This window comes from Halichoeres trimaculatus, unplaced genomic scaffold (genome assembly GCF_033239565.1).
Source record: "Halichoeres trimaculatus isolate MK-OKI-2021-1 unplaced genomic scaffold, fHalTri1.1 fHalTri1_scaffold_11, whole genome shotgun sequence".
Taxonomy (NCBI): domain Eukaryota; kingdom Metazoa; phylum Chordata; class Actinopteri; order Labriformes; family Labridae; genus Halichoeres; species Halichoeres trimaculatus.
Genome location: NW_027437189.1, coordinates 4,457,326 through 4,726,013, shown reverse-complemented (window position 1 = coordinate 4,726,013; position 268,688 = coordinate 4,457,326). Strand labels below are relative to the sequence as shown.

Below are 268,688 nucleotides of genomic sequence, written 5' to 3'. Positions count from 1 at the left end.
TAGACCTTACTATTTTAAGAATTTTGTGCACTTTTTTTGTCTTCATTGTGAAGATAAAGTAAATTCTGTGGCTCCTTGATGACTTTAATCAAGGTGAGCTGAGGCAAAAGGGCTCTAATGAAAGTAAAAGTTGCAGACCCCTGGTGTAACCTAACTAAATCTAACCTAACCTTAGCAAAGAACAGACCCACACATGAGCCTTTTTCTGCACATTTACTCATATGTGGGTTAAAAATAAATCATAATTAAAGGATAATTCAAATACAAAACACATCCAACATGTAAACTACATTATCATGAATAGGCTTCCTTTCTGGTGAAGTAATATGGTCAGCAAACCTTGTGATAGTTTTGGCGCTGTGGGCAGGTGTCCTGCTGGAATAACAACACCAGCTTCCCTATAAAGCATGGAGGCAGATGGAAGCATGAGGGTCACTAAAATCTCTTTGTAAACAAATGCATTAGTGCTGTTCACCAAAAACACCTGAGACACCTGAATATTTGGTTTGAATAAGGAACTGCTGTGACTGTGGTGTGGCTGAATATAAAAATCAATCCCTCGTCCTGACAGCTTGCTTACACCAATTTCTCAGACTGAAGGAAAGAATAACTTCAGTAATTAAAAGATCTGTTTTCTAATGAGGCAGTGTTTATAGCACCATTATGTTGTATTGAGTGGTAATAATTCCATCCACCCTGGAGTAAACAAAGAACTTCTGCGAGATTAAAGAGCAAGGAAAGAAAATCAAACTCAATATGAACCAATTAGTGCGTTGGGATTACGACTAAAACTCTATACAAACAGCTCAATGTTGTTCCTGTTGCAATTAAGTGAATCAGAGAGTTTAAAAGGGGTTAATTATTCCTTTAGAGTTGATGTATTTGACCCTCAAGAAGCTATTTAATTTCAATGCTCTTTTTTAGATATCATAGTTTATTTAATACGATTATGTATCTCCTGAGTTTTTACAGCTTACCCATTCAGCTCTGTAGATTCTAAAGACTGATTGATGTAAGTGTGGGTTAACCAGACATCCTTTATCTTGTAAATAGTATCCATGTGAATGGTAATGCTGTGGTGTAAACATCTCACCTCTGTCATTGAACCTCAGAGTGCTCTCATCCTACGGTTCTTAAGGTATTGAAATTCAGGACCTTGGAGAGGGAAATCATAGAGGGAGCGTCTTTGATGGTTCACACACTGTCAGTACAGTGACAGCTCCAGATGATAAAAGTGTTGCAGGATCAGATTGAAGGGTTTTCATGGTGTTGGACCAGAGAAGCTGCTGCTTTTATCACTGTAAGAAAGGGAAATAAGGTTAAGGGGGTTTGTAAAGTCATTACTTTCAGATAAACAAGCTATGAGATACATAAATCCTGATCAGGTGGATACGCACCAGAGAAATTTTAAGAAATATGTGTATTTGAGGAAAACAGTTGTAAATACTTCAGAAATATAGTCATGGTGTTAAAGAATTAAGTCTTAATGTAAAGAAAATGTAGTAGGGCTGAACAATTTTGGAAAATAATCTAACTGCGATTTTTTTGGACCAATATTGCGATTGCGATTTAGCATGCGATTTTTAGGGGGGATGTATGTTTTTTACATTATTCACTTAACACAAGCAATACAACATTCTGTAGTATAACCAACATATATATATAAACAAGTCTTTCCTGTAGGCTAGGCCTACATGTTATGATGAAATGAGATGAATTGATATGAATAATGTATCGTTAACTATCACAAACACAGTAGAATATTGACTGAATGATTTAACTTCAAGCCTTGTAGACATGTAATAAAATTATCATTAATTTCCTTGAATAAAATCAGAGAAAGGAACAAAGTCATGCAGAACAAGAGGCCAGGCATGAACAATAATCTGAAAATCAATAGGAATCTTCTCTCCTATGAATCTCACACTAAATAAAGTGCAGAACTGTAAATAAAAACAAAGTTTTGGATTGTGGATTGCACTCTTTAAATGCACTTTAAAACTTTTCTTTCTTTCTTTTTTTTTAATTGCAGCCTTTGCGATTTGAAAATTGCATTGTATTAAATTGCAATGTCGATTTAAATTCGATTGATTGTTCAGCCCTTAAAATGTAGCCATGATATAAGAATAAAATCCTATTGTTACCGGAAAAAAAAAAAAGCTGTAATGCTTCAAGAGTTTAGTTGAATATTGCAAGAATAGAGTTGTAATGTTATTAAAATGGTTTCAATGAAATAGAATAAGGTTGTACTGTTTCAAGAATAAAACCATAATATTACTAGAATAAAGTTATAACTTTATGTTGTCAAGTTACAAGAATAAAGATATGATGAAATAAGATTATTATTAAATCTGAATCTGAAGGGGACTATTAGTAAGTAAATAAAATATAGGATATATAGTACAGAAGCAAGTGTTAAACTAAATAATACAAAGATGGGATGTAGCTCATATCATGCTATGTTCTCTTAATATGACAAAATAACATACTTTATCCTACATTTAATTTGTTTACACTTAACTGGTTTAGTCAGGAAGGTTTATGTGTTCGTCAAACAACTCAACAACATGTAAAATTACAGCTTTCACAAATATACACAGTTTCTTACGTTATTAAGTTGTAAAATTGTTATTCTCAAGGTCTTCAGGGTGTTGTTGGGACAGCTAAGGCTAAGAATGCTACGTGCTAGAGCCAGTATGCTAACACACTCAAAGGGCTATAGCTGGTTGTCATTTTCGTATATTAGCATGCTATCGTGAGCTTTTCAGCCATAAACGGTAAAATGTCCGAAGGGAATAGTGCTATTTAGAGAAATGTGTAACATATTGTGTGCTAAACGATGAAATAATATCGAATAAAGCCTTTATTCGAGGCCGCAATTAAGCTAATCGCTACCGCTAGCGCGCTAACGTGCTAACATTTAGCAGGTGCGACGTCTCCCCCTAACGACAGCGTCATCAGTTGGAAACAGTGTTCCTCAGTCTCATCGACAGTCTCACAAAGACTATCAGCAGTTAATTGATGAAAAAAGTGTATTAACTCCTAAATAAAGCTAGCTATCAGTAAGCTGCTAAGGCTTAAGCAAATGTCAGATGGGTTTTAAAGCTCTTTGAAGTTTGCTTTTGGGTTAGCCTGAAAAAAAACAAAGGAGGAATTTAAATTAAATTTCAAATTATTTCAGTTAAAATGCATGTTCAAGTGTTTACAAAGTGTTTATCTTGAAAATACACTAAGTTAACCCTGCTACTGTTCTGGCTTTACATAATATTTTTGTCACAGATGTCAAACAGTATTATCATTCCCCTTTGAACACAGAAACTTTGGATTGGTTTATATGACTTCATTGTCAAAAAAGACAGGATTTTGTATTGCATTATAGCAGCATAAAAATTAAAGTACATACATCTGACAATATATTGCAAACATCAAAATGCAGTCAGCTTGTTTTCATCAGGTCTACATCAAAGATGAGCAGGAGTAATGACTTTCTGCTATATTTCAAGTTCCTTCTGAATATCCAGAGGGTGTTTGAGCAATATGACAATGCATTGAAAAGATTACATCCCCATGTACTTGTAATTGGCCAAAGTGTGAGCACAATGAGGCTTTTAATGTCATCAATACAGTTGTTCCAACAGAAAGGAGTGCATAATGCCCTAACCGCCTGATTGCTCTGTACATCTGACATTTAACTCAGGCTCCTTCTGAGACCGACGGGCTGCAGCTCACTCCTGGAAAATAGATATCTGTGGGTTAGCTGCTGAATACTAATGCAATGATAATGCCAAAGTCCTGATGTGATGTTAAATAATACATTTGAGGTTTCTTGGCATAATGTGGGCTGATGGAATTGCAGTGAAAGGAGCACAGAGCATTCTTGTGTTGCCAAAACTACCCGTCGACAATTTCTGGAGACAGATATTCATCCCTGCTGGGCTCAGGTTTATACAAAAGCAGACTCTCTTCACTTTCTGTCTCCACAGTTTGTCTGGAAAAAAACAGAAAGGTGAGAAAAAGGAAAAGAAATGCTTTCATTTCAGACCAAAACACTCCATTTGGATAATTTTATATCACCAAAACAAAGCAATGATTTCACTCTGACATTATCTTTGATGGTAGCTTGTAACAGGTTTCCCTCCAAATGTTACATATTTCTTCTCTTTGGTATGAAGTAAAAATAAAAGAGTGAAACCATGAAACTGTGGCAGACAGATGCTTTTGTTGAAGGAACATGTGGCTTCACATTTCATGCCCTCTTATTCCAAATCCAGATTTTCTGGCTCTTCCACTCAGGCACACATCCCCCCCTCCTGGCAGAAGCCTCCACCCTCTTCACACAGCTTTCTCCCTTTATGTTCAGTTCAAAGAGTATAGCTGTGTTGGAGTGCTTCACCTTCTGCACAGTATTTCTTTTACATTGCGTGTATCCATGGTGAGGTTTCAACAGCAGTTGATTTTTTTTTGTCCTGGAAAAAAAAGTGTAATGTCCAGCAAATTGTAGCTTTTCTCGGGAACAGAATTACTTGACAACCTGTACATGTCTGACCACATGAGTGACTCTATAATTAGGGGCAAATTTCACAGTGGGTCATTTGGGTGATATTTCACTTTTATTTGATACAGAAAGTGAACAGGTTCCATCATTTATTTAGCAAAAAATGTAAATCATGTGTTGAAATTTGCAGTTTTTCTGCTGTCTCATTTCTCAAATTTCAGTTTGCTCTTCAAAATGAACACTAGAATACATGTTTGTGTTTATTAATTTCAGTATTAAAAAAACCCTATACATCAGCAATGGTTTGCTCCAAAGTCACATGACTTAAATCAATTGAGGTCACATCCTTTTTGGTGTGAACCATGAAGAAACTGTAGCGTATTTTAACTCCTCCTCATCAATATTTCATCAGAATGATTGTCTGCACATGGAGCGGTTTAAAGGTCCTATATTATGCAAAAATCACTTTATTAAGTCTTTTAGTGAAATTTGTGGGTCTTTGTCTTTCCTCCCAGCCCACAAAATGTGATATTTATAGACAAAACCTGTACTTAGTCGTGCTTGTGAATGTAAAATCCTGACCTAAAACGAGCTGTTTGGAATTTCTGGGATTTGCCGACGTCAGCGATTCCCTTTTTTGACCAATCAGGAGCAAGTCTGACCTGATTGGGCCACCACTGCTCTTTTTTTGGCTGTAAACAGCCACATAGTTCCATGCACAAGCTTCCCATCTCGGAAGAGGACAGACTAAGTGTCTAGAGTTCATTTATCAGGGAAATTTTCCAGCTACACTCAGTAAAACTGTGCATGTGTGTGCTAGTCACTTCACGGCCGACTGCTTTTCCAACTTTGGACAGTCCAACAGAGGACTAGCCAATAGACTGGTCCTGAATCCAGGCGCATTACCAACCATCCTCCAACAAACCTGGGACCCTGGAAATGTGAGTATTTTAAATGCTGTGTGCTGTGGAGCAGATGTAAGAGCTTTTCCTCATTGTCCCCACCTGACTCTGTGTTAGCCTCAGGATGCTAACTTTAGCTGCAGTTAGCCTGTTGTTTCAGCCTGTAATGTTACGGTAAACGAGCTTGGCTGTTTTCTAAACATTGTGCACTCGGAGCTCGTGGCGCCGCTCTCAGTGACGTGGAAGAGCGGGGCGGTATCAGCCGTGGCTCATTTACATATGAAGGCCACGCCCACCAAAGCATGTTCCTACCATTTCATGAAGACATCAATGATCCATATTAAACTGCAGAAAAGGAGCAGAATATGGGACCTTTAAATATTCGTCAACTGTGTTACCAACATTTTCTGGTTTTCTTACTGTAAATGTGAGAAAAAACAAACTGTGGAGAAAATGAGCTGAAATATGAGGTGATGGAGGTCAGGTGGTGCCATGTTCAAGTTCTGCAGTTTGCACAAGGGCCAAAAATGGAGGTATTATATCAACTGTGTTAATGTGATTTTTGTGCCATAATAATTCTTTTAAATTTTGTCCAAACTGTGAAATAAATGATGAGGAACATTTTTAGGGAGCGCAGTCTGACATAGAAATGTTGAATAACTCTTAATTTGGTTTAATATGGATTTGTATTGAAAAAAATAGTCACAACTTTTGTCCATGTCACAGTTAACAAAATTATGCTATCCAAGAATCCATTAGAGCTTGAGCTCGCCAACTAAAGAATAAAGTACATTTCAGGTGTATCATTTGCAATCAAACAGAATATGAAACAAAAAAAACACAGATTTTTTCACCTTTATGTAAACCTGGAATGTTCCCCTGATTATAGAATCACTCACATGCTGTGTGTACTTCATTTGAATACCTGTGAAGCTGGAGCACCTGTTGAACATTTTTTATAGTAGCAGGAAGCTCAACCAAGAGGAAAAGAACATTCAGTTCACTTCTTTCGTAGAGAAAAACTGAGAAACCCGACTGAAGAGTGCAAACATTCTCCTGACACAACTTGTCCTCTGCCTCTTCACAAAATTTATTACAGATCAGGAAGGTTGAGCTGTTTTTACAGACATTGAATAAAGACTGGACATGAGATACTCTGAAAAACATCTCAATGTGGGTGCAGGCGTTCCTGGAAATGCTCTCGGTTTACTCAGAGTTCCTTTTTATTAAAGATAAGGCTGCGCCTCCCTGACGCTCTGTGAACATTTCGCTGCAGTTTTCAATGTTTGGTACATTCAAAAAATATCTGTACTTTTACCCTGTACGCTCCAAACAAGCAACTACTGAGAGAAATCAGCAGGGTGTGTAAGGATGTGTCATGATTTTGTATCTGCAGCCTTCATGAGTTTTGATACCTTGAAAAAAGGCTGGGATCTGCCCGATACCAATACCTGGTACCAGGTACTCGCCTATTCCTAAATATAAATGTTGAATGTTATTTCTAAATGTTATAAATGAAAGTCCTTACTCTTAATATTCAGCGAAGACTGAGTATTTAACAAAGATTTCTAAATAGTTGCTAGGCACTGCCCTGTTGGCTATGGCTGCCTTTTGCAGCAGTTCTCTCTTTTTTGTCCGTTTCTTGTAATTTTTTCATCTCTTTTTTCGTAATCTTTGTATTTGGAGTGGATCATTTCTTTGTATGGCTCATTGTTGGTCGTGGACACCAAAATGGTTTTGTCTTAAGTGATATTTTTACTACTTTTTCTCCTGTGTTTGTCTGGAGATCCTACATGTAACCATGGATGCATTGTCTACATGTGAAATCAGCTGTTGGCAGCTTGTAGCATGTTAATGCTAACTGGTGCTAGGCCAGATGTTTCCCCACAAGGTGAGGAGAAGGAGGTGAGGACGACGTGCTGGTTCTCAGGTGTGAGCTAAGAAGTGATGACATGGACCTGTCCTTCCATCCATCATTATTGGGAACGTAAGATCTATCTCCAATAAGATGGACGAGCTAGCTGTGCTAACCCAGCAACAGAGAAAATACCAGAAGGTAGAGGAGCATCATGCTATTCACAGACATGGCTAACAGAGCTAACACCAGACACCAACACCACATTGGAAGAGCTTCACCTGCTGTGAGCAGACAGGATCCAGGAGACAGAGACTGAACAGACTGCTGAAGAAGCTCAGTCCTGGACCCTGTGGAGGTGGAGGCTGGCTGACTGGACAATGATGGACAAGCTGTCAGCATCTATTTTCTTTCTCTTACACTTTCCATACACTTTCTTACTTTTGTTTTCATGATTGCTGCTGTGACTTGTTACAATGACAAGTCAAGCTTACAAGATATTGGGCTAATATGTAAATTCACATTTCTGCCTGATGGATGTACCAAAATAAAAGTTGGAGGAAGCGATTTTCAGAAAGTCAAGCTCTACTTCTACAATGTGTGCCACAGGATCTTCAACAGCGCCATCACATCACTTGGTACGTTTATTTTCTAACGGCTGATTTAGCCGACTGAGTTTGACTTTCTCAAAATCCTGCTTGGCTGGATCGCTTCCTCCAACTTTTATTGTGGTACTTGTTCCGGCCATCATTGATTAATATTTAGTCTTAGCTAAATATTTAGAATAAGGACATTCATTAATGACATTCAACATTGAGATATAATATTGACAAATATATTTCAAATTTTTTTCTCTAAATCTGCAGAAAAAGTGATGTTTTAGAGCTAAATGTGGAGAAATGTTATTTGTAGTGTGTGCAGATTAAAAACCCACAAAGAAGAAACTATCTGATCCAGGTATCTGCAAAATAAGACTGATAACTTGGAGCTTGGAAAAAAGCAAAAACTTTGGCAGTCGTTAAAAAAATCTGTGTGAAACTGAGTGTCTGTAATGTAGCACGTGTCTTCTTCTGATGTACGATACTGAAAGATTGTTAAACATGAAGCAGTAAATAAAGATTCGAAGAGGATGAAATGTTTCCGTGGTGTTGTTTACTATGTTTAATAACTGATCTTCATCGTTTGTAACATGACTCACTGCTCACAAACGGCCTCGTTACTCTTCAGAGCATTCAGCAGTTCGAACTGTTGCTGCTTTTTGAAATATCTGTATGATGTAGAAAGTGAGGCTCTGTTTTTATTTGTTCATCAGTAAATTTGTGGGAGTCAAGGTAAGAATAAATTAGATGTTCAGTCTCGCTGTGATGCTTCAGTCTGATGGGATGAGTGAATGTGTGGTTACTCAGCGCAGACTTACTGATCTAATAAACAAACAGAGATTCCTTTTTTCCTCCAGGCACAGAGACGTGTGTGAGTGATGTGTTTCCAGGGCTGAGAAAGTCAGAGTGTCTCAGTGTTTTAGCTGTTGAACAGAGGCACCACCCGCTCTATGGGGGCCCTGCAGATGGGGCACTTCTTTGGCTCAGGCAGCGCGTCGTAGCACCCAGCGCAGGCACACACGTGACCACACTCCAGGAACACGCACGACCTCTCCCTGCTCAGACACACGGTGCAGCTCGTCGGAGACACGTTGCTCTCCTCGATGTTCAGCTCTCGCATTCGCTTCTTCTGCCTCTCCTTGAACTCCTCCATCATGCTCCTCTCCTTCTTAGTCTGCCGGCGGAGGAGGTACCGCTTCCACAGGATGAAGACCAGCATGGAGCAAGCTGCCACGCCAAATAAAACAGTCAGGACCCTCCACAGCCTGACGCTGTTGCCCTGCTTCCTGAGGAGGGCGTCGTAGTCCAGGCGGGTGAGGAAGTACTGGAAGCCCTGTTTGGGGGGCTGGAGTTTGATGAGGTTGTTATCCAGGACCAGCTCGCCCACGCCAGTGACGCTGTCCCCGAGCCGCAGCATCTCCTCGGTCTCGTGGATTCCCTTCGGCCGCTCCCCGCTGATGAAGTGTCCGATGACGTTGGAGAGGGACTGGACTGTGGGGTGGAAGTTCTCGTAGGTGGTTTCCAGGTCGAGCTCGGCAGCGTCCAGTGGACGAATGATGCGGATCGTGGCGGCGATGTCGTCATCGTGAGAGCCGAGGACAAACGGGACGGTGTTGGTGCGCTGGTGGATGACTTTCTCTGTGTTGTTCCTGTTCACAGAGAGATCACAGCGGTTACAAAGACCGGATCATTTCATCAGTGATTATCCTCCTTATTGATCTAAGTTCCTCTGATTCAAAGACACTTTTTTTTTTTCATTCATTGTTTTTAATCATTATCAGCTGAATTTTTCACATTTTTAATCCTTTGCTGCCTGTAGGCTGGTCCTCCAAAAAAACTGCTAGAGAGATGAATGAAGCTGTGTTTTGTTTCACTAACGGCTCAAAATCCAGAGATATTCAGGCTATCACAACATAAAATGAAAAAAAAAATGTAGATCCTCTTATTTTGAAAAGAGGAAATAGTTAGAATAGAATATAATAGACTAAAGTATTATTTTATTGATCCACCATGGGGGATTTTTTTGCTACAGCAGCTCACAGAAAAAGTGCAACAAATGAAATTATAATAAAGAATAGGATAACATTTAGAATGTGAAATTTAAAGAAATATAAAAAATTAGAAAAATATACTTTTTACATATTGACATTAGAATAAAAAGTACTAAAAAATACTTCTTTTCTGAAAACAAAAGAAAACATTAAAACTTTGACTCTAGATTGAGTGGTTCTCATCTGCTTTGGCTCAGTTCCCAAACAGGAAAAACATTTTTCCAATCACTGAGCTTTAATCTCTGAACAATGATCGTTTGAAACAAACTAGAATCACTCATTCAATCGAGCAAATAATAATTTTTTGGTACGTCTAAAAATAGGAGAGCAATTTTCTGCAAAAATCTTGTGAATAATTATCTAAACAAGAAGTTTTTTTTTAATAATAAAATTGTACATGATGTCTTAGTTTTTTTTACTAAATTTAAAAAAATTGCCAAAAAAATAAAAACTGAAAGAAATTTTAATTTCATAAATTTGGAAAATGTATGAAATTTTAATAAGTTGTAAAAAATTGCAAAATTAAAAAAAAAATCAAATTGAAAAAATATGCAAAAATGCGCAAAAAATGGAAATTTCAAAAAATTTGCCAGAATCTCAAAAATTCACAAAAAAAGAGGAATCTTAAAAATGCTACAACTAAAAAAACTGTAAAAATAAAAAAAAAATCCTACATTTTTCAAATTGTAAATACTTCGCAAAATTTAGAAGGAATAAAAAATAAAATAAAATTTGCAAATCTTTAACGGTTTTGGTTTTTCAACTAAATTAAAAAAAAATACTCCAAAATTTTTGAAAGCTTTATTGCAAGATGCTTTGCATACTTAGTTCAACAAAATGTTAAATAATGATTTTATCTAGTGCCAGTGTCTTTAATCAGCAAAACCTCTCAAACCAAACTTCTTCATTTCAGTAATATTTTTCAAGGCAACAAGGAGCCACTCTAAAGAGTCAAAGGGCCGCATGAGGCTCCAGAGCCGCAGGTTGAAGACCCTTGCTCTAGCCTGACCAACATGACCTGCAGGATGTGTATGAAAACAAGAGCTTGTTGTGTCATGTAGCTGACTGTGGAGTGGTTTAAAGGTTATCTCTTCACTCTGAACCGCTGCAGCTTCTTTCATTTCTACAGAGCTGTTATAGAGCTGTAAAATTACTTTTAGGCAATCCTAATCATAATAAAAATGTTCAATAACTAAGAGAAGAAACATGTTTACATTTGGACCAATGAAACCCAAAACAGCTTTTCATTTTACTGACCAGGTTCTGAAAGGCTGACTTTTTATGATTGGATGTATACGCTTCATGAGCCGACACGGCTGAAACGACCTCGTATATTTTGTCAATTTGTTGACACTCCACCTGCTCCACTTATGTGAATTAAATCTATTTATAGTCCAGCTGAAATCAGGTGTTGTCGTTCTGTTCCTGTTCTAAACAGGGACGGTTTTTGCTTTGGGCAATGTGGGCGACCGCTCAGGGCGCAATCTACGTGACATGAGTTTTCTACACTAATACTCATTTCCACGTGGAGTGGGTGCTGTGGCCCCTATATCATCACTTCAACTTGCTGCTGAGCCTGAGAGTCATGCATACAGGTTGAGTGTGACACTGTCAGAGAGAAAAGGCAAGAGGAAGAGGGAGCGGGCTGGTGGGGGATCAGTTTGTGACTGCGGATGTTGTGTGTGAGTGAGTAACCATAGCTGAAGCAGATAAGAGTTTTTCTAAGCTAAAGCTCATCTCTATGGACTAGCCATCATCAGCATTAATCACACAGATACACAACAAACGACGTATGATGATGTAATCAATGATTTTGCATCAAAGAAGGTTAGAAAAGTCAGCTAGCTTCTTCAGCTTCTTCAGAGATTTTTGGAGCATAGTTATGACCCTGGATTTAATAATTCAAATTATCAAAGCTAATCTTTGTGTGAAATAGTGTTTTTTATCTGTTTTATTCATTTGATTTTATTTATTTGGGTTTGTGTGATGATGTTTGTATGGGATGTAATTGTTGCTAGGCATCGCCCTGTTGGTTGTGGTTCTGTCTTCCGTGCCCGTTTCTTGTCATTTTTTTGTCTCTTTTTCGTCATTTTTTTATTTGTTGTGGATCATTACTTAGAATGGTTCATTTTTGCTCCTGTGTTTGTCTGGAGATCCTACATGTAACCACTGCTGCATTGTTTACATGTGAAATCAGCTGTTGGCAGCTTGTAGCATGTCAATGCTAACTGGTGCTAGGCCAGATGTTTCCCCACAAGGTGAGGACGATGTGCTGGTTCTCAGGTGAGGAAATAAGAAGTGACGACATGGACCTGTCCTTCCATCCATCGTTATTGGGAACATAAGATCTATCTCCAATAAGATGGACAAGCTAGCTGTGCTAACCCAGCAACAGAGGGAATACCAGAGGGCAGAGTAGCATCATGCTATTCACAGACATGGCTAACAGAGCTAACATCAGCTTTATGGATTGGTGTTTAGAATATGGGTTCAGGGGAAAGGGTCCAAAAGTAGCCAGGACCACCCCTGATTCTAAACATGATGAGCATCTTGTATTTTTTTCTGTTTATGGGAAGAAAAGATTATAGACTGCAGGGCTAAATACAAAAATGTCCAAAAATACCTCAGGCTCATGTCAGTGTCAGTGTAAAGGGTAAAACCCACTCCAGCATCTCATTAACCACACTGACATTTGCAGGGAATGTTTTTTGTGCTGTTCCACGTCCCGCTGCCAAGAAGAGGCAGGGGAAATTTATATTTCTTTCTCTGGATTTCTGTTTTTTTTTTCCCCAAGAAGAAACACAGAAAATGTGATACAGGATTAAAAGATTAAATTTCAGTTTGACTTTCTGCACAGCTGATCTCTGCCTCATAAGCTTTCTCATCCCCTCTGACTGAAAACACTGACTCACCAGATGTGAGTGGTGCGGTTCCACACCATCTTCTCCTCCTTCAGGGTCAGCCTCTCTATCACTCCTTTGCAGTTATCAACAAACTGGCTGCTCAGAGTTTCCTTCACAGACCGCACCACACCTGCATCGGATAAAAACACATCATGCTGTGTGAGACATTCGTCACCTGCCAAGTCAGCGGCTTTGTGAAAGGCTGTGACACACTCCAACACACCCTCTATGACTGCGTATGGGACGCATCTTCCTGGAGTTTCCGACAGGAGGGTTTTTAAATCCTGGTCAATGGAGACTTTCTTTGCTTCCTGTAGAACAAAAACATCTCAGGTCAACAAATCGAACGCAACAGGTGATAAATCCATCCAGCAAAGACAGAGTGTGATAAGACGTCATACCACAGACCTTTAATCTGGCTACTGTTGTGGCTCTGCTCCTGTAGATAGAGTAGAAGAGGGCAGTCAGGGCTGAGCTGGTGGCTAAAACCACAATCTGTGCAGTGGAGGGTTTCCCGCTGGAGTCCATCCTGTGGTTCGCTGCATTCAGGACTGAAGTGACAGAAATGAAAAGATCATGAAGCTGTCACAAACTGTCCATCACTATGTTTTAGTTTGTAAACTGTGACAAATAAGGGGAAAAAATGTCAGGGGTGACTTTTTCATGAGGCTGTCACTTTTATAATTATGGATAAACATAAAATAGAAGCAAAGCCTGACACTTGAAAAGCCAGAACTGGAAAACAAAGATATCTTTATGACTGTTTTTGACCTGAAGTTTATATTTAATTTGGAAAGATTTAAGATAAGAACTACTCGACTGAATGACAAACTGAGAAGATGTTGGATGAGAAAATATTCCTACAAGCTGAGATGAACCGTCACAAAAAAAATACAATTCAATTCTACAGAAAGGAAAGTACTGCTTTTAATTATGAAATTTAATTTATTTAACCCCCACCTTGCCCCAACGTAATTTTTTTTAACCTGAGTCTTTTTTTAATTAGAAGAATTTCTTTTCTAAAAAAGATTCCTTTCCCCCTTAGTTTATTATTATTATTATAATTATCATCACTATTATTATCATTATTATTATTATTATTATTATTATTAATACTATGACAACTATTTGTATCAGTTAATTCATTTTAATTTTATTGTTTTTTAAAATTAATATATTTTGTGGTTTTCTCAAATATTTATCTAATTTAGTCCTTTATTTTATTTTTTATTTTCATCATGCCAGCGCTTCTGATCCCCCCCACATGTATTAGTAATGCATTTTTTAAATTAAATGTAAAAAAAAAAAAATCCCTCTTAGTTTTATATTATTATAATTGTTATTATTATTATTATTATTATTATTATTATTATTATTATTATTATTATAATTATCATTGTTTCACTAATTAATTTTTATATTATTATTTTAAAATTTAGATATTTGGTAATTTTCTCAAGTATTTATCTAATTGAGTCCTTTATTTTATTTTGTTTTCATCATGCCAGAGCTCCCCCAAGTATTTTTTTGTTTTAACCTGAGCCTTTTTTTTATTAAATGTAATTAAAAAAAGACTTCTTTCCCCTTTAGTTTTATATTATCATTGTTGTTTTTGTTATTACTATTATTGTTGTTGTTGTTAATAATAATAATAATAGTGTAATCATTATTTTTTTTATCATATATATGTTGTGGTTTTCTCAAGTATTTATCTCATTTAGTCCTTTATTTTATTTCCATCATGCCACAGCTTCTGATGCATTTTGGGATGCACTGAGTGTTTATAAGCACCTGTGTTCCCACCTTTAATAATGTCCTTTGGAAATGTAGGTTCAAATTCAGTTATATCAAAATAAACCCACAGAGAGAGCCCCAATGTGGCAACCACACTGAGATCATTAACTCCCGTGAAAATATCTGTCGTCGTTTCTTTAAACTGAAATGACAGATAGTGTTATCATTCCTCAAAAAGAAAAATGAAAAAGTCTGATTGTTTTCTTCCACCTGAGAAGGTTTAGACAGTTAAAACAAACTGTAGACCCACCAAAGCTAAGGATTCAGAGACTGTATGACCTTTAATATCTTTAGAAGTCTAAAACTACCACAGGTTAATGAAACATGCAACATTATTCAGGATAAAACAATGGCAAAAGCCAATCATTTCATCCTAAACACAGAGCCCTCCTGTAAACACTGAAGCCCAAACACTTCCTTTGCTCGAACTAGCGTTGCTAATCAAAGCTAGCTGATTAGCAACCTAAGTCTTACGTCCACTAAAGCCGTTTTAATTAGCTTTATTTAACAAAAAATTAAACATAAAAGATACGTATCATAACCTTCATGTTACACTGTTGTAAAATCTGTTATATCGTATACTGACCGCAGTCCAAAGTTGTGTTTTCATCCCAATGTTGACACTCGTCCTGCTGTCAACACAGCTAACACCACTTCCGGGTTGAAAGTTAAACTAGCTGCAGTACCACTCCCTGCCGCCAGATGTCAGAGTGGAATAATATAAGACAGGGGGACGCTTTGAGGTGCTGAATGTAGAGATGTTAACGATGAAACGTAGAGACTACTAAATAAACGAATAGAAAAAAATACACCTTAAAAATACGCATAGAGCAGAAACGTGTAATATAGACAATTTATACATTCTTTTAGGTGTGTAGCTGTTGGTCGTTGTTAAATGTATTTTTAATTTTTTTTTTTTTTTTTTTTTTTTTGCAAAATATCAATATAAATAAAAAAACAAACATTATAAAGTTTTTCCTCTGTAAAAAATAAAAGTACAGAGAAAAATAAACATACATGGGAGAATAGAGTCTTTTTCTCTGGTCCATCTTCTAGAATCAGACATCAACAGTTTATGTTCTGTTCCTCTGTTGTAACTAAAAAACTACACATGTATTGATAAGAATTATAGAAGTAAACATGCATAGGAGTGTTTAACAAGGTGTAACCAGCGATTTAAGATACAATGAGGTGCAAACATTTACAGAATTTTATTAATTTAATTTAATTTAATTTAATTTAATTTAATTTAATTTAATTTAATTTAATTTAATTTAATTTAAATTAATTTAATTCAATTTACTTTTAACTGTTTATTTTAAACTCTATTTTATCATATTTTATTTTATTTATTTCTAACTCTTTACTTTATTTAATTTTAATTATTTATTTATTTATTTATTTATTTATTTATCCCCAAAGGTGGGCCTACCTGGGTTTTTTTCTTCTCCTGGTTATAAATGTCCAAATGTATGCTGTAAAGTTTAGTTTATGGCAAAGTTATATTACAAGATGGTGGTAGTAAGAAAAAAATGAATGAATGTGCCCAATAACGGATAAGTCAGGGAACATGGAGCATAGATCAGCATAAACATATGCGTTAGAGTACAGAAAAAACAAAGGATATCATATTACTACTGTTTAACATACTGGGATAAATATTTTGATACTTAAAAAACATATACAAGAGTAGAAGGTAAGTTAGCTGATTTTTATTGTGTCATTTCCACTGTCTCTTGTAACTTCCTGTTTTCGCAAAGCGCTTAAAGATGTATGTACACCAACTGCAAAGCTTGCACAGCTTGTGATGAAATGCTGCTGAGTTCAAGACCCTTGTCGTACCTTGAGTAAGACCATTTAGCCATGCATTTCAAAACTAATGTTTTAAGTTAGCTTGAATATTTATTTCAAAAAAAATTGTGTAAAAACTGAAACTTCAACTGGAGGAAACATTATTTTTGAGTCACTGCAGAGGAAGTAAAGTCAGCCCCAAATACAGAAATTAATACAGATTCTCACCTGTAAAATATGTCAGGGCACCCTCAGGCAACCTGGATTTCAAAAATTCACTTTTGCCCTCAGCTCACCCCTGAGCTATTGCTTCGCCTCACGCTGAGTTCAAATAACACTTTCTTCTCCAGCACAAACAGAAAACACAGATATATTCTAATTTTAAAACGTCTGCGTGATAAATTGGATGCTGTCAGACAACATAAGGCCAGAGTGAGTCAGTAGATTTATAACACTGAGTCTGGTGGAAATGGGAGAGCCTTTACTTTTGATTGATGGCCCTTCAACCTCGACAAGCACCATATTTCAACAGAGTAACTGAATTTGCTTTTTATACATTGCTTCTTGCACATTCCCATTGCATCAGTGTATTTCAGCAGAGTTCTCCACAGGCAAAACAGTGATCTGATGAAGATGTAGCTGAAAATTCAGACCAAAGGTGTCTGTGGGGGCAGGGAAACAAAACTTTTTATCGTCATTTATTTTTTATTTTGTCTGAGTAATAGAAGAAATCTTGCAACCAGTTGATGGATTGTAAAGCTGATGTCTGAAAGCATTTCTTATTGTTGACTTCAGGTTTCTCGTCTGTCACAAACACTCCTCTGCAGTCCATTTAAACTCTGTTCCAGTGTTCAGAGCAAATAACCTGACGGTGAACTGTGGAGAAAACAACCCAGCAGCCACTTTCAGTCAGCGCTGTGATGATTGTGTCAGAGCAGAGATGGTTCAGGTTAAAAGAAAACAGAGTCTGAACAGAAGATCGTAAAATCCAAGCAGCAAAGCTTCAGATACTAAACACAACCAGATGCTGCTGAAGATTTGAATGTTAGTATTTTCAAACCTTTAATCCAATCAGAAACCTCTGGTGATGAAATCTGAATGAAAGGTGGAAATGCAAAAAAAAATTTAAGAATAAAAATAAAAAAAAGCTGCAGTTCATTGAGTGTCCACTTGAGGCCTCATAAGCCAATAACGACAATAAGCCCATAGGAGCCAAGATCAAAAAGCCAATTTTACCAGCGGACTTAAACATGATAACAACCTGGAATAAACACATTTTTCAGTCTTCATGAATTACTTCTTTAACAGATAAGCTATGACATGCTAACGCGTTAGCTTATCTGTTTTGGTATTTTTTGGTCAAGTGTAGTTGTAGTTAATCTGTTGCCTTCAGGCAAAGCAACACACAAGTCAACACACACACACAACAACACACAGGTGACACTTTATTACAACAGGAGCTTTTCTAGTAGGTGGTCATGGTCCTCTTAAAATTTTGATCAGCCTCTCTAGGAAAGTGGTTCTCAACTGGTCTGACTCTAGTCAGAGTACAACTGTTAGCAGATAACGGTTAGCCAAAAGGTCGCCAGTTTGAATCCCCGTGTTGAACCTCCCTGTGCATGCTAGGGTTTTCTCCAGATACTTCAGCTTCAGCCCAAACAAGATAATTATGATATATAATGTCTAAATACAAGTAACTTTTCTCTTGACCCATTCTCATATTTTTTAACTTGTTCCAAGCAATTCAGACCTCATTTTTTGTTTTTAAATAACTTGAAATAAGACATTTTTTTCTGGTCTGGTCAGGTGATTGTGGCTCATGTTAAGTCTAAAAAGACATTTTCTGAAAATAAGACAAAAACACTTTATAAGATTTCAGTTTTTTTGCAGTGTACTTAAACTCACAGAAGCTGAATTTTTAAAAGTGATAAATGCTAATCATAAATGTGATTAATATTCCCTGTTTTGGAAAAATGTCCCACTGTTTACCCCTTAAACTGTGTCTTGTTTGTTTCCTGTGTGTGTCCGGCGTTCATTTCCCTCCTGCCATGTGTTAATCAAGCTCCGATCAGTTCATCAGACAAACTGCTTCATTTCCCCAGAGGGCAAATTAAAAGCAGCTCATTCAGACTCATATTAAGACACAGCAACATTAAAACAACTGATAGTTTTCATAATGAGACAAAATAATGAATGAGGAATGAAATCGTACTAATAAATAATTAAAGCTGCAAGCTGCGTTAGACAGTTCTTCAAGCTCCTGCCGGTCTCTTCTGCCGGTCTGTCATACCTATTCCCCGTCCATGGTCAGGGTTTCATCCCTTTCTGGCCCTCTTAGTGCTCTAACAGTTGATACCTTGTATAATTTCCTCTGCTGAGTCACATGACCAGCTGCACGGAACTCCTATTCAGTGTGTGACATCATCACGGAACTGCTGCAGCAGAGGGAGGATACAAATTCACAAATGTTTACAAACAACTCATCATAAAGGCCAGAATGTTGACCTAATCTGTGTAAAAAATATGATATTTTTGTAGGAAATTTTGTCAGGAATCCATTTATGTCACTCTTAAAGCTGTACAAGTCTTACCTTTTTGTCTAGAGGCCCAAATGCTGCAGCCCTACGCAGAGCTGAAAATGGTTTTCCCATGTATTTACATGGAGGAAGCTGGGAGGGCCTGTGTGGGGTTTGGGGACTTGACGGCTCGCCATTTGAAAACTGGGTCTGATGTAACAACTTCCATAAGAAATTTTATAGAGCAGGATCTAGTCTGTCGTTGCAGCGATTTTGAAGCCGATACCACTTATGGTTTTGGAGGAGATAATTTTTGCAGAAAGGGTAAAAATGCAGCAAAAACTTGTTTTTTGTGTGTGTCTTAATGAGATGAACATTTTGACGTTGGTTTCATCTCTCTCCAATATTCCTACCGACCGTTCGAGCCATTTTAGTGTGTTTTCTAGTACCTAGGTGGCGCTAGACAGCATATCATGGGATGCTGGGGGTCAAGTTTGGTATGTTATCGAATTTTTCCCCGATTTTAGTGAGTTTTTGAGCATGTTTAATGGGTCTAATAAGTGTCATTGACGGTGTGGAATGATAAGCAAGAAACGGACGAAAAATAATAGTGCCCTCTTCCTGCAGCCGAGGACCCTAATGATAAATATCGATGTCAGGGTGTTTGTGTAACCCAAAGGCTTTTTTGAAGTCCACCTGAAAGTCAAAACCTGAATGTTTTTGTAATCTCTGGTCTTCGCTTTGATCTGCTCGCTGTATTTTCCAACCACCTGCCTCGTTCAGAGTTAACCGATCTGCCTCTCCGTTCAGCACTCAGCCCTCTCTGCCTGCCAGGATCAGCTCTTCAAACCTCAACCTCCACATTTTGGAATAAATCTCCCTTTCAGCCACTCTCAGTCCAGATTGTGGGTCCGGTTTTTGCACATCCTGACAGAATGAAGCTTGATTGCATCCACTTGAGCGGCTCTCTTTTTAATTCTTATGTAAAAAACGCTGCACAGGCCTCAGCAGAAGTCATTCAAACAGCATCCTATGTTAGTCATTTTAATTCCCCTGAAACTCTCTCGGGTTAAAGTCTGGAGATTTAATAACTAACAGGAATCACCGGCCTTGAAAAAAGCTCCTGCGGCTGCATCAGCCTGACGTGATCATCCTGACAACTGAATGATTAGTGGACGAGGATTCGTGGCGCTCTTCTGACGGGGAAAAAGGTGCAACCTTGTTTTCAACCCTGGTAAAAGGACACAAACATCCTCAGGGCGTCTATTCAACATTAGTCACCTTGTTTCGTGAACAGAGTCTACCTTACAGTTCCCGTGTCCCTGTCTGCTCTGCAAACCTCCCACTTTGTCCTTTACTCGTGTCGGTCGCGCTATGACATCCGATCAAACGCTGCTCTGACACACGAGGATGTGACAGCAGATTTTAAAGGAGCACAAAAGGTGAGAGGAACATCTTATGAGCCGTGTGCAACCTCCTTCTCCGCAAAGTCCATCCAATTTCTCACTAACAAGCAAGATCCTTCTTTAAATGCCAAAGTGATTACGTGTAAAAAAACAAAATTACACAGAAAATTTGTTACTAGGAGCCAAACCCTGACTTCTGAACTTTTAAAATGTCAGCTTTTAATCGGCGCAAAGTGAATATAAGTTTCCTCACTCTTAACTTTAAGTCATCCTGACTGTTGGGCACAGAAACAGCATCATCTTTAGTCACACTCGGCTGAACGGATGAAAGATTTGACCCCAAAGATGTGATCAAAAGTCTCAGTATCTGGGACAAAAACTTCAAAAGGAAAACTGAAACCCATTCTTAATAATTGGAGGATTTTTTTTATTTCCCACACAGTCTGTGTTTTCTCTAACAGGAGAAAGAAATTATAATATCTGGGAAAGTCTGGGTTCCTCAAGCTTTTTAAATCAGCGCCTGGAGGAGAGCCTCGGAGGATAATTCACAGAGAGCTTTGGATGTCTCGTAAAGCTCTTTATTGTTCCTTCTCCTCACTCTGTTTTTGCAACTTCAGAGCTGCGACGTTCACCTGCATCATTAGATAAAACACTGATGATGCCACAGACAGAGGAGAAGGAGACAACGGTGACGCTAAATTATCACAGTATGAATAAAAGATGACAGAAAGGCTTTACTTCGAGGAACCAGAGGATGCAGGATGTTTTTTTAAACAGCCGACTGTGGAAGTGGAACATTTTGGAAAATAAGCTTCTTTGCTCTCCTGCCAAGAGTTACCAGACAGACGAGCTGTTTCCTCTCTGTTTTGAGTTTTTTATGCTAAGCTAGTAAAGCTGTTTGCTTCATAGACTCGTTTCAGCACATTTCACAAAGTGACTGAGTGACGACCAACTCTGAGCCACAAAATGACCCCAAAAAATACACAAGAAACACCTAAAAACACCTAACCAAGGGATTTAAGACCTTAAAGCTCCTGATTAATCTGGAAATACACTCACTTTTATAAACCTGATATCAATAAGGTGTTAACATCATGATCCTTGTTACAGGAACAACAAAACCTCCCACCCTTGTTCCTGCTAACTCCTCTCTTCACACGTGTCAGCTTGGATCAGATACCAACACTGCTGCTGGGTTAAAGGTGAAACAACACTGTTGACTCATTCTGTGTTTGTACTTTTCACAAACTAACGAGGCAGATCTACAGTGCAACATTAAAGACACACAAGGTGCTTTTTAACCAAAATTAAATTTAGTTCAGGGGTAGTAAATGTATCCTTGAAAGCAGCGCTGCCTGAGTGGGGTAGTACTTTTGGGGGGCGGGGCCTGCAAGCTCAACATCTCTGATTGGCGGAGCAGCCACAGTGTTTTTATCCCCCTCCATCCACAAAAAGATGACCCCCAGCTGTGATGGTCTTGGTTTAGGGGCTGTTAACATGACAACGATTTTGGGGTGAAACGCAAGAGTTTGGTTGTGTTTCTTGTTACGATCGTCAAGGCTACCATGCTGTGCTTGTGCTGCTCAATCTGCTGAATCTGCTGACTGTCTTTATACAAAATATGCATCTGTTGCTCCACTACTGCTCTTAGTAGGGCTGGGGGTAAACGATTATTTTTAAAACGATTAATCAGGTGATTATTTTATCGATTAGTCGACTCATCTAACGATTAATTGGATGATTAATCTAACGATTAATTGGACGATTAATCTAACAATTATTTTTCTGTTGTTCAATTATTTCAAAACCATAATGTATCCCAAATAAATGCCAAAACGATCTCTCTCATAACAGAGTTTATTAAAAAGCACTGTTTTGCACAGCAAAATGCAAAATCAAGAATAGAATTATAAAAAATAAAAAAGCCAGTCTGTTTACTCTTTGTATTCACGAATACACCAGATGATTGGCCTAACTCTACTTTAGTGAAGATCCACCAAAAGCTGCTTCTGGACAAGATAGTTATAGCTCCACCTACAGGCCTGGCATGCTTACAGCAGCATTTTCAGTCCCTCAGCGTTTCCGTATAAACGCAGATTTTTTTCACTGCATTTTTAGCATTTTCAGATGAAACGTTAGCCTGATTGTGTCGAATTGTCTCTGTCAGCTCCCAGTAGGAGTGGGCGTATCGATCTAAATGTTGATAGTATTGATACCAAAATGAGTATTGGTATCGGGTCGATACTAGCGTGATGAGATCGATACTGCAGTTTCTCTTATGTCGTCCAGCAATTTACTTCACTTTCCTCCGTCTGTCGCTTCTCTGTGAAAATGGGAGGGAACTTTTTGTTATTTTGCACTTGTGATTTTTTTCCCTAAACAATTGTGGTGGTAGAATGATTATTTTAGTACTTTTATACAGTTAAAATACTGTTCTATTGTTGTGGTTAGTTAAAAAAAAAAAAAAAAACAAAAAAAAAAAACATTTTTATTGCCTAAAATCTTTGTGCTTTGTTTTACCATAATCATAATCGTAATCAAACAACTTAAGGCAAAATCACAAAATCATTCACTGATCATTACATTTCATGTAAAAAGTATCAGTATCTGTATTGGTGATACTTGCCCTGTATTTACTTGGTATCAGATTGAAACCAAAATTCCTGGTATCGCCCACCCCTGGCTCCCAGAGTTCCTGTTCAAAGAGTGACTTTGTAAACTGGAGACCTCTAGTGGGTATCCAGGTTACTACAGCTGTTTGAACAGAAGAAATCCTTAGGACTGCATCTTAGTTTAGTTTTATATATAAGTTATAATCCCCTCATCAGATAAGTCTTTAATGATGACTGAACAACAGTCGTAGTGCTTTAGATGGCAGAGTTTTTTCCTCTTTTTTTTTTTCTTTTCAGAAAAACTTCTTCGAGCAGTTGCCGCCTTTAAATTAAATCTGGCTTGAATAACTAATGAATATTGTTTTATAAATATTTGTATCAGCTTTAAAATCGCTAAATCTTAAAAATGCTACAAACACAGCTTAGATTTTGTAAATTTAAATCAATTTAATTTTATTAATGTTGCTCAAAGGCCACCGTTGTTGTTTGGTTGCAATGCATCCTGGGTAATGATGTCAATTGCATTTGGCTCTCTGCGTTGCCGCTCATGGTAGACTGTTGCTGCTGGTCGTATCGACATACAGTGGGTCTTTTCCACTTTGTCTTCCGTTTAGTCTTTCCAGGTTGGACCTAAGCGCGAGGACCGAGCGGGAAAAACAAGCTACGGACGAACACGACGAGCCGCCATTACTGTGGTAGAAAAAGCCTCATAAGCATACGTTCAAATAACAGTGGTCAGAAGAATCAACAGAAACTGAATTATTTTGTTTTGTCACTGTAAAAAACTTTGCCAGGGTGATCTGAGAGGACATAGCTCTACTACACCACAGCACTACTTTACTTTACCGTAATTTCCGTCGAAGTTATCGAGCTACGTGAGCAGCACATGGCTAATTGAATATTCATGAAGTAGGCCGAAAGTAAGAACTGAGCATGCTCCAAGCAGTAAAGACGTTACTTCAACTGATGGAGGAATAAACAACAGAAGGACTACTTCGAACAAACGAAGGACTATTCTTCACTTTTCCTGAATCAGAGGACCAGGAGGATTTTTCTTTCGGCGGTGAGGCTAAAGCATGATGGCTGGATGTTACAGTTGGAGGTGAACGGAGGTTGCAGCTGGATTCAACAGCTCATGAGGACCAAAACCGTCAATGGGTGAGTAACACAGTTAATTTAAATGCAGTGTTTGTTGGCCTTTTGCGTGGGGGACTGTATTGCTGTGAGCTGCTAATGACAGCTCATAAGTTATGGGCTAACAGGGAGTTTACTGAAGATACTGGTTGTTTGATGTGTGAAATGCAAGAAAAAGTAAACAAGAAGCAGCTGGCCATACGTTGTGATCTTTTCGGTTATGAGTTGTGACTTTTTCCAGTCAGTTTTAAGTTCTGGTCATGTGTAATTTGTGTTGAAAGATGGGCTGTGATAAAAGGATCATCAGCTTAGGCTGGTTTGGTTTCATCTTTTTAATAGTCTTGGACTCAGGTGGAGTTTTGTACTGAATTATGTGGCTCCAGCTTTGCTTGTGTGAGACATGATACTACTGTATCATCTGATCCATGGATCAGTTGTGTTTTTGACTGTTTTGTAGTTGTTAACAGTTAGTTGTTTACAGCCCCTACTGGTCTGGCGGTGTTTTGCAACTAGTAATTTACGACCTTTTGCCCGTGAAAGAAACACAGACAACCAATGGGCCAGAGGGACCATTTAGTCCCTGGGAATGTTGAGCCAGAACTGAAAGTTCCTGGACCGTTTGATTGGAAAGCAGCTTATATGATAGAATAGAATACAATAGAATAGAATACAATAGAATAGAATACAATGGAATAGAATAGAACAGAATAGACTATCTGAATTGGTCCCAAACTGGGAAATTGTGGTGTTACAGCAGAAGTTGTTAGTCGTTAAACGCTGGTTATTGCTTTTTTGAAAAAGAAAGAAATTAAAAACACCACAGGGTCTGAATGTCTCTAAATAAAACGATAAAGTTGCTTAAGTTGGCAACACTCACACACCTGTTTACGTCATCATGTCAGAACACACTTTGCTGACAAAAATGACAACCTTTGTATGTTTAAAATGTAGTAAGGTTAATTTTTGTTTTAAATCGGAATCAGAATAAAGTTTTATCGCCAAGTACATTTGCACATTTAAGGAATTAGTATTGGTGTGTTGGTGCTAACTAGGGATGGGTACCGAATTAGATACTTTTATAGATACTGACTGAATTCTGTCAAAAGTACCGGGTATTGATTCATGTCAAACCAAAAGGTACCATGTTTAGGTACCTAAATGCATCCTTGTAACTGTGAGGGAGTGGAAGAGTTGGTGATTTTTTCATGCTGGACATAAAATTTGTTAGATTGAATTTTTTTTAATATTCATTATTAACCAAATTGATATTTTTTACCACATAAACACACAAAAGTACAGAAACTTGGTACCGTTGAGAACCGGTACCGATTGCCAAGCACTAGGGATGGGTACCGTATTGTTTCAAAAGTGAAAGGTACCCATCCCTAGTACTAACACTTAACAAGGAAATAATGACAATCAAGATAGAATATAGAAAAGTAAAGATATAAGACATACAAATGTGCAAAAATGTAAAGAGAAAAATTATGGTAATGATAATAATCTATTTTGAAATAATAGGGAAATTTCACGTCACTACCAGCGAATTTTAGTAGAATAGGTAAAAAGCAACTTATTTAAGCCAACAAGTGCTAACACCAGGGTTCCTTTTAAGTGTCAACAAATCCATCTTTAGTGCAATAAGACACCATTAGAACTGACGCAGTCTGAATATCCTCCATGGTGTTATTTTTGCTGACTGGCTTTCATCGTTGATTTACAGCCCCCTACTGGTCTGGTGGTGTTTTACAACTACTTAATTACGTCCTTTTGCTTGTGATGGAAACGCAGACAACCAATTGGACCATTTAGTTCCTGGTAATGTTGAACCAGAAACTGAAAATTCCTGGACTGTTCGATTGGAATCAAATAGACTTAATTTTTCTGATCTCAAACTGGGAAATTGTGTTACAGCAGAAGTTGCTGGAGCCGGTAAAAAAAAACAAAACAGGATTAGATAAATAAGAAACAAGCACTTGAAACATTTTAGAAAATAAGAATGGGTAAGATATAGCTCTGTGCAGTTGAGACAAACGGACATAATCTAATTCTCGACTGAGAGCAAAGGGCAAAATGCTCCACAAACTATACCATACCGTACCAACTTTATTTACAAAGCACCTTTAAAAACAACCACAGCTGTTAACAAAGTGCTGTACAGGTAGAAAGAAATTAAATGATAAAAACAGATAAGAAAAAAACAGACACATAAAAGAAAGCAAATAAAAGAAAATAACAGAAACAGCGTGGTTTTGAGCTTTAATAACATCGGAGCAGTTTGTGAATCAGACCCTGAGACGGAGCAGATAGCGAGGCAACTCATGCAGGTCTTGGTGATGCTAGCAGCTGTAATCCATTCTTTGTAAATTCCCTCCTCAGTCGCTACTGCTTTCCTGTTGTCCCCCTACCTTAAAGGTTATTAAACTAAAGCCCAGACTCAGATTTAATCCAGATTTCCTCCAGATCTGACTGTTCACATACCCTGTATTATATCAAATTAGAGTAAACTGGCTGCTGCATGAATATTTAATCATTTTTGGCAAGTTAGCAAACACATATTGACAATGCTGAACACTCCCCTTAGGCACTTCAAAACCAGACCCTGATCAAACACTAAAGGGATAAATAATTTAAATTAAGACCCTAATTGGCCTTATTTCCAACTCCTCTTAGCTAATTAGCATTGACCCAACATGTAAACTAATAAATCTGATGCTGTAGTCGTGCAGCGCGCTCACTTTGCTGTGGTACAGCAGTAAATGAGGGCGCGATGACCTGCTGGTCTCCTGTGACTGCATCGTTCTGCTGATTAGAGGAGGGAATGAGTCTCCTGTTTCTAATGTCCTGCACTTTCCCTCTTCATTAAACTATGATTCACTTTGACTGCATTATGTATTCAGCCCAGCTCAGGGAGCCGGGGATCTGGAGCTTACAGAACGAGATGATATTGATTTGCTTCTCTTCAGAGTTTCAGCTTTTTGTAAACAAAGAAGAAAATCCTTCAGCTCAAATGTTTGCCATCATTTTTTTTTTTTTTTAGATGTTTATCCAGATTGTGTAGCCGTGTTATCGCCGTAACTCTCTGATGTATTGAGGAGCACAGTAGCTTCTTCTGTCATCATTCCCTCTTTCTTTACCGTGCACAGGCCCGACTCACTGCCTCCTCCGCGCAGAGCCATAAATCAGCCATCTAAGAGCCGGGACCTTCTCTGCAAGGCCCCTCTCATTGATTACACGGTGCTCAGTAAGTGTAGCATGATGAAGAGAGAGCCCAATTCAATTAGGCTGCCCCGCTAGACAGAAATATGTAGCATACGCTGCCCCGGATGAAAGGATGTCTTCAGGAGCGATGGAGAGAGACTGAAGGGAGAGGAGGAGGATTTGGGGAGGGGTGTCACTCTGCTGGAAGTAATTGGATGGTGGTGATAACATTCAGCAGCCCAGTCTCTATTGAGAGATTTTAATGGATGTGTTCAACAGCAGAGGAACAAAGGAGGAGTTTCAGGTGCTGAGGAGGACTCTGAGGTCGGGAGATCTGAGATGGTTTGAGGGAAGACAGCAGCAAAATGCTGATGTCTGACAGTGACATTTGGTGCAGAAGTTTGTGGTTCTGAAAGGTTCAATGCACACCTAAAACACCTGAAAAGAGACATGAAGGGTGGTTAACAAGAGGCATGGAAGGTGCTAGTCATTTTTTGCCTTAAAGTACATTAAAAAGTCTCAATCAGCCTAAATTCATCCTCACATAGTCTTTTAAAACAATGGTAAAAAAAACTAGAATAGAATAGAAGAGATCAGAAAATACTTTATTTATCCCCGAGGGGAAATTCAGGAGGAGTCACAGCAGCAATCAAGAAAACAAAAGTAAGAAAGTGTATAGAACAGCAGGTGAAGTTCTTCCAATGTTAGCTCTGTTAGCCGTGTCTGTGAATAGCATGATGCTACTCTGCCTTCTGGTATTATCTCTGCTGCTGGGTTAGCACGGCTAGCTCGTCCATCTTATTGGAGATAGATCTTGCGTTCCCAATAACAATGGATGGAAGGACAGGTCCATGTCGTCACTTCTTAGCTCACACCTGAGAACCAGCACGTCGTCCTCACCTCCTTCTCCTCACCTTGTGGAAAACATCAGGCCTTGTACCAGTTAGCATTGACATGCTACAGGCTAGGGGTGGGTTATACTTTTTAGGAAATTTGCGAAAACAATATTTATGATGATATGGGGGAAAAAACGTAGAACTTATTATTAGTAGTTGTTGCTTCTGAATAACAGCATTTTTATTGCACACACAGTATGAAAGACACTTTTCCAATCTTTTACTACGACTACACAAGCTTGAAATGTAAACATTGTAAGTAGGTCAGCTCCAGAGGATATCTGACGTTTTGGAGATGGAAAAGTTAATCTTGCAGGTGAAAAACTTCATAATTCTTTAAGACACAACCATAGACTGTATATATAAAAAACATGGACGTAGTCTCACCGACGTCACCCGTCTGTTTCTAAAACGGAAAATAAAGAGGATCGGCTATAGCGGCCATATTGGTAGTGGCAAGGGCTTAGCATACAGCCATAGGGTGCCATTGGTCACGTGACCCTGAGCTGTGCCTCTCATTGGGGGAGCTCGCGATCTTAATATCCTCTGAATGACCGAGTTAGACAAAATATCAGCCCCTGTACAGTGTGTGCTGATAGTAAAATTAGCGACTCAGACAGGAGACGTTTTTTGAACCAGGCTGTAAATAGGTTAATTTCTGCTTTGAAAATGGCTTTTTTTTGGCTTGGTGTGTATGTGACTTCTGCTACTTTCGGAGACAAGCGAACACTCGAGAAACAGCAGATTTTAGCACTTCAGCATTGTCTCATATTCTTAGACTGGAGGTTGCCGCTTGGACACAACACATTCTGTCTATAAGGACACCAACAGAAAGGAGAAGGCATGGACTGAAGGAGCTGAAGTTTTGGGAGGACCAGATGAGTTTAACGTACTAATTAATCACCATGAAAGTTTGTTGTCATGGTGGATTCCTGCAGGAACATGTGGTTCTCCTGTGATCTTGTGACTTAGGGTATCCAGCTGCTATGAGCGCGGCACTCAACGTGAACGACACTTGACTCGACCACACAGCCGTCGTAGAGGCAAAAAAATTTCACCTATAATAACGTAGCTTTTGCGTCATTCTCACGTGTCTTCATTGCCTGGTTGTATTCGGCCGTGTGTTTCAGCTTTAGGTGGTGGAACATGTTTGTGGTGTTGCCACCCTTCTCGGTCATAGTTCTCCTGCACATTTTGCATTTAATGTGTTTTGCTGCGTGTCTGATCTTTGGTCAGCTAAACCAGCTCCACATCACTGAGGTAGCTCCTTATTTAGGCTCTAAATCCTCATGTGAGAACCAAATTGATGCTGCCGTGCTACTTTCACTCTCGGCTATTGTTGTTTTGTACACAGCAGGGAGAGTCATATGTCATTGCGTCTCTGCACTGTAAATATCGTAATATGACAAATTTATATCATAAAAATTATACCTGAATATCATATCTGCACATGGTGTGATATGGCACATCCCTACTTGGTACAATCAGGAGAAGAGCTAAATGTTTGGCCGTGTTTCAGCTTGTTAAATTCTGATTCACAGGCAGAGTTGCTGAGAGGACTAAACGATTCTGTGAACGAATCTTTCGAACAAATCACTTTACTGAACTTTACTGAACTGCTTTCCCATCACTTTTTCTTCTCACAGCATCGTGATAGAGTTTTAATACATCTGATGAAATGGTTGATATCCCCTGCTTTATTTGTGCTGCATCAAGTCCTCATTATGAGATCCCTGCACGCTATCATACAAGATGAAGAAACTCATCATGTTAGATATTAAACTTCTGAAACAGCATCATGTAAGAAGTCATGAAAAGCACGTCAGCATCAACACGATGCTGCTGGAAGAGCCTCACAGAGACGTTAGTGAGGCTGAGTGTTTTAAATTTACATTAGTTCCAGTGGAAGAGACAAATGAACACATGCCAGATATATTTCACTTTACTGGGCTGTATAATGAGCGCGCTGTAAATATGTATGAGTGTTTTTATCATGCGGAAGAAATCGCCGGCGTTTCGAGGAGATTAAACAAATCTATGTGCTGGAATTTGTTCATGCATCACAAATTGGTTTTTACTTTATGGGTGTTTCGTTTTCACCTTGATGCAACAACCTCCAAACAAACCTGTGACGAGAAAAGGACATGTCTCTGTAAAAAACAGACTTATCAGGAATTTTCTTCTTCTGTAGATGAGTTTGATATGAGCACCATCGTCCCTCAGAGTTGATTTATGAGACCATCTGTAGCAGGCTGTTCAATCTCACCAAAAGATACCAGTTCACCCAGAATCAGCCTCGATTTCAGTTCACCAAACATCCGACCGGCCCCCGAGCAAAAGTCTCTTCATCATCCTAACAGGGAGGAGGAGAAGCTGCAGACTGTTCCCAAAACATGAAGTGTTTTTTTCAGCATCTCCACGCTGATTTAACTTTGGCTGAAGACCCCGAGGTGATGCGTGCAGTTTGCAGAGAAGCTCTTTTCAGTTTTCATCCCGATCCACTGAGAGGAATATTAAAAAGATAAGAGCAAACGGACGAGAAACACTTGCTCTTTAAATCATAAATCACATCTTAGTCATTTTGTGTTTTTTTGACTGCTTCCTCCACGCCTACACGACAGCTCAGTCCAACACATTTCCATTCATGGCTCCAGAATCCTGTACACGCCGCAGCAGCAGCTGCCTCCGTCCCCGAGTTTGTCACACACACTCAGCTGCTCTCACAGATGTTTGGTCTCAATATTTACAGCACAGGTGTTCAAACATGTTCTCTAACCGTTGTGATCCAACTCAATCCTCAGGAAATGAATATTTATTCTGCTAATGTGCAGCTGCCCGTACGTCTTCAGGGGAATGTTTTATGTTTCACTTTCCTGACATGATATCAAAGGTCAAAGGTCAGACGATGGACTGGTTGGAGATGATAGAAAGACAACAGTAACTCAGGTGACCCTCCTGTCAGCTAAGAACAGGAAACTGAGGCTACAATTCACACAGTAACACCAAAACTGGACAATAGAAGATTAGAAAAACGTTGCCTGGTCTGATGAGTCTGGATTTCTGCTCCACATTCAGATGGTAGGGTCAGAATTTGGCGTCAACAACATGAAAGCATGGATCAATCCTGCCTTGTATCAACGGTTCAGGCTGCTGCTGCTGGTGTAATGGTGTAGGGAGCTTTGACAAGAGACACATCTTTGTGACAGTTGGTGACAGTGCTCATGGGAAATGCAGTCCTTGTTTTGTTGTTGTTGCTGTTGTTAGGTGCAGTAGCTCTCTCTTCTCTACTTTTGTTCTTCTCTTTTTAGTTCTAGTTAGTTAAGTGGGTGTTAAAGCAAATTATGTTATTTAAAGATGCTATGAGGAGAATCTGTTTTGATTGCACTCCCTCGCCACCTTGTGGCCTGGAGTCTCCGCACACTGTCGTAAATTACCTTAAGTGAGGCGTGTGTTTGTTTTGGAAATAAATGGAGATCAGATCAAAACAAATTTTCTTCGTTCAAGACAACTTTTTACTGGATACAACGCACCGAGGTAAAGTATTTATCAGTACAGTTACGTAGCTCTACAGTTTGAAAACATGACATCAAGTACCTCGAATCATTCCAGGAATCGTTTCAGCTCTAGTCTATACCTTGTTTTCTTTCATTTAACAGACTAAATAGCCTAATGTTGTTTATCTAACTTATCGATGGGTTTACATTTCTACTCCTGGTCTTTAGTGCATGGCGAAGTTCAGCCCCAGCGCATCCACAGACACATTAACACGTGAGCGCATTTACACACACAGACAAGCACATTCCGTATAGAATATAATAGAAAAAGGTAGAATAAAATAGACAATACTTCAACTATCCATATTCAGGAGGAGTCACGGCAGCAATATAAAAAAACTAAAGTAAGAAAGTGTATAGAAAGTGTAAAAGCTCCATAAGAAAATAGATGATGACAGCTTGTCCATCATTGTCCAGTCAGCCAGCCTCCACCTCCACAGGGTCCAGGACTGAGCTTCTTCAGCAGTCTGTTCAGTCTCTGTCTCCTGGATCCTGTCTGCTCACAGCAGGGGAAGCTCTTCCAATGTGGTGTTGGTGTCTGGTGTTAGCTCCGTTAGCCATGTCTGTGAATAGCATGATGCTACTCTGCCTTCTGGTATTCCCTCTGTTGCTGGGTTAGCACAGCTAGCTCGTCCATCTTATTGGAGATAGATCTTACGTTCCCAATAACGATGGATGGGAAGGACGGGTCCATGTTGACACTTCGTCCTCACCTCCTTCTCCTCACCTTGTGGGGAAACATCCGGCCTAGCACCAGTTAGCATTGACATGCTACAGGCTGCTTACAGCTGATTTCACATGTAAACAATGCAGCCTTGGTTACATGTATGATCTCTAGACAAACACAGGAGAAAAGTAGTAAAAACTCAGATAACAGAGCCACTGCAACAGGGTGGCTCCTAGCAACAAGATATTAGCAAGATATTTCTGCATATTTTTTTCCTAGGTTACACCTATCTTATTTCATTTGATATTATCTTATTGTTATGTCTTGTGTATTCTTGTTTGCTTTCCCTGCTGTGGGATAAACACTTCCCTTTATGTCCAGAGGGGTCGCCAGAATCAACACTGCATGAAAACTCCTTACTGCGCCTTTAATCCAACCAAACAATAAAACCCATTCACACAGCGAGTGTGAGACACAGTTAAGAGTTAAGTGAATGTTATTTATTTAGCGAACACGCCTGAGGTCATGATATGCACCGTGTATAATCTGAATCACAAACACACACTCAGGCTCCTTGTTAGAAATACATTATTTATCAATAAGCCTCTGAACATGTGGATGGAAGTGCTGAGAAACTATTTTTACTTCTAGAAGTTTCCTCTTCCTGTGAGTTTATTGTGAATTATTTATTGATTAGACACTCATAGAAATCCAATCCATAATTAGTTTTCCATATATCACAACAAACGTGTGTGTGTTTTTTTTTTCCTTTTTATGCGATAAGAGCATTAGCTGGTGTTCTCGTTTAGAAATCACACTTAATTACTCTCTGTGACCGACTTGACTGGCTTTTACACAACAATTAGGAAGTTACATAACTCCCCTGAGGACGAGTGGCTGCGCGGTGTACCCTCTTCCTCAGGTTTACGAGCAAACAAAAACACGGTGTTACCTACGAGCAGAGCTGGACGGATAAATAATGCTTTGGTAGCGAGCCATTTGGAAGCAAAACAGCCAAGCAGGGAGGGGGAGAGGCTGCCTGAGCGCTGGGCTCCTGTGCTGATCAGCGCTGCATGATGCAGACAACAGAAGAGGAGGAGGAAGGAGGAGGAGGAGCGAGCGGGGGAACAGACTGGCTGAGGCTCGCAGCTCTCAGTCTGTATCCTGAGCTCAGAGAAGCAGCCTCTCTCTGATCCTCCTCTGTCTCACCAGGTTTTGTACGCTCCCCTTCCTGAGCTGAGAAGAGCAAACGCAGCAGCAGAGGAGCCGAACCGCTCCTACTTTTTTTGACGCCATGCTGCCGTGGAAGAGGAATAAGTTTGTTCTGGTGGAGGATGAGAACAAGAGTAAACCCAAGAGCCTGGGGACGGGGCTGACCTACCAGTCCATCCTGTCCTCGCTGCTGCGCTCCTGTCCTGACCTGCTGCCGGACTGCCCCTTCGACTGGGTCGGCAACATCTTCCACTCCAAACGGCAGAAGGTGGAGCTGAACAAAGAGGAACCTGTTTACAACGTGCGGTACCTGGGGAGCGTGGTCACCATCACGGCGAAGGGAGACGGCTGCACCCAGGAGGCGGTGGCCAAGATCTGGGCGAGGAGCAACTACGGGGAGCAAAGTGTCAAGATGAGGTTAATGGTGGGGCCACAGGGGATCCGCATGAGCACCGACAAATCCGGGAAGAAGAAGCCGGTCCATCTGTACTCCCTGAACAGGATCACGTACTGTGCAGCCGACCCGTGCCGGCCAAAGATCCTGGCGTGGATCTACAGGCACCAGGTCAAGAATATGGCTGTAGTGCTCCGGTGTCACGCCGTCCTGGTCAGCAAGTCAGAGAAGGCCCAGGCCATCGCGCTCAGCCTCTACCAGAACGCCACCTCCGCCTTCAGCGAGTTCAAGCGCCTGAAGCGCCAGAGCGATTTCCGGCACTGCCAGCAGCAGCTGCTGGGCGAGGAGGCGGTGCCCCTCATGCCCCTGAGGAGGCTGCTGAACGGACAGTGTCACTACAGACCGCCTGCGGAGAACCCCGGGACCGCCACCCGCCTCTGCTCCATCACAGAGGAGGAGGAAGAGGAAGAAGAGGAGGATAATAAGGAGGAGAAGCAGGAGGAAGAGGAGGAAGTGAAGCAGAAGGTTTTAACGACAAACACGGATCCCACTCAGTTATTATCGGAGCTGGACATTGGGGATATCGCCCGGCTGGAGCAGTGCCAAATCAACTTTGTCAGCGACAGCAACAACAACACGTTTACATTTATAACCTCTCTGGTGTGAGGAGGAACTGTTTTAAGACGCGATTCTGCAACACATTCCTGTCTCTACCCTTCACCGGTCCCCCTCTCAGGCCCCTCCAACCCCCACACGTCCACGTCAAGTGAAGTGTTTACCAGAAACTCCTGCAGCCACGGCGCGGCACAGCGGCGGCGGAGATGTGGGAGTGATTTTGCATTCTGAGCAGATGGCTCTGTCTCCGGTTTGACTGTAGCAGTTTGTGAAAGAGTGTGTTTACAAAGAGGGCTGATGATGCACAGACCAACATAGCACAATGACGAGCGCTGACGCCGAGATCTCTGACTCCAGGGTCACATTTGGACCACAGCACCACGCAGGATTTCTCTACTCCTCCTCTTTCTCTCGCGCTTATTTTTGTGAGGTTTGCCAGCAGGGACACTTTTTTGGATCGACTTGTTGTATTTTTTCAGGGAGGCTCTTTGTAAATTTGTGTAATTTTTTCTAACACTGAAATCCTTCACTGACTGACCTTTGTGAGTGCGTACAATCGAGAAGTTTATTACGGTTTTACTGATGATCACAGCCAACTAATGAATACGGCGATAAATTAGGAAGCAAGCCATTCAGTCGACATGTTTATTGCCTCCCCTCCGAATCATTTATGCATGACATGTAACCTTTTCATGCTCAGCTTTTGTCTTTCTACACCTGACATCTTTGAACACTGTGATAAATGTGCGACCAAGGATGAAAAACTCAACTCTTCATGCAGAAATGTCTCGTTTATGTCATGCGTTTTATACACGTAGGGCAACAAACCCATCCATCACTCCTCTCCTCGTCTTTTTTTTTTCTTTTTTGAGCAAACTTTTGCAGATTTTCCACATGAGCCCTTGCAAAAATGCAGACGGACCCTTCCGAATCCTCACAAACTGTTTTGGATATGACTCTAGCAGATTTCCTGTGTGCCACTGTCTGAGATGCATTGTGATTCATATGAGATGAAGCTATTTATTTACCAGAAACGATGAATAAAATGTACCCACACTTGGGTTTCCTTGTTTAATCTCAGCGGACGATGTTTTCCAAGATTATTCAAATGAATTCAGCCGCCCTGCGTTCGGTGCATTTGCATGTTTGAGCTGTGAATATGTGCGACGTGCACTTCAAAGAAAGGAAAACACATTTGCACAGCTCAGTGAGATTGGAGTAAAAAAAAAAAGAGGCAAACTGTCAGCTTTTATTCACCGTTCATTCTTTTTACATGTTAATGCAGTTTGATCAGAATTCTGAGGGCCTTTTACTCGCTCCTCAGCCTCCTTTCTCCAAGGAGTGGTAATTAATCAGCCGATTGAATTGTTCGGGAAATGAACATAAAGCACCTGCCTCTGCAGGACGGCTGTCAGGCTCTGACAGGAGCAAGTGATCCAAAACGGGCGACCAGGAAGTGGACGCACTCCACCATCATTTCACTGCAAACTTCTGACGTTTTATTCATGAGAGAGTCTGGTTCATACGAGGATCAGGTTAAACTTAAAGCTCCTGTGGTGACTTTTTTAGCTGGTTATGGAACAGACTGGAAATAACTGCAAATAGAATAGAATCGAATGGACAAAACATTATTTCAGTCACTGCAGCAATCAAGAAAACAAAAGTAAGAAAGTGTAAAGAAATTGCAGCAAGTGAAGCTCTTCCAATGTGGCGTTGGTGTCTGGTGTTAGCTCTGTTAGCCATGTCTGTGAATAGCATGATGCTACTCTGCCTTCTGGTATTCCCTCTGTTGCTGGGTTAGCACAGCTAGCTCGTCCATCTTACTGGAGATGGATCTTACGTTCCCAATAACGATGGATGGAAGGACAGGTCCATGTCGTCACTTCTTAGCTCACACCTGAGAACCAGCACGTCGTCCTCACCTCCTTCTCCTCACCTTGTGGGAAACATCAGGCCTTGTACCAGTTAGCATTGACATGCTACAGGCTACTAACAGCTGATTTTGCATGTAAACAATGCATCCATGGTTACATGTAGGATCTCCAGACAAACACAATGAATGATAAAATAATAACAACAATGACAAAATGGAGCACACTATAAATATTGTGAAATTTAAATCATGACGCTAGAAGTGCACAAAAGTATCTTGCAAGTGCGTCACCACAAAATCTCTAGGAGCTGAGTCTGCTAGCTCGTAACATCCGTTTCGTGGTGTTATCGAGGCAAACAAATCAAGTTCCAGTCGTTCTCTCAAACAAAGTTGGACCAGGGAGACTCTTTGCTGTTCCCGCCATTGGATTCTATTATGCTTTTTTGGGGTGCCATGTGAAAAAGTGAAATGATGATGATAATGTCTATAGACTATATCAGGAGCCATATTTTCTCATAAAATGCGCGTCACAGGAGTCAGAGAGAAACATTTCGCCCTCTGCTGGAGAAAAGTGGGAATTTTCTTCCAATCTGGTTTAAAGTATCCGGTGAAAGTGTGGCATGTTAGGACAAGACGTGTGTTAAGGAAGTATGTGAAATAGAGCAAGACATTCAAAAGTTTTTGCACTGTTAAAAACCAGGCAACGGTAAGAAGTTATACATTTCTCACTCAGCTAAGCAAGCTAGTTACGAGTCCTGGAAAAGGTTGCCTTACCCCTGGTAGTTTTGACTTGGTGTTTTTGTGGTTTCTGGTCTTTCTGCAGCTAGCCTCAAGTGGACACTCGAGGAACTGCAGTTTTCACCACTTCCACATTGTAACCATTTTCGTGAAACATGACAATTTATTTTTCAAACTTTAAAAAGCCATTTGCATGTCTCTTCTTCTTTCTTTCTTTGAACATGAGCAAATATTAAAACAAAATGCATGAACAAAAGTCAACAGCAAAAAAACAACAACCAAGGAGCCAAATAAAACTGTCATTTGCATGTTCAAGATGAGTGAGAGGAAGTTGAAACTTATCTAGTCCCACCCTTTCACCTTACATGAGTAATCAATAAATCAATTCACACACTTCCAAATAACAAAAAGAATCCTAAAAAATAATTACTAAACAAGCAAAATACACCAAATTTGAATAACATAATAGAACAAATGGTAATAAAGAGAAGACTCGATGAATAAGAAAAGAACAAAAGAAAATGTGTCAGTCTTTGGTAACTTTTTTAGTCATATCCTGATATCTTTTTAAAATCATGTTTGTGTATTTTTTCTTGATCTGCTCTATGTTTTGGACATTGCTATATCTTGTCATCCAGAGAAGTCCAAAGTGTTGCTCCATGAACCATTACACACATTTTTACACATTTTTAAAATAAAACAACCCCCTTTAATTGCATCGATTCACAAAACACTGGAGTTGCTGATCTACCGCTGCAAGTTCTTTACCTAAAAGATGATGACCCATTTTTAAACCACAACAGGTGATCCATCACCATCATTTCTCACGGGCATAGGTTGACGCCTTGACACATGGTGAAGATGTTGTGAACCTCCTTGAAAATGTAACCATGGTAAACTGTTGAAACATTAGGGACCATGAGCCCCATGATACGTCAGCCTGGCCATAACACATTTTCTGCTTTTACAACATTTCTCCAATCTGGATACTCCATCTCCTCTGACATACCCTTTCTTTCTTTTTTTGGATAATTCATGCATGATAGACAACAACGTCAGCTTAATATCAGTTTTAGAAATACATTCACAACCCCCATTGCCCTGTGCACAAACATCAGAAACAGAAAGTGAGAAACAGTAGATGTGGCTTGCGAAGAAAACTCACTCCCTCAAAGCATTAAGTGGGGAGTAATTCAAAGCAAACCAAAAGCCCTTCTGCAAAAACTTTAGTGCTTGCATTGTTGTTGGCTACTAAAACACTAAGTCAAAGTACAAACAAAGCTCGAAGGTTATAAAGTCAATACTGGTGAAAATCTTTTTTTTTTTTGTTCTACTACAATAATTTCCCAGGGAATTAAACTTTTTACAGTTAAGGGAGAGCAGGCTTGGGGAACTAATGGTCTTGGTCGCATGTCTCAAGAGGCAAGCCCAAAATCGGACACCTTTCTTATGTCACTCCCCACTCTAACACTGTTTCCTGCTCCATCCGCTGTCCTGTCCTCTCCAAGTTAAGGCAGAAAAAACCCTAAAAATGATTTTTTTATAGAAAAAATTTAGGAAAAAAGGGATGCTTTGATATAGTTTTTTTAACTAGAAAACGGATCCCATTTTTTCACCATATGTTTTGTTGTTCCCAAAACCTTTCTCTGATAAATCCCATTCTCTGTTAGGTGTCTCTGTTGTAAATGACGAATCATATTTGTTGTATTAAAGTGAGCCCTGTTGGTGCCTCCACGAGGAACACTCACTTTACAAATGTTGCAAGATGCTGTTTTACTATCATTGCCCTCCAAAGAGAAGAAGCCCTACACAGCGGACATGTTTGCAACACGGTTTGATTTACAGCAGCCGAGAAGCGTGACGGTCAGGGATGGGTACCTTTCACATTTGAAATGATACGGTACCGATGCCCGGTACCTGGCAATCAGTACCGGTACTCAACGGTACCAAGTTTTGGTACTTTTTTGTGTTTATGCCGTAAAAAATACCAATTTTTTAAATAATGAAATATAAAAAAAATTCAATTTAACAAATTTATTCTTCAACATGTAACCTTGCAATGCTGTGTTCATGTCCAGCATGGAAAATCTCCTACTCTTACACTCTCTCACAGTCACAAGGATGCATTTAGATACCTAAACATGGTACCTTTTGGTTTTACAAGAATCGATACCCTGTACTTTTGACAGAATTTGGTCGGTACCTATAAAAGTACCTAACTCGGTACCCATCCCTAGTGACGGTGCTTAAAACGCGTGAAAACTGGTTGGTCCTGATCATGTAACAAAATCTGTCACTGTTTGATCCACCAAAAATAATCATATCAGGCACCGATACTGATCAGTGTAAAAAAAAAACCTGCATAAAACATTTTGGCCACAGGGGGCGCCAAATCTGACACAACCCAGAACTCCCTCACAGGAGCTTTAAACTTAGACGATACAAGCTGGGATGTTTTCTCCTCAATTATCTACAGTTATCACGTTATTTATGTCCCATATTGTCCTCACAGCTGAACATAACTGAGCAATAAAACACATTAATGCTCAGAGGAATTATTGATGTCACTCTGCTCATAAATTCTGTTTAATTGTCTTTCACAACAACATCAAAACCTAAAGCTGTTTGATGTAAGCCAGGCGTCCTCATTTAGGATTCTGCGTTTGAAGACAGAGAGGTGCGGCTGCTTCTCTGTGAGGATCACTTTATGATGAATAAACCTGATGGATTTCACATCAACAGTTCGCTTTTTTAGCTAATAGCTAAGTTAGATATTAGAGGATTCCTGTGTCCTTGCAGGGATAGCTGCAGAGGAGACAGCATTTGTGTTTTCATAGCTTTATTATATTCCCCCTGCATGTTAATCTGCAGCTCCTGTTCTGCTTTGATAAACCGTCACTGCACAATGTGATAAAGTCCCACTGTTTGCTCGCTGACATTCATGGAGAATTGCATTAGGTCTGAAAGGCTGCCTATGAGGTGTTAACATGAAGTGGTTAGCAGAGGAGCCACGGTGCCTTTATGTAAACATAATTCTTGTCAGGCGAGCAGAAAAGAGGGGGAGCAGATGGCGGCGGAGAGGTGCACGCTGGGCTTTATCGCACTCATCTTCCAGAACAACCAGAGCTCAAGCCAACATCTGAAGCTTGTTGTGTTTTGTCACATCGTGGGCCTCCGGGAAGCTCTTAAAGAAGAAGAAATCTAATCAAACATGGCAGGCTCCGGCCTGTCAAGTATCTCTTATAAAACCATACTGAGCTTTTTTTTTTCTCTCTCTCTGAAGACCCAAAAAGCTGCTTTTATCCGCACACAGCTGTTCAAAGGGTCCCCATGCAGCACACACAGGGAGATGAGTGACAGCTCTGCTCGTCTCCATCACAACGAGGAGGAGCGCTGGAACAAAAACGTGGCGTGCTGAGGTTAGCGGTTTGGTGTGCGCTAGTTCGAGTTGTACAAAATTTAAGACACAGAAGCGACACCAGTGTGAGGAGAGAAGAAGAAGAGGAGAAAGGAGAGGAAGGACGCTGGATCAATGAAGCTCTCTGAGTAGAAGAGATGAACAGTAATGAGACCTTGAGAAAAAGAAGTGTTGGTGTGGGTGAGTGTTCGCAGTGTGAGCTGCTGACTGTACAGAAGAATCATCCCACTGTTTCACAGATCACTCAGAACAAACCGGAGAAGCTCAGATTGAAACACGTTAGGAACACCAGTGTTAATACCACCCATTCATCAACTCTCAGCCCATTTGTCCTGAAGTCTTCATCATTTGCAGAAGGATTACAGTGTATTTAAAGATGAACAGTGGTTATATTTGACCAGAGTATTCCCACAGTGGATATTACCTCTGATATCAGGCTCAGCGTGGGAGGTTTGATCATTTCTTCCTGCTCTGAAAATACTTTCATTTCACCCCCTCACCCATTGATCAGCGGCTGAAACCAGAAGATATGAAAATCCAGAGTGAGATCACATACTCAAAGATTAACCAACTTATTAACCAGCTTTCCAAATGATCTACTGCCTGTGTGAGATGCTTGATTCTGATTGGTTGAAACCCCTTTGATGACGCTTGTTAACTTTCAACGCCAGAGGCAGAGTGATCAAGCCATGTTGGATTAAGGTGAGCTGAACCATTAGTTTCAGTTAGCAAAGTATTAGTAGCAATGTGGCTGTAACATACATTTTGATTAGCATGCTAATTCAGCAAGCTAACAACACCAGCTGCCTAGCGATAGCAATGAAGTAGGTGAGTGAAACTTTAGATTACTGGTCCCTAAAAGAAATTAGAACCATGCGAGAGGTGGTGATAGCAACAAGTTGTGACGTTTTGTTCATTTTTGAAGGTAAAAATGTATTAACAGCCTGGTTTAAAAACTAGCTTAGTCCTGAAACGCCATTTTTTTAATCTGCACACTGTACAGGGTGTGATTTTCTTTTTCTAACTCAGCAGTTTAGAAGACATCAGAATCGTCTGATTGTCCAATCAGAGGCACAGCTCAGCTCACATGACTAACAGGTGTCCTATAGCTGTAAAAAATCATCATATAACTCATTTCTAAACAGTAAAATAAATAATTATATCAATAAACAATCCAATTTTTGCGGTGATTAATCTTAAGCTAGCAGCTGGAAATAAGCATAATAATGTATGGTTAGGAGGTAGTAACAGGAAACACAATGCCAATGTAACAAAACTACAATGTCATGATTATTTGGCTAATGTTAGAGGTGAGGTAATGTTAGCATTGTACCTCTCCGTAGCTAGCTCTAATATCTATTAATCCTGGGGGTCTTTGCTGCTGCTCTCCCTGACTTGGTTTGTCATGTTTGCACCAAGTTAGCAAGGTATTTGCAACAATGTGGCTGTAATGTATGTTTTGATTAGCATGCTAATTTGGCAGGCTAACAACACAAGCAACAGAGCGATGGTATTTGGAGACTATGCCCATATTTTATAGTCTATGGTACGAATCCATCACCGTTGAATCACTGCGACTTTTTTTCAAGAACTGTATTCATGAATAATTATTAATCAGTAAATTAAATAACTATACTGCCAAATTATCCAAATTATTTTTTCTGCAGACCTGTTTTTATCACAAGCTAGCAGCTGTTGGTAAGCAGAACAATGTATGGTTTGCAGGTAGTTACATGAACTAATGTTAGCATAGTCTTGTCAGCTAGCTCTAACATCTATTAATCCTGAGGGTATTTGCTGCTGCTCTCCCTGCCTTGGTTTGGCATGTTTGCAACAAGAAGCAACCCTTGGTCTGAAAATAGGACGCCTATGCAAGTGTTAGAAACTGCAGTTCTTAAACTTTTTTACAGCAAATTAAAAAATAAAAAATAAATAATAATAATAATAATTTTTTAAAAAAAATTCACAGCCTGGTTTAAAAACAGTTTGTGTCAGCTTATATTTATAATTCTATAATTATTTCTTAAATGTACTTTATTTTTCTGCTCGGCTTCTTTTTGTTTATGTTTTATTATGGTGTGTTGTTTGATATGCTGTTTTTATCCATTGTAAAGTGTCTTTGAGTATTCAGAAAAGCGCTTTTATAAATTAAAATTATTATTATTAAATGTATTATAATGGCACAGAGGGGTTGATTTTTTTTTTATTACACATTATTTTTGAAGTTATTAAACTTGCAGTTCTGCCCATATAAGGGCATTTCTGCCTTGGCTGACAGGTGAGCGTCCTTTACCTATCTGCAAAGAGGCTTAACACCTACCGCTTTATCACATCCTGGCTCAAACAAAACAAGGCTGACATAAGGCTTCAAAACTCTGCATAAGAAATAAATGGATGACATCATAGAGACTATGTCCGATTATTATACAGCCTATGGTTTTGTACATGAAAGAAAAAGGTGTGCTCTCCCCACCTCAGGTTTTGAAGCCAAAATTCCCCTGTCACAGGGGCCGCCATTGGCAGCTGTCTGCGCATAATAATAATAATTATTATTATTTTTTCATTGGAGAGTCTTATCACTTCTTGGCTCCCCCTTCTTACATATTTTACAATACCAGAAAAAATACACAAGAACAGCGGCTGTCAAAGATTGTTAAACATGACGTAAAGCCTCGTTTTTAACCTTTTATAACTAATGAAAATGAAACTTTTCAGAAAAAAAGAGGACCTGAATACAAGTTAGCCAAATGATACCTTCAAATCACCACAACAACGAGGTGGGAAACATTTCTACCAGGTGAATTAATTTTTTAAAGTTTGACCACAGCCCATCAGGAATGACTGGGGAGTCTGATTTTTTGACTGATACTGCAGCCAGCCACCAGGGGGAGCAGATTTTGTGGCGACCTCACTTTGAGCCGAGCAAGCGGACGTCCTTTTTTTTTGTCAAATATACTTATTGACATGTAGTCACGTTAATAGCTAAGTTCAACAAAACTCTTCATAGGAGTTTATAATGTGTGATAAACCTGAAAAAACACCTGAATACATTATTTACAGATGTGTCACTGTCCAATCAGATGCTACAACCATCCCTTCAGCATGTGATGCTCCTGTTATTTCACAGCATAGACTTTAAATAACCCGACCATCAAAGCTAACAAGCCTCCTCTTCCATCTCACACACCAAGCATATTCTGAGCGGAGAGCTGCACACCTGGCAGTTTGCAAATGAGACCCGTTCTGTTTCTGCTGCTCTGTCGAACTCACGCCAAGCAGCAAGAAACAACTGCAAAATGCACATTCATGTCATTTTCCTCTTTGTTTGAAATACTCCGACGTGAAATTCTCCCGAAAGTCTAAAAAGTGCGAGAGAATCCTTCAGACGAACTTGTCAAATAACATCCCGAGGCCACATCTGTTCCAGTTTAGAGTAAGCCTTGGACCAGACTCCTCCAAATACTACATAAATAAATAAATAAAAACATCTCCAAGCGCCAGTGAGCATAACTGTACTGCTAAGTAATTCATGAGAATCAGGGATTAGTTACTGCCATGAAACATTAATGATTTTATCCCATAAAAACAGAAGAAGTGATGCCAGAAATGATCAGGCCTGCGGACGTGCATACATGCATTTTGTTAATCACTGTGTCCTGGAAGAGTGCGTGTTATTTTGTGGCAGAAGCAGCAGATGAATTTTTGATGATGAAATAACTGGATCGTTCAGACTTGAATAGTGTTTCTGTCAGCTTCACTGCTCGTCCTCTGCATCCCACTTTACTGAAAATGAACCGCCCTTCTGCTTAAATCACTCCGCAGAATTAGATTCCTCGATAATTTGGGGTTATAATGTTTCACAAATAAGATAAAAGCTGCATGAGGAGATCTAATAACCTCACACACACACACACACACACACAAACACACACCACCTGATGTCTTCTTCCACAGGCTACAGAGTGGGAGGGTTGCAACATGGGGGCACAAATCTGTTGTCCTCCACCGTCACCAGAGAGCCATAACACGGACTAATTATAAAATCAATAACCTCAGAGCAGGTTTGTTCCTTTCAGGCGTCCAATGGGAGACGGAGTTCCTAATGTCCTTGTTGCGTCTGCTTAAATTGTTTTAGGTGTGTCACGATCGTGCGTCATCCGCTCCTCTGATTGTAATTCTGGGATGTAGTTCCTCGCTGAATCACGTCTGACACCTGCGATGTGCGCTGACCGCTCTAATTACACACTGACATCCGCAGTGATTGCAGAAAAACACAGGTTTTGCTCTCAAAGATGGTGATTCTGTCGTGATTACGCTGAGATTCGAGCGGTAAGAGAAGCGAGGGTGGGATATTTTGAGAGATGTGCTAATGTGGTTTCCTGTCGAGAGTTTCATGAGAAGATTAACACCTGTGATGAGCTCAGAAGGTGTGCACCGTGGGAGGAAATTCAGGCTAACAGGATCACAGAGGGGGGTACATGTCAGTCCAAATCAGGTTAACACTGCTAAGACGGTACGGCTGGGTGGGAGGTCCAAAAATGAGTTCAAAGACAAAGTAGAGCAGCGAAGGTTTGCTCGGTAACATCTCAGGAACTTTAAAATCAAGGATATGAGAGATTTAGAGCTGTTTTCAAAGCATCCATAGACTCTAATACTTTCATAACGGCCTGATTCTGTAGTAAAGTTATGGTTCAAATGTGTTTTAGAGCATGTTTTAAACTTCCTCATATTGCCAACATGGATATAAAGTCACAATACTGGATGTTCAGACTAAACATGCAGATTTTCAAACCTCTTCATATTCATATGTTGTAGAAATCACTTTATCTACCCATAGATTTTCCCCAGACTGGCCTCCAGAGGACTGGCCAATCAAACTGAAGGGGGTTTGTGGAGCAGGGAGTCTGAAAGAGACAGCAGCTAAAACAAAGTGTTCCTGACAGAGTTAACACCAGTGTGAGAAAAAAAGGGGAGCTTTCTAAACAGTAAATCATGTTACTACGGGGGCTCCAGAGGGACAGAATAAGTTTTGTGACAACTTTATCAATCAATCAATCAATCAAACTTTATTTGAACACTTTTCATACATGGCTTTGTAACACAAAGTGCTTTACAACAACAACAAAAAAATACTAAAATAAAAAATGAAAATAAAAATAAAATAAAAAAACTAGAACTTGAATAAAAAGCATAAAATTGCATAATTGGAAGCATAAGACCCTGCAATTCCCCCTCCCCAAACCACATTCAATATACACGCAAAAAAAATAAAAATAAAAATAAAAAAAAAAACACAAAAACAGTGTTGGTTAAACTAGAAAAGTACTCAGAGAGCTCTGACCTCCACGAAGCATATTGTGATTGTCACCAACACTTAAGTCCTACTTTAATGTTATACTCCCTTTCAGCAGACTGTCTGCTACAAGTTGGTGTTAGTTGCAGGTTTGTACGATAATTTGTTTCCTGACAGTGTTAAAAATTATGATGACCCAGTACATATTTCATATTCCAGATCTTAGTATCCAGAATATTGCCAGGATCTGGATCGTACTGAACATCTGTCAGAAATTATGGTGACCTTGTCTTGTATTGTTTTGCAAAGCAATCCAACCATTTATGGTGGAGTTATACACAAATATGGTGAAAACAGCTCTATCTCACAAAAGAGTCCTGGATCCAGACGGTGATCCAGATCACCTCCAAAATTTAATCACTTCTTTCTTATCTCATTTTGAACATTTCCTGAACATTTCATCAAGATCCGTCAGTAACTTTTTGAGTTATGTTGTTCGCAGACAAACAAACTCCCCCAAAACATAACCTCCTTGGTGGAGGTGATAGCATAAGAAAGCAATAGTGCCAGATGAAGGTAAAACAGGTGCAGCATTGTGAGATCCAGAACAAGAGACTTCTGTTGCACCAAAAAGTTCAGGGAGGAACTTTTAGGAAAAAAATACAAACAAGGTTATAGGGTTAAGCTTACAGTAACTTTAGACAATAATCAAATGGATCTCTAGCTACTAATTCCTGCAGGAGGCAACAAGGAAGTACAATATTCCAAAAATCAGTGAATAGTTAGCAGTGATTCTCTAAAAGTATTTATTTGCTACAAAAATATAAAGTCCATTTTTCTTGACACCCGATGCTCATGATTTTTATTAAAAATTACTGTAACTCTTCTCAGAAACATCCAGCCTCACAGCTTCGAGTCTAGAAAAGTCTTGGAGGTGTTGTTCTCTTCTTTGTGCCTTTCCTCTCACCTTCTCCTCTTCTTGTAAAACTATCTCTGATTAATAAGCTGCAATAAAGATAATGCACCCTTCAGACGTCCTCTTTATCTTTGATAAAAACCACCTCTGCAGCCAAGGAGCAGAACAATATCACAGCCTTGTTGTTCGCCTGTGTGCTGTAACGGCTCCGTAGCTCGACTTAACACCAGGGGAGCAGCAGGAAATAATTGGCTGCAATTATCATCACATTTGCTGCTATTTGCAGTAAGAGTGGAGGTGTTCTTGTCATTATACCTGTGGGGGCCAGAGTTCAGCCTGATCAAGCATTTTAAGCTCTTAGTAAGAGGTATGACTAACTGTGGGATGAACTGAAGCACTCTGGGTAAAGTTTTGTGAAGTAGATGGAAACAAGGCTCAAGCAGGGAGATTAAAAACACGCCTTTGGAGCCCTGAAGCGTTTTATCGGACAGCAAGGAGACCATCAGTCTAAAGTGTGTGTGTTTCCGAGCTCCGTATTACCTGGGGAGTGGCGAAACAAGGCAGAGCAATCACTTAGGCGCACAAAGCCGTGTCAGAAAGTGGGCCAAGTCGCACACACATGCAGGGCTGGGGGCCTTCGATTCAGACGGACCCTGTTTGAGGATGAGACGGAGCTTTTTTCTGTCTTTGATGAGCTACGCGGAGTGGCAGGTGGATAAAGGGGCAGCAGTGGAGTGGGAGGACTTGGCCGGCATGTGAGTGCTCTGGCACATGCCACAGAGGAGCTCGTGATTGGAGCCGAGCCATGGCCACAGTACCTGAATAAACAAGGGAGCTGGAAAACAAACAAGCCGGACCTCTGCAGCCTATTAGAGGGGACACGCCTGAGTCCATTTCAAGCCAGGACGGCTCTATTTTCAACATCCCTGCATGCTCGAGTGACTATCTGTGTCTGCGTTTCAAGGTTTACTTCAACAAACATCGACTTTTCTTTCCAACAGACTTGATGATGAATGTAATGAGTAGACAATAACATTTTTATGCGTACATTTCAAAGCCATTCACTTTGCAGATACAGGCATTAATCGTTGGCACATGCCTCATAAAGTGTTTAAAACGGCTGTGAACAAACATTTCTGTTTTTCCAACCATCCACTCGACCTTGCTTCACGGTTTTAAGAGTCGTTACGAGCTTTTAATGCATCATATCCAACAGCAACGTCTGACAGCCCTTGCATTAATTCAGGATTAATTGTCGAGCTAACAATGGAGCGAATGCTCAGCGGTGGACTGATACGCTGCTTTAATTGGATTGGGTCTTTGTTTGCAGATTTATGAGACCACTTTAAAAAAAAAGAGGTCAAGTAGTTGTCAAAGAGGAGGAAATGTGTGCTGCTGGCTTCTGGGGACAGCTGCTGTTTGAGTTTTCAATGGGAATAAGACCAAACGAGCAGAGATCAAGCCGCTCATGTGACTGTTTGTTTATAGAGGTATAGATTTCTCTACATCTCCTGCATGAAATCAATGCTCACTGAAATGTAATTGAGGAATATTTACCCCATGAAAAATACAAACCAGAGCTCTTTAAATGCCACAGATTCTCTCTTTTTGACTTCAGATTCTGTTTCTGTTTCCAGAAACTGTTCATAGATACAAAGGAGCAACCAGAGTTATTGGCCAAGCACTTCAGGATGAACTCACAACTAAATCTAGACTCATTTAATTTCGGTTTCATTTCCAAAAAAAGGTTATCAGATGGTTTGGTGAAAGTCCCACCAAAGTTGGTCAACCTGGAATCTGCCAGTATGTTTTAATGCAACACTCTGACAAATAATAACAATAATGATAATAATAATAATTATTAATATTATTAGTATTATTTTCATTTTTATAAGCAGGGTTACAAGACACCATTATTCAGTCGTCAAGTTCAGGGATCATTGTAGACGTTTTCAAAGAAAAAAATGAAAAATTAAAATATATGAATAATAATCTCACAAAAATAAACCATCCTGATGTTTTTCCAGGCTCTGGAAACAAAGGAAGCCAACTTGTAAATATTATAATTCAACAACCATTTCAGTCCGTCATCATCAGTACCTCAAAACATATCAGGACTTTTAACAAATATTTTGTTCATCAGAGGAGCTCTTAACTCATCATATAAGGACAGTGAAAGAAGAAGAAAATGTGCTTTGTTCTCGACTTCACTTAATTCACATAGTTCACAGAGTCTGTGTTCCTCCTGGTTGTTTTTAAATCTGCCAACATCAAGAGCAAGTGGGAGAATTCCTGTTCACAGCTCAGCAACTAAAGATCTTTGACTTCTTGTCAAATGAGCTGTTACGTTACATTCATGGCCGTAATTGTGTTTAATTTTGCCTTTAACAAAATTTCATTTAACCATTTTTGCTCAAACTTGGCAACAAGCTTCTCCCTAATTTTGTTCACACTGCAGACAGGCTTGTTTCGTTAGACATACTGTAAATTTGTTTTCTCAAAAATAGAAAGGAGTTCAGTAGCCCAGGGAGAGTTCTGCGTTTTACTAAAAAATAATATCTTCTTATTAATCCTATTTTCTGTTATTTCAATAAGTAATGGAGAAATGTGAGGAAATAAAAAAAATTATATATATATATATATATATATATATATATATATATATATATATATATATATATATATATATATACGCTAAAAACCACCACCAAATAAAGGAAAGGAAGATATCAGAAAAATGAATTAAAACACTCAAAACATTGATAAAAATAATAATAATAATAATAATAATAATAATAATAATAATAATAATAAGAGTAATAATAGTAATAATAAAATTAATACATTTTATTTGACGGCGCCTTTCATGACACCCAAGGCCACCTTACAACAAAAGATAAAAACAACATTGTAAAACATAATTAAAACAAATCATCAGAATAGAAGCAAGTGAAGTGCACAGTGTTCAATTAAAGCGAGTAGGCCAGTTTAAACAGATGAGTTTTGAGTTGAGATTTAAATAGGTTGATAGAGTCTCACTGTAGTATGTGTGGGGGGAGGGAGTTCCAGAGTCAAACAATGTTTAACAGATTACAAAAAATTAGATTTAAAGATCATGCCTGTGTACTTTGAAAGAAGAAAGTTCAAGGTGAAAAAATAAACTAACGACAACGATGGCCGAGATGGAAGCAGCTGTAGCAACTTAGCTTCGGTCAAAGTGTTGTTAGAAAAAGAGGCGGGCTTTGAGCCTCATCCCTATCAGCTTTCATGTGTCATTTTTGTCCCAGGCATAGACTATAAAAAAAATAGACTCGTCATCTTGCTTGGCTCAAATTGAGGTCACCACAAAAACTGCTCCCCCTGGTGGCTGGCTGCAGTACAGGTCAAAAAAATCCATCTCCCCAGTCATTCCAGATGGGCTGTGGTCAAACTTTAAAAAATTGATACTCCTCATAGAAATATTTCTCACGTCTGATTGTTGTGGTGATTCGAAGATGTAATTTGGCTGTCTAATATTCAAGTCCTTTTTTTTCTGAAGTTTCATTTTCATCAGTTACAAGAGGTTAAAAAGAAGGTTTTACATCGCGTTTAATGATGATTGACAGCTGACGTTCTTCTGTATTTTGTGGGGGATTGTAAAATATATCGGGAGGTAGAGTCAAGAAGTGATTAGACTCTCAAAAGAAAAACTGAATTTTTTTTTTTTTCCACCCGGCTCCACTCAGAGTCTCCCAGAATCCCTCACAGCCTCGGTGGCTGCGCCTGTGATGGGGGAATTTTGGCTTCAAAACTGTGAAATGGTAAATGGCGAAGCCACGCCGTCCACTCTCTATACAGTCTGTGGTTCCAGGCTGTAAACATGTTTATTTCCTCTGTTCAGATTCTGAATGGGTGTGTATGTGGGTCTGGTGCCTCCAGAGACAGACACAAGTGGACAGTTGGGGTATTGCAGTTTGCCTTTCGCCTCATTTATGTTGGTAGTGTTCAGTCATTACTTTCACTTTATTTTGGAGCTATTAAAAGCAACAGAGAGTATTACAGCAGAGTCAGCCTGCTTGAAAAATGTCAGTGATTCAGTCAGATGAGGTGAGTCACCTGGAGGGCGCTTACAAACAGAGGTGTGTAGCGAAACTTGCGAAATCTGGCAGCATCGTTCAGGTGAGGTTAGGTGGATAATGTGACATACAAAAGGTCAAGAGTGAGCCTCTAGGAAGCTCGATTTAGTTTGAGTCAGTCAGATTGAATTAACCCTCTCCCTATTAATCCAGATCTGCGATGAAGTCCTCTGATGAGAGATTTTGCTATTTTTCCGTTTCTCTTCAGCTATTTCATCAGAATAACGAGAGGTATTGCATTCCACTCGGATTACCCCATTCGGCGATTTACATGCTTGACAAATCCCTCCTGTTTGTCAGACGGAGCCCGCCTTCATTAGGGATCAGCATGGAGTCATTATAAACCCTGCCAGTCTCTGCGGGTGAAACCTTGAAGCTGAGGTTAGGACGCCGTCGATGCTTTAAAATATGATAAATTAAAGATGTGAATATTTCATCAGGTGGAAGTTGATTTCAGGTTAAAGGCCGTTTAGGATGCATGACTTCAGCAACATGGCAGCATCTTTAATTCAGAGGCCACGCTCTCACATTCAGGTTTCCTGCTTTGTCTTATTCGAGCTGAATGTCCTTGTATCCGTTTTGTCGGTTATCTCTCCAGCACAGCATGACACGCCAACTTTGAAAATGTTGAGTGGAGCTGGAGGGGAATACTGATGCAGTCCCCGAAAGCACCGGGCACAAACACACACATTGTAATGCTAATTAATTTAAAAACTCATCATCTCCTGCGTCTCAGAGAGGAATACAGACAGACTTCATCACAGATCACTCACTGAGCGTTCCTTCGTATCCGGATGCCGACTGTGCTCGCTGTGCCTCATGTCTTTCATCAAGAGTCTTCATCACTTTTCACAGGTAGAGACCGAATGCACGCCACGAGCTCCAGCTGTTCGCTTGATAAGAATCGAGCTAAAAGTTGACCTCGTTTTTGAGGTCTCGTCATTCTTTGTGAGAAGGAATAAAAACTTTGGATGAAAAAGGATGCTTTTTACAGTTTAATACTTCTATTTTCTAAAAAACAAATTTTTCTGGCATGTGTTCAGTTTCATACAAAGCCTTTGAATTTCTGAGTGGTACATTTCTTTTTATTCTTTTACAAAAACTTGTTCAAATGGGCACATCCTTGGCCTAGTGGTGAAATCCTGTGCTCAAAAAGTGGGCGTCCTTGTTCTTTCTGTCTGACAGTTTCCAGAGGTAAAAGCCCAAAAATAAAATTTAAAAAAAGAAATTTGTGTCTCCAAGGTTTCATCCCTTTTAATCTGTATAGCTAAAACGATTCCCCGAATGATTCGAGGTACTCGATTACAAAAAATACTCGAGTAATTTTCTCCGCCTCGAGGAATCGTTTACTTTTTAAAAAGATCGAAGAGCAGTATTTCAAATAGAGCTGAGGCCATATTAAAAGAGTTTTCAGACCTCTCAAGCTACCTCCTATACAAAACAGCAACTAGCAACAAAGCTAGCTTCTTTTCTGGAGTTTGGAGACTAATGGGTCATTCTTCGGAACAGGTGCCATTTGGGTCAGCAGCATTTGATGTGATGTACAAGGCACAAAAAATGTGTCAAAGTGTGTTTACAAATTTTGGAGCTACCAAAGCAAGTGCTCTTATTGACATGTTGTATCAGAAAATTCTATTTCTTAAAGAGAAAAAATTTCATTTGAAAAATAGCTGCTCTTTAACTTAACAAAAATGTATTTTATCCGATTACTCGATTAGAATACTCGAATACTAAAATATTCGATAGCTGCAGTCCTAATAATCTGTTTGTGAGAAAAAAAGAGTGAGTCACATGACCAGCTGCACTCAGCTCCTAATGAGTGTGTGACATCATCAACCGCTCCAGAGTGAAGAGTGAAATTCACAAAAGTTTTACAAACAACCCCTTGGAGAGGCCACAATTTTGACAAAATCTCTGTAAAAATATGTTTTTGTAGGAAATTTTGTCAGGAATCCATCTATGCCATGTTTTAAGGTGTATTACTTATACTTTTTTGTCTAGAGGCCCAAATGTGGCAGCTTGCGGGGAGCTGGAAGGTCCAGTCCTATTCATTCTAATGGAGGGAGCTGAGAGGGCTTCTGTGGGGTTCACCGAATTTGGGGGCATGTCATTTGAAAACGGAGTCTGGAATAATAAAATCCCGCAGAGCTTTTATAAAGCAGGGTCCAATCTGTCATCTCAGCAATTTTCAAGCTGATACTACTTATGGTTTCAGAAAAGATCATTTTTGTCGAATGGGCAAAAATGTGGCAAAATTTTATTTTGAAAGGCAAATTGCTGGCTTCCTGTTAGAGAGAGGTCAGAGGTGTCAGTGTAGGATTTTTGCGTGTCAATGAGTCAAACAGTTTGACATTGGTTTGATCCTTCCACGACATTCCCAGCGCCTGCTAAAGCCATTTTGGTTTGCCTAGGTGGCACTAGAGGGCATATTATGAGATGTTGGGGGTCATGTTTGGTATCAAATAAAATTTTTGGCTGGTTGCGAGGTGTGTGCCAATTTTGGTGACTTTTTGAGCATGTTTAGGGAAAACGGATGGAATACAATAGCTCTCCTAGTAGAGGGCCCTCTCCTTTTAGACAAGAACCCTAACAAGCCAAAAAGGCATCGTACAACCCAGGGGCCTCAAACTCACAGCATGCTGCCCTACCCTTGATATCCATTTATTTTTATTTTCGAAAGCTGTTGCGCATTTTAAATAGTGTCCGTGCACGACTTCCTGCCCCTCTCCACCTGCTTTTTTTTGTGTGAAATTGACGCGTAACAGCTCTGGCATCCTGCGTTACATTGAGATCCGTCGCAGACAGGACAAAGCGATAATCACATTAACTATTTGATTTTTTTATGTTGATGATTATTCAAATATTCAAAAATCATTGCCCATCCCTAGTTTCTGAGCACGTTGTTGACTCGTCACAGCTACGGCACCCAGAAATTTCAGGAGGCTCGTTTATCTGCTGCAATTTGCTGGAGCAGGGATGCAGCTGGATCGCAACAGAGCAGATCCAGTGTGAGTTGGCACGTTGATTGAACAGAAACCTATCAGGAACTGTGTATTGTGGTTGTCATCAGACTGTTGGTCTAGATCATGCAATTTGTGCATCTCATATGTTTACATCCATCCATCTTCCAACACTTATCCGGGTCACAGGGCAGCAATGTCATCAATTGACCTCTCTGTTCCCTCCCACTTATACCAGCTCCTCTGGGGGGATACCAAGGTGTTCCCAGGTCAGCTGAGGGATATATCTCTCCATCGTGTCCTAGGTCTACCTCAGGGTCTCCTCTTCTGGCTCTTCTCAATGCAAAGGAGCAGCGGCTCTACTCCAAGCCTCTTTTGGATGTCCGAGCTCCAACCCTAACTCTTAAGCCGCGTTTCTACCAAGCATTCCAGTTCGGTTCGTCTTGGTAAGGCTCGCATTTTGTGGTGTTTCCTCTGACTCATACCAGGACAGATCCCCAAATAACTGAGATGAGCCGTCCCACTTTTTGGGACCCTTTCGTATGGGTGCCAGACTGAACCGATCCGCTCTCTGAAGGTGGAGCTACAACACTGCAGACCGTTGATTGGTCAAAAGAATCGTCGCTTACCGTGCTACAGCGTCTACATTTCTCCTGGCGGCACACAGACTTCTCTGAAACAAAGCTTGATTGCACTTTGTATCAAAGAGCTACATGCCAATCACGGAGAGGATGACATGCTGCATGTCTTCCATCTATGCTCTTTGTTTACTGTGTTGGTTTTTCTTCTTCGTTGGATTTATTAGCGGGGTGAACTGTGTCACGTTGCTATTGTTTAACAGCTGCGGTTTTCGGGATCCAGCTTACACGCCACCTACCACAAGAGGGCACAGTATACTGTGGAAACACAAATGGGATCAGGCTTAATTGTACCAAACCGTGCCAAACCGTACTGAACCAAACCAGACTGCTTGGTGGAAACGCGGCTGTAGGCTGAGCCTAGACATCCTGTGGAGAAAGGTAATTTCGGCTTTTATTCGCGATCTTGTTCTTTCGGTCACTACCCACATCTCATGACCAAAGGTGAGGGTTGGAACGTCGATTGACCGATCAGTTGAGAGCATTGCCTTCTGGCTCAGCTCTCTTCACCTATGGCGCTGCCCCAGTCTGTCTGTCAATCTCTTGCTTCAATTTGACCTCACTCTTGAACAAGACCCCTAGGCAAAGACTCTCTTTTGACCCAAAGTGGGCAGTCCACCCTCTTCAGGAACGATGGACTCAGACTTAGAGGTACTAATCTTCATCCAAACTATAAACCTCCCCAGTGCAAGCTGGAGGTCAGTGCTCGATGAGGTCAGTAGGACTACATCATCAGCAAAAAAGCTCAGGTCGGATCGTAAGACCCTTAAACCTGTTGCCGTCTTTCTGGATATAAAGCACCTGGGAACTTAGACCTGGGGAGCTCTTTTGCAAACTGCTTCTCTACCTTGCAAGGTTGATAAACCACTCGAAAAGACAAACTTGATAAATTTTCACAACACTCTGGTTCAGTGAGTACTAACATGAACCCTACAAAGGATGCAGCCGGGACACAGCTTGTGTTCACTAATTGATTTGGATATCTCCGGCGCTTCTTTGGCAGAACATTAACAGCAGACGACAGAGTTTTGACAGGAGCTCCACAGAAACTGAAGGCTCTGTAATCCCCGCTGAAGTTCACTTTCCAGATGTATGGATGTATAAATTGAGCTGCCATGTTGTGAGACGACAGCCTAAGTGGAGCCTCGAAAACCTGAAAATAACCTCTGTGAAGATTTCTCATCATTTTCAGAGGCGAAGTCAGAAGCATCCAAATAAGAACTCGAAAGACTGGGCCCGGGGTCGGCTTTGAAAGATGATGACTGCGGGGAATGAATGTGTCTTCTACAATTCAAAGACGCTTCTCACATTTCCAACACAGCTCAGGGTGAAATTGCTTCCTGGGTGAGAAAGCTGAGCTGGAAAAATGTAGAGTTTAAATTTCAGATGTGTGCTGAGAGACAGAATGAGGGATGTTTTAGTGACAAGTATCACATCAGCTTCAACACCGAGCATGATAGGAATAAAGCCGTGATTAGCCCTGAAGGAAACTTAATGTGTGTGTGTTTTATAGTGCATAAAGAGAATGTTCCTGTGCTGTTATAAGTTTTATATTTTATTTTTAATTGGACTCCAGATTGTTTTATTCTGCCCTTATGATACTTTTGAGTCCTGCTTTACTTCCTCCGGGCTGCGGCTCCTTCACACTGACGACTGGAGAGCAGACTTGTCAGTTTTATCACCTTTGCAGACGAAAGACAAACGACTTGGAAGGGATCCGAGGTGTTCAGCTGCGTACATATTGGATAACTATGAATTTTTAATATTCTGCCTCGCCGAGCGGATAGCGGTCGGTGTAAATTATGTGTAACTGTGAGAGAGAAGGTGAAGGAAGGCCGATTGAGACTCAAATGATAGAATAAAGAAAGAGACAGATGCAGCTGAAACAGTGGAGAAAAAAGACGTTTCCTGTTTGATTTGAGGCTCGGTCTGTTTCATTCGAAGCCCACACGCCTCTCAGACTCTGAGTCTGTCCTCAGGCGAAGCTTTCACTCCTGCAGACCAGCTCTGGCCTTTGATCTACATACGCACGCCGTCATACATCTCTGTCCTGCTGCATCAACCCTCTCCTGCACGCCGGGCGCATGCTAAGCAGACTGATGACGGGGGTTTATGTGTGATTTACCTTTGCTAATCAACACAAGAGAAGTATCTAGGACTGTTACGCAACATTTGTGAGGAGTGAGGTTTTTCTTTGTGCCTATTTGGAGAGCGTCTGGATCACACATAGAAAATACTCCATACAGAAAAAGCAGCTCAGTGAGGATCACTCTGAAGAAAGAGGAAAAAGAGAAGGGATGTGGGGAAGACGTGCAGCAGAGTCGTAGCCAGGAGTCAACTGTTAGTCCAGCGGCGCCACATATTTCAGAGCTTGTTAGCAGTATTGGGCAAATAACTTCAAAAACGTAGCTGTAGTTACTTGTTACTTTCCCCAAAAAGTAACTAAATTAGTAACTGAATTACTCATTCATGGATTTGATTAGTAACCAGGGACAGTATTATTGAAGTAGTGCCTATATGGCGCTGTTGCTAGGCGCCGCTCTGTCTGTTGTGGCTGCCTGTTGTCCGTTCCTTGTAATTTTTCATCTCTTTTTTGTCATCTTTGTATTTGGAGTGGGTCATTACTTTGTATGGCTCATTTTTGCTCCTGTGTTTGTCTGGAGATCCTACATGTAACCATGGCTGCATTGTTTACATGTGAGACCAGCTGTTAACAGCCTGTAGCATGTCAATGCTAACTGGTGCTAGGCCAGATGTTTCCCCACAAGGTGAGGAGAAGGAGGTGAGGACAACGTGCTGGTTCTCAGGTGTGAGCGAAGAAGTGACGACATGGACTTATCCTTCCATCCATCGTTATTGGGAAAGTAAGATCTATCTCCAATAAGATGGACGAGCTAGCTGTGCTAACCCAGCAACAGAGGGAATACCAGAAGGCAGAGTAGCATCATGCTATTCACAGAGATGGCTAACAGAGCTAACACCAGACACCAACGCCACATTGGAAGAGCTTCACCTGCTGTGAGCAGACAGGATCCAGGAGAAAGAGACTGAACAGACTGCTGAAGAAGCTCAGTCCTGGACCCTGTGGAGGTGGAGGCTGGCTGACTGGACAATGATGGACAAGCTGTCAGCATCTATTTTCTTATGGAGCTTTTTGCACTTTCCATACACTTCCTTACTTTTGTTTTCTTGATTGCTGCTGTGACTCCTCCTGAAACTAGGAGGGATTCTCCTGCTTTTAAACCCTGTCTCTCGCTTTTTAACTCTGTCTCTTGCTTCACTCCCAACTTGAAATTTCCCCCAGTCTGGTCCTGTCATCTCTAATATTTTTCAAAGTCAAAACAAGTCGGCTACTTGTGTCTTACATTCAAACCTCAAGAAGCATCCACCCCTCTCCCTGGAGTTGGTTTGATCCAAAGACGCAGCATGAGATCCTCTCTGAGTGAGGTTACACAGACACTCACAGGTAGCTGTGTGATATTTGTTGCTGAAAAGTTGATTTTAGCATCATCTCTTTGTTAAAGACGTGCATCTTTATTTCTGTTAGTTTTGTCAAGAAAATATCAGAACAAAACAAAATGAAAGAGAGCGCAAATAAGCCAATACTGTCATTGAACACCACTTTTCTTCTCTTTCTCTTTTTCTTCATCTAATTTTATGTTTAAGAATGAGACACAATGATTGCTGTGCCCTTTGGCTACTATTGCTAATCAATGTTTTCAATAACAAGTGTTTTACTGAGATCAATAAAGAAAAAATCAATGTAAATTATGTTTTTTTAATTTCCTGTATACCTTCAGGAGCCTAAGCCTCACTCTTGACCCTAATCCCCTAAACATGGCGGTCATTTCCCTTCCCTCCCTTGTATGTACTGGTGAAATATCATCAGTAGAGTGATGCTGAGCAGATCCCCAGTGGGCCGTGGTCTGTGGGGAAGTTCAGCGCAGACAAAGATCGTCTCATTTCACCCTGAACCAGACTTCTCTCAGCAGCGTCCTTTCAGCTCTGCAGGGACTCTTCAGGCGGCTCAGACAGCTGCCACTCAGCGCTCTGCAGACACACGGCCGCGACCTTGAGCTCCGTAACACAGCTGAGTGCCCAACAGCGTATACCAGACAGAAATGTCAGCGTCTAATGACGGCAGAACATTTTGAGAGAGCCATTTAAAGAGCAGTGACAGAATAATGGGAGAAAAAGCTGCAGACACAAGCAGGTGGACTTCAGGCTGATTCACACAATATCTACAGAAACGCCGGCTGGTGAACAGACAAACAGGAATGTTTGAGCTCATCTGACCTGAAGAATATTATACCTGCTGCAAACTACTGCTTGAATATTTTTCATGAAGCAGAAACACACCTTGAAGTCTTTCCTGGAAGAATTTCATTTTGTTACCTTCAGCTTGTTCCAATAAAAAGATTACAGAGTGGGTTGAGCCAAGAGATTCTTGTCCTCGAAGGTTGAAAAAAAAAAAAAATGCTTTTTCACGAGACCAAGGCTGCACATTCATTCTGAGGAAACCAAACTTTAAAAAATACATTTGAAGGACTTTGAAACTTTAATTTCTCTGGCAACTGACCTTTTTCTGCTCCCAGGAAAGTGGGCAGACTTTTGTGACGGGTAGTCCAAACTGAGGCACAAACTTTAAGAGGAGTGGCCACTAGAGCCCATTAGAGGTAACTTATCGTTCACATACAAGCAACATAAGATTGAAGGAAAAAATCTGGCAGCAATATTTAATAAAACACCTGAGAATTCTCAATTAGTTTACTAAAACTCTTTCTATTCAAAATTGGGAACAGCCTCCTTTATGGGACACTGAACCAAGCACTCTGATTGGCTGCCAGAAGCAACAAGACATCTGAGCCCCGTTTCCACCAAGCGGTCCGGTTTGAATCAGTACAGTGTGGTACAGGTTGGATCAGTAAAGATGGACCTGTTTGTGCTTCCACAGCCAACTGTGCCCCCTCTTGGTAGGCAGCGTGTAAGCCGGCATTAGGTTAGCATGACACCATAGCAGCAGGACACAGTTTACCCTGCTAATTAACCCAACAAATAAGAAAAACACAGCACAGGAAACAAAAAGCAACATTGGAAGACATCCAGCAATTTGTCTTCTTTGTCGTTGGCACATAGCTGTTTGTTACAAAGCGTAGTCAAACTTTGCACAATAAGTGACAATTCTTTCGACAAATCAAAGGACTGTAGTGTTGTGGCTCCACTTTCTGGGGTCGGATCAGTATGTCTGGCACCCCGACAGAAGGGTACCAAAAAGTGGGACTGTACTTTGGGGACCTGACCCGAAATTAGTCAACGGCAATGCCACAAAAAGCGTGCCATTCCAAGACAAACTGAACTGAACTGCTTGGTGGTCAAACAGAGCTTTTGTAAAACATGTGAGAATATTTCAACAGCTCCAATCCACATTAAAAATACATTTATCAATTGGAGATGACCTGAAAATTACAGTTATCTTCAAATTAGATCAAATGTCAACAATTGAAGCTTTGTTCAAGTTTTGTGACCTGGGGTACATGTTCCCATGCCCCAACACGCCTACATTTCTAGACCTGTGTCCAGTCCAGTCAGTATCACCGCACTTAAGGTAAAAGGTTTCATTTTAAATCAGTTTTTGAGTACACTGCAAAAAATGAAATCTTATGAGGGGTTTTTGTCTTATTTAAAATAAAATTATCTTATTATATTGGATACGAGCCACACTGAACTTACCAGTTAAGAAAAATGTCTTGTTTCAAGTTATTCAAAGACAAAATAAGGCCTGAATTGCTTGTAACAAGCGTGAAACATCTGCCAATGCACTGCAAAAAACTGAAATCTTATCAAGTGTTTTTTGTCTTTTTTTAAGTAAAAACTGTCTTATTATACTCGATATGAGCCACTTTCAACTTATCAATCCAGAAAAATGTCTTGTTTCAAGTTATCAGAGTACAAAAATGAGGTTTGAATCACTTGAAACCAATAAAAAAAAATCAGCCAATGGAACAAGAAAAATTTGCTTGAAAATTTCCTTGAGACCAGAATAATGTCTTAATACAAGTAACTTGTCTCTTGTTGCATTGGCAGATTTTTTTTTTACTGGTTACGAGCAATTCAGATCTTATTTTTGTCCTTAAATAACTTTAAACAAGACATTTTTCTGGATTGGTCATGTGAATTTGGCTCATATTGAGTCTTTAAAGGAATTTTCTACTGAAAATAAGACAAAAACACTTCATAAGATTTCAGTTTTTGCAGTGATGACCAAGAAAAATTTGCTTAAAAAATTGCTTGAAACTTAAATAATGTCTTTATACAAGTAACTATTTTTCTTGTTCCTTTGACAAATTATTTTAACATGTTACAAGTAATTCAGACCTCATTTTTGTCTTTAAATAACTTGAAACAAGACATTTTTTAGACTTCTCAGGTGAATGTTGGTCACATCAAGTCTAGAAAGACATTTTAGACTAAAAATAGGACAAAAACACTTGATAAGATTTTAGTTTTAGTTCAACTTTCAAGTAGAAAGGGACTCTGTGGATCGCATAGAGTTAGGTAATTCATTCCACCATTTGGGAACAACAGAGGAGAAGGGTCCGGCTAGAGATTTGGAGCCGTGCTGGGCTGGGAGCACCAGGTGTCTTTCACAAGCAGAGCGTAGTTGGCGAGGAGGAGTGTAGACCTGGATGTAGGACCCCAGGTGCTCAGGAGCCATTCTTGTCAATGTTTTAAAAGCCAGAAGAAGATCTTTGAATTTGATTGGAGTGTTTTGTACATATAGTTATTCACAGCTTTCATTGGTTTAAGGTAAATATTCAGAAAATTTCAATTTCCACCTTTCTTTTTTGAATAGTTTCTTACATTCTGGTTCTGTTATACTGCAAGGATATTATTGAGTTACATCTGGCTTTAGCCCTGGTTCTCCTGACCTCAAACAAATGTAGAACTTGATATTGCCGTGAAAACTGAGTCCACAGTGAGTAAAAATATGACAGAAGCAAAAAACGCTCAGAAAGTGCTTGGGATTCTGAGGGTTGCGTTTCCTCTGACGAGCTCTCTTGACATCCATTCTGTTTGGAGGTGAGAGACGAGGAAAACAAACACACATGCACATTGCAAAATATTGAGGCCAGCAAAGTTATCAATTTATTTCATTTATTGTTTGATTAATTGATTTATTTACTATCGTCCCAGTCACAAGAATAGATGAAATACAATCAACTGACAGAGAATGATTTATAGACACTCATACTCTGCATCATCAGCGAGCTGCAGATAAATATACCTCGACTGAATATGAATATGTATTTTGGCTGGAGGAAATGTTGGGTCAGAGAGCTGGCCCGCAGAAAGTTTGGGGAAATGGTTTTGGCAACTTGTAATGGGGCAGAGAAAAAAAAAAACACCCAGAAACCTCAATCTGCTCCTAAAAATGCAGAATTCATATTCACAGTAACATCTGTTCATTCTGTATTCAATAACAACCCGACCCCGACACATACAGAGAGACAAAGACCTGATGCCAAGTCCCACCACAGCCTCAGCACAATGTATGGACTGAGCCAGAACAACACGATGACAACCCGGCTAATTGCTGACAAATCTGACCGAGAGAGATAGACGGAGACTGTGTTGTCCCAGCTGTCGAGCTGCTGTGTTTTTCTGGCTCTTTATTGCTTTCTGGGAGAGTTTCAGTGAAGCGTACCCAAACAATTACCTCCGATCGTGCAGGGGAGGACGAGGGGAGCAGGATGTGCTGCTAACAAGGCGTTTAACGGCGGAGAATGAAGACTGCAGCGCACACTGAGCTACATCAACTCTTCATTACTCATTTATGTTTCCTATCTGCAGAAAAATGGAGGAGTAGGGTTTGGTTCATGGTCGTAAAGATCTGAGAGGAATCAGTCATCTACACCAACGAGAACGAGCGTCGTTAAAGAGGCTGAAAAGCGTGAGCTTGCATTTATACAAAGAGGCTGTGGCCGGAGACGCAGGCTCTGTATTTTCTTAAATCTTATTTGAATTTTAAAGCAGCTGAAGAACCAAAGAACAAGAGAAATCATCAAGAGACTACACTTGGAGCTGCTTCACGAATAATTAATGGAGAGACAGAGTTTTTGGGGACTCTGAGTTTAGCTGAGTCTCTTAAATGCAAATTAGTTTGTGTTTTATTATTTTATTTTCTCCACTGTATCGCCAGAAGCTTTGACTGTAGAAAAACATTCACGTAGCCACCAGATTTCCATTCAGTATCAGAGGAGAAACCGTAGGAGGTAGTGGTTTGGGGATTTTTGGGGTCGCCTGCTAATTAAAAACATCAAATCTAGTCACAAAGTGTAAAAATAATCAGAATATGTCTTGAGAAATAACACAGTTTAGAGAGGTAACACCACACGCTGAGCTCCAGACTGACAGCTTGTGTGATTATTTTTTAATCCATCTTCCGTCGACCCAGACTGTCCTTATTTGAACAGCAGCAGCTGTAAAATATGCAAAATGAAGTCACATCAGGATTTTTCCATTAGTCCCTTCAGTGATGTAGAAACACAAAGGGAGCTGAAGTCCAGTAGATCAATTTAGAAACAGTCTATACAGCGAGGGATTGTTTTGAATTTACGATACAGATCTCATACAAGAGGAAAAAAACATTTTCCTTCCCTGGACTTGCAAACTTTAGTCCAGGAGTTCCCAAACTTCTGAGACCATGATTTCTTGGAAAGTGCTGTCAGGCAATTAAAAAGATTAATCTAATTAATTACAGGATTTGTAATTAATCAAATTAATCGCAAATTTGCATATCTAAATCTGATTTCTAGGACATTACAAAATTGTAGTGCATGATGAATCAAATGGGGTCTGGCAGAGCTCGTCAATCAAAGTCATGATCGTAAACTACTGTGTGTGAGAGCGGTGCGCTCTTTGGATGAGAGCTCAGCATGGATATGAGGAGAAGATGTGAGATGACAGAGACATAGCGAGACATTGCAAGCCAGAAAGGTTCAGGCAGCTCACGCTCCAACTGAGGATGTGTTGCGGTAGTTCAAAGAGACAGAGCGGCTCCATTGTGAGAAAAGACGACAATCACGGATAGGATCATAGGATGGAGCACCAGAGATGAATGCAATCGAAAAAAGTATGTTTTGTCTGTTTTTTGGATCAAAAACAGGAAGAGAGACATAAGAGAGTCCACTCTTCTTTGGTAGTTTTGGTGTTTAAATAGGCAGAGAAAACAAGATTATTTTGATCTTGAAAGATCGTTCAAGATGCTCTGAAAATGTGAGCTCAAATTGGGCCCAATCCAAAAAATGGTTGCACGAGTGGCAAATTGGCTCAAAACGAGCCTACACTCGCAGTGTATGTCCAACTTAACTGACACAGCTATCGGCATCCATCCGGCTTACACGCTGCCTGTTTTAACAAAGGTTTCTTGGTTGGGCCTTGCCCAAGTAAAACAGTAGAGATCTTAAGGTTGGGTCTAGCCCATGTAAAAAAGCAAAACAGAAGCTTCTCAGTTGGGCCAAACCCAAATCATTGATCAAAGGGAGAAAGAAAGGAAACAGCAAACAAGTGCTTGGCTCAGTCCTCAGACTCTCTCAACTGTATCCAGGTTAACAGAGTATATATACAGCGTGATTGCATAATTGTGATCTTTAAGGTAGCCTATGAGACCGTCAGCTGTAAGCAGTGCAGAGTATATGGTGAAGTGAAGTCACACATTAATAAGTCACGTAAAAGATGAATCTGGAGATAAGAGACCCCCTTCTTACATAGTACATGCTGAGGTGGCAGGTGACCCTTAAGACTCCAGATCCCCTCCTCACATTGGGTCCGTTGTAAGCATGAAGCACACTCCAAGGGGAGTGCACACAAAACCTAAAACATCTACATAGTTTCATTATACCACATCCTACCAAGCAGGAGCACGGTTGGCTGTGGAAACACAAACAGGACCAGGGTTTACGGACCCAACCCGTACCAAACTGTACAGATCCAAACGGAGCTTTAAACAGCTAGAAAATACAACCATATGTCACCTTTACTGTAACGGAGTAACTCAAGGAGACGTTGAAGAACAGGGAAATTAATCAGCTGCTCTTATAATGAACATGACACCCAGTGAATGGCTATAATTTGATTATCTGTAACTGTCAGCAGCTGTAATAAGTGTATTAGCGTGTGCCACACTGAGGCTGGGAGTCCCGCAGAGCCATTAGCTGGTATGGAGGCTCCGTCAGCCCACTCCACAATAAATTGGATCCGAAGGATTTACAGCACACCTGATTGCCGTGGCCTGAGGGGTAATGAGAACCTTTTAGAATGAGATTGCCTTTGGGTGAGGGCACCGCTGGAGGGCCCTAACCTCTGCCCCCATCCCCCCACGCAGCTTTAACAACACTGCAGACATTTCCAGCCCAGGCCTCCTACGCCTGCCCATCACAGCCCCCAGAGAGCCAGAACCAGGACCCAGCTCCCCTTCAGCAGGCCGGCCGTAAATTTGGGAAGCAGTCATATCAGTGCCTGGCAGTGGCCGTGGCTCAGCTAATCTCCTGAAGCTTTAAACAATGTGGTTGTCAGAGGAGAGGCCTGCCAAGCCCCTCAGCGCAGCCCAGCCTCAGAGTGGAGAGTGATCTCCAACAACACTCGTCTCTGTGCTGAGCCCGAGCCAGTGGTGGAGAGCAGAAATGTGCTGAAAAGCCTCAGATTGCTCAGAGCGAGCCAGCAACTGGAAACGAATCTCATTCCTCCGTCCATATGAGCTGGGTGGCACGAGAGATAGCAGAGCGTTTCTGGGGGACTGGCCGACTCTTCTGCTCTCACTAAAATATGTAAATATGTGTTTGATGGACCAGGGTTACACTGACAGTCATTGTCCTCAGAGAAATAATCCTCAAGGCTGTCAGAAAGTTTGGAATAAAGAGTTTTAACAACTTTTACAAGCATTCATCACCAGAGGATAAACTTTTGTGGCTCTCTGTTTTCCGCTGTCGTCAATTCTGAGGTCACAGCTTTCTGTAAGATTTAAGGCTGGAACTAACGATTATTTTCAGGAAATACAGGCTGAAATGCTTAATAGTAAAATTCGCAAAACCAAACATAAAGTGTTGTTTTAGCTGATGACTCTAGTTTGCTTAATGATATATACAAAGAAACAACATATTTGACCCTAATCAAACTGACCTGATGCTACATTTATGAAGTATAATGAATGATATGAATGTATTGTCACTTAAAGAATCAACAATTTGGGCAAAATAACAGAAAATATATTGTTATGTCATCAGATTAAGAACTTAGTGGGTCAAAAAGGCAAATAAATAAAAATGTGTCCTCAATCTTTTCACCTGCAGGTCAAACAGTTCACCCCCTCTGCCCTACCACTATCTGTAGCAGCTAACGCTAATGCTAACTTTAGTTTTATGAGCTTCTCGTGGTTTTCAAACGGAGTGATGATTTAATAAAAAGACTAAACAAGTCCTTAAAGACAAATCATGCATTTCAAAACATATAAAGGAGTGTCTGTGCCCAGGTAATCTACACTCCAGTCCATTAGGTGGCGGTAATGCACCTGCAGCTAGTTGCCAACCGCTAAACACTTCAAAAATAAGGAAGAAGACAAACTAATACTGTAATGATGCAGCACAGTGCATTGATTATTGAAAAACGTTGTTGACGCTTTCACTAATCAATTATTGAGTTTTTTCAATTCGTCATAGCCCTAATAATTTTGGACAAACAATAAAAATGGTTCAGCCTGTAACCAAGTTCCACTCGTGGCAGCAGTAACACTCAGCATCCGTGGGCATTGAGTCACAGCTCAGACATTTACACCACTGAGTATGTCCGACTCTATCTTGATGTCCAGTGTCCGTGGATGTTTCCTCTGTATTCCTTTCAGTCGCCATCTGTAGCAGCTCTTCTTCTGTGTGCTCCGGTTCATACAGGTATCCTTTTGGTTCCAAAGTGAATGAAACCTCATCGTCGCTGTCATAGTCACTCATTTTGAATTTCCTACGCTGCCTCACAATCCTTAGAGTACAAACAAAAGAATTATGATACTTGATCAAACTTACACGACGCTACAACCGGCGCCCGAAGCATAGCTTGTTTACATTCCCTACAGCTGAAAGGAGGAGGGGGGACGGAGCGCACTAGCGCTGCGCGGAAGGACACATGACCAGTTAGTTAGGTCCGGATAAATGTTTATATTTCTGAAGACTTAATGCACTTAAAAAATATTTTATGTAGCGTACTCTTAAACTGTGGTATTACTTTTTGAGTTCTTGTAGGCAGAGAAAATAGCCTTTGAATTTGGTACCGTCTGTCCCTGTTAGCGCCTATTTCCTCGTCACCATCGATTACAGTCTGTGTCTTACTGAGGGAGAGGAGACAACTTTCTACTGTATCTAATGTCCTTAGTGGTCACATAGAGCTCATACAACCCCACTTCAAAAAAACTGAACTATCCCTTTAAGATGCTTTGTGAATAACTTTTGATTTTTCTAAGAATGACGTCACAAGGAGCTACCTTTAGCCTCAGGATGCTTTGTGAATACTGGCCCAGGTTGTCCAGTGAAATGTCTCAGCAAATGCAAGAACTTGGTTATTTTCTTGTTTTACAAGAGTTTTCGTTTTGGATTCCCAAATTTTCCATTTGAGTTTGGTTGAAACACTTGTGCATTTTTGGTGTTTTATCACAACTGTTGATTCGTCAAAGATTAATTGGTGCAAACATCTCCTCCAGCTATCCTCCATATAAATTTTGTAAATGAACCAGTGTTTTCGAATAATATTCATTCTGGTGTTTGTGAAGTAGGACGTGCAAGATTCTGCAAATTAATCAGCATCCAATTAGCACATGTTAGCATACCTACAACAAACCCAGATGTTAGAAAATGTAAAAGTGTAACCTACAAAGCACAATCTTTGCCGTCCTGAGCTTGTTAGCATGCTGATGAAGTCTCTGGATCATGTAAAGGAATGTATGCATGATAATCAGGCGGCTTCTGATTCATATTCTGCTGTTTTTCCTCCCTGAATAGGAAGCATATGTTCCCCCTCCCTCCTTCCTCCTTTATATTATAGGAACCCAGTGAAGGGCACCAGGGAGGCAGGCTGCAGATGAGATACCAGAGCCATTAGATAAATCACACGGGCCGGATCAGTGGAGAGGAAGGCTGTGGAGTAAATTTCACAGCGTGTGAAAGCAGAACCTCCCACACTTGACACAGTTAATCATGAGGCTCTCTCTGACGTCCATAAATAGCCGTGCGTTAGTCAGTTAACACCGCCTCAGCGTTCTGCTCGAGACGCGTGGATGACACGACTGTGACTCTTTGGCAGAAAGTGGGAGCTGTTGTGTCCAAACAGCGGCAGAAAATATGAACTCTTCGTGCTTTTTATAAAAGCTCAAGGAGAGGTGCGCTTCACGTCCTGACCCTCGCAGGAGGAAATGAAAACTGGTTAATGGGATGAGAGTTACGCTCTGGCTCCCTTTTCCTCAGGGGGAGTATTTGGAGCTGATTAAGATTATTACATTTCCATTCAACAATGTTTGCAGCAAGATGAAGAGCGGTGCGGGGTTCAGAGGAAGGCAGCTTGAATTAAAATCGCTGCCCGACTCGAGTCAAGTTCAACAGAAGCACAACAGACACATCAAACGTGGACTTTCAGAGGAACCAAGACTCTCTGATCAGATGCCAAAACTCCACCAAAGCAGTCGCTCTGACTCTGAGAATTCAGTCCTTCTTAGAAAATGACAACCAGAAACTGAAAGTCTCTGAATCGGGGGGATACCAGCTCCTGTTTTCCTCTCTGTGTTTAATAAATGTAACCTCAGCCTCACCAGGCTTTAACAGCACACTGCTGCAGCTCCAAACCTGCACTCCATCACGTCTCTATGGCCCCAAATTGACAAGACAACGGCCGAGGATATTATGATGACGACAGTTATGATTTACAGACAGGCACAGCAAACTTTAGGTTGTGCAGTAAGGATAAAAAGTCTCCGAGGATGGCTGGACGCCAGAATTACAAGCTTCTCATCGGGCAGATCGGATTTTCTGTCCTTACTCAGGGAAACGGCATCAGATCAGACGAGGAATTTAACTGAAGAAGCAGAGACTTTGTCACAGACGCTGATTTTCTCTTCTGGCTCAATCTGGCCCCGAAAATGATATCTGGTTTGCCCACTGTCGGCTAAACCAGGGGTGTCCTGCAAGTGTTACAGTGAAATCAGTCACTCCTGTTCATTTAACACTGACAGATATATGACTTATTAACCCCTTACTGCCTGAATTAATTTATAACTGTCATCTCTAAGTTAAGTTGCTGCAGATTTGTCGTCTGAACATCCATGATGAGAATCTCCCGTTCCACCACATCCCAAAGGTGCTCTATTGGATTGAGATCTGGGGACTGTGGAGGACATTTGAGTACAGGGAACTCATTGTCATGTTGAAGAAAGCAGTCTGAGATGATTCCAGCTTTATGACATGGAGCGTTATCCTGCTGGAAGTAGCATCAGAAGATGGGTACACTGTGCTCATAAAGGGATGGACATGGTCAGCAACAATACTCAGGGAGGCTGTGGACTTTTTTTTTTCTTTTTTTTCTTCTTTCTGTTTTTTCTTCTTTTTTTCTTTTTTCCTTTTTCTTTCTTTTCTTTTCTTTTTTTCCCTTTTTTTTCTAATTTTTCTTGTTTCTTTTTTCTTTTCTCTCTCTTTTTTTTTCTTTTTTCTTTTTTCCCTTTTTTTCTTTTTTCTCTTTTTTTTTCTTTTTTTTTCTATTTTTTTCTTTTTTCTCTTTTCTCTTCTTTTTCCTTTTTTTTCTTTTTCTTTCTTTTTTCCCTTTTTCTCTTTTTCCACTTTTTTTTATTTTTTCTCGTTTTTCTCTTTCTTCCCCCCCCCCCCCCCCCCCCCATTCTTTTCATTGTTTTCTTTCTTTTTTTGGACTTTAAACCATGCTCAGTTGGTACTAAGGGGCCCAAAGTGAGCCAAGAAAATATCCCCCACACCATTACACCAGCAGCAGCAGCCTGAACCGTTGATACAAGGCAGGATGGATCCATGCTTTCATGTTGTTGAGGCCAAATTCTGACCCTACCATCTGAATGTGGAGCAGAAATCCAGACTCATCAGACCAGGCAACGCTTTTCCAATCTTCTATTGTCCAGTTTTGGTGTTGCTGTGTGAATTGTAGCCTCAGTTTCCTGTTCTTAGCTGACAGGAGGGTCACCCGGTGTGGTCTTCTGCTGCTGTAGCCCATCTGCCTCAAGGTTGGACGTGTTGTGTGTTCAGAGATGCTCTTCTGCAGACCTCGGTTGTAACCAGTGGTTATTTGAGTTACTGTTGCCTTTCTATCAGCTCCAACCAGTCTGTCCATTCTCCTCTGACCTCTGGCATCAACAACCATGCCTCCTTCAAAGTCCCTTAAATCACCTTTCTTCTTCTTCTTTCTTCTTCCATGTCCAATCTTTATCAGCCGGCTGCTATTTATAATCCACCTGTTTCATCACTGTCAGTTGCACTTTTGATTATTTTACTCCTACATTGCTAGGATTTTCTAAGTTCCTCTCTTTTTCGTTGAAATCTTTATTACTACAAGAGCTCCAAACCTTTCATAAAACAGCACTTGACATTGTTAAATCACTCATGTCACATGTAGGTGTTACAGATCGTCAGTTATGCATGTCGTGTGATCAAAGCTTGTTGGAATAATTAAGAGGATTGTTTTCTGTAATTTTTTTTTAGAAGCTGCTGTATCTGTGCCACAGCATCAGGAGTAAACTTTAGACTCTGGTAATGAAATAATGTCGTATCGTCTGTTTCCTCGGGGTGTCTCATCAGAGAGAGGTCAGACAGTAAATGAGTAAATGTCGTTTAGACGTCGTCTGTCAGGGCTCAGACTGAAACCTCTCCTCTCCCTCCTCGTGGGGCAGCCAGGGCAGGAAAATAATAAGTAAGCAGATCTTTAATTGTTTCATACGCAGTCAGGTTTTATGAACCCTTCTTACCTCGGAGCGGCTCAAACCCCAAAGTGTGCCGCTCATTAAAAAATCTGCCTCCACAAAAAGCATCTGAACCCTCTCTGAGCTGAGATCAGACGCAGGGCTTCAGTCCAGGCAAGCATGCAATGTTTCTCTTCCACAGAGAGCTCCGGCGCTCTGAATAATACATGGCTCAGTGTTTCCTGACTTCATGTTTTATAATAAAGCTTTGTACTCCTCACCACTTTAACCCCATCATTTACATACAGAACCTGCAGATCTTTAAGGCCCTAACACCTGATCCCTCTCTGGGTACATGAGCAGATTTATCTCCTGAATCTCAAACAGCAGAGGAGGGAATAACAAACCTAAACGCCAACACTGTAATGATGTGTTTATGTGGGCAGACCTTTACCATTTTAAATTATTTAAAGGATAATTAGAAAAAAAAATCACAGCACAATCTAAACAGCTCGGACAGCTAATGAAAGCAATGAAGGCCCAGCAGAGAGGGATGTGGTCTTCAGACCCAAAGGAGGGTACTGATGGGTCATTCTGGACGTCAGTGGTGCAGCTATGGTGACTAACGACTGATAAACACAAAATGCACCACAAAGTCCAGCTCCCTTTCTAACGTTTCCTCCATGCACAGATGAAACAGGCCAAGTGTAACCCAGGTCACTATTTTGTAAAGGTGAATGTGCATGGTAAGATTGAGTAGTGGTATTGCCAGTTGTTATTTATTTGTTCTCAATCCTGTATATCTCAAGTTTTACATTAGATCTTGCGGTAAGTGTGTTAACCAATCACATTTCTGGGTTCAGCGTGAATCAGGAAGTGTGTGCATAAGATGGCGCATTTGATAGCCTGAGACACTCAACTCTAAACCGGCAAAGTTACTGAAGCTTAGAGGGTAACTCCATGGAGTTACTGAACTTAAACTCTGAAGCTAAGAATGCTAACTGAACTTATAGGATGACTGAAGAGTCAATAATAATATAGATTTTGATTAGAGCCTGACCGATTAATCGGTCGAGTCGATTAATCGGTCCGGTCGATTAATCGGTCCGGTCAATTAATCAGTCGAGTCAATTAATCGGTCGGGTCGATTAATCGGTCGGGTCGATTAATCGGTCGGGTCGATTAATCGGTCGAGTCGATAATGCCTGTCACTGATTAATCGACATCAGCCAAAATGTAGCCGATTATAAAAAATTTTGCTCTGCGAGATTCTGTCACTCCTGCTCCTGTGTGTCTGTGTGTTGGGCTGCACACTGCTCAAGTGCCCGCCCCCTCTGTCCACCATTATCTAATGTAAGACTATAATACGGCGCTTTAACGTTGTGTTAGTTGCTCATTGTGTGTTTACAGTTTGATTTTTTTTTCTACTTACTGTGTTTAAAGTTTGACTTCTTTATTTATTATTATGTTTACAGCTTGTTCTTATTTATCATTGGTTTACACTACAGTTCTTATGTTGACAGTTTTATAATTAAAGTTCCTTGTTTAATTTTATTGTGTTTTGTCTCTGTCTTGAATCATATGAGTATTATAATAATTTGTGTTCATATACAGTGTATATCCTGTGTATATCAATGAATTTATTATATATATCAGCCGATATATCAGATATCGGCTGATATATTTCATATCTGCTTTTTTTTGCCCCCAGTATCTGTATCAGCATAGGCCCCAGAAATCCCATATCGATCGGGCTCTGATTTTGATTGGACTTGGCAAGTTAATTAATAAATCGAAGTGACTTTCATAGAATCTATTTCCGTGCATATTCATCTATTGGTATGTTTGTTATTGTTCGGGTGAGTATGAGGCAACATATCCAGGGTAAGCTAATGCTAATAGAAGTTTGGGTACCATGTGTGAGTGTGAGAGTGAATGAGCAACAATCAGCGTAGTCAGTAAAGTGGGGCTATATAGATCAAACAAAAAAGATGGACGAGCAATTTTTATCATTTCTTTAATTTACTTGTTAATTTATGATATTTGTGAGTATTTACGTTTGGCCTTATTTTTATGCAGGACATGTTTTGAGTTGCCTTTTCGAGCTGAAACGACTATTTTCTAGCCTTTTGGACTATAGTATTCCTGGAGGAGAAAACAATTTTTTGTTAAGTATTGTAGACTTTAAATCCTGTGCGACTCTTTTGAGTTTTGATCTCCTGATTTCATTAGCCTTTTCTTCTTATGTTATCCCTATGTTGATGCTAAAAGTAAACCTTCAAGGTAAACATATGTTACAGAAGATTTTGCAGGTTAGCCTGTTGCCTTCTGGAAACTTAAACTCCGACTGACATGTTGGCTATGCTACAGGTACCGTGTGGTGCTCATTGTTGGGGAAATTCACTGACACCTCCAGACACAAACACCTGGCTTAGAGTCAAGTCAGTTAGGATGATGGGTTGTTATGTTTCCTGAGATAGACAGAGCGACAATAAAAGTTAGACCCATGATAAAGAACACTAAGGTAAAGGATTTATTTTTATAATCTTTATAAGATTTTAATATTAATTGGAATCAGATATTCATCGTGTTACCCACTCTGCTACACAGAACACTGGAATAATGCTTCACTGACTTCTGAAGAAAAGCAATCACGCAGTGCAGCTCCATGTGTTATATTACAGCTCATCAGTCGAAGACACATCATTAATTGTAATCATGGGGGTGAAATATATATTTCAGTTTGGTACAAACCTTACTCAGAGAGTAAAGCAGGGCTCGTTTCTGTATTCATTTTTGGACTTCAGAGTTGTATCTTCCTTTTATCTTTGTTCCTCTGAATATCAATTGTTGTTTGATGATTATATGATTTATTCCCAAAGACTTCAACTGTTAAGCGGGGGGTCTGCTCAAACAACTGCATTCCATTTCATTTAAAATTCCATTCTGTTCAGTTCCGCTTGGTCCCATTCCATTCCACTTCATCCCATTCTATTCTATTCATTACGATTGGCCAATGGCTAATTGTGCGTTCCATTTGTACTCGGAACTCGGAATTTCCGAGTTTCCAAACAAAGAGATATGATAACCAGTGCAGCTAGGCTACTGTTAGGCTAACTTTAGCTATCTGTCAGGCTGCAGTGGTGGTTCTAGTGTTAAATATAACTTTTTATTTCTTTGTAGCAGAGTGACGATATGTTGCCTCAATATGATGACAGCTTACCTTAGAACAGATGGAGACATCCTTTTTTATTTGATTCACACAGAGTTGATGTGATCTACTGTACAACTTTAACCACAGGAGAGACTTCTGTCTGTTGCGATGTGGCTTATAAAAGGGTAAAAAAGTATACTGATACTTTGTGTCAGAGTTGCATGTACCTCATTTGAAAATTTTTGAATTCAAAATCTCACAAAATCTCATAAAACATAACAAAATGAACCCTCTGCAATGTATTTCAACAGACGTTTGGGCAGAGAATGTCTGAGTGTATTGAAAGGCTCTACCCACTTTGATTGGCTCATCAGGTTTGTGGGCGGGACTTAGCCACAGGTCAATTCCACTCAGTTCCATTTCACTTAGTCCCATTCTATTCCATTCCATATCATTTTTTATTCCACTCTGTCCTGTTTTATTGCACTCTGTTTGATTTGTCCCATTCCTTTTCATTCTGTCCCATTTCACTTGTTTCTAATCCATATCCTTCTATTCCACTGGGACCCATTCCAGTTTGTTCTAATCTAGTATTTGTCTTTCTATTTAAACCCATTTTATTCTTTATAACTCCACTTGATTCCATTGCATTCCACATGACCCAGTTCCTTCCATTCTGTGTTGTCCCATTCGATTCCATTTTATTCTGATTGGTCCCATTCCATTCCTATTCCATTCCATTTCATTCCGTGGGGTCCCATTCCATTCCATTTAATTCTGTGTGGTCCAGTTCCGTTCCATTACATGCTGAGTGGTCCCATTCCATTTCATTCTGTGTGGTCCCATTCCATTCCGTTTTATTCTGAGTGGTCCCATTCCAGTCCAATTGCATTCCATTCCATTTCATTCCGTGTGTTCCCATTCCATTCCATTTCATTCTGTGTGGTCCTATTTCATTCCATGCCATTCTGAGTGGTCCCATTCCATTCTGAGTGGTCCCATTCCATTCTGAGTGGTCCTATTCCATTCCGTTTTATTCTAAGTGGTCCCATTCCAGTACAATTCCATTCCATTCCATTTCATTCCGTGTGGTCCCATTTCATTCTTTGTGGTCCTATTCCATTTCATTTGATTCTGAGTGGTCCCATTCCATTTCAATTCCATTCCGTTCCATTTCATTCTGTGTGGTCCCATTCCATTCCATTTCATTCTGTGTGGTCCCATTCCACTCTGTTTGTCCACTTTGTCCCATTCCATTCTGTTTTGTCCATTGCATTCTCTTCCATTTTCATTGGTCCCATATTTTTCCATACCAAATCTTTTTTATTCCACTCTGTCCCATTCTATTGCACTCTATTTAATTTGTCCCATTCCATTTGGCTCTGTTCCATTCCACTTGTTTCTAATCCATACCTTTCTATTCCACTCTGACCAGTTCCAACTCCAACTCCACTTGATTCCATTCCATTCCACACCAGTTCCTTTCATTCTGTGTGGTCCCATTTCATTTCATTCTGTTTTGTCCATTCCATTCTCTTCCATTCAAATTGGTTCCATGCCATGTACTTCCTTTTTTGTTCTATTTCTTTCTATTCTATTCAACTTTTTTGCCACAGTGTCAGCAGGAAAATGATCTCGACTGATTTGACGTGTTCTGTGTGATCAGATTCTTCCTGTTCAGAGTGGAGTTTTATCACAGCTGGGTTATAAAAAGTTGATGCTGAGTTAAAAATACTGAGGTCTTTTCTTACTCTTCTATCAGGGGAAGAGTTAGATCATCAGCATGTTGTAACATGATGAAAGCCCGCTCTAAACATAACAATGAGCTGAATAAACTCAGAGTGACTCCCTGCAGAAAGATTCTTTATTTAAATATAAACCACCAAATATTTATACAAGCATCCAGAGACATGAATCACGTATCTCTGCAGAGACTCCCCCCCGATGGAGGAGCGGATAATGAAAAAGCAGAAAAGCTTTTGGGGATAAGCTGCCTTCCTCGCCTCTATATTTTGACTGAATGGCTTCTAAATCTCACCGATGGTTTAAAGCAAACAATAATAGCACTCATCTGCAATATAATGGCAACAGGCAGAGACGGACGGAACAAGAGCAGCTTTGGAAAAGGGGTTTAAACAGGCACAGTGTTACATAAAAAAGGAAATAGGTCGATAAAAGTGGAATCAATGGTGGGGATCTCTGCGCGGAGCGTGCATATCAAACAGGAGGCTCCTAAAGCCGAGTTATACTTTTATGGATCTCAGGGTTGTTTAGAGGGAGCAGGACACATCAGCTCTCTAAACTGAAACCTACTCAGTCTGCTCTTCTTCTAACTTTCTGTATCGCATGCTCACTCCTCGAGCATCCTTAAGCAAAACAAAAACATGCATCTCGTCGGCTTGTGGTGACTTGAAGTGTTCTCTGAATGTGAAGTTCGATTCCTGAAGTGTTTTCTTTGTCTCCTTCTTCTTCTTTTGCTGGCACTGCAAACTGTTGAAGCACTCAGCGTCAGTCGGAGGAGAAAGAGCGAATTTACATTTCAATTTAGCAGCTGGTAATTAAGCGACACAGCAAAGCTCCTCCATAAAGTCTGACTCGGGCTAATAGATTAAATATAAAAGAGCTCCCATTAATGGGTGCAGAAAGCTCCCTCATCTGACTCCTCTGGAGTCAAAAGAGGAGAAAGATGGAGCTCAAGTATTAATGTCAGCGCAGATTTTGCGACGCGTGCATGAGAAGCTGAATGTGTTTGTGATGAATTCTACAAACTCAATCACCTCTCTTGATGAGCACACTTCTCCTCATGCTGATACGTGATGGTTTATTTATTTATTTTTGTGACTCATGCACCAGTTTTCCTCATAATTACTCCTCCAAACTCAGTGTGACATGTTTTAAACACAAACTTGTGTTGACTGTTTTCTGTCTGCTATTAAATCAGGACTTCCTGTGGAAAATCGCATCAATGCATGTCAGGAAATCAGCTTCCCAACTGTTCAAATATTCAGCTTTTGTATGCAACATCACATCTTCTTGTCCTCACTGAACCGAGACAGTTAAAGGACATGTTACTTACTGGATATTTTGGTGCTGAATGACTCACTGTAGTCCACAAATTCCCTGCAAGAAACTGTACTCTACGTATTCACCCATGATTATCCGATGTTATGCTGTGAACTGTTTTAAAGAGCAAGGAAAGCCTACTATCATGTCGCGATCCAGGTAACCTGTGACTCGTAAATTTCCCAGTTGAAATCTATAAGTTCTGACCTGAAAGCGCTCCAGGAAAATTAAAACCTTGGTTTAAGCGCAAGAGATTCAGGTATGTGAACAAACCAACACTGCAGACATTATGAGCATAATTCTTAACTATTTCAATCAACATAGGAGCCTGAAACTTGCTCATGTGAGTAAAACAGAAGCTTATGCTTTATATATCATGTTGCTAGGTGCCGCCTGTCAATTTCTTGTAATTTTTTCGTCTCTTTTTCGTCATCTTTGTATTTGGAGTGGATCATTACTTTGTATGGTTCATTTGGTGGTCATGGACACCAAACTGGTTTTGTCTTCAGTGATATTTTTACTACTTTTTCTCCTGTGTTTGTCTGGAGATCCTACATGTAACCATGGATGCATGTTTACATGTGAAATCCGCTGTTGCTAACTGGTGCTAGGCCAGATGTTCTCCACAAGATGAGGAGAAGGAGGTGAGGATGACGTCCTGGTTTTCAGGTGTGAACTAAGAAGTGACGACATGGACCTGTCCTTCCATCCATCGTTGTTGGGAACATAAGATCTATCTCCTATAAGATGGACGAGCTAGCCGTGCTAACCCAGATCATGCTATCCACAGACATGGCTAATGGAGCTAACACCAGACACCAACGGCACATTGGAAGAACTTAACCTCTATACACTTTCTTGCTGCTGTGACTCCTCCTGAATTTCCCCTCAGGGATAAATTAAGTATTTTCTGTTCTACTCTATTCTATTCTAATCTATATATTCAATCCTCGTGTGCCTCTTTAATGTCAAAGGTAACTTCCACTGGATCCATGTTCGGTCCATCTCTGCGTCGCCGTGGTAGCAGCACTATTAGGTTTCACTCCAGTAAATGTGTGTGCTTTCTCTAGGTCCTCTGCTCTAGAGATCTCTATAGCACATACACAAGACTTCTATTTCTGCCAACATCTTTTATCACGGGACAGAACAAGCAGGAGGAGACTCTAAATAAACAAAAAAAACATCTGGGTTGAATTTCAGAATAAAAGTCCTCATGTTGACGCCAGATAATATCGCATTTAACAACAACAACAAAGCCTCGTAATGAGCTGAGCCAGGCTCAGAGACAGCAGGTTGGAGGTTTTCACGGGCCAATTAAGTCAGCATGGATGACAGGAGGCTCATCATGGAGGTGGAAAACCATTGATCTCGTAATTGAAGCGGGGAATCCTCAGTCTCTTTGGTACTTTCTTTAAATTATAATTTCTTCTGTTTGCGTTTTAACTGACGTAGAGTAGGAATAAAAGTGTTTCACGTGTTTGATTTAAGAGCTGGTGAGTCATGTGCAAAACACACACACACACATACTCCACATCAGTCTCTGAGGACCCTGTTTCATCATCTAATCAGTATCAAGAGCAGCACACCCACACCACCACACAGCATTAAAACCCTGCAGCTCTGGTGTTTACTCTGTGTGATGTGAATGGTTTAATAACAGTTATAAAATAAAAAGCCCAGAAGGAGTAAAGCAGGCACCTGATGTACGGTACGCTCTTTCACTTCCGTGATGTACAAGCCTAAATAACGGCGCCCTGATCCTACGAGCAAACGACTCTCTGTGGATTTTCACCAATTGTCCAGTTTCGCCGGATAGACTTCCTATTAAGAAGCAGCGGCTGGAAAATGAGCAATCTGAGTGAGGGAGCCCAAGTGAGACATTATTGTAGAAGGTGGGAGAGAGAAATGGTTTGCAATTTTCCACTCCCACCCAAACACGTACACACACACACTCGGTCAGGAACAAGCAAACACACACAGGTCGTAACTTGTGTTTCAATCTACTGCAGCTAAACTGTAAATATGCCACAGAAATACAACAGATGTTAAGCGGATATTCAGCTCTTACGCGGGTTGACAACTTTTTACTTTCAATAGAGCTATTTTTCCTCAGCTCTCCTGGATAAGAGTCGTTCCAGAGCCAAAAGTTCTCCTTTTTCTTCACAATAAAGGTAAAAAAGAAATGTATGGAATTCTGTCTTTGTTTTAAATTTGGTGAATAATTACCTAAAGAGAAAGTTGTTTTGAATTTATAAAATTTGACATATGATGTTTTAGTTAGTTCTTTTTTTGATGAAGTTGCACATAAAAAATTTCAAAATTTACAAAAATTAAATTTAACAAAAATGGCAAAAAATAAAAATAAATCAAAATTTCAGACCAATTTTGAACATTTTAAAAATTTGAAACCAATTTTGTAAATTTGGAAAAATTGCAAAATTTCATTTTTTGTAATTTAAAATGTTTCAAAAAAAATTATAAATATATATATATATATATTAAAAAAAATAAAAAGGAAAATTTAAAACGTTTTTGATTTTTTTATTACTTGAACAGAAAGTTGTTTTGAAAACATAAAATTGCACATGTGATGCATACGTTTTTTTTATTTGAAATAAAATTGCAAATATTAAATTTCAAAATTTTCAAAACTTTAATTTCAGAAAAAAAGGCAAAATTAAAATTAAAAAAAAAATAAAAAATTTGAAAACTATTTTGAAAATTTCAAAAATCTTTGAATTTTGAATTCTAAATATAAATCACATACACAGGAAGTTGTTTTGAATTTATGAAATTGCACATGTGATGTCTTCAGGTTTTTTTTTTATTTTGATTAAAATTACATATATTTTTAATTTCAAAATTTAAAATACATGCATCAAATTTTTTCTTCTAAAAATCAAAACTTTGAAACTAATTTTGATGTTCCTCAAATTTTGCAAAAAAAAACAACATTTTTTGACATAAAAAATGTTTCAAATTTGTAAGAATGTAATTAAATAACTGAATTTTTTTAAATGATTTTAAAAGTTGCAATTATTTAAGAAAATAACTTTAAAAAGATGTTGTTTTTTTGTTTATTTATTTTTTCTAAGAATGCTTGAATTTGAAAACACATATCGATAATAATGCTTAACTCATAAGTAATATTTTTTTGTTGTTTGCTAATGTCGTGCCAGTTTAGAGAGAAGCATGATGCTTATCCACATTATCAACATGGATCTGAATTTAAAATGTCAGATGTTTATACTAAATGTTTGCCCATAGCTCCACCCCCAACAGGCCTCTAGAGGGCTGGCTAATCAGAGGGAAGGGGGATTTGTTGAATTGGATCCTTAAAGAGACAGTAGCTAAAAAAGGAGATTTCTGAACATTAATATAAGGAAAAGATGGCTTTTTTTTCTTTTTGAATCCTGTTAAGTTACTTCAAAGGCATCAGAAGGACAAAATAAAGCTTAAAAAAAGCACAATACCCCCTCTTTAAACTTTTCTAAAAGTGTATAAATCTTCATTTTGGATCCATTGTCTTTTGTTTACTCACACCAAGCACTAAAAGAAAGTTTGTGTCGGGCAGAGTTAGAGCCAAAGGAAGGATGATGTGAAGTTTCAGCGAGAAACTTTGAACTTTCACTCATCCCAGACGCTGTTTCATTTCATCACTCCCTCATAAAATGTGCTGTAAAAACACCAAATAAGAAGAGATCAAATAGTCACATCAAAGAAACCGTTTTTGTGTGTGTGTGTCTGAGCTCATAAAGGTGAGTTAGCAGGCCTGTCTCTGTATCAGAGGCTCTATTTCACATCATTTCTCCTCAGCCTGCAGCCTCCTCCACTCTTTATTATATAACTGAGAGCAGCTCCGGTCCCCACACACTGGACTTTCATTTAAGCCTGTTTGAATATTCAACCCCGCGCTCTCTGGATGAGAAACTCCACCATCACACAATTGATTTCATTATTTGGGACAGTCTGACACCTTAGCTCCCACTGATCGAAGTTCATTTATATTTATTATCATCTCTGGAATCCTGTGGCTGCATTTGATGTCCCTCTCACAGCTGTCGTACTCATACAGGGCATCGATTTGTCATGTGAGGCTTTGGCTGTCGTTAACCGAGTCCCAATCTGTTCTATGATATAATATGATTATAGTGAAGCCTGGTTTGGTCGACTGTGGTGACTCTGTGAAGAAGCTGGTGGTCAACGCCGAGCTGACCAATCACTGGTCTCACAATTACCTGAGTATTTTTCATGAGATCCTTGATCCATTACACCATTGATTTTATTTCACTGATTTTCTGAGAGGCATCTTTTTATTCCTTTTTGTGGATTCATGTCCTGAGGTGGTGGCTGCTAATCTGGAAATCTGTACTCACCTAAAAACTAGTTTGATTACTCAAGTATCTCTAAAAGCAAGAACAGCCCTCCAGCTCAAGCACAAAACATGACAACAAATGAGAATGAGACAACAACAACAAAAAGAAAAACATGACTACATTAAAAGAATAATAATAATTTAAAAAACACGACAACAAGAATAGAAAGAAAATAAAAAGGACAACATAACAAAACAAGAGTGACAGGGGTGGAAAGGAAACAACAAAAAAAGGAAAGAGAACAACAATAAAAGGATGACAAAAAGAAAACACAACAACAAACAAGAGAAGAAGACAACTTAAAAAATAAAAACAACAACAAAAAGGGAAGACAACAACAAAAAGGGAAGACAACAACAAACAAGAGTGGACTACAATAAAAAGAAAAACCAACAAAAAGAGTAGACACCAACAAAAATAAAACATGACAAAAAAGAGGACGACAATGACAAAAGGAAAGAACAAAAAACAGGGCAAAAAAAGAAAACACTGCAACAAACAAAAGCAGACAATGAAAAAGGAAACAATAGAGTAGACAACAACAACAAGAAAACATTACAAAACAAAGGGGCCATCAACAAAAAAAAAAGGAAAACAAAAAGAAAGACAAGCAAAAGAAGTAAACAAAACAACAAAGAAGGAAACAAGAACAAAAATGGGAAGACAGCAAGTAAAACAAAACATTACAACAAACAATAAGGGAGACCAATTAAAAGAGAAAACAACAAAAAAGGAAACGTGAAAAAAGACAAAGCAGACAATGAAAAAAAAAAAAAATAGAGTTGACTACAACTAAAAGGAAATGTGACAAAAAAAGGGAGACAACAACAACAACAAAACCAGAAGAAGACAACTAAAAGAAGTAAACTAAGCAACAAAAAAGGGAAAACAACAACTTAAAAGGGAAACATGACAAAAAGTGGACAACAATGAAAAAAAGGAAAGACAAAAAAGAAACATAAACAAAAGCAGACAATGAAAACAAGAAAGAAAATATGACAATAAAAAACGTAAGGTAACAAAAAGTATAAGCAACAATGAAGATAAAAAGAAATTGTGCTAACATAAAAAAAAAGAAATCAAAAACACATCAGACAGTTTTGTCCTGTAATCATCAGCTTTTCTCATCACCTGCTCATTTCCGTCTTATAAGACTGAGTCAAGGAGTAAGAAAAACTCATTTTCTGCTCAAACTCACTCAGAAAAGATAAAGACTCGTGTCGCTGAACTTTCCTACATTAGTGAATTTCTCCAACTGTTGTTTTTGTTCTTAAAGAAACTGTCATGATTTGTTTGTCAGCACAACAAGAGGGGCCAAAAAAAACAACACAAACATCAGAAGATAAACAAAAACTGAACGATCAGATATTTAAAAGTCCAGTTTAATCCACTAAGAAGGCAGTATTAGAAATATCCTGAGTTTAGTTTGTCAGAGCTGGAGCTGTTTTACTCTGACGAAGTGACAGTTTGCTGTGGGGCCTCCCTGACAATGACGTAAAAGGATCTTTCTAGAAATCCTCGCTGGTGTTAAGCCCTGCACTGTGTCTTCGTTATAGTCTCAAGGTTTCAGTGATGATTTATCGGCTCTTTGACCCAAATGATGAAGGATAATTAAAATGGAGAACGGGAGCACAGCCAGACGAAGACTCTCTGTCGCTCTGACGCTAACATTTCTGTGGATCCGTCTGAAACTGAAGGACGGTTATTCGGGCAGAGACAAAGTTTCAGACAGATGAAGAAAGAGTGAAGGTTACTCTGAGCAGTGACAGAGCAAAACGAAACTTTTCCCTCTCAGAATAGAGGACATGAACTGTGGTTACTGCCAGAAAACATCCATTTGACAAAATGAAACACATCGATCTGGAAGTTTCTGGACGATAGACTCAGCAGACTTTTTTTCTTCCTGAACAGAAACAGAAACATGTTCCTGGAATCACTTTCTATCCCACCAGAGAAGCTACCGTCCAACGCTGAAAGCCTTTATTTAATCTAACACTGGATCTATACGCTTTATTCTGTTTCAGCACATTTATACGCGGGCAGATTTAGAGAGTATCAAGACATCTGAGAGTATTCACAGGAGACTTTCAGCTGAAGCAGCAATATTCCAGCAGCTTCATATATCAGAGAGCGGCGTGTGCAGCGTTTAAAGAAGTAGCCGCGCTCCGTCAGACGGCTTTTCAAATTAAGACGACGGAGACCAGCGAGTGGAGGTTGCTCACGGCTCGGATAAATTAAGTTGTCAGCGACCTCTTGGCGTGATTCATCGGTTTACGGGCCGTTTGTTTGTCGCACCAGATGCTACCTCTCTCCTTCTTGTCTCAGGGCGCTGGAGGAGCATGTGACGAGGGGGAAGAGGCCGCGGTGAACACGGCGTCTTTACAGTCGACACACGGTGCCATGAGAGGATGTGATGGATTCATATGTGTTCCCTGAGGGCAGCAGTTTTAGAGATAATGATGGTTTTATAGCAGCTGGAGGGAGAAGCCTCAGCATGGATTACAGCATCCATAGCGGATAAAACCCCAGCTCATGTTGGACGCCGCTCAAACCAAGCGCTGGAGAGGAGATGGCGTGTTGCATCCTTTTATAAGATGCTGACTCTCTATAACTTGTCTTCATAGACAATAATGTGGTTTTAAATACACAAATTTCTGTTTCAGAGTCACAATATTGAGTATTTACGTCTAAGCTGGCTTCAAATTTGTAAAGAAGATGTTTGTGTGGAAAGCAAAAGCAGGAAGGTTACAATCTACGGTGATGTCCTTGCTTCATCGCTACAAAAACATTTGTTCAAATTAAAAGATTTCAATTTGAGTAAGAAATCTGCTCAACCATGCATCATGACAGCCAATCAATGTCAAGATTTTCCCTTCCTTTCGTCTCTTTTTTGTCATTTTTGTATCTGGAGTGGGTCATTACTTCGTATGGCTCATTTGTCAGTCGTGGACACCAAACTGGTTTTGTCTTCAGTGATATTTTTACTATTTTTGCTCCTGTTTTTGTCTGGCAGCCCTAAATGTAACCATGTATGCATTGTTTACATGTGAAATCAGCTGTTAGCAGCCTGTAGCATGTCAGTGCTAACTGGTGCTAGGCCAGATGTTTCCCCAGAGATCTGTCATCACTGCCAATGCCGCCCCGATCCATCTGTCAATCTCTCGCTTCATTTTCCACTCACTCATGAACAAGACCCCGAGATAATTGAACTCCTCCACATGGGGCAAAGACTCTCTCCCGACCTGAAGTAGGCAGTCCACCCTTTTCTGACTGAGAACCCTGGCCTCTGGCTTAAAGGTGCTGATCCTCATCCTGGCTACAAACCCCTCCAGTGCGAGCTGGAGTTCAGTGGTGTATGAGGCCAACAGGACCACATCATCCGCAAAAATCAGAGATGGGATCCTGAGACCCCTGACTCCCTCTGCCACTTGACTGTGCCCAGAAATTAGTAAAAGTAATGAACAGAATCGATGACAAAGGGCAGCCCTGGCAGAGTCCAACCCTGACCGGGAACAAGTTTTGCTGTTGCCAATACAGACCAAGCTCTCGATCCGGAAATACAGAGACTGAACAGCCCGTAACAACCGGCCGTCGACCCCATGTTCACGAAGCACACCCCACAAGATACCTCGGGGGACACAGTCGAAAGCCTTCTCCAAGTCCACAAAGCACATGTGAAGTCTGGACCTTACCAGGGAGGCTGAGGAGTGTGATCCTGTAGTTGTAACACACAGTGCTGTGGAATGCACTGTTTCTGTTAAATAATAACTTGGATGATAGACTCTAAAAATCAAAGATGAAACAGTATTTTGGGTCATGATGCTTTAAAAAAAAAAGTCACAAATTAGGCACAAGCATTGAAATGTTATATTGCTGCTTACAAGCTAATCTGCTAACAGCTGAGGTCAACTGGAGTTTTTGACAGTATTTGATTAAACTTCACATGTTCAGACTTAAGTTGGCAAGAGTTTTTTTTTTTCACATTATAAACTGTGAAAGGATGTTGGTTTTTAGAAGTGTTGTGTGCTAAATAACTTGTTCGTTTTTAGGTCGAGGTTTTTGTCTGATGTAACCGTGACCCTGTTAATCAGAAACCACTCCGTCTTGTTTGTTACAGACCTCATCAGGGACCTCCTGAGTCCGCTGGGTGAGGATGATTTAGTGATCACACGGGGAAGTGACGCAGATTGGGCTTCAAGTTGCCGTGATGTCCGCTTGTTGTGGCGAAGCCTCATTAATCCTTATTAGCGCCCTTCGCTGATGAAGCCATTAGCCGCCGCGTTGTTCAGCCAGAGGCCGGGACATGCTGCTCCTTCCTGCTGCTCTGGGTGCTCGTGTTTTCATCTGATTGTGGTTTTACCTTCACCAGTGGTCTCTGTGAGAATAAATCTCCGGCCTGTGTGAACTAATTGGGCAAATAAGGCTTATGCAGTCACAGCTGTTTCCAATTATTCGTGAATCCAGTTGATTTTAGTTGACTCGGCCTCATTGTTGCTTTAACAGATTAAATTTCACATGCAGGCGGTGGAGTCGGTGCATCCTTTGGAAACTGCACACCGAGGCCACAAATTGATTCTTGAAGAGGAGATAACTGTGAAAAGCATTTTTTTGTGGCTGAGGTTTGCAAGGACGTTTGTTTGTACTCGAGGTTAAAATGCTAATGGAGCGGGTCTGCGCTCACTGCATGATGCAGGGAGTCGCTGGATGGATCATTTGGTGGTCAGGAGGAGGGGTGGGCGGTATACCGGTTTCATATGTTGCCACGAAATGAATTTTGCAATACTGTAATTACCGCAGTAAAGCACTATTACACATAATTTAGTCCAAGTAGTGGTTAATCTATGTGGGAGATTAATTTCTTGTGACGTGAGAAGACACAGACATTCTGAAAATACACCTTTAAGTCCAGTAGCACCAAGTGACGAAGTAAATATTTACCGCGTGCAGGAAGAGAAACAGCTGGTGTGTGTGTGATGACGGCTGCCCTGTTTTGGACACAGGCTGTACATCGCTATAGCTGAGAGTCTATGGTCAAACCTCAAAACCTACAATGTGAAACAACCATTTTTAACAAAAGTAGTGGCATCAAAATCAACATTTTGAAGCAAACTGAAACCGTAGTTTGTGGACTATGAGACGCTACTCTTTTCACACACTTTGAACCCTCAAATTGAATCCAAACATTGTATTTTATTTGAGATCTGTGACGAGAATGAATCGGTCCCCTAATGAGATCAGCATCATGCTGGTAAACCCAGATATGAAATAACCAGCCAATCATACATCTTATGGATTTCTCAGATCCCCTTTCCCTTACTATAGTTCCAGTCTACTAATTAAAATTGTCCAAGCCATTGCTATGCAAAAAGACACAAAGGCCATTAAACAGATTACATGTATTTATAAGTACTAGAAACAGAAATTGACAGAAGTAATGTTTATGTATTGCTGTCATTGTAGATATAAACAATCTGATTACAACTATCCAAAAATGCATCGGTTTTTACTTGTATCAGTGGCTCATTATTATCTCATCACAAAGCCTTAATATACAGGCCCTTTGTGGCTATTCACTATTAAAATGAATAACATTTCATGTGAAATGTTTGTTTTGAATCTCGCATTCAAATTCTAAAAGAAATCATACTTAAAGGATGAATTCTGAACAAATCTTTGAAGGTTCCCTGATATATGAGATATGTATCCTGATTCTACCACAGTAACCCAACCTGTTAATTGAACAACTTTACCAGTCTCAGAATTTGATGATTTTTTCCCCACTTTGAGAATATATATGTGGCAAAATAATTTGTAAGTATTTTAGGTGCACAGCAACTGTTAGTTGGTCAGACACATCTCTAAAGAATTGAATTTGTTGAAAAAAATCGTGAAAAAAACTACTTTTTTTTCCAGTTAAAATTCAATAACTTCTTTCAATTTTAATACTTAGCTTTACATTTGATTTCAAAAGATGCACCAGACTTCAGTGAAGGTGATTTGACCCAATTTGATGATTTGATGCTCTTGGGGTAAAGTGTGCACCCTGGCTCACACCTATGACAATGATCATAAAATAGGTCATAGTACAGGCCCTGGATGACTTTTGGATTTTCTAAAGGTATATTCTTGATAGTCTCTGGCCTGGGTGTACTACAAATACCACACAATAAACAAAAAATTGGGCGGTGGGCAAAATTGCATGTATTGTGAAAGAGGTCCTTTATTGGCTTCCAAAATGTTATTAGTTAATTGCTCACCATTTTTAAATAAAATGCAAAAAGTTATTTTTTTCTGTCAGTATTCTTCATTCCTCAGATCCAGTTTGCTCATGAGGACAGTCACTTTAAGCTTGAAATGGGACAAACTTCTCTTCCAAAAGCACATTGTGGGCAAAGGCCTTTTTTTCTTAACCCAGTATTAGACAATTTCTACCTGCTAGGTAAGATGTTAGGATGAAAACCGCAATATAATACCGTTATCGCAATATGAAGGAAAACTACCGTGATATAGATTTTAGGTCATATTGCCCACCCCTAGTGGTCTGGAGTCATCATGAAGGGAAATATCTCAGTAAGAAACTTTGACTCAAACCAGATCAGCCCAGTCTCATGAGGAGAGCCTGAACTTCAGCTGCTGACTTGCACCGAGTGTTTTCTGAAGCATCACCTCAGAGCCTCCTAACACCTGCCTGTGATCAGAGCCGGCCAGGCGGTTACGTGAATCTCTTCGGATCAGGCTCCTGTTCTCCAATATTCAATCAGCTTCTCCTTCTCCATATTGATCGCCGCCCCCCCTCCCCTCCTCCTGCCTCGGCGAGTAATCACTGGCTGGCAGCGGAGAGGGACTGACAGCGCTTCTTGCTCTCTGCATACGGATGAGATGTAATCTGTCTGCCATCTCCAGCTGGAAGTGCTATCAGGCGACCGCGGGGCACGGGAGCGGAAATGACTCTGCTCGGTTCAATCATTGTTCCCTCTCTTCATCGGGTCTCTTGGACGTCGCCGGGAGCGCAGAGATCTTGTTTTCACACGAGGGGGAGGCTGTCCGACTGATGAGGAGAATCCGCTACAAGTTCGCAGTTTCAGGGCGATGGTCTCTGTCGCCGCTGACCTCTCGGTGTCAGCTGTGGCCTGGCTTTATTTGGGGGCTGTCAGAGCGAGTTTTTGAGTTTAAGATCTCGGACATCGGACAGTTTTACAGAGAGTTATCTCGACGTTCTCTTGGCTTAGGGTGGAAATCTGAAGAGTTTTGTGTTGGGAGTGATCTGAGTCAAATTTCAGAAAAGCTGTGATGGTTGATAGGTAGTTTCCAGTCAATACTTCCTGTCCTGCTTGACCTTCCCTACATTGAATTTATGCATCACAACCATAGACTGTAAAAAAAAAAAAATGGACGTCCGCTTGCTCGGCTTGAAGTGAGGTCTCCATAAAAACTGCTCCCCCTGGTGGCTGGCTGCAGTATAGGTAAAAAAAATCCAGCTTTCCAGTCATTCCAGATGGGCTGTGATCAAACTTTAAAAAATTATTACACCTCGTAGAAATGTTTCTCACGTCTCATTGTTGTGGTGATTTGAAGATATCATTTGGCTGTCTTGCATTCAAGTCCTATTTTTTCTGAAAAGTTTCGTTTTCATTAGATATACAAGGTTAAAAGCAAGGTTTTACATCGCGTTTAATGATGATTGACAGCTGCCATTCTCGTGTTTTTTTTTCAGGGATTGTAAAATATGTTGGGAGGTTGAGTCAAGAAGTGATTAGACTCACAAAAGAAAAATATGTATATTTTTTTGTCACCCAGCTCCACTCAGATTCTCCCAGAATCCCTCACAGTCTCTACTGCTCAGACTCTGGCTGCAAACTGCTACAATGGCTGCGCCTGTGACGAGGAAATTTTGGCTTCAAAACTGTACAATGGTAAATGGCAGAGCCACACTGTCCACTCTATATACAGTCTATGGTCACAGCTCCACATCCATCAAAAACAGAATGGCTGCTTATTACCTGCGATATGACAGACCCGGCATGCAGACTGTAACAGCACTGATCACCTATTTACTCTGTTTGCTGTGACAGAACGGAGACGTACTGCAGACAGACCTGGTGTATTTCAACCATCAGATTACAAAAGTTTCTTATAGTCATACATTGAATTAAACAATTGCAGAATATAAATTGTGAGGTTGTGGGTTAGATTCTATCTAAAGAAATATCATTAGAGCGGTGTGAAATGTGTGAAATGTCAGTATTAAGTATGAAACTCATTTTCATTTGAAAACAAATCAAGTGTACAGTAACATCTTAGGACTTCTTTAGGTCCTTAGATGAAAATCATGTCAAGTTTCTAGAAAACCTCCGTCATGTGTCAGAGTCCAGATCGAAAACAATAATAAAAAACCCATCATACACTCACTGGCCACTTTATTAGGTAGACCTTGCTAGTACCAGGTTGGACCCCCTTTTGCCTTCGGAACTGCCTTAAAGGTCTCATATTCTGCTCCTTTTCTGCAGTTTAATATGGATCATTGATGTCTTCATGAAATGGTAGTAACATGTTTTGGTCCAAAAAGCCAATAAATCAAGCACAACAGCATTGTTTCCAGGCTCTCATAGCCCCTCTGTTCAGAACGCTCTGATTTAGTGGGCGTGGCCTTCGTATGTAAATGAGCCACCGCTGATACCGCCCCACTCTTCAGCTTCACTGAGCGTGGCGCCATGAGCTCGGAGTGCACAATGTTTAGAAAACAGCGAAGCTCGTTTACCTTAACATTACAGGCTAAAACAACAGGCTAACCGCAGCTAAAGTTAGCATCCTGAAGCTAACACAGGGGGGACACTGAGGAAAAGCTGTTACATCTGCTCCACAGCACACAGCATTTAAAATACTCACATTTCCAGGGTCCCAGGTTTGTTGGTGGATGGTTGGTAATGCGCCTGGATTCAGGACCAGTCTATTGGCTAGCTCTCTGTTGGACTGTCCAAAGTTGGAAAAGCAGTCGGCCGTGAAGTGACTAGCACACACATGCACAGTTTTACTGAGTGTAGCTGGAACATTTCCTTGATAAATGAGCTCTAGACACTTTGTCTTGTCTTCTTCTGAGATGGGAAGCTTGTGCATGAAACTATGTGGATGTTTACAGCCAAAAACAGAGCAGTGATGGCTCTTCAACTTGTTGATACACGGCAGGATGGATCCATGCTTTCATGTTGTTGAGGCCAAATTCTGACCCTACCATCTGAATGTGGAGCAGAAATCCAGACTCATCAGACCAGGCAACGTTTCTCCAATCTTCTATTGTCCAGTTTTGGTGTTGCTGTGTGAATTGTAGCCTCAGTTTCCTGTTCTTAGCTGACAGGAGGGTCACCCGGCGTGGTCTTCTGCTGCTGTAGCCCATCTGCCTCAAGGTTGGACGTGTTGTGTGTTCAGAGATGCTCTTCTGCAGACCTCGGTTGTGACCAGTGGTTATTTGAGTTACTGTTGCCTTTCTGTCAGCTCCAACCAGCCATCAGCTTTTTAACCGACTCACTTGTGCATAAGGCCTGTAGATCACACTCTGACTACAGACTGATGTCACTGTGCTGCTGGTAGCAGCTGATTTTGTCTCCACGTGCTGAATCTGTTTATCTCTGCTCATAATGAAGTGAATGAAACTCTGAGTCTCAGAGGTGACTGTGTGTGCTCTCTGTTTTTCCTTCCACTGAGACTAAAGAAACTCGTTAAAGCAGCTTTTCTGTGCCGAGGATCCATTGAAGATTCAGACTGTTTTCCAAGAACATTAAAGATTCTGTGTGAGCGTTTCCACTTCAAAAAGAAACTCCGAGCCCTTCTGCAGCGCTGCCACCAATCACTGTCAGAGCCGTCCTCCCTTCTTCTCCCGCGACAGCTTTGGAGATCACCCTCTGTCTCCCTCCTGGATTTGGGAGGAAGTGTGATTATGTTTTTCTCCTGAGCGGCAGCATCAGTTTCACACAGTAAAGCGTCGTACCTCAGGAAGATTAATTGCTCGGCTTGGTCCTGTTGCTTTCTCTCCCTTATGTAATCTAAACTTTGTCAGATTTCATAGGCGTCAAACGGCACAGGACTTTCCACGGTGTTGCCTCTGGTTTAATCACTGTTGTCTGATGAAAACATTTCAGCAGCAGCCTGAAAACTTGTGCATTATTCAGCGTGTGGCTGTGCGATGTGGCGTGCACACCGGAGGCGTGCAGGATGCATGCCAAGAGTGAGATGTACAACAATGCTGCTGCCTCCGCTGCCGTGTAAAACTGCATTGTATCACCAGATTAGCCGGGTACAAAGTGGATGTGTATTTTAAAATTTAAAGGAGTGACAGTCATTCACGTCCAAACACAACAGCCTCGTGGCGAGTCTGAAGCAGACTGTCAGCTCTGATGGGATCACATGCTTTGTTTAATCCCTTCACATCGCCCCCTCCGTCACTAACTCGCTTCTTTTCCAGCACTCGTCCTCCATTTGCTCCCGAAATGTTCCCGCTCGCGTCTCACACCATCTGACAGAGGAACAAGCCAGACATGAGTGCTTCTTCAGTTTCCACAAGTTTTAAATTAGCACGAATCCTCACTATTGTCTCCCAGTGTCTGCTCCGTCACAGTATCTGACGGATTCATCTCCAGGATGTAGGTCGGGTCCTTTAGAGGTGAAGTGTTGTAACGACAGGTGAAAGCTTGTGTTGGGGAATGTTGTTCTCCATCAATTAATTGTGGGAGGGGTCCATCCAGGTGTGAAATTGGCTGAGAAGTCGATCCAGGGAGAGGAGGAAATAAGTGATTTCATTCGCAAGTTTCTACAAATCAAGTCTTAAAGGCCCTCTACGCTCTGCCTGTGAAAGACACCCAGCGCGGCTCCAAATCTCTAGCCAGACTCTTCTCCTCTGTTGTTCCCAATAAGTGGAATGAATTACCTAACAAGGACATTAGATACAGTAGAAAGTTGTCTCCTCTCCCTCAGTAAGACACAAACTGTAATCGATGGTGACGAGGAAATAGGCGCTAACAGGGAGAGACCGTACCAAATTCAAAGGCTATTTTCTCTGCCTACAAGAACTAAAATCAAAAAGTAATACCACAGTTTAAGAGTACACTACATAAAATATTTTTTAAGTGCATTAAGTCTTCTGAAATATAAACATTTATCTGGACCTAACTTACTTGTCATGTATCCTTCCACGCAGCGCTAGTGCGCTCCATACCCCCTTCTCCTTTTAGCTGTAGGGAATGTAAACAAGCTGCTTCGGGCGCCGGTTGTAGACTCGTGTAAGTTTGATCAAGTATCGTAATTCTTTTGTTTGGACTCTAAGGATTGTGAGGCAGCGTAGGAAATTCAAAATGAGTGACTATGACAGCGACGATGAAGTTCCATTAACTTTGGAACCAAAAGGATACCTGTATGAACCGGAGTACACAGAAGAAGAGCTGCTACAGATGGCGACTGAAAGGAATACAGAGGAAACATCAACGGATGTTGCTAAATGTTTATATTTCCAAAGACTTAATTAATAATTTGAAGACTTAAAAAAATTGAAGATTTGCTAATTTTTTGAAAGTTTTTGCAAATTTCAATTTTTTGAATTCTTGCAAAATTTTGCAAAATATTTACATTTTGAAAATTTAGCTAATTTTTTAAATTTGTACAATTTTTTGAATGTATTTATTTAAGATTACTTTTTTGCTTATTCGAGACATTCTGACAAATTTTTGAAATTTATTTTTTTTTATTTTTGCGTGATTTTTGAATTTAATGTTTTGAAACATTTTGCACATTTTTGCGACTTATTGAAAGTACATGAGTTTTGCAAATGTATGAATTTACAAATCTATTTTCTTTCTTTTTTTTTTTTAAATAACACATCACGTTAATTTTATAATTACAAAAAACTTCTTGCTTAGATAATTAATCACAAGATTTTTTTGTATGTCAAAAATTGTATACACTTTGTCTTTATTGTCGATATAAAATGGATTTTGTGGCTCCCAAATGACTCTAATCCAGGCGAGCTGAGGCAAAGTGGCTGTTATGAAAGTAAAGATTGAAGACCCCTGATGTAGAGGTTTGAAAATCTGCACATGCTCAGTCTGAACATTCAGCATCAACATTCCCTCTTCACCTGGTCTGAATTCTGATTCACATAACCACCCATTCGCTGACATTATCTCCTGTTGCAGCTTTTTCATCGAGCAGAGTTTCAGTCTCACCAAGTGTTTTAGATTTGTTCTCAATTGCAGTAATTAAGTTGACGACTTCATTACTTCCCCCTCTGAAGGATCTTTAGACAACAGGAACAATTAAAGCAACATGAGAAGACACGAGCTGCCATGTTTTCACAGGAGTCTGTCTTGTTATTAGCCGGTAAAGAGGAGGGGGAGCAATGTCAGCGAGCTCTGATCTGAGGCTTCGAGGGGGCTATCAGCAACATCTCAGCAGAACAAAGCACAGCCTGGCTTTGATGGCAGCCCTAAGTTAGGAAACATGATTAAAGTGCTCTACTTTCTGCTAATCCTCTGAGGGGAAACTTGATAAATCTACTGAGCAGCAGAGAGCCAGAGGAGGGGGGCGGAGGACAGATAAAAAAGGGATGCTAGCAGCTCTTCAACGTGCTGTCATTCAGTTTTTACTCATCAAAAACAAAACAAAAGCTGCATTTCTCCTTCATTTGGTGATTAATTGAGAAATAATCTTTGTGGACTGTTTCGCTCTGAGAGTTTCCCTGCAGAGCGTCTCCCTTCGCTGTCTGAGGGATGAAAAGCAGGATGACACACTTCACATCTTTCTCACGCTCCACGCTGAATGTCTTTCATGGAAACTCAAGTGCTGTTACTCTCAATTATCCCCCCTGTCCTGCTTTCAATTCTAATCATCCCCGGTGCCTCAGTCTGACTTTTCCCTCTGTGCTCCAGCTTCAGAGCACTCACTGTGAGTGTTTACCGCCCAGAGTTGTTCTTTATCTCTGGGTTTGAGGGTTTTATGATGGAGATAATTGAACATTGGGTGGTGGGAAACGTGACACCTGTGGTGGAGACGCTCCCACATCATATGTGCCCTTTACTGGAGCGATTACAGACACTTATAAACCGAAGATAGAGGCAATTAAAGACCTACATCAGAGCATTTCAGCTAACTGAGACTGCAGGGGTTAGATTGACACATGATGTCGTACACAGATAAAATTCATGAAGTCTGGCTGGAAAATTACACAGTTTACTCATTAGCTCATTAGCCATTTTCAGAGCATCTTGAACGATCTTTCAAGACCCAAATAATCTTGTTTTCTCTGACTATGTAAACATCAAAACTACCTAAGAAGAGTGGACTCTCTTCTTGTATGTCTCTCTTCCTGTTTTTGATCCTAAAAACAGACAAAATGTACTTTTTTTTTATCTCGTTCATCTCAAGCGCTCCATCCTTTTATCCTCTCCATGATCTCCGCCGCTCTTTCTCTTTGAACTACAGCAACACATCCTCAGTTGGAGCGTGAGCTGTCTGAACTTTTCTGACTTGTAGCGTCTCTCTATGCCTCTGTCATCTCACATCTTCTCCTCATATCCATGCTGAGCTCTCATCCAAAGAGCACACCGCTCTCACCCACAGTAGTTTGCGAGCAGGATTTTCATTGAAAAGCTCCGCCAGACCCCGCCTCCCTCTGCTGACAAACATAATTTACTTCAGACGCAGTAAACGGTTGAAATCAAACTGACAAAAATGTGCATTTACAAATGTTCTCTTCTTCGTGTTTTCATTTAATCAGACATGCTCTACAGTTTTGTAATGTCCTAGAATTCAGATTGTTTATTTGAGGACCTTAAGCAGATATGACATTAAAAAGGGTTGGGATGGACATTTCCACAAACAGTTTAGCAATTTTAGCCATTTGCTTGTGTGCTGGCTTTAGCTCCTGTTTAAATTTTAGCCCATGTTTTAGTCTTTAGCTCGTGTTTTAGATTTAGTTCATGTTTTGGCTTTAGCCTGTGTTTTAGCTTTAGCCAATGGTTTAGCCTTAAGCCAATGTTTTAACCTTAAGCTCGTGTTTTGGCTTTACCCCTTGTTTTAGTTTTAGCCAATGTTTTAGCCTTTAGCCAATGTTTAAACCTTTAGCTGTGTTATAGCTTAAGCACATGTTTTGCTTTAGCCAATGGTTTAGCATTTAGCTTGTGTTTTGGCTTTAGCCCATGTTTTAGCATTAAGCTCATGTTTTGGCTTTAGCTTGTGTTTGAGCTTTAGCCCATGTTTTAGCCCTTAGCTCGTGTTTTAGCTTTAGCCCATGTTTTAGCCTTAGCCCATGTTATAGCTTGAGCACATGTTTTGCTTTAGCCCATGTTTTAGCCTTTAGCTTGTGTTTTAGCTTGAGCCAATGTTTTAGTATTTAGCTCATGTTTTGGCTTTAGCTTGTGTTTGAGCTTTAGCCCATGTTTTAGCCCTTAGCTCGTGTTTTAGCTTTAGCCCATGTTTTAGCCTTTAGCCAATGTTTTAACCTTTAGCCCATGTTATAGCTTGAGCACATGTTTTGCTTTAGCCCATGTTTTAGCCTTTAGCTTGTGTTCTAGCTTGAGCCAATGTTTTAGCCTTTTGCGCGTGTTTTGGCTTTAGCCCATGTTTCAGCATTTAGCTCGTGTTTTGGCTTTAGCCCATATTTTAGCCTTTAGCCAATGTTTTTTTTTTTAGTCAAAATCTTTTTATTGAGGTACAAACAGAGTTTACAAAAAGCGCAGTGCTGATCGGTCACTGAAATTATACAATTTTATGAATAAACACAAAGTGCTGTTAGCAGTTACATCGACATACAGAAAGGTGGAAAATGTGTATAAAAAGAAGAGAGAAAAAGGGAGAGAGAGGGAAAAGAAAAGAGTTTTATCAACTGCACACAGTAAATAAGTGAGGCATGGACCTACAACAACGGTCCATATTGCCATTTTGCTTTTTAGGTAAATTAAAACAAACAAGTTAACAAAACTAACAAAAAAATAAAAAATAAAACATTGTAGAACAGATAACCATCATAAAGCAATCCCTACCCTGTCACTGCCATTAATGATACGTAATAAATTTCCCAGTCCTATTTGAGAAGTAGTTATATATCTGAGAGAAGAAAAAAAAAGAGAGAGAGAAAAAAAAAAAAAAAAAGAGAGAGATAGTCAAGCTGCTTCTGGTTCATGGATTTAGGTGTACAGAGTTCAGAAAGCGTCCCCAAATGTCAGAAAACTGTGAAGTTGAATGTTGAAGGGAGAATCTTATCTTCTCTATCTTTAAGCAAGAGCCTTTAGCCAATGTTTTAACTTTTTGCTTGTACTTGAGCTTTAGCCCATGTTTTAGCCCTTCGCTTGCAGTTTAGCTTTAGTTCGTGTGCTAGCTCTAGCTTGTGTTTTAGCTTTAGTCCATGTTTAAGCCTTTAGCTCGAGTTTTGGCTTTAGCATGTCTGTTGCATTTAGCTCAAGTTTTAGTTTTAGCATGTGTGTTGCCTTTGGCTCGTGTTTTCTTTTTAGCCCATGTTTCAGCCTTTAGCCTGTGGTTTAGCTTTAGCACTATCCACATTGCTCTATCCATTCATCTTTCTTCTGCTCTTCTGTCCTTTTTCTGTCTGACAGTTAGGCTCCAGTGTCCACCATCACTTAATCACAGAAATCATTTTCAGCAGAGAAAACACAGATCTCTTTTCTATATGGATGGGTACCAAATTCAAGTACTTTTATGGGTACTGACCAAATTCTGTCAGTAGTACAGAGTACTGATTCACATAAAATCAAAAGGTACCATGTTTCGGTACCTTAACACATCTTTCTGACTGTGAGGGAAAGGAAGAGAATCGTTTTTCTAACAGTCGTTTAGGAATTTGTCCATCTTTCCCTTCACTCTGCCCTGGCTTCAACGAATGCAGTTAAAAATATCCCATGACAGCCTGGATCCTTGAAGAAATCTGTTTTTATGAAGCCGCTCGCCTCATCTTTGTGTGCCCAGCACTCCAGGCTTTGACTGCATCCACCAGCCGCCGCTTCACTGAAAGCCAAGAAGAAGAATCTGGCTCTCCTCTTCCTGTCCTTGTTCCCAGGAGCTCTGAGTTTGGCTGCTCCGCTCAGAGAGCCGTAAACCAAACTGTAAACACTGACTTCATGTTTTCTCTCTGAGCCAGCCGAGCAGGGCCTTGGAGTGTGAACAGGTGTGATCACGTGTAGATTACATACGTGTTCCTGTAGATGATTTATTTCCTGCTGCTGTCGTGCTGTTCCACCTCGCTGACCTCTCAGACATGAGCGGTTTTTAATATTCAGCCGTGCTCTCCCAGGTGAGGAAGCTGCTGCATCTGTCAGGATGTAACATTTGAGCGATTCGTCTCCATTTAGTCACAATCTCTTCTTCAATGGGCAGAGGAAACAAATGGTCCCGATTTAGACGTGATGGATTTCAGCTCTGACTGGCTGGAAAAAGCTCAGTGTCAGACGAATTACGAGACGGGGGTTAAATTGAGGATTCAGTTTCCTGCAGTGAAAATAAAACGTCTCATTCAGGATGAAAAGGTTTGAAACAGTCGTCAAGTTTCACACACTACAAACAACAACCACATTTCTCCACATTTAGCTCTAAAACATCACTTTTTCTGCAGATTTAGAGATATGTTTATAAAATATATTTGCCAACTGTGTTTGACTTTCTCAAAATCTGCTCGGCTGGATCAGTTCCTCCAACTTTTATTTTGCTACTTCCAGCAGGTGGGCGTGTGAATTTGCATATTAGCTAAATATTTAGAAATCGTACCTCAAGATTCATAAATCTTGACTAAATATCTACACTGTAAACCCTGATGAGCTGAATTTACTTGAAAAAAAAAACAAACAAAAAAAAACCGGTTACCTTAAACAAACTAAGTCATAACATATGAAACTCAAGTTAATTTAACTCAACATCTTAAGTAGTTATGGTTATTATAGAAAATCATTAAACTGAATGTCTTAAATCAAATTAACGTGATGCTTATTTGTTACAAATTAAAATATCAAGAAATATTAAAGAAATGTTGCATATCACTGTAAAACATAAATTGACCTTACCCAAAACTTAAAGATGCGATGTCAATAAATTTGCCTTATGAATTAAGTACACGTAGTAATAAAAATTGAAGCAGATCAGAAAAACTAAAATAAATAACATTTTAAAGTACAGCTGGGTCTCATATCCACAGCATTCCCTCCTCACTCATGGTTACAAACACAGTCACAACAAAAATCAGCTCTAGTTTTATAACTTTATTAACCGTGAGTGAGGAGGGAAGGCAGTAGATATGAGACCCTGCTGTACATTGAAACATTGTTCCTCAGGGGAAACAGGTTGTCTGTGTCTCAATTCAGGGGCTGCAGCATCCGTAGCCTACGTAGACCGCAAAGGCCGAACTGGATTGAGACGGTCTGGAGGATCCTGTTTGTCACCCTCGACTTCACACAGCAACACCCTCACCTGTCAGGCTTCGATAAAAAAATACGCCAAGTAGGTTTTTCCCCATTTAATTTACATTTATGAACATATTTTTATTTATTAATGAGAAGATTTATAAAGAACTGTTTTTACTCAGTATATTACTTGAAAAGAACCCAAACAACACATTTTTACACTGTAAAACAAAATCTTCTTCAATGTTTTAGAAACACAAGCAAATGTTTTTTTGCCAGAAATCCTATATATCTGGATAAAACAGGACTCCTTCTGGCAATCGGCCTTGTCCATCATCTTCGGTGTTCACACGCAATGGATCTTGTGAGGCTGCGAAGGATTCACCGAAAAGGAGGCCGGATTTGTCGGCAGCATTTGGAGGAGCCTTTGAAATGGTACAGCCTTTGACGCACCACTGTGACGTAATCGGTCTTTAAATTCAGCCTTCGTAGGCTGCGTCAGACCCAGAAATGGGACACAGGTGTCTGAGCCTTACGGCGCTGACTGGTGGTCTGTGCTCCACGACACAGGGTCTTGTACTTGCTGACTTTTGCAGTGTGCTTTATGGTTTATGTATTTGTAAATGAAACTTCTGACTGGACTGTAATGTGATTTAGGCCAATTTTGAAAGCATAAAAAGATATATCTATTTACTTTTGACACAGTCGGTCAACACCACTTAGAGCATAGACAGCTGATTGATTCCACAAGGAGCTCAGACAGCTGGTCTGTGCCTTTGCTGCACGTTTAGAAGTGCAGCTGGGTCTCATATCCACAGCGTTCCCTCCTCACTCATGGTTACAAACGCTGTTGCAACAAAAATCAGCTCTTATTTCATAACTTTAGTAACCGTGAGTGAGGAGGGAAGGCAGTAGATATGAGACCCTGCTGTACATTGAAATATTGTTCTTCAGAGGGCACATGTGTCTGAGCTCCAAGGCGCTGACTGGTGGTCTGTGCTCCACGACACAGGGTCTTGTACCTACTGACTTTTGCAGTGTGCTTAATGGTTAATGTATTTGTGAATGAAACTTCTGACTGGCCTATCAGACTATTTAGGCCAATTTTAGGCCAAAGAAGAAAAGATATATCATTCATTTTTTGACAAACAGTCCGTGTCATGTGGAGCACAGTAGTGCATGTCTAGAAGTACAGCAGGGACTCATATCGACTGCATCCCCTCCTCACTCATGGTTACAAAACAGTCACAGAAACTATTGACTTTAAGTTGTGCTTACTTAAACAGTAACAAATGTTAAATCTGCTCATAAATCATCAGTTTCAACACGGAAATCTCAGACATATGAGTAAATTGAACTTACGAACAAAATTTAAGTTTTCATAGCTTAATCCAATTGAGTAATTTGAACTTTGGGGTTTACAGTGTAGAAACTTTAGCACATATTTAGAAATCTTAGCAAAAGATTTATGAAGCTTTGATAATAATATCAGAACATTTAGATAAAATATTCAACATTTATAGATAATATTTGACAAATATTTTTCACAAATATTTCTCTAAATCTGCAGAAAAAGTGATGTTTTAGAGTGAAATGTGGAGAAATGTTGTTGATTTTTGCAGTGTGTGCAGCTTTACAATCATGAAGCATAGCATAAAATACAGCCATTAAACATGCTTTTACTTTGAAAGGACAAACAAAAAATTGATAAAAGCCCAAAAGATAATAAATCTGGTTTAATTTACGCACTGCTCCTTTAAAAGCTGTGATTCCCAGATGCAGTGAGGGCTCCTCCATCTAATATTTAATCAGAAATCTTAATTTAGCATCTTCCTTTGAGTCAGTCAGTCCATCTTCTGCTCACTTCACACGTGCCCGCTGCCCCAGATTCATGAAAAGCCTCCTGGCTGCAGCACGGCAAAGAATTAAGGAGAGAAATTGTTTGAAAAAAAAGACATGAAGTGCATTCGTCTCTGCGGGGTTAGGAGAAAAGAGAAAAGGAGAGGCAGGAAAGAAAGAAGAAGAATCAGAAAGAGGTTGTTTGTGGAGTTGAGTGGCTCTCTGGTTTTGTCCAGAGGACGCCACAATGATCCAGTCACGTTTCCATCGCGGCGTCTGTCATGCCTCGCAGCTTCCTGGCATCCCGCTGAACTCGGACAGTTGTCCGGCTTCCAGGACTCGGCTGAATGAAGTGGAGCATGCAGGCACATTCAGCCTCCCTCTGTCTTCCTCTCATAAAGCCTCAAAAACAGCCGACTGTGTTTTATTTTTATTATGGTTTCACTCTCCGAGCATGATGTAATGTTTTCCTGCACACACTCAACACTTCAGAGGCGTATTTTAATCAAAGAGGAGGAGAAAGAGGAGGAGGAGGAAGTGCCAGCAGGCCTGCACCTCATCTGTTGTTGTTCCCGTCTTTCTGCTTTAATGATTAAATGCCCCCTGGTGGTTCAGACCAGTCATGTGCATTTGTCCTCTTTTAACTGCCGCTGCTTTTTCATGCAACACTTATTGAGTTTCTTATCTTTTTATCAAAGCTTTCATCTTCAAAATGTTGCCTGAATGCAGCATCTTTTGTCTGCAGCGGGGGATTCAGCACAGGCCTGAGTAAGAGGACTAAATATAGTCGTAGAAGTACCTGAGGTAACCTACTTCAGCAAAACTTTGGGATACTTTGATTTTACTGTGATACATTTCTGAGCGAACAATTTCATGCTTTTATTTGACTGACGTATCTTTAAGTTAAAAATATCCTTCCCCTTTAACTTTCAGAGAGGAAATTCAGTAAAATCAGCTGATAAAATAGTTTGCACAAATCAAATCTACACTTGTAGATTCCAACGTTTTTGGCTTCTGACCACAGACAAAAATAGTGATCTGTCCCTCCTGATGCACAAAAGTGAAGCCAAAATTCCCCCAGAACAGACGCTTTCTTTTTTTTTCTGAAACTAGAATCAAAAACCTTCTACATACTTAAGCATTGATGTCTTTACATCGCTCTGCAGTACTCCTCCAAAACACATGAGGGCAGTGTCATCCATATGATCCTCATAATATCCCACTTGAGGCTGATTTCGAAGTACCGGAAGTCACATACACATCAAGCCAAAAAATCTGCTTTCAAAAAAGAAATTAATCTATTTACAGCCTGGTTCAAAAACGCCTCCTGTCTGAGTCGCTAATGTCACTATCAGCTCCCACGGTAGGAGGGGGTGAATTTTTTTCTAACTCATCTATTCAGAGGATGTTAAGATCATGAGCTCGCCAAATCAGAGGCACAGCTGAGGGTCACGTGACCGACAGGCGTCCTATAGCTGTACATGAAGCCCTTGCCACTACCAATATGGCCGCTATAGCCGATCTGCTTCAATTTCCGGTTCAGAAACAGACGGGTGATGTCGGGGAGACTACGTCCATGTTTTATACAGTCTCTGGTCCTGTTCGATGTGCTTTAAGGCTAACGTATGCTCAACGTTAAATACTAATCCAGATAGGGATGGGGCCCTCTGTCTGTGCTCCGCGCTCGTTTTGTGCGTCATGTTTCGGCACGTTTCCTTAAAGCTTATGGATTCAGGCTAAGTGTTCGTTATTGTCATAAACTCTTGACTCTTGGATGCCCCCTCTGGTGTATGTATTTGTTAATTGCAATGTGAATATAAAGGATGCTCAGAAGTATGCGAGTAGTGACGGTAACATCATTAAGAAGGGAGGATAAATGGGCTTTAACGGTGAATTGATGTGTCACAGATCCAGCCTCCTGCAAATACCCAGTCTTAGGCGGCTGCGTATCTGCTGCCACCTGCTTGAGCAAGGACACAGCTGCACCCCATTGGAGCAAATCCATGGTCTGCAGATACACCACCCTCCTGATTTTGCTGGATGCTTGAGTTGTCAATATACAAAAAAAGCAGATCAGGCAGGACAGGAAGTTGTGCACAGAAACCACCTGAAAGCACCCAGTGACTTTCAAAATAAAACAAACGGTGTCAAAACCAGATGTAGTTTTTCTTGACTACAACAACAAACCGACAAACCGACAGAACGAGCAAAGCCGGACCGGGAACAGGTGACTCCAGCTGTCTGGAGGTCCTGATATGTGCCAGACTGAACACACTGCTGGTGTGTTGACGGATGAGAGCGCAGGCAGTCAGCACACAATGGGGCCGCATCCAGTGTATCCAGGCATAAGAAAAATTTGCTCTGGAAGGTTTTTATGAAGTAATAATAATAAACTTTATTTATAGCACTATTCAAAACAGAGTAGCAAATTGATTTACATCATAAAAACAAATAGTAAAAAGATATAAAGGAGAGAAGTAAAAGAGAGTTTGAAGAGAAATGTGAGGAAAAATATAGAAATATATAAAAGACTAAAAACCACCACCAATTAAAGGAATAAAATATTTAAAATCCTGCCCATGATACTGTCAAAAAAAAGTTTTAAAAAATAAAATATATATTTTTGGAAAAAAAAAGTAAAATATATATACATTAAATATAGAAATATTAAAAATATATGTAATTAAAAAAAATTGAAAAATTTGAAAATATGAAAATATAAAAAAATATCAGAAAAAAATATGAAAATATGAAAAAAATAATTCATTATCTAAAAAAATGCACAAGTGTAATTTTTTCCCCGCTGGCAGATTGTTACTCCTCACAATTAATTTACCTGTAATTTTTGTTGCTATATATGCCAAACTAAGATGTTTTTTCTGGACTTCCCAGGTGAATGTGGCTCATTTTAATTCTAATCAACTGTTTTTACTAAAGATAAGACATTAAAACTTGCAAAGATTTATTTTTCCAGCATTTGAACCTCTTTACTAAACCACCGACTCCAGTTTAATTCAGTTTAACAGTAAAATGCTTCATCCAACGACCTTCAGATGTAAATTGCACAGCTGCACAGAAGCTGAGAGGCCGTGCTCGGGGCTAAATTTCATCATTTTTTATCGGCAGTAGATATCCTGGGTTAATGAATTCACTCGTTATCTTGATGACCTTTTCATGTAAAACCAGTTTTCCTATCAGTTTGTGTTAATCAAGCCTGTCCGTTCATCTCTGAGTCTCTATATTCAAGGCCTCTCTTGCTGTAGTTGTTGTTTTATGATACTTTGTTGAAGATAAATGATCAGAGTTTAATTCTGACGCTGCTTGAATGTTTTTACGAGTGTTTCATACCACCCACTGAAGCCTGAGTCCTCGCCGGAGGCCTCGTAGTAAACTTTGACTGGAAACACACCGCGCAGAATAAAAGCTTCTGGTGGCCTAGTTTGAGGAGCAGAATCCATTATGGTTGTAAAACATGTTTTGTCTGTGGAGCTGCCACAGAGCACGGCCCGCTGGGAGCAGCTGGTCACAAACTGAATGTCTGGATCAATACGTTTCCACATGAGACACATAAAGCCAACGTGGGACATTTCCAAAGCAAAGAGCGAACTTAGATCAAGCATGTCAGGGGATATTCTCTCCGGGGAGGACATCCAACGTCAGAACAAAAGGGAAGCAGCTTTTATGTAACAGAGCCGTAAAATCAGAGGCGTAAAACCTGAGATCCATCAATCACCTGGGACACGGACACACCCGTCATGAGAGAGCAAACAGGGCCGAGCTGTGAAACCAAAGAGGCCTCTAAAGTAGGACATCAACTATTCATTCTGTTGTGATACGCCGACACCTATCAGGTGTGTTGCACGCCGTACGGATTTCACCTGGCTTCTTCCTCGCTGCTTTTTATGGGAATCACTGCTGGCAGAAGAGGAAGGGACAGAGAAGAAGAAAGACGAAGTCCAGCTTCTCAGAGCCGCCACACAAAACGCCTAAGGGAAAACCGGACCCATGAATATTAGATGAAGGTTTCCCAGTGTGGGGATAATTCCTCTGCTGTTTCAGAGCGACCGGTGATAAGAAAGCGAAATGAGAAGGGATTGGTGTAGTTTTTAAAAATTAATCAGAGTAGTGTCTTAGTAGTGTATCAATGACACAGAGTGAAGAGGACTTAGCGAGTTATCTGTCCAAACAGCTTCAGTCTAATCTGTTTTTCAACTCTTTATCCCCAAACTAATCGCTGCAGGAGTCATTTAAAGGTGGTGGAAAGTTCAGCACACCGTCAGCTGAAGAAAATCTCATTTTGTTAAAAGGTAAAAATGACTCAGAGTTCGTTATGTAAGGCACTTTAACGTAGCTTATTTACATCTGGCCTCATTTACAGGCCTGGTTCAAAGGAAGTTGAGATGCTGTGTCAAATATTTTCAATCAGTGACAGCTGTCAGGTCAGTTCAGCACCTGGACTCTTCTACTACAGAGACATACTGCTGTAATTCATCACTGAAATATGTCATAGTGGGTAATTTATGCCCACAGTGGTTATGTTTTGTCTTTAACTGCAGTTAATTCTCATGAGCTTACATATCCAGCTCCCAAAACTCAAAAACTTCCTGTCCTGAAAGTGTGTCTCCTTCAAAATAAAAGCGCATTGTAATACTGAATTACACCACAAAATATGTCAGATCTCCCCGAAAGAAGTCGTTGGACGGATGGTGGCATATGTGGCTGTTTGGTTCGTCTTGGTACGGCACACATTTTGTGGCGTTTCCACTGACTAATCCTGGAACAAATCCCCAAATAACCAAGGCAAACCATCCTGATTTTTGGGACCCTTCCATTGGGGTGCCAGACTAAACCGATCCAATCCCAGAAGGTGGAGTTTGAAACACTGCAGACTGTTGATTGGTCAAAGGGATCGTCACTTAGCTTCTGGTGGTGCACAGCCTTCTCTGAAACAAAACTTGTTTCTCTTTTACTGTGTCGCTTTTTTCTTCTTCGTTGGATTTATTAGCGAGGTACACCGTGTCACACTGCTATAGACTTTACTAACACAGCTATCTGCATCAGGCTTATACGCCTAACAGGGGGTATGGTTGGCTGTGGAGAACCCAAACGGGATTCAACTTAACCAGGCAAACCCCTTCCAAACTGTACTGATCTAAACCAGACTGCTTGATGGAAACTGATCTATATTCCCCCACAGACAGACAGACCCCACCACATAATATTTAAGTAAGGTTTGCATTTATGGATGTGGTGAGGAACTCAGTGATTTTCTGTGATTTTGAGCTCATGCGGTGACTTCCACTACAGAGTCATGTCTTTTTTTAATGCAGTGCTGGCTGAGGGCCTGAAAACCACTCCAAGGCTGTTGGATTTTACCTTTTGTGCAGTTATTTCACCAGTTTTATAATCACAATATGCACTGACTATGATGAAACCCACAAAATTATTGCAATGATATGCCGATGAAAATAATTTTGAATTTTTGAATTGCTGACGCAGTCTCTCACAGAACGGCAAACATCTGATAGACTTAGCGGCTCTTGAATGCCCTTTTCATGCTCAGTAATGCAACTTACCTTATAGTTGATATTTACTTGATTTGTTGCGTTGTCATATTTTTAACTAAGTGTAGTTTTTCAATGATTTTCAAACCCTCGAAATCTGCTTTTATTATGATCTTCCAGAGTGTCCGAAAAATTTTTGGGAAATGCAGTTACACAAAGTCCTACAAATCCTCAAAAAATAAACAAATTAATAAATAAAGTTAAATTAAATTAAATTAAATTAAATTAAATTAAATTAAATTAAATTAAATTAAAATAAAATGAATTAAAATAAAATAAAATAAATTTAATTTAAGTTAATTCAATTTTATTTTATTTTAATGCAATTTAATGTAATTTAATGAAAGCAAAAGAATCAATGACTTATTATCAAGTACTTTAAGGAGAAATAATCCCCTGAATATTTGTATATCTTGGAATTAACAAAAGTTGATCGTGGATATCAAATGCATCATTTTCGGTAAAAAAAAAAAAGTATCATACTGCAACTCTAACTGTAATGGGAAAACTTGAGTTGGAATGTTATTTAAAAAAAAATAAAATAAAACAAAACAAAAAAACAAAGGGCATTTGCATAGATTTTGGTGTTTATTTCAAACCACCAAGCACTAATGTCTTCAACACATTTTGGCGCCCCCTGTGGCCAAGTCTTATAACTGCATTCCCATTCTACAAAAGGCCAAGGTAAAATCCTGTGATATCACTCTCTTCCTACTTTCTTTTAACAGTTGAATGAGTCATCAGAAATCAGAGGCTCAGCCTGTAGGTGTGCTGGTCAGTTATATTTATTGAGGTATATAAAACAGGAAAACATAACAGTTCATGTAAATCACACACTCTGATCTCACTCTTTCTCCTTTGTATCCACCCTAAACCAGGCATCTGCTCAGCTCTCACTCTTCAAGGTGCTTTATGCATAGCCCCAGTTTCAAAACATCACTAATACATAAATAAACCACATGAAATTGGCAGTAATCTATAAGTTATTCATTATAACTAAAGCAGGAATTCACTATTCATGGAAATGTTTGTAGTGCACTGAGACAAACTCACTGACGACAGGTTAATAATCAGCCTGAGCAGACATTGTTGAGCAGATGCAGGTAGATTTTCCTAAATTAATGTTGTCAAAAATTACTAATAAAAAATAAAAACAGCCCCAAATCCAGCTAATTTCCTTTTTAAAGAACCAAAACAAATCCTAACCTAATCAGATTGTTAAAGTGTGACCACAGTCTGTAAATCCTTTAGCAGGGTGTTGTTGGAGTGAATTGAGTAGCATTGGATGTACTGATGTTGCTGTTGTTGTTGTTGTGCCTGTGAGGCAGCAGCAGCTCTTGGACTGTAAATTACATGGTCCCTTGGGTCCAATGTGAGCTCTCTGTGAGGATCTGGAAGCACTGATTTCAGCTGACGTTAGCAGCGATATGGCACCTCATTCCTGGTGTTATGTTAACGTGGATGATTTGTCCGGTGTTTCTTTTATGGGAGGAGAGTTTGTGGGTTATGCATTAGGATTGTTTTCTGCAGTTATAGTAAAAATTCAAGCGTGAGGATTGAAAGAAGCGGTTCAACATTTTGTGAAATGCTCTTTATTCAAGTTGTTGAAAGCTGATTTTTGAAAATGTTGAACCGATCCTTTGACATGTTCTGAAGAACTCACAAAACCTGGTTTAAAAAAAGTCTGAAACAAAGATCTTCAAGTCTCCACTGAGTGTTTGGGTTTGGTTTTTAGTTCTTGTTACACCTGCTGTAGTAGCTGAAAATGGTTTCGTCGATCCACCTGCGGTATTTAGACACAGCTGTGTAGACTCCAGGGAACTGAGCGTCTCCACATCCTTTACCCCAGGACACAACGCCGTAAATCCGACCTTCACACACTAATGGACCTCCAGAGTCCCCCTGAAAAAGGACAAGGAAAGACATAGAGGATTAGACCAGGCTGGTATTTAAAGGTCCCATATTATGCAAAAATCACTTTATTAAGTCTTTTAGTGAAATTTGTGGGTCTTTGGCTTTCCTCCCAGCCCACAAAATGAGATATTTAATGACAAAACCTGTACTTAGTAGTGCTTGTGAATGAGCTGTTTGGAATATCCAGGATTTGCGGACATCAGCGATTCCCTTTTTTGACCAATCAGAAGCAAGTCTGACGTGATTGGTCCACCGGACCACCTCCCTGCCCAGTCCCCTCCCTGCTGCTGGACAGATTTCTCTCTAGCAGTGGGGAGGAGAATGCCAAAGTTGAAGAGCCATCACTGCTCTGTTTTTGGCTGTAAACAGCCACATAGTTCCCTGCACAAGCTTCCCATCTCAGAAGAAGACAGACTAAGTGTCTAGAGTTCATTTATCAAGGAAATGTTCCAGCTACACTCCGTAAAACCGAGCATGTGTGTGCTAGTCACTTCATGGCCGACTGCTTTTCCAACTTTGGACAGTACAACAGAGGGCTAGCCAATGGACTGGTCCTGAATCCAGGCGCATTACCAACCATCCACCAACAAACCTGGGACCCTGGAAATGTGAGTATTTTAAATGCTATGTGCTGTGGAGCAGATGTAAGAGCTTTTCCTCAGTGTCCCCCCTGTCTCTGTGTTAGCTTCAGGATGCTAACTTTAGCTGTGGTTAGCCTGTTGTTTTAGCCTGTAATGTTACGGTAAACGAGCTTCGCTGTTTTCTTAACATTGTGCACTCGGAGCTCGTGGCGCCGCTCTCAGTGACGTGAAGAGCGGGGCGGTATCAGCGGTGGCTCATTTACATATGAAGGCCACGCCCACTAAATCAGAGCGTTCTGAACAGAGGGGCTATGAGAGCCTGGAAACAATGCTGCTGTGCTTGATTTATTGGCTTTTTGGACCAAAACATGTTACTGCCATTTCATGAAGACATCAATGATCCATATTAAACTGCAGAAAAGGAGCAGAATATGGGACCTTTAAGAAGACAAACCCTCCAGGTGTCAACACACTATGATCTAAGAACAGGAAGTGGCGTCCTCTTACCTGACAGGCATCTTTCCCACCTATACTGTAACCAGCACAGAGCATGTTTTCTGTTATGCCGCCGTTGAACGACGCACTGCTGTTGCATTTTGCTGTTGACACGATGGGGACTCTGACTGTGCGGAGCGTGGAGGGGATCTGGCCTCCAGTGGGGCTGGTGTACCCCCAGCCAGACACTCGGCACATGGTGCCCTCTGGGATGGAGGTGCCGTGCCGCGGCAGCAGAGCTATGGAAACGTAGCTGTTCAGATAAACTGGAGCACTCAGCTGGAAGGAACGAGGACAGTTAGATCAAAATACAGACCAACAGAGAAAGAAAGACCAGTGACGTGATACGGTACCTTTATGAGCATGATGTCATTGTTGTTGGTGGTGCTGTTGTAGCCCGGGTGAGGAATCAAAAGTTTGGCCAGGAGCACCTGCTCTGTGCCCTCATAGATGCTCAGCGAGTAGTCCCCTGCTACTACCAAGATGTTGCGGACCCTTCAGAGGCAATCAACAGATCCAATCAGAATGAAAATAGTAATTAAAAAATATGTATAAATAAAAAGTATATCAATATAATATATATATATGTATATATATATATATATATATATATATATATATATATATATATATATATATATATATATATATATATATATATATATAAACATAAATATATTATAATAATAATGATGATAATAATAGTAATTATTATTATTATTATTATTATTATTACCATTATAGTAGTAGTAGTATCAATAATAATAATATAAATATTAATATATATATAAATATATACCAAGAATAAAAATATATAAATTATAAATTACAATAGCTAGCTTGAAAACCTAAAAAATGACTCAGCATTTTTTCATAGCAGACATTTTCCTCTGATGTTAGCCACAGGGTACGAACAAAATGTAAAATTCACTGTCCGATTATATCTAGACGACGTATTTTAAAGTTTTGACAACAAATTTGACATGTTAGCTAATTTGATTGGGAGCTCTTTCGTTGCTGGTAGCTAGCTTACTTTAATGTTATACCTAAACTAAGAGGTAAATGTTTTTTACTCATCAAGTCATGTTTTCAATTCAAGATTTTAAAACTAAGACTATATTTTAAGATAAAACCTCTTAATAGAAAGCTAACTAGTGGTATATAAATTCTCATGTACTCTTAGCTAGCAAGCTAATATAAAAGCTGTTTTTTTTACTGTAATTCTGTGATCAAAATGTGAAGAAAATGTTCTAATGTTCATGTTTTCACTCAATTTGGATCCTCAAATAATGTCAAATTGAGGATTTGGTCTTTGCTATCAGCTGTTTACTTTAATCAAATTCTTAGCATGTAGATGTTATAGTGCTAGCTGCTAAAAATAATCATTCAAACCATCAACAAAAAGTGTGCAAGCAAATAAAAACATTAGCCAGGAATTCGTTAAATGTTTACTTTCAGTTCTAAACTTCAAGCTCTCTGTTTTGTTTAGCTGAATGTTAGCTAGTTAGTGCCCTATACTGTCATTAATGCTGTTCTCTGCGCACTTATTATAAAGTTTTATTAGCTTATTTGATAGATTGGTAATGATAGCTAAAAAAGTATTGAACCGTACTTTCAGCCAAGACTAGGTTGAATAGTTTTGTTAGCTGTTTACGTTCATCAAATTCTTAGCTATAGCTGGCTAACATTTCTTTTTGCTCGTAAACTGTGCAGGACACTAGCTAGCTAACAATCAGCTAGTGTTAACACATTACAGAGCACCTGAAGCTTAAAACTTAAATGCAAACAATTTGACTTATTCTCGGCTAACATTTGTGTTTACATTATTGTTTTAACTGAAATGCTAACTGAAATGTTAGCTAGCTAAAAGCTAGAAATTTAGTAAGTGTTATTTGTTAATAAAAGTTTATTAGTTAATAAAACAGTAAAAGCAACAGTTTTAGCATTACTATTGACTTAACCCACTATGAATATGAAACATGAGGCAGCAGTGAACTTTAAGGACCTTGAAGACAAAACTAATCCAGTTTCTCTCAGTTAAAAAAAAATCTGTATCAGTTTGCTGATATATTGTGGGAACCAGAAAGAGTCTGGATCAAGCTCTGCTAAAATTATCTAAAAAATAATTGCTTTCTTCTGAGTCAAAGCATTTGTTATTTATAAGAAGTGGTTTCAGTGAATCTGAAGCCAAGATGTCCATGTGTCAGATTGCAAAACCACAGAGGCCCATTGTTATCAGCTGAATTGTATCACTTACACGTGCTTTCTTTCAAACAGGCTTTTTTTACACGCCTCAAAACAACCAAACCCTCTGGTTACAGACGTCAAGCTGAGGTCATTGCGTGTCAAAAGGTTTTTTTTTTGCTGTGGGTTTCTTTCTCAGAAAGAAGTGAAATCAGGACATTATAGCCTAAAGCAGAGTGTAGCTGTTGAATTGTTGGAGTAAATTGTGTTTCTGCCTGAGATTCGGTGACTCTTTCACTTCATGGAGGTAGAATCAGCTCACCCGATGTCACAATGTGCTGCTGTGAGCACCCAGTACTTATTTATCAGGATGCCTCCACAGAAGTGCTGACGCAGTGTCGACTGTACCGACACAACGGTCTTGACTGAATGTGGAACTGGTGCGTATCCTCCCACTATCCGCTCCTCACCTGCGACACACACACACACACACACACACACACACACACACACACACACACACACACACACACACAGAGGGACATAAAGGAGATAGCCTTTGGAGACAGGAGCACATATTACGGTCCATAAGGTCTTTGTAGAGACGACACAAAGCTAACACAGCGGTGATAACTGCAGCTGCAGCATCAGCAGGAACAATATGAGTCCTCAGGAAGACAGTGGTATTTATTGATCACAGGACTTCTAGATTAGTGGATCAATGAAAGCAATCTGATCCCAGGGATGCATTGATCCACTGTGAGCACGAGTCTGACTGTAATTATCTATCAGATGTTAACCGTTTGCAGATGACGCACTCATTTATATCGACGAGTCTTAAAATTAAATTCTCGGTAGTAGTGATGGGAAGTCATGAGTGAGTTAATTAGTTTCCCCTTTTTTCCCACTTTTAATTACATTTATTGGAAATTTATCTTAAGCTTTTGTTCATAACTCAAGTGTTCTTATGCATTTTAGGTCATACGAGTGAACTAAAGTTGGATAGTCTATGTTAAACCTCTTGCATGTTATCAACCCCCTTTAGAGCACTTGAATTAAGATCTAAAATAGTTGGAAAATGGCATTTAAAGGTCCCATATTATGCAAAAAACACTTTATTAAGTGTGTAAATTAGTGAAATTTGTGGGTCTTTGGTTTTCCTCCCAGCCCACAAAATGTGACATTTAATGACAAAACCTGTACTTAGTAGACCTTAAAACGAGCTGTTTGGATTTTGGGAGTTTGCCGACATAAGCGATTCTCTTTTTTGACCAATCAGGAGCAAGTCTGACCTGATTGGTCCACCAGATCAGATGCCCCTGAGCCCCCTCCCCGCCCACTCCCCCTCGAAGTTGAAGAGCCATCACTGCTCTGTTTTTGGCTGTAAACAGCCACATAGTTCCATGCACAATCTTCCCATCTCAGAAGAAGACAGACTAAGTGTCTAGAGTTCATTTATCAAGGAAATGTTCCAGCTACACTCAGTAAAACTGTGCATGTGTGTGCTAGTCACTTCACGACCGACTGCTTTTCCAACTTTGGACAGTCCAACAGAGGGCTAGCCAATAGACTGGTCCTGAATCCAGACACATTACCAACCATCCTCCAACAAACCTGGGACCCTGGAAATGTGAGTATTTTAAATGCTGTGTGCTGTGGAGCAGATGGAAGAGCTTTTCCTCAGTGTCCCCCCTGTCTCTGTGTTAGCTTCAGGATGCTAACTTTAGCTGCAGTTATCCTGTTGTTTTAGCCTGTAATGTCACAGTAAACGAGCTTTGCAGTTTGCTAAACATTGAGCACTCAGAGCTCGTGGCGCCGCTCTCAGTGACGTGGAAGAGCGGGGCGGTATCAGCGGTGGCTCATTTACATATGAAGGCCACGCCCACTAAATCAGAGCGTTCTGAACAGAGGGGCTATGAGAGCCTGGAAACAATGCTGCTGTGCTTGATTTATTGGCTTTTTGGAACAAAACATGTTACTACCATTTCATGAAGACATCAATGATCCATATTAAACTGCAGAAAAGAAGCAAAATATGGGACCTTTTAAGCTACTGTAAGGTGTTTTTTGCAGGTCATAGAAATTACTGACACAAATAGCTTTTTTGTGAAATTTTGATATCATAAAGTCCTGGCAAATTAACCTCCAAAAATTTCCGCTCCATAGTGCCCCCTAGAGGTTTTAAACTACCCTCCTGTTAGATTTTTTTTTTCCATCTACATACACTAAAATGCCCATACATATTCCTGACTGTTCCTAACATACTGAACCTGACAGAAAGGGTTGACTGTCAAAATTGATTCTCATCTTGTTTTTATTTTCAACATACTATATGTGAATGTAGTATGTGGGTTTTCAGGCCTTTGACTGTTCTTTTGGGTCTGTTTTGTACTACTCTGGTTTCCAGTTTTGGAAAGTGGAGCTACAGGTGATGGTCTTTTTTTTGCCTTCATTAAAGATATACAAAACAAACTGATCTTTACATTTTAGTTATTTGCTAATCATATCACAGCAGACTCATCATATTTGATTTTAAATCTTACACCAAGAATTATATCGTTTTTTGTTTTTTTTTAAATCTGGAATTTAGCGACTTTTTATTTTTACAGATGGTGGAAAAATCTTGTCCATATAATCCGCATATAGTTTAAAAAAGTAAATTCAGGGTTTTTTGGGCTTCAATAATTTGTAACAGTGTCTTTTAAAACTAGAGGTGACAAGATTTACTTGTGTTTTTTTAGCATCACTTCACTTCTACCTCACGGACCATCTAACATTAGTGTTGTTGTATTGTAGTTGTAATGCCGACTCATTCCAGTAGATGGCGAACATTCACCGAAACCTGCCTCCTGCATAGATAAACAGTGTTAGCGCTGTGCATTGTGGAAAACAGTAGGGCCAGTAGACTGGTTGGTTGCATACTGAGATCGGTAGGACATCCGGGGATTTTTGGCATACTGCAGATTTTGTACGTTTTCGGATACTGACGACTACAGACTGAATTTTGGCCCAAAAAGTAGGCACTACTCGTGTGGTAGGTAGTCTGGAAAACAGCCAAAGTAATAGATTGCAAGCTGCAAGAACAGTCCACTTAACAAAATTCACTCATGCTTTGGCCACAGGAGGCGCCAGAATAACAAACCACACCTCCTCACAGGGGCTTTGACTAAATTTCAGCATGTGTCATACATTAATGATGTCTGTACTGTACATCCTGGTGGCATGGAGCCAGCTCACACAGAGAAACGACCCTGCTGGGACGAAACAATATCCCGTCATTATTGTCCCAGATATTGATCCCAGGCTTCAATTAGCCGCAGTGGTGCGTGTAAAGAGCAGGAAGGTAACTCTATACAGTATCCACAGCATGGATTGGGTGTGTATGAGTTTAACACACACTCGTACCAGCGCTTTAGAAAGCATTATGTAACGACCTTGGACCTGAACCTTTAATGATCGGTTTTTTTGTTGCTGTGCGAGCTGAGCTGAAAGGAATCATCTTTACAAACCGCTATTCATCGCTTTAAGCTCCGTGCTGCTGCTGATACATCCATTATTCATCCTCTGCTGTGAAACGTGCTGGAAATAGTGAAAGTTTATCACGCTTTCATCAGCTGCTGCAGGAGAAGACGCTCCTTTTCAGGCCAGTTTAAGATTTTTATCAAAGTGTCCTTTCACATTTTATCTCATCAGGGACACCAAGAGGCGTTGGTCACAATCACTTATTGTTGCTTCGTGTTTTATCCTCAGTGAGTCACGGCAAGATTTGTTCATCCTTCACTCAGAGACGTGTCTCAGAGAGAAAACTGTGGTGTTTGGAATCATAAATGTCAGGTTACACAGATTTATAAATAAAATAATAGGAGAGTTTTTAAAGAGGTTTAAAATATCAACAACAACAACTGTAGTCAGACATTATGCTACAGCTGATCTAAGTCAGAATGTTGGAAAGTTCATAGAAAGTAGGATTAAGATAAGACATAAATACTTTGAAATGTACATACATAAGGAAAGATTATTTAAGACATTCATGACAGGAAATTAGATGTCACACTGCAGAATCCTCAAAAGTTCATTTAACTGCTAACGTTTTTGTGTCTTTCTCTTTGTCCACAGTGTGAAACGTAGAAACTAGATAAAGAAAAGCTTTTTCTTCTGAGTGAAGAGTAAAAAAATCTCTGTGTGATGTTTTAGGACCGTAGTTCTTTATCAAAATCTTACTCCAGACTTCATTTTATCTCCCTACATTGGTTGTTTCTGTTCACCATTGACTATTTTAGACATCAGATGTGTGTATCAGGTTTTATGACATAAGACGTAGAGTAAAAAACTCTATTAACATGTCAAGAAACTGGAAAGTGTGAGACAAAATTCTGTAATTTAAATCTTCTAAAGAGTTAAGAATTAAATACGTGGTGTGTTTAAGCTCTCTTGAAATTTTTAAAAGTAAGCAAAAAAAACCTATTTTATTATTATTATTTTTTAATTAATCAACATTTGTTATTTACCCCTCTGATACACAAAATATGAAAGCTTGTGTCAAGATTATTTTCTTGAGTATTTTTTCTTCTTCTTGGGGCATGATTTTTTTTTATTAATATATTATATTATATTATGTTATATTATATTATATTATATTATATTATATTACATTATGTTATATTATATTTATTTATTTATTTATTTATTACTTTACAAATACTTGATTTTCGTCTTTAAGTTACAGACATTTCCAATCCAGGGGACAACATGCGCCTGAGCATTCTATGGCAATTTATTTATTTATTTTATTTTATTTATTTATTTTCTATGTAAATATGCCAGATTCAGCCGTAAGACTAATTTCCATCCATAGCCCCTATAATATGACAACATGTACAAATTTTGTTTTATTTTTTAAATCCATGAATAAGTATGTCTTTATATGCCTTGCAAAACCTTTGAACACATTTTCACAAACTTTTACTTTACATATTTGACAGTTGTTATGCATTTCAACCCTCTTATGCATGTCTGTAATTTTATGAAAAAATAATTGAAAATAAATTAATAATAATAATAATAATAATAATAATAATAATAATAATAATAATAATAATAATAATAATAATATAAAGAAAGAAAGAAAGAAAGAAAGAAAAAAAGAAAGAAAAAAAATCCATGCCCTTAAAAAATAAAACACTTAAGGGAAAAAAATTGAGACTGGCCGATATGCAGGTCTATCATAGAAACCAATATTTTAAGGAGAAAATGGCTTTTAAAGAGCTGTCCACTACAAATAATCTTTTTATTTCTAGCAGTTTTATTTTATTTTTAAGTATTTTTATGAACGCCATCTTCCTTTTGATTCTAGTCTTTCAATATTTTACCCTTGCCTGTAATTTACTGTATCCAGATGTATGAAAAGTAAAGTATAGATAGAGCTGAATTTGAGTTTGTTGAGCTTTATATTTACATGGGGCTCACTTAAACTGAACTACAGGTTGAAAGTTAGCAGCAAACTCACACACATCACTTCCATGGCTATGCCAGAGTGTATTATCCCAACTCTAAGACACAAAGTCAAACATAATTTAAACCAACTCTCCTCTATTCCTGACACTAGTGTGAGTTTTATTCATGTTTTAAAGAAGTAAGAAGCTCTAAAGTTTCACATTAAAGTCTGAGAGTCAAACTTTAATGTCAAAGTCCATCTCAAGGGAGCATCAGGACCCAAAGTGCCAAAGAAGTGCCAGCAGGTTGTAAAACATTCATCCAGGAGCTCTTAATAACACATCAGATGCTGATCCAGACTGTGTGGATACAAATTTAATTTAAGAAGTAAAAGCCTGAGAGAGAAATGTTCCTCAGCTCAGCTCTCCTGCCTCAGTTTAACCAGAGGTTTATCTTTACTCACAGCTCCTCCATGCATACTTTAAGAGTGTGTAAAACACAGTCACACACAAACAAACAGTGTGTAAAATAGGAAGATACAGAGGCGTACTTACAGTTTACAGACAGGACGTTTAGCAGCACACACAGCAGGAAAGATGGCAGCTCCATGGCGAGACAATGGAGAGAGGCGTCCACACGCAGACGGAGACTTCACCTGTGTGTTACCTGTCTAATGTTAACAGGACGACATCACACCTGCTCTCTCAGGTTTCCTTTAGTTTCTATTTCAGTTTCCATGGTTGCCAGCGTGTCCGGGAATGATGTATAATTGAAGCTTTAACAGCACAGCCCCTCTTTTCTCACCTCTGACCATGACCTGCCCCCTTACGGTGTCATTGTTTATGTAATCCTCTTCTCATGAGGCCAATTTACTGTCACAGAGAGGTGAAGGATACGCTGTGGTTATTGTATCCTCATTTTCTGTCCCTGTCAGGTGTGTCAAACAGTTTTATTCTCTGATACAAAAGTCTGCTCTTGAGATCTATTTATCAGATTCTGACAACCAATACGACCTGAAGATCAAGTGTCAGTGAATCTCTTCTTAGATGTTGTCTCTATAAAGGGTTGGGTCAGATCTTTTTTACCTAGCGGTGGCCCAAACCACGCACTGACCCAAGCAGAAGGGATATTCAAACTAATTATCGAGCCCTCAACAGATCTGAGAGTATAGACCTTTTGTTTTTGCCTCTAAATCCAGATCATGAAGGATGCAGGTGGTCGTTCTGAGCTCAACAAATACCAGATGAAGTGAGTCTTTCTGTTTTTCTCTACTTTGAACTTTTATATTTGGTTTGTCTCTGACATAATGTCAACATATTTCCTGAGAGCTTTAACACTGACGTTATCCCATACTTCTGCCAGTCAATCCAAAGTCTTTCCTCTGGATGTTCAACAGATCTGTCCATTTTATTTTACAACACAACCAAATCTGCTGGATGGGGTCCAGTTTGGACTTGTGGGGGCCGGTCCAATATTTTCTGAGTTCCTATTTGTAAGAAAAATGATCTAAATTTGCTTATGATGGCTCCATTCTACGGTATACAGCAGGGCGTCCCAAACATTACTATGCCAAGGCCTTCAAACAGCATTTGCCTCTGGCCTGGGACCCCCTTTTGGAAACAGACAATGTTTCAAATTATATAAAGAAATGTCAACTTAAAGAACATATTTTATAACTTTTATTCACTTTTCAATTGTTCGTACATTTGTTTAGAACAGGAAATTATTAACTAACAAAAGCCAGACTCAAACAAGTAGGTAGTTGCAGAAGGGAGAAGCAAAAACTGCTCCCCCTGGTGGCTGGCTACAATATAGGTCAAAAAATCTGTCTCCCCAGTCATTCAAGATGGGCTGTGGTCAAACTCTAAAAAATTAATACACCTGGTAGAAATGTTTCTCATGTCTGATTGTTGTGGTGATTTGAAGATACCATTTGGCTGCCTTGTATTCGAGTCCTATTTTTTCTGAAAAGTTTCGTTTTCATTAGTTATACGAGGTTAAAAACAAGGTTTTACTTCACGTTAAACGATGATTGACAGCTGCTATTCTTGTGTATTTTTTTCAGGGATTGTAAAATATGTCGGGAGGTAGAGTCAAAGTGATTGGACTTGTGAAAGAAAAAATATTTTTATTTGTCACCTGGTTTCACTCAGATTCTCCCAGAATCCCTCACAGTCTCTACTGCGCAGACTCTGGCTGCACAACTGCTACAATGGCTGCGCCTGAGACGGGGGAATTTTGGCTTCAAAACTGTAAAATGGAAAATGGTGAAGCCCCGCTGTCCACTCTGTATACAGTCCTGTGGTGACATGATCATGCCAAAGGTGTGGTTAGGTACAATCAGAAACTTAAACTTTCAACAATTAAGGTACCGTATTTTCCGCACTACAAGGCACTTCGGAGTATAAAGCGCACCTTTAATGAATGGCCTACTTGAAAACTGTTTTCATATATATAGCGCACCGCATTATAAGGCTCATAGAGTAGAAGCTACAGTAGGGGCTGGGGTTGCGTTATGCATCCACTAGATGGAGCTGTGCTAAAGGGAATGTCAACAAAACAGTCAATAAGTCAGTCAAACTCAGGCTACATCCACACGGAGCCGCACATTTTCCTATTCGACAATTTTCTGTGCTGCTTTCAAAAAAAGTGCGCTGTAAAGACAAAGACAAAAGCCGTTTCCAGAGATTAGTTCACATGCCAGACCTTTGGGGGGCGCTGTATCGCTCTAACAATAAACAAGAGAAGAAGCCCGGGCCAGCCTGTGAGCTAACGTTAGCACTTAGCAGAATTCCTCTTTACAGGTTCTTACTGCTTACCGCTGTCACTCCGGCGACGCCCCCCTAACTATGGTAGCCATGATTAATCAATATCGATCCATATATAAGGCACATCAGATTATAAGGCGCACTGTCGGCTTTTGAGAAAACTGAAGGTTTTTAGGTGCGCCTTATGGTGTAGAAAATACGGTACTTGACGTGTTGTATGGAAAAATGGTCATAAAATATTTAAGATAAATAAATAAATAAATAAATACATAATATCAATATTTAGATCCTATTTTTCCCCTTCCCTCCAATTTTCTGAGCCCTCCTGGTGCCGACGTAACTTTGTAGATACAGTATTTCATATGTTAAAGGGTATTTTAATGTCTAATTCAATAAAGACGTCTCCATGACATCACCCATTTGTTTCAAATGTAGAGTTTTGTAGTGCATCGTCAACAGCGCCTGTTTGAGCAATTCAAACCCAAGCCATTTCTTGAACCAGGCTGTAAGTATGTTTATCAGCTTTTTTGAATGGGTGTGTGTTTAGTTTTTGGTGTTTCTGCAGTCAGTCTCAAGTGGACACCTGATGAACTGCAATTTTTGGCACGTTCAGTTCATGAAAACATATGTTGCATGTAGGAACTGCAAACATACCCAGTGATATGAATTGTATCATAGACTTTTCATTGACAAAGTTAGTGCTGTGTCCTAGGTCAGGGCTGGCTTTCTCTGGGACTGCGAAAAAATACTAAAACCAATGCAAAAGTGCTAAAAAGTAGTTCTTCTTATGTCCCTTGAGGCTGGCTGCAGAAGCACTGGAAACCACATGCACAACCATTCAAAAAAGCAGATTTTTACAGAAAAATCACACGTTACAGCCTGGTTAAAGAAAAAGAACTGAAAATGTTAATTTTTTCATACCCTAATTGTTTTAAACTTACAAGTTTTGTCCACAGAAAGGGATAGATAGTTGGTTGACAGGTGGGACCCTGTAGCTGTAATGGAGCAAAAGGCCTGCCTCTTTTTCTAGCTTTGATGATGGGCTTCAAAACTCTGTATCAGAAACAAATGGGTGACATCATACCTATAGGCTATGATGCAAACGAGTGATACAGAAGTGTTGGAAACACACAGAAACATGAATCTCTGTTGCCTTTGTAGCATTGCGTTAAATAGTGGGGAGTTTTTTCAGATCATGAGAAATGTGAGGCGACTGTAGCTCCTGATTTAATTTAAACGGTCTGCCACCGTCCTGATTGAAAGAGGTCACAGAAGGAGTTCCCACAGCTCTTCATCATTTCAACACTAACCCTGCTCGTGCTCTCTGAGAAGCTTTAAGGAGCGATTTGACTGACGACACACGGTGAAACCTTTTCTCTCTGACCCAGGTCAAACTAACACGGCTGCTCCACATTTATCCCGCTGCCGGTGTGTCATTAAAAATGGAGCAGGCAGGTTTCATCTCTGAGGAGATCCTGACCTCGGCCCGCTAATGGTCGTCTCTGTCGCCCTCCCTGGTACTGATAGCTTCATCCTCCGTGACGCTCACGTCCTCATGAGTGCTGACCGCTGACTTTTCCATGTGACCCACTCCTCAGTCCAAACGCAGTCATTACGACACACAGCTGCCAGATCCCCGCTCTCACATTCATCCATCTGGTGCTGAGGGGGAAAATTATTTCATGAAAACGGTCGCTGCTTCTCTTCTTCTGTTAATTGTAAATGATTTAACGTCTATGAGCACACCAATAGTTGATTTTAATTACATCTTCAGGACTTTAAGATTTCAAACAAAGCTAACCAGGGTTGACATGCACTACTTTTTGGACGCTATAAAATCTGAGGATAGATGTGTTGTAGAGGAAAAGCAAAACTAAAAGCAGCTCATGAATAAATATCCTTCTCTGTAATTCACTGACGAGGAGTCTGCAAATAACTTCCTGTTTATCGGCTCTAAACAGAATCAACTTGTGTAGTATCACTTTAAACACGTCTCTCACCATTTTAACAACTCGACACCTTTCATGATCAGACTGAACAAAATAAATGCACATGTGCTAAAAACTGCAGTTCCTGGAGTGTCCACTAGGGGCTAGCTATAGAAACATCGGAAAACACATACACACCCATTCAAAAATGCCAATCTTTAAAGTGAAATAAACATATTTACAGCCTTATTGAATAAAAAAAAATTAGGGTCTAAATATATAATTTCTCTATCCACACACACTGTAATAATAATCATAATAATATATAATAATAATACAAAATCAAACAAAGCTGGGCTAAGATAAGCTTTTTCAATAAGGTGCTGTAGACGATATGCTTCAAAACTCTGTATCATAAACAAATGAGTGACATCACAAGGAGGAGTTCCTTCATTTCCACCTCCGTCATGAACCCCTCTTTATCCATGTTGTCTATATTAGCCACTAAAAACCTCTGACTGACAGTTGTGCCAACTGAGGGAATTTTCAGACCCCTCTTGTGACTCGTTTTCAAAAAAGCAACTCGTGACAAATCGAGCGACTTCTCCTGGAGTTTTGAAACGTGAAAGCATGTGTCTTTCCTTAAAGGTGCTGTGCCTGGGCTCCTTCCTATTCCAAAACACTCACAGACAGACAAGTCCTTGTTGCTCATGCAGCAGTCCCTCCCAGCTGCAGTCAGAGCAGGTGGTGGTGATAAACATATTTACGGTACTTTTTTGCTTGCTTTCTGTCTCTCTGTGTGTGTGTTAGTCATCATACACATTTCCCCCTCTGTTATGATCCCCCTTTGTCCACGTTTTCTTTATTAGCCACTAAAACCCTCTAACTGACAGTGGTGCCAACTGAGGGACTTTTCAGACCCCTCTTGTGACTTGTTTTTTAAGAAAGCAACTAGTGACACATCAGGTGACTTCTCCTGGAGTTTTGAGACGTGAAAGGTGCTGTTCCTGGGCCCCTCCATCCATCCATTTTCTATACCGCTTATCCTGTTTAGGGTCGCGGGTGGCTGGAGCCTATCCCAGCAATCATTGGGTGAGAGGCGGGGTACACCCTGGACTGGTCGCCAGTCAATCGCAGGGCTGACACATAGACAGACAACCATGCACGCACACACTCACACCTAGGGACAATTTTGGTGTGACCAATTAACCTGGTAAGCATGTTTTTGGAATGTGGGAGGAAGCCGGAGTACCCGGAGAGAACCCACGCATGCACGGGGAGAACATGCAAACTCCACACAGAAAGACCCACCGGCCGAGGTGGGGATTCTTGCTGTGAGGCTGCAGCGCTAACCGTTGCACCACCGTGCAGCCCTTCCTGGGCCCCTTCCGATTCCAAAACACTCACAGGCAGACAAGTCCTTGTCGCTCATGCAGCAGTCCCTCACAGCTGCAGTCAGAGCAGGAAAATTCACTAGTGGTGAAAAACATATTTACGGTAGTTTTTTACATGCTTTCTGTGTTTCTCACAACTTCCATGACAATTACATGCAAATGCTTGATGCTAATTATGCTAATTAGGTGATGACATCATTTAGCGACTTCTCAGTTAGAAAATAGCTTCTTTTCTTACTCAGGAGTTTGCAACACTGCTGTTTGATAACTCCTGGCTCCACTCAACATATTGATGATTTGTTGTTGTGTCTAATATTATATGAGCTGCCGTCAACAATGGCAATGTTTGATTCTGAAAAACAACCTGATGTTTTAAGATTTAAAGTTTTATCTACTCGATTAAGTCCCACCAGATACATATCGGATCCATCTTCAATCCGTCTTAGCATGGATCTCATGAAATTTTGCTTTTCTGTTTCTTCAGATTACTGGACCATGAATACGCTTGAGGGGAGTGGGGTCAGTGGAAGAGTCGAAACCCATCAGCTCCGGTGCCGTGATGGACTCAAGACATCAGAATTGAGCCGTAAGATTGAAAATATATTTATTGATAAACAGGAAGTTGCTGTATGACAACCTGCAAGCCCAACTGCCTAGCTTGGGTTTGTTAGCATGTCTTGTAATTTGAGGTATTCACTTAAGTAGTGACAGCAAGATCCAAAAGCAGCCTATGGTAAACTTTTGACCATGTAGACGAAATTTTAAAAAGATCCGCCCCTTTAGGAAAGAGTTATAAGATTGCCACAAGTCACTGAGGGATCAACTGTATCCTTTAATCCGCTTTTGGATCTCGACCCTGCTTGAGTTACGACCCTCCAAATGCCTCAGGGTGTTGCTGACCCACGATACTCCTGAATCTATACTTGAATTAGTCCCTCTAGTGGGTCAGATTATCGGTCTAACATACGCCCTGTTAATTAGCTTCAGTTAGCTTCAGTTAGCTTCAGTTAGCCAGACAGAGACTGGGAGGTTTTTTTCTCTAATTTAACAAAGAATTAAAAGGTTTTATAATCTAATTTCTGAGCTGAAAACAAAGATTGTTCTGCGTAGTGTACATTCCCCCTCAGTAATTATGTAGCGGTTGTTCAGAGTGTGATTAGTTAAAACCAGCTCCTTCAGGGGGGAAAGCTTCACCCTGAGGTGGATTTCCACAGCGTTGGCAGACGTGTGGGTGTTGTTTTCTGGTGATTTCCTGCAGGCTGTCATCGTGAGGAAGGAGCTGAGCCTGAAGGTGAGAAAAAGCGCTGCTCCTCCTTATTTCATTGGGCCCAGTTGGGGTGATTCAGGCCGGTAATCCAGATTCCTCCTGATAACTCATGTCTCTGTCACCTCCCTGTGGAAATACTCCAGGAGGAGGAGGAGGAGGAGGCGCAGTGAAAGATTACAGATCCCAGCATCCTCTGGTTTGAGTTTACGACTTATTAATCAAGTGAGATTTAAAATGTATTGGTATAACTGGTTCAATCGATGAAATAATACACGCATCAACTTTTTTCTCATCATATTTATTTCCAAAGGTGCAATTCAAACAAAATTTCTACCAGACATTGGTGTTAACTCAAATAATCCACACATGAAAAGAAATCACAACATTCAGGTCCATAAATAATGATTATGTGGAATTAAGTACGATAACACAGGAAAAAAGTATTGAACACGCTAACTGAGACTCATCTAATACTTAGTGGAGAAGCCTTTGTTTGCAATGACAGCTTCCAGAAGCTTCTTGTATGTTTGAACTAATGGCCCACACTGCTCAGGTGTGATTTTGGCCCATTCCTCTGCACAGATTGTCTTTAAATCTGGAATATTCTTTAGTGCAGATTGATTTTCTTTTTTTGAAACCATTTGAGAGTCGACTTTGCCGTGTGCTTTGGATGGTTGTCCTGCTGGGAGGTCCAGCCACGTCTCGTATTCATCATCCTGGTGGATGGCAGCAGATTCAGATCAAGAATTTCCCCATACATGGCTCCATTCATTGCTCCGTCAGTTATATGAAGTTTGCCAACACCATGAGATGAGAAACAACCCCATGCCATGATGCTTCCACCTCCAAACTTCACTGTTGGTGTAGTGTTTTTTGGCTGATGTGCAGTGCCATTTCTCCTCCAAACATGGTCTGTAGTATGACAGCCCAAAAGTTCAGTTTTGGTCTCATCTGACCAGACAACATTCTCCCAGTATTCTACAGGCTTGTCAAGATGCTGTTTAGCAAACTTTAAACCAGCTTCAACATGCCTTTTCTTGAGGAATGGAGTCTTGCAGGCTGAGCGTCCATAGAGGCCATGGCGGTGGAGTGCATTGCCTATTGTTTTCTCTGTAACAATTGTACCTGCTGCCTCCAAGTCTTTCTGGAGCACTTTCAGGGTGGTCCTTGGCTCGTTGAGTCCTCTTCTGACTATCTTTCTGACTCCCTGGTCAGAAATCTTCAAGGAGCTCCTGTGCGTGGCCTGTTGATGGTAAGGTGGTGCTTCTTCCACTTGTGAATAATGGCTCCAACGGTGCTGACTGGAATATTCAGGTGCTTTGATATAAGTCTGTAACCAGTTCCATTCTGATGCTGAGCAACAATCAGGTTGTGAATGTCTTCAGAGAGCTCTTTGCCTTTACCCATCATGAGGTGTGTGGTATTTAACTGCTTGGTGAAAAAAACACCTTTTTTATAGGACCATCAATTTGCTCTAGCCCAGCTGATGTTGGTTTGCACTAATTGGAAGTTCAAGTAATAATTACTGACAGATTTCAGGTGGTATGGTGCATTTCCTTCCAAAAGTATTCAGCCTTTCCATGGTGTGTTCAATACTTTTTTCCTGTGTTATCGTACTTAATTCACCATAATCATTATTTATGGACCTGAACGTTGTGATTTCTTTTCATGTGTGGATTATTTGAGTTAATACCAATGTCTGGTAGAAATTTTGTTTGAATTGCATCTTTGGAAATAAATGTAATGAGAAAAAAGTTGATGCGTTCAATATTTATTTTCTCCACTGTATCGTAAGTCAGAGGATTTATCAATGCTTTTTTAAAATGAGATGTGTTTATAATTAATAAACCAAAGTTATCAAGGCCCTGAGTTAAACTTAAAAACATGGTTTCTGTTCACAAACCGCTAACGACGGTGACACATAAAGAAGGCGTTTCCCCCGTGAATCCCTCTGGGTCCTCCTGAGCAGAAAACTGAAGCTGAGAAACAGACACAATACAGAAGAACATTTAGCTTTGTCAGGTAGTAGGTCAATTTCTTTGTCGCCGTACAAAAACCAGACAGAAAGATAACTGAACAAAGAGTTTGTGCTGAGTTAAAGCGACGGTATAAGAGGGAAGTGGAGCGCTGCGGTCGCACCATTTGAGGATACTCTGCGGCGCAAGTTCACCAGGTGGACAGGTGAGTCTGATATGGTTTACTTTTTCACTTTATCTTTAATTCTCAGAAGTCTAAGCCTCATTTTCACATAGGATGACGTTGGAATGACGTTTTTATTTTACAATTTAAAATATTTGAAGTTTCTGAGGCTGATGGAAGAGTTGAAAATAGGTTTAGGGGTTGCACTCTTAAGGAGGAGCTGAAGTCTGTTAAGCAGACATACTTCCACACTTATTTGATTTTACCATTTACTGTACAAAAAAAGTTTGTTCAAGCAGAATTTATGATTATTTCTTCACCTTTCTTTTTTTTTTACGCTAAATCAACAAGACTCTCTGAGGAATTATTTCATTTTCACAGTAGAAAATGTCTTTTTAGACTTAATATCAGCCACATTTACCTGACCAGTCCAGAAAAATGTCTTATTTCATGTTATTAAAAGACAGAAATAAGAGAAAAGTTACTTGTATTAAGTCATTATTCTCATTTTTCTCTTTAAACAACTTGAAACAAGACATTTTTCTGGACTGTTCATATGAATGTGGCTCATGTTAAGTCTAAAAAGAAGATTTCAGATTTTCAGATTTCAGCTTTTGCAGTGTAATTTTTGTTTTTCAGGTGACGAGCAAAAAAAATGACTCTTCTACAAAGGTGTACAGTGTTGCTGCTTTTGGCCTTTTCAGTCTCAGGTAAGAAACACTCAACACTTTCTTATCAGCGCATAATGCTCAGACTTTATTTCAGCTTTTTTTAAATGAAAAACATCACATTAATGCTTACGTCTTGTTGCCCTGGTCTAAAGAGAGTTTTGCAGCGAGGATCATCGGAGGTCAGGAGGTCATACCCTACTCCATCGGGTATCAGGTCTCCCTGCAGTTTGGGAAGGGGAGACACTACTGTGGAGGAACCTTGGTGCACCCTCAATGGGTGGTGACTGCTGCCCACTGCAGGGGACGGTGGGTAATTACACAGGACAGGAGTAAAAGAAGCTGTGGAGGAAGTCTTTGGATTCTTTGACTGAGAGGAGACAACAAAACTTTTTGGTTAAAGTTGGATTTTAAGATAGAGTAGAGTGACTATGGAGCCACAACAATGACTTTAATGTTTGGTATTGAAAATGAAATTTGGCATCAAAAACATCCTGAAACTGGAACAAAAAACACTGGCCTTGAAAAATGTGAATCATAAACAAAACCATAGTGCAATCAAAACAGGCATTTATAACGTTTTGCTGAAGTTAATAAACATAGGTAAATATTTTATTTTAATTTATTTTTATAAAGTTTTACATTCTGATGGAGTTTTTTTTCAACTTTTTTCAACTTTGTAAAACCATGTCTGACTTTTTCTCCCATATATTAAGCAGACATATTGTTGTTTCTTTTTTAGAAATATATATATTTTTAAAAACAATATAGCATCACATGTTTATCTCGAAGGGGCAGTGAGGAGTTTCTAAGTGATCTTTAAAAAAGTCTCCCTTCTAGATATATGCCTGATTGTAATCCACACTTTGAAATGAGATTACCAGCTCCGATATTGCTGTTTACAGGTTATTTTAGATTGCTACTTCTCAGAGCCTAACTGTCAGACAGAAAAAGGACAGAAGAGCAGAAGAAAGATAAACAGGAGAGAGATAGAGCCCAAGCTAAAGGAATAATGCAGCACTTGACTGGACACTACCGACTTACAAGATTGTGACGTCTTTGGTTCACCTGGAGCTCCAAAACCACAAGTTGGTCCGTTGTTCTGCTGTTTTTTATCAGGAAGTGGAATAGATTAAAAGTACGTTTATAAATTATGCAAAAGATCCTGTAAAATACAGTCTACTGTCCAGACGAGCGTTGTGGTATTTGCTGGAAATATCTGCAGCTTCATTCAGCAGACGTTTTTGTCCAAAGCTAAAATAAAAGCAAGAATTTAGACAGAAGGAAAAAGAGAGAATAGAATAGAATAGAAAATCTTTTTTTATCCCCGGGAAATTCAGGAGGAGTCACAGCAGCAATCGAGAAAACAAAAGTAAGAAAGTGTATAGAAAGTGTAAAAAGGTCCATAAGAAAATAGATGCTAACAGCTTGTCCATCATTGTCCAGTTCAGCCAGCCTCCACCTCCACAGGGTCCAGGACTGAGCTTCTTCAACAGTCTGTTCAGTCCCTGTCTCCTGGATCCTATATCCTGGTCCAGTGTTAGCTCTGCTAGCCATGTCTATGAATAGCATGATGCTACTCTGCCCTCTGGTATTCCCTCTGTTGCTGGGTTAGCACAGCTAGCTCGTCCATCTTATTGGAGATAGATCTTATGTTCCCAATAACGATGGATGGAAGGACAGGTCCATGTCACCACTTCTTAGCTCACACCTGAGAACTAGCATGTTGTCCTCACCTTCTTCTCCTCTCTTTGTGGGAAACATCAGGCCTAGCACCAGTTAGCACTGACATGCTGCAGGCTGCTAACAGCTGATTTCACATGTAAACAATGCAGCCATGGTTACATGTAGGATCTCCAGACAAACACAGGAGAAAAGTAGTAAAAATATCACTGAAGAAAAAAAAACAATTCAGTGTCCAGGACCAACAGATGAACCATACAAAGTAATGTTCCACTCCAAATACAAAGATTATGAAAAAAGGCTCAGATTAAGGCCCTGAACAGATGAGTCTTCAGACATCTCTTAAGTAGAAAGGGACTCTGTGGATCGTATAGAGTTAGGTAATTCATTCCACCATTTGGGAACAACAGAGGAGAAGAGTCTGGCTCGAGATTTGGAGCCGCACTGGGCTGGGAGCACCAGGCGTCTTTCACAAGCAGAGCGTAGTGGGCCAGAACGAGTGTAAACCTGGATGAGGGACCCCAGGTAGGCAGGAGCTGTTCTTATTAATGTTTTGTAAGCCAGAAGATATGTGCAAATCTAGCCAAATAATATGCAAATCGTGCCCTCTTAGCCCTCCTTACATGCCAAAATAGTGACAGAAAGTTGAAACTGAAAAAAAGACAATAATCTCTTTCACAAGAGCCTAGAGCTGAAAACAACATCTCCATTATTACCTTTCTCCTCATCATTCAGAATTTAGAATGAGATAAGTCACTGCAATCTTATAGAATAGAAAAACTAAGAAGTTATTATTCAAATTATGATGATGAAAACCAACCAAACAACTTCCTGTGTGTTAAAAACAGAATAAAGAAGAGATGATGTAGGGAGAACTGAAACTAAAGAGCCAAAGAAGTCTAATGATCTTTTCTTGTTCTGCTTTTGTCTCTTTTTTTCATCAGTGGTAGGATAACGGTGGTGTTAAGTGAACACAACCTGAATATAAAGGAAGGATATGAACAAGTCTTCAACGTGTCACAGATCTTCGTCCACAACTACAACTACAGGACGTTCAACAACGACATCATGCTCATAAAGGTGAGCAGAGGTTGTGAGTGAATCAGAGTGATTGTTGTCATTTCTTGAGCTTGAACGAAGGCTGTGTTTTTTCTGTTACAGCTGAGTCGGCCAGCGATCATGAACGCCTACGTCAAGGTGGCTCCTCTTCCGACTCAATACACCCCCCCGCTTCGTAGAACGGTCTGCACAGTGAGCGGCTGGGGCGTGACGAATCTTTACAGTTTCACTCTGTCTCCTGTGCTCCGAGCTGTGAACGTGAAGATAGTCCCTTACTGCAGTTATTACTACTACTGGAGGATGATCACCAACAACATGGTGTGTGCTGGATCTCAGTTTGGTGGCAAGGACTCCTGTCAGGTAAGAGAGGGTGTCATCGGCGTAGAGTCAAATGTGACAGTTTGAGTGTATCAGTGGAAGATCATCAGTAGAGTTAGAAAAACACTTTTTACATAAACTTAAAGGAGCTGTGAGGAGTTTGAAAGTGAGCTTGAAAAAGTCTCCCTTCTACACTGCAAAAAGCTGAAATATTATCAGGTGTTTTTGTCACATTTTAAGTAAAAATTGTCAAAATTTACCCAGAATAAGCCACATTCAGAAAAAATGTCTTGTTTAAAGTAATTTAAAGACAAAAATGAGGTCTGAATTGCTTGTAACAAGTACAAAAAAAACTGCCAAGAAAAATTTGCTTGAGACAAGAATAGCCTCTTAATCCAGTAGCAGATTATTTTTACTCGTTAAAAGCAATTCACACCTCATTTTTGTCTTCAAATAACTTGAAATAAGACAATTTTCTGGACTTGTGAGGTAAATGTGGCTCATATTGAGTCAAAAAAAAGACATTTTCAACTGCAAATAAGACAAAAATACCTGACAATATGTCATATTTTTACAGTGTAGATATATGCCTAATTGCAATCCACACTTTAAAATGAGATTATCAGCGCCAATATTACTGGTTACAGATTATCTTGAATTTTTACTTTTTAGCTTCTGGTTCTGGTCATCCAGGACTGGTTTGATCACAGGCACGTCTAAGTCTCTATGACAACACAACGTCAGCTGGACTGGCGCCATAGTGCGATGCAATACCAGCACGTCTCAATACTGTGACGGAGTAGTGCGATGGAGTAGCACGATGGAGTAGCACGACGCAGTAGCGCGACCCAATAGCTCGGTGCAATACCAGCACAACGCAATACTGCGATGCAACACTGCAACGCAATAGCGCAATGCAAAAGCACGACGCAAAAGCGCGACGCAAAAGCGCGACGCAAAAGCGCGACGCAATAGCACGGTGCAATAGCACGGCGCAATAGTAGAACAACGCAGTACTGTGACGCAACAGTACGACCCAATAGCAGAGCGACACAGTGTACCCCGCTAATAAATCCAATAAAGAAGAAAAATGTGACACAGTAAACAAAGAGCAATGATGGAAGACATGCAGCATTTTGTTCTCTCTGTGATTTTCATGTAGCTCTTTGATACAAAGAACAATCAAGCTTTAGATAAGTCTGTGTGCCGCCAGGAGAAACGCAGCCACTGTCGCAAAGTAAGTGATGATTTTTTCAACCAATCAACCGTCTGCTCCCCCTTCCCAGATCAGATTGGTTTAGTATGGCGCCCCAACGGAAGGGTCCCTAAAAGTGGGATGGCTCTTCTTGGTTATTCAGGGATCTGTCCGGAATCAGTCAGTGGAAACGCCGTACATTGTGTGCCATGCCAAGACAAACCAACTGAACTGTTTGGTGGAAACAGGGCTTTACAGCCTTTCCTTGTTGTCATATTGGTGTTTAGACACATTAGAGCACCAGGCTAGCATATACTTGGCTGCTACAACGTTAGCTTGATGTCACATTTCAAACCGTAGCTCCACTATACTGATAAATACCTTACCTCCACACGTTGTATCCAGTAAAAAGTTGTCTTGAACACAGAAATTTTGTTTCGATCTGATCTCCATTTAATTCCTAAATAAACACAGGCCTCACTAAAAGTAATTTGCGACAGTGTGTGGAGACTCCGGGCCACAAGGTGGCGAGGGAGTGCAATCAAAACAGATCCTCCTCATAGCATCTTTAAATCAATGAAAACTTTTGAAAACTGCTGAAATTACAGAAGGATCATAGAAAAAACTACCAAACAAATCCAGGACTCAGAAATTTGACTCATGTTTGATGTCTCCCACAGGGTGACTCTGGTGGTCCCCTCATCTGCAATGGAAACTTGGAGGGTATCGTCTCCTGGGGTATCAGCTGTGCAAACCCTCACTACCCTGGAGTCTACACCAGAGTGAGGAACTACATCCACTGGATCAACTGGGTTATCAAACAAAACACACCCTAAACTGTCCCCACGTTCCGTAGTGAACCCTCAGCGTCCAAAATTAGCAAATTAGGTAAGGTATGATAACATCACGACTCGGTTTGTGTCGGAAAGTCACACCTTAATTCTTTTGATATTATGCCTTAGTTTTCTTTTCATCATGACTTACAACTTGTTTTATTTTGACTTTGTTCTTATAACATCATGATTAAATTTTTATAGAATTATCCAATAACGTCACAGCTTAGTTTCTGTGACAGAACTCCAAAGTTCTTGGAGCATTCTTACGATCTTATAACATAACTTAACGAGGGGTGGGAGAAAAGTTTGATTCACATAAAGGGATTTTTTGTGGTATGATTTTTAAATCCACATTTTTTAAAAATATTTTTAATCCTCCATTTAAGTCTTTGTTTATAAACTGAGTTGGGAAAAGTTACCACTTTACTCCACCAGAGGGCGAAATGTTTTTCTCTGACTCACATGTGATGCACATTTTTTGGAAACTATGTGAAAACATGATGCGAGGGAACCGAATGCTTGTTGTACAGTTTGTTTTCAGTGATCTTTAATGGTAGGTTATTCTTCAGATGGATGTAAACATTTTTTTGGTTGATAAAAAAAATGGAAAAGAAAGCTGTATTTAAATCTCTTGTCCTTCACTCTGGAGGTGCTGCCTCTCCGCTGAGTCCTGATTGGTCGGTTTTCATCAGTAATATTTGATCTTTGGGAGGACGCACAGCATCTCAAAGAGGAGGTTGGCTCCAGTCAGTGCAGTGTTTCCTGTCAGAGAGAAGGTGTATGTGTAAAAAAAGGTTATATATTGGAGTAAATGTGAGTGTAATACTCTGTGAAAAGTACCTGTGGTGTCGTAGGGGGGAGATACTTCCACTAAATCACATCCAACGAGGTTCAGACCGCGGCAGCCTCGAATAATCTCAACCCCCTGGAGTAATCAAACCAGGAGTTTATAAATGTGTCAGTTTTGGGTTTGGTAGTCAGGTTAACTTCAGACACCCTGTGGGGATGACACCTCTGTGTTTACCTGGATGGGAGTCAGGCCTGCTATCTCTGGTGTGCCAGTTCCAGGAGCGAATCCAGGGTCAAGAGCATCGATGTCGAAACTGAGATAAACTGGGCCGCTGCCCATCTGAGCCCTGACCTCAGCCATGAGAGGAGCCAGAGACTTGAACCAGCACTCCTCCACCTGTACCACACGGAAACCCTGCAGCAGAAACACAGGAGGGTTGATATTTATTAAAAAGACTCTGTCTCTTTCTCTCACTCTTATTTTGATAACCAGAGGATTTTATAGCAATTTATTACAACCCAACAGACATTTACTCCTCATTGGGTGCCGTTAACTTGTATCAATGTCTGTCCTTCTTTAACTGAAATTTTGTCCTTTTTCTGCTGCAGATATTTTTCAATCTGGTAATTTTTTCACATTTACAAGGACAAAAAAATTAAAAGTCCAGCAACCTTTACTTTCATAAGAACCATTTTGCCTCAGCTCACCTGGATTAAAGTCACGCAAAAAACATGCCAAAAATTCCCATTTTTTCTTTGAAATTTCAAAAATTTGCAATATTTTTTTTGTAATTCTAAATGCATACTTAAATTTGATAACATATTTTTATATTGCCAAACTAATCATCAACTAATCATGACTTATTTCGTGTCAGGCATGTAATTTAAGCACATTTGCAATTAAATAAATCCATCCACACAGAATTCATTTAATCATCAATACCCTCTGCAAGAAATATAAAAATTCTGTATTTAATTATTTCTTTTTTAAGGCTAAAACTAGCCATTGCAAAGGAATTAAAGAGCCACATAAGGCTACAGAGCCACAGGTTGCTGACCCTTGTAATAAACCTTTTGATATTTATGCTAGAATTAGCTCAAAAGCTAATTTCCACCAACAAAGAACAAAATAAAACAAAATAAAACAAAAAATAGATGGCAGAGAAAATCCAATAACTAGAATAAAAATAACACTGTGTAAAGAACACGTAAAAAATATCATAACAGTACTACAAAAAAGCCAGAAAAGTCGACACATAAAGTACATGCAAGATGAGCAGGAAGTAGCATTAAAGAAGGGTACTGTGCTTTTTTCCTAGTAATATTTTGAGTGATAAACTGCTCAATAATTTCTCTTTTTTGTCTCACTGGGGTTTTAAAAACCCTTATTTCAGCCCACGTTTAAGCTGCTGTCTCCTTAAGGCTCTCTACTCCACAAACCCCCCTTTCCTCTGATTGGCCAGCTGTCTGGAGGCCTGTTGACAGCAGACTGATGGCCAGACAATTAGCTTTTAAGGTTCACCCTTACCCCCTCTTTAAGAAAATGCTAAAACATAAAGCCTGCATGACAAACAAGCAGCAATAGGTAGGACAGGTAGGACTGTACCGTATCCCAGCAGGTGTACCTGTGCCCGGCTCCATTCGTATGAATCAGGAGAGTAACCTGACCCACGCAGCCCGATCTGGACCACTCTCTTACAGTCCAGCAGCCCCTCCTCCACACAGCGTCTGAAAGGGGTCCCATGACCGATCTTCTCCCCCAGGACCACATCACTGGTGTCTGCGTGAGCGTCCACATGGACCAGACCCACCGGGCCGTGCCTGAGAGACAGTTCCAGAGAAAACAGGGTCAGGGACAGGAAGTTATACGGGTGATAACTTCTTGAGAGCTTTTTTCACCAAAAAAATTAACTCTTAGGTTTAGATTTTGTCCTTTGAGGGACATGCAAAAACTTTTATTATATGTTTTATTGTCAATAAAACTGAAACGGATGGATGACTTACTTCTCAGCAACAGCTTGGAGGATGGGATATGCGATTGTGTGATCACCACCTGCAGAAAACATTAACATATAAAAGTGTATTTTTGATCACATGACTGCGGGGTAATAGTTGTGCTTTTTAGTGTTTTCCTTTACCCATCGTCAGAGGAATACACCCAGTAGCCAGGATCTTCCTGTAGGCCTCTCTGATGCGTCTGCACGTGTCCTTCAAGTCGTAAACATTTACATTGACGTCCCCGATGTCCGCCACCATGACGGACTCGTACGGGGCTGCTCTGGTGCCGCTGTTGTACGCTCTGAGGAGGGCTGACTCCACTCTGATCTGCCGCGGCCCAAACCTGCAGCGGAGGAGGAAAATTCATCCATACAATATCTTCTGTTGTTCCTGTGGGGCAACGATTGTAAAGTTGCACACACAACAAATAACAACATTCTCCACATTTAGCTCTAAAACATCACTTTTTCTGCAGATTTAGAGAAAGATTTGTCAAATACTTTATCTACATGTTGAATGTTATTTATGAATGTTATATACGAATGTCCTGATTCTAAATATTTAGCAACGTTTCTAAAAGTTTAGGTTTCATTCTGAATATTTGGCTCAGACTAAAAATGTATCAAGGATTTATAAATCTTAAGCAATCGTTTATAAATCTTTTGCAAAGTTTTCGAGACATTTGCTCAGATTTCTAAATATTTAGTCAAGATTTCTAAATATAAAGCAAAAGGTTTCTAAATCTTGAGCAATGATTTATATTTTTTTATTTTCTTACTTTTTCAATTTTACAATTTTTTTGCTCCTGTGTTTGTCTTGAGATCCTACATGCAACCATGGATGCGTTGTTTACACGTGAAATCAGCTGTTAGCAGCCTGTAGCATGTCGATGATAACTGGTGCAAGGCCAGATGTTTCCCACAAGGTGAGGAGGAGGTAAGGACAACGTGCTGATTCTCAGGTGTGAGCTAAGAAGTGAACCATCCATCGTTTTTGGGAACTTAGAGATCTTAAAGATCTATCTCCAATAAGATGGACGAGCTAGCTGTGCTAACCCAGCAACTGGGGGAATACCAGAAGGCAGAGTAGCATCATGCTATTCACAGACATGGCTAACAGAGCTAACACCAGACACCAACGCTACATTGGAAGAGCTTCACCTGCTGTGAGCAGACAGGATCCAGGAGACAGAGACTGAACAGACTGCTGAAGAAGCTCAGTCCTGGACCCTGTGGAGGTGGAGGCTGGCTGACTGGACAATGATGGACAACCTGTCAAGCTCTACTTCTTCGATGTCGGCCACAGGATCTTAAACAGCGCCATCACAGCACTTGGTACGTTTATTTTCTAACAGCTGATTTAACCGACTGTGTTTGACTTTCTCAAAATCCGCTTGGCTGGATCACTTCCTCCAACTTTTGTTTCGGTACTTCCAGCAGATGGGAGTATGAATTTGCATATTAGCTAAATATTCGGAAACCATACCACAAGATTTAGAAATCTTAGCCAATGTCTTGGAAACTTTGCAAAAGATTTAAAAACCTTTGATAAATATTTATGGCCCTTTTCCACTAGCACGCCTTGGCCTGATTCTACTCTACTCGTTTTGTGATGGTTTTCCACCTGCCAAGTTCTTTGACCACCAGGGGGCGGGGTCACCATTAAACAGCTGGGCGACACCACAACACAACAATCTCAAACAATGGAGGCCTTGGAAACAATAATATACTTGCTGCTCAGTCCGTGGCTTTTTGTCACAAACTGAATGAATCTTTGGACCAGGGAGAAACTTGACGTTCATTCTTGCAGTTGTTTAAAAATGTCGGGTGGCTCTCGTCCTCATATGTCCCGTCTTGTTTTGGGTGTCGTAGTCATGACTCATTGATGACGACAGTGTCTGACCAATCAGAAGCTGGCAGTCGGTGACATCATCTTTTAGTATTGACTCAGCTCACTTGGAACCAGAGCAGAGTAGGTACTAAAACTAGCTTGTTTTAGGAGGTACCAGGCCAGTGGAAACACGGTGCAAATCGAGTCGGGCCAAGGCGTGCTAGTGGAAAAGGGCCATTAGTCTTGGCTAAATATTCAGAATGAAACTAAATGTATAGAAACGTAGCTAAATATTTAGAATCAGGACATTTATTTATAACATTTATAAATAACACTCAACATTTAGATATGACATTTGACAAATATATTTCTCAAATATTTCTCTAAATCTGCAGAAAAAGGGATGTTTTCGAGCTAAATGTGGAGAAATGTTATTTGCAGTGTGTGAAACTTTACAATCAGCGCCCTGTAGGTTCCTGCTGTCAAAAATTGCAACAACAGTGATTCACTTTCTCTAAAACTCCACATGACAGGAAACTGTCTGGGTAATATTTCCTGAGGTTATTAACCATGAAGGAGGGAAGTCAGCTTTATTTGTTTATTTATTTATAGAGCACCTTCAAGAAGACAGCAGTCGATCAAAGTGCTGTACACAAATACAAAGAAATAAGTTAATATAACAATAAAAACAATAAAAAGATAGAAAAACATTGTAATAAAACTGTAAAAATTTAAAAACTAAAAACTAAGGTGCCTGTGTTTTATAAGAGCTCATTGATGAAGGGAAGCTGGGTCAATGATTGATGACCTCACTTTCAAAATAAAAGGCTACTTTAGATAAGGATAAACAGTTAACAATTAACCCAGTCTTTGTTAGACCCTGCTGGAGTAAACTGCAGCATAATAAAACCATAAATCCTCCTTATATTTGTATAATTCTGCAGGTTTTAGCCTTACACTGACGTTATGTTGACCCTTGCAGCAGCTGTAGCCATTAAAAACCTGCCCACTGTGTTTAATGAACTTTCACAGAAGCACTCACCTGGCTCCAGGTCTGTTGGAAGTCCCAGTGTCTATAGGGACCCCGATGAAAGCCGCATCGAGTCCGTCTGCGGTCTCCTGGTAGGGCAGCTTGGCCATGGTGGGGATCCCCGACACCCTGGCAACAAACTCGGCGCTCGGAGGCACATTGTAGCGGCTCCCTGAGTACTTACGGTCGGGATTTGTGCACAAACTTTGTTTCTCGCTGCTTAAAGCTAAAGTTTGTCGTGTCCTCAAAGAGAAACTCGCTGTAGTCCCACTGCAAACCGGAGAAATGACGGTACGAGCTGCATTAAGGTTTCTGAAAAGTGAAAACATATCTGCAGAGAGCCTGGAGTTTGACATACAGCTGCTGTGTGCTGTCGCTGGCTGACCAATACTTTCTGAGTAGTTCAAAGCCTGCTCGTAATTTTTAAAATCAAGTTCAAGAGAGGCTTTAAAACCCTGTTAGGCAAGTGATGTATATCAAACCTCACCCTGTCTCGTAACTGAAATACTTAACGGAATTATTTTATTAAACATTATGATAAAAAGACCAACATTTACAACCCTTATTATCGTTTATGTGTGTGATTTATTAAATTCCAAAAAAGTTGTGGTCATGAAGGCAGCAGGAGTCAGCAGGTGGGCGGTACAGGCAGTGATAAAGTAAACAATAAAAGAACATGTTACAATTTTTATGGTGAAGTTACTACGGAAGAGGATTAGGGCCACTTGGAAAAAAGAGTCCATTTTTTGACTATTTTTTTGGGAGAAAAAAAAGTCCGTATTCTGACTTTGGTATAAGGATTCAGACTTTTTTTTATTCAGCAAAAAGAAGGTAATTCTAAAAAAAAAAAAAAGACGTTTTTTTCTCAGTGGTCCAAATCCTCCTCCATAAGTTACACATATCCAATGAGTTTTGAAAGGAAAAATAAATAAAATAAAATAAAATAAAATAAAAAAAACAGCAACAACTAAAAAAAAAAAAAAATAGAAGTACACTCACACTGTCCTATAGCAGCAAAAAGACATTTCAGCTCTTTTCAGTGATCCAGGTCAATGGTTCCCTAATGTGTTAACAGTTTTTGCTCATTTCATCTATTATTGTAAGAAATAAAAAATATGATATAAATTTTATAGAAAAAAAAATGTTTTTCATGTTTTCCACATTTGTTGCCCCAAGACAGTGTCGACTAAACCAGGCTAAGTCAAAAAAACAACAAAAGAAAAAGGTCCAAAATGGTTATTTCAGCTGATTTTGGATGGGCCCATTCATGCAGGGGCTCCTGGTCCTTTTCAGCTTGTGAATCCCAAAATAGCAAGTGCTGGAGACTGGTGACCCCCTGAGGTAGGAAGACACATTACATATAACCAATTAAAAAAAACAAAACAGTTTATATTATTTTTTTATTTTTTGTTTTAGCTGAAATAATCAAATCATTCACGTGCAAAAAAAGAAAAATATATATTTTTAAATCAAATTTGATGCCTGCTGTTTTTTCCTATTTCTGTGAAAAAAAAGGTATATTTTATTACAAAAAAATCAAAGAAATTTCTTGGAATTTTTTAATTATTATTTTGAGTTTTAATCTGTTTTGTTCCAGTGGTAACAGAAACATACTGTATAATCTGTAATGGTATGATTACTGTTCTTTTGCACTATGATCAAAATGAGTAATTTCTTTGCTAGCATTAATCTTTCTCTGTACAAGCCCGTTGACACATTTTTTGCCCTTTTTTGGTGAATGTCATGGTAAAAAATAATAATAAATAATAATTCAAAAAAACATCAAAACGATTAAAAATCTAAGATAACTTAATAATTATATGATAAAATGACATTATTCATCTTTAATTTTTTTTGTTTTTGTTTTTTTTTTTCTTGTAGTCTAACAGCTACTGTAGGCTGAACAAAACCTAATGGTGGCTCTATTTGAGAGGTGTAATGAGTTACAGTGTTTCAAAAAGGTGTCCTGCTGTTTTATACAGTTAACACAGCAGTAAATGAGGTTTTGAGCGATAATATTAACACTTTACAGACTTATACTGAATATTTGCAGCTTCTCTTATGGTAATGAGTAAATTATGGTCTGTTGTTGACGTGTTTTAGCCGTTGAGAACGTTTTTCATCTACATTTGAAAGTGGAACGTTCTAGAATGCCACTACCAATGTGACGTTGATGATGACGTGCTGCCCTGCTTGTTAGTGCGTTGTTTTCGCATTAAAGATGATAAAAGGGGCTAGAACTCCGTAATTGAAACACATTGGTGACGTCATGGAGAATACGTGAATATTTAATGGAGTCTAAAGGACAGGACGTGTTTCATTAAGCCAAACAGTGAAGCTCGATACTCACAGCACTTTATTCCAGTGCCTGTTTAATTTCAGTTTGCTATATGTTGTAGTGTTATATAACTGTGTTCATTAGGCTGGATGTGAAACGGTTACTGTAGAGGAGGAGGGGGAGGGCTTCTCCGTCTCGTGCGCATTTCACCTGTCGTCCTGAGGAGGCAGACTGACGCTCGAGCAGACCCACTTCAGTCACCGCTCACCTCGGACCTGAACGCACCTCACTCAAGCTTGTCTCATTACATTGCATAATATCGACAAGCCATCATGGTAAGTGTGGATTTAAACGTGTTTTTGTCGTGTTTTGTTCCCACTCTCACAGCTTGACCTACATTTCACAGCCTGGGCGAGGAGAAACGGGTTATTCAGAAATATCCCAGTGCTATTTTTCATTGTGTTACCATAGTCTGACGCCTGTTTCGCCCATAAAATCATTCAAAACGTGTGTATCTAGAAACAAACGTGTTAGATTTTAACTAGCTGTATGCATGCTCTCTTAAAGAAACCCTTAATCCTCTCACAATCTGGATTAGACAGCACAGAGACAGCACAGATCTCACATTATGACCTGGTTTTGTCTCATTGTGTCTGATGAATGTCTGTCCCTTCACTTAGCATTTAAATTATAGATACATGCTGTGTGTTATATAAATACTCCATCATCCAGTGATCCCTTTTTAAGAGATTATATAATCTGAAATGACAAATCCCTCAGGCTGTCTCTTGTTGCTTGATATGAGAATTCACCTGTTTTTGTCTACCCTGCTGAATTTTAGCAATGATAGGAAAAAAAGGTGAGGTTCCTCGTGAGGATCGGGCTTTTTAAAGAGACAGCACACTGCAACATGTCTGACCTAGATAATCCTCTATCCCTCCAGTAATCCCATGCGCAATAGACACAGTCTTGTGTCGCAGCAGAAAATGCATAGTGACTGATCCTCAATCAGAGCTGCCATCATAGGAATTCAAGTAGAGATTCGATAAAACATGTTAAAGCAGTCTGCAGCATCTTGGAGTTTGTTTAAAAATATTCCAGGATTAGATTATTTGAGGGAACTTGGCAGGCGTCAAAGTAAGGAAGATTTTGGTTCGACCAATCCCTCCAATTCCTCCATTTTAATTAGCAGCAGACGTGGAAAATCTCTTTTAGCAGTTCAAAGTTCAGCTCCTTTAATCCAAATCTTCTTTGTCTGCCCCCACACAGCGTGAGTGTATCTCCATCCACGTTGGACAGGCCGGCGTCCAGATCGGAAACGCCTGCTGGGAGCTTTACTGCCTGGAGCATGGGATCCAGCCGGACGGTCAGATGCCCAGCGACAAGGCCATCGGAGGTGGAGACGACTCCTTTAACACCTTCTTCAGTGAGACTGGAGCTGGAAAGCACGTCCCCAGAGCTGTTTTCGTGGATCTGGAGCCCACTGTCATCGGTAGATATCAAAGCTTACCAAAAACGAATGAAGGTTAAATCTCTGAAAATTGTAAGAAAAACTGACAAATGTTTGATTTTCAGATGAGGTGCGCACTGGAACCTACCGCCAGCTGTTCCACCCTGAGCAGCTGATCACAGGAAAGGAGGATGCTGCCAACAACTACGCCCGAGGACACTACACCATCGGCAAAGAGATCATCGACCTGGTGCTGGACAGGATCCGCAAACTGGTGAGTAGCTCGATGTCAAGAAAGACCAGTCCGGATCACTTGTCTCTGATTTGCTCACCATCTCTCCCTCTGTGTGTCCAGGCCGACCAGTGCACCGGCCTTCAGGGCTTCCTGGTCTTCCACAGCTTTGGAGGTGGCACCGGCTCTGGTTTCACCTCCCTGCTGATGGAGCGTCTGTCCGTGGACTACGGCAAGAAGTCCAAGCTGGAGTTCTCCATCTACCCAGCTCCCCAGGTGTCCACCGCTGTGGTGGAGCCCTACAACTCCATCCTGACCACCCACACCACCCTGGAGCACTCTGACTGTGCCTTCATGGTGGACAACGAGGCCATCTACGATATCTGCCGTAGAAACCTCGATATCGAGCGTCCCACTTACACCAACCTGAACAGGCTGATCAGTCAGATCGTGTCCTCCATCACTGCGTCCCTTCGTTTCGATGGCGCCCTCAATGTTGATCTGACAGAGTTCCAGACCAACTTGGTGCCATACCCCCGTATCCACTTCCCTCTGGCCACCTACGCCCCTGTCATCTCCGCTGAGAAGGCTTACCATGAGCAGCTCTCAGTCGCTGAGATCACAAACGCCTGCTTCGAGCCAGCCAATCAGATGGTCAAATGTGACCCTCGCCACGGTAAATACATGGCCTGCTGCCTCTTGTACCGTGGTGATGTGGTGCCCAAAGATGTGAATGCCGCCATCGCCACTATCAAAACCAAGCGCTCCATCCAGTTTGTGGACTGGTGCCCCACTGGTTTCAAGGTGGGCATCAACTACCAGCCTCCCACTGTGGTTCCTGGTGGTGACCTGGCCAAGGTCCAGAGGGCCGTGTGCATGCTGAGCAACACCACTGCTATTGCAGAGGCCTGGGCTCGTCTGGACCACAAGTTTGACCTGATGTACGCTAAGCGTGCCTTTGTTCACTGGTATGTGGGTGAGGGGATGGAGGAGGGAGAGTTCTCCGAGGCCAGAGAGGACATGGCTGCTCTGGAGAAGGATTACGAGGAGGTGGGAGTCGACTCCATCGAGGGTGAGGGCGAGGAGGAAGGAGAGGAGTATTAAATAAAGCACAAACGCACAATAAAACAAATTAATCTGTTTTTGTTTGGATGTATTCAGAGTACAATCAGTGAAATGCCTCAGCTGCTCTGTCCTAAATAAAGATCCTCTAACAAAGTTTTTAGTGTGATGTCATTTTTTCAGGCTAAGCAGCTTAACGATCACATATAAATAAGAGGAAAGTACACTCTGAGGGTTTTCCAAGACAAAATCTTTTATTTTCAAATACAGGAGGAAAATCTACAAATCAGTTTATCCAAAATACATTTCACCATCTGCAAAATGAAAACTGAAACACTCTCATACCTGCGTCACATATCCACCACATGATTTCCACATTAAGCATGAATCATGATGCTTAAACTGTTGGCTGAACTTGAGAAGCTTTTAAAGCCGATCACAGTCAAATCTGAAGGATTTAATCCCTTTTTAGAGCTTTTGGATTAGGTTTGTTTTTAAAATATGGATACAATCGAACTCAGCTTTAACTTTGCATATTTGTTTCCAACTGGCTGCTTGTCTGCAGCTTTATTTCTCTTTTAACAAGTCAGATAAACTTGAGTCAAACAAACTTGAGTCCATTGTGAAAAGAGACTTCCAAAGTGCAAACATGGACATAAAGTGCAAACCTTAAAACAAAACACAACAACATGCTTCCATCCTGTTTGGATGCATTTTTCTGCTTGGTGGCTGAATTTATGTAACTTTACAAATCCAAATCACCTGAAGATGTATCTTTAAATGAACACATTAAGCAACTTAATGTCAGTTTTTGCTTTTTGTTTTTTTTTTTAACCAAAAGTGCATCAGTTTGTCAAAGAAAACATCCACTCCTATGATGATAACGTGATATAAACAATGCTGGACTCTATTCATTGCACCCCCCAAGACTACTTAGTGCTTTCTGTCCCGAAAGCCTGAAGAGAAACTGGGTTTTTCTGAAGCCATAGCCAAGAATTTATTGCAAAACAGCGAGAAACTCAAGGGCCTGATGTCATTACATGTTTTTTTTTTAATCTAAAAAGGAAACTTCACAGTGTCGCTAACCCGTAAGTTTCTCTTTCACTGAAAATTTTTGTTTCCTGGGACCAACTTTGGTAGCAACAGCCATTTGTACTTAATATTTTTCGGGCAATTAAGGTATTTGTTGTGGACAAACATGATTTTTTTTTAAAGAATATTGTAGGAGCCATATTTATTTTTCAGCTGTTTAATTAAATGTGTAATTATATATATATATATATATATATATATATATATATATATATATATATATATATATATATATATATATATATATATATAATTTTTTTTTTTTAATTTGTTGTTTTTTTGTTTTGTTTTGTTTTTTTGTTTTTTTTTGCAATAAAATTTGGATCTGCTTCAACTTCAAGAACTAAATTTGACTGAATTTATATGGATGAAGTCTGTGCGGAATTCCGGAATGCAATATGTGATTATTGCATTTAATGTCATTATTTCATATTGCATTCTAGAATTTTACTACAGTATGCGCCATTATTACATAATGAAGTAAAAATGTATTACATTATTTCATATTAGGGCGTGATTACATAATGTGATGTTACAAGGTTACAGGAAAACCTGATTTTTGAGTTTTTGCAGCCATAAAAATACAGTGACTTCATCCAGGTTTGGCCTTGTAGAGGCAAAGTAAAGGGGCCCCATGTACAGAGGGTTTTCTGTTACTTCCTGTTCTAGTTGCTGTGCTGTTCCCTCCAAAATAAAAGCATTAAAGCCAGAAAAATATCACAAATGTTTCCTTAGATAGTGATTTTTCTTCCCACACAGCAGCCTTGTTAGTCCCTGATGCAAAGCCCCCTCAACACTGCAAAAAACTGAAATCTTATCAAGTGTTTTTGTCTTATTTTCAGTAGAAAATGTCTTTTTAGACCCAATATGAATCACATTCATTTGACCAGTCCAGAAGAATGTCTTGTTTCAAGCTATTTAAAGACAAAAATGAGGTCTGAATTAGTCGTAACAAGTTTTTGCTTTTAAACAATTTGAAACAAGACGTTTTTCTGGACTGGTCAGGTGAATGTGGCTCATATTGAATATAATAAGACATTTTTTTTACTAAAACAAGAGAAAAACACTTGATAAGATTTCATTTTTTTGCAGTGAAGACACATCACGTTGTGCAAAAAGATTCTCCCTGAACAGTTCGGTCGCTCAGACTAAATGCGCAGCAGTAACTTCAGGAGATACTGGATATTTGTTATTTCACACTAACTGCTGACAAACACTCACTGTCACACATGATGGAGAGTAGTGGAGGAGTATAGCGTAAAGGCTAAGCTCAGAGAAATAACAGATATCAAAGCGAGGTTTGAACCCTACACCAAAGCTTAGCGTCTGAGAGGAGATCTACGCGGAAAGGATGCACGCCTGGCGCTGCCCCCGCCCGTACAGCAGGAATCCCACCGCCGTACGCAGCTCCTCTAGGTCCAGATTCCCCAGGAAGCTCCTCTGAAGTTCTGCCTCCACCGTGTTCCCGCTGGGTCCGCTGCAGCCCTTCAGGAGCACCACGGCAGACTGACACAGCAGCCAATCGGAGAGCTTCTTCATGCCCACGCTGTCCTGATTGGCGAGGGCTTTGCGTCCCCAGAGGCTGAGATGAAGCATGTTGGCTGCCACGCGGGCACTGGGGCGCTGCGGGAGGAAAGAAGAGCGATGTTTAACAGAGATCATTTGTGCATGTGGTCTGAGGTTTTTCCCTCTGCTCCTGTCATGCCAATTTCAGGAAACTGGCCAACATAACCCTCAGATTACTTTCCAGCCAGTATTCAACAGAGTAAAAGACTCTTTTATCTCTACCTTGTTTGGGTTCCTCCGGAGCAGTAGGCGGATCACTAACTGCACATCAGCCGGAACAGAGGAGGCCAAAGGGGGCAGCTGCTTCTCCTGGTAACTCCGGCTCTCCAGTCCTGTTCCTCGGTAAAACGGGTTCTGCTGGCCGAAGATCTCGTAGGAGATGGCGCCCACTGCCCAGGCGTCAGACTTGCTGTAGTCAATCACAACACCACAGCCGGGAACAGCAGTACTCACCTTTGGAAAGATTAAGTTTTGATCAGTTTACAGCAGAGATGGGGACTCGACTCTGACTCATTATCTTTTCTTTTTTAGCGTATTAAGATTGAGGAAACTCTGACGAGCTTAATGTGATTCCTTCCTTTTCTCATGGTAACCATGGTAACTACTTCATGCATCAGATGCTGACTGCAAAGTCTGCAGCATCTGGATCAAAGATGTTGGATCCACCACAACCAAATTCATCAGGCACCTGAAAACTCACCAGGGTAGGTCAGTCACATGTGCACATCTAGACATTAGCTACGTAGCGTTTACTTAGCTTTCTGCTAGCTTTGTAACTGAATAACAAATAAGCGAAAGTCTGCTCGTTGCACTTGTTAAATCACAATGCCTGTTGCAGCAGCTCTGTCTTCTTTGTCAGTTTCTTGTAATTTTTTGTCTCTTTTTTGTCATTTTTGCATTTAAAGTGGGTCATTGCTTTGTATGGCTCATTCGTTGGTCATGGACACCAAACTGGTTTTGTCTTCAGTGATATTTTTACTATTTTTTCTCCTGTGTTTGTCTGGAGATCCTTCATGTAACCATGGCTGCATTGTCTACATGCGAAATCAGCTGTTAGCAGCTTGTAGCATGTCAATGCTAACTGGTGCAAGGCCGGATGTTTACCCACAAGGTGAGGAGAAGGAGGTGAGGACGACGTGCTGGTTCTCAGGTGTGAGCTAAGAAGTGATGACATGGACCTGTCCTTCCATCCATCGTTTTTGGGAACGTAAGATCTATCTCCAATAAGATAGACGAGCTAGCCATGCTAACCCAGCAACAGAGGGGATACCGGAAGGCAGAGTAGCATCATGCTATTTACAGACATGGCTAACAGAGCTAACACCGGACACCAACGCCACATTGGAAGAGCTTCACCTGCTGCACTTTCGATACACTTTCTTACTTTCGTTTTCTTGATTGCTGCTGTGACTCCTCCTGAATTTCCCCTCAGGGATAAATGAAGTATTTTCTATTCTATAATGTCAACAGACTACATCAGGAGCTATGTTTTCCCATAAAATGCACGTCATGTGAGTCAGAGAGAAACATTCACCCTCTGCTGGAGGAATGTGGTAATTTTTTTCCAATCCAGAAGAATCTAAATTAAAAAAATGATTTTTTAATATTGTCAAACATAAAAATCCTGATATATCGGTTTTCATTTTTTTGTCCCACCTTTAATCTACTGGCTAACGTTAATCGTAGAAAAATACACGGTTACACTGAGCCTGCAACTATGTTCATGTTGGAAGAATACAGTTTCCTTTAAAGGACAGCATTTAATGAGTAGACTTCTTTTTTAGACACTTGAGACTTGACTTAGATTTGTGACTTGGACTTGGAAAAAAAGACGTAAACATCTCTGGTTTACAGATAGATTCATGGATTTCAGCTTTGATACTTTTTATCCATGTTTACAATGAAGGAATGAAGTGTACTACCCCCTTTTTAAAGTTGCTGAGGGCTTATTTAGGACAGCTTAGCGACTCCTGGACATTCCTCCTCCACTTAACAACGGTACAAATCTACTTAAGCTCACCTCAGGGGCCATAAGCGAGGCATTCCCTCCTCTGCTGACCCACATGCTGTTGAAAGGCAGCTGCAGGCTGGAGTCACTCTGAGCCAGGCAGCAGCCGAAGTCTGTAACCACCAAACGAGGGCAACCATCTGCACGAAAACAAGAGAAACTCATGTAACCATAAAGTGTTGGGATCACATCGAGTATTGAAATCTTAATGATCGAACACTTCTCGCACCGGAGTCAAACTCCAGCAGCACGTTGTCTGATTTGAGATCTCTGTGAGCCACTCCCTGTCTGCACAGATGGTCGACGGCCTCCAGGAGCTGCAGCACCATCAGGGAGCCCTGCCTGCGGCTCGGTGAGGTCACTTCAAGGTACTGTCGCAGCGTGCAGGGGTAGCTGGGACACAGAAACAGACAGGAAGTAAAAAATGAGCTGAAAGGATGCAGCATGATTCACTCAGTTTGACTCTAAGGGGTTAAAGTGGACATATCGTGCTGATCCCTGATTTAATACTTACATATAATATAATAAATTTGAAAACAAGACCTTTCACCTCCTGAATTTTCAAAAAATGAGAAATTGTATTTTTTCTGATATCCTAGAACGAGATTTGATGCCTCTGAAAATAGGTCATTGCCAGTTGGCCGCAAGATTTCGACCTTCATGACGACACGAGGATCCTTTCTTTTTATTGGAGTAATCTGATAAAGCAGCTCCTCCTCTGTGATGTCAGTTAGTCACACAACAGCCACCGAGGGATACACCCACCAAGAGCCGAGCATCCCCCCTCAGATGCTGGATGCAGGGACTCTGCTCTGCTGAGCAGCTCGGCTTTACATGGTGAATTAGCAGTTAAAACACTGTAGTTTTAGCAGACGTCGCAATACTTGTGAGACTGTGATATTTGCATGCTTGTTCTGACATGCACTGTGAACCTGGACCACAATAATGCTGCGGTAATAACATAGTGATGAACTGACGGTAGAGGCGATCTTTAGACGACACTTTCAGCATGATGGATAAAACAGACAGAGAAAAGTGAAGGAGCAGGATGGAGCCCTGTTATAGAAATAGTTTATTGGTGAAGTCTGCCTATATTTCCACGTATAAACTCTACATGTTACAGTACCGGTTTGACTCACCACACTGAAGCGTCCTGAGATGATCTGTGTCCAGGTGGATTTTCTTCCTCCTGAGCTGCAGAACCGTCCGGGTCTGACTCGGGGTCCAATACAAAAGGGCGTATCCTACACTCTGCCATTTTATTAGTGCTATCAATGCCTTACGGTGAAGTTTTGGCAAACAGCAAACTCGCTCAGTCTGCTCCATTCAATGTGGGGATTTTGTAAATACTGCCATGCTGCAAAAACCGCCCCCTGGCTCTACCCCCTTCGCCCCTCTGATAGAACTGACCAATCAGGGCACAAAGGGCTGTGACGTTGCGAGGTTACTGGAGGTCATTCTGGAAACGGAGCGTTTCAACGAGATCTTCAGAATGGCCTAAAATGAGGATATTGAGAACGCTATTGTGGGGCAATGAAGGAACTAAATGACTTGTACTGAGGGCAGAAATGCTTTACAGGCATCCTAGTCTCGCATAGTGAAAAGGAGAAACAAGCATGATATGTCCCCTTTAAACCTCTTCTGTTTTTCTTACTTTTTCATGACCAGGAAAAGAGTGCGATTGTTCCCCAGTCCAGCTGGGTTGAGCCTGGATGGCAGGACGTCTGGGTACTCTTCATGAGCCCCTGGCAGCAGTGGGACGTCAGCTGTGAAAGCCCGGTGCACCGTGATCACGTTGGGGTGGGCTGGCACTCTTTTAGGCAGGTCTCCAAAGTGTCTGAATGCAGAGCACAAGCCTCCATGAGCAAGTTTCCTCCTCTCTGTGCCACATATATCTGCCCTGATGGTTTATTAATACTCACCCATCCAGGGTGATCTGCTCCATTTCCTTCCTCAGAGCCAGAGGGCCTGCAGGCACCAGCTCCTGGGACATGGATTTTAATATTGCTTCACTTGATGATCCAGCCTGCGAATGAATACAACAACAGATTTTACATACTTGCATGGTTGTGCTGCAATCGGTGCCTGATGCCTAAAATCTTTGGGACAGAAGTGATAACGTGTAAAACGCTAACCCCAAAGTTCCACATCATCTTGATTGCCAGAGGGAAAGTCTTCAGCGAGCAGCATGTCAGAGATCGAGGGGTGTCTCGTTCCTCTTCGTCCTCTCTCAGCTGCACCAAAGTGCTGTGGCTCTCCTTCTGGGGCGCAAACGGAGCTGCAGCCTCGTACACGGCAGCGTTGGAGCCTTTTCCGATCTGGTTCCCGATAACGTAGTCCTCCAGTTTGTATCCAGAGATGAGCGGTTTGAGGGGGCTCTGAAATCTTTTCTTGCTGAACACGGCCTAAAAAACGAGAAAAGATTTTTCTATTACCATGCAGAAGTTTTACTGATTTGGGTGATTTTTGACCAGAAGTTCCAGGAACTAAATGGTTCTTGTGGCCTGTTGTTGATCATGCAACTCACGCCAGTGACATTTAGAGAAAAACATTAAGTCACCACCCCACACAGCCACACATTCTACCCCTTTTTTTTTTACTTATTACCCAAGGGCTGTATCAAGGAGTGGATCATTTACCCGAGAACTAAAATTGGACCCTAGTTCCTGCAGTTGAAAAGTACTTTTAAGTTATGCTCTAAACCCAAGTGATTCAGAGGTGTGTATGACATTATTGTGGACAGAGGGTGAAATAAAAACACCGTGGGTGCTTCACCAATCAGCAGGGGCGTATTTAGTCGTTTGGGGGCCCAAGGCAAACCCAGTCAGTGCCCCCCATGTCCTTGTAACTCATCTTCCTCAGAGCTAGACTGGCCTTCCCTGGGTCCACTGTCTCTTTCCCAGAATCAAGGCATGAGACGGTGCTAATCTTGTACATGGTAACTTAACACAACTAAATGCATTTCCTCAAGTTCTGTACTTTAGTTTGATTTAGAAAAAAGTGAATACATAATTTAGTCTACTTTGTCCTGGATTTGAAATCTTTTATGGTCAATTGACAGCATATTTGTCCCACAGTGAGGAATTTACAGAGTAACAGGAACAAACAAGAAAGTATGAAGTGAAAAACATTACAATAGGTAAATATTGAAAAAATAATTTAGTAAAGAAAAAATATGTAAATATCAAGCACAACATAAAACTGGAAAAAAATCTACTGAAAGAGGTGATATTTACAGTTAGCATACTTTTTGGTTCTATTATTTTAAAGTTAATGTATTTTCATTTGACCCCCTGTCCAGTGAGTTATGTTTCCAAAAAAGAGATTTTGTACAATAATGTTTATTACCAACTCAACAAGTTTGATTTTGAGAAAATGATCCTGTTTCCTGGGCTAGATAAAGTCCTTAAAATCATAAGAGTCTGATATGTTTATCTCAGATCTCAGAGCAACATTGGTTTTATTTCCAACTTGGTTGAAAATAAGAAAAAAATGGGGGGAAAAAAGTGTTTTTTACCACTTTCTTCCTGAATCAAATTTTCAGATGTGTTGTAACATGGAATAGCCCATTGAATAAGAAGGGAGGGGGAGGACCCAAAACCATCATTAAAGATTAAGCCTTTGGATGTATTTTGAAGCATGTGAAGTAAGATTTAGAAAAAAGAAATGCATTCAATTGAAGAGAACTTCATTAATCAGTTTTTAAGAGATGCTTTGGGGGCCCCTGGGAATCTTGGGGCCCCAGGCAACTGCTGTGTTTGCCCAATTGTAGCTACGCCCCTGCCAATCAGAAACTTTTGGCTTGTAGGTCCCGCCCCCAAAAGTTCCTGGACCTCCAAGGCAGGGCCATTTTTAAGGGTACATTTTTTGACCTCAGAACTACATTTAGATCCTAGTTCCTGCAGTCAAAGTTCACCAAGTTCCCCAGATAGTCCCAAGTTTCTGGGGAAAGTTCCTGCTGCCAGAAAGCACCTGTGTATCTGCATATGATTTTTTTGCAGATGCATTTAGAGTGTCCTAAACCTGTGTTTAGCCAATTAAACCTCTCTTCATGCTTGAATTTAAAAAGTTACTTTTTTTTTAATTATTCATAGTTTGCCGCCTAAAACATAGCAAAAAAAAAGAAAAAAAAAGAAATATTATTGCATTACATTTGACACAGTGGGGGAGAAATGTACTTCAAACTGCTAAAATTAGGCTCTAAAGTTATTTGAAGCTTCTTACCTGTATCTCCTGACATGTCGCAGCACTCCTTCTGTCATCTTCCAGCTGCTGCTCGATAAGCCCAACACCGAGCCCAAAGGCCAGAAACACGGCCCGGTTTCTCGGGGACCCTCCGCCAAACCTCCTCCTGAACCCAGCGGACTGGAGCTGAGCAGCAAAGCCCTTCAGAGAGGTGCGGTAGTAGCGGTACCGAGACGGCAGGAAAGCCTGAGGCTGAACGGTGCGGACCGACGGGCCTACACGGAGACGGTCAGCTCGGAGCTTTGCTGCGACTCGGCCGCCGGACTTTAGCAGACCCAGCGAGAAGACCGACCGGCCCAGCTCCAGCCCCCGAGTTAGAGCGTGTTTTACAGACATAACTTACCTGGGGAGGTAATTTACGCTGTTTAATTTCCTATAAATAGGTCCACACACTCTCTAACAAGGACAGTGTTGTGTAAACAGAGCAGCTGCTACTGAGCATGCGCAAAGCGACCTAAATATTTGACAGGGAAATATTCCTGTGTATACTTTCTCGTTGGTTTCTGTCACAAACTGTATAAAATAGGTTTCAGTCACATCTAAAAGAGCATAAAACAAGTTTTTAGTTGGTTTATGATTTTTAGATGTGTCAAATTTGGACAAAACCTGGTGGAGCCACTAAAAAATGTTATAGTTGTGATGGAAACTACAATATATTATTATTTATTGTTTGGTGGGTTAAAACTGGAGATATGACACAACAAAAGAGCTAAATCCACTGGATTACTTGAATAGCTCATTGTAAGAATAATCCAAAACACGTTAGTCATGAGTCAATTATTCATTTGTTTTCTTGTCAGTTTACCATCCAAAGTTTTTTACTGTCCTTACAACAAATTAATAAAGGGCTGAGCTTTTTTTTTTTACACTGAATTAATCTCCTTTTGCAGGACCAAAAAGAAAAAGTTAACCTCGTTAAAAACTAAACAAGGAAAATTATTATTATTATTATTATTATTATTATTATGGCTTTGGTTTTGTAAATATGTCATATTCCAAAGGTGGTGTGTCCAGAGTCAACAATTTATCTGGTTAATCGTGTATAATTCTATATATGTGAAATGATAGTAAACATGACCAATCTAAATATTAAAAAGAAAAAAAAATCTAAGATCGATTAAAGGGGTCATTATCTTACCGTTTTATAAGTAATGCTCCTTCTGGAAATATCTTTGCTTATTTTTGACTAAAATGTCAAGATGTTCCCTGTTATTTTTTTATTTATTTATTTGTTTTAGTACATTTAAAATAAAGTTTTGTGTGTTAAATGATAGTATTGATGTTGTCCAACTTGTCCAGTAGGCGGCGGTAGCCCTCTCAATGTTTGTTGTCGATACCTCTATGAACCTGGATATGATAAAGAAGAAGAAAAATTCCGTGCGTTCATTGGCTGAAGTGTAATGACGTCAGAGAGAATCCAGCCCGGCTTCAACTGCCAGTTGTCAACATGGCGGCTGTAGATGTCATTGTAGAAAACTTGGTGAGTTTCTGGACCATTCCAGCCATCCGTCAGTTCTTCCCCTGGGTATTTGTCTTCACTTCAGCCGTGGGGTCAACTCTGAAGGAGCTGGAGGTGGTTCCGGAGTCATATTTCAGCAGCAGCAGAAACGCCCTGAACGTGTGAGTAAAGCTGTGTGACAGCTAAAGAAAGCTAAGGTGGATCTAGGATCGTGGACACACCTGTATTTTGTCTGACTGGTTAAACAGAATAAATCGTGTTCATTTTAGGTTGAGCGTTTATGCTAAATAAATTTAATCCAGCGAGTTGCCCTTAAACTGTGCGCATTTATGCCCTATTATTAAACGAATGTCAAGTTAAAAAGTTAAAAAGAAATCAAAAGAAAGACTAAGTAATGAAGAAACAATAAACCGTTACACTTTCAGTAGATGTATGTCCTTCTTTTTACTTTGATAGTGAAATGTGTTTGTTTAACTTATTAATTTAGTGACTTAATATTCTGAATAAGAACTTTCAGATTTTGGCGCCCCCTTGTGGAGAAAGCGTGACGCATTATCAGAGTCTGGGTGACAAAACAAAAACAATGAGCAATCAAAAAGAGCCTAACAGCAAATAAAAGCAGCCCCAAAATCAGCCTAGTATGAAAAGAAAATTGAGTAAAAGTTTAAAATTGCAGCAATGCCACACATTGTGATTTATATACACTATTATCTATGTCATTGTCAAATATATTTTTTATATAACACCAAAAATGGTCAGTCTCCAGCACTTTTGTCTTATATTTCTTTCTCTATACTTGTTAACTTCATTAGATGCTTCACTGCATGCACCTGTATACACTTTTTGTTTCTTTAAGTTATGTTTACGAAGAAATATTTACTTCACAACATGAGTTCTGATGTGAATGGCTCATCTCTCCTGCAGGTATTTTGTCAAAGTCTCCTGGGGATGGACGCTCCTCCTGCTGACCCCCTTCATCCTGCTCTCCAACTCCTCCTTCAGCAAGAGCAGCTCCTTTGTCCAGCGGCGGCTGCTCTCTCTGGTGGTGGCCACAGCCATCTGGTATGTCTGCACTGAGACCTTCTTCTACATCGAGGACTTGACCGGCTCATGTTTTGAAACGAAGGCCATGGATCTTATCAGAAAGGAATTCACCTCTAAAGTTAGCTGCAAGCAGGCCGGCTTCTACTGGCATGGCTATGACATCTCAGGACACTCCTTCATCCTGTCCTACTCTGCTCTCTTCATCATGGAGGAGATGGTTCCCATGGCCTTCCTGAAGACCGCCAGCCTCTCTGCATGGCAGAGACTGGCCCTCAACCTGCTCTATGTAGCCCTGAATCTGATCGTGATGATCTGGGTGGTGATGTTTTTCTCCACCTCTTTGTACTTTCACGACCCGTCTCACAAGGGGCTGGGGACCATCTTTGGCCTCTTAGGGTGGTATCTGACATATCGGGTCTGGTATTTGAATCCTTTGTCACCCGGACTCCCCCCTCCGCGTCACTTGAAGCAGAAGGAACACACCTAAGCTGCAGCTTTACTCACTGCACAGCGCTGTAGCTAACTTTGCAGCCATCCTCAGAACAACACACTACATACACACTGACGTTATCTGCCTGTGGGACCCAAGCTGCCTGAAGCTATTTGAAGTTATTTAAAGGTTCTCCTCCTCACAGAGGGGTCGTCTTGTACAGGACGGCTTGCCTGGCAGGTCCTTCATGGTGTTTGGCAGCTGCTGTTCCCAAAATGACTCTTTGTAATCTGAGCTAGAAAACAAGATGCTACTCTGCTGCCCAGCTTCAGCCTCTGTGGCTTGCATGCTCCACTATTGTTCATCTTCATTTGTTGCCTTATAGAGCTTTCCTCAGAGAAATCACCTTTTAGTTTGATTCTTAAATGGGAACACAACAGGATGTTTACTGGCCTAGTTTGATAGCACTGATGATATGTACTTGTTTTGACCAATGTACAGTAGCCTTTGATTGTTTTGGATCAGACACTGACTGGTAATGCTGTAGTAAGTACACGGTTCACTGTATAGGGTTGGTCTGTCTTTGTGTCAAAGTTTTACGTAAAGTTTTCTAAAAATAATGCTGGGTTTGACCCTCAGATATATGTGTAACTTAAACATTTTACCATTGTTAAGGTTTGCTGTTTATTTAAATGACTAAAATATGGCAATGGCAGTTTCCTAAAAGCCAAAATGAAAACCTATGTTGAATTTTTTTGTCTAAACCATATTCCAAAACCACAATCCTTACAGTTTGTTTTTGCAAAGGTGAAAGAAAAGCATTATTTGAAGTACATACTGGTGAATGTGGAAAAAGTACGCCTTAATATCTACACTAATACCACTTTTTTTGTCAACAAACCCCCCAAAAAAGACTAAAGCTGATTTTTACGAACTAGAACGAGATTTTAAAATAGTGCCAAAGCATAAATACCTGTAGCTATTAATAAACATTGTATATTAATATATTTCTTGATATATCTGTGTGACAAGTTTTTAGTTTTTATGTGTATCATCATTAAGTAATTGAGTTTTATTTTTATCTGGCATTCACCACAGATGTTTCAAAGTGACTACTTTTCTTGTTATTGAAATGTAAATTTGAAATTTACTTAACTTTCTGAAAATACTACATACATTAGCCATAACACTGGCTCAGGTTAGCAGAGCTAGCACCACCAACGTCTACAAGAGTGTGCTGGTTACACATAATTCCAGTCAACTGGATTTTAGTTCGACCAACCCCTGCCTACAAACAACTTTACGTCCATTTTGTGGATTAAAATATTAAAAACAACGTCAATCGAGAGACACAATCTATTATCTGTGTTTCTTTTATTTGTTTTGATCCAGCTATTGTAACATTATGGCAATAGAGCAAACTAGAGTGACAGAAGACCGCTTGAGAGTTGTTATGCCAGGCTACAGCTGGAATCACGTGACTAAGTATTTCCCGCTCTATCCACTGATGGACGGTTTCCCTTCCCATGAACGAGCCTTCCATGTTGACTTTATTGGACTATGAAAACCTCAACCCCGTTCACTACAAGCCCGACTCTGCTTATTCTGACGGTTTGTTGTTGTTTTAGTAACGTGTCAAACTATTTGGCGTGAACACGAAGCGTTTTATTCTGAAAGTAACGGGAGTTCTTGTCTCGTTCGGAACTTCCTGTCTCACTCGATCTACTCTGTGCCACGGCCTGTGGTATAGTAGCGCAACATCCGACGATTTTAAGCTAAGAAAATGAAAAAACGTACGTTTACTGTTGTTTTCACGCCAGAAATCAGCTTGTAATGATATCACTCGACCAAAAGCGTACATCCCTGACGACAGTTGTTATTCCGCCATTAAGACTCACCTGTAAATCAGATATGTATTAATCCGCTTCTGAAAGTAGTGCCAAACAAATACTCCGTTTACTCGTTTGAGTAACGTTTCCTTAAAACACCAGGCAAGATTTTAACTTTCAATACACAGCTTTTTATTTTATTAACAGAAAATTAATGTAACTACTTTGAGTTTTACCTCCTGTGTGGAGAGTGATCTTTAAATCAGATAACAAGAAAATTGTTCTGGTCTATTTGTGGAAATTGTTTGCAGTTTAAGGGGGTTTCTGTTACGGAAGTGTACTGCATTTACTTGAAGAAAAAAAACAACTCAGGTTTTTCAAAGTGATTTATTCTTCGGTTTGGTTTTTGTGGTAATTGTGTTTTTTTGATTAATATTTTTTTATTGGTTTGTTTTTTGTTATAATTATTATATTGTTTTTTTTGTTATCATTATTTCTGTTTTTATGAGTAATTTTTTTGTGGTAAATTAATTTTGGTTTTCTGATTAATATTTTTTTCATTGTTTTAATTTTTGGTATAATTATTTCTGTTTTTATGAGTTTTTTTTTCTGTATATAGATTACTTTTTCCCTGTTTTTCGGAGTACCTCCAACCTACAGATGACTCCCGAAGATGTGTGGTGGCTCCTGTGTCCCGCACGCATCAGAGATCCTGTTCGACACATATATGCCTTATCCTTAACTTTCTACCGGTCCGAACCGGGTCAATAAAGGTAAGGTATTAGCCACACACAGGGTATGATACCCTTGTTTGATTTTCGACTTTATCCTTATATTTTATGTAAGTCTATTGTCCAATGTAATACTTAAGGAATAGACAAACATGCGGCATTAAAACATGCATTGCTTCTACATTGGAAAGCCGGTAGAAAGTTAGGGATAAGGCAGTTAAGTGCCAAACAGGAACTCTGATCAGTGCGGGACACAGGAGCCACCACACATTCACGGGAGTCGTCTGCAGGTTGGAGGTTCTCGTGGGATTTCCAAGTATCTCGATACTTCAGGAAAAAAATACTCCGAAAAACAGGAAAAAAGTAATCTGAAAACAGAAAAAAAATCTCATAAAAACAGAAATAATTATACCAAAAAACAAACCAATAAAAAAATATCAATCAGAGAAACAAAATTAATTACCACAAAAATCAAACCGATGTATAAATTACTCTGAAAAAACCTCGGGGTTTTTTTTTTTTTTCTTTAAGTGAATGCAATACGCTTCCATATTCTGTTGTGTGTTATTTGTGTTGTGTCATAACTACAAGCTTGACAGGGAACAAAGTAATAAACCAGGATGTGTGTATTCCATTTTTAGTATTTATTTGTCATTGATGGCAACTGAATAAATTAAGGCTTATGAACAAACATCATAAAAAGCACCATAAATAAATGCATATATAGAAATATAAAAAATAAAAAGTTAGAAAATAAAAAAATACTATAGTGAAATATAATGGCCACAAATCACAACGAGGATTTCTCGACTTGAACTCTGTGTCTGTCCCCCCTCAGGTTGTTTCAGTCAGAAGAAGCAGTGGAGCAGTAACAGGTGTGCTTGCAGTAATCAGAGTTTACCGAGTGTTGACAATGATTGGCTGGTTATGGAGTATGCTGACAGTTTCCAGTAAATCAAAACAAATGAGTGTCTGATTGTTAAAAACCAACAGAAATAACATTTCAATGGTTTAAACACAACAGAAAATAGTCTGTACACTTTCTTACTTTCTTCAAAACTTTGAAAAATTCAGGTTATATTTCTACATGATCTCTTTTGTTTCATTTACATCACTGCTGCTCATGCAAGAACAGAAAACTTCCCTGTTTCCTTTAATGCATATATCTTAATTATCTCCCCTCCAGGCGTAAAGGATTGATTCCAAACAGTTAAATCTATATGGCTATATCATACGCTCCATATGAATATAAACACCTCTAGACTTCTATTTCTTAAATAAAATCTGTTTTTTAGCAGGTGTGAAGCAGCAATGTGATGCTGCTGCTGATCGTCATCTTTGGTTCAACATTTCTCGGCCACTGCTGCTAAACTCCACCTGCAGAGACGAGTTCCTGTGTGTAAGGGAGAAAACATCCTAACTGGAAACATAAATCCGTCTTTAATGACCGTGAGTCCGTGTATCCAGCCGTAAAACCTAAAGCAGCTTATAACTCCAGCCTCACATAACCAGTTAAAACAAAACAGAGTGTACAGTTCAGGAGCTGAATTATAACTTCTTAAACCTGTGGTTAAAAAAAAAAAATGGAAAGGCTCCCAGTGAGGGTGAACAAAGAAAAATACACAACAGCTTGGCAGGAAGTAAAAGGCTTTTTCTTCATCTTTAAGCCTCCAGATTAGTCAGCTTCCCTCCTCTGTTTCTCTTTTTAAGCTTTAAGCTTGTAAGAAATGTAACACAAAATAAATGAGACCATGTTTAATTAAAAATATCTATCTGTAAAAACAATCTTGCATCTGTCAGGAGGAGTCAGCGACACAAACAGCAGCAGAGTTTCTGCTGAGGGACTGTCTGACGCACTGTACAGTGAGGCTGATTCAAAGATTACAGATCACAGCAGAAAATGTCGAATAAAATCTTAAGAAGCCCATTACTACCAGTAAAATAATTTAAAAAAGACTTAATCTTCATAGGAGTTCTGAAATGAAAAATAAAAACATCAAAGTTATAGAAGTCATCATGAGATTAAGTCGGAAATATGGGCAAGAAGGTCAGTTTGATGAGATAAAAAAAAATGGTGTAGGTACAAAAAGTCCAATTAAGTGAGATAAAGAAAGTCAAGAATATGGAGGAAAAAGTTAATTGTGAAATAAAAAGTGAAATATGAAATTTAAAGTCAGACAAATTATATATGAGATTGAAAGTATGAAATGTGAGAGTTAAAGTCAAGCATATGAGATTTTAAGTAAGAAATATGAGACAAAAAGTGAAATATGTGATAAAAATGTCAGACGTTTTAAATGATAAGCTTGAAGTATGAGCTAAAAAATCAAAATATGAGATAAAAGTGACCTGCGATAGACAGAAATATGATATTTTAGGCCAGAAATATGAGATAAAAAATTGAAAATATTTAATATAATAATCATAATTGAAATTAAGACTTAAAGCTATCAGGATCATTTTTATTCAGGTCTCATAATCTATTGATGAGAAAAAAAATAATTATGAGAATATTTTATGAGAGCTTTTATGAGGAAAAATAGGATCAAAACAAAATAAGATTTTAAAACTTATGGCATTAAATTCTAAACTATGATATAAGAATTCAAAATCATGGGATAAAAAGTCAAAGTACAGAAGAAATTTTATAGTAATGAGAAATTAATTCATCATCATTTTTTTTTCAAACTCATACAGCTAATTGGTAATCTATAACTTTGACTTTTCATCTCAAAAGTATGAGAAAAAAATAATTACGATGATAAATCGTCATTTTTTATTAAATTAAAAGTCAAAGTTTTGAGATATTATGAGATTAAAATTCTAATTTACAAGTTAGCCATTTGTGATTTTGAAAGAAAAAATCAAACTAATGAGATAAAATATAAAAAAAAAAATCTGAGTTCTAGTTATGAGGTAAGAAGTCAAAATTATGAGGAACATGAGGCAAAATTAGAAGGTAGTATCACCTCACAACTTTAAATTTTTATACCATAACTGATCTTCTTGATTCATAATTATGACTCACGTTTTATACTAATGAGTAAAAAAGAGGTTTGTTTTTTTGAAAAGGCTAAGGTCTTGTTTTATTTTCTACTGGCAGATTTGGGCTTCCATAGAAATCTGTGTTTGGTAGTGATCATAAATTCTGCCTCTGGACGACACAAAACCCTCCACTGGTCACGAAACGCTTACACAATAAGAAAGAACCCCATGCATTGAACTCTAAATCCTAAACCTACAGAAACACGATTGTGCCAAAGACGCAGAATTTACAATTTTACCGTCAGATCAGCTGAGTGTAACGTTTCAAACAGCCTGAACTTCAGCTCAGCAACAAAGAGAGTGTCAGTGGACCAGTGTGTGGTGCACTAAATAATCTGACTCTGGGTGCACACGTGTGACTGTGTGTGACTGTGTGTGTGTGTTTACTGTGTGTAGGGTGTACAGGTAGTTAGAGGAATAGTTTGGCTGCTTCAGGATTTCTCTCCCTTTGTTTCTGATTTCTTGCAGAGAGTTGGATCAGAGGATTTGACTCTGATGTCCGGCTGTTAAACAAGAGGGTATCAGCCGTTTAAAAATGCAGCTCTCTGCAAAAAAAGCAAGATGAGAGATTTCCTGAAGTGTCAAACTATCCCCTCTCAGTCAGCCTCCATCCTTTCAAAGTTTCTAGTGGCAGTTTCTGGCAGCACAGCACTTATCAGAGAGTCTTTGTCATGTACATGTTCCTGCGGTTTAACGGGTGAAACCTCAGGCTGGTGGAGGAGTGAGGAGCAGGTACGATGAGTAATGACGAGAACAGTGGCATGCGAAGGTCAGTAAACCCCTGTTGGTGTTACTGTGTTTAACATTTCTGGGTTTCTACTTTAAGTTTTCAGAACAAGTGGACCTGATGCATGCCTCCAAATAAAGTTAAAGAAGGTTAAACTTGCCGGCACGAGAGCAGCAAGTTGCCAGAAAGTAAAAGTGGATGAAGGCCTTGATTACCAGAAAATGTGCTGTCAAGGATTTCTTATTATGGAATGTTTTAATATTCTTTGTTCACCCAGGTAAGTAATAGTGTTCTCTATATAGATTCATTATGTTTTTCCTGCAGTCATAAAACATTACAGAAAAGTTGAAACATCACACAAATACACGGACATTGAACACAACAAGAGAGCATTCACTACATGTATTTCTTTTTTAAAAACCAGTAGGCAAAGTAGCCCATCCCTCCCAGCGAGCCCATGAGAAAAGACGCCCCGAAGAAGGATGGCGGCTTCTTTTTTACCATCCGGAAGGCGTTGGGTAGGACCGCCGACAGGAGCGTCGTGTGGATGTCGCCCAAGACCTTGCGGAAAGCGTAGCGTTTTTGCACACGCAGAAAAAAGGACTGCAGGTTGGGTCGGCTGCCGTCCTCCCAGTATTTCTTAGAAAGTCCCAAGAACTTGAGCCTGTGCAACAAGGCTCCGAGGCAGACATCAGCTAGTGTAAATTCAGGTCCACAAAGCCACAACTCACACTTCTGACCTGCAGAGGGAAAACATGTCATGGAAGCATCATTGGAAAGATCAGAAAGACTGATGATTATTTAACTTCAGGCTTACCTTGATACTCTAGTTTTCTTTTCTCCAGTTCAGCCTCCACTTGATCTAGAACCATCGCTAACTCCCCCAGGATTTTCTTCAGGTAATTCACATTATCGTGGTCCAAGATTTTTGCCTGTGTAAATTTCAGAGACAGAAACATTCATTGAAGCATTCACGTCTGAGACCACACTGGTGTAGCAGTGTAGCATTTATTTAAGTAAATCTAAAAGTCAGAGTTCATTTCACTTATTTAATCCCTAAATAAAGACACTAATCAGAATTGTTTACACATTCTTATGTAAATTAATTCAATCATCCTGAAATGCAGAATAAAATCCATGTTGTTCAAATCAATTTATTCATTTTACAATGTAGTCAATTCAATAAAATGCATTCTTTTCTTTTCTTTCCTTTTCTCTGTACTATACTCATTAATTTATTTTTCTAACTTTTTTATAAGACTTTATTTTAAAATGTGGGATATATTTGGGTTCAGTGTATATAAACATATGTATTCTTTTTCTCGTCTATGTACTCTTTTTGACAGTTTCTGTTAATCTTTCTTAGTGCCACAACAACCTTTCACCTCTAAGCCAATCAGAATAAATACAATCAGAAACAAGTAGGGAGTATAAGAATAAGAGACAGTAAAAAATAATAGTTAATCCTCCTGGATAATATGAGAGCAGCAGGAAATTTTGAAACTTGCATTAATTTTGGATTATTAAAAGTGAACTACTAAGTTTTGTGCTTTTTTATCCTCAAATTCTATCCCTATCATTTTTCTAGATACTTTGAATATGTTTATTTCTTCTGTCTAAATGAAATGTATTACTTTGGTTGTACATTTTTTTGTTTATTTTTATTCTTTGGTCTTAATCTATTTTATTTACTTTTATTCCCTTTTATTTGTTTTTATTTGCTTTTAGTTGTTTTTACAATGTTTTCTTTTATGTGTCTGTTTTTATGTATCTATTTTTATCATTTTAATTTTTATCTACCTGTACAGCACTTTGTTTACAGCTCTGGTTGTTTTTAAAAATGCTCTATAAATAAAGTTGGTATGGTATGGTATGGTACTTTTTTTTTTTTTTTTAAGAAATGCTTTTTAAAGGGTCATATTTGAAATAGTTGTGCGTTTCATACAATCATTTTACTGTAATATAATAATTATTTTTCATATTTTTTTCGACCAATCGATAAACAGGTAGTTTACAAAGTTAAATAAAAAAAGGAAATAATTCTCGAAAAAAAAATCAAATATAAATTAACAAATCACCCGCCGTGTAAATTTACTGTGCGTAGTGACGTCACACAGACGCAAGATACGTCTGCTTCTTCTGTCATCTTATAGCTGTTAATTTGTTTGACGATTAATTAAACATTAATTAATTAAACAATTAAACATCCGTTCTTTCCGTACCTTTACTCAATTTTGTACAGAATTACCGCCGTTTACTCGGATTAGGAAAATGTCAAAACTCTTACTGCCCAGCCGTTAGTGCTCAGGCACGAACCGACGTAGTTAGCTTTTTAACCAATGAGAGAATCATTGATGGTGGCAGTTCCAGCGAGCCAAGGAAGTCATGAAGATATTGCGATACGAAACACGAAGAAAAAAATCGGACTAAAGAGAAATTTCCGGAGGAGCAAGATCACACAAACACCAGAACTAGCTACTTCTCTGAAGCTATGTTTGCTAGCTGCGTAGATGCTGCACTGGACGTAACTCTGCTACTGCTACGGTACGTTCGCGCGTCAGCCGCCATATTGGTAAGGGCAGATCCGTCATGTAAACAGGAAGTCGAGTGAGAACTTTACTGTATAAGGAGCGCTAACGTTTACTATAATCTACAAAACTGTCCTCTTCTGAATCAAATATGGTAAATTTTTTCTGTTTTCAGTAGTTTGCATATTTCTTGTCAAGTATTATTTAAACAAGAAACGCTGTTTGCACTGTGGAGCAATATCATCTACTATTGTTAAATCTTCCATCAGTTAAAAAATGAGTATTTTGTTTATTAGGCTGAACCACTGAAGAATTACCTGTACTTTCCCTTAGATTTAAATAAAAAAGCCTCTGTGTTACAGATTAAGGGAATATATTTGTTGATTGGGATTTAAGTTTTCTCACCCTTCCAAAAAAGTAGCATTTATGTATTATTAATACATAATAATACATATTAATACATAATAATAATGTATTATTTCAGTCAAATCCTAGTAAAATAACTTGGTTTTTCATTAAATATCACAACATAAAAACATATTTTTTTAGGTTTTCTCTACTGTACACAACCTACAGTAATATCTGAATGAAAAGTCATTATTGTTTTCTTTTTTCTTTTTTTTCTTTTTCTTTTCTTTTTTTTCTTTCCTTTTTATTTCTTTCCTTTTTTTTTTTTTTTTTCTTTTTTTTTTTAATCTTTGGAAACACAAACTCACCATGAGTTTCTTCTGCTTGGACAGGTACGGTTCTGTCAGCTGAGGCTCCTCGTGGTCCAACTTCATCAGCTCTGTTGCAGCATTGGCCAGGTGTCCTGAACACACACACACACACACACACACACACACACACACACACACACACACACACACACAAAGCACAAACAAAGGACACACCCATGGTGTCTTTATATACTGTGAGGTATGAAATCATTGCGACCAACTTGAGAATGACAGATCAAAAGAAAGACGTTTTTCTGGTCTTTTGTATCTCAGCAAATAGTAAAATCTACATTTACTTTTTTGATTTGTTGCTCAGGAAAGGACACCACACTGTATTATTGTACATCTTATATACATTTTAAAAATAATCGTACATTGAATCCAAAAATCTAGTATTTTTCAGCCATGGAGCTTCACTGTCATCCAAACACTTGTCACTGAGTCACACTGCTGCTCTGAGTGACAGATTCCTTCATTAGTATTCGCACACAGATCCTGGTTTATTTGACTCAGTCCCACAAACAACGTCCTGCTGCTGTCAATACACAAAGGAGTGTTAATACACCACTGAAAATATTCACTCGTAGAATCATTATTTACTCCTGTTCTGCAGAGCTGGCTGTAAACTCCAGCAAGAGGAAGTGATGTGAGGAGATGTCGCTGTTATTTTCTTGTTCTTTTAGACTTTTCATCTCTATTGGATGGGATATACTAGGCCGGAATTAGAAGATTAGATTAGAAAATTCAAAAATAGCAAGTCATGATGATAAAATTTTGAAAAAGTCAAATGACAGGTGAGCAGGCAGCCTGGCCTCGAGTCCAACCTTTGCCCCCTGTCACATCCCACACATCCTTGTTTCCTCCTCTATCCACTGTCCTGTCCTCTCCAATCAAAGGCATAAAAGCCCAAAACAATACCTTGAATGAAAACTTGTCTGAATTATAGTGTAAAATATTGAAGTCATGAGATCTTAAACCAAAACTGTGATTTCATCTTTTTGTGTGTGTGTGTGTGTGTGTGTGTGTGTTGCCAAGCGCCGCCCCGTTGTGGCTGCCTGTTACAGAAGCTCTCTTTTCTTTGTCCGTTTCTTGTATCATTTTTTCATCTCTTCTTCATCATCTCTGCATTTGGAGAGGATCATTACTTTGTATGGTTCATCTGTTGGTCGTGGACACCAAACCGTTTTTTTGTTTTCAGTGATACTTTTACTATTTTTTGCTCCTGTGTTTGTCTGGAGATCCTACATGTAACCATGTCTGCATTGTTTACGTGTAAAATCAGTTGTTAGCAGCCTGTAGCATGTCAATGCTAACTGGTGCTAGGCCTGATGTTTCCCACAAGGTGAGGAGAAGGAGGTGAGGACGACGTGCTGGTTCTCAGGTGTGAGCAAAGAAGTTACGACATGGACCTGTCCTTCCATCCATCGTTATTGGGAACATAAGATCTATCTCCAATAAGATGGATGAGCTAGCTGTGCTAACCCAGCAACAGAGGGAATACCAGAGGGCAGAGTAGCATCATGCTATTCACAGACATAGCTAACAGAGCTAACACCAGACACCAACGCCACATTGGAAGAGCTTCACCTGCTGTGAGCAGACAGGATCCAGGAGACAGAGACTGAACAGACTGCTGAAGAAGCTCAGTCCTGGACCCTGTGGAGGTGGAGGCTGGCTGACTGGACAATGATGGACAAGCTGTCAGCATCTATTTTCTTATGGAGCTTTTTGCACTTTCTATACACTTTCTTACTTTGGTTTTCTTGATTGCTGCTGTGACGCCCCCTGAATTTCCCTTTGGGGGACTAAAGTATTTTCTATTCTAATCTATTCTAAAAATACAATAGAAAAAGCAAAAATAATAATATAGTGGTCATAACTGTAAAAGTTACTATTCAACACAAAATTTCACCTTCCAGTCTCATAACTTGGACCTTTTATTGACTTGAGACTTTGTCATCACAACCCAGTTTTCTCTTTATTTTACAGACAACATGAGGTCATAGAAACCCTGCATGTTTAGAGTTCTGCCAAAGGATTCAGCCTGATCCGGCTCACTCTGTTGAATAAGATGTTGAGGACGTTACTAGAAAGATGTTTGCTGCTAGGTTGAAGGAACTTGACATTACAAAACGCTGAATTAAGAGATTTTTTGTTTGAGTAGCGTTGAATTACACTGTATGCAAATGAAGTGGAGCATAAAACAGGAATTTGTTGACTGATGATGTGGAAACACTGAGAGGAAGATGGATGGGTTTGATTGATGGAGGTTTGCGGTTTTCTTTTGCTTTTGCAGAGCAGTCGGTCTGTGAGTTACAGCTCATTCAACCTCAAGAGCTTGAAACCTGTCTGTATTATTTCCACTGTGATAGAGTTAAATTGCTGACAGAAAAACTGACGCAGCTTTGCAGACACACGTGCACGGGACAAACAGACGAGCACACTGTCGCAGTAAATCATGCCACTGAAATGCACAAACTGAGAGGATTCTGTGAACTCTGTTTCACTCTGAGTGTTACGCACGCGTCAGTGAACTCAGCTGCTACAATCTGAAGTCCAGACTGCTTCAGTTTTTTACTGAGAGTCCAGACAGACGATGGCTTTTTTGTTGCTGTGTGTTTCGGGTCGACAGTGTGGGCAGGATGATGTCGTTTCATGAAGACTTACTCCGTATTTCTGCGGTGGCATACTTTGGGATCATGGAGTCAGTGGTGAGCTCTGGATGGAGGATGCAGCCGTGTGTGTAAGCGTCCATTGGCAGGCCGTCGAGGAGCTGGCGGTACTGCTGCACGCGCTCATGAAGGGGCGATTCTGCATCGGGTATCAGCTGAGCCACCGAATCTGTGGGAGAAACAACGACGTGAAAAGAGCAGAATAAAGATTTTAATATCCCATGATTCAAAAACTGCATCATCAAATATAAATGTAGATCCATGATGAAAACCTGAGGTTTCTAAGCAACTGTTTTAACGCTTTCTGTCCCCAAATAACACATTTCTCTGTGCTGCAGCTGCCGACAGACTCGTACAGGACGAACGTTACCTGGAAACAGAAAACACCTCCTGCTCCGTGTTTCACAATGCATGATATTTAAACAATACGGAGGCAGCTGAATAGAAAAGATCTCCAGGTGGAAGCTTAAGTCCACAGTAACACATTCTTTTTACACAGAAACTAAATGGTTCCTGTGGCCCATTGTTGCCTGAAGTCTTGTGATGATCATACAAAACAGACAAGTGATACATGGAGAAAAAAAAAAATGTAATTGCAGTACACTTCCAGACCAGCAGGGGGCAGTAAGAAAAATATGTTAGCGTCAAGTAGATTCAGCCTGAACCATTTATGGTTTCACTGAATCAACACTTGGAAGGAGACAAGCTCTGGAGACAACGTGGGTTTAATACACCTGAAATGCTCGACAGATTTTAAATCCACAGCAGAGATCAACCGGTGTTGCAGTTTAAAGAGCGACCCTGTCAACTGGAGACTTTCAGCAAGATGGATCCCTCTGAAATGTCTTTGATTATCATCTGATGAGCAGACTTTGACACTTATATGAAACTAAACCCCTGGACTTCTTCTGTGTTTCAGCAGCTGTTATAAACTGGATATCCACTGACACGTTCATCTGAAGGTCTCCAGTTTACAGGGTCACTCTTTAAACTGGAACACCAGGAGCTGACAGAGACACATTCACACTATCAGGCTCAAAGAAGACCATTGGTTAGGAGGTACTAAACCAAGACCATCACAGCTGGGGGTCATCTTATTGTGGATGGAGGGAGGGGAAAATAAAAACACTGTAACTTCTCAACCAATTAGAAACATTAACCTCTAAAGGACTTTGGAAAGTACAACTGAAATCTTATCAAGTGTTTTTGTCTTATTTTCAGTAAAAGTGTCTTTATATGAGCTACATTCACCTGACCAGTCCAGAAAAATGTATTATTTCAAGTTATTCAAAGACAAAATATTATTTAAAGACAATAATATTTCAAGTTATTTAACAATAAGAAAATTGTTGTTGTTATTGGTTTACTTTTAACAAGCAGTTCAGACCTCATTTTTGTCTTCTAACTTGACGCAAGACGTTCTCTTTGACTGATCAGGTGAATGTGGCCCATGTCAAGTATTATTATACAAAAAATAAGAAAAAAACACTTGATAAGATTTCAGTTTTTTGCAGTGTAAGGAGGGGATTAAATACTTGAGAACTGAATTTAGACCCCGGTTCCTGCTTTTTGAAATGGACAGTTCTTTAAAGGGCTTCTGGGAAAGTTCCTACAGTGGAAAAGCACCAGAACGCAGACAGAATTGTTTCGTTAGAGGGATGCTCTCGTATTAGGTGACACTCCCTAAAAGTTTGACACTATGGGCCAAAATATTTTACTGACTTTACCCAAATTTTTCCCTGCAAGCCCATAAATTACATTTCTACTACACATGAACCGATCGGTCAGTACCGTTTTTCTTAATTTTGAGAGATCAGCGATCGGCCCATCCTTACATATGAAACTGATCTCATGTACCTCCAGGAAGGTCTGACAGCCAACCTTTGTTGCTTTTTGCTCTGAGACCTAAAACTCAGGACACTTTATTGGTTGTTTAAGTTAAAACATAAAGATTGTATTGTTTCACAGGTATTGTTCAATAATTTTCAATAAAATAAGATTGGAACATTGAATCAAATCAATCAATCAATCTTTATTTGGATAGCGCCAAATCATCAAGGTATATGGTGTCAGTTATTAAAAAAGAAAAAGAATCGATATCGGCCCAAATCGGTATGGGCAGGTCAGGCTTTCTAAAGATCGGCGATTGGCCAGAAAATTGTGATCGGTGCACCCCTTATTTCTACACAAAGTTGGTCAGAGTACAGCAGGAAATACTTATTTAAATACACCTCAAGTGAGCTCATATTGCTATGACTTTAGCATCATGTAACCAACCTTATTGTTCACATATGAGATCAGCTGTTAGCAGCCTGCAGCATGTCTATGCTAACAGGTGCTAGGCCCAATGTTCCCTACGGGCTGAGTGTCACATAGTAGCACAAACGAAAACATCCAGAGTTAAAAGAGAGGTTTTTTTAACAATGTCTGCACATCTATACAAAAAACTGTCATTTTAGCAACAGTTCCTGTTTCATGGTCAGCTACTGGTTTTAGAACCTTGCACCAAGGCTCTTACAGCGTTTCTGATGCCATGTCCTGAGGACTTCATGTAGTGATGGGCAGAGCTCCTGAAAAATTACAGCTACTGTAAACTTACCCCAACATTTGAGATGATTTCATGACAGGGTGAGGTTCAGAGGTGCTGTTCTGGAGATTTTCTTCATCACAAACTGAGTCGGCTGGCCTTTTCCTTGTTCCCTGCCTTAATGTAAAGCTAAAGTAAAGCTAATGTAAGCTCAAGCTGCTGGACTGAGCTCCACAGAAGCAGTTATCAGAGAGGTATTGATCTCTTATCTGCCTCCTCGGGATAAAAACACTTTCACACTTTGGTTTTATGCAGAGTTAGTTTCTTAATAGAGTTACATTTTTCCGTCCTTGGCTTTGTGTTAGCACTCTGCATGCTGCTCAGCTGCAAAGGACAGTGTTCAACTCCATGACCTGCCGCTGAGACTCAGTATTAAGCATGAGACGGAGCAGAGTGAGCTTTTATCTCCGTGCAGGGTCACAGCCGGTGCAGCGTGCAGGGGCAAAACTGACGAAACATAGATAGTCTGTTCGAGGATGTTCAGAGGAGCCTGTGGAGGGTGGAGCTGCTTCTGGCGGAGCTCCAGGAAGCTGAGTAATCAGTCCTGGGATCAGCACGCCGCCCTGAACATACCATGTCCCGTAGGTGTTCTGCTGCAGAGAGAGTAGTCTTACTAAACAACAATGCATGGAGAATAAGACCAACCAGCTGAGGTCTTTGCTGTCAGGTTTAGCCCCCTGCAGCATCCCAGCAGCTCTAAAGTAGTCTGAGCTGGCACCATGCTGCTCTGGAAGGGTATAGGAGTCTGTTTTCTGAGACATCTGCACTTTCTAGGCCAGCTGCAGCCCACGTTGCCAGCAGTCATTCGGGATTTACACACCGAGGAAAAGCACGTCTGTAGGTTTGATCTAGCAGATTGACTTCTGGGTAAAAGCACGAGCATGAGGAGTTCTGCTTTGAAGGGGAAGAGTAATTATTTGACATTAATCAGACCTAAAGACAAAGCAAATAAACCATAACGGGTCCCTTAGACTTAAAACTCTCGGGAACAATATACCAGGTCTTCTACATTCTGCAGAAACTCGACAACTCTTACAGCTGACGTCTTGACATTTTTGAGTTCAAAAATCACATTAGAGGACACAAGATACACTACAATACACTTTATTAATCCTCAAAAGGAAATTCAGAGTCACAGCAGCAAAACAAAGTATTATAAAGTATATAGTGCAAAAAAACAAGAATATATAAATGATATAAGAAGTGTTAACTAGAAAAAAAAGGATATCAAAGACAACAGCTTGGCCTCATTTTCCAGTCAGCCTTCACCGCCACAGGGTCCATCATTGCATCATTAGCTATGTCGATGCTACTTTGTCTTCTGGTATTCCCTCTATTGCTGGGTTAGCATGGCTAGCTCATCCATCATTTTGGAGATAGATCTTACATTCCCTATAACGATGGATGGAAGGACAGGTCGATGTCGTCACTTCTTAGCTCACACCGCAGCACCACTGCACCTCTTTCTCCTCAGCTCGTAGGAAACATTGGGTCTAGCACATGCTAGCATTGACATGCTACAGGCTACTAACAGCTGTTGGTTGAGACTGCCTGTTGCAGCAGATCTGTCTTCTTTGTCCATTTCTTGAAAATTTTCTTCTCTTTTTTTGTCATTTTTGCATTTGGAGTGGATCACTACTTCATTTGTTGATCGTGGACACCAAACTGTTTTTGTCTTCAGTGATATTTTTACTGTTTTTGCTCCTGTGTTTGTCTGGAGATCCTACTTGTAACCATGGCTGCATTGTTTACATGTGAAATCAGCTGTTAGCGGCCTGTAGCATGTCAATGCTAATTGGTGCAAGGCCAGATGTTTCCCCAAAAGGTGAGGAGAAGGAGGTGAGGATGACGTGCTGGTTCTCAGGTGTGAGCTAAGAAGTGACGACATGGACCTGTCCTTCCATCCATTGTTATTGGGAACGTAAGATCTATCTCCAATAAGATGGATGAGCTAGCTGTGCTAACCCAGCAACAGAGGGAATACCAGAAGGCAGAGTAGCATCATGCTATTCAGACAGAGACTGAGACTGAACAGACTGCTGAAGAAGCTCAGTCCTGGACCCTGTGGAGGTGGAGGCTGGCTGACTGGACAATGATGGACAAGCTGTCAGCATCTGTTTTCTTATGGAGCTTTTTGCACTTTCTATACACTTTCTCACTTTTGTTTTCTTGATTGCTGCTGTCACTCCTGAATTCCCCCTTGGAGATAAATAAAGTATTTTCTTTTATAAACAATGAGACTATGGTTACATAGTCAAACACAGGAACAAAATAGTAGATACACCACTGCAAACACAACTAGTTTGGTGTCAGTAGCCAACACATGAGAGAATAAAAAGTAAGTAGACAGGCTCCAAATGCAAAGTTGGCAAAAAAGAAGAAAAAAGTTACGAGATGAGGCTAAAGTTATGAGAAAAAATGGTTCAGAATGCAAGAGATGAAATATTTGGGCTGAAAATAGTCTTAAAAATTAAAATCCAGATCCTGATCCTGCCATAAAAACATCCTGATATATGTCGTTCACATCGCCCCCTAGTGGAGAACATGTTCCTCAGTCGGGAGCAGAGTTTGCTGATGTTAATGCAGCACGTAACGCAGCAGAAAACTGACCACTGATCATCTGGTATCAAGAGACACCTGAGGGACAGGTGAGGTTTGATTTCATTGGTGTGTGATGATGTTTGACGGGACAGAAACAGTTAAATCAAGCGTTCATCCGTTACTCTCCGGGTTGATAAATATGTCAGTTGAGCTGCCGGCCCTCTGGACGCTCTGCTCTCCAGGGTAATGAATGGGTGCATAACTGCAGATTCATGCAGAACTTGTTCCCTCAGAAATGAACGCATTAACCTGCAGACGGCGCATAAAACAGCTTAAATTAATGGCTCTGAATGAGAACAAGACATCAAACACCGGGTCAGTTATGGTCCTCTTATTATCCAGCAGGCAGCCAACCAGATCCTCTGCAAAGATTTCAGGCGTCACTGCTCCAGAGACCGAAGCTCAGACCAGAGTCTCCCTCAGGCCATCGCTGGTCGGAGGCTCTCTGTACGTTACATAACATCGTGTTTCAGCTGACGAGTCTATAAGACGCCGCCCACGGATACTGTATCACAACACGGGTAACAGGATTAAGTGTTTCATCTCAGCGTGCTCTTACTCTTGGCTGTTCATCTGAGTCATCTCCTCACAGCGCTCTGTCCACATATTGACAAATCTTTACTTTGTTACACTTGCCGTTAATGGCGATTGCGTGTTTAATAATGGAGTCCCTCGCCGTCTCGTTTGTATCTGTGTCTCATCCTCGAGTGCCGCAAATTTCCCCCCAGAGATCGTTCCAATTTCAACTGATCTAATCATAGGAGTTCATCTCGGTGACATTGCTGCAAAGACATTAGTGCGACGGCTAACGCAGCTTCACAGCACACGCTGACACACACTGACACACGCTGAAACACACTGAAACACACTCCACCAGAACGACAGATGGCCTCCAACTGCTTCCAATAGTCTTTGTTTTCCAAACTGGAAAAATGCAGTCTGATCACAGACCAATGTTGGATCCAAATATCATCTTAATATGTGTCAGTCAGGTTTTAGCTCAGCCAGATTCTGAGGTGGTCCGATTTTCCTTACTTCTGTGGGAATAAACCAACGGGCGACTCCAAAAATGGACAAAATTGATCAAAGAAAAGGCCAAAAATCCTGAATTAACCTGTCAGCAGAAAAATTGTTTGACCTGAAACTAAAAAAAAGCAGAGGAAAAAGTCTGTTTACACAGTAACATTGAGGCACTGAAAATGCTGTAGTATGGATGCCAGGCCTGTAGTTTGCGATGAAGCTGTAGAGACACACCCTCCACAGACCAGAAGAAGTTTCTCCAACTGCTTGTAAACAAAACAGGAGAAGTGCAGAAGTGGTACAACAGCAGATTTCGTTGAAATGAAGTCGGCAGATTCAGCAGCATAAGCACAACACGGTGGTCCTCCATGGTACGCACGTTATATATATATATTTTGTGGGAATTAAGTAGTATATCGTATGCACAAATTATTATTTTCTTTTTACCATGTCATGTCTGGGGCTCCATGGTTGCTACAAAAACTGCTCCCCCTGGTGGCTGGCTGCAGTATAGGTCAAACACTCAGTCTACCCAGTCATTCCAGATGGGCTGTGGTCAAACTTTAAAAAATTAATACACTTTGTAGAAATGTTTCTCACATCCCTATGCTGTGGTGATATGAAGATATTATTAGGCTGTGTTGTGTTTAAGTTCCTCTTTTTTCTGAAAAGTTTCTTGTTCATTAGTTATACAACATTAAAAACAAGGTTTTATGTCACATTTAGCGATGATTGACAGCTGCTGTTCTGATGTAGTTTTTGCTGGATTAGTAAAATTTGTCGGAAACGAGAACCAAACAAAGATTAGTGTGAGTACAGGTATTGTGTATCTGGACGATATCTGCCTTATCTATCAGTACTAGAGGTCGACCGATATGGGTTTTTTGGGGGCCGATGCCGATGCCGATGCTTTCCAAATTTGGGCAGCCGATGCCGATATGCATAGCCGATTTTTCCAATTTGATATTCAGGCCGATTGTTAAATAAATATATATTTAGCAATTTCTGAGCAACTAAAAGAAATCTATTACAACAAGTGGTGTCCAGTCCTCTGAACATTTATTCAGCTTTCAAAACAATGACATATTTTGTCTGAGTAAACACACAATGTAACAAGCAGTAGTAAACATTCACACTCTTCTTAAAATGTCAAAAAAAGAAATTTAAACTTATTAATATAATTTGAACAAAAGTATGTAATGTATCCAAGTGGTTCCACAAGTTTGAGGTGCTCATCTTTTTTGTGCCTGATCAAAAATTGCGTCATTTTATACAATGGATCAAAAATCTGCTTTTTAAAAGAAAATACAGCCGATGGCCGATAGAGACAAATGTCCAGATATCGGCCCGATTTATCGGCCGGCCGATATATCGGTCTACCTCTAATCAGTACTCATGAAGGCTGCCTATACCAACAGCTGTTATTAAAGGTGGATAATCTTTTGTCGAGTTAGTCCTCCTTGCCACTAGTTGGCACTACATCCCTGCAGTTTGACAACAACGGCAAATGTGCGTCAGGTCCCCGTCAAATAGCAAAAACGAACCAAAAAAAGTCAACAGTTTTATTCAAAACTTCACTTTATTTAAAAAAAAAAAAAAAAACTAAAACTGACAGTTGTTAGTTTTATTTTGCACTTTTTTAATTCGTTAAACACAAATCGTAAACTCATAGAGTTGTTTGTGTTTTATTTTGGACTTAACAGCAGAATAACTGTGATGTCATTGTTCGAAATGATTGGTCACTGTTGATTAAAATTTTATGTCTCAAAAGTAGTAGTGCTATTGACATAGGTGAGTACTCATGCTGGTATCAGTCTAAAAAAAAGTGGTATTGGACACTCTCAATATTTTGTCGCCTGGCTCGACTCAGATTCTCTCAGAGTCCCTGAGAGTCTGTTCTGCACAGGCTCTAGCTGCACAATGGCGGCGCCTGTGACGGGGGCATTTTGGCTTCAAAACCGTACAATGGTAAATGGCGGAGCCACGCTGTCCACTCTATAAACAGACTATGGTCACGGCCTCCACCTTAGGTCAAAGTACTGTTTGTAAAACCACGTCATAATGAAATGTATGAGTTGGATCTTACCTCCCACAAAGTTTTTCTCCAGATAGTCTATAATCTGGTTGTAGTCACTGATGATGGTGTCCCCGTGCAGAAAGACGGGCACCTCCTCCCCCAGGTTCAGCCTCATGAACCAGGGCTCCTTGTGCTCCTGCAGCGGCAAGCTCACATCCCGCTCCTCGCAGACCAGACCCTTCTCGTTTATGACAAGACGTACCTGCAATCAGAGAAACACGCAGCATGAAACTATGAGAGAAAGATGAGACGTGAGGAGCTTTAATTTACTGCGTTTTCTTCTTAAAAATCAGAAGCAGGCAGCACCAAACCTTTTCCTTTTAATAGAAATTAAAAGTTTAACATGAACCGGATGAACTCCAGGATCAGGGATCAGACAAATGAGGGGCTTTTAAGCGTGCTAAAGTTTGACCAAAAACCCTCCAGGACAGTTCGGCTGCACAGCAAGCAGGATGAAGGATAAGCCAAGGTCCACAGAGAGCTATTAGCGGAGACAAGATTAATGAAAGGAGATGACACCTGCACCATAAAGAGCTACATTTAGCTGCTTAAAGAGGGGCAGCAAAATGAGAGTTTGGCTCAACACGAGCGGGACAGCGTCATGAAAACAAATGATTCACAGCAGAGGACGACAGGAACAAACTCTGGGAGCAGGATGAAGACAGAGAAGTTTAGAAGCGTCACATCACAGATTTCTGTATTAATCTGTGGGATAGTTCAGCCTCAGTCTCACACAGCTGAGGTCTCCCTCGGTGATGCCCACTAAACACACTCACTGCTGGATGTTACATAATAATATTAGTCACTCCTCAGTAATGATGCCAAGTGGTTCAGCTGCTGGAGCAGCACAAATAAAGACTCAGACTGAACAATAAAAGTCTGTTAGAGCCGATACCACTCGTGTTTTTACAAACGTTCACTTTCAAGGAATTTATAGTTACAGATTTTCACTTTTAGAGATGAACAAAGTGCGTCGACATTTATTGGACACAGTTCAGTCCGCAGTTAAAGGAGCTGAAATTCGATGTTTTCTCTTCTTAATGAAAGTTCAAAATCTGCAACCAGGAAAGTGTGCGTGGACACCTTGATCCATGACGCTCAGACAAGATCAGTCAAGAGTTGGAGGCTGAAACTCATAATGAGACACTTTAAATCAGAAAGCTGTAACAAGAAAGTGTGTAAAACTACATGACATGGAGATCTTTGCTCACAATTAAAGACTTCAACAATCTATCTGTCAAAGAAAATGGAAAAAGTGGTTTGACTTCAAAACCCAGAAGAAAGTCTGCGGAGAACAGACTGTTTACGAGGAGGCTACATGGACTTTTGTTACGCCAAAGTTGTTGTATAACATGTTCTTTTGTTATAACTTCATAAAGAAAAGCAAATGAAATATAATTATAAAAAGAATAAAATAAAGGAAGGATTTCTTAACAAAAATTCATGATTCAAAATCATTAACAAATCCCAATACTTCGAGACATGGATTTCTTTCTACCGCCCCTAAAAAACACCTAGACAGGCCAGCTGCAGACCTCCACTCTCTGCCAACTCCTCCACCGTCAAAAGGAAGTGACATCAGGATATGAAGTAAAAATTTCAAAATAAAAGTTTCCATCAGAGTAACGTTGGGTAGTTCCAATTTGCCTGCATTCTGATGACATTAGTCAACTTGATTCCAAGTTTTTTAGCTTAGAAGACGATAACAGTTTCCCCAAGAAAACTTTGATTCAGGATTTTCAGCTTAAAATTTTACTGAAGAACACAAAGAAATGTACATTACAATCTCACACCACATTCCTGTTCAATACATTGAACATGTTACACATCTCCTAATATACCAAAAGAAATATGCAAAAAAAAAAAATAGTGCTAACTTGATGCTAACGTATCTGACAAATTGTATTAATATGCTAGCGGTTAGCATGTATTGTTATAACTTAGGTTTTAAAACCAGAATTTAAACTTTTATTGCAGAAACATATCATTGCTAGTCTCAATACTCAAAACTGTAAATGTCAAAATACTAACAGACTAATTTTTTCCAACTGGAAAATAAAATAAACTCTTCATGCAGGCTATGGCTCAAATTATTGCTATTACGGCTTCAAGACACTAGATGGCCTACTTCAGTCAATAACATATAACAAAACAATTAATAGACGTCAGGTGACGTGTGATTTTTTAATTATTTTTATTTAGCCATTTCCAGAGATATCCTGATCCATTGACCAATTTTCTCGTTGTTGGCTCAATAAAATGCTGTTTGAGGTTTTTTTGTTTGTTTGTTTAACTTCACATCCTTTTGCCACTTCCTTCTGACAGTGGAGGGGGTCTTAGGGTCTCTTTACACAAAAACAATTTCAGGGTGAAACGCAAAAGTTTTGTTGTGTTTTGGCCTTGTGTTTATATGGAAACAGCGTTTTAGCTGACCTAAAACTTAAATTTTTGAAAACTGCCTCCAGAGTGGAATTTTTTCTGAAACACTGCCCACACTGTTGCTGTGTAAACAGTAAGCTGGTGGAAACGCTGACATCACGCTCGGCTATGATCGTCGTGGACTACCATGTTGAGCTTGTGCAGCTCAATCTGCTGAATCTGTGACTGTCTTCAACAAAATGAGCATCTGTTGCTCCACTTCTGCTCTGAGTATTCATCAATACACCAGATGATCGGCCCAACTCTACTTCAGTGGAGATCTACCAAAAGATACTTCTGGACAAGACAGTTATAGCACCACCTACAGGTCTGGCATGCTTACTACAGCATTTTCTTTAAGATTTCTTTCTCAGTAAACAGGGCCTCAGAGCGGAGCCTACAAGAGAGTTGACTGAGAGTGTAGGTCTACAGCTGAACCTCCACTGCTTGATCTCAACTGCTTTAGTTTTGACTGAAAACCAGCAGCACCAGCACAAAAACAGCAGCATAACTTTAACGGACGCGGGCCTGAAGGCTTTCAGATTCACATCTCTCATTAAAAAACTCATAATAGACCTGACAGACGTGTGGTTGAAGCACACGGCAGATGGCCGCCAGTGCCCTGAGCGGTTAGAGCGTGGACTGGACATTGCTGCATTTCACTTCCTGTGTGCTCCCAAAACTCTGGATTCTCCCCCCAAAAAAAGGTTATAAAACACAACACACAGTCTAAGTCTGTGCACTTTTTCTGATTGTTTGACCCTCATTAGGGTCGTGGTTTTCATCGGGAGGGTGTGCTTGTAGCTCACCTGTTTGAAGTGGACATATCATGCTTGTTTCTCCTTTTCACTATACCAGACTAGGATGCCTGTAAAGCATTTCTGCCCTCAGTACAAGTCATTTAGTTCCTTCATTGCCCCACAATAGCGTTCTCAATATCCTCAGTTTAGGCCATTCTGAAGATCTTGTTGAAACGCTCCGTTTCCAGAATGACCTCCAGTAACCTCGCAACGTCACAGCCCTTTGTGCTCTGATTGGTCAGTTCTATCAGAGGGGCGGAGGGGGTAGAGCCAGGGGGCGGTTTTTGCAGCATGGTAGTATTTACAAAATCGCCATATTGAATGGAGCAGACCGAGCGAGTTTGCTGGTTGCCAAAACGTCACCGTAAGGCATTGATAGCACTAATAAAATGGCAGAGTGTAGGATACGTCCTTTTGTATTGGACCCCGAGTCAGACCCGGACGGTTCTGCAGCTCAGGAGGAAGAAAATCCACCTGGACACATATCATCTCTGGATGCTTCAGTGTGGTGAGTCAAAGCGGTACTGTAACATGTAGAGTTTATACGTGGAAATATAGGCAGACTTCACCAATAAACTATTTCTATAACAGGTCTCCATCCTGCTCCTTCACTTTTCTCTGTCTCTTTTATCCATCATGCTGAAAGTGTCGTCTAAAGATCGCCTCTACCGTCAGTTTCTCACTATGTTATTACCGCAGCATTATTGTGGTCCAGGTTCACAGTGCATGTCAGAACAAGAACGCAAATATCACAGTCTCACAAGTATTACAACGTCTACTAAAACTACAGTGTTTTAACTGCTAATTCACCATGTAAAGCCGAGCTGCTCAGCAGAGCAGAGTCCCTGCATCCAGCACTCAGTCAGTCGGCTCTTGGTGGGTGTATCCCTCGGTGGTGGTTGTGTGACTAACTGACATCACAGAGGAGGAGCTGCTTTATCAGATTACTCCAATAAAAAGAGAGGATCCTCGTGTCGTCACGACGGTCGAAATCTCGCGGCCATCTGGCAATGACCTATTTTCAGAGGCATCAAATCTCATTCTAGGATATCAGAAAAAATACAATATCTCATTTTTTGAAAATTCAGGAGGTGAAAGATCTTGTTTTCAAATTTATTATATTATATGTACGTATCAAATCAGGGATCAGCGTGATATGTCCCATTTAAGTGCAAGCCTTCAGTGAAGCACACTCAAAATCTGGCACCGACTTTTACTGCACGTCTCCCTCGAAACCCTCCAAAAACTCTCCCATGAAGCTCATCTTTGGATCATCGATGATTCACCTGCTAACATGACGTAACAGCAGAGTCCTGCACTGAAGGTGTAAATCTGCGACCTGCAGGCCCCTCAAGTTGCCAGTTCTGTATTGATCTGAAGAGCCGGCCTCTCAACCTGCTGTTAGTCCAAAGCATCCAGCTCCATACGTCTCTATCTCCTTTTATCTCCTGCGCTCACGCTGCTCTTGAGTTATATGAATACACCGTGTGACCCACTTCAGTCGGTCGTGGAGTTTTATAAACTCAGTGCAGGAGAGATTTGATGGATCAGCTTCCCGTGAACGTGCTGCAGCGTTCCCAGACGGGTAAATAATCCCACTGATGACGCCGTCTTCCTCTTTGTCTCATTTCTGAAGTGTTTACAGTTCATTCTCCTCAGACAAAAGTTTTCAAGTTACACAAGATCGACTAAATATAACCGCGTCTGTCAAGGTGCTTCGTGTTCATCGTGACCAGTCGTGAAAGCGAGCGTTCGCTTTGTGTTGAGTCACAAAAGCATCCAGAGTGTACAGCCGCGTTCTCGGCCTCTTAATCTCATGAAAGCGACTCCATCCGTCCAAACATCAGCTTGCATAACAAAAAGAAGCGATACAGAGAACGTTTAATGGGATTGTTGTGCGTTTCACAGCTGCAGCTTCACCCAAACTCTGCACATTGTTCCAAATTTACGAGCCGGGTATCGTCGCTTCCTCGACAGCAGACGCGCACATGATGGAGGAGCCACTTCAGATGCTGCGGCTCCAGGATTGAAGTGATAATGGTGACAGTGAGCCCGGTGTTCACCCTCTGTGCTGAGTGACAACCGGCACAATCAGCGGCTCAGACTGAAGTGGCTGCGTGCCAACAACGAGGCCGTTTATAAGAGAACTTCAAACTGAGCAGCGACTCAAGGTTGTCTGACTTAAGAGGAGAGGAATACACTAAAACAGCAGCCCTCCATTCACAGAGCTGGAGCAGTGCATGCTGGGAAGTGAGCAGGGATGGAGGATGTGTTTCGCTGCTTCTCATGAGAGGAGTAATCCTGTAATGTGGAATATGATACAGAGCAGAGCTGATGATAACTCTTATAACTGATTCATCTGCAGATTAGCCCTCTTAAGTCCCGCCCCCTTTTCAATGTGCTCCAATAAGAGTTTACGCTTCCCTACTTCCTGTTTTACCACTGCTCACTTAATCTATGAAACAGAAAGTTTATTTCACACACAGTCTGATGGAAGTCAGGCCAACTATCATGAAGATGTCTGCATCAAAATGAAGTGAGTATTGGACCGAGTCGCTTTGAGCCTGAGGCTGAAGTGACATTCATGTGCCTGCATGAAAAGTGTCATGTTTTATCCTTTTCTTAAACAAAAACAAAGTCAAGAAGAAAAAAAAACATTCAGTGGGTGAGTGGGTTAAAAAGTAAAAGACTCCCATTCAATTCAGGAGTGTTGGCAGGTATGAATAAGAGTGGGCATTTCAAGCAGTGATACTTTTTGATAGTCTCTGGCAACTATTTAGCCCTTTTTCTACCATGCGGTCTGGTACAGATCAGTACAGTTTGGTACAGGTTGGATGAGTAAAACCTGATCTTTTTTGCATTTCCACAGCCAACCATGTCCTTCTTGGTAGGCGGGGTGTAAGACAGATGCTGATAGCCCTCTCATCTACGAAATATTTTGATAGCATAGCAGCACGACACAGTAAAAAAATGCCAACGATGGAAGACATCCAGCGATTTGTCTTCTTTGTGATTGGCATGTAGCTCTTTGTTACAAAGAACAATCAACCTTTGTTTCTTTATTACCACTGTCGCACAGGAAGTGACACTTCTTTGGACCAATCAACAGACTGCAGTGTTTTTAGCTCCACTCTGGGGTAAGATTAGTATAGCTCTGTTTCCACCAAGGGGTTCAGTTCCATTCATCTCAGCACGGCACACATTTTATTAGGGATGCACGATATTGGATTTTTGCCGATATCCGATATGCCGATATATCGAAACCCCTTTTGGCCGATACCGATACCGATAATCACAAGTTTGTTTGTTTTTTTCACTGTAAAGAAAGCTAAGTCTATCCTGTACTAGAATTTATATGTTACTCTAATTGTGACGGTCTTATTTGTTTAAGAAACACATAAAACAAGACAAAAAACATTTGATTCTACCATAAATAAGAAATGTATTATTTTTTCAAACTCAAGACTTTCAGTATTGAAATACAGAAAAATAATTTCTTTAGATCACATGAACTTTAAATGTACAATGCATTTTTAAACATAACCAAGTAGCATTTGATTATTTTAGAGCTACTGTAACAACCTGGTGACAGACACAGAGCTCTGCAGTGCAAATAAATGAAGTGCTACATTTTATTTAAGGAGCTTATTTTTCAGATGGAAAATAATAATAATCCTAACTGAATAGCACATTATCGGCAGAAATTTTCAAATCTGCCGATACCGATAAACATGTTTTTAAGCTTTTATCAGCCGATACCGATATTGTGCCGATAATATCGTGCATCCCTACATTTTACGGCTTTTCCCTGACTAATCCCGGGACAGAACCCCAAATAACCCAGGCGAACCGTTCTACTTTTTGGCAACCTTCCGTAGGGGTGCCAGTCTTGGAAGGTGGAGCAACACACTGCAGACCGTTGATTGGTCAAAAGAATCCTCACTTCCTGTGCAACAGCGGCTGCATTTCTCCTGGCGGCACACAGACTTCTCTGAAACAAAACTTGATTGTTCTTTGTATCAAAGAGCTACATGCCAATCACAGAGAGGACGAAATGCTGCATGTCTTCCATCGTTGCTCTTTGTTTACTGTGTTGTGTTTTTCTTCTTCGTTGGATTTATTAGCGGGGTAAACTGTGTCACGCTGCTACGGCGTCACGCTATTGTTTAATAGCTGCGGCTTTCGGCATCTGGCTTACACGCCGCCTACCATGAGAGGGCACAGTTTGCTGTGGAAACGCAAACAGGATCAGGCTTAACTGTACCAAACCGTGCCAAACCGCACTGAACCAGCCGGACTGCTTGGTGGAAACGCAGCTTTTGTTGTACCACGGTAATTTCTGTGGCTTTTGGTCTCTGATTGGTTGGCCACCCCTGATTTAGCTAATTTTGAGAGACTAAAAGCCTTTGCACACCAACAGGGATGTGAATAAACAGCACAAAATTGTGAAAAATTTGGAGGTGTCATATTCAATCTCCACAGCTGTTCTCCTCCAGGCGTTGTTTTTGTAATCGTCGTCTTTGTAGTTTTTGTCTTTTGTCATAAAGAACCAGGTGCTAGGACACAAACACAATCAATGTTGAATATTTTGGTACTTGTCAACAACAAGCGTTTTGATTGGTCAGATGTGAACTCGTCACAAGCAAAACTTTGGAAAAATCTACCTTGGTCTGAAAAAATAAAAGTCACAATTTCAGCGAAAAATGTTAAAATATTAGCGCGAAAAACACACGACTGGTGTGCAAAGGGCTTTAGACCCTGAATTTTTTTTTTACAGCATTTACTTTGCTCACTGTTTGCAGACACTTTGCAGATATGCCCTCCCACCTGCAGCACAATTATCAGCTAATCTGGTCTATGGGCTTCAAAGAGACAAAAGAATAACAGAGTATAACTACCGACTCAGTCAGAAGATAACCTCTAGACATGTCCTGTTTTTTAATCCATCCATGACATCCGGGCAGAGAGTTCTTTTTAAATAGTCTAATCTCATTATTCCCTTCAATATTTATGCTGTTAACAAACACCATCAATCACCAGCTCCTGTCAGGGGAACACGAGTCCGCTGACAAGTCAGGGGGCTGGATTCATCAGTGTAGTCAGTGACACGCTTCGACACATATCAATCAAAAACACCCCAGAGCCCGGAGTCTTCAAACTGCCTCTGGTGTTCCACCAACGCCCAGAAACATCGTAAGAAATATCTGTATCACATATTTAAAACTACGAACAAGTGCTGTTTCAATCAACAGTTTCGGCAACAGAAGCAGCGTTTGGCTCCGTTAAATCAGACCAGTTAGCTTTTTTAAAACTCTGAATTCACAATGAAGCCAGAGCACCTGGTGTTTTGGAGTCAGGAGTGACAGTGCTAACTGGAGACCTTCAGCTGAACATGTCAGTGGTTTTTCACTTGGAGTCACCAGTTAAAGATGCTATGAGGAGGATCTGTTCTAAGTGGACTAGCTCGCCCCCTTCTGGCCCGGAGTCTCCACACACTGTCGTAAAGACGTGACTTTTAACCAGGAACAAATTTTCTTTGTTCAAGTCAACTTTTTACCAGATACAACGCAACAGGGTAAGGTATTTATTAGTACAGTTACGTAGCGTGACATCAAGCAAACGTTTTAGTAGCCGGCTTTATGTAGTGCTATCGGCAGCCTGGTGCTCGGACCTATCTGTAGGCTAACGTAACAACAAGTAAACACTGTCAGTTTGTAAGTAGTTTAGTAGCCGTTTATATTTAGCGCAGCTGGCAGCCTGGTGCTCTAAGACATGTCCGTAATGTGTAACGTTTGTTAATCCTGGTTAGCTATGTCCTGCTAGTCATCTACCAATCAGAGCTAACGTAACCTTACTCTTCATTTTATTGATAGACTCTCAAGTTTTCATGTAGGTTGGAATCAACATTAGCACAAATAGTTTAGCCCTTTTAGCCTTTAGCTCGTGCTCTATCACTCTCCTGTTTATCTTTCTTCTGCTCTTCTGTCCTTTTTCTGTCTGACAGTTACGCTCCGGTGTCCACGATCACTACATAATTAATCACAGAAATCCGTTTTCAGCAGAGAAAAACACAGATCTTTCTTCTCACTGCAAAACTTTGTCAGCTGGTGTGGTGTTGTCATAGAGACCCGATCGGGACGCTAAGCCTGTTACCTGTCTGTGTGCTCGTCTTTGGTTTAAGGGGTTTCCGATTTACTGACACGAGTTTATATCTTCATATTTGACGTAATGTCATCATAAACATAGAGGGACTTGTTTGTAAATGTTGGATTTCTCCTCTAAAATGTCTGTCAACAAGGCTGTAAACATGCTTTAAAAACAGACATTTTATATGGAACCTAATGGGACTCTTGGGCAGTTACAGCAAGCCTCAAGTGGACACTCGAGGAACTGCAGTTTCGTTTCTGCTTTACTGTTATGTCTTCATTTTTCGACACCAAAGGATGCTGTTTGGATTGTTTTTAACTTAGCTTAGCTTAAATTAATACGCCTTTAACTGGATTTGACTCAAGAATTGAAAAACCTCACATTAGGTTTGGCTGTTTTGGGCTTCCGTAGCCCCCCTCTTTAATAAACCAAGCATTAGTGAAGCCCTTTAGATCACACATTAGCCTGCAGAGCTGTCTTTTAGCTTTATGCTGCTTGTTTTAAATAGCTCAGAGTTCAAAGTCAACATTTTTACAGCACATGCGCACTGAGCAGGAGAGGCACAGGTGAACGCTTGCCAAGGTAATCAAAGGCAGACTTCAAGAAGCCATAAAATGCCAACATATGGTCGGGATGAGCTGCAGAGAGGGGGGAGATGGCCTTTGGTTTGTTTTGCTCATCGTTTCAATCAATTATTTAGGATGTCATGTTCCAGAGCACGTAAAGGTGGAAACCACATCCATCAGGCACGAGCAGATTAAAGGTGAAGCTGAAAACACACGCAGGTGGATTTATGCAGGCAGCAGAATATTGAACACATATCGAGGAAAGGAGAGCCATGCTGCAGCGCTCCTGAACGCCTCACACAGCAGATCTGCCCAGCTGCAGGATCATATTCATATTCCGGAGCTCTGTGCACGAGTAAACATGCACAACAACAACAACCAACATGCTGTGATCATAAACAAACACAGCAGCTCCACGCTCCAGCCCCACATCATGCAGAGGGACGTGGAGCCACCTCCATTTTCAGCCTGTGTGTTTTTTCCTCCCCCCTTACCTTTTGGGAGGTGAAAGACTGCGTCCAGTGGTACAAAACCAGCCTGTCTTTGTTGAAGGGTTTGGGCTCCGTCGTCGGTTCCTCGCACTCCTCCCCGTCTGTGATTTTTCCGTCTTCATCCATGGCTGAGATGGGCCACCAGCTACAGTTGGTGGGGGTAACATGGTTGGAAGACGCCATGACAGAGCGTTTTGTGCGTGTGGAGGAGAGGAGAGGAGCGAGGAGGGAGAGAAGAGGAGAGAGAGAGAGAAAGAGGAGGGAGAGGAGGAGAGAAAGAGGAGGGAGGGAGGGAGGGAGGCTTTCAGCAGCTCAGCAGCATCGCTTCATCCGGACGGACAGCTCCGGTGCTGAAACCTGCCGAACAAAACCAGCCAAATAAACCCTCCTCTGCCTCCTAAATTCACATTAACTCCTCATTCAGCCTCAAACACTCGCTGTTGGAGCCGCGTGGAGCCGTGTTACATCACGCCACGAGCCACACGCAAACATGCGCGGTGCAGAGCCGCTTCAGTGGAAGGTCAACCTGCTCCCTGTAAGGACACGGAGGCTTTGAAATGAACGGGCTGGAGGCAGAAATCAATCATACTAATCATACATATGTATATGTTCATGCAGCTGCAATAAAACTTAGTAATAACCCAAAGAAACACGAGTTTAAATCTGTGACAACTTCCGTTTGGTTCTGCTCCATTTTACTCCACAGAAGATTTTCCAAAAAAAACACGATGTACTTTTTGAGACCTACGTTTAGTAACAGGAAACTTCTAAAGTAGGATTCACTTAATTTAACAAAATATATTTTGCCGTTTATATTTAATTAAAGTCTGTAAGGTCGACCATAGACCCCTCCTTGTGTTTCCCTTTGGACGGTTTTTCCTCTAAACCAAACCAAACTAAGCATCGAAATTTAAAAAAAAAAAAAAAAAAAAAAAAAAAACTTTTTCTTTAATTTTTTTTATTGAACTAAAATAGCTTTCATTTCTTTACTAAAAAATAGCATCGACAGATTGGAAAGATTAAGGTATCCGTTACAGAAGAGGACATAATGATTGAGTTGTTTGACGTCAGTGCGTGATGACGTCAACGTGTACTCTTAAAATACCGTTAAGATTTATGTTAGCAGTAAAATTTCATTTCCTCAATCATTTCCGATTTTTGATTGGTAGCCTACTCTCCTCTGGTGCGTTTTTTTTTTGACATTTTTTTCACTTAACTTTTATTTATCATAAAAAAAATACATTTATTATATACATAAATATTATTTTATGTGCATAATCCTGTATTCTATTTAGTTTATCATGGGAAGTAGTTCATATCATGTAAAATAGTTTATTTACTTATTTACTAATTTATTTATTTATTTATTTTTGGGTGATTATGTGCTAAAGTTTCACCCAACTACTCTCATTTCTTCATTTCTTCATCTTTTAATTTAAGGCTCTTTTTCTGCATTTGTTTTAAATTAAGTATTTGTTATAAACAGTTTACGGTTTTGATATTTTTTTAACTTTCATTAAAATTATACGCTGGCAAAACAATTTCCATAGAAGTTTATCTTATACAAAAACAAAAAATAAATAAAAAAAATATATAATTAATCATAGGATTTGTAATTAATTGATCTAATTAATGGCATTTTAAAAGAAGGTGTTTTCCACGCAAAAATGACAGCAACTCGATAAATCACAGCCTGAATAGCTAAATTTAATTCTGAAATATTATTCTTTGGGAAATTTTATCATCTTGATGCGACCTTTGACCTTTAAAACCATCTGCTGATCGAAATTCAAAACATACAGGGCTGTCAGGACTGGAGCCATGCCAAGAATTATAATTTCTCTGATATTTCACTTACAGATGTAGTAAAATTAGTGTTGATTAGCTTTTTTCCCAGGCTAAGCTTATCCAGCACTAATATATCAAAATGCTAATAAAAAGCCCTCTGGTTTGTCACAAACATGCCTGAAATGTGTAGCTTTATCAAACAGTTGGATAAAACTTAAGTTTTGTGTTCTTTATCCGAAGCTGTATGAGTGATAATAGTTTCCTCAAAGCACTTAAGATTTTAAATTTTTGAGTTAGCATTCAATTTTTGTAAGTTAAAAACACACTGAAAACCCCTCCAAATGTTTTTTACGACTAAAACAAGTCTCCAAAGGCTGTTTTGCAGATTTTGATGCAGTTACCGGTACTCACCAGCAGAGGGAGTCAGGAGAATGAGGTATACATTACAGCTCTGTTATTTCTAACAATAAACTCCATTAAATCTGAATCTTTGTGAATGAATCTGGCTGAATTTGAATGAAAGAGGACTGTGTTGTTATAATCTCACCTAACTGTGTCTAAAGACTCTAACAGCAGGCTCAAAGGTCGTCATTTATGGTGTAATGATGTGGTCCTGAGGCCATCTAACTTAATGAGAGCACACAACAGCATGAATGTACATTTCAGAGATTTATCAGCTGTCTTTCATCGAGCTTTAAGTCCCATTAAAAGAGAATTATGTCCAAAGTGTAACCTGTGGAGAGCAGAGTCCTGAATGGCATGCACACTTCAGACTCTGGCATGGCTCCTTGCAGCCAGGCAGCAGCAGCAGAGTAAGGATTGGGTTGTATTTTTGGAAGGGTGTGTGTGTGTGGACTGGTCGCCTTGTTAGGTCTGCAAAAATATTTCCAACAGCAGCGACTGTCAGGAGATAGCTGGGTGGCAGGGACAGGGGGAGAGGGGCTTTTCTCTGTGGCCACCTGGAAAAAGCCATGTAAGATCCCTGGCTTCTCGAGGTGAAACACAGAAATCAGTCAAATCCAACAACCTGGGATGCTAATTTGAAACGAACAATCTGTTTATTCGGGTGGAGAAAACGGTGGATTGATGAGTGGCACCGACGAAACAAAGACGAAGACGAAAATCTGAAGTTTCTGTGAAGTTTTCTGTGAAGTTTTCTGTGAAGTTTTCTGTGAAGTTTTCTGTGCGTCCCGGAGCTTCATGGACACGCTGAGAAACTCCCTAACCACGTCCAAAAGAAGAAACCCTCACAAGTTCAGCACCAAGGATATCTCCTATCAGTTTTGATGTCAGGTGAAGGTGAAGTCAGGCTGACGGAGAGTTTATCTTTAGCCAGGTAAAAACAGATTTGCTTTCTGATCGGTGCGTAACTGCGCAGCGGTGAGGCATGAGTGGAGGTCGCTTCGAGTTTGACGACGGTGGAGCGTACTGCGGGGGCTGGGAGGGGGGCAAAGCCCACGGCCATGGCATCTGCACCGGACCCAAAGGCCAGGGCGAGTTCTCCGGATCCTGGAACTACGGCTTCGAGGTGGTGGGGGTCTACACCTGGCCCAGCGGGAACACCTACGAGGGGTACTGGTCGCAAGGGAAGCGTCACGGTCTGGGACTAGAGACCAAAGGACACTGGCTTTACAAAGGGGAATGGACTCATGGCTTCAAAGGGAGGTACGGAGTCCGGATCAATGCTGGAAGTGGAGCAAAGTATGAAGGGACGTGGAATAATGGGCTTCAGGATGGATACGGAACAGAGACGTACGCTGATGGAGGTGAGTCTGACAGAGTGGGACTTGTTTTTAAAGTGGAAATACTTCCTCTGCAGGGTGATATCTTAAACTTTTAAAAGGAGTAACTCAAGTACAGTTCAAGTTCCTTAAAGCTAACCCTAAAGGTCAACGGTTGAGTGAATGCACTCTGCTACTTTACAGCTCTGGATTCAGTTTCTGAGGTTTAACCTAGAGTCAGAGAAGATGTTTGGTGTCCAAGCAGCAGAAGTGTTTATATTGTGTCTTTAAAACACAAACACAGTCACAGTTTTAAGTCTTACATAAAAATAATCTACTTCATTTAAGTAAACATGTATTAAAAGTAGGGCTGTCAAATTTTACAGCATTAATCGGATTAATCGCATCATCACGATTAATCTGATTAAAAATTTTAACTCAATTCACCCATCTGCTGTGCATGATGACTCAAAATCCCTGAATATCTAAGGCAACACGTTTTGGGCAGTTTGTCCGAGTAGATTTGAGTATAATCAATCAATTATTCATTCAATAAAAAAAATAAATAAATAAATAAAATCTAAAAATAAAATAAATAAATACATAAAAAATAAATAGAAATGTTCGAGATAAATAAATAAATACATAAAAATTAAATAAATAAAAACATTTAAAAATAATAAAAAATGTTCTAAATAAATAAATTAATCAATCAATAAATAAAGGTGTGTAATTAACTTGCTAAGTGCAAAAATATTTCCTCCTTTCTAGAGTCTGTCTGCTCATAAAAAAATGAAACATGATAAATTTTAATTTTAATTTATTTTTTTAATTAAAAGGTTAATAATTACGAAATCAAAAACATGAATAAATATAGAAATATTTTTTTTTAAATAAATAAATTATTTAAAACATAAAATAAATTAATACAAATAACAATACATTAAAATGTACCAAATAAATAAATGATAAATAAATAAATTAAGGTGTGTTATTAACATGTTAATTCCAAAAATATTTTCTCCTTTCATGAGTCTTTTTGCTCTTAAAAAATGAAATGTTTAATTTTCACAGCAAACCTCTGATTAACCTGACTCAGTATTTTAATCTTTTGACAGCACTCATCAAGAGGTTTATATTTACAATTTTAAACCATTAAATTTAACCTTGCAAGTCTTAAATTTGTCCAAAAATCTAAGATACTCTGAACTGAACACTTGAAATGCCTTATTTTAAATGGCATGGTCATGTTGACCCCCAAAACACACTTCAAGGGACCTTTTAATATGCAAACGTTCCACTTGTACTGCAGAAATCTGAAATCTTATCAAGTGTTTTTGTCTTATTTTAAGAAAAAAATGTCTTGTTTTACTCGGTATGAGCCAGATTCAACTTATTAGTCCAGAAAAGACTTTTTTCAAGTTATTCATAGATAAAAAATTAGGTCTGAATTGCTTGAAACAAGTAAAAAAAAATCTGCCAATGAAACAACTCTTGTTCTATCGTATTACGTCTAAAAAGACATTTTCTATCAAAAATAAGACAAAAACACTTGTTAAGAGCATTGTGTCGTAGCCTATAGTTTTTGTTTAAACATTATAAAATGCATCACATGGAGTTATTCAGATCTTTGATGCGTTAACGTCCTACATTAGTGTTTAAACTCTGGAAATGATCAGTTAGAGTCATCTCTTTGTTTTGTATTGTTAAAATGAAGCTAGTTCAAAGTTTTTTTGTACTCTGTGATGGTTTTATCTGTTTCAGTTCCAAATTTCCTTTAAAATATAAAGAGTGCTGAAGCGTTGTGGGTCTGGCGGTTTTGGCATGTGCCCCATGTATGTACTAGTTTGGCTTCCCGCCTTGGCAAAAAAATTGACCCAACTTTGACCCAACTGCTCTCCTAACACCTGTTATCAGTATGCATCTGCAGACCCAGAAGCTGCAGATTTAGGACCATTAATTTGGGACTGCAAATCTGAGACTTTTGTTTATTGTGACAGCTCCACTTACGGGGTCAGTAAGGATGAGATTTTAGAGTCAAGACGGATCAGGAGGTCAGAGTGAGAACTCAAACTCTGCTGTCACAACAACATGAGGGTCCCAAAGATGGGGTCCTAGAACTGTGGTCCTGAAACTGCAGCTTTCAGCCCTGCAGATACATATTTACAGGAGAGGTTTAGGGTCATTAAAATATTGTTTTGACAACAGGTCGGTGAAAAAATCTGACTTTTAGTGACAAGAAACACTGAAAAGAAACTTAAGACTACATGATATGACAGTAGGAGTTCAGGAGTCAAGAAATGATACCAAAACAACTCCTGTAAAACTATTACTGATACAGACAGGAAATAAAATGTAAGCCATCAAACATTGAAAAAAAAAAAAATACAAAATAAAACAGGAAATCAAAGAAAATGACAACTCTCTGAGAGTACAAATCTTAACAAAACTTTCCTCAAACTTTGTGTGACGCCATCTTTCCTCCAAGTTCACGGCAGGCGACTGATTATCTTCAGTTATGTTGTCTGAAATAACACGCTGCTGCTGTCAGTCAAAGGTGGATGGAAATAAAGTCTTCACAGGAATAAATGGAGACAAACTCGAGTTTTTAGTTTGGTCCGTTTAATTAACACTGTTCATTACAGCTGGGAATCTAAAATCTGAGTCATTTGTAAACACAGCTGCTTCTCTGAGTGCTGAACAATCCCAGAAATGACTGGTTCAGTGTTGTGAGATGCATTGTTTTAAAAACCATGACAGACATTTGAATCCAGAGTCATAAACTGGAGAGGAAAGCCAAAGCTGTCAGATTAATCCAAGAGGAGAGAAGGTGGAGAATGGTTTATTTTAAGCCCATAAACGATCCTGATCACTTCCAGTAAAGGTTTTAATCCTCAGATATTCCCAGGATGTGTTTGATGATATCTCCCTCAGTCGATCGGTTTGTCCAAGTAGAAGAAACCAAACGTCTTAGACCAGCAGACCCGGTCCTTGCTCGCACCATGGCGGTGGTTTCCCTCTTTAACAGCTGACTCATCAGCTTTAAACTCAGCCGAGTGGAAGCTGCAGTGGGGGGATGAAGACGCACCAGATGTCAGGATGTAATAATAGCCCACGAGCCCCCTGCCCTCCTGGCCTCACGGGCTCAGGCCTCGCTGGCTGTCAGTGTGAGCCACTGTCATGTCAGTTTTAGCCCCAGACAATGTTTTTTCTTAACGGAGGCAGACATGATTCAGTTTTCAGTGACATAAAGTCAGAAACAAAACCATAAAAGTGACTATTCTTTAGTTTGAGAAGCAGTTGTAAAATGTTGGGGACAACTCCGCCAATCCTTTGACGGCAGAGTCTCTGATGATAGGAGGAAAAAGATTTCTCTGATTAATTTTGTAATGGTGGTAGACACTGGAGGCTAACTGTCAGACAGAAAAAAGACAATAGAGCAGAAGAAAGCTAAACAGGAAACAGATAGAGCAGGAGCTAAAGGCTAAAAGGGCTAAACTGTTTGTGCTAATGTTGACTCCAACCCACAGTCAGCAGTTATTCTGCAGTGGTCTGTTCAAACTTGAGAGTCTATCAATAAAATGAAGAGTGAGGTTACGTTAGCTCTGCTCGGTGAGGTTGGAGTTGGTAGATGAGCTCTGGTAGGACACTGAACTACAAACTGAGTTTAAAAAGTTTTATTGTTGTAACCTTTTAAACAACAAGTAAAGTTCAACCACAGATTAGAGTCCTGCTTGTTTCCAGTCAACTTGTGCCACAAGCTCTGCCAGAAATCTGGGTGTCCTGATTGATGACCAGCTGACCTTTCATTTAAACCTCTGCAGATTACCCAGAATGCAGCAGCACGTCTGGTCTTTAACCAGCCCAAAACAGCACGTCACCACGCTGTTAATCTCTCTTCACTGGCTTCCAGTAGCAGCTCCAATCAAACACAAAGCTCTTCTTCTGGCTTACGAAACATTGGACAAGAACGTCTCCTGCCTACCTGGGGTCCCTCATCCAGGTCTACACTCCTTCTGGTCCTCTACTCTCTGCTGCGTGAAAGACGCCTGGTGCTCCCAGCCCAGCGCGGCTCCAAATCTCTAGCCAGACTCTTCTCCTCTGTTGTTCCCAAATGGTGGAATGAATTACCTAACTCTGTACGATCCACAGAGTCCCTTTGTACTTTAAGAGATGTCTGAAGACTCATCTGTTCAGGGAACACTTTGACCCTTAATCTGAGCCTTCTCCTCTTTGTCCTCAGGGGTAGAATGAGTCAGAAGGTCTCAGACCCAGCTTATAGTGGATTTTCAGCACTAATTACTGAATTCTGTTGAAGTTTGAAGTATATTGTTGCAGAAATAGTTGTGGTTTCTTGGCTAGATTATTCTACATTATTAAGAAAAAAAGATCCTGCACTTAATAGCTGCACCTGCTTCCGAATAACTTGTAGCATTTTGTTGCATTAGCTAGGTTTTGCTTCTGTCTAATTTCTTGCTTGTGTTGTACGTCGCTTTGGACAAAAGCGTCTGCTAAATGAAACTGTAGAACTGTAGTTTTAAAAAGATCTACTCTCCAAAACAAATGCATACTTCTGCAAGAATCACGTCTTTACAGCAGTGGGTAATAGCGCTCATGGGAAATGGAGTCTTTATCCTGGAAAAACACTAACGATTCTAGCCACAGGTGTCACTGCAATCAACACTAAACATACAGTTCTTACAATGCTGTAAGTAGAGTGTGTTTTTGGGACTGTTTTTTTTTTTTATCATTAACTGAAAAGAAACTGGGTTTAGAAAATCTGGAGTGAAATCTGAACCAAGGATATATAAAGTTATTTGACAAACTCTCAGCTTCTGCAATGTTTTTTCACACCAGACCAGAGTAAATAATTTAGTTGCTGTATGTTGCTTTTCATTTGTGCTCAGAACTGGGAAGTCGAGAGTGGGAACGACGTCATCTCCGAGTTACAGCGTCGGAAAAACTTGCCATATCAAAAGTATTTCTAATAACATTGAATAATACACGGCAGATTCATTGCGACCAACACTAGTCAGAAATTCTAAAATAAACAGAATATAACAGGAGGTTATTTAGTGTTTATCCTTGAAGTCGGGATTTTCTACTGGGAATTCAGGGGTGGTGTGGATGCTCCGACTTCCAAGTCTGAGATTCCAACCTTAGGGGGCATTCCAGTTGGGCGTTCCCACTCAGAACTTGGAAATTCAGACTTCCGAGCGGGAACGCACCATTATTCACTTCAATTCATAGGTTTCCAAAGACAGGACAGTTCCAAGAAGGGGAAGAGATTCCCTCAAACACTACTCCCTAATCCCTTGCCCAGTCTCTTATCATCAAACAAGACTGAGCTTCGCTGCATTGTGAGTCGAAGCGACCTGGAAAGAAGTGACGGACAAAGATTGACTGTTTTTTAAAGATAACCTGATCTTTGTCGACAAAAGTTCTGCCACTCTATCGAGAAGATGTTCTCCAGATTAGCTAACAGCTCTGAAGGGAAAGCCACGAGGATCGTTCAGATTCATCCTCTGGGTGCAGAGAATGTTCGTACCAAAGTTTTTGGCAAACCTTCAAATGTTTGTGGAGATATTTGAGTGTGAGTCAAAGAAAAAAGACGTACCATCCCTCCAAACATCGGACGTCAGAGAGACATGCAGATCACATCAGTATTGGGTTGGTCCGTCGAAGACCATATCTAGATGTCAGAGAAACGTGCAAAATGGGTACAAATTTTGACATCTTTTGGACGTCATTTGCAGACCAAATCTCAACGTCAATGAGACGTTCAAAATGGATCCAAACATTCAGACGTCATTATTAGACCTTTTTTAGACATTAATCTGACCTCCATACAACGTCTGGAAAAGACGTAATAAAAACTTTCATTCTGCACCTTCAGGAGACCTGATTTAGACGTCAAAAATTACATTAAATATACGTCATTTCAACGTCACATTGCGCAGTGGGATTCACCATTTCTGGAGCGCTGCGTTTCAAAGAAGCACTCCAGGTTGATGAGCTAAGAAGAGTAACTTCCTGTTTCTGTTTCCAGGTACCTTCCAGGGTCAGTTCACCGGCGGGATGCGACACGGCTACGGCGTCCGTCAGAGCGTCCCCTACGGCATGGCAGCAGTCGTCCGCTCCCCTCTCCGTACCTCCCTGACCTCCCTTCGCAGTGAGCACAGCAACGGCACCGTCCTGCAGCAGGACATCCCCGTCATCACCACCACCAACGCCTCAGGTGAGGAGACCCCCGTCTCCACCCCCACCCAGCTGGGGCCGTCCCGCGGAGGCTTCGCCCTCACCCTGCAGGTGGACCCGGAGGCGGTGAAGCCGAAGAAGAAAGGTTTGTTCCGCCGCAGCTCCCTGCTGGGTAAGCTGAGGAAGTCCGACTCCAGCACGTCGCTGTCCAGCCAGAAGAGCAAGATCAGCTTCCTGAGGACGGAGTCGGCGCTCAGCTCCAACGCCAGCGACACCAACTCCACCATCAGCATGGACGAGAGCCTGGCCGGCGCCGAGGACTTCCCCCCGGTGGAGGCTGACATCGACGCCACCACCACGGAGGTCTACATGGGCGAGTGGAAGAACGACAAGCGCTCGGGTTATGGAATAAGCGAGAGGTCCAGCGGGCTGAAGTACGAGGGCGAGTGGCTGAACAACCAGAGACACGGCTACGGCTGCACCACCTTCGCCGAGGGCGGGAAGGAGGAGGGGAAGTACATGAACAACATGCTGGTGAAGGCCATGAAGAAGAGGGTGATCCAGCTGAAGGGAACCAAGATCAAGCAGAAGGTGGAGCGAGCGGTGGAGGGCGCTCAGAGGGCTGCCGCCATCGCCAAGCAGAAGGCGGAGATCGCTGCTTCCAGGTGAGTCAGAAACCAATCAGAGGTTTGTTTACAGATTAAACCACAGAGAGATCTCCTCTCAGCTCACGTTAGCCATCGAGTCCAGCCTCAGTCTGTCTGTGACCCTACAAGGCTCTGCTGTGTTTTCGCCTCAGTCGTCCTCAGCACCTGAAATAAGCTCAGTGTTTACAGCTCAGAGACCGGCTCTGACGGACTGCAGACCTCTGTCCCAGTAGATCCAAATCTAAATATTGTACTCTGAGGATAAGCAGTAAAAATGAGTGATGGGCCTGCGTTTGTTGGATCGGGGCTTTAAACTCACCTGCAGTAAATCCAGCAGCTCCTGCACCGTGCAGAGAGTGGAAGGAAACACTTCATGTGGGACTGAGCTTAACCTCAGAGGACTTGTAAAGTTTCACACACTGCAAATAACAACATTTCTCCACATTTAGCTCAAAGACATCAGTTTTATTCAGATTTAGATAAATGTTTTTGTAAAATGTATTTGTCAAATATTAAATATAAATGTTGAATATTTTATCCCCTGATTCTAAATATTTATCAAAGATTTCTAAATATGAACTCAACATTTCTAAATCTTGAGGTATCATTTCTAAATATTTAGCTGATATGCAAATTCACACTCCCGCCTTCAGGGAGTTGCTAGGTGCCGCCCTGTTGGCTATGGCTGCCTTTTGCAGCAGTTCTCTCTTCTTTGTCCGTTTCTTGTCATTTTTTCATCTCTTTTTCGTAATCTTTGTATTTGGAGTGGATCATTACTTTGTATGGCTTATTATATATACTACTTTTGCTGCTTTTTCTCCTGTGTTTGTCTGGAGATCCTACTTGTAACCATAGCTGCATTGTTTACATGTGAAATCAGCCGTTAGCAGCCTGTAGCATGTCAATGCTAAATGGTGCTAGGCCGGATGTTTCCCACAAGGTGAAGAGAAGGAGGTGAGGACGACTTGCTGGTTCTCAGGTGTGAGCTAAGAAGTGACGACATAGACCTGTCCTTCCATCCATCGTTATTGGGAACGTAAGATCTATCTCCAATAATGATGGACGAGCTAGCCGTGCTAACCCAGCAACAGAGGGAATACCAGAAGGCAGAGTAGCATCATGCTATTCACAGAGATGGCTAACAGAGCTAACACCAGACACCAACACCACATTGGAAGAGCTTCACCTGCTGTGAGCAGACAGGATCCAGGAGACAGAGACTGAACAGACTGCTGAAGAAGCTCAGTCCTGGACCCTGTGGAGGTGGAGGCTGGCTGACTGGACAATGATGGACAAGCTGTCAGCATCTATTTTCCTATGGAGCTTTTTGCACTTTCTATACACTTTCTTACTTTTGTTTTCTTGATTGTTGCGGTGACTTCATTTTCGTTGTACTTGTTACAATGACAGTAAAGTTCAATTCTATTCTTCTATTCTAAGCACCAAAATAAAAGTTTGAGAAAGCCATCCAGTCGAGCAGGTTTTGAGAAAGTCAAACACAGTTGGCGAAATCAGCCGATAGAAAGTAAACGTACCAAGTGCTGTGATGGTGCTGTTGGAGGATCCTTTGGCCAACATCGAAGAAGTAGAGCTTGACTTTCTCAAAATCACTTTCTCCAACTTTTATTTTGGTACTACCGAGCGGGCAGGAGTGTGAATTTGCATATTAGCTAAATATCTTGAAATCTTTGCAAACGATTTCAAAATCTTTGCTTAAAGCTATGGTCTACGATCTAAAACCCAGTTTGGGTTGAGACACATTTGGAAAACGCAGCCTCACTCACCCCTCATGTTCCAGGATCCCACCCCCCAGCTCATATCGCCCTTCTTCACCTCCTAACAACACGCCCCCTCCGACAGAGCAAGAAGCCGGCCAGCAGAAAATATAACAAACACAACAGTCATCCTCCTTGTAACACAAAGTGGTAGCTTTTTGGACCGGCGCCATCAAAACCATAAATTAGAGGGTCTGGCGAAGCTAAGTTTACAATGCTAAAGATGCTAGGCTAACTTATGCTAAAATCCATTGACAGAGCCGACCTGTTCCAACCAGCAGCGTTCAGTCATTAGCCAGTACAGGCTCAGACTAACCAGAGTTATTCAGCTGACATCTCCCACTGTGGTAAACAAAGTCATTACCTGTTTAACAGAAACTCAGCTGTCTCAGCGTCAGTCTTCAGTCCCAAATCCCTCTGCAGCTTTTTCCACCGGTCGTACATTTCTCCAATATTCAGTCTCTGTTGGCGCCTGTATCACTCATAATCTTTCCTTGAAGCTTTTTCGTTTTCTTCCCTTCGTTGTGGAGGGTAACAGTAACAGCTTCCTGGTTTTGGTCTTCTCTGGCTCCATGACGCTAGCTGAGCAGCTAGCTGACATGAGAGGGGTGGTGGGGAAGGACAAGGTGGGACCATGGGCGGGATGGTGCGGAGCAGGGGAGACAGGGGACTGGATGGACTCACACACAAACCCGAAACGAGGGGAACGGTGGTTCTGGTTGGTCAATTATTATGCTGTTTTGCAGCTGATGTACAGAATGGATTTTTTTTTTGTTCTTTTTGCGTTTTATATTGCGTAGATCGGACCATCAGACTATGAAGGCCTCATAAACGGCGTTTGTAATAATTACCAACCTTCCAAATCGTAGATTACAGCTTTAAGATTTAGAAACTTTGACTTAATATTTAAAAAACCTTGGTAAATATTTTTAAATCTTTGATGAATATTTAGTCTTAGCTAAATATTTAGAATGAAAATTAAATGTTTAGAATCAGGTCATTCGTGCATAAAGAACATTTAACATTTAGAAAAAATATTCATCATTTATATATAATATTTGACAAATATATTTCACAAATATTTCTCTAAATCTGCGAAAAAAGTGATGTTCTTGTTATTTGTAGTGTGTGCAACTTTAGCTTTGACTTGATTTGTGAAGCTGTATCTTTGCACTTCATGCCAGATTGAGCAGAAACGAGTCATGAGTAAATTTCCAGACTAAGTTTAGATAAATGTAGTCATTCCTGCAAACAGAGAGCAGTGCTTCAGGAATTTTCTTCATTTTTTACAAATCTGTGAGTGTCAGCAGCTCAAACAAAGATGCATCAAACTTTTAAAAGACTTCAAACTTGTCTTCATCCAAATAATTCATTGCAGCGCTCTCACCAACAGCTGCAGAGGAAAAGGTTTTGTCGTCAGTTTAGGCTGTGATCTTGTAGGTCAAAGGTCACCAGAGTTGAACAGATGCGAGGTAAAGAAGCGTGCCAGCTGAAGCAAAAGTTTTATCCGCCCTTTGTTCTATTTTTAGTCGTATTTATTCTGTAGTGAGCTGAAACTGCAGCAGCATTTTTGGACTACACGTTCTCGCAGAGAGCCAAATTTTTATCATGCCTGATCTAAATTATCTGAAGACGATGTCCAAACTCTGACCCCAGGTCTGTCTTCATCCAGCCTCCAGCTTTCATCTTACAATCTTTCAACCATGGCGCTGATATTTTCTGTAAAGGTCACAAACTTAACCCAAAGTCTATCCAGTACATTCAGAAACTCAACAACTCATGATGTGAAAATGTAAGTGTGTGTTTTAGGTCGGCTAAAACGCTGCTTCTGTGTAAACGTGAGCCCGAAACTCAACTAAACATTTGTGTTTAACCCTTGTCAGTGAGGTTGTGCTGTGGCGTTTAAGGAGAGCAGGCTGATTTTTGAGTTTATTCGATTGAATTGGGGTCATTCGAAACTTGTTCAAACTTGATTTTCTATAAAAGTGACTGCCCTAATCAGAAAATGTCCCCAGTCTGTTTGGAGAGATATCACAGATTCTTATTTTGCTTCTTCAGTTAGAGGATGACTGTTTGTTCCAAAAATGCGGGAGGTTTGCCACATTAGCAGTCTGTTGAGATTTTGATGTTAAAAAATCCAAAATTAAACTGCTTTAACACTTTACCGTGTTGGAGCTTTGGCTTTTTCCTCTCCTGACCTTGAATGGAAAAATACTCAGTTATTTAAAGATGCTAATGAGGAGGATCTGTTTTGATTGCACTCCCTCGCCACCTTGTGGCCTGGAGTCTCCGCACACTGTCGTAAATTACTTTTAGTGAGGTGTGTGTTTGTTTAGGAATTAAATGGAGATCAGATCAAAACAAATTTTCTTTATTCAAGACAACTTTTTACTGGATATGACACGCTGAGGTAAGGTATTTATAGGTACAGTTTGAAACGTGACAACAAGCTAACGTTGCAGAAGATGGCTGTATGTTAGCCTGGTGCTCTGACGTATCTGTAGGCTAACATGACAACAAGTAAACACTGTCAGTTTGTGAGTAGTTTAGTAGCGGTTTATATTTAGCACCGTTGCCAGCCCGGTGCTCTAATGCAGCAGCCACACCAGACGTGAATTTAAATGCGTGTCACACCCGAGGCTGGACGCTGGACTGTTTTGACTATTATCTCTGCTGCTGCCCCGCTCCTTTTTTCCTGCTCCTCCCTCCTCTCTATCAGGCTCAAAACTCCACTGAGGAAAACACAGTCAGACTCAGTGATGACCTGTGCAGGCAAATCCAGCTGGAAACAGATATTTACAGAACTTACCCTCAAAACCTGTCTCCTCAGAGACTTTCACCCAAGCCTGCCCCTGTTTTTCTGGTCTCTGTAGAGTACACACGTCGTAGCATATAACTCTGGATGACGACACACCACATGGATTATTTTCTCCTCCATTTTTTGGCAAAGTTGGAGTCAGAGCGTCACATGAATTTGCGTCGGAAGTTTAATATTTTCAACTCGAGCGTAGAGGCATTTGAAACCTCATACGCGCTGCTCCAGACGCGTTTGGACATGCCGCCCGGGGCGAATCTGTGTCCAAACGCGTCTTTGCGAATTTGCGTCTGGTGTAGCCGTGGCATAAGACATGTCTGTAATGTGTAACGTTAGTAAATCCTGGTTATGTCCTGCCAGTCATCTACCAATCAGAGCTAATGTAACCTCACTCTTCATTTTGTTGATAGACTCTCAAGTTTGAACAGAAAGGCTAATTAGCCTTTAGCTCGTGCTCTATCTCTCTCCTGTTTATCTTTCTTCTGCTCTTCTGTCCTTTTTCTGTCTGACAGTTAGGCTCCAGTGTCCACCATCACTACAAAATTAATCACAGAAATCGTTTTTAGAAGAGAAAAACACAGATTTCTCTTCTCTCTGCTAAACTTTGTCAGACGGAGTGGTGTTGTCATAGAGACCAAGACGTGACGGAGATCAATCTGGTCCTGGACCACCCGAACTGGAAGTTGAGACGTATCAATTTGAAATGACCTGTAATGTTGGTGCTGATAATCTCATTTAAAGTGTGGATTATGATCAGGCATATATCAAGAAGTTGTGCATGAAAAATGATGCATCTGTATCAAGAATCTAAAGTTTTTCCAGAAGATTTTCCTCTGAGAGGCTGAATTCTGCAGAAATACTGTTTCTGTTTGAGAAAGTGTTTTTAATGTTGTTCTGTTTCTGCTCTTAAAGCTAAAGATACCCCCTCCCCAGCTTAACAGCAGCCACCCTCAAGTGTTGAAAACTTAAATCTGTTGTTATATAAGCAGTGGAGACATGACACATCTGTTCCTGGCAGTCGTTTCCTCGCTCTGTGATCTTTCAGCGCTGAAGTCGACGGTTAAAAATACCCGCTCAACCTGTGCGCTGTTGGGACGCCAGGCCTCTTCAGGTCGGCGCGCTCGCCGGCGTTCAGACGCTCCGTGGACATTGTTCTCCGGGGTGGGATGGCAGCGCTGCGTCTGGAGGAGGAGGAGAAGGAGGACCTGTGTGGCAGGACGGGGTGTAAATGACGCACACACGGGGGCCCTGTGGTCACAGAGGAGCCCTGACTAAATATGGACAGGCACACTCTGCTGTATCACAATCACAGGGGAATGCAACAGCTGATTACCCCCCTCCACACACACACACACACACACACACACCCAGCCCCCTCCTTCAGACCCTGACTCTTCTGCCGCAGACACAAACACAGACTGTTTTCTTGGACTGATCCACAGCGAGGCTTTGTCTTCTGCTCACTTCAGTTCATTATCTCATTCACGTTTATCCTTTACCAGCGTTTACCATCACGTACGCTGCAAACAGACTTTTTAAAGATGAGTTTTGGGCTTTTTCACACCTTTGTTAACAGATAGGACAGTGGACAGAAGAAGACTATGTGTATTTTATTTGATCCCTGGGCGTCAACGACATCCTATAAATACTCTTTTTTTTATTTCATTGCCACAGATTTTAAAGATTTTGTCTCTGAAAACTCTCTAAACAAATTATAACCCAGCTAGAAGCTCTGCTCCAGTCCTCTAAACTGGTACGCCTGTTTGTGTCGCAGCATAAGAGCATTGATGTCTTGTCTGATGCTCGCTCTGTTCTCTATCCTTGAAGTCTTTGCTGATGCTCTCCCTGCCTTGTTTTTTTTTGCACTTATACAGAGAAGGGAGTGTGCTCTTCCTTCCTCTGGCTTTAGCATTCCACACTTCTGTCTTTCTTTCTTTTGATTTATTCATGTATTAATTAATTTATTTATATTTATTTGTTTAATTTTGTGTATCTCTTTAATGATGCCCTGCAAGCTCTTCCTGTTTTCCTAATTAAAGCCGTTTGAGCATAAAATTGATATCAGTGATATCAACCATAGTTCAGCTCTACTAGTACTCAACTTTAGAGTAAATGCACTTATGTTTGGTTTACTGCTGCTCATGAAGACTTTACTAGTGAAGCAAAAAGTGTCACTAAATGTGCTTGTAAACTAAAATATATTCACTAGTACCACTAGTAGACTTTTTTTAAGTCTACTAGTACTATTAGTACTAGTAATGGGTGGGAAAAACAAATCCAGGCTTCCTTTTGGCTTTTGAAAAAACAACAACCAATCAGGGAGCTTTTTTTGTTCGTTATCCCTTCTCCTTTATTTGCATAAGTCTACTAGTACTACTAGTTACTCTTTTGGCTACTCGTATCACTGGTGAGATGTTAACTGGTAGTACTAGTAAACCAAAATTTGCCACACTAGTGCGCAAGTAGACCTTGCTAGTAAAGCAAAGTCATCTACTGTTAGACAGTTTTGTGTTACAAGTAGTACTAGTAAAGCTTTGAATTTTTACTAGTAACAGTTGCTTAGTCTACTAGTACCACTATTGACATAAAATTGTTTACTAGTAGACAATTTTGCTTTACTTGTTAAGTCCACCAGTGTGCCAAACACCTTTACCAGTTAATCAAAATTTTGGTTTACTACTAGTATCGCTAGTCAACCTTAAATGTCTTACTTGTAGTACCAGTAGACTTTTTGTAGTCTACTAGTTCTACTGATAAAGCCATAAGAGTCATTAGTAGTACTAGTAGACCTAATGCAAACAGAGTAGGAGGGGCTATAAACAAATACAGCTCCCTGATTGGTTGTTATTTTTTTAAAGCCAATGGGAAGCCTGGATTTGTTTTTCCTACCCACTTATTAGCACATAAGGCTTACTAGTAGTACTAGTGATCATTTTTAAGTCTATTAGTTATACTAGTGAACATATTTTGGTTTACTACTATTACTAGTGACACAGTTTGCTTCACTAGTGAAGCCTGTATGAGCACTGGTAAACCAAAATAAGAACATGTACTCTAAAACTAAGTACTACTAGAGCTGAACTATGGTTGATATCACTGATATTAATTTAATGCTTAAAAGGTTTTCCATACGTTCCAAGATATTTTAACTGCTGAACCACCTCAACAGACTGGTCATTAATGAGGACGGGAGAGAAGAGTGTAGGATTCTTTCTTAAAATCTCTGATCATCTCCTTGGTCACGTTGCGATCTCGCAGATAAAAAGTCCATGAACCAGGACATGAGGCCGGGCTCGATTATTGCACCGTCCAGATGTGTCAGGATCAGATGAAGCAGGGTACCTGTCGCATCATCAACCCCCTGCCAGACCTATAAGCTGATCACTATGTTAGAAATAGTCTGTTTGAGAAAGTTATAACACAGATTAACCCTGTTCCTGTTTCTTGACACAGATGTTGTAATCCATCAGTTCGCTCAGATTAAGACTTCTTCCTCACCTCTGAGTGATTTAGCTCCTCTGACCGGCCGACAACAGCCCCAGCTCACAGATCTGGGTCCATCTTGCGTCAGCAGCGGTGTCAAATGGTTCCAGGGATATAAATATGACACAGCTCATGCTGGAGTGCCGGGTATAAAGGCTTGGCGTATACATGTACCACACCTAGCTTTAGTTGTACAGCTTGGATTACATACTGTACTGCTGATACGAGCAGTTTGTGCTTGTGAGCGATCGCTCGGGGGAACATTTGTAAACACGGCGCAGGTTTGAGGAGAATAACGCAGAGAGGAGAAACTGATGTCACCTCTTTGAGACGCTGTAATAATGAGGCTGCAATTAGCTCCTCATGTTTGTGTGTTTTGGCAGGGTGATTTAATTATGCTGTGAAACATTTAGTCGTCTTTTTATAGAAGCTAAATCCCTCTTTCTCACGCAGACGCTCCCTGGTCACAGTTTTAAAAGGATCCTGTAAGGTCTGAGCTGCAGAGACATTCAGGGGCTCAGAGCTTCGGGTGTTGAAGTCAGTTTCTTCTCGTCCTCCAGCTGACGCCTTGTCGCTCCTCTGAGGACGGCGAGCGTCTCTTTAAGGCGGCCCTGAGAGCACAAAGGGTATTTAGGTCACAGTGTCAGATGTCATGTTTGGTTGCAGAGAAGAGCTGGAGCAGTTTTACAACTTAGAGAAACACTCAATCTGAAACTTTAAGTTCTGATAAGCATTCAGGAAGACTTTCATGTGAAACTTTTCATGCTTTGCACACCAAAGGCGACCAATTACAAAAAATTTGGAGGCATCATATTCAATCTCCGCTGCTATTTTCCTCCAAACGATGTCTTTGTGATCGTTGTCTTTGTAGTTTTTATGTCTTTTGTCATAAAGAACCAGGCGCTGGGACACAAACACAACCAATGTTGAATGTTTTGGTGTGTGATGTATCAACAACGAGTATTTTGATTGGTTGGATGTGGACTCGTTGCAAGCAAAACTTTGGAAAAGTCAACCTCAATTATTCTGTAAATTTTTCACATAAGACGCATGAAAGACTCACTTCTAGACTAAAGTGTCAAAGGAACAGTTTGCTGCATGATCAAGGTTTACTGCACCAAACAAAACTGTACCACTAAGTGTAAATGCACAATTCATCCACAGGGGGCGCCAAAATCAACACAAACTGAAAGAGCTTTAAAACACAAGAGGTCTGAGTGGATCTGCTCGAGTGCTTGTTCTCTCTGTGCCCGTCTGCTCTTAAATAATAAATCACATAAAATATATCAAGCCTGCAGAAAAGAGGCCATAAGTGGCTATAATCAATAATTTGATATAAATAATGGATCAGAGGGACGGTTGGACGTCTGGAGGAGACAGACGAGAGCAAAACAGAGCTTAAGGAGAGTTAAAGCTGGTCTGACTGGAAAGAAACCTCCCTAATGTCAGCTTTGTGACAATTTGCAAAATAAAGCTGTTTTTAAACACTAGTGTCAGGTTCACAGCCTGTTTTCTGGAGCTGAGTTGAAAAAACCTCCTAGCAGAGGTTCAATGTGTTTTCGTAATGACAAGAATGAGGACTGTTGGACTGGGACTAGAGTCTGGAGCCCTCATCGCAGCAGTCACTGGTTTAGCTCCAATAAAAACAAAAATGACCAAAAACACAACTTGGAAAAAAACAAATAAGGACTTTCAAAATCAAGCAGCTCAGTTTGGTTTGTCAGGTCCCCAAATTACCAACCCGTACTGTCCCACCCGTACCGTCCCACCCGTACCGTCCCACTCGTACCGTCCCACTCGTACCGTCCCACCCGTACCGTCCCACTCGTACCGTCCCACCCGTACCGTCCCACTCGTACCGTCCCACTCGTACCATCCCACCCATACTGTCCCACTCGTACCGTCCCACTCGTACCGTCCCACTCGTACCGTCCCACCCGTACCGTCCCACTCGTACCGTCCCACTCGTACCGTCCCACCCATACTGTCCCACTCGTACCGTCCCACCCGTACCGTCCCACCCGTACCATCCCACCCATACCGTCCCACTCGTACCGTCCCACCCGTACCGTCCCACCCGTACCGTCCCACCTGTACCGTCCCACCAGTCTTTGGATTGGTCAAAAGAATCAACAGAAAGCCACAAAGAGCCACATGCTAATCACAAAGAAGACAAATTGCTGGATGTCTTCCATGGTTGCTCTTTGTTTACTGTGTCGCATTTTTCTTCTTTGTTGGATTTATTAGAGAGGTACATTGTGTCATGCTGCTATGGTGTCACACTATCACGTAGCTGATGCAGCTATTAGCATCTGGCTCACACGCTGCCGACCAAGGAGGGCAAACAGGATCGGTCTTTACTGATCTAACCCATACCAAACTGTACAGATCCGAACCGGACCGCTTGATGGAAATGAGGCTTTAGATGTATCAAAGCTCCTAATACAACCAAAGGTTTCCAGGTTCTATCATTTATCGACTTCATTAAATAATGCCTGATACCTTACAAATCTATTATTTACCTAATAATCACGTTTCATTTCCATAGTTTTTCTCTCATTCAAGCAGTTTGTCACTTTTATCTCCCTCATCTTGTCTTTTTATTTCTAAGGTCTCTATGACAACACAACGCCTTGTGATTAAGTTTGGTAGAGAGAAGAGATAAAACACAAAGATCTGTATTTTTCTCTGCTGAAAACGATGTCTGTGATTAATTTTGTAGTGATGGTGGACACTGGAGCCAAACTGTCAGACAGACAAAGGACAGAAGAGCATAGGAAAGATAAACAGGAGGGAGATAGAGCTCAAGCTAAAGGCTAATTAGCCTTAAAATGAAAAAAGAGGTTACGTTAGCTCTGCTTAGTAGATGACTTTCCGAACATAGCTAACCAGGATTCACTAACACCTTTAAAGCTGCCTTTTATTAGAGCATTTTAACAATCTATTTTTAGTAATTTTCTTTAAAAAAAAAAAAAATTTGCACAATTTTTCCTAAAATCTGTTTTAACTTTTTTTCTTTTAATCTTATTTTTTTTGTATCTCATTATTTGAATCGACTTTTTAATTGAATTTAAATAGTTTTCTTTTAAATTGTTCTGTCTGTAAAGCACTTTAAATTGCCTTGCTGCCCACAGATACGTCAGAGCATCGGGCTAACATATAGCCGGCTGCTGCAATGTTAGCTTGATGTCACGTTTTAAACCGTAGCGCTACGTAACTGCACTGATAAATACCTTACCTCGGCGTCTCGTATCCAGTAAAAAGTTGTCTTGAACAAAGAAAATTTGTTTCGATCTCCATTTAATTCAAAAACAAACACACGCCTCGCCAAAAGTAATTTACGACAGTGTGCAGAGACTCCGAACCACAAGGTGGCGTGGGAGTGCAATCAAAACAGATCCTCCTCATAAAAGGAAAGTTTAATTAAGACTCTGAAGACGTAAACAGTGTGTGGATGACCGTTACCTTTGTGATTTAAACTTCAGGCAAATGTGCAGAAAAACTCTGAGCTGAACAAAAGCTGCAGGATGTTCAGGTGGGAATTATCTGTCAAAACATTTCTCACATTAGCTTCTACACTTCCCTTCAGTTAGCTACATTAGCCAGTTTTAACATAACAACAGAGGAGAAGGAGGAGAGGTCAGACATAAGAGTGAAATATTTAACAACATAAAGACACAAAAACAGTCTCTGAGTGTTTGGAGTGTTTTTTTCCTCCTCCTCCTCCTCCTCTTCCTCCTCTGTGGGACTCTAACATGAGGTTTGTCTGCTCTGAGTGATTTCTGATCGGGGTGAGTGGGTTTCTGAGAGCGGAGGTGCTGACGCCGTGTGGACAGGTGGAGCTCATCCGTCTCTAACAGGGATCCTCTGCAGGCTCTGATTGTTCCAGGGGGAAGCACCTTCCCCTCCGAGTCTTCAGGAGGAGACAGCGGCTATTTTCAGCTCAGTGTAACGTTACAGTATGTCAAGTATCCACGGAGTAATCACAATCACTAATTCTCACAGAGGGAGCTTCGGCGTTAAGGAGGCCGCCAGGGTCAGAGGTCGAGTGAGACGGTTTACAGATGATGGACTGACTTATTAAAACATAAAAACCTGGTTCAGATCAGTCTGATCCAGATTCAGGCTTTTTGGATCAGCATTACAGAATGTGTCCACAGGAGGGCGCCAAATCTACATAAACTAATGGTGTGCAGGTTTAACAGTCCATTCAGAGAAATAAAAGCAGGAGGAAGTTTCTGTAATCTGCTCTAACAACATCTCACCTCCTTCTTTTAGTGATTTTAAAGTTTTATCTGCTTTATGCTGTGTGTTGTTTCCTGGTGTGACTTCCTGTAAGGAATCTAAAATGACAGAAGACACAAAGTTAAAGATATATGATACAAAATATTAATTAACTCACACTCTGAAATGAACCAGAGTGATGCCATTATTGATCATGAGCACTGTTTTTTTTCCTGTTTTTAAGGTAAGAAGGTGATGATAAGTAAATAATTTATTTGAAATTAAATCACAACCCACCACAAATTGTTTTTAGTAGTATACCAACGTTTCTGCTATTTCCAGAGAAGCAGGTGATAAATATCTGCTTAGTTCTTGAAAACAGAAATAATTACCTTTAAAATATTCATGTAATAATTCAATTTCCCAATAAGCAGTTGATAGTTAGCTATTTATTATTCACTTTCACCAAGTTTTTTAGTATCCAGTTTGTTGATTAGCATAATTGAGACTGACACGTTTAGGCCTGTAATGTTTTACATGATACATTTGAAGGCTTCAGATGTGATATTCACCAAGAGTGGGGTTGTGAATTAGCCTTACCTGACTGTGATAGACACTGCGAGTACAGGCCCACTGCAAAACAGAAACTGGCCAGAAGTTATGTGCTAATTTTCACCAAATTCTCAGGAAATTTCAGGGGTAATTTCAAAGAAATGACAAAAATTATTACCCAAGTGCGATGAAATTTGAGGACCTCTAAAGCAAAGTGTTACCAGAATTTTATTTTTCCTACAGAGGGTATTGATGATTTAAGACACTGACACTAAATAAAATCCTGCATTAGCGTTTTTTTTTTTAAACTAAATCTTCATCCCATCTGTCAATAAAGCCTGCCACCGCTCTACTTCACCTCCTACAACATCAACAGCCCACCAACTTTCCATGCACCTGTGGATAACCTCAAGTTTTACAGCCCTGGGAAGATAACTACATCTACAAAAAGACTAATCTGGAGGAAAATACAGATTTTAATTCTGTGTGGATGAATTAATTTAACTATGGACATTCAGGCGTAATATACATGCTTGATATATGGCAAGAAAAGAAAAAACAGATTTTTTTTTCTTTTAATTTTTACACATTTTTGAAATTAAAAAATTGTTTGAAATTTTGTCATATTTCTCACCATTTTAATTCTTTTTTTTTAGTGATTTTTCAAAAAAAAATTTATTTCATTTTTTTTTCTAAATATTTGCAAATTTATTAAAGATAACAAAAAACTTAGACATCACATGTAGAATTTTATAAATATAAAAATTCATATCTCAACTCATACGGATATTTATTCACTAGATTTTAACTTTGTTTTGAGTTTTGTATGTTATAGTCTTTATTGTGAAGATAAAGTAATTTTTGTGGCTCTGGAATGACTTTAATCCAGGTGAGCTGAGGTAAAATGGCCAACAAAATGTTAAATCATGATTTATTGAGTGTTATCGTGTTAATCATCAATACCTTCTGAAAAAAAAAAAATCCTTTTTTTCAATGATATTCTTTTAAAGCTAGAGGAGTCAAAGAGCTTCATGTGGCTCCAGAGCTGCAGGTCGCAGACCCCTGGATTAGAGCCTTCATGTCTTTAAAAGGAGCAGGGAAGTTTAATGATCAGTAAAATCTGAAAATCAATTCTTAGACAAACAGGAAGCCAGAGGAGGAAAGAAAAACAAAGAAGAAGAGTCTCAGCTGTTCTCCTCCTCTCTCCTCTCTTTAACCTCTTTCTGTTTCTCCGTCACAGAGAAATATGTGTAATGACGTTTCCCTCAGATCCACCTCATCGTCTCGCTGAAGGTCGAAAGAAATCATTTATTTCCATCTGCGTCGAGCAGCAGAGAAGGACACCTCCTCTCTTTATGTCTAATAATACTAATGAGCCGTACCAGCAGCTGACTCCACCTCTGGCCTTCATTTCAGCAGGATGGAGAGCCATAAACACGCCCTGTGCTGCAGTATTTTAGAGCGGCGTTAAACTGTTTCATGCTGTCATCTCTCCGCTTTAAATTTGTACTGTACATCGAGGTCGAAGTGCATTAAAGGATGATGAATTCAAGATTTTATTGATTATATACGAAGCATCATGTGACCTTTTTCTGGTCTTTCTAGACTTTTCTTCCAAAGCATCCTGTAACCTTTTCATAAATAGTGTTGAAGCCATAAATAAACTGTTTGACGTTGTGTTTTCTCCCTGAAGGACGACTCATGCGAAGGCCAAATCAGACGCAGCAGATCAGGCCGCCGTGGCCTCCAACGGCGAGTCCAGCATCGCTCGACTGGTGGCCAAAGAGCTCTCTCCTTCTTTCTACCAACCAGGTGAGTAAACATACGAAACGTGAGGTTTACTCTGCAAAAAGTCAAAATGAAGCCAGCAGTTTGTCTCATTTCAGGTTTAAAAAGTGTCTTTAAGACTTTATTTAAAAGGGGTTCACCTGGAAAGTATCAAAAAGCAGCTTTATTTATCTGTGTATGTGTGAAAAACATTCCATTTTCCCGCCTTCAGTGAGTCACATGACCAGCTGCACTCAGCTCCTGAGTGTGTGACATCATCAACTGCTGCAGATGAAGAATGAAACTGACAGAATTTTCGGAAACAACTCCCCATAGATGCCAGAATTTTCACCAAATTGCAGTAAAAATGTGATATTTCTATAGGAAATTTTGTCAGAAATCCATTCATGTCATTTTTAAAGCTGTACAACTCTTACTTTTTTGTCTAGAGGCCCAAATGCAGCAACTTGCTGTTTCTTCTGCTCCCATTCATTCTAATGGAGGGAGCTGAGAGGGCTTCTTTGGGGGTCACCGACTTTGAGGGCTCGTCATTCAAAAACCGTGTCTGACATGTCAAAACTACGTTGCAGTTTTGTAAAGCAGGGTCTAGTCTGTCATCTCAGCGGTTTTCAAGCCAATACCACTTATGGTTTCGGAGGAGGTAATGTTTGAAGAAAGGGTAAAAATGTGGCGAATTTTTTTTTTGAAAGGCAAATTGCCAGCTTCTTGTTGGAAAAAGGTCAGGGGTGTCAGTGTATGATTTTTGTGTCTCAATGAGACAAAAATTTCTGTTCAATATTCCTACTGGCTGCTAGAGCTGTTTTAGTGAGCCTAGGTGGCGCTAGAAAGCAAATTAAAGGGTGTTGGAGGTCACGTTTGGTATCATATTAAGATATTTCCTATTTTTTTCCTATTTTCCTAAAATAAGAGGAATTTTACTCTGGTAAATTTTTCTGAATGGTGGATGCTTTTGGGACAATTTTCAGCAGCGGATGCATCCCAGGTTTGGGGTTTGGTCCAAACAGACTGTCTACAGACTTGTATTGTGACACTAAAAGCAGCTGCTCCCTGTGTAAAAACAGCAGGTGGAGCACACACTCGCTTTGTGTAAGTGTGTGTTGATTCCTCAGTGAGAGATCTTTCATGGAGGAATGCTGAGCAGCACAGGGTTAGCTTAAAAATCTGGACGTCTTTCTCTCTGTGTCTGATTTTTTAATCTCTGTTAAAGAGAGAAAAACTGTCTCCTTCAGAGCTGCAGAGCATTTCTGTGAATGTGTGAGCGTGTGTGTATTCAACAGCCTCGCAATGAAACTGATACGATCCCCTCGACCCAATAAGATGTTCCTTTTTTAGACATTTAAATCTGACTGCCCTTGTAGAGCCCGAGCACAGAGTCTGTGAGCTCAAGATGGAGGCAGAAAGAGGAACAAAAACCTTAAAGTTTCACTTTGTACTCGAAGCTTTGGGAGGTTTCCTGCTGCTAATTCCACAAAACCACATTCCTGACAAATGTGACTCAATTTAAACAAGAATATAAAAAAAGCTGTGCTAATGTAACATAGACAGTTCATTCAGCTAAGAGGCTTCAATAAGGAGGTCACACAGTCATGTCATTTATTAACCCATAAGGTAAAGATGATAGAACACCAGCAAGAAAAGAGGAGATACGTATATCTCTTTATATGTGTGTCAGTGTCTGTGTCTGCCTCAACCCCCTCCTCTGCCTGCATGTTGATGTTTTGGTAGTATCGGGACATTTCCCAGCGTGCAAGGGACTTTGCAAGTTAATTAGCAAGTTGAAATTACTCCAAAATATTTTAATTACAATTTCAAAAAGTGCACGGTGACATGGCGGTCAGCGCTGCCTCACACTTACCTTCACAGCAAGAAGTCTCTGTCTCCTGGATCCTGTCTGCTCACAGCAGGTGAAGCTCTTCCAATGTGGCGTTGGTGTCTGATGTTAGCTCTGTTAGCCATGTCTGTGAATAGCATGATGCTACTCTGCCTTCTGGTATTCCCTCTGTTGCTGGGTTAGCACAGCTAGCTCGTCCATCTTATTGGAGATAGATCTTACGTTCCCAATAACGATAAATGGAAGGACAGGTCCATGTCGTCACTTCTTAGCTCACACCTGAGAACCAGCACGACGTCCTCTCCTCCTTCTTCTCATCTTGTGGAAAACATCAGGCCTAGCACCAGTTAGCCTTGATATTTTTCAGTCTTTCAAAGCAAAATCAGCCTTAACAAAAGGATGAAAGTCTTAGAATAACGTCCATATGAGGTGAAATTTTACCACAGGGAGGCGCTATAGTCAGTTTTTTGCATATTATTCTCTTTATACTGAGCCCAACTGTGCTACCCTCATACTTCTTGCTCAGCAGGTGACACGCAGTCCTGCTGCAGTTAGGGGGATGCAGAAAGGGATCAAAACAGACAAGAGAATTCCTGAACGATGTAAACAAAGCAGCAAAATAAAAGAAAACAGGAGCTAACAGCTGTAACATGCTCTAACAAACTCTGGTGGTGAGTGTGGATAAAAGTCTCTGATGTGTTGGTTTTTGGTCTCAGGTCCCGAGTACCTGAAGAAGAGAGTTTTACCAGAGGTGGAGGGCAGCGAGAACACCGACACCGTCATGCATGAGCCGCTGCTGGCCGAAGAGGAGCCCCTACCCACACCGCCAGAAAGCCCTCTCATGAACGAACTGGACAGCCTTATGCCTGGCTCTTCTCCAGGCCGCACCCCCTCCCCAAGCCCTGGCATCTTCATCAAAGAAGACCCCAAACTCCTCGGCCCCGGCAGCTGGAACGAAGACAAATCCAGTAAGGGAGGAGGCAGCAAGGGGGGCAGTAGACCCAACAGCAAGCCCAACAGTCGCCCCACTACCCCGTCGGCCCCTGCTCTGGATGTGGCTGCACCTGAGGCGGGAGGGGCCCCCAGCAGCCGCGGCCCCTCTCGCACCCCCAGTCGTCAAAGCAACAAGAACGAGCAGGGCTCCGACCTGGAGATCAAGCCTCTGCAGAAGTTTGACTCGGAGGTCAAAGCTCCAGAAGTGGCTCCAGCTGCTGCCAACCCCGTAAGGAACAGCCTCATCGCTCCAGATGAAGAAGAAGCCCCGCGCGCCGCCTCCAGGGTCTCCTCCAAAGCCGTCACCCCAGAGCCCAAACCCATCCAGGTCAAACCTGAGCGAGCCCCTTCAGTCCAGGAACGAGCGACGCCCGTCCCCGAGCCCAAAGTGGAGTCCAGAGAGGCGAGCAGGCCCCCGAGCAAGGCGGAGACAAAGCCCGTACTGAGACGACAGCCCAGCCCGGCTCCGTCTCCAAAACCTGCACCAAGTCCTGAACCGAAACCTGTACCAAAACAACCTGAAGCCAAAACAGTCATCAACAAATCAGTCCAGAAGGTGGAGCCCAAAGCTGAAGCCAGGCTGAGGGCCACGGTGTCCACTCTGAGCAGCGAGGGGACCGTAGACTCTCTGGAGCAGGAGGTGAGACAGAGATAAGCACATCACTCTGCTTTGCTGATGCTCTCCCTGCCTCAGGCTTTTACATTTTATTTATTTGGCTGAATGTTTGTCATTTATCTCTTCTCTTTGTTTCTTCTCCAGAGCCCAAACACCATCATGATCTGCATGGTCATCCTGCTCAACATCGGCCTGGCCATTCTCTTCGTACACATCTTGTCATGAGACTTTTTCCACCGCCTCAGGTAACGAACTCACCAAAATCAAAACAACCACTTTTGTTTTTGATCTCAGGCTAAAAAGACCAACGGCATCCTCTTTTCTTCTGGGTTTCTTGGTCTTAATCAGCACATGAAAACACTCTGTGGGTCTTCTCCTATATTAGAAATAGTGTCATTTAGCATAACACGGCTTCATAGCTTCCTGACACACCCAGACAGATCCCTTTCAAAATAAAAGCGTAGGATTTTTTTGAGCCTTGACTTTGGAACGACCAGAACGACCCAACATATTATACAATCCCCTAAAAAAATACACGCGAACGTCACCTGTCAATCATCATTTAATGTGACATAAAACCTTGTTTTTAACCTTATAACTAATGAAAACAAAACTTTTCAGAACAAAAGAGGACTTGAAAACAAGGCAGACAAATAATATCTTCAAACCACCACAACAATCAGATGTGAGAAACATTTCTACCAGGTGTTTTAATTTTTTAAAGTTTGACCACAGCCCATCTGGAATGACTGGGGAGACAGATTTTTGACCTATACTGCAGCCAGTCGCCAGTGGGGGCCGAGCAAGATGGCTTCCAATTTTTTTTTTTTTCTCCTGTGTTTATCTGGAGATCCTACATGTAACCATGGCTGCATTGTTTACATGTGAAATCAGCTGTTAGCAGCCAGTAGCATGTCAATGCTAACTGGTGCAAGGCCTGATGTTTCCCCACAAGCTGGGGAGAAGGAGGTGAGGACGACGTGCTGGTTCTCAGGTGTGAGCTAAGAAGTGACAACATGGACCTGTCCTTCCATCCATCGTTATTGGGAACATAAGATCTATCTCCAATAAGATGGACGAGCTAGCCGTGCTAACCCAGCAACAGAGGGAATACCAGAAGGCAGAGTAGCATCATGCTATTCACAGACATGTGATTAACAGACAGACTGTTGAAGAAGCTCAGTCCTGGACCCTGTGGAGGTGGAGGCTGGCTGAACTGGACAATGATGGACAAGCTGTCAGCATCTATTTTCTTATGGAGCTTTTTGCACTTTCTATACACTTTCTCACTTTTGTTTTCTTGATTTCTACTGTGACTCCTCCTGAATTTCCCCTCGTGATAAATTAAGTATTTTCTATTATATTCCATCTGGCTGCAGGAGTATCTAATGTTTTCTGTTGTGTTGCTGCAGGTCACCAGCAGTGCTGGAGTGATGTGGCCTGCCTCCTCCTCCTCCTCCTCCTCCTCAGTTTGGACCACAGACCTACAGAGACGGCTGAGGAGAGAAGAAGCTTCGTGCAGACGGCCGCGGCTCGTCTCCAGGTTTTGTGTTGGTGTGACTGTGTGAGGCTCGGTGAAGCTCCTCTGTTTCTTTCAGGAGGTTTGACTCTGAGAAGGACTCTGAATGACTGAAAGGATTCATCATTCATCGAATGTTTGTAAGTTAGACGTCGATGGGCTGGATTTGGTAGAGTACGTTGGCGCTGGTGAAGTCTGGGTGTGTCAGGAGTTTGTCAACATTTTGCTTAAAGTAAATAAGTTTTAAAGAGATCCTGGATTGGCTGACTCTCACAACAACAGATTAGACAGTTTGTGTAGATTATATTTTCTCACGTGACGTGTTTTTGTATCATGTGATCGCCGGTTGAAGGAATGAATAATCTCCACTACGCCTTAAACTTGAATGTTTGAACTTCTGCTGCAGACGCGTGAACGATCGTAGAGTGTAAAACTTGTTGCTCTTAACAAAAAAAAAAGACTCCAGATTATCACAAGCTTCATTTAGATTAAAAGCATCAGAAATCTGTATTTGAGACGGTTGTGTCCGACACTGTGAAATATTCTATAATCACTGGGATTTATTGTGCGTTTATCGTCAATCTGCTGCCTAGTTTTAGGAGCTTATGAGTGTCACTGCCTCCATGTTTTGTACGTTTTGCGCAGCACCCAGACGAGAGTTGTGTATGTTTTACAGAAGAAGGAGCACGCAGTGTTTGAAAGGTGTCACTGCATGGTGTAATAAAGCTGCTCAGCCTATAAATATAAAGTAAACAGCCGTAGAAGCAGGATAGAGGTTGTTTGGATGCTTGTGCTTCAGAGCTAAGTTCATCTTTTGTACGCATGAGCGCACTTTGTGTGTATGTGTCTGTGTTTTTGTACCTTTTTTGAAGTGCACATCTTTTCAGCTTTAAGAAATATTCTGTCACCATTTCTTTTTATGCAACCCCAGATTAATTTATTTCCCCACGGAGTCAGATTACCTCGTGACTGTGAGATGGAGGTGAATTGTTCTTAACTCCATGTCTTACACTGAAAAGGGAGGATACATAAAGAGGGTTTGAGCGGAAAGTTTCTGCCTTTGAGTTTGCAAATGAACACACAGACCACTGGATGTGGAAATCTACTGTTTTATTGAATATCCCATGATCTCACAGGAGAGTTTCTTTATTCTGAAGATGTATCTGTTATCGTTAAGGCTGTTTAACATCAGGTGTTTTTTGTCTAAGTGCACTTAATTTAATCCAATTACACTGCTGAGTTCAAATAAATGCATTTGTGTAGCCAAACCTGGTCAAAAAAACAAAACTGAAACTAAATAAAACTTTTACAACACTTGTGAATGTTTGTTTCAGTGAATCCATCAACACTAATGTCTCATTTCTAACTTTGATTTTCAAAGCGTTCATTCATTAACAGAATATCTGCAGGTTACAGCAAGTCAAATTAAACACTTTTTAATTTCATCTTTAATAAAATTTAAGGCTGAAAATGCTACAAGTAAAGGTGATGGCTGGGGGATCCCGCTGTATTACAATCCAAACTGGCGTCGTCCAGCCAACTCTCAATAAATTTGCACGTACCTAAAGTCCCAGACTGGCTAACCAGGAAGTAGATAACATATATCACAGGGATTAAAGCAAAAAAAAAAAAAAAGTTAACTGAAAATTTAACTTATAAAGAAAGAAAGAAACAGAGGTTTTTTTTTTTTGTTTTTTTTTTTAATAAAACTGACAGAATTTTCTTTTTGAAACTTACGATCTGGACATACATCAGGGGCTGCGTCATGGGTGGGCCCAACAGTCCCAAGCCCACCCACTTTTTGGCAGGCACACCTCAAACTAAATAAATATTTTTTGACTTTTTTTTTTCAATTGATATATATCTTTATATTTAAATAAAATGAGAAGTGGTGTGATGATCAATGTAAAATATTAATATATTGATGCCAATGTTGGGATCAATATTGATCAACACTTGGGTGATGAAATTGACACTTAAGTTTCATTTTCTCTTCTCTACATGTACTACTCTCATCACGCATGCGCTCATTAGTGATGAGTACAGAATCAGGTACTTTTTACTTGACCAAATTCAGTCAAAAGTACCAGGTTCCGGTTCATGTAAAATCAGAAGGTGCCATGTTTAGGTTCCTAAATTCATCTTTGTGACTGTGAGGGAGTGGAAGAGTAGGTGATTATCCATGCTAGACATGAACACAGCATTGCAAGGTTATATATTGAAGAATTAATATGTCGAATTAAAAAATATATATATATTATTGAACAAATTTATATATTTTTTAATACATTTACACAAAAAAGTCATGAAAATTGGTACCATTGTGTACCAATTGCCAGGTACCAGGCATCAGTACCGTATTGTTTCAAATGTGAAAGGTACCCATCCCTAGTGCTCATAGCTATCTAGATAGATAGATAGATAGATAGATAGATAGATAGATAGATAGATAGATAGATAGATAGATAGATAGATAGATAGATAGATAGATAGATAGATAGATAGATAGCCTGTTGGTAAAAAGTTATGACTCATTCAGCCTCATGTTATACCGGTAGGACTAGGGAATGATATTTGGAAAGACTGTAGATTTTTGACTTTTATTTAAATGGTAAATGTCGCTACTCTTACAGCCTATAACACATGGAAAGTTGAGACAACACAGCCCATTTGTGCGTTAGAGCACCACTCTTTGAGAGCCATTGCTGTCTGATGCACTAAGATTTTATCAAATGTTAAAGAATCAAAAGCAAACAAATCTGTTGGAAAACATACATAGTAGCACTATTATATCTATATCTATATCTATATAGTGATAGTTATTTACTTACTTTTGTAAAAAATTGATAAATTTGACTTACAGTCGGTTACTTCACCTCACCTCATGGGAAATGAGTGGCACGAAGGGCTAATTTTCTGATAAAAACTTCCTAAACAAAATTACACAGATCTCTTTTCTTGGCCTAAAGTAGTAACATCACAGACGCTCAAAAAAGTCACTGAAGTTAGAGTAAAAACACATCAGACTCCAGAAATCCAGTCTAGTCAAAGCAGATTTAAGTATTTTTAAACACCACCTGTCTGCCAGCATGAGACCCCCACCATCCCTCCCATGGGCCAGACTGAATACCACACCCTATTTTGAACCAGGCCAGAGTTAGACCCCAGTTCCTCTCATGTGAATGGAAATGAACAATCTGAAGAATTTCATCCTAAAGTTAAACACAATCATATTTTTTTAGCCTTAAGTCTGTTCAGAGGAACGCCAACAATGTGAAAAGTAAATTCATCTTGAAACTTCAAACTCCACATTTTGTCTGTTGAGCTGCACTGCCCCCGTGTGGCCAGAGTAGGGACAGGACATAAGAATGAGCACAGGGTGAGTCATCCTGTCATGTTGTAACACGTTAGAAAAAAAGAGACTAAAGAGCCAGGTTGCAGCCAGTGAACACACTTTATTTCATGATTTTGTAACAAAGGTGGAATGCATGATTCAATACTCGTCTTCACCCCCATCCGTGGTATCAGCTCCCACCTCCTCGTAATCCTTCTCCAGAGCAGCCATGTCCTCTCTGGCCTCGGAGAACTCTCCCTCCTCCATCCCCTCACCCACATACCAGTGAACAAAGGCACGCTTAGCGTACATCAGGTCAAACTTGTGGTCCAGACGAGCCCAGGCCTCTGCAATAGCAGTGGTGTTGCTCAGCATGCACACGGCCCTCTGGACCTTGGCCAGGTCACCACCAGGAACCACAGTGGGAGGCTGGTAGTTGATGCCCACCTTGAAACCAGTGGGGCACCAGTCCACAAACTGGATGGTGCGCTTGGTTTTGATGGCAGCAATGGCCGCATTCACATCTTTGGGCACCACATCACCACGGTACAAGAGGCAGCAGGCCATGTACTTGCCGTGGCGAGGGTCACATTTGACCAGTTGGTTTGCAGGGTCAAAGCAGGCGTTTGTGATCTCTGATACTGTTAACTGCTCATGGTAAGCCTTCTCAGCGGAGATGACAGGGGCGTAGGTGGCCAGAGGGAAGTGGATACGGGGGTATGGCACCAAGTTGGTCTGGAACTCTGTCAGATCAACATTGAGGGCGCCATCGAAACGAAGGGAAGCAGTGATGGAGGACACGATCTGACTGATCAGCCTGTTCAGGTTGGTGTAAGTGGGACGCTCGATATCGAGGTTTCTACGGCAGATATCGTAGATGGCCTCGTTGTCCACCATGAAGGCACAGTCAGAGTGCTCCAGGGTGGTGTGGGTGGTCAGGATGGAGTTGTAGGGCTCCACCACAGCGGTGGACACCTGGGGAGCTGGGTAGATGGAGAACTCCAGCTTGGACTTCTTGCCGTAGTCTACGGACAGACGCTCCATCAGCAGGGAGGTGAAACCAGAGCCGGTGCCACCTCCAAAGCTGTGGAAGACCAGGAAGCCCTGAAGGCCGGTGCACTGGTCGGCCTGGAGACACAGAGGAGGAGAGATGGTGAGCGGATATGTTGATGATGAAATGTTTGATTTAATTTGTTTTTATGATATTGAGTTACTCACCAGTTTGCGGATCCTGTCCAGCACCAGGTCGATGATCTCTTTGCCAATGGTGTAGTGTCCACGGGCATAGTTGTTGGCAGCATCCTCCTTTCCTGTGATCAGCTGCTCAGGGTGGAACAGCTGGCGGTAGGTTCCAGTGCGCACCTCATCTGAAAACACACAATGAAAAATGAATTAGTCAAAATATTTTACTTTTTGATTTTGAGTTCCCCAAGTTTATATTTTTAAAATCTAACACTTACCGATGACAGTGGGCTCCAGATCCACAAAAACAGCTCTGGGGACGTGCTTTCCAGCTCCAGTCTCACTGAAGAAGGTGTTGAAAGAGTCGTCACCTCCTCCAATGGTCTTTTCACTCGGCATCTGTCCGTCTGGCTGGATCCCATGTTCCAGACAGTAAAGCTCCCAGCAGGCGTTTCCAATCTGGACGCCGGCCTGTCCAACGTGGATGGAGATACACTCACGCTGTGTGGGGAAAAAAGAAGAAAGTTTCTTATAATATTTTCTTTATTTATGATTTTTTTTTCTTTTAAATACATGGACATTTCAGCCAGACTGTTTAAGCCATTGTGCAAACTAAAAAAAAGAGACACCTAAAGCGCCACATCACATGTTAAGGTTGGTCATAGAGCAAATGTCAAACACGAGGAGGAGGAAAAAGGATCTTTTGTCAAGACAAATACCAGAGCTCCATGACTAAAAAGTCACCTGATACATGGTCTACATTCTTTAACCCTCCAGACAGAAAATCTCCTCATGTAAAGAAAATAATCACAGACTATTCAGGCATAAAATGTGCTTTACAGAGGAAGAAAAGAGTGATATCAAATCAAAGTCGTGTGGCTAAAGTAAAGCAAACACAGCTGCTGGTTGACATTGTTAAAGAAAAGAGCTGAGATCACACAGTATTAAATACAAAGAGGTCTAAGTGAATAGGTTTTGGTTGAGAAAGGATTGGCCTTTTCAAACAAACGAAGAAGACAGCCTGGAACACTTAGGCCTCCGTTAAGTGGGTCAACGTGCACAAAGAAAAACCCGGAAACTGATAGCTGAGGCTCAGCTTGAATTCTGGCCCCTCCTTTTGTTACATCAACCCATCTTTAACAAAAATACGGACATATGAGCTACATTAATACATAATTTAGTGATCCGTCAAAGTCTGAAAATTCCTAACGGTAGCTGCCATGCGATGCCTTTCACTTTAGTCTTTATAAAAAAGGTAAGAAAAGAATAATTATACTCACCATGATTCCTTAAAGTGTAAAGTCAAGGGGGATTTGAACAAAGAAAGGGATAACACAAAGTTATCTCTCACAGATAGGTCGTTATGGGTCCTTTGTGAGAAGTAACTGACGAATTTTCGCGAGGCGGGGTCATTTATACTTTCTCAGCCGGCGGAAAACTCAGCGGAATCTGATTGGTTGCGGGGATCACGTGGGTGGATACTCATTGGTTGAAATCAAACAGTGGCGTTTCGCAATGACATGGCATGAGCGCCAAAGGAAAGTAGGGCGATGGCACAAGCTAACGGTGTGCTGTCAGTCTGAAACAGACCGGAAGTTAATTTGATCACATTCTCCGCCGTTATTTTTTTTTTAAACAACTCATATATGTTGTCTGTTAATCCTTGTTTATTCTATTTAGTACATTTTAATAAATAATAATTACAGTTCTTCAAAAGTCAGACCGGAAGTGACTACTCAGGATTTTGAAATACCGGTATTTGCGTTTTGAACGGTCGTTTATGGAGTCAGAGGGCTATGTTGTTTTTTTTTTTTTGTATTGTTTTGTTTATTTATTAAAAAAGTTGCAAATACAAACAATTCGGCACTGAGATCTGAGACGAACACAAAACTAAGGCACAAACGCATAATCAAATCAATCAAGTTAAACTGTAAAAATAGATTGTTCACATGTAACACAAAATAAAGTACAGATAAAAACGTAAGAACAAAAGAACACATGCTAAAAATGAAGTGCTCATGCTTTTTTTTTTTTTTTTTTTTTTTTTTTTTTTTTTTTTTGTAGTTTGTATTTTGCTATAGTGTCCAGAAGTTTCCTTGCCTTTTTGTTCCTAGTGACTTTAAGGGCTTTAATATTCAATGGGAACTCTTTGAAAAATATACAGAGCTTTGGGACTTATTTCATACATCTACATTTGTGAAATTAAAATTTTCAGATGAAGAGAATGATGTTTATCAGAGAGCTGTTTCTCTTATTGTACATAAAAAGTTCATATAATGCCATTTTGGATAGTGCACTTGAATTAGAAACCTTTGGGTACAGCCAATCATCCACATCCTGCCAGAGGGATGTTGTTTACATACAATGAAAAAACAAATGCTGGATATGGTTGTTGCACATCATATGTATGACTACATGAAATAAGCAGTAAATATTCACCCATTAAAAATAAAAAATAATGGAAAATTGGTTAAATATAGTTATGAGGTAATATGTCAAAAAAATAGATATCTCATTATTATGACTTTACATGTTGTGTTTTTTCTTTCTTCTTGTCTTTTTACCTGTAGAAATTGGATTTACATAAATTGTCACCACCAGGTCATTAATATACGTTTCTTTTAGCGTCCCAGTTTTGCTGTAATAGACTAGGTTGGAGAAAAACCAAGTTGGCATGAAGTGCTCAAATATAAAAACTCTGTCTTACTTACAAAGAGCATTTCTTTTTACTTTATATGGTAACTCAACCACACTATAGAGGTAAATATTTAACTTGTTTTCTGCTTCATTTTTCTCTAAACAGTATTCCTACTCTATGGCATTCCTGTTTTGACTTGCATAGTGTTTTATTGTGGTAATTGGGTCCCTCAGTTAAGAGAATGTGCCAATACAGCATAATGAAAATATACCCACATCGAAAAAATCCACCTCTGATAAAATGTTATATTTCTCACATTGATTTAAAAGGCGAACAGCTTGATATCAAAAGTATTATTTCAGCATCTATTTTACATTATATCCTGACCCCCTCACTATGCACAGGCCTTTGCACTAAACCTGTTGCACTTCTGCATTCAACCACTAGAGGTCCCCTTTTATTATGATATGCTCCCATTCTGCCATGTCATGTTCCCTGAAGGAGGATGTAGAAATAAATGAAGTGTAACTCTTACAGTTCTTAAATTAAATTGTGACTTGTATTAGGGCTGTAAGGGAGAGTTCAAAAGGAAACCAGAGCCCTGTCTCACATTTTTGACTTGCAGTGATCAATAAATTGAGTAAAAACGGTACCATTAAACGTGGGGAAAAAGAGCATAAATAAAAACAGTTGTGCAGTTAAGATCATTTTTATTTCTTAAATGAAGGCACAGTTTACAGAGAAAGGCCATTTTAATACTCCTCTCCTTCATCTTCCTCCTCTTCTCCCAGGCTATCAGCTCCCACCTCCTCGTAATCCTTCTCCAGAGCAGCCATGTCCTCTCTGGCCTCGGAGAACTCTCCCTCCTCCATCCCCTCACCCACATACCAGTGAACAAAAGCACGCTTAGCGTACATCAGGTCAAACTTGTGGTCCAGACGAGCCCAGGCCTCTGCAATAGCAGTGGTGTTGCTCAGCATGCACACGGCCCTCTGGACCTTGGCCAGGTCACCACCAGGAACCACAGTGGGAGGCTGGTAGTTGATGCCCACCTTGAAACCAGTGGGGCACCAGTCCACAAATTGAATGGAGCGCTTGGTTTTGATGGCAGCGATGGCGGCATTCACATCTTTGGGCACCACATCGCCACGGTACAAGAGGCAGCAGGCCATGTATTTACCGTGGCGAGGGTCACATTTCACCAACTGATTAGCTGGCTCAAAGCAGGCGTTTGTGATTTCTGATACTGTTAACTGCTCATGGTAAGCCTTCTCAGCGGAGATGACAGGGGCGTAGGTGGCCAGAGGGAAGTGGATACGGGGGTATGGCACCAAGTTGGTCTGGAACTCTGTCAGATCAACATTAAGGGCGCCATCGAAACGCAGGGAAGCAGTGATGGAGGACACAATCTGACTGATCAGCCTGTTCAGGTTGGTGTAACTTGGTCTTTCAATATCGAGGTTTCTACGGCAGATATCGTAGATGGCCTCGTTGTCCACCATGAAGGCACAGTCAGAGTGCTCCAGGGTGGTGTGGGTGGTCAGGATGGAGTTGTAGGGCTCCACCACAGCGGTGGACACCTGAGGAGCTGGGTAGACTGAAAACTCCAGCTTGGACTTCTTGCCGTAGTCCACAGACAGGCGCTCCATCAGCAGGGAGGTGAAACCAGAGCCGGTGCCACCTCCAAAGCTGTGGAAGACCAGGAAGCCCTGAAGGCCGGTGCACTGGTCGGCCTGGACACACAGAGGGAGAGATGGTCAGCAAATGAGACAAGTGATCTGGACTGGTCCTTTCTAATATTGAGTGACTCACCAGTTTGCGGATCCTGTCCAGCACCAGGTCGATGATCTCTTTGCCGATGGTGTAGTGTCCTCGGGCGTAGTTGTTGGCAGCATCCTCCTTTCCTGTGATCAGCTGCTCAGGGTGGAACAGCTGGCGGTAAGTTCCAGTGCGCACCTCATCTGACAACACAAAATGAAAAATGAGTTAGTCAAAGTTTTTGACCTACCTTTATTTGATGTCAGACTCCCAATGTCATATTTTTTGAACCCAAGAACACTTACCGATGACAGAGGGCTCCAGGTCCACGAAAACAGCTCTGGGGACGTGTTTTCCAGCTCCAGTCTCACTGAAGAAGGTGTTGAAAGAGTCATCTCCACCTCCGAGGGTCTTATCACTGAGCATCTGACCGTCCGGCTGGATCCCATGTTCTAGGCAGTAAAGCTCCCAGCAGGCATTTCCAATCTGTACGCCAGCCTGTCCAACATGTACTGAGATACACTCACGCTAGAGAAGAAAAACAAAGACATGTTGTAACATCAGCATAACTCTTACCATGTCTAATGAAATAATTCAGGTTTCGCATCACATGCAAGAGGCAGCTCAGAAGCAAAGGCCTCTAGGTAAGAGTGGAAGAAGGGCTCTTTGATAGGAGCCAAAAACCACAATGTCACAACAAAGTCAGCAGATATGTGTTGCACTTTACATATAACTTTCTAAAATGCTTACATTTTAAAGCTTTAGGTAAAAGACTTAAACATAAGACAAAGATATGAGTCAGATACACTGAGCAATGCACACATTGAATGTCCAACAAGAGTTCAATTGATCTGACGAGGAGGGGGAAAGGGAAGACGCCAGGCCCTTTCAGTAAATGGTAGAGGAGAGGGACATGACTAGACTGAAAAATACAAGCTGTGCAGCACTTAAACAGGGCTGGAGTACTGCCAGCCATCACGTTCGAGCTTACAGTAGCAACACGTTGTCAAATTAAAAATAAAACAACAAATGAGTAGGTCAAAACAAGTTCAAGTGGATTTCCCATTCGTCAAGACTCACCATGTTTCTTGAAAGACAAAACCCACTCTCATGGATGAAAACACCGCTGTGAGACGCCTCTGCTGAATGTGCTTGGTCAGAGTTTTTATACTGGGCGGGCTGTCACGTCACGCGCAGCTGAATCTCATTTGTCATCACTCGCACGAGCTTTTTTCCTATTGGTTAAGACCAGACAGTCTATTTCCTTTAGAAGAGCGTTTTTGACAGGTCGTCGTCAGTTGGCAAGGCAGCAAACAGCAAATATCTCGCGTACCGTAAATATTCATATTTAATGCGTTTGTGTAACACAGAAACAAAGGTAAAGATAAAAGAAGAAAAATCTTTTTTTTTCGTAGTTAATACAGTGAATTTTTCAATATGTTTTTATCCTTGTAACATTGTTTTATTTCCATTTGCCAGTTTGTGAATTTTGGCTTGATAATTTTATCTAATTATAATAGTTTTATTTATTTATTTTGGGTTTCTTTTGTACTTTATTGAGTCAGTTCACATTTTTTGGTGCATAGATTGAATTTCTTGTTAGTCCAACCCCTTCAACCCCCTTTTTTATGCTATTGCAACCTAAAGTAAATCATTTGTATGTTTTTCCTGAAAGTTAACAAAAGGGATAAACAATAACAGTGAAAATATAGTTACACAAAATTCACATTTTTTCCATATCTTTTATTTGTGTACACATTCATGTCCCACTTCATCAATTAAAAAAAAGGCACATGGCTAAATGATAATAATTATTCAGAAATAAAGAAGTAGGGTTTAAACAGATATGAAAGGACAAAATATACATTTTTTACATGGAAGTCTTTTCGATGTCAATATAGGCCTCCTAATAAGTTTCTTATTACAAAAGTGCAGATTTACAGACAAACAGTCCAGACACGCAGGGATTCTTGTGCAGGACACTCTTAGAGTCAAAGATGTAGAAAAAAAAATTCAATGGAGAATATAAACATTTTAATTATAGAATATTAAACAGTTTAAATGAAGAATATGAAAATCACTAGAGCACTAATACACAGTAAATGGGTGGTGGTGAGGTGTACATAAGAAGTGTGATATGTGCACAAAAGGTGATGTTATATACACAATAATTTGAATATAATGCAGTTGGTAATATGTATTGGGGAGAAGGGGGTAAGTTGAGTCTGTGGGTAAATTGACCAGACCCACCCCCTGTCTCTGGGAAGCGATACGAAACAGTGGTCACATGACTCTGTATTTAGTTAGCACGCCTCATTTCAAGCTCTCTGTGGTGAACAGAAACACAAGTTGAAGTGTTAAGTAACTTTTATTCTCCAAAAAGGATTTTTTGCATGGCAAAGTAAATTTTCAACATATCACGAATAATGACTATAAACATTCATCAAATGTGTTGCTGAACTATCAATGTGTAAAACCATGTGAATTGTGTTGCTAGGCATTAGCCTGAATTGCTAGGCTAGGTTGTTTTTAAAAAAATGGTGGCTGTGGGGTTAAGTGAGCCAAACTGCTTGGGGTAAATTGACCCAGTGATTTAACTTACCCCACAATGAGGCACTAAAGTGTCAGAGTTAAAACGTGTTTAAGTGTAGTAATACATAATGATTTGTTGTTGTTTTTTTAAATATGTGTAACATTGTAGACAAGCTGGAATGCCGAGGAGATACAGCAGGAAGACAAACTGGGGCTCAACACCCTGTGAGGAGATGCAGAGAGCAGCAACCGAAGTCCAGGGTGGAAAAGTGTCCACAGAGAGAAATATTGACAGGTCAACCTTACGCAGATTCCTAAAAAAGAAAGAGAGAGGGGAAGTGACAGTGGCAGGCTACACAGGAACAGCGAACCCAAAGAGGGTCTTCACAGAGGAGATGGAGGTAGATCTTGCAAACCATGTGAAAAAACTGTCTGACCAGTTCCATGGCCTCACGGCAAAGAAATCCCGTGATCTAGCCGACAAAATGGCAGAAAAAACAATATCCCTGTCCCCGAGAGCTGGAAAGCTAAGGGTTCAGCAGGTAGTGTAGAAGAGATCACAATTCAACTCAGGGAAACAGTTGGTTACAGGTTATATTTCCATGACCAATCATTATGGATGTGTTCTAATTATTTCCATTTATTTGAGGCATCATGAAATTAATCTACATGTGTTGATTTTACTTCAATTTCATTTCCACTTGCCTACAGGTCAAACAATGTAAAAAGTGGCTCAGTTTACCCCCCTCTCCCCTACAAGAAATAAGAGAGGGTTATACAGAAAGTTGCACATATTAAAAGGGATATATATATTCAGATTTTCTTAACTATTTCTTAGAATTTCCATGAGGATATCTTTATTTACTGTAAGTATAAGTACTCTCCAGTTTTCCTCTCTTTCTTTTCCTGTGATTGATGGCTAATTCTGGTTGTTTACTCATGATGTCAACCTTTTAACCTCATAATCTTGTTAACAAAGCAGATCCTCCCATTGTAATGAGTTTGTTTATGTCATTATCCTGGGATAACAAAGTTTGTTGTCTCACGATAATGGGATGATGATGTGGTTAGTTGATTGCTTTCTGTTGTTTTCTCTAAACAGCGCCACTAGAGGTCTCCACGTCACTGGAAATGCAGTATGGCTTCATTGCGCTCATCTAGACAGTAAAGCTCTCAGCAGGCATCCCAAATCTGGACACCAGTCTCTCCAAATTACTGATACAGTCACACAGGGGTGCAGGGAAAGCAGATTTGCACCACAGATCTGTTGACAGCCCCTGTGCCTTTTGCACTAGCAAAACAACTGCTTTCATTGTTGGAATGGAAACTCATGCTCTGGTAGAGAAAAATCGGACAAACAGGCTTTTCAAGTCATGATGCAAGTTGTTTAAAAGTGGATACTCTTTATCAGATAAACTCCAAATGATCCTCAGAAAACAAAAGTACCACTGAGAGTTTCTGTAAACACCCACCAACATGCACAGCAGGCCTTCAGTGAAATGTGTGTCCCCTTTTCTGCTCCACATGAGACCAGTGCATGTAGGATTAATGCAGAGAGACGCTTTTATATAGGTCAGACATGCAGGCTGCTCCCTCCTCTAATGCCACACGACTCCCACACTTGCTTAGAGTACGTAAAGATGTTTGAAAGAGCTGATTTTTAAGGATAATAGTTATCATTCTACATAAAATCATCCTTTAAATTAAGTTCACCCATCTCCACAGATGTAAAAGCTACATAAAAGGTGAGGCAGTGCTTTCATAAGGGTGGAGTATATGGACTGTAAAAACTAAACATCTCCATTGATGGTGATGTGGGTCGACCATGGGAGCATCTATTGGAGGTTTTTGCCTCGTAACTGTCAAAGTCTGTTGACATTTTCTTTTCCATTAACCAGCCTGTACCATGTTATGTTCAGTTTAATTAACGTGCCATCTTCTCTCACTCTTCACATGGTCATGCTTACGTTCAGCTGATTTGTTCAGCAGTAGATATGGTAGACAGGATTGTGATAGTAGCTTCAAAATTTTAAAATTATTTTCTTGATATAAAGAGCAGCTGGTGTTAACTTATATGAGCCTCTTAGCGATTTATTTTTAATTCCCTGTGTGTTGTTTTCCTTTATACAGGCTTATGAATGTAGATTGAGTTGCTTTTAATCTGCCGCATGTATAAATGGAGCAGCTGAAACAAAAGAAATTCAACACATGGTGAGAACATTGGCACAAATTTTCAGAAAAAAAACACAAGAAGACAAAAGCGTTGACTTTTCACAGGAGTTTTATTTATATTAGAGCCAAACTTGCCATTTTCAGTAATTTATAAGAGTGAACAGCTTAACTGGTAACTGACACAAAGATTTGTTCGGAATGCCTTGAAGAACAGTTTAAAACCAAATTTCCTGTTTTAATTAGTTTTATTTAATACTCCTCTCCATCATCTTCTCCCTCCACTCCATCGATGGAGTCGACGCCCACCTCCTCGTAATCCTTCTCCAGAGCAGCCATGTCCTCTCTGGCCTCGGAGAACTCTCCCTCCTCCATCCCCTCACCCACATACCAGTGAACAAAGGCACGCTTAGCGTACATCAGGTCAAACTTGTGGTCCAGACGAGCCCAGGCCTCTGCAATAGCAGTGGTGTTGCTCAGCATGCACACGGCCCTCTGGACCTTGGCCAGGTCACCACCAGGAACCACAGTGGGAGGCTGGTAGTTGATGCCCACCTTGAAACCAGTGGGGCACCAGTCCACAAACTGGATGGTGCGCTTGGTTTTGATGGTGGCGATGGCAGCGTTTACGTCTTTGGGCACCACATCACCACGGTACAAGAGGCAGCAGGCCATGTATTTACCGTGGCGAGGGTCGCATTTGACCATCTGATTGGCTGGCTCAAAGCAGGCGTTTGTGATCTCAGCGACTGAGAGCTGCTCATGGTAAGCCTTCTCAGCGGAGATGACAGGGGCGTAGGTGGCCAGAGGGAAGTGGATACGGGGGTATGGCACCAAGTTGGTCTGGAACTCTGTCAGATCAACATTGAGGGCGCCATCGAAACGAAGGGACGCAGTGATGGAGGACACGATTTGGCCAATCAGCCTGTTCAGGTTGGTGTAAGTGGGACGCTCGATATCGAGGTTTCTACGGCAGATATCGTAGATGGCCTCGTTGTCCACCATGAAGGCACAGTCAGAGTGCTCCAGGGTGGTGTGGGTGGTCAGGATGGAGTTGTAGGGCTCCACCACAGCGGTGGACACCTGGGGAGCTGGGTAGATGGAGAACTCCAGCTTGGACTTCTTGCCGTAGTCCACAGACAGACGCTCCATCAGCAGGGAGGTGAAACCAGAGCCGGTGCCACCTCCAAAGCTGTGGAAGACCAGGAAGCCCTGAAGGCCGGTACACTGGTCGGCCTGGAGACACAGAGGGAGAGACGGTGAGTGGATATGTTGATGATGAAATGTTTTATCAAATTGGTCTTTCCTGATATTGGGTTACTCACCAGTTTGCGGATCCTGTCCAGCACCAGGTCGATGATCTCTTTGCCGATGGTGTAGTGTCCTCGGGCGTAGTTGTTGGCAGCATCCTCCTTTCCTGTGATCAGCTGCTCAGGGTGGAACAGCTGGCGGTAGGTTCCAGTGCGCACCTCATCTGAAAACACAAAATGAAAAATGAATTAGTCAAAGTTTATGACTTTTTATTCTATGATTTCAACTTCCCAAAGTTCATGTTTTTCAAACCTAAGAAAACTTACCGATGACAGTGGGCTCCAGATCCACAAAAACAGCTCTGGGGACGTGCTTTCCAGCTCCAGTCTCACTGAAGAAGGTGTTAAAGGAGTCGTCTCCTCCTCCGATGGTTTTGTCGCTGGGCATCTGTCCGTCCGGCTGGATCCCATGTTCCAGGCAGTAAAGCTCCCAGCAGGCATTGCCGATCTGGACGCCGGCCTGACCAACGTGGATGGAGATACACTCACGCTGTGTGGGGGGAAAAAAGAAGAAAGTTTATATATCTTTTGAGTGCAAAAAAGTCATTATCATTATGGAAGAGTGCACCATTTCCTGTTTTTAACGGCCTTTCAAATCCAACCAATCATATGCGGCTAATGACTAAGGTGTCAACTTTTGTCCTGTTGCTAAGAGACAAGGTCCTTTGATGACGTCTGTTTACACTGTTCAAACTTTTAAATTGGGAATCCTAACATGTTGTTTATGATGTTTGATCAAGTTTTTAAGTGTGTAACTGAAGAGATGTTTCTAAAATAAAAGTGTAAAGCTGCTCCCTGTAACACGGTGAGCTCATAGGGACTCTCAGTGTCCATTACTAGCATGAATTTTTAATGCCTCAGTCGAGCTAAAAGCTTAGATAATCCATTCCCTGTACGGATATGGTTTCTACGGGTGTGGGAAACGCACTTTTCATCCTCCCTGTCAGTAAATCCAATAAACATTGAGTTAGGAGACAGCTGCTGTCACGAGAAGTGATGAAGAGGGCTTAGTCATACGGAGGGAGGGCAGAGTTTGACGCAGAGGAGCCGGCTAACATTACACCTTTTGTTCCATCAGCCCACAACGTTTAAGGCTACACATTTTAATCAGACTGGTAGTTATCATTTTAACTCGAGTGTAATTTTATATGTTTTAAGTCATGATATGGAAAGCATATATGCGAAACTGATGTACGTTATGAGCAGAAAGATAATTAACTTTCATCCGCCATCTTTTCTTCGTAACGTAACGTCAAGTCCCGCCCAGCCGGGTACCAAAATTACAGACTCCGACTTTTTTTTTTCCCTGAACCCACATGAATTGTGTTTAGGCGTTCAAGTTTTTCTTTAATTATGTCTAAACCTCAAAAATTGCCAACGATAACAAAAAATAACCTGTTAACGACATTTAAAGTGACAATAACAAGTTTATCATCCCGCGAGCACTCATTCCCGCTCTAACCTCCCTGCTCTCCTCCTCATCCATTTACCTCCCATCATTAAAAACAGCAAATATCCCTTAAAATGCGAGTCTTTATCAAAGTTTGTAAAGTTTTCTCACCATTTTGGGATGTTGAAGACGGGTAGAGAGACTTCTAGAAGCTCCTTGTCAGGAAGTCTTACAAGTCGACAGTTATGGGGTCGACGTAAGAGACAATGGCGCACCAGAGGATGGATAGAGGTATATATGCAAGTGCCGCTCCGGAGACAACCGCTGACGTGACGCTATTGGTCAACCACCTGTCAATCACGTGCTAGAACCGCTATGCTTGCTTCCTATTGGTTAAGAAGCGGAGTTCTCCTAATCCCCTCCTCCAATACCCCACCCAAATCCTAACATCATCCCGGTATTGTGCTGCAAGCATGGCGCGAGGAGAAAATGCTGCGTAATATCCAGACAGGCTTAGTGGAATCAACTTCCTCTATAAAAACTATGAATTATGTAGAATAGCTAGTACTATGACAGAAAACAGTCCGAAAAATAGAAGCTGTAATTCTAGAGAGCAACAGCAAAAATTCAACTGGTCATAGTGATGAGTTACATTACACCTGAACATCTGTCAACCGTCATTTTGTACATCCACCCCCAAATTGTGTCATTGTGTCATAAATCATTCATATTCCAGAAAGCCTATCTATCTAGCACATCAAAAAATTTTTCAGTAACTTTGGGATTGTAGTTCTTGAATTTCTAAAAAAAAAAAAAAGTTCTAGTGAATGTTTTAAAAAAAAAAAAAAAATAGTGTGATACCACTACCATACCACATCCCATGACACCTGCTACAGCCTGAAGTAAGTTTAAAGCATCCTGCATTTGATGAAACAATCTCTTTTATAAACATGATGGTTGAGGTCTTTACAGAGTGATGTTTGGTCTTTATTATTCTTGTTTTGAGAGTTTATCTGAATTTAAAAGATGTTTGCCCAGTCATACATAAGAGACATGAAGGCTGCAGAGAGCAACAGACACCCAACCCCCAGCCCTCCTCCCTAGATTGAGCCGTTGCTAGGAAATGAATAACGGAGTTGCCTGGATACAGCCAAGTATCCTCATAGACCGCCTTTATCTGGTGGTCACATGACCTAGCTTAAATGGCAGCATTAGCAGGCTGCAGAGCAGCTGCCCCTGTGGGGGGATTTTGGGCGCCTCGGACAGCCTCCTCTTTCCAAAATCTTCCACTGTCCTGTCTACGTGTGTGTAAGGAAACACACTCATAACTCAAAGTGCTGTTATCTCTCTCATCTCTTATCTCTCTCAGAAAACTCAAGCCTGAAAAATAACAGTCATGATGTTGATGGGGTGTGGCTCTGCGGCACCAGAGATGCATCAAATGTGGGTCAGCTCTTGTGTTCGCACACAATACACCGAGACGGTTGTTCACATAAAAGCTCACTCAGACTGTATTGTAACTGGAAGTCTGAAGCAGTTGTGTTTGTTCTGCTCAAACTTTTTAAAGTTCAGGGACAAAGGCCTTAAATTATTCCAGGGGGTCTATGAATAGCGCAGCCATCAAACAGACAGTTAAGCAGCTTGGTTGCTAACAACAAAAAAACTCTGTGACAACGAATGCGCTCAGGAATGAACGGTTACTGAATGTCAAGCTGCTTAAACAAGACAGATTCGTACATGTAAAGGGGAGGATACACTGATCTGTTCATACAGGCTGCTTTAGTCATACCTGCTGCTGCTTTTGAAGCGTAATCACTTTATTTCTAATGAGTCAGTTTGAGCACAGAGGAATGGAAAACTCATTATATTCACTTAAACTAAAGGTTTGTGTTAAGAAAAAAAAAAAAAAACTCACTGTATCTTTGTGTTTGTTTATGTTGTGATGCCTTAGGGATTCAGCTGCCTCTTTATCCCTGCCTTTGTTGATGGATAATTCGCTATTTCCTTTTCCTGTGTGCATGCTTTTCTCTTTTTCTGTGACTCCACCATGGATAATAATTAAACTCCTACCCTTGAATTTCACATCGAGATCCTTTAATAAGTAGCTAGTGGAGTTTACTTTACCCCGCTCATTCAGACTGACATATTCTCTCTGCTCTGCTTGTGAATTTCAGCAAACAAAGAACCAAAATGTTGTCTTTTTATCTCACAACACTGGGGCTCTGCTGTGACAGATGGAAAACATGCTCTGTCACCGTGTGGGGGGATCATGTTCTCTCTTTTCAGGATGCGGTGCGTTCACTGTCTCATGCCATGAAGGACCACTCCCATCTCTCACATTCCCATCCACCCTCCTTCTCTCCTCTTGGTGTGCAGCTGCTCAAAGCCTCTCTGTCTCACAGCTGCTGGAGTAGGAGGAGGAGGAGGAGGAGGAGGAGGAGGAGGTGCAGGGGAAGGAGGGGGGAGGATTATGGAGAATGGTCTCTCAAGAAGTCCTGGCTGAGAGCCATGGCTGCTTCCTGTCCCTCTCTTTCATCCCCTGCAGTTCACACTAAGTACAACAACCGCAAAAAGCTGGTCGTAAATCATGCATCTGGACTTCCCTGCAGGCTGAATGATGCTTACTTGCAGAAAATGTTAAATGTTATGACAAAAAGAGGAGTTTTATGTACTTTTCTTGCAGTAGCATACTCTTTTTTTCTTTTCTGTCATTCTAGCAGCATTTAAAACCGTTAAAACGGCAGGAAATTAATGCTGTAACTGACAAACCACACTGTAAACAGGGCCTTGAGGCAATGCTAATGCCACAGAGCACCCATTATTCACTTCGACTACTATTCACTAAGTTCACACGGCAGCCTGTGATGTCTTGCTCTTGCTCTGGAAAGTTGCAGTTTTATGAAAATCTGCCGTGGTTTTAAAAGTAAAAACCTGACTAATATTTCAGATGCTGCCCAGTTGATAGCTGCTAGCTTACTTGGTTTGCAGAAACAATGTTTTCCAATGTCTCCTAAAGGATAAGTCAATAAAAAAGGTTTATGTCTGTCTCTAGTTCCTCTATTGCACTAAATTTTAATTTAAAACCATAAATTTGATGAGTCATGCCAAATGGTGTATGGCTATCTTTAGCATTAGCAAGGGATTCAGGCCTTCTACTTATGCTAGCAAGAATGTTGTGCTTCTATTATCTAGCCACTTTCAAGCTAACACAAGCTTTTGTTGGTGACAGAATAAATACCACTTACTACTTCTGTATCAGCACATCAGCTTTGCTAAAGGACAACTTAATTAACAATTCAGCCTGCCGGAAAACAGGATGTTAGCTTATCCTCCTTTGAAGCAATTGCAGGAAAGCTTTACCTCCTCGATAGCGACAATATTCACTTAGAACTAGACAGAGACTGGATGACACATGGGTGTGAAGTCTCCTACTTGTTTAAGGTGCCTATCATTGGCAGTTGCCATTGGAAACGCTAACACAAGCTAACTTTAGTCAAACTAACTTCAGCCAAGGAGGCAAGCCTTTAGCTATTTCCTGTCATAGCTGAAGGAAACATGACAAGGGAGGACCCAGGTCAACCAAAACATTTATCAAACAAAAACTTTAAGAAACTCAAAAGTCCAAAATCTCAAAACACTTACACAAAGAGAGCACGAGTTGAACATGTCAAGGGAATTTGATGCCACAGCAGAAAAAGATGGAATGACAAAGAAGCGAAGAGACTGAATAGACAGAAGGTGAATCAATACAGGTGTGAGACAAGGCAGGTGAAATTTAAGAACAAGGGCAGGACATGAAAGTAAACTAGACACACAAGGAGCAACAAATTCAAAGTAAAACAGGAAACACAAAGGAAAACATACAAGACAAGGATCACTAAGCATAACTTGTAAGTTTATCTGTTCACGTTATTAAAAGAAAAAAAACCCTCCTGCAGTGTGTGCAAAATAAAAAACAAGCTACAGAGCCGCCTAATTGTTTCTGCATAAGTCTGTAAATGTCTATTTAAGCTGTACAGATCAGCTCTTTTGAATGAGTGTGTATGGGGTTTCTGGTGCTTCTGCTACCAGCCTCTAGTGGACGCTCTTGGTACTGCAGTTTGTTGCTCTTCTGCATCTGCTTCATATTTTAAAGGTCCCATATTATGCAAAAATCACTTTGTTAAGTCTTTTAGTGAAATTTGTGGGTCTTTGTCTTTTCTCCCAGCCCACAAAATGTGATGTTTAATGACATAACCTGTACTTCGTAATGCTTGTGAATGTAAAATCCTGACCTAAAACGAGCTGTTTGGATTTTGGGGATTTGCTGACGTCAGCGATTCCTTTTTTTGGACCAATCAGGAGCAAGTCTGACCTGATTGGTCCACCGGAGCAGATACCCCCGAACCCCCTCCTTGCCCACTCCAGAATACCAAAGTTGAAGAGCCATCACTGCTCTGTTTTTGGCTGTAAACAGCCACATAGTTCCAAGCACAAGCTTCCCATCTCAGAAGAAGACAGACTAAGTGTCTAGAGTTCATTTATGAGGGAAATGTTCCAGCTACACTCAGTAAAACTGTGCATGTGTGTGCTAGTCACTTCACAGCTGACTGCTTTTCCAACTTTGGACAGTCCAACAGAGGGCTAGCCAATAGGCTGGTCCTGAATCCAGGCGGATTACCAACCATCCTCCAACAAACCTGGGACCCTGGAAATGTGAGTATTTTAAATGCTGTGTGCTGTGGAGCAGATGGAAGAGCTTTTCCTCAGTGTCCCCCCTGTCTCTGTGTTAGCTTCAGGATGCTAACTTTAGCTGCAGTTAGCCTGTTGTTTTAGCCTATAATGTTACGGTAAACGAGCTTTGCTGTTTTCTAAACATTGTGCACTCAGAGCTCGTGGCCCCGCTCTCAGTGACGTGGAAGAGCGGGGCGGTATCAGCGGTGGCTCATTTACATATGAAGGCCACGCCCACTAAATCAGAGCGTTCTGAACAGAGGGGCTACGAGAGCCAGGAAACAATGCTGCTGTGCGTGATTTATTGGCTTTTTGGACCAAAACATGTTACTACCATTTCATGAAGACATCAATGATCCATATTAAACTGCAGAAAAGGAGCAGAATATGGGACCTTTAAAAACAGAGGTAACTGCCTAGAACAAATGTGTTAACTGTGTATTGTGCACATTATCTAACTATGATGTTAACTTAGGAGGGGATGGCAGAGGTCTTGTTTGGTTGATCAGGCAATTTTTTTTTGTATTTTCAAGTAATACATCCCAAGTATTTCAGTTTTTACTCATGTTATTGTCTTTGAACATTCATCAGAGGACAAACAGAGGTCAAAGATCTTTCAGTGAGATTCAGCAACACAGCAGCTCTGTCAAACTGCTTGTTGTTCACTTAGCTTTCACTTATAGCTCTTCAAGACAGAGGAGGACTGGCCTCTATCCCTGCTCTCTATCGCTGCTCAGCGGCTGCTTGTTTCATATACAGTCATGGAAAAAAATAGTTGTCCACTTTCTTCTTCTTCAGTTTCTTGCCTTAATTTAATGTCTGGTACGGCTAAAGGTATATTACCTAAAGAATACAATGAACATGACAAGAATGCAGCTGGTTACATAATATTTGATGTCCTATTTGACATGCTGAAGCTTTATTATATTCTCAGGGTATATAAGAGGCAATGATGCCTAAAACAAATAACTATGGGAAGCCACGAAGGCGGCCATCTTGGCACAGCTGGAAATTGGCCGGAGTGGGACACAGGTTACCAAAAAAAGAAGCAAGACCAACATGATACCACCAAATTATAGCAGATCGAGGCAGGTAATGTCTTTCTAATGAATCCAATTTTGAGTTGATGTCCACATCAGCCAATTTACTGGTTAGTAGGAGGCCTGGAGAAGCCTTCAAACAAGACTGTCTGTCCCCTACAGTAAAACATGGGGGTGGATGGTGATGATCTGGGGTTGTTTCAGTCTGGGTGGAAAAGGGCAAATGTAGCTGTGTGAAGGGTGAATGAACCAGGTCACGTATAGGGCTACTCTTGACAACAGTCTTCTCCCATTAGCTGGAAAACTCTTTCCTGACTCAAATGACTGAATTTTCCAACAAGACAATGCTTCTTACCAAAAGGTGAGGTCAGTGAAAGACTGAATGGAGAACCTAAACGTTCGAACCATGCCTTCGCCAACTCAATCACTAGATCCTAATCCATTTCAAAACCTGTGGAACATCATCAAACTCAAAATGGAGAACCACAAGCTCAAAAAGCAGATCTGTTTGAATTTTGCAGCAGGACCAAGCTGCTGTGACAGCTGCTGGTGGCGAACACGCCAAGACGCATAGGTGTGGTCATTAATACAATGGTCATGCAATCAAGTACTAACTTCTGTGTGTTTTATGTGACTAAAACAGATAATATGATAAATAAAAATGACTGGCGATACACCAATGTTACTGTGTGTGGTTGTCTCTTTTTGGTCATTTTTTGCATTTGGAGTGGCTCATTACTTTCTATGGTTCATTTATTGGTCGTGGACACCAAACTGGTTTTGTCTTCAATGAAATTTTTACTATTTGTGCTCCTGTGTTTGTCTGGAGATCCTACATGTAACCACGGCTGCATTGTTTACATGTAAAATCAGCTGTTAGCAGCCTGTAGCATGTTAATGCTAACTAGTGCAAGGCCAGATATTTCCTCACAAGGTGAGGAGAAGGAGGTGAGGACGACCTGTTCTTCTATCCATCGTTATTGGGAATGTAAGATCTATTTCCAATAAGATGGACGAGCTAGCTATGCTAACCCAGCAACAGAGGGAATACCAGAAGGTAGAGTAGCATCATGCTATTCACAGACATGGCTAACAGAGCTAACACCAGACACCAATGCCACATTGGAAGAGCTTCACCTGCTGTGAGCAGACAGGATCCAGGAGACAGAGACTGAACAGACTGCTGAAGAAGCTCAGTCCTGGACCCTGTGGAGGTGGAGGCTGGCTGACTGGACAATGATGGACAAGCTGTTAGCCTCTATTTTCTTATGGAGCTTTTTGCACTTTCTATTCACTTTCTTACTTTAGTTTTCTTGCTTGCTGCTGTGACTCCTCCTGAATTTGTCCCCAAGGATATTTTAAGTATTTTCTTTTGTATATCATATTATATTATATTATATTATATTATATTATATTATATTATATTATATTATATTATGTTATATTATATTATATTATATTATATTATATTATATTATATTATATTATATTATATTATATCGTATTATATTATATTATATTATATTATATCGTATTATGTTATATTATATTATATTTTATTATATTATATTATATTATATTATATTATATCGTATTATGTTATATTATATTATATTATATCGTATTATGTTATATTATATTATATTATATTATATTATATTATACTATATTATATCATATTATACTATATTATATTATATTATATTATATTATATTATATCGTATTATGTTATATTATATTATATTATATTATATTATATTATATTATATTATATCGTATTATATTATATTATATTATTTTATATTATATTAAATTATATTATATTTTATTATATTATATTATATTATATTATATTATATTAAATAACATTAGCTGTTATTTATAGTGGTTAATCAATTTTGAAATATTATGTCGTTTTGACTTGAAATATACCATAATATTCCTTCATGATTTAAAGTATCTATAGTCTCCTTGTTGTGCTGTTGCACAGCAGTAAGTAAACACACCATTGTTCAGCTTCACGCCCTGCGTGTTACATCAGTGGAAAATGGCCACTGTACAACTGTGGTCAGTTCATGCGTTTTCAGTTCCTCAAACAAGACAGCGGAGGAGGAAACACACCCTGCCTTCAGTGCAGCTGAACAGCAGAGGCAGTCAGAGACAGGCAGTCATGCAGCCACGTGATCGCCCCACTGCATGACATCATTGCAGAGAATCTGGGACAAAGAGGGAGGAGAGCTGGAGGGAGCTGGAGGGAGCTGGCATGCTGGGCGGGTGTGCACCATCATGGCAGGCTGTAGCTGCAGCACAGACAACAGGCTGATGGAAGCATCTTGTTCAGCAGAAGCATGCAGCCATTTTGCATCACTCGCAATGCACCAGGTGCATTAAGACCCAACCCCTCCCTGCTCCTGATTCTGATTCAATAAGTGGCTGCTTTCAGCCTGAGATTACTCACATATCAAATCTCATTTTTATTGATCTGCAGTCTGCCACAGTGGTATAAATAATAGATGGACGCGGTCTTTGGTTATATCTGCACTTATAATGGATTGGCTTTGTTGTGGAGAGCATTTATCTGGTTTATAGCTAATGGTGCTAAATTTAAGCACATAATAATAGGCTGTAGTAGAAGATGGATGAATGAGGGGTTTAAAAAAAGCAACAAAATAAAATTCCCCAACACTGAAACTGTGATGTAAGTTATTCTGTGCATGCAATTACATTAAAGGGAACGTAAAATGAGCATAATTGTCGTTATTCGCATTAATTTAGAGCGCAAATGCAGGGATATTAACTAATTAAAGTGCATTTTAAGGTTTTAAATTATTTTTTTTGTTAATTTTGTGATGGAAAATTATCTGTGAACACACATGCAAATTGAGGATAGTCTTTTTTTTTTTTTTTTTTTTTTTTTTTTTTTTTTTTTTGGTCAGAGCGCACAGAAGCGATCCCAGCCCTGCGTGTATAAATCTGGAAGCGCCGCCCTCTCATTCAGCAGTTGTTGCTTCGACCCCGTTGGGTACAACACGCAACGCAAACCCCCCGCTTTTAAAAAAAAGCGCTTTTCTTCGTATTTTTCCTCTTTCCCTCAGTGAACTTCAACCGAAAACATGGTAAGTTGGATTATTTCTCATCTTCTGATTACCTGAGACGATTTGGTGATGTTAAAAAATGAAGGTTAAGGGGATCTGTTGTTTCACGACGTCGTTCAGGGGTTTTTCCATCACTGGGGGTGGATGAAATTAAAAATAATCGAGCAGATTTCACAATTTCATTTTCATTCTGAGATGATTTTTTTGTTTTATCCAAAGTGGAAGTGATGCGTTCATGTTGTCTTTTTGATACGCATTGTTCTGCAGCATTGGCACGATGTGATTGTCATTGTGTGGTGATGAGAACAATGCACTGAGTGGCGTTATTCAGTCTGCAGGCTTCAATTACTCCAATTCATCAGGACAAATGAGCATTATTTTAAAAAAAGAAAGGGTTAGTCTGACTTTTCTTTGTTTTTGTGTCATTTTTAACGCGCCATTAAGCAGAAATTTGGACACCTTGCATAAGCCCGGCGTCTGTGTGAAGGTGGGGGGAAGGGGAAGGGGGGGCAGGTTGGGTGGGGATGGATGGAGACTGCAGATATCATTTTTAATTCATCAGATTCAGGCGCAAATAAATTTTTAATAACATCCAGGAGGTAAAATAAAAAGGAAAGAAAGAGACATCTAAGCGTCTGATTCAAAAATGGCACAGTACTCAAAGGGTTAAATCAAATGAGCCAGCTTAATTTAATATTTAATTAAAGTTAATAAACACTTCAATTAAAAAAGCAGGTAGAATAAAAATAAAATGATCCAAATTTTGGATTTTAAGAGGATAAATCGTGCATATGCATCCTCCTCCTGGCACCAGAGCAAGTGGAATGTTCCAGATTGCTGATGTGAACACGCAACTGAATTTGCATTCGTGCTTAAGCTTGCAAAAAAAAAAAAAAGAAAAGAAGAAGGAGAGTGTGGGATGAAAAGACAGAAAGGAGACGCACACATAAAGGACAGACAGTCAGGAGGAGGAAGGAGGAGAGCTGCCTCCTGCCTCAGCGGGGGCTGCTGTCAGACATTTCTGTCCCCCTGCGGTTTGTGGCGCAGGGAGGGAGGTGCCTCCTGCTGCACCGCTCCTCCAGCTCAGATAGAGGGAGCAACCCAGTGTTCCCCATTTCAATATGTATGTTGCAACAACTGTGGTGGAGTAAACCAGTACCTTTCTGTTTCTCCTTCCAGCGTGAGTGCATCTCCATCCACGTTGGACAGGCCGGCGTCCAGATCGGAAACGCCTGCTGGGAGCTTTACTGCCTGGAACATGGGATCCAGCCGGACGGACAGATGCCCAGCGACAAGACCCTCGGAGGTGGAGATGACTCCTTCAACACCTTCTTCAGCGAGACTGGAGCTGGAAAGCACGTCCCCAGAGCTGTTTTTGTGGATCTGGAGCCCACTGTCATCGGTAGATATCAAAGCTTACCAAAAACAAATGAAGGTTAAATCGCTGAAAATTGTAAGAAAAACTGACAAATGTTTGATTTTCAGATGAGGTGCGCACTGGAACCTACCGCCAGCTGTTCCACCCTGAGCAGCTGATCACAGGAAAGGAGGATGCTGCCAACAACTACGCCCGAGGACACTACACCATCGGCAAAGAGATCATCGACCTGGTGCTGGACAGGATCCGCAAACTGGTGAGTAACCCAATATCAGGAAAGACCAAATTGATAAAACATTTCATCATCAACATATCAGCTCACCATCTCTCCTCCTCTGTGTCTCCAGGCCGACCAGTGCACCGGCCTTCAGGGCTTCCTGGTCTTCCACAGCTTTGGAGGTGGCACCGGCTCTGGTTTCACCTCCCTGCTGATGGAGCGTCTGTCCGTTGACTACGGCAAGAAGTCCAAGCTGGAGTTCTCCATCTACCCAGCTCCTCAGGTGTCCACCGCTGTGGTGGAGCCCTACAACTCCATCCTGACCACCCACACCACCCTGGAGCACTCTGACTGTGCCTTCATGGTGGACAACGAGGCCATCTACGATATCTGCCGTAGAAACCTCGATATCGAGCGTCCCACTTACACCAACCTGAACAGGCTGATCAGTCAGATCGTGTCCTCCATCACTGCTTCCCTTCGTTTCGATGGCGCCCTCAATGTTGATCTGACAGAGTTCCAGACCAACTTGGTGCCATACCCCCGTATCCACTTCCCCCTGGCCACCTACGCCCCTGTCATCTCCGCTGAGAAGGCTTACCATGAGCAGCTCTCAGTCGCTGAGATCACAAACGCCTGCTTTGAGCCAGCCAACCAGATGGTCAAATGCGACCCTCGCCACGGCAAGTACATGGCTTGTTGCCTGCTGTTCCGTGGCGATGTGGTGCCCAAAGATGTGAATGCCGCCATCGCCACCATCAAAACCAAGCGCACCATCCAGTTTGTGGACTGGTGCCCCACTGGTTTCAAGGTGGGCATCAACTACCAGCCTCCCACTGTGGTTCCTGGTGGTGACCTGGCCAAGGTCCAGAGGGCCGTGTGCATGCTGAGCAACACCACTGCTATTGCAGAGGCCTGGGCTCGTCTGGACCACAAGTTTGACCTGATGTACGCTAAGCGTGCCTTTGTTCACTGGTATGTGGGTGAGGGGATGGAGGAGGGAGAGTTCTCCGAGGCCAGAGAGGACATGGCTGCTCTGGAGAAGGATTACGAGGAGGTGGGAGTCGACTCCATCGAGGGTGAGGGCGAGGAGGAAGGAGAGGAGTATTAAATGAAACACAAAGGCGTTAATTTTAACAGGAAACAATTGATTGTGATGTGTTCTTGAATGCATTCCAAACAGAAATGTTTGTGTCAATTACCAGTTTGGCTGTTCAGACTTAAAAATAACTGAAAATGTCAAGTTTGGCTCTGTCGAAATAAAATTCCTGTCACATGTGAGAAGTTGTGTCCTTGGCTTTTCTTTTATTTCTTGACTTGTGCCAATTGTCCAATGAAACGATGATATCATGTGTATTACCAGGTCTTGGGCTTCAAAAATAAGTCTTAATGTGTTCAAAAACAAGTGGAACAAGCTAAAAACACGAGGGTCCATGATTAAATGAGAAAATATGGGAAAATTTTTGTGGAAAATTCATACTCAAAGAGTTATTCCATATTGAAAAAATAAATATTCAATTATTGGCCAAGTCATACGAGAATTCAGAGAAATCTACTCAAGATTTACTCAACCTGTGACATCACTAGTCGGGAAGGGCTAACTTGTCATTTTAAAAGGATTCCGGAATCCCTGGGGAAGGTTCCGGAACCCTTTGTTCTTAACTGCTCTGATGATTCTTAAAGAGACAGTAGCTCAAATGAGGCTGGAATAAAACCTGAGGAAAGAGAATAAGATTTATTTTTAACTCTAAAGCTTTAAAGCTTTAAAGCTGGATTATTACGAGCTAAACAGTAAATTTCAAACGGTCAATAAAAAAAGACAACACATCTGTAACTAAGCAAAGTTTATTGGAAAAACATCCAGATTCAGTTTTTTCCAAGTCAAAGCAACATTTTTCTACCAGATTTTTATCAGCAGTTGGTACAAAAGATCAGAGCATGTCTACGGTGTGATTCCTGCGAAATTTGTCGATTGAATTGATTCAAATATTACACACTCATGAAGTTTGTTGTAGAAAAAAAGTAAAATAAAAAAATGTATAAAAAGTTGCCAGTTGACCGTTTATACTGACAAGTTGCAAAAGTTTGTTTTGCATTGGGTTGCGTGACGCTCGTCGAAGGCTCACACCGGCCTCTCCTGCAGCAGGGGGCAGTTATCCACGGCTCCTCGTCTGTTCAGAAGGTTCCAGAGCATCGAGGCTCCGGAGCAGCTGTGAGCGCGGCCGGGCTGCGGGACGGCGGACGCCAGCATGTCTTCCTTCAGAGGGTCGTAGGACTTGAAGCGCCTGTCGAGGGAAGTTGAAGAGACCATCAATATGACCTTATATGTCCTCTTCTCTTCCATATTTACTACAAACTCTGAGTCTGACGTGGCCCAAACATCAAGATCCAATAAGTCCATACCAACTAAACCAACACTCTTTATCCAAGACCCAAATTTTAGTTGCAATAATATCAAAAAATGATATAATTTTGGCAGAAAAACAACAAAACAACCTATTAGTCAAACTTCTATTACACTGAACCATCCTCTGTCTAAATTAGAGGTATGTTTTTGCATATATCCAGTTTATTTAACTTATTATTGTGCCGCAGGGAGTTTGTTTACGAGTATTTTCATATAAAATTAACCTTTTTGTTCTTGTTTTAACATCTGGAAAAAAGTGTCTCAAGACCAGGGGCGGGTTAATACGCAGGCTTACCGAGGCAGCAGCCCAGGGGCCCCACATGTGAATAGGGCCCTCTGATTGGTCAGGCTATTTTTGGGAATTTAAATATGCTACCTATCTAATCGACAAGTGCCAATGTGGCCACAGTCAATGATTTGTTTACGTTTATTGGTGCTGTCACTATAGTTGCCAAGTCTGCTTATTATAAGTAACTTTGAGCTTGTTTTTCTATAAAGTCGCTTGCAAATCTTGTCAGTTGTGAGTTGTGGGTTTTTTGGCTTGATTTCTAAAACTTAAATTATTTAAAGTTTTTTAAATTGACTGTTTATTGTAAATTTGTTGTTATTTATGCATAATACACTTGTATTTTTTTTTTCTTTTTTTTGGACTTTGGTGTTAATGTATGGACTGACGTGTCTGTTTGTATTTCTGTTTACCTTTTCCTAATTGTTGATGTTGGTAGTTTTTTATTGTTTGTTTGTTTTTCTATCTTGTTTCTGCTGATCTGCTTATTTTTTTAGCTGTTGTTGTCATTTTTGTGTTGTGTTTTTGTTTTTTTGTGTCTATTCTGTGTGATTATAACTGAAAAACCATAAACAAAGTGGTAAAAAACAAAACAAAACAAAACAAAACCATGTATTTTCTTTTAGTCAAAGTTTTAAAAAATAAGTTATTCTATGTTTTTATGTTGACTGTGTTTACTGCCAATTTACTGCAAAAAATATATATATATACTTTTGTCAAAAGGTCTGTTTTTTACACAATTTTGGGCTTGTTTCTTCCGAACTGGTGGCTTATTTCTATCGCGAGGTCTGGCAACACTGCCAGGAGTGTGTGCCTATGATAAAGCATGATCTAGAAGAAGTTGCTGCCCACCCAAGGCAGCCATATTGGTTTCTTTACAGACATTTATTCTGTCAGTTTGTGTTTTTATGTGGGGTTTGTTAACATCAACATGCTTCTTACTTGTAGGAATATGCTACAACTCCTACGGCGAGGACGAGGAACAGGACGCCCAGTACCATGGCGATGGTGCCAGAAGAAGACAGATCTGAAACTGAGACACGAAACACTCTGTGAGCGAAAAGCAGAAATGAACCGCTCGATGAATCTGAGGAGTGCTGGGGTTGTTGTTTTGCTGCGTACCCAAGTCCACGTTGACTTTAGCAGTGGTGGCGGCCAAACTGACATCATTCGCCATGGACACGTTGATGCAGTAGACGCCAGAGTCGTTGAAGAAGTGGCGCAGAACCAGCTGGCAGTCTCCTGAGGGCTCCACCATGTTGCAGACGGTGTGGATGGGCTTCAGGCACTGAGCGTCCAGGATCACGCTGCACACCTCTTTGGGAAGGCTGGGAAACAAACTCCAGTGAGTCAGGAACAAACTACGGCAGCTTTAACTCAAAACTCCATCCTGACTCAAACTCAAACTCACCTTCCCTGGCAGGTAACGGTGATATCCAGAACATTCTTGTCCAGCTGAGGGACAGCCATCAAGGCGTTGCTCATTTGAACAATCTCCACTTTCTCAATGCCCTCTGGGAACAGAAACAGGAAGTCAGGATTTAAATCAACAGGGATCACAAACTAAAATTCAAATCAGCGGAAACTAACTCACCACAAACTTCGATGCCCGTGCAGAAGGAGCCGTAACGATAAATCACGCAGTCGTCATCTGAAGGTTTGTCCGCAACCTCCCTCTTAGCTACCAGGACCACCTGGGCTTGGCCGGTCAGGATCACGGGACGCTTCGCACCTGGGGAGATTCAACAACGTAAGATCGGGAATATGAGTGACCAAAAACAATAAAATATAAGAAATGATTTGGTTTGACATGTCAGCGGTGAGATCAGTCTCTTCTTGCTCTCAGCTCACATGCAAATTCACCAACCTCCTCGTCCTGTTTCAAACAATAGCAGACCTTCAGTGTGGTTTTACATGACATTTACATGTCAGGAAGTCAGCCGATGCTTTTATCAGCAGCTCTGAACTCAGACTCTGTTCCTGCTCCTCATAAAACAAAAGATCCTCTGGTTAAACCGATCAAACGTTACCTGCTACGAGCCCGCTCTGAGCCTCGTTGTTGGCCGGCAGGTCCTGGCTGACCGGAGATGGAGTCTTGGCCACTGGAGGAGCTTCCTGAGCGGGCTGACCGTTGGAGGCTGTGGAGGCCTCGTCCTCAGTGTTGTCCTCCTCTGTGTCCGATGGGACCATGTTGACGCTCAGACTGGCCGACTTGGTGGTTACCATCAGAGGGACAGCGGTCATGAGCGCAGGAGCTTTCACTGCGCACAGAGGAGAAAGAGTCCAGTCTGAGTTTTAATAAGTTCTCAAATCAAGATTCATTATTTATATAAATGTTTTTTTTCAACAAAGTTCAATCATTTAATAAAGTTTTGGACATTACAGAAAACATAACTACAGTATGTGCTCAGAATCAGAACTCCTACAATAATTCCTAAGGGGAAATTGCTCTATAGTTACAGCTTCTCCTTCAAAAAGTTGAAAATGAGAAGTACAAAAAAACAAATTACAAGATTTGAGAAATAATTATAAAATAGATATACCAAAATAAGAAGTTAAAAAGTTAAAGATGTAAGAAATGACAAGTATAAGAAGTGGAAAAAATAGAAGCATATGTGCACTTGAAATTGAATATAACTATGAAATATAAGTATATGCTGAGAATATCATTCTAAAAAAGGAGAATTAGTTATAATTATTGTACATAAACCTGAATATGGAAATTAGACAGCAGGTAGTTATAGCTATATTTCTGTTGCTGGAGGCATTAAAAACTAAAAACTGTGAGAAACTTCTTCACAGATGTGATTTACAAGAGGTTTTGAGCCATGCCAAAAAAAAAACTGACATCAGAGAAAGTGTTAATTTCTCACTATGAGCCACATTCACTTTTTCCAAGTTGTACTTTTGTTTTTAATAATGTCTATACAAGAAACTTTAAAAGTACATTTTCTTATTTCATTGGCTGATTTTTTTTACTCATAAAAAATACACTATTTTTGTATTTTTAATACCTTGATTAAAAAAAAAATCTGTGAATGTGCTGTGATACTTAAAAAAATACTACTTATTGCTTGCAAAGGGTAAAAAAAGGACATTGGGGAAAAATGTACGTTTTCAGTTTCTTTTATCCTGATGTTATTCTTATTTCAAGAAAATAGACTAGCAAAAAAAACAACCCTGAACCTGACATTTTATTCTTTTTTTTTTTCATTTGAATGTCATGAATTTAAACATTTTCTGGAATTGTCCTGTCAATATTTATATCATATTTAGTCTAAAAAAGACAATTTTAACATAAAATAAGACAAACACTTGTTAAGATTTCTGCCTTTTAAGGATCAAAGTGCATTCACTGATTTTTTTTGTTTTGTTTTATTTCAAGATATTATTTATCTATATCTATCTTTATTCTGTATTTCATTTTAATTTATCTTTATTCTATTTCAAATTATTATTTTAATCATTTTTTTACTGTATCTCTTACTGTACCTATTTATTAATTGTGACGTGTGCTGCAGCCCTGTTGGCCAGGTCACTCTTGCAAAAGAGATCCAGATCTCAATGGGTTTTTATCTCGTTAGATAAAAAAAGGTTAAATGAATGAATGAATGAATGAATGAATGAATGAATGAATGAATGGATGGATGAAAAGGGAATTGCTTGTAAAAAAATAATTAAAAAAATCAACATTTTAGTTTTTAGTTGCTTGGTAAAGTTCCGGAATGCTTGGGGAGGTTCCGGAATGCTTAGTTCTGAAGTTCCCTGATATTCCTTTAAGAGACAGCAACTACCATAAAGTGTTGCACACAGATAAAAAACACAATTCTGAGATTCAAAAAAATATTTTCAATGGGGTTTGCTTTTTTACAGTTTCTTGAAATTATAAATGTCTTAATAGAGGAAACTGAAAAATTACATTTTTTTTCTACCTATTGGCAATTTTTTTACTCTCTCTAAGCAATTCAGTCATCACTTTTGTCTCTTAGTATCTTGGAATAATTAAAATAACTCAGTGAAACTGCCATGAATCTGTGAGAAACTGAAATCTAAGCAATATTTTTGTCTCCCTTTGAGTAAAAATTATCTTGTTTGACTTATTATGAACCAGATTACCTGAAAAGTCCAGAAAATGTGTTTTTTCACAACTTTTAAAGTTAAACAAAATCTGTCTTTTTTTTGTCAAGTTTTTGAAATAATAATGTCTCAACACTAGAAACTGAAAAAGAACATTTTTCTCACCACCTGGCATTTTTTCCGCTTTATAACCAATTCGGTTGTCATTTCTGTCTTTTAACTTTAACTCTTTGAAAAATGGAACATTCAGTGAATGTGTCTTACACTGAGTCTTATTTGATGTAAACACTTGCTTAGATTTCATTTTTCACAGTGTGTGTCTTACCCGTGGTGCCCTGGTCGGCGGGTGGAGCCGGTGCCTTGGTCGGGCTCTCTATGGGGTCACAGGCCCTGTCGGGGATCATGGCCTGGATCACCACCTGGGGTTTGAAGTGACCGGTGCTGACGTAGGTGTGTGTGACAGTCAGCTCTCTGGAGATGAGGGCTCCGCTCTCGTCCCCGAAGTCCCAGTTGAAGGTGATGTCTGCGTTGCTGAGGTAACCGCTGGGGTCGTGGAGGCTGATGGTGAAGGCAATGGCTCTGTTCTGGACGAAGCGCATGTCCCCGGCTACGATGTCGTTGACTTGGTCCAGGGAGACAGCGAAGGGGATTTGATCTGAAGGGAAACAGAAGAAAAAAATCTAGCTTTGTAGTTTCTTTAGGATGCACGCTGTTAGAAATCTTTAAATGCTGAAGTAATGATGCAGAATCATTAACGAAACACTCCATACCAGTGATGGAGAACTGTGTGGAGGCGTATCCCAGAGGAATGAACTTCTCCTTGCTCCTGAAGTGGTAGATGACGATGTCCACGATGTAGGAGCCCAGGGGGATGTCGTCTGTGCTGATGGTCAAGGAGGAGGAGGGTCCGTCTGCCACCTGCCAGTACTGACCTGCAGAAACACACAGAGCCAGGTGAGCACATATCAGACACATCTTACTGCACCTGGAAGACAAATATCTTCAAAATGCTTTCAAAATATCTTCAAAAATCCTTAGTGTGAGCATTTTGTCAGTCTCTGTAACAAATTTTGGAATATCTTGTTGTTTAATAGCCTTAAATGTTGCATAGAAAAAAGAATTAGACAACAAAGAGGTTGAGAAGCTTTAAGCAAAGCTGTCTGTCTTTTGCCACACTTGGAGCCAGAAGACAAATTTTGATGAAGTGGAAAGACAGTAACCCGCCATCATTTACACAGTGGATAAGAGACATGCTCTATTTATCAAACTGGAGAAGATAAGGTTCACTGTCAGGGGGTCAGGTGACAAGTTTTTACAGATATGGCAGCCGTTTATAAATCATGTTGAGAGTTTAAGCTCTGGTTATTTTACAAATAAGCGACCTTTAATATCCTAACTTCAAACACTGTTAAATTTTGTTCTCATTGGTTTGTGTATTGCTGCACCTGCCTTTTGTGTTCTTAGGTAACTGCTTGTGACCAAGGTGATGGAGTGTGTTACTTTAGACCCTAAATGGCTTATTGAATGTTAAACTATACTTTCTTTGTCTACTGTGATTTAATCTTATTTTCTAATAGTTATTATTTTTATTTTATTATTTATTTATTTATTCCCTTTCTTCTTCTTCTTCTTCTTCTTCTTCTTCTTATTATTATTATTATCTTAATTAATTAATTTATTTTTTATTACTATTTATTTTGATTTATTATTATTATTATTATTATTATTATTATTATTAAATTACTATTCATTCTATTTTTTTATTATTATTATTATTTTTTAATTTTTTGCTGTTGTGATTTTTTTCTTCTTATTTGTTTATTATGCTCTTTGATATTTAGTGGCCTCCTCAGTGTTACTGTGGGTGGGGGGCAGGAGTCATGCATTGTATTGCATTGTACTATAAAAATCATTAAAAAAAACTTTGTTAAAAGAAAACTGTGCATTTTGTTAAAGTGAGTTGAACTTTTGCACTGGAAAAAACTAAAATCTTTTGTTTCCTTTTTTTTTTCTTTTTCTCATTTATGATTTTTTGAGTCCATACAATAGATAAAACTACAAATCATACTTTTCAAGTATCCATCTGTCAATGAACCATTGTATTCAACAACAAAAAAAAACTTAGTAAGCCGAAAAAAAGCATGTAAGGACCAATAAGGCATTTAGTGAGATATACATAAAACCATTTTTAAATATAGCAAAAGTAGAGTAGGAACTTTAAAAATACCAAAAACACACACATATATAAAATGTTGGGGTAAACCTCAAAGACACATAGAACCCTCCAAAGAGGGAATGAAAAAACTAAAATCTTCATTACAAAATGTCTTTTTTAGACTTAACATGAGCCACATTGACCTGACCAGTCCAGAAAAGTGTCTAATTTTAAGTTATTTAAAAACAAAAATGAGGTCTGAATTGCTGTAACAAGTTAAAAAAAATCTGCCAAAGGAACAAGAGAAAATTTACTTGTATTATTATTTATTTTTTTACCTGTTATGAATAATTCAGACCTCATTTTGTCTTTAAATAACTTGAAACAAGACATTTTTCTGGACTGACCAGTTGAATGTGGCTCATTTGAAGTATAACAAGACAGTTTTTATTTAAAACAAGACAAAAACACTCGATAAGATTTCAGTTTTTTTGCACTGGCTTCTCTTAAGCTCCTGCAAGCTGCCAGTCCGTGCCAGCAACCCGGGGCATCGAGGCTCTTTCATGCTTTTAAGATTTCTTCAAAGTGTCTTTGGTCAATCTGCTTTCTGAGCTGCCACCCTGTGACTCCCCATCCTCTGGAGAAGCTCTGTCTTTAAGATCCCAGATCAGTTGGTTTGTCTTTTTGTAATAAATCCTCTGTCTCACTCTTAAACATCACATTAACAGTCATAGACTTGTACAGCAGTTGTTGATTTCTTCTTTCTTTTTAATTCAGTATAAGTGAAGCCTCGTGCCTCATGACATGAAAGCTCTGATAAAGAAAATTAAGCCTCTAAGATTTTTTGTGGGTAAAAGTAAGTTCCCTAATCCGATCATATGATAAAGCTCATATTTAATCCACATTGGGTCATGTTTCACGCCCTGGCACAGACCTGAAGACCATTCAGCCACTTTCAGAGAAATAATTAAGGAGTATTTGACCCGGGGTTGTATTTCACACCCTGGCACAAGCCTTAAGAAAATTTGTGACTTTCAGAGAAGAATCTGAGAAAGGTCTGCAGCCTCACTCACCCCAGGTTTTCCACACAAACACGTAGGCCGGCTTTTTGTCCTTCTTAATTGGGCTTCCGTCGGGGAATACGGCGTTCCAGTCAGAGTTTGGGGCTGGGTACACCGGTTCAGACTCGTGGTACTTTGTTCCTGAAGCGCACAGCAGAGAAATGTGACTGTTAGAGGCTGAGACAGAGAAGCTCAGACAAAACGAAGAATGTACAGCAGCTGGAGTCAGGCGCTTTACGATATACAATGAATGTATGTAAGGGAAGCTGATGGAATGGCCAGCTCTGGTTGAATGGAAGTCTTTGGGAAATATCTCCAGATCTTGTCTCAAGCCTTGGAATTCATTGGAATAACCAAAGGTCGACTCTTAGCCCTTATTGTGGTGTCAATGCTACATGCTAAAGGCAGTATGACAACGTTACCAGAACAAAAAATACAAATTTGATGGTTAACCGCCAAGTTTAGCATGTTACATACCATTAAATGAAGAGTAGAGCTAATGCTAGCAAGTTTCAAAGGTAAAATTTTGACCTGATGAGTGCGCTGGGTAGTAAAGTCAGGATACACACTCAGATATTTGGGTCCACCCTTGTGCTGAGTCACCACATTGGCCTCATGGTGGCGCTACACATTAAATCAGAGGATCACCTAAACTCATCAGTTTCAACCTCTTGGGAACACGAATGGTTCCACCAATTTTTATCCCAATCCATCCAGTCATTGCTGAAATTTTCCAGTTGCCATCCCAGTCATGACTCGACCATGGCTGGAAACATCACAACACTTAGAAACAGTTTCTCACCGTTGACTGTGCAGTCTTCAGCCCAAACAACTTCTCCATTCGGCAGAACTTTCTGGTTCTTGGGGAACTCCAGCTCGATGGTGAAGGTGACTTTGGCTCCAGTGAGAGTTGGTGAGTCATTCCCCACATTGAAAGTCACTCGACCACCTGGAAGGAAAGGAAAGAAAACACAGAGCATTTCACCAAAAATGTAAATATCTGTGTCTCACTATCATATTTCTAGCTTATTTAGTTTTTTCTAAAAAGTTATGACAGCGTTTCGTTATGTAAGAATCATAATTATATGGATAGATCTACCTTTCCAGGCCTCCTTGTATCTCTGGTCTCCATCTTTCCAGACCGGGTACATCTTTGTGTTCCATGATGGGTAGCGAGTGAAACGGTTTTTGGGCTCTGAAAGAAACAAAGATTAAATCAAACATTAAACATGATATTTTTATGCTAATATTGGTCAAATTCATCTCTAAAACAGTAAGAACATGACTTTGTAGCTTTGCAGCAGTGGAAGGGGCTTCTAGAATGCAGAGTTCTGGAATACTGGGGGTGTTCTGAACTGCCTAGATGTTCCTTAAAGACACAGTAGCTGAAATGAAGACACTAATGAGAGTGCTAACCTATGGATGAGACTACTCTGAACAGCTTTCTAATGAAGTTGTGAGAATTCAGTGAGATTAAGATGGGATTTGCTTAAACTGTGACATCAGCAGTTGGTGAATCACCTCAAAACTGCTAATTTTTTATTTTAGGAGGAGAAAAAAACACTTCGTAGCATGGAACAAGTGAAAGAGACTTCCAGAATGCTGGGTTCTGGAATGTGCCGAGGACATTCCGGAATGTTTAGTTCTGAAGTTTCATGGTGTTCCTTAAAGAGGCAGTAGCTGAATTGAGGAGTTTCACACAGATGTTAAAATGAGAGTTTTCAAAGAGACTAATGAGAATTTCCAATGTGTCGATGAGACTGGAGCTTGAAGTCACGTGAGAATTCAGTGAGAGCAAGATGAGATTTGTTCAAATTATGACATCGGTCACTCGTAAATCTCCTTCAAAAAGTCTAATTTGTAATTTTAAGAAGATAAACAAAACTTTTTGGCAAAGAAACAATGAAGAAAGTTACTAAAATAGTTGGTTATAAAGTTCACTGAAGTCCAAAAAGACTAATTTTTGGTTTTAAGGAGAGATACAGTGAAAGTGACTCCTAGAACAAAGGGTTCCGGAATGCTTTGGGAGGTTCCGGAATGCTTAGTTCTGAAGTTCCCTGACAACCCTTAAAGAGACAGTAACTACCATAAAGTGTTTTACACAATTCTGAAATTAAAAAAAATACTTTCTTCAAATCAATCCTTAATCTGGGCACTTTTTGATGCAATAGCACATAAACAACCGATAATTAATGGAGAAAAGCTGGCCTGAAAAACTATTCTTAATATTTTCAATAAGCCATACTTTAAATGTGACTTAAGTTGCCCAAAAAAAAGTTGAAATCATTTCATATATAACTCTGTCATCCCTTCAATCCCTCTCATGTGACACTCAGCTGAGCGTTTGCATGAGTCTGTCCCAGATTAACTGTCACAGGGCTGAATTAGGATTAAATAACATGGAGGGTTCATCAGTTCAATCTGACTTTTGGTTGGAGCCTGACGCAGACCAGCTTAAAATCTCCTCTTTGCTTTTCTGCTCTGTTAGATAACACAGGCTGCGTGATTTTCAGTGTATTTCTCTGACATTCGAACATCTTTTCAACTGTAATGATAAAAAAAAAGCTGTTTAAAAACAAACATCCCACCTAAAAGTATTTTATATGAAGCTTTTCCACCTTACTTCATCATCTACTCACTCTTACAGCTGACTACAAGTAATAGCTTGTAAGTTATGTAACTACAAATATGTAGAATGATCTTTCACCTAAAGAAAAAGGAGAAAGGTTTGAGGTTGATCAGGTTTTGCTTCATATGGGTCACAGTCTGAGTCCTCACATTCATGCATGGTCGGCTAAAGAGGTCACGGGAAAAAACTCCAAACTGGATCTGACTTGTCTGGACTCGGGTCTTATGAAACAGAACATGTGATGGACTCTATCATAAACCTGAAGAGAAATACACATGTATTTGTTTCCTGTTAAAGAGGCCTGATTTCATCTAAACTCTTATTGAGGGATTAAAAAAGGAGTTTGTATGAGTCTGCATGTGGTCGGTCATGAGAAAAGAGGAATCATTTGATGACTCTACGCAGAATAAGACCACCGTGATTTACATTTACTCACATGCTTTGGATTAATGCGGCTGCACATGATGCTTTCATATTATTTTAATCCACAATAATGAGAACGTGGACACATACGGTCTGCTGGTGGCAGACACCGGCGTCTCTTTTCATTTTAAATCAATGCACAATGTTTTTTCTCATTTTTCACCCTGGCTTTCTAGGCTTTAAACACCCACTTTAACGCTTTTCTGTCTCTTACAAACTTCTATTTCTGCTGTGAAGCCGCCAAATACCACAGATCCTCTGTTGTGGAAAATCTCAGTGCTAATCGCTTTGATTCTGATGCTTGTTCTTGTTATTTTGACAGTTTTGCATAAGCTCTAACTCTGCATTCATATTTTGTAAATCAGTGGATAAAAAAATATGCAAAAAGTTTCTAACATGTTGCATTTAAGTACAAAACGAGGAACTTTTTGTGATTATTTCATTAAAATTTAACTTTTTATGAACCCCAGCTTTGGCAAAATATGTTACAATCTAATGACTAAATTTAGTTTTGTTGCTCTTTTTTCATTCATGTTGTTATATAAAAAGATATATACATACTATATGAATATAAGAGAAATCTGAAATGTATGAAAAGGAGCAAAACTTTAACTGGACACTTGTCAATACATACAAAAGTAGTAAAAAGAATACAAAAATATATTTGATAAAAAAATAACAATAAAAATATTTTTACATTTATATTTATATATAAATACAAAAAATAAAAAATTAATTAAATTTAAAAATATGTATATTTATAAATACAAAAAAATACAAAAATTAATTAAATTTATATATATATATATATATATATATATATATATATATTTTTTTTTTATATATTTAGCATTTTATAATAGTTACGTTGCACTATTACAATGAACTGTTGACTTACTAATGACAAAATGCTGGAATAAAAGGCTTTTAGCACGACTAAGTAATTTAAAATATGCTGAAAAAAACTTTAACATGGCAGTTATTTTGCATTTAAAGCAGATTTACTTTAATTTATTGCTTGAAACTGAAAAATATTTCAGATTCAGGCATTTTTAATACAAGGATGTCACTTTTAAGCGTTATAAATGATAAATGTTTTGATCTGGATGATTTTTTTGTCTCTCATTTGAAGCATCACTGGTCTAAACGCTGCTTCTGATCTCGCCCAGCCACCCACGTTGACCCTCTGATGCTCTGTCAGCGTTAATTAGAATAAAACAGGTGTAATCTCGTCTCCCGCCTCTTGGAGTATAACCGATAAACCTAAAGCTCAGTCTGGACTAGCTCCGTCTCTTTACTTACTTGCTGCCGTCTGTGAAGCTGCAGCCAGCAACACCAACAGCACAAAAGACGTCCGCATTGTGAGTGCACCTCTTCTTTAAGAAAAAATCCCTTTAGTGAGCTCAGGGGAAGAGAAAACAGGCTTTATAAACTCCCTGACGTCTGACCTCACAGTGTGCCCGAGACACGAAACGCCCCCCCTCCACAGCCCTGCAGACCGACCCTCCTTCAGGGAGATTTAGAGGCTCCTGGAATAATTAAAATTTGTGTTTTTACAGTAGAAGCACGCACGAGGGATTACAGCCGCACATACAAAGACAAATCACCTCGTAATCACACCAGATATGCAAAAGTCCTCAAAACTGGACTTGAACTTCAACAGAAGGGAATCACGAGAAGAGCTCGAGTGTGCATAATCAAACAAAAGGACAAACTTATCCTGAGAGTATGAACTGTATTAGGCTACTCTCAGTTACACACAGGCTGATGAAGTCAGATCAACACCCGAGTGTTGGCCTTAAATATTGACTTTCACTTCTTCAGCTTTTCATCTCAGAGGAAGAACTGTGTCATCAACTAAAGCTAATTTAACAACAAAATAAAAGATCAACTCATCAAATCTGCATGAAGTGATTATTAAACGCTCTCATTTTTTACACCAAAGCCTCAGTCTGACCCAGAAACCCAGCTGAGATGCTCGGCTGAAGGAAGACTGTATGTATACTTACTGTAATGCCTGTCACCTCTGGCACGGGGTCAGATTATCACAAAGCCATTTACAGTACGCACCACAAAAGAGCCTTTGTTTACATTCTTCAAAGCATTATTTCACGGGAGTTTTACATTAAATACACATATTTACAGGAGGCCGAGGGAGATATCCATTCAGAGAAATCTGCTCAGGCATGGCCGGCTTTGTCTAAGGCGGAGGTACGCAGCTCCTCCACTGAGGGGCCTCGTCAGTTTCAGGGTTTTCACCTCTATTTCACATTTACAGACTTATTTCTTACAGCCTGCATGAGATAATGATGTATCTTTAGCATTAAACAATTTTAGAGAAGATTAAGTGATCTAAAAGATGATCAAAAATCCTGAAATCCAAGAGGAGGTTCAACACGTCAAATCAGCAGCTGTTCCTGACCTGACACGATGAAAAGAAAAGGAAACAGAGCTTAACTAAAGAGTAGATAGTACGGTGGCCCAGAGAGCTCACAGCACTGCAGCTGGAGAAAACACATACAAAAAGACTAAACAAAAGCAAATTGATGAGACATTAGAGTTAGATCGATTATTGGTTGGGCCAATAATATCCTCAACAGCCTTTTTTTTAGTCCAATGGCCGATATGAAACCCATCGTGAAACCCACAAAACTGTGTTGTTTTGACTCTGATGCTTCTCTGCACAGAGTTTCTCCCTGTCTACACTACGGAAGCCCTAGATGGTCATTTAGAAATCAGTCATGTAAAACCAAACAGAAAATTAATTAAACAAAATTACATGCCTGTAAAAGGCAGCACAAACTCAGTTCTGTCCAGTTTTATTGCAGTTACATAGAAAATTTTGAAAACTTTATTTACTGTAGAAAACTTTAGCTGTTTATTTTTTAAGTTTTCATTCAACTTTAAAGAATATGCTGCTAAGCCTGGGAGCTGTTTAATAAACACTTGCTTGAAGGCATTTGAATGCAGTTAAATGTTGGAGTTTGTTTTATGAAAATTTTTTACGCCAATATTTTCTCTTTGGCTGCAAATTAATATCGGCTTCAAATATCGGTTATCGGCCTCCTTGCCTACTGATAATCAGTATCGGTATCAGCACCAAAAAATCCATATCGGTCTATCTCTAGAAAACATCATCAATTCAACAACAAATGAACTGCAAATACACCACAACACAACAGAAGTGTTTCCAGAGGACACTTTAGAGTGATGCACATATGCAGACACGCTTGTTGTTGATGCAAATTTCCGTCACAGCGCCTTTATGTTTATCTTTCCATCAGTTGTGTTGGAAAAAGAGGTAAAAAGTGTGTGTTTTTGATTTATTTAACATTGTGTTCGAGCAGTGGTTTTTAAAGTGGGGGCCGCGGCCCCTCGGTGGGCCACCAGGGAGCACAAGAGGGGCCACAGAAAATTGGAGGGAAGGGAAAAAATAGAATCTAATCTAAAATCTAAAAACATGTAAAGCGCTGTAAGTTCTTCATGTCGATGTCATTATCTGTGTCATCCTGGTGGTTTGTGCCTATTTTTGAGCGATCTAAAAAACTGAACTTTGAGGCTCCTTCCATGCACATGTAAGAAAGGCATACAGGGCCATGAAATGCATTCTCCCTTTTACAGCTGTGGCTGTTTTTAAAAGTGCTTTAGAGATAAAGCTGGTTTGGTATAAAAAAAAACAAAACTGGACAATAAAGAATAAAACAGGAAGATTTTAGACGGATAAATCAAAATCACCTTCAGCCTGTTGTGTCTGCCTCCTGTGAGACCAGTTTATTCAGCTGTAACTCACTGTCTAGTATGAAAAAGTAAGTTTTTCTTCCTTTCATAACAGAAGAAAGGAGCATTGGTTCATCGCTCTATAAATGATCTGCCGCCTCATTCCTGCTCTGTGCTGACTCCTGAAGTCGTCACTGACTGTGACCTTCACTCCCACAGACACATTCTGCTTGTTGTTCCTCAGACTCGCTCTGTCTCTGTTCAAAGTGTTTTCACTCCTTCATCCTGCTCTGAGCTACAAGTTCATCTAAAACTGGCTCATTTTGTTAGCTTGGAATATTTTAAAACTCAGATTGAGGATTTTGAACACTGCCAATTTACTTACTAATGTACGGTTTACTTGTTGTCCAATTTTTCAGTCTTGATCTTTATGTTAAACTTTTTATTCCACTATCTTGGCAAACACTCCCTTGTGAAAGATTTTGCATCTTCTTCGTGAAATGATGGTTAAATTTGAAAAATGAAAGAGAAGGAAGCATATTGTGATTGTCACCCAACACTTTAGTCCGACTTTAATGTTATACTTCCTTTCAGCAGACTGTCTGCTACAATTTGGTGTTAGCTGCAGGTTTGTACGATAATTTGTTTCCTGACAGTGTTGAAAATTATGATGACCCAGTACATATTTCATATTCCAGATTTTGGTATCCAGATTATTGACAGGATCTGGATCGTACTTTTACATCTGTCAGAAATTATGGTGACCTTGTCTTGTGTTGTTTTGCAAAGCAATCCGACCATTTATGGTGGAGTTATATACACATATGGTGAAAACGGCCCTATCTCACAATGATAAAGAATCCTTTAAAAATATCCTGGATCCAGACGGTGATCCAGATCACCTCCAAAATTTATTCACTTTTTTCTCATCCCATTTTGAACATTTCCTGAAAATTTCATCAAGATCCGTTTGTTAGTTTTTGAGTTATGCTGTTCACAAACAAACAAACAAATTCTCCCAAAAACATAAATTCCTTGGCGGAGAGACAAGAGTCGACATGGTAATTAAGTATTGAATCTTGAAATAAATTTCTTTAAAACATTATTTAAATTCTAACATTGTGAATGTTACAGTGTCATTCTGTGAAGCTCGTGCTAACAAACACAACATGAGTCCTTCCTCAAATCTTTGCCTGAGTCATCTGACCCATTTTTGGCAGCCTGACACTGCGTGGATTTACTCAGAGTCATGTTTTACTGTTTGAAATCTCTCTACACATCTAGAACCATAGTGAAAAACTGCTTCATATGTTTGTTTTCTGAAAGTTTTTTTGCTTTTATCTGACAGTTTTATAAATAATTCTATGTTTGAATATCAAACTGTAAACGCGAGTTGTTCATTTCTGCGTCATGAGCCTGGCAGAGGTCAGTTGGGCTGCCGAGAGGCCGAGCTCGCAGGAAAAACGAGGAATGCAACGATAATGAGGATTATTGAAACACTTGTGACTCCCTAAATTCATCCGGCTTTGTCCTTCTACCCGAGAACTATAAAGTGACTTTGTTAAAACATTTTTTGTTTCCTTATCATATGCCGAAATGTGACACTTTCTAAACCTCTTTTTTAAACAAAGTCAGCATTCACAGCAAATCCTTCTAAAACCTGTTTCATCTGCTGTCACCGTGGACCCTTTAACTCCTTGCAGACCTTAGAGTGTGAGTGTGTGTGTGTGTGTGTGTAAAGGCCCCTTAGTGGGAAAAGGAGAGTAAGCATGAGGGTAACTCAGCAGATATGCATCCATACTTTGTATTTACTCCGTTCCCTGTCAGAGCGGGTCATTTTAGTTATTTCCTGGAGAGTCTAACTCACTTTTATTTGTTGTCTTGGAATGAAAAACTCTGTTTTCCCGATTCCAACAACTTAATTTATCACATTATCTTGGGATAACAAAATTACAGGGGAATTTTCTGATGTTCCAGACAATAAAACTAGGACAGACTTTGGTAAAGAACTGGTCCAGCTCTGTTCAGATGTTTGCCAACAAACTTAAAAGACAACAAGACAGTCAAAAGTAGAAGTAATTCATAAGTTTTTCCATTAATGACCATAAAAAAGCTTTAAAATAAAGTTTATACTGGTCCAAATGAAACTAAGATAAAGGTAAGTAAACATCCTGAAAGTATTCCCAAATTTCTAGTTAAAAACAAACAAAAAATTCACCCTTTCTTGTATTTTTGGTGACTCTTTTCCAAGAAATAGCTGTCTATAACCTTTTTTGAGAAATTGTGACTGATATTTTTACAAGCATTGAAAATTCTCCTTTTGAAATGTATTTATTTATGTTTCTTTGAATGAATGGGTGACAACATTTGAGATTATGATTCAACACTGGGGCGCCAAGTTGGCTTACCTCAGAGGTTAAATCCTGCGTCACATGCGCAGAGGCCACAGCCCCAGGTCTGATGCTCGACAGACGGCCTTTTCTGGATGTCATAGACTTGGAGGTCAAATCTGAAAAAAGTAGAAAACATAACAAATAAATTTAAAAATATTTTCCATTTTTATTAAACTAGCATGAAATTAAATATGACTATTAGACAAGGTAAGAGGCTTAGGGCCCTTAATGCTCTTTTAATGTACACACTTGTATCAAAATCAAAACATTTGTCTTACTTAACACTTTTTAAGGTCAACTTTCAGTTTTATTTTTATTTTTTTATGTTTGTTTCGTTTCGTTTTATTTTGAAGGCCTTATTTCATCCCTGTTTTTTTTTTTTTTTTCAATGTTTATTTAACAGATAACAAATTACAGACAATCAAACTGTTCAGGAAGACGTAATGAGGCGAAATAAAGAAAATAAATTAAGAAAAAAATATAGACATGTTGAAATAAAATAAATAAGTACATGTACTTTACATAACGAATGTATTAATTAAGGCACTTCTTGGTTTAGGCTAACTTTCAGTGTTAAACTAGCCAAACTCTCCCATTTGATAGTACGTATATGTTGTTAATTTGAAGTTCCCAGTTACCTGAATCCACCATGATGTTGGACACCAGCTAACTTAGCATTTAGCCACTCTCCCGTTAATACAGCATTACCGTATAATGGTGCACGTTAGTAAGAAACGTTAAAGTTGATTATTTTTGTCAAACTGTTAGGCGGGCTTCTTCGTTAGCACAGTTAGCTTGCTCAGTTTGGCCTGGAGCAGCTCCACAATTCAACTGAATGTGACTCACCTGCAGTTCGCTGTGTGTCCATCGGGTGTCGCTGTGGAATATCTGAGCCCGCGCGGAGCATCGGAAGGTGAGGCCGCTGCTCTTTGATTGGAGGAAGTGAACCATCAACAAAGAAAGATGGCTGAAGTAATAGAGCTACAGAAACTGAAGGTTTGAAATTCTTTTAATATACAACAATTACAAAAATCAGGTAGATTTATGGAGTCGAATATAGTTTTAAAGGTTTTGATAAGTTTTACTAAAGAGCGGGATTATCGATAACGGAGCGGTTTAGATGATTAAAAGTGTTTAACGGTCGTGAGGCTGGGAACCGGCGAGTGTTCACGTTGTTCATTCAACGGAGCTAGCGCCACCAAAACACGTTGAAACGCTAACTTTGGGATGAGAAATATAAAATCCAACGTTTTAATCGATGAAATACTGTTCGGAAAGTTTAATCAGATTATTTTAACCCTGTATGCCTGACCTCCACACGTCTATTAATAAATGGACGTTGAATATCCGGTCAAACACCGCGTATTTCAGGCTCAACTGGTTTGTTAGGCGCAGATCATTCACCAAAACAGCTACTGGTATTTAGCTATTATATTTTTATTAGCTTAGCCACAACAAGCATTTTTTTTGGCTCACAATGATATATAAATAAATTATTTTAATGTGTTATTTAAGCACAAAGAGGATATACTCCATACAGACATGATTGAAAAGTAGGAACTGGGCAAAACAAGATGTTATCTATCAGTTATCTTTTTTTTTTAATGAGATACGAAAAAAAATACTAAGATATTGTAAGGTGCATTATTATATGATAAGATTTTACCACTCCACATTTCCATTCTGGTTGTAAACATTACAACAGTGGTGAACAAGATGTAAATCTGGGTGCTGGGAGGGTTGCAATCTATGTCCATCTAAGTTCTTTGTGGTAAATGTTTATGTTATGGTTTTATCTTTTTTAGCTTGCTGAGCTGCGGCAGGAGTGTGAGGCCCGAGGTCTGGAGACCAAGGGAAACAAAGGAGAGCTCATCGCAAGACTTCAGGCCTATCTGGAGGAGCATGGTAAGATCAAACACTCCAAACATGCCAAATTATATTTGTTGTGGTGGAAACATTAAAATCTGATTTAAGATGCTGCTAAAAACTCCTCATCACCCTCCTTCCTCTCTCTGTTACTTGATATCTTTGCACCACAGATGAAGACGTGGATGTAGACGATGTTCTGGCAGAGGACACAGAGGTAATTTGATTTTTCTGTACAATAGCACTCTTATTTCTGTCTCAAACCTCTCTGTGATGAGGAGTTAAAAGTTTTCATTTTACTTTCAGGACTTCACAAAAGTTGAGAGCGCCAACAACGTGAAAGTCACTAAGGATCCTGCGTCTGAAGAGAATGAGCCGTAAGTGTGTATTATTAAAACCACATACTATCGTGACAAACTAATGCATTATGTAGTTATGCTAAGCCAGCCCTCCTCTCTCTGGTCTTTCAACAGGTTGTTGATTTTTTTTAAATTGTAATTTTCCCTTTTTTTTTCCTTTCAGGCCTGTTGATAAGAAAGTGGTGAAAATCACACCTCCAGCCACTGCCGGTGAGGTACGTACAGCACATCTGCTTTCCCTGATAATCCAACACTTCACATAAACATGTAGATACAGTGTGTGAGTGCCCAGCACTGGATTGAAAACACTTATAAACAGGATTTGTTACTCAAAGCAAACCTAAACTTTTACATTCAAATGTGAGAATAAATAAAGCTATAGTAAAATCATATTTTTTTAACAGAAAGAAAACTTGTGTCATCAGCAGCATGTTTTCTGATCTCACATTTCACCTTTTGTTGATCAGAGGCTACAGAAGAGAGCTGAACGTTTCAACTTGCCAGCAACAGCTGAGAGCAAAAAGGCCATACGTGCTGCAAGGTAAGACTTCACCAAGACTACCAAGTTAGAGAGGATGCTATGGCTTGGACCTCATGAGTTTATAAATTACACTCCACTCAATAAAGAAGAAACCTAGTGATCAGATAATCACAGGTTGTTTTCTCTCTTAGCCTGAAACACCCAGATCGCTCAGGTCACTTTTTACAGGTTGGCCTTCTGTTCCCAGAGTCAGATCCAAATACAGAGAAGCAGCTTTTAGCTTTTAATAGTAATGATACATTTTATTTGTGGGCACCATTCAAGACGCTCAAGGTCACCTTACGTAACGAGTAAAAAAACAAGAACAACCAATTATATAAAAACAACAAACAGCAGAAGTAAGATTGGCGAGGTCAACCAGAATAAGCTATTAGAAACAAATGAGTTTTAAGCTGGGATTTGAAAGAGGAGAGACAGGTAATGTCCCGGGTAGTTTGAGGAAGACATCCAGAGATGAAGGGCAGCACGGCTGAAAGCTCAGGACCCCATTGTAGATAGGCAGGCAGAAGGTGTAGAAAGAAGCATGGAGGAAGAAGATCAATATAGTTTATTTGGTATTTGATTGGTAGCCAGGGCAGTTGGTGAAGAACCGGAGTGATGTGATTTGCACGTGATGATCTGGGCAGCTGAGTTCTGAACCAATTTGAGTTTGTGGAGGAGCTTGAGTGGTAGACCAGAAAGAGGGGAATTACAGAAGTCTAAACAGGAGGTGGCCAGGGTGTTAAAGAGGATGGCAGTGCTGGTGAGTGTGAGAGACGGGTGGAGGCGGTTGATATTACGAAGGTGGAAATATGCTGACCGAGTGATGTTATTGGGCTACGAAAGACAGGGTACTGTCAAAGATGACACTCAGGCTCTTTACTGTGGGGGAAGGAGAGACTATGGGGTTGTCAATGGTTAAGGAAAAGCTGGGGGTTTTTGCCAGAGTTTGTTAGGAGCTGACAAGGAGGACACTGTTGAGTTTTAGACAGTTGTGAGTGAACCAGGATTTAACCTCAGCAAGGCAGTCGGAGAGGGATGATTGGTGGCGGGATGGAGTCAGGCTTGGAGGAGAGGTAGAGCTGGGTGTCGTTGGCATAGCAGTGACAGTGAAGTTTAAATTTCCGGAAGATGAGACCAAGTGGTAGGAGGTAAATAATAAAAATAAGAGGGCCCAGGACAGAGCCCTGGGGAACACCTGGGGTGAGACGTGATCTGAAATTTTTGATTTGAACAAACTGGTGCCCGTAAAACCAAGAGAAGCAATACTGCCAATAAGAACGGAGTGAGAAATTGTGTCAAAGGCGGCACATAGGTCCAGGAGGATGAGGATTGTCTCTAAATATCTGAACAAACTACAAGAAAATGACAAGTGTGCTGAAAGTCTATTATTTTGAATCCAGGTTGAAGACTCAACTTATTTCAGCTTCACTTTGTATAGAAATATTGCACAACACTGCTCTTAAACTTTATTCACTTTATTTACTCATTGTTTTCTTTTTCTTGAATTTAAATGCCCCTTTTCTCAATTTTGATATTGATTTATTTGTTTTTCCCCTGTTTATTGACTCTTTACATTTTTTATGTAAAATTGTGCTATACAAACTATGAGCTAAATGCAACCCTGTTGAAATGTTGACGCTCTTCCTTTCCCTCCAGGTTTGGCACAGCTGAAGTGACTTCCACTGCTTCTTCAGGTCTGTTTCCACTCTTTCTTTAAGAGTTTTCTGATTTTTTTATTCTGTTTTTCTCCCTCAATTGGATACCAAGATTAGACTTTAGAAACACAACTGTGGATGCCATAAAATCAAATCCATTATTTTAGGAAAAGGACAGAATTAACTCCATGAAGCATGTGATGATACAGATTTGGGGCCCAACATCAGCAAACACAGTGACACCTAGTGGCCTTTGAAACTTATTGCAGCCTTTTATGAACAGATCACAGCTTATATCTACTGTTTCTTCCTTTTTGTGCTTTGACTCTAGTCATCATTTTCATACAGTCTGTCCAAACATCCTGGATCTTTCAGTTTCTATGACTCTACACTTAAAGATTTGATTGTTTCTGTCTGCTGCCTCTCACAAATCAACTCTTTCCTCTGTCTCTCAAACAGGTCCCATCGCAAACAGTAAAACCGCGGTAAGTTTTTACAGTATTAGATTCTCAATGTGTTTGACACATTTCCCTACGTTCAGGTAATTATTGGATATTAATCAGTGTTTTATCTCATCCAGGTAAACGTTGATCAGCTGAAGAAGAGGGCAGAAAGATTTGGCATCAACGTTTCATCTGTTTCACAGAAGGTAAGAAACGCATCTTTAAGTTATTTTGTTTGAGTCTACGGATGTCTCTGTAGCTTTTCTTCTCCTGTTAGAGTCCAAATTTGGCATCAAAGTAAAACTTCTGTTATTTTTTTATCCAGCTTGAGGAAGACGAGAAGCTGAAGAAGAGGAAGGAAAGGTTTGGAGCCTTAACAGCTTCAGCCGCAGGAGCTGACGTCGAGGTGCTTTTTTGTTTCTTATACCCACACATCTTTCTATCCTTGTTTACATCAGTCAGTGACATTTCAACGACAGCTCAGACAAAACTAAAGATGTGTTTTCTGTTTCATTTTCAGGCGAAGAAGCTGAAGCGTGCCGAGCGATTTGGAAATGTTTGATCGATGTTTCAGAGTTGTTTCATTCTTTGTTTCCTTTTTTTTTTGTAAAGCGTTTTAACGGCTGCACAACAGGTATCCCTGAAGACGACACGCGTCACTAATTTCTACAACTCTCTGTTAATCAAAAGTACATTTATGTATGAAGAAAAACAAACAGGTGTGTTAGATCATTTAAACAGATTTAGGAAATAAACCAAGTTTTCAGTTTCTGCAGAAAAACTTTTTGTTTTCCATCTTAGATATAACTTAATAAAGGAGTGTTTCTCAGTCTGTTAGCCTTTAAGCATAATATTATTCTTTCTTTTTCATCTTATCATTCTTTCTCAATAAAAACAAATAATTATTTCTTTTTTCATTCCCAAAGCTGCAGTGTAGCCCAGTTTTGGAGTTTGTTTTTTTTTAAGCTGAGTCATCCTCCAGCTGCTCCACAGTAAAAGCTTCTCATCCGTTTGTACTCAGTGACTCAGGTGATTAAAACCTGAGGCACCTGGAGCAACTGAAGCTGAAGAGTTTGGCTGACATCAGTGATTAAAGCTTTCATGTTTTGGGGGGATTAACATAACTTTTGTGATTGTTTTGAAGGTGTTTCATCTGGAACTGACTGTTAAAAATCGATGCAATGATGATCATAATCCAGTAGAGCACTCACATGTGTTAAAGGAAAAACATTATTCCACTCATTGTGCTTGCACTGATACAAACCAGCATCATGTCAATATTATTAAACTCACGATTTGGGTTGTTGAAAACAATTGGCTGTGGAATCTCAAAAGTTGGAAACTAAAAAGGCACAAGGGCTCAGAAATCAACGGGATTTGAGTTCTTACAAAAACAGAAGTGAAGTGGAAAGAAAACCTTTTATTTTGAAAGGGCACGTGATGAGGTTTTTTCAGTTTAAATGGTTTTGCTCACCCACATGTGTGTAATTGTACCTTTGCTTTTTCAGACAGGCCGTTCATCTCTCTGTAGGTCTCAATGCTTTTGTTTTCTGTCCATTTTATAACCTTTTGTGATTTAAAATAAATGGTTTTCAATTTTTTGATATCAGCATTGTCTTCTTGTCGTACTTTGAGATTTCACCGACTCTGTAAACTCAATCCTCAGATCCAACCTCCCATTTTGTGAAGGAAAAAGCATTTACGTAAATTAGAAACCTGGACACGTCGCCACTGGGAGCATCATACCAGAGGATTTGAACACACGTCTCCCAAAAACTTAAACCCATATGTAAGGTATCAAACAGATTTCAAATTCTTCTGATATTTTTTGGCCTTCAAAAAAAAAACAGACTAGCAGCAAAAACAGTCAGATCAAGGGGGTTGTTTTCAAACTTTTTGACTGAAAGCTTTCTGAGAGAAGACTTTTTTAAATATGAAAATACTGTCTGCATTTTGAAGGACATCAGACTCAGCTAAATGCAAACTAATTTTTTGCCCACAGAGGGCGCCAAAGTCATCGTATACAAAAGGAATTTTGCATCCAAACATTATGTGAAAGAGCTTCTCTAAAACAACTTGTTCCGGATTTCACAAGTCTATATATTGTGGTTCTGGATCAGGATCTAGACCAACGTGGTTTAATAAGTTTGCTGTGATGATTTTGATTTAAAGGTTTGATTTCAGTGTTTTTGATACAGGTTGCCCTAAAACTGGATTATATTGTTAGTTTAGATTTTCTTAAAAACAGTATTAAAGATTGTCTGATGAGCCAGTTCACATGTGTCAATGCTAAATGCTACTTTGTGCAGTTTTCTTGGCCAGGGCTTAGTTGTAAAAAACTTTTTAAAGTCAATGAAGGTTGCGAGTTTCATAAAGAGGATTAGGGCCACTGCCAAAAGGCCATTTTTATTACTATTTATTTTGAATTCTGGGATTAAAATCCAAATTCTGACTTTTTTCTCAGAATTCTGACTTTTTTCTCTGAATTCTGAGATTTAAAGCAGAATTCTGACTGTTTTTTTTTCTTCTTAATTTATTATTATTATTATTATTATTATTTTTTTTTTTTTTTAATTATTATTATTATTATTATTATTATTATTATTATTATTATTATTATTATTATTATTATTATTATTATTATATTTTATTTTTTTCAGGGAAAAATGTAATTAAAAAATGTGGGTTTATGTGTATCTTTTTTCACTGACCCAAACCCTCCCTGTACACTTTAGATTTTATTTTACTTTATTTTTTTTTTTTTACTTTGATTGATC

General features: G+C 40.2%; 15 protein-coding genes and 1 pseudogene across 16 annotated transcripts; 7 read left to right on the top strand and 9 right to left on the bottom strand.

Annotated features, from left to right (window-relative positions):
• Window positions 1–5,835: 5,835 nt before the first annotated feature.
• Window positions 5,836–15,304, bottom strand: mul1 (mitochondrial E3 ubiquitin protein ligase 1). The gene is made up of 5 exons (XM_074682509.1): window positions 15,186–15,304; window positions 13,214–13,356; window positions 13,029–13,116; window positions 12,815–12,935; window positions 5,836–9,500 (listed from the first exon to the last, which is right to left on the bottom strand). The coding sequence occupies exons 2-5, from the start codon at window positions 13,331–13,333 to the stop codon at window positions 8,771–8,773; spliced, it is 1,059 nt and encodes a 352-aa protein (XP_074538610.1). The 5' UTR covers window positions 13,334–13,356; window positions 15,186–15,304; the 3' UTR covers window positions 5,836–8,770.
• An 18,200-nt stretch (window positions 15,305–33,504) lies between these two features.
• fam43b (family with sequence similarity 43 member B) lies at window positions 33,505–35,677 on the top strand. The gene has a single exon (XM_074680628.1). The coding sequence runs from the start codon at window positions 33,671–33,673 to the stop codon at window positions 34,646–34,648; it is 978 nt and encodes a 325-aa protein (XP_074536729.1). The 5' UTR covers window positions 33,505–33,670; the 3' UTR covers window positions 34,649–35,677.
• Window positions 35,678–107,608: 71,931 nt separating this feature from the next.
• LOC141799649 (trypsin) lies at window positions 107,609–117,093 on the bottom strand. The gene is made up of 5 exons (XM_074681948.1): window positions 117,039–117,093; window positions 111,374–111,521; window positions 109,221–109,362; window positions 108,880–109,146; window positions 107,609–107,779 (listed from the first exon to the last, which is right to left on the bottom strand). The coding sequence occupies exons 1-5, from the start codon at window positions 117,091–117,093 to the stop codon at window positions 107,609–107,611; spliced, it is 783 nt and encodes a 260-aa protein (XP_074538049.1).
• A 9,464-nt stretch (window positions 117,094–126,557) lies between these two features.
• LOC141799565 (trypsin) lies at window positions 126,558–131,739 on the top strand. The gene is made up of 5 exons (XM_074681835.1): window positions 126,558–126,690; window positions 126,804–126,957; window positions 129,276–129,411; window positions 129,493–129,750; window positions 131,584–131,739. The coding sequence occupies exons 1-5, from the start codon at window positions 126,636–126,638 to the stop codon at window positions 131,737–131,739; spliced, it is 759 nt and encodes a 252-aa protein (XP_074537936.1). The 5' UTR covers window positions 126,558–126,635.
• Window positions 131,740–131,761: 22 nt separating this feature from the next.
• On the bottom strand, window positions 131,762–137,742 carry agmat (agmatinase (putative)). Its single transcript, XM_074681834.1, has 7 exons — window positions 137,399–137,742; window positions 134,667–134,869; window positions 134,533–134,581; window positions 134,154–134,349; window positions 132,764–132,943; window positions 132,580–132,664; window positions 131,762–132,501 (listed from the first exon to the last, which is right to left on the bottom strand). The coding sequence occupies exons 1-7, from the start codon at window positions 137,740–137,742 to the stop codon at window positions 132,428–132,430; spliced, it is 1,131 nt and encodes a 376-aa protein (XP_074537935.1). The 3' UTR covers window positions 131,762–132,427.
• Window positions 137,743–139,843: 2,101 nt separating this feature from the next.
• Window positions 139,844–142,564, top strand: LOC141799289 (tubulin alpha-1B chain). 2 transcript variants are annotated; one of them, XM_074681490.1, is made up of 4 exons: window positions 139,845–139,999; window positions 140,934–141,156; window positions 141,240–141,388; window positions 141,470–142,564. In XM_074681490.1, the coding sequence occupies exons 1-4, from the start codon at window positions 139,997–139,999 to the stop codon at window positions 142,448–142,450; spliced, it is 1,356 nt and encodes a 451-aa protein (XP_074537591.1). In that variant the 5' UTR covers window positions 139,845–139,996; the 3' UTR covers window positions 142,451–142,564. The 2 variants fall into 2 exon arrangements, with proteins under 2 accessions (XP_074537590.1, XP_074537591.1); XM_074681489.1 differs by having other exon boundaries at window positions 139,844–139,999; window positions 141,240–142,564.
• A 1,213-nt stretch (window positions 142,565–143,777) lies between these two features.
• pink1 (PTEN induced kinase 1) lies at window positions 143,778–151,756 on the bottom strand. The gene is made up of 8 exons (XM_074682503.1): window positions 151,299–151,756; window positions 149,210–149,479; window positions 148,997–149,100; window positions 148,729–148,911; window positions 147,304–147,467; window positions 147,087–147,214; window positions 145,289–145,519; window positions 143,778–145,123 (listed from the first exon to the last, which is right to left on the bottom strand). Exons 1-8 carry the CDS (start codon window positions 151,653–151,655, stop codon window positions 144,839–144,841), a joined length of 1,722 nt encoding a protein of 573 aa, XP_074538604.1. The 5' UTR covers window positions 151,656–151,756; the 3' UTR covers window positions 143,778–144,838.
• A 905-nt stretch (window positions 151,757–152,661) lies between these two features.
• On the top strand, window positions 152,662–156,597 carry fitm2 (fat storage inducing transmembrane protein 2). Its single transcript, XM_074680634.1, has 2 exons — window positions 152,662–152,939; window positions 153,703–156,597. Exons 1-2 carry the CDS (start codon window positions 152,767–152,769, stop codon window positions 154,307–154,309), a joined length of 780 nt encoding a protein of 259 aa, XP_074536735.1. The 5' UTR covers window positions 152,662–152,766; the 3' UTR covers window positions 154,310–156,597.
• A 2,987-nt stretch (window positions 156,598–159,584) lies between these two features.
• gdap1l1 (ganglioside induced differentiation associated protein 1-like 1) lies at window positions 159,585–185,690 on the bottom strand. The gene is made up of 6 exons (XM_074682350.1): window positions 185,214–185,690; window positions 174,798–174,990; window positions 166,499–166,672; window positions 163,829–163,923; window positions 161,402–161,516; window positions 159,585–161,324 (listed from the first exon to the last, which is right to left on the bottom strand). Exons 1-6 carry the CDS (start codon window positions 185,391–185,393, stop codon window positions 160,981–160,983), a joined length of 1,101 nt encoding a protein of 366 aa, XP_074538451.1. The 5' UTR covers window positions 185,394–185,690; the 3' UTR covers window positions 159,585–160,980.
• Window positions 185,691–187,928: 2,238 nt separating this feature from the next.
• jph2 (junctophilin 2) lies at window positions 187,929–216,419 on the top strand. Its single transcript, XM_074681685.1, has 7 exons — window positions 187,929–188,127; window positions 188,164–188,764; window positions 194,769–195,582; window positions 210,107–210,225; window positions 212,749–213,665; window positions 213,786–213,886; window positions 215,054–216,419. Exons 2-6 carry the CDS (start codon window positions 188,386–188,388, stop codon window positions 213,864–213,866), a joined length of 2,310 nt encoding a protein of 769 aa, XP_074537786.1. The 5' UTR covers window positions 187,929–188,127; window positions 188,164–188,385; the 3' UTR covers window positions 213,867–213,886; window positions 215,054–216,419.
• Window positions 216,420–218,602: 2,183 nt separating this feature from the next.
• LOC141798786 (tubulin alpha-1C chain-like) lies at window positions 218,603–221,113 on the bottom strand. Its single transcript, XM_074680627.1, has 4 exons — window positions 220,957–221,113; window positions 219,955–220,177; window positions 219,713–219,861; window positions 218,603–219,622 (listed from the first exon to the last, which is right to left on the bottom strand). Exons 1-4 carry the CDS (start codon window positions 220,957–220,959, stop codon window positions 218,654–218,656), a joined length of 1,344 nt encoding a protein of 447 aa, XP_074536728.1. The 5' UTR covers window positions 220,960–221,113; the 3' UTR covers window positions 218,603–218,653.
• Window positions 221,114–223,004: 1,891 nt separating this feature from the next.
• Window positions 223,005–224,633, bottom strand: LOC141798785 (tubulin alpha chain-like; annotated as a pseudogene).
• Window positions 224,634–228,867: 4,234 nt separating this feature from the next.
• Window positions 228,868–231,799, bottom strand: LOC141799278 (tubulin alpha-1A chain-like). Its single transcript, XM_074681475.1, has 4 exons — window positions 231,645–231,799; window positions 230,351–230,573; window positions 230,099–230,247; window positions 228,868–230,009 (listed from the first exon to the last, which is right to left on the bottom strand). The coding sequence occupies exons 1-4, from the start codon at window positions 231,645–231,647 to the stop codon at window positions 229,026–229,028; spliced, it is 1,359 nt and encodes a 452-aa protein (XP_074537576.1). The 5' UTR covers window positions 231,648–231,799; the 3' UTR covers window positions 228,868–229,025.
• Window positions 231,800–240,181: 8,382 nt separating this feature from the next.
• Window positions 240,182–243,201, top strand: tuba1c (tubulin, alpha 1c). The gene is made up of 4 exons (XM_074681081.1): window positions 240,182–240,343; window positions 241,502–241,724; window positions 241,808–241,956; window positions 242,048–243,201. The coding sequence occupies exons 1-4, from the start codon at window positions 240,341–240,343 to the stop codon at window positions 243,026–243,028; spliced, it is 1,356 nt and encodes a 451-aa protein (XP_074537182.1). The 5' UTR covers window positions 240,182–240,340; the 3' UTR covers window positions 243,029–243,201.
• A 610-nt stretch (window positions 243,202–243,811) lies between these two features.
• pmelb (premelanosome protein b) lies at window positions 243,812–256,346 on the bottom strand. Its single transcript, XM_074681083.1, has 12 exons — window positions 256,258–256,346; window positions 253,003–253,098; window positions 252,706–252,852; window positions 251,916–252,044; window positions 249,458–249,619; window positions 249,013–249,342; window positions 246,641–246,871; window positions 246,205–246,342; window positions 246,022–246,124; window positions 245,733–245,938; window positions 245,553–245,643; window positions 243,812–244,202 (listed from the first exon to the last, which is right to left on the bottom strand). The coding sequence occupies exons 1-12, from the start codon at window positions 256,313–256,315 to the stop codon at window positions 244,040–244,042; spliced, it is 1,854 nt and encodes a 617-aa protein (XP_074537184.1). The 5' UTR covers window positions 256,316–256,346; the 3' UTR covers window positions 243,812–244,039.
• Window positions 256,347–261,957: 5,611 nt separating this feature from the next.
• On the top strand, window positions 261,958–267,469 carry sarnp (SAP domain containing ribonucleoprotein). The gene is made up of 11 exons (XM_074681549.1): window positions 261,958–262,061; window positions 262,871–262,970; window positions 263,105–263,148; window positions 263,238–263,308; window positions 263,454–263,505; window positions 263,758–263,831; window positions 265,470–265,507; window positions 265,928–265,953; window positions 266,049–266,117; window positions 266,237–266,317; window positions 266,432–267,469. The coding sequence occupies exons 1-11, from the start codon at window positions 262,029–262,031 to the stop codon at window positions 266,471–266,473; spliced, it is 630 nt and encodes a 209-aa protein (XP_074537650.1). The 5' UTR covers window positions 261,958–262,028; the 3' UTR covers window positions 266,474–267,469.
• The last annotated feature ends 1,219 nt before the right edge of the window (window positions 267,470–268,688 follow it).

Coding starts and splice junctions, on each gene's coding strand:
- LOC141799289 (XM_074681489.1), top strand. Junction 141,157..141,239: donor TCTGGAGCCCACTGTCATCG/GTAGATATCAAA, acceptor TTTGATTTTCAG/ATGAGGTGCGCACTGGAACC.
- LOC141799278 (XM_074681475.1), bottom strand. Junction 230,248..230,350: donor TCTGGAGCCCACTGTCATCG/GTAAGTTTTCTT, acceptor TTGTGTTTTCAG/ATGAGGTGCGCACTGGAACC. Junction 230,010..230,098: donor TGGACAGGATCCGCAAACTG/GTGAGTAACCCA, acceptor CTGTGTCTCCAG/GCCGACCAGTGTACCGGCCT.
- fitm2 (XM_074680634.1), top strand. CDS start 152,767: ATGGCGGCTGTAGATGTCATTGTAGAAAACTTGGTGAGTTTCTGGACC. Junction 152,940..153,702: donor AGCAGAAACGCCCTGAACGT/GTGAGTAAAGCT, acceptor TCTCTCCTGCAG/GTATTTTGTCAAAGTCTCCT.
- LOC141799649 (XM_074681948.1), bottom strand. CDS start 117,093: ATGGAGCTGCCATCTTTCCTGCTGTGTGTGCTGCTAAACGTCCTGTCT. Junction 111,522..117,038: donor AAACGTCCTGTCTGTAAACT/GTAAGTACGCCT, acceptor TGTGTGTCGCAG/GTGAGGAGCGGATAGTGGGA. Junction 109,363..111,373: donor GCAGCACATTGTGACATCGG/GTGAGCTGATTC, acceptor TTGCCTCTGAAG/GGTCCGCAACATCTTGGTAG.
- pink1 (XM_074682503.1), bottom strand. CDS start 151,655: ATGTCTGTAAAACACGCTCTAACTCGGGGGCTGGAGCTGGGCCGGTCG. Junction 149,101..149,209: donor AGATGATGTGGAACTTTGGG/GTTAGCGTTTTA, acceptor ATTCATTCGCAG/GCTGGATCATCAAGTGAAGC. Junction 145,124..145,288: donor TCCGGAGGAACCCAAACAAG/GTAGAGATAAAA, acceptor TTCCTCCCGCAG/CGCCCCAGTGCCCGCGTGGC.
- LOC141799565 (XM_074681835.1), top strand. CDS start 126,636: ATGACTCTTCTACAAAGGTGTACAGTGTTGCTGCTTTTGGCCTTTTCA. Junction 126,691..126,803: donor TTTGGCCTTTTCAGTCTCAG/GTAAGAAACACT, acceptor CCTGGTCTAAAG/AGAGTTTTGCAGCGAGGATC. Junction 129,751..131,583: donor GTGGCAAGGACTCCTGTCAG/GTAAGAGAGGGT, acceptor TGTCTCCCACAG/GGTGACTCTGGTGGTCCCCT.
- LOC141798786 (XM_074680627.1), bottom strand. Junction 219,862..219,954: donor TCTGGAGCCCACTGTCATCG/GTAAGTGTTAGA, acceptor GTGTGTTTTCAG/ATGAGGTGCGCACTGGAACC. Junction 219,623..219,712: donor TGGACAGGATCCGCAAACTG/GTGAGTAACTCA, acceptor CTGTGTCTCCAG/GCCGACCAGTGCACCGGCCT.
- agmat (XM_074681834.1), bottom strand. CDS start 137,742: ATGTCAAACTCCAGGCTCTCTGCAGATATGTTTTCACTTTTCAGAAAC. Junction 134,870..137,398: donor TCCAACAGACCTGGAGCCAG/GTGAGTGCTTCT, acceptor CCTCCGCTGCAG/GTTTGGGCCGCGGCAGATCA. Junction 134,350..134,532: donor CTCCAAGCTGTTGCTGAGAA/GTAAGTCATCCA, acceptor ACTGTCTCTCAG/GCACGGCCCGGTGGGTCTGG.
- pmelb (XM_074681083.1), bottom strand. CDS start 256,315: ATGCGGACGTCTTTTGTGCTGTTGGTGTTGCTGGCTGCAGCTTCACAG. Junction 253,099..256,257: donor AGCTTCACAGACGGCAGCAA/GTAAGTAAAGAG, acceptor TGTTTCTTTCAG/AGCCCAAAAACCGTTTCACT. Junction 249,620..251,915: donor GTTTGTGTGGAAAACCTGGG/GTGAGTGAGGCT, acceptor GTGTTTCTGCAG/GTCAGTACTGGCAGGTGGCA.
- fam43b (XM_074680628.1), top strand. CDS start 33,671: ATGCTGCCGTGGAAGAGGAATAAGTTTGTTCTGGTGGAGGATGAGAAC.
- tuba1c (XM_074681081.1), top strand. Junction 241,725..241,807: donor TCTGGAGCCCACTGTCATCG/GTAGATATCAAA, acceptor TTTGATTTTCAG/ATGAGGTGCGCACTGGAACC. Junction 241,957..242,047: donor TGGACAGGATCCGCAAACTG/GTGAGTAACCCA, acceptor CTGTGTCTCCAG/GCCGACCAGTGCACCGGCCT.
- mul1 (XM_074682509.1), bottom strand. CDS start 13,333: ATGGACTCCAGCGGGAAACCCTCCACTGCACAGATTGTGGTTTTAGCC. Junction 13,117..13,213: donor CAACAGTAGCCAGATTAAAG/GTCTGTGGTATG, acceptor TTTGTTCTACAG/GAAGCAAAGAAAGTCTCCAT. Junction 12,936..13,028: donor CCCATACGCAGTCATAGAGG/GTGTGTTGGAGT, acceptor TATCCGATGCAG/GTGTGGTGCGGTCTGTGAAG.
- sarnp (XM_074681549.1), top strand. CDS start 262,029: ATGGCTGAAGTAATAGAGCTACAGAAACTGAAG. Junction 262,971..263,104: donor GGCCTATCTGGAGGAGCATG/GTAAGATCAAAC, acceptor TTTGCACCACAG/ATGAAGACGTGGATGTAGAC. Junction 263,309..263,453: donor GCGTCTGAAGAGAATGAGCC/GTAAGTGTGTAT, acceptor TTTTCCTTTCAG/GCCTGTTGATAAGAAAGTGG.
- gdap1l1 (XM_074682350.1), bottom strand. CDS start 185,393: ATGGCGTCTTCCAACCATGTTACCCCCACCAACTGTAGCTGGTGGCCC. Junction 163,924..166,498: donor TGCCACCGCAGAAATACGGA/GTAAGTCTTCAT, acceptor GTGTGTGTTCAG/GACACCTGGCCAATGCTGCA. Junction 161,517..163,828: donor CCAAGCAGAAGAAACTCATG/GTGAGTTTGTGT, acceptor AAATTTACACAG/GCAAAAATCTTGGACCACGA.
- jph2 (XM_074681685.1), top strand. CDS start 188,386: ATGAGTGGAGGTCGCTTCGAGTTTGACGACGGTGGAGCGTACTGCGGG. Junction 195,583..210,106: donor GCGGAGATCGCTGCTTCCAG/GTGAGTCAGAAA, acceptor TTCTCCCTGAAG/GACGACTCATGCGAAGGCCA. Junction 213,666..213,785: donor TAGACTCTCTGGAGCAGGAG/GTGAGACAGAGA, acceptor TTTCTTCTCCAG/AGCCCAAACACCATCATGAT.